The sequence below is a fragment of the Oryx dammah genome, unplaced genomic scaffold (assembly GCF_014754425.2).
Source record: "Oryx dammah isolate SB20612 unplaced genomic scaffold, SCBI_Odam_1.1 HiC_scaffold_24, whole genome shotgun sequence".
NCBI lineage: Eukaryota > Metazoa > Chordata > Mammalia > Artiodactyla > Bovidae > Oryx > Oryx dammah.
The window spans coordinates 50,182,090-50,470,447 of NW_024070208.1; the positions used below are offsets into that span (position 1 = coordinate 50,182,090).

A 288,358-nucleotide genomic window follows, 5' to 3' on the forward strand; every position below is an offset into this window, starting at 1 on the left:
AAACTTTGGCTATCTGATGGGAAGAGCTGACTCATTTGAAAAGACCCTGATGCTGGGTAAGATTGAGGGCAGAAGGAAAAGGGGATGACAGAGGATGAGATGGTTGGATGGCATCACTGACTCAATGGACATGAGTTTGAGTATACTCTGGGAGTTAGTGATGGACAGGGAGGCCTGGTGTGCTGCAGTCCATGGGGTCCCTAAGAGTTGGACAGGACTGAGTGGCTGAACTGAACTGAACATGTTATGGTTAGCATACAGACTTAATTTTTACCAAATCTGCATAATCCTTTATATTAACACATCTTTTCTGTCTTTTGACTGGAACAACTAAACTAGTTGACTGTCAATTGAATGAGAGGCAACATTAAGAATAGGGTCAAACTTCTTGAGAACATCAGGCATGCTGACCCTTGGCCCTTTGAATGGTGTCCTATTACATTCATTAATCTGAATGAAGTGAGGATCACTCCAATTATCCATGAGTCACTAGCCACATAACAGACACACACACACATACACACATCTACGTAACAGAACCAACTGTACTAAAATATCCTTCTCTTCCTTCTCCTTGGGCTTCTGGAGGGAAGGATTCTTGCTTACTGGATGAAGATAGGGAAAAACTGAAAGAAGCAGAGAGGCTGGTGTGGTCTCTAAAATAGAGAACTAGAAAGCTCAGGATGAGTGTTGGGGAGAGTTTGGGTAGATAGCTGAGAGTGAACGATTCCAGCTGTGGGAGAGTCAAGAGAATTTAAGAAGTAGAGCTGTGGTTTATAAACTGGGCCTTTTTTTTTTTCCCTAGAAATTTATTTCAGTGTGAAATTTGAAAGTTATAGCAAGGTAAGAATGGATTACACAGATCTTTGGCAAAAAATCTGGGTTATACTGCCCAAAGTGGAAAATTATCAGCTTCAATAGAAGTATGACCTTGTATATATTCAGCAAGTTTTATTATTTTACCCATGGTACATAAATTCTCTAGTCTTTCCAGGGAGACACTGAACTAGATTAAAAATTATTTTCCAGATGTTGTTTTATGATCTAGGGGCCAAACTGCATCTAAAATGCATGGAACACTGAAATTCTGTTAAAAAAAAAAAAAGATTTAATTTACATTGCTCTACCTAGATAACCTATGTGTGTGCATGCCAAGTCACTTCAGCCTGACTCTTTGAGACCCTATGGACTCTAGTCCGCCAGGCTCCTCTGTCCATGGGATTCTCGAGGCAAGAACAGTAGAGTGGATTGCCATGCCCTCCTCCAGGGGATCTTCCCAACCCAGGGATCGAATCTGTATCTCTTCCATCTCCTACATTGGCAGGTGTGTTCTTTACCACAGTGCCACCTGGAAAGCCCGAGATAACCTACAGATAAGCTTAATTCACTATATACTACTAGGAGGTGCAGTCTAAGCATTATTTTACTTAATAATGAAGGAAATCCTAAATACAATATAATCTCTAAGGCACAGATTTTAGGAAATAGGAAACAGTTGGTTATTTTTAATTCATTTTTAGTAGGTAGTTGAAAGACTAAAATCACATGATTCTATCTGAAGAGTTTATAAAACTATGTAAGTACGGAAAACGTTAGTAAAATTAGGTTAATTTGAGTAGCCATTTAAATATTAAGCTTATAGATTTTGGAGATTTCTAAAGATATGTGTACATTATAATATTAACAATACCAGGTATAGAATTGCTTATGACTATATGTTATAATGCACAGAAATGATAACAAAAGAAATATTAATACATCAATGTACTAATAGTTATTTGTAGCTGATAGTCGTGAAGTAAATTTTCTTAAAATTTTCAGGTTTTCTAATTCCCTATACCAACTAAAGGCTTCCCTGGTGGCTCAGACAGTAAAGAATCCTCCTGCAATGCAGGAGGCCTGGGTTTGATCCCCGCTGGAACCTGAGTTGGGAAGATCCCCTGGAAAAGGAAATGACAACCCACTCCGGTATTCTTGCCTGGGAAATCCCATGGACAGGAGTCCAGCAGGCTGCAGTTCATGGGATCTCCCAGTACAGGTGACAGACTGGAACCTGCCATTGTTGTGTTAAGTGGGTAGAGACTTATAGGACTGAAGCCTTAGCCTGGAGAATCAAATACTAACTCCAAGTAAATTGTGTCAGAATGGAATTAAATCATAGGATTCTCAGTTGGTTTTATAGAACTGACTGCTGAATTTGTAGAAAACCCACAAATCTGGCATCAGAAGTGTTAGGAGTTTGGAAATGTTGTGAGCAAAGTAGAAACACAGGAATGCTTTCCTTATGCAAATAGGCCTTTCTCTCTTTGCCATGCTTATTCATTCACAGAATGGTGATCATCCACAAGACAGAAGCTGAGTATAGATAGATTCCCGAGGGCGACAGTTAAGAGGTAAGCATGTGTAGAAATACACTTGAAGAAACAGCATTTATCTGTTCAGATTATAGACTTTTAAAAAATAAAGTAGAATTTTCAAATGAAATTTATTTTCTTGGTTAAACTAGAAGAAAATATGTAGCATTCTTCTACGTTCACCATTCCAATGAAAAAAGGCAAGACTATAGAGAAAATGAAGTCCCTATATGCCCACACCAAGAATAAAGAGGGGAAAATAACTTATTCATCTTTCTTAAAAAACAAGGCTAACCATACAGTTTCAACTACTTCACTTGTAATATTAGTCAAAACAAAATTTTACTAGGGTCATTAGTTTTGTAGTATTTTTTTTAGAAAGCCATCTACGAGATGAAGATGGATTATGACAGACTAAATAGCAAAACTAGAATTCGCTTTCCATGTGCCTTAATTTAGCTGGAGTTTTGGAAAATCAGTTACCAAAGAAATCACACAATTGAGCAGACCATTAAGCTCTAGTTTATTGTTGTCTTGTTGCTAAGTTGTGTCCAACTCTGTGACCCCATGGACTGTAGCACGCCAGGCTCCTCTGTCAATGGGATTTTCCAGGCAAGAATATGGAGTGGGTTGCTATTCCCTTCTCTAGGGGATCTTCCTGACCTAGGGATAGAACCCACAACTCTTACCACATCTGCACTGCAGGCGGATAGTGTACTGCTGAGTCACTGTGGAAGCCAATTAAGCTCCAGTTGAAATCCATCTTCTACAAACGAGAAAACTCAGCTCTAGTGAGTTTGCTCACTGGCCTCAGGTCAACAAATACTCAGTGGAGGAGCCAGAACTCAGCCAGGCTTATATGTTGACAAATCCATGCTCCTGACGTTGGGTAATTCATCCTTTTTGTCTAGTCCACACTCATCCTGAACAGTCAAGGCAGGTTTAAGGTTCTGGGAAGCCCTGTGGTAGAGAATTCTGGTAATGCTGCTCAATTTCTTGTCTCCCAAACTTACTTGGCCATAGGACCTGTTTACCTTTTAGCAGCTATAAATGTTCTCTGGAAATAAATTTCAGGGAATCCTGAGATGGCCCAAGGATCCCAGCTACAGAACCACAGGGACTAGATCTCACAGATGCTACCAGCAGTTCATGTGGTTACTGATCCCAAAATGCATTGGGGGAACCATTTCTTCTATATGACTTGCCAAGGACACATGTACACTTGGGCTGGTGACAACTCAGCTCAATAAAATACTTACAAAAGCATAACATGGACTTGGGCTATCAGACTGCGCCAGACACAAGAAAAGGCACCCCGCACAACAAAATGGTGCACAGCTGTCATGCCTTCCAACAATCCTTCAGAGCATTGGTGCCCTCTTTCAGGAAGTGGTGTTTTGCTTGTGACAAGACTTTCTAAGCAGAGGACTCTGCTCATAATAAGTCTTGCCCACTTCCTCCAGGTTTAAGAAGAGCAGAGGAACAGAAAAATACAATTGTAAGCAAGTATATTTTCCAAATTTTTGCTTGTCTTCTGGTCTGCAATCCTTTCATAGAAACAGCATACAAATGAATACAAGTGTCTTCATTTGATTTTTTTCATACCTAGGACAGTTTATTCAAAGGCATACATGTTTGATAATAAATTTAGCTTCAGAAGAAATGGGAAGAAAAACCAAGCATATTAACCGATTCATGTCACTGATACATCCCTTCCTGCCTTGTCCTGTGACTTTAAAATAAGTGCTATTAAAGTACTAATGAATGCCCTAATTACATAGCTTTAATAGACTTATTAAACAGTAAATGGTGATTTCTTCTCATAAGTACCCAATTTACTACAGAAAAACTAGTTAATTTGAGGCCAGAAAGGATTCAGAAAGAGTGATTATTGGCCAGACAAAATAAAATATAAATATATAAGGAAAACTGAATGTGCCCAAGTAATTCCCACATTTCATTTTGTAAAGTCCCTGAGATGTTCCTGAGCTTAGACTGTAAGATGTGTATTTAACTGAAATGGTTATTTCTAAATAATATCATGTTGTACTGAAAATAACATTTGTGAATGTACAAATTAACTCAGATTGAGAAGGGAAACAATGTAAGACTACATAAGAATTTTACTTTGCAAAAGACAACTTGAATGTTAGCAATATTTGGGTACCTCTTAGAAAAAATACTCTTTCCTTGTGTTTCATAAAGCAGTAGAATTTTTAAGAAAACCAATCTGCTCAACATCCAAGCTACACATTCTAGGATTCTTTCTGTATAATGAAAACAATCATCTAAAACAGGTGGGAAAGGGAGGGTAGGATGAACTGGGAGATTAGGATTGGCAATCAGTTCAGTCACTCAGTTGTGTCCAACTCTTTGGGATCCCATGGACTGTAGCACACCAGACCTCCCTGTCCAACACCAACTCCCAGAGTTTACTCAAACTCACGTCCATCGAGTTGGTGATCCATCCAACCATTTCATCCTCTGTTGTCCCCTACTTCTGCCTTCAGTCTTTCCCAGCATCAGGGTCTTTTACAATGAGTCAGTTCTTCATATTAGGTGGCCAAAGTATTGGAGTTTCAGCTTCAGCATCAGTCCTTCCAATGAATATTCAGGACTGATTTCCTTTAGAATGGACTGGTTGAATCTCCTTGCAGTCCACGGGACTCTCAAGAGTCTTCTCCAACACCACATTCAAAAGCATCAATTCTTCGGCGCTCAGCTTTCTTTATAGTCCAACTCTCACATCCATACATGACCACTGAAAAAACCATAGCTTTGACTAGACAGACCTTTGTTGGTAAAGTAATGTCTCTGCTTTTTAATATGCTGTCTAGGTTGGTTATAGCTTTTCTTTCAAGGAGTAAGCATCTTTTGATTTCATGGCTGCAGTCACCATCTACAGCAATTTTGGACCCCAAGAAAATAAAGTGAACTGTTTCCATTGTTTCCCCATCTACTTGCCATGAAGTGATGGGACTGGATGCCATGATCTTAGTTTTTAGATATATACACTTTGTTTGTAGATATATACACTACCGTGTGTAAAACTAATAGCTAGTATGAACCTGCTGTATACCACAGGGAGCTTAGCTTGGTGTTCTCTGATGATCTAGATGGGTGGGATGGAGGTGGGATGGGATGGGGGGTTGGGAGGACTGTCCAAGAGGGATGAGATATAGGTATACATTTAGCTGATTCACTTCATTGTACAGCAGTAACTAACAACATTGTAAAATAATAATATTTCAATATAAAAAAAATTTAATGGTTAACACATGTCACTTACCTTAATGAGTTTGTTCTAGTTCAGGGCCCTGAAGGTTCAGCAATTCATTTCATTAGCACACAAACCACAGATTCACCTCTCATGGATGGACTTCCAAAAGCTCAGTCCTGAGACTGATGTTTAAAATCAGAAACCCGAAGAGAGATATATACACCCATGTTCCTAGGAGCATTTCTCACAATAGCCAAAGGGAGAAGCAACCCAGGTTGCAACCTACTGACAGGTAAATGGGTAAACAAAATGTAGTGCATGCATACAGTGCAATATTAGCCTTAGAAAGGAAGGCGATTCTGATGTATGCTACATATGAAAGATCCTTGGAGATATTATGCTGACTAAAATAAGCCAGTAACAAACAAACAAGCAAAAATACACTGAATCCACTGAAGTGAGGTACTAGAGTAGTTGAAATGGTACAGTCTGAAAGCACAATGGTTGCCAGTGGCTGGGAGGAGGGATGCGAAATTACCATTTCAAAGGTACAGACTTTCAGATTTGCAAGATGAAAAGATGGATGGATGGTGGTGATGGTGGCAGGAAGTGACTACTTCATGCCACTGAACTATACACTTAAAAATTATTGCCACCAAATTTTATGTTATGTGTATTTTATAATTTTAAAAATTCAGAATTTCTGTTTTTAACTTACATAAAAAAACAGACTCTGGCAGGGGCTCCAGTATCTGTGCTTGTGTAACTAGCCTGGCTTCTATAACACAATGACTCTCTAAATCATAAATTAAAGACTGCTCTCAGGACATACATTCAAACAAGGGGAGTACAATGAACTGTACATTTGGGGCCTCTGTCCAACACTGAAGCATCATTCTCACATTGGGAACAGACTTGTGAGAGCCAGCCAGAACACTAGGATTCTGGAGGTCAGGACTTGCTGTGTCCATTTTAACAACAAGGACAGCTTTGCCAGGGGTCTTGGCTAAGGTTCTCTCCTCTGGACTGCCTAAACCTGCCTGGTTTTCTTTCTTCTGTCTTTCCAAGACTAATCAGTCCTCTTCTGATTAATCCTATCATTCTTTAGCTCTATACATGTGTGTACTTAGTCACCCAGTCACATCCAACTCTTTGCAACCCCAAAGACTGTAGCCCTCCTGGCTTCTCTGTCCATGGGATCTCCAGACAAGAATACTGGAGTGGGTTGCCATGCCCTCCTCTAGGGGATCTTTCCAACCTAGGGATCGAACTCATGTCTCCCGCGTTGCAGGTGGATTCTTTACCATTTGAACCACCAGGAAAGCCCTCTTTAGCTCTATAAATTATATTCAATTAGATCTCAGTTGAAGCTTTCAGATTCAAGTGCTATTCAATCTAAAGTAACCTTACAGATGAGAGCAAAAACTGTTGATTTCACCTTAAAAGATCTCATGTTTCCTTATATGAGGTTTCAGGGCATATTTCCTTGGAATGCCCACGTATTGACATTTATAGATTTTACCCATGGTAGTAAACCAAATATTTAGTTAAAAGCAAACTTTTTCCTCTGTTTTATACTATTGGTACTGAAGGTCAACACTTAGTTCTATTCTCAGGAGCCACCAATTATGGTATGAAATGTTGATAAGAATTACCAGGAAATCTGAGACAAAACACAGCTTAGGGAAAGGGGGACCAGAGTAAGAAAATAGAAATGAAGCATGAGATACAACACAAAAGAATAGAGAGAAAATAAAAGTGTGTGCGTTATGGAGTATATGCATATAGAACAGATAATATTACCAAATCTCACCAACACAACCTGTTGATAAATAGAGCTGAGCTTATTATCACAGTAAGGGAGGAAACCAACTCTATAGAGCTTTGTTTGTATCTCAGAAGCCAAGTTTAATTTCAGGTAAGTATTTCAATGTAGAACTTGATTAAGACTGATAAAGATCAGGATATAATAGTTTAAGACTGGTGAAAGAGCAAGGTGAGAGTTTTGAAGCGAGAAATTCAAAGTGTTTCAGGGTATAAATTTTCTATTGAAATGCTGAAGGGTCTTTTGGGAAGTTCCTGTAATGAAAAATAAATTTATTTGCCTGAATAAGAGTCTCCCAGAATAGTAAAATTATGCCAATGAAAACAATGCAATAGTAAAATCATGTTCATGTAGCCCATAAGCTGTTCAGGGTATATAATCTCAGTTCTCAATATAATACATACATGTGTAAATATTTAATATGTAATATACTTTATCAACTGCTATATTACACAGCTCCAGGGACCACTGTCCATATCACAGTCTGGTAAATAATGTTCCTGAATTAGGCAATATGAGAGCCCTATTATAGCTGTAGCATGTATTAAAATAAGTTTAAGGTAGAGTCTAATACACTGCATATGACATAAATTATTTATAGCACATACCATTTAGCATATATTTATGATAAACATAAAGCACCAGGGTCCCCTTACAACTTAATGAAACATCATTCCATATATTCTGATTTTTTTCCCCATAGGAACTGTATATTTTTCAGGTAAGAAATTACTCAAAGAAGCTAAGAGAGAGACATTTTTGAGGTTCCAACATCTAGCAAAGTACATGACCGATACTACGTCACCAAGGAACACAAATGCTAAATAATATTAAGCTTACCTCTCAACTTACCTAAAATTCATTAACATGTTTTTTTAAAATAACAGAGAAATGATGATGTTAACTTTTCAAAAATATATATACATAATCCCCTCTGGGGGCACTGAGTCCTATGTGAAGTTCAGCAGGACCCTCAGGGTAACCAATGACCTTATACCCTGGGCTATAGTGGGGGAGTTCAGTTCCTCCCACAATACAGTACAGATGGAAACATGTCCTGAAGGAGTGAGCTGTACAGAGTACAAGGAGAAAGGAGCGCTTCTGGACCACCCAGGACACCCAGGACACCCAGGACAAGAACTGGCCAGTGCAAAGCTTTAGGGCGGCTGGTTCAGGAAATGATGGAGCTTAACCATTTGACTAGGGCAGAGGACAAGCTGGACAGGTGACAGGAACACACTCATGGAAGGCCAAGTGTGTCACCTCAAAGACTGGATGATCCTGGGAAAGAGGAGGAGCCTTGGAAGGGTTTTGAACTGAGGATAAACCTGATGAGAGTCACATTTTAGGAAGGTCCCTCTGCCCAAGGTGAGTGCAGTTCGGGTACCTGGTAACAACCCGTATCCGGACAGCCTCCCTTTGCCATGCCCTCTACGTAGGATTTGGAGAAGGCAATGGCAACCCACTCCAGTACTCTTGCCTGGAAAATCCCATGGACGGAGGAGCCTGGTAGGCTGAAGTCCGTGGGGTCGCTAGGAGTCGGACACAACTGAGCAACTTCACTTTCACTTTTCACTTTCATGCATTGGAGAAGGAAATGGCACCCCACTCCAGTGTTCTTGCCTGGAGAATCCAAGGGACGGAGGAGCCTGGTGGGCTGCCGTCTCTGGGGTCGCACAGAGTCGAACACGACTGAAGCGACTTAGCAGCAGCAGCAGCTACGTAGGATTTGTGGCATATCTGGTTCCTCATGGATCAAACAAACACCAACAAGCGCAATATCCGTGACTCTGGAGCCCCTCAAAATGGGGGTTGATCTCAGTTTAAACTCTAGCAAGGACATGAACAAGGCACCTACCTGCAAGAGAGATGGGGTTGTCAATGAACCACATTCTTCTTGGATGCACAGCGAGCCAAACGCTGAAATGCCGAGGTTTGCACCAGAGAAAGGGCTTGTCCCTGAGACAGCCAAAAGAGGAGATGGCAGAATAGACCTCAAATGTGCCTCGCAGGTGAGAGGCTCAGGATGAAGCTGAGACATAGAGAGCGTGGAAAGCCAGCTGGAGAGAAGGAAAACGTGAGGTAATTATCACTTTGCGCAGGCGCAGCTAAGCTGCATGCTTCTTAACAGGGGACCGGTGCTCTGTGGGTGGAGTTTTTGGCCCTCTGAAACATCACCCATCTGATACTACTGCTGCTGCTGCTGCTGCTGCTAAGTCACTTCAGTCATGTCCGACTCTGTGCGACGCCAGAGATGGCAACCCACCAGGCTCCCCCATCCCTGGGATTTTCCAGGCAAGAACACTGGAGTGGGTTGCCATTTCCTTCTCAAATGCGTGAAAGTGAAAAGTGAAAGTGAAGTCGCTCAGTCGTGTCCGACCCTCAGCGACCCCATGGACGGCAGCCTACCAGGCTCCTCCATCCATGGGATTTGCCAGGCAAGAGTGCTGGAGTGGGGTGCCATCGCCTTCTCCCCATCTGATACTAGCACGTGCCCAGATGGAGGAGCACTGATCCAAGCAAGTCCTAAGCAGCTGGAGCCCTAACTGGACACAGCTGATTCGAAGTTCCTGAAAATGAGTTTGCACAAATGTCATATTATTTAGGCTACCTGACGCTTGGAGGACATGCAAGTTTTTCTAAAAACAATTAAATTTACCTTGATTAGTGTAGGCAGGTTAAATTTGTTATAAAGTAAGTTGTTTAACCAAACAGGCTTCCCAGGTGGCGCTGCTACTGCTAAGTCACTTCAGTCGTGTCCGACTCTGTGCGACCCCAGAGACGGCAGCCTACCAGGCTCCCCCGTCCCTGGGATTCTCCAGGCAAGAACACTGGAGTGGGTTGCCATTTCCTTCTCCATTGCATGAAAGTGAAAAGTGAAAGGGAAGTCGCTCAGTCGTGTCCGACCCTCAGCGACCCCATGGACTGCAGCCTACCAGGCTCCTCCGTCCATGGGATTTTCCAGGCAAGAGTACTGGAGTGGGGCACCATTGCCCACCTACCAAAGCAGGAGACATAAGAGACACGGTTGATCCCCGAGTGGGGAATATCCCTTGGAGGAGGGCATGGCAACCCACTCCAGTATTCTTGCCTGGAGAATCCCATGGACAAAGGAGCCTGGTGGGCTACAGTCCGTGGGGTTGCAAAGAGTCAGACACCACTGAAGCAACTCAGCAGACAGGCACAGTATAACAGATCTGTCTGGTGACTACCCTTGGTTTCAGGGATTTCAGGGGGAAATGGATGAATATTTAGCAGACAAAGCTAGCAGATTTCAGTGACCAACTATATCAAAGAGAGAGAGAAGTCTAGGATGACTTTCTTTTCCAAGGTCACTGCCACAGAACCAGGCTTTTACTGTTTTGGGGCCTAGATTTTGCATGCATTCACTTAACTGCAGTTTCCCAGTGCCCAGCTTCTGTCCAAATATACTAGGTAGATTGGAGCAAATCGAAGCATGTCACTTGCCAGGTTACTGGCCTTAATGGCTCCCATTTCTCAATAGGTGAAGTTCAAACTCTTTTAAAATATCTATTATCTATCTAATAGCTACGACCTTCATGATGAGAGCCCTTGCTTGTCAGGAGACTTGTCTCCCACCACCACCCTGCCCCACCTCCTTGGGAACACTAACTGTACTTTGGGATTAAGGAATGAGTTGTGATCTCAGAAATATGCCATCCTTTCGTATTCATCTATTGTTCAACAGAAGCGACTCCACTTCCACTGGCTCTTCCAGGCTCAGGAAAGGCATCACCTCCTTTGAGAATTTGCCACCCACTCCAAAGCACTGTGAGCCCCTCCTGGCAGCTTGCGTATAGTGAGTCTGGTCTGGATTATCCAGCATACCTGTTATGGTGTAAATTCTCTTGTTTTCTAATTAACTCCTTGCAACTACACCACAAGCTCACGGAGGTCAAGGACTGTATCTTCTCCACCTCTGAATACTCAGCATCTAGCTTGGCTTACAAAAACTATTTGTTGAGTGAAAAAATAAAAGGGGTAGAGCCAAGACCCAACCCCCACCTTAAATCTAGCGCTTTTCTCAACATATCACAGCAAATAAGAGTGATACATCATGGTAGAGTATTTAAGAGACCATTCTATTAATACTTACGCCTACACTGACTCCTCAAAATGTTTAATTACATGTAGTGCAAAATATTTCAAAGTTTTAGTCCTATAGTTAGCAAGAGGATACAGTATCCATGTATTGAATTACAAACACACTTGAAAATACTCTGATGATACCTATTTTATATAAACATATTCATATCTATCAACAAATGCCCTTAATCTTTTTATTGAGGAGTTAACTCAATTTTAGTTTTGTATTTTCTTATCCTCTTTCTCTCACTTGCTATCTATGTGGATAAACAGAAAACAAAAGAGGTAAATGCAGATCTGTCCATATGGTTATCTTTTGTCTTTTTATACCTATCAGCAAAAGTTTCCATTGGGAAAGCAGCTGAAAATTAGTAACGGACAATGTACTTTCATTGCAGCCATGAAATTAAAAGACGCTTGCTCCTTGGATGAAAAGCTATAACCAACCTAGACAGCATATTAAAATGCAGAGACATTACTTTACCAACAAAGGTCTGTCTAGTCAAAGCTATGGTTTTTCCAATAGTCATGTATGGATGTGAGAGTTGGACTATAAAGAAAGATGAGCACCAAAGAATTGATGCCTGGACTGCAAGGAGATCAAACCAGTCAATCCTAAAAAAAATCAGTCCTGAATATTCATTGGAAGGACTGATGTTGAAGCTGAAATTCCAATCCTTTGGCCACCTGATGCAAAGAACTGACTCATTGGAAAAGACCCTGATGCTGAGAAAGATTGAAGGCAGGAGAAGGGGATGACAGAGGATGAGATGGTTGGATGGCATCACCTACTTGATGGACATGAGTTTGACTAAACTTCGGGAGTTGGTGATGGACAGGGGGCCTGGTGTGCTGCAGTCCATGGGGTCCCAAAGAGTCAGACACAACTGAGCGACTGAACTGAATGTACTTTCATAAATGTTTCTAACAATTATCTTTGTTGTCTCTGATTCAAAGAATTATCAGTGAACAAATTTTAAGTAGCAACAATCCAACCCATGCAGATTTTGTAAAGGACTCTAACCAAGGTCTTCTCTCTTATTACAAAGGTAAAACCAATAAGCCAAAGGAAACAGGCAGCAATGTATTTATTGGAAATGAACTAGACATTACATTAACCAAATGAAGATGTAACAATGCATGAAGCATAATCGGTGCAACATTTAAAAGATCACAAAATAAAAAGAAAATTCATTTTCAAAAGAAATATTGTATCCAAGGTAAGCCCTGAACACCATAATACAACTGATAACATTGACTGTGAAGATCCAGAATAAAATTCAAACCGAACAACTGAAAGAAAAAGTTTCTTTTCCCAACTTGAAGGTTCCCTGGCTACCACCTGTGTATCATACACATCAGGTAATTTTCATCACCAGACAGTAACCAGATGATATTTATCATATTCCTCATAAGAAAATACCTCTCCTACAAATAGAGAAATTTGAGGGAAATCCAAGCAAGAAAACGGTTGGTGGCCCCAACTGATTAGGTCAGCATTTTCTAGAATCTAGAAATTACATTAACTTTACTAGTAAGACTTCATTTTCTTCTGAGAAACTGCCTGGATGAGAGGGCGTGCTGATTGTAACATTACATTTACTACGCTACACTGAGTCACTACATTCCACTGAGTAACTGGGCTTTGGGGGGTGGGGGTGGGGGTGAGAAGGGGTGTTCAGATCCTTATCCATTCATCAAACGTTTCTGAAACTTTTAAAGCTTTACTTTTCTACTCTGTAATACATTGTAGCTTGTGTATAACAAACTCCCTTTGAAGAAAATTATCCCGGATAATCCATCTGTGATAATACAAGTACTGCAAAAAGCAGTGATGAAAAATATTATTTGGAAAGGCAAAATTGCTGCGTCCACTTTCCGAGGCACTGTCATAGAATCATCTCTGAAATGGAGAAATTCCATGTGTAAGTTAAAAATTGTTTTCCTTCCATTCACCCAGCATGCATGAATGTCTTCTTATAATCTCTGTGTAGACTGAGAAAGTCAGGAGTCGAAATGCAGAACTGTAGGTTTTAGAAAGGCTTTCTCCTTCCCTTCCCATAGATTTCAAGTTTGCTTTAAACATTCCACAGTTCTCATAAATACTCATGTGGAAGGGGAGGATGATTACAACCTTATGAGACCTGTCAACTGACAAAAAAAAAAAAGTATCTCAACACAGTATCTCATCTTTAGAAAACCAATCATAATTGCATTTCCTTACCCTCCATTTAAGGTAGAGAGAACTAAGACAAGAGTTCCCACATTTTAGTGGGAAATGGCAAATCCTTGTCACTAACTATGGCACCAAGTAGTTTTCAGGAGAAATTTCAATAAAAAGGTAGAAAGTTAATCTAGACAATTTGCGTATGCTCAGTCGCTCAGCCGTGTCCAACTCTTTGTGACCCCATGGACTGCAGTCGGCCAGGCTCCTCAGGCCATGAGATTTTCCAGGCAAGAATACTGGAGTGGGTTGCCATTTCCTACTCCAGGGCTAGACACTTTAGGTCCTAAATTAATTTTTAAGGACTAATATGTTTAGTTTAACAAAACGCTGGTCTAATTTACTAGAAAATTAGTAATGTTCTCTTTCACCTTGAGCTGGATGGGCAGACTCAGCCACTGTCTTGTTTCCTCCTTACACACAACTAAAGTAATGCCTGACCAGACTCAAAATGCATGTAGATGCGACATGCTCATTGGCACAAAGCAGGCAGCAGGGGAAGGCCCCTACTTTCCTGAAAAACTCAGAGGAGATTTACTGGCAATCAGTCATTTTCCTCATATATATATAATGTCATTAGATTTTAAGACAGATGCACATAAAGTTACACAAATGTTTCCACCTCTCCACCACTAAGTGAAACATGCCATTCTTTGGAGAAAAAAATACATTCATTTTTTTCAAGTATATTTCAATATACAAAGATGTTCTAGCTTTGTTTCACTACAAAGACAAACAGATGTCACATGTGTCCAAGGGGAACTTCACTTTAACTTCCCTTTGGTGTGGATTTCATGAAGTTTTGATTTCTTTTTTAAAAAAATTGCTCTAAATATGCATCTACTTTTACCTGAAAGCATGAACTCTTTATGTCCATTTTAGATATATGTACATAGTCAACAAGGACAGCAAAAAACAGTCTACATATGTACAATGGTTTAGAACTGGCATGCTCTGAGGAGAGCAAGGGCCACTGGCTCTGATGGGCTCACAGCCGATTCAGTGATTGTCAGCTCTGGTGGCCAGTGCTGGGCCAGCAGCATGCAGACTCCTCCAGACTGTAGCATCCTTGAATGGTCACGTCCTGCTGAGGTGGCAAGTCTTCATGGCTTGTTTCCTGACTTGGCTTTGTTGTTAGGGTTGCAGTTTAAGTCTCTCAGCAGTGGTTCACAGTTGGCTAGAATATCTGCAGGCAGCAGCTTCCAGATCTGCTCCACTGCTTTCTGATAAGCCGTCTTCTCCTGTTCCAGGGTCCGGATCAAAGACTTCATTTTGGTCTCTCTGGTTAAAAGATTTTCCAGGTTGGACTCCAAGGTCTGAATTTTAGCATGAGCTATCTGTTTGGGGCCAAAACAGAAACACAAAATCCGCCAAATCAAAAATCTGAAGGTTTTGGTTCATTATCACAGCAGCAGTCAGAACTTATATATATTTTTAGCTAATCATATCATATTACTTAGTACATCTTAGTATAGGAAGCAAATACTCTGAAACCATCCACAACATGGTGATTTTTTATGGTTCTCAAAAATATAACTAGAGTTCTAACAAAATACATCTCATTTCACTGAATACACCAAAAATGCAATATTAAATCATCATCCCTCAGGAGGGAGGGCACTCACTCCACACACAGGTCTTCTGCTCGAGTGACTGGGATCTGACAGGGAAAAACAGGAGATTTCTGACACTGCCCTAAGGTGTTAAAAGAGGGTTTTTTGCCCTCTGAGTGGAAATACAGGGTTTGCTCAACACATACATGGGATCTTATCAGTTTTTACAGGTGTTGGATATGCCCACATAACTTGGGGACCAGAGGGGATGACAACATTGAACTGTGAATGAAAAAATTTGTAACCATTAATAAAAACCATTATAACATAAAGTAGGTGCAGCCCCACTTTCCCTAAATAAAGAAATGTTCAACTAATCATCACTGAAACATCCTAGTAATAAAGGACAATAGCCTGTTTATTTTTCTTTCTGAAAATAGACACTGTTGTCTCTTTTTAAAAAATTTTTTATTGGAGTATAGTTGCTTTACAATGTCATGTTAGTTTCTGCTATGAAGTGAATCAGTTATACATATATCCCCTCTTTTTTCAGATTTCCTTCCCATTTAGGTCACCACAGAGCACTGAGTAGAGTTCCCTGTGCTATACAGTAGGTTCTCATTAGTTATCTATTTTGTACACACTACCCATAGTGTATACATGTCAATCCCAATCTCCCAGTTCATCCCCCTCCCCCTCCTCCACCTTGGTATCCGTCACACACACACACACACACACACACACACACACACACACACACACACAAAATCTACAAACAATAAGTGCTGGAGGGCTTCCCTGGCAGCTAAGCTGGTAAAGAATCCGCCTGCAATGCAGGAGACTCCGGTTCAATTCCTGGGTCTGGAAGATCCCCTGGAGAAGGGACAGGCTACCCACTGCAGTATTCTTGCCTAGAGAATTCCATGGACAGAGGAGCCTGGCAGGCTACAGTCCATGGGGTCACAGAGTCAGACACAACTGAGCAACTTTCACTTTCATATAATTAACACCTCAAACAAAGATATAATTTGGTAAATGAATGCTGGAGAGGATGTGGAGAAAATGGAACCCTCCCACACTGTTGGTGGGAATGTAAATTGGTACAGGCACTATGGAAAACAGTATACAGGTTCCTTAAAACTGAAAAACAGAGCCTCCATATGATCCATCAATCCGACTCCTGGGCATATATCCAGTGAAAACCATAATTCAAAAAGATATATACAACCCAATGTTCATTGCAGCACTATTCACAATAGCCAGAACATGGAAGCAACCTAGATGTCCATCAGCAGAGGAATGGCTAAAGATGTGGCACCTATATACAGTGCCATAAAAAGGAACGAAATAGTACCATTTGCAGAGATGTGGATGGATCTCGAGACTGGCATACAGAGTGAAGTCAGTTCGAAAGAGAAAAAACAAGTATCATAATATTGCTTATATGTGGAATGTAGAAAAATGGTATGGATGAATTCATTTGCAAGTCTTGTTTAAAAAATGATCTTTAGCAATGCACTAATACAACATTGTTGGCATTGTTTTGAATAGAAAAAGGCATAAAATGTTCTATGGGCCAGAGCTAATAGAGATGAAATGAAGGAGGCCAGTGTTTCTTCTTGGGGAGCAATTACTCTAGGAACCCCTCATTTCTAAGCTATTACTCTCCTAGCTATCCTTCAGAGGAGTTACCACACATCAAAGCAGGGTTTTAGTGTTCCCTAGTTTGGAGACATGTGCAGTGTTGACAAAGCGACAGGTAAGCAGAAACCAAGGAGCCATTGGGTACTTAAGTTCTAACTCAGAATCCCTCTCCCCACACTCCCTGCCCCCTACCTCTTGGCTCCCTGGAAGCTTTACTTTCTCACCTCCCCCTCCTCTGATCACATGGAAACCCCACTCCTTGAGGCTTGGATTCTTCATATAGGTTACAGCATACTTCATATAAGTTACAGATGTGCCATATTGCTGCTACTGCTACTGCTAAGTCGCTTCAGTCCTGTCCGACTCTGTGCAGCCCCATAGACGGCAGCCCACCAGGCTCCCTCATCCCTGGGATTCTCCAGGCAAGAATACTGGAGTGGGTTGCTATTTCCTTCTCCAATGCATGAAAGTGAAAAGTCAAAGTGAAGTCACTCAGTCGTGTCCAACTCTTAGCAACCCCATGGACTGCAGCCTACCAGGTTTCTCCATCCATGGGATTTTCCAGGCAAGAGTACTGGAGTGGGGTGCCATTGCCTTCTCCACTCTTACCTGCAAACGTCATTATTTTCACCACCTGGAGAGGCCCCATATAGGTTACAGATGTGCAATATTACTTTACACTAAATCACTTATCACATTTGTAAGAGTGCACTGATAAATAAATACATAGTTTATATTCTAAAGAGATCTTGAAGAGAAAATTAGAGATACCAAGGGAATATTTCATGCAAACATGGGCTCAATAAAGGACAGAAATGGTATGGACCTAACAGAAGCAGAAGATATTAAGAAGAGGTGGCAAGAATACAAAGAAGAACTGTACAAAAAAGATCTTCATGACCCAGATAATCATGATGATGTGATCGCTCATCTAGAGCCAGACATCCTGGAATGTGAAGTCAAGTGGGCCTTAGAAAGCATCACTACTAACAAAGCTAGTGGAGGTGATGGAATTCCAGTTGAACTATTTCAAATCCTGAAAGATGATGCTGTGAAAGTGCTGCACTCAATATGCCAGCAAATTTGGAAAACTCAGCAGTGGCCACAGGACTGGAAAAGGTCAGTTTTCATTCCAATCCCAAAGAAAGGCAATGCCAAAGAATGCTCAAACTACCGCCCAATTGCACTCATCTCACAAGCTAGTAAAGTAATGCTCAAACTTCTCCAAGCCAGGCTTCAGCAATATGTGAACTGTGAACTTCCTGATGTTCAAGCTGGCTTTCAAAAAGGCAGAGGAACCAGAGATCAAATTGCCAATATCCGCTGCATCATTGAAAAAGCAAGAGAGTTACAGAAAAACATCTATTTCTGTTTTATTGACTATGCCAAAGCCTTTGACTGTGTGGATCACAATAAACTGTGGAAAATTCTGAAAGAGATGGGAATGCCAGACCACCTGACCTGCCTCTTGAGAAATCTGTATGCAGGTCAGGAAGCAACAGTTAGAACTGGACATGGAACAACAGACTGGTTTCAAATAGGAAAAGGAGTACATCAAGGCTGTATACTGTCACCCTGCTCATTTAACTTCTATGCAGAGTACATCATGAGAAATGCTGTGCTGGAAGAAGCACAAGCTGGAATCAAGATTGTCGGAAGAAACATCAATAATCTCAGATATGCAGATGACACCACCCTTATGGCAGAGAGTGAAGAGGAACTCAAAAGCCTCTTGATGAAAGTGAAAGAGGAGAGTGAAAAAGTTGGCTTAAAGCTCAACATTCAGAAAACGAAGATCATGGCAACCGGTCCCATCACTTCATGGCAAATAGATGGGGAAACAGTGGAAACAGTGTCAGACTTTATTTTGGGGGGCTCCAAAATCACTGCAGATGGTGACTGCAGCCATGAAATTAAAAGACGCTTACTCCTTGGAAGAAAAGTTATGACCAAACTAGATAGCATATTCAAAAGCAGAGACATTACTTTGCCGACTAAGGTCCGTCTAGTCAAGGCTATGGTTTTTCCAGTGTCATGTATGAATGTGAGAGTTGGACTGTGAAGAAGGCCGAGCACCGAAGAATTGATGCTTTTGAACTGTGGTGTTGGAGAAGACTCTTGAGAGTCCCTTGGACTGCAAGGAGATCCAACCAGTCCATTCTGAAGGAGATCAGCCCTGGGATTTCTTTGGAAGGAATGATGCTAAAGCTGAAACTCCAGTACTTTGGCCACCTCATGCGAAGAGTTGACTCATTGGAAAAGACTCTGATGCTGGGAGGGATTGGGGGCAGGAGAAGAAGGGGACGACAGAGGATGAGATGGCTGGATGGCATCACTGACTCGATGGACATGAGTCTGAGTGAACTCCAGGATTTGGTGATGGACAGGGAGGCCTGGCGTGCTGCGATTCATGGGGTCGCAAAGAGTCGGACATGACTGAGCGACTGGACTGAACTGAACTGAACTTATATTCTGAAGTAACTGTGAGAGAGCTCATCTTTAGGTAGGTTGGTAAGGAGTCCAGGGCCCTTGAGGAAGAAGGGTCCAAGGCCTTAGAGAAGGAGAAAGGGGTCTGAGGCTCTCAAGGAGAAAGGGAGGAACAGAATGTTTTTTCTACATTGCTTTGTCTTAGCCAATATAACAATGTATCTTGCTCAAGGACATGTTTCTCCTTAACAAGAACCTTCTGACTAATCTTGTTATTTTAAGATGTATATTATGGGAGTGGGTCTGATAAGACCTTTCTTTCTATTGTTAGCTCCAATCCTGTTATCTTAAAATGTAAATTGGGGGAGTGGGTCTGGTAAGACCTTTACAACCTTGAGACATTCTTTTGATTTACTGTAATAACCAATTGAAAAAGTATATAACTCCCTTGCTGAAACTAGTAAGGGGGGCATTCTCAGGCCCCCTTCTGATGTGTATGTCAGAAGCTTTCTCTGTCCCTTTTTCACTTTAATAAAACTCTGGTACACAAAAGCTCTTGAAGGATCAAGCCTGGGCCCTGGCTAAATCTTCTTTGGAGATCAACACATTAAGCTATCAGCTGCAAATTCCTTCATGGCAAGGATTACATGTTACCTGTTTTCATTCAATCTTCTCCTTTCCATTTCTGTGAGTTTTACTCTAGACAGTTCTCATCTTCCCCAATCAGATTTCTACAAATAATTGCTAGCTGGTCTCCCTACCTTGTCTCCCCATTCTAATCTGTCCTCATCAAGGTTTTGCCAGACTGATCTTCCTAAAGTATGGTTCAAAAATTTTGAGAGATTTCTCTCTCAACATGATTAAAGCTGTGTTCCTCTTCTTAACCTTGAAAGTTATTTACAAATCCGCCTCCATCATGTTTACCCCACTTCTGCCCAATGTAAATCTTATATGGATTTAAGTTTCCTCTAAGTTCTGCCATATTATCCAGCTTTCAACACTCCCCACTCCTCACTCATTCCTCCCAGCAAGCCTCTAGAGTCCAGCTCAAGCCCCAAGACCCCCAGAGCTTTCCCAGTTTCCTCTAGTCAATCCCTCCCAACTTAAGCCAAACATTCAAAACCCAGCAAATTTTGAATCAGATTCTGCTCTGAACCGCCATTTAATTATTTTGTGAGAGGAGAGTTTCTCTCCCAACTGATACTTAAATCAGCATGTGTATTTGTAGCCCCCAGGGCACTTGGACACAATCTGATACACAGGTCAGCAGTCAGCAATGGCTCAATCTACACCACAGCTCTATCCTTCCTGCGATGGTTCTATGCAGGAGAGGAGGCACTCAACAGCTTTTATGGCCAAGTCGTCATCTCTTTACCTGTAATTTTTCTAGAAGGTCCATGTTTTGTCTTTTCAGTTGGCTGTTGGCCCTCTCCAGCTTCTCCATGGGCTCACTCTCCTCGCAAGCATAGGAAGATTCTTGAAGTTCATCCTGTAGCACGTGATACTCCACCTCATAGGCATGTAACTGTTTAGAAATATCCATCTCAAAAACCTGCAGTGAAAACAGGGGTCAGTCTGACCTTCCGGATGTACACAAAGATACATCTGTGTATCTAAGGTACTTCATGTAGATTTCCCAATACTTCTTAATGAGGAACAGCACGACATACCAAACAAAAGGAATTGTAACAAGCGTGACTGTCAAATAAGGACAAACAGATGATTTCTATACAATTGAAACATTCTCATGACAAGGCCAAGACACTAGAGAAGTTAATGTCCAAAGATATTTTGCAACTAAAATATACATAATCTAGGAATGGTCTCCCAAAGTGTTGCCTACCAGATACACATGAGTAACTGAGTAACTCTTATACAAGTTGGAGATCAACTGCATAGGGTATTCCTATAATAATAAGACCAAAAGCCCTTCTAATTATTTGTCAAGAAGGTAGAAAGGGCTTGTACTAAATATTTTCATCCATTTTCTAATCCATACAAGTCTCTTAGAATTCACTAACATATCCTACCAGAGAGAGAATCTTAAAATTGCACACCATGGGAACTATACATACGTATTCAATCACTCAGTTGTGTCCAACTCTGTGACACCATGGACTGTTCCTCCGTCCGTGGGATTTTCCAGGCAACAATACTGGAGTGGGTTGCCATTTCCTTCTCCAGGGGATGTTCCCGATGCAGGGATCAAACCCGCATCTCCTGCATTGGCAGGTGCATTCTGTAGCACTGAGCCACTTGGGAATTGGGCACTGTATGGAGCTGTTTGATTGCAGCTGCCTCTGCTCTCCCATATTGTCACCCATTAGGAAGACAGTTTGCTTCAAAGTTAGAGAACAAGTAACTCTTCCTTAGTCTAAACTTGCAAGAGAAAGTGAGCTGCCATTTAAGCACTGGTATCCACACTAACACTGTTGGGAGAGAAGAAACCACAAAAAATCTCACTGATTTACTTGCACTACTACTATTAGAGATACTCAAATCTTAGAATTGAAATGATATTTCGTGACAATATTGTTATTCTTTTTAAATAAGCTTCTTTTTTTACCCCTACCCAGTGAGTATGAACACAGTGGACTATACTATACAACCCTTAAAAATGAGAGCATTAATATATTTATTGGCATGCAAAAATGTCCAATACTCTACAAATATTTTAATAAAAAATCATTACACAACAGCATGTACAGTATAATTAGAGATTGTAAGAGGATGTTTAAGATGTTTTAAATCTCAAGCTATTGAGATTTGTAACTTTACTTTCTTCTTTGTGCTGTTCTGCATCATTTGCATTTTTACAGTAAATAAAATTCATCAAAGTCTCCTTTAATATTAACAATTCATTTTTGTTCAATTGCTAAGGTGTGTCCTACTCTTTGCAGTATGCTATGTGCCCCTGTCCTTTACTATCTCCCAGATTTTGCTTAGATTCATGTCCATTGAGTTGGTGATGCTATTTAACCATCTCATCCTCTGCTGCCCCTTTTTCCTTTGGCCTTCAGTCTTTCCCAGCATCAGGGTCTTTTCCAATGAGTCAGCTCTTCACATCAGCTGGCCAAAGTATTATTCCATAGTTAATCAATTCTACTGGCTAGAAAGTTATCTCTAATATCAAGTCCAAATCTATCAGCCTATAACTGATATCAAATAACCATAGTAATAATCTCCAAAGCTAAGCAATTCCCTCATTAATCTTAGAAAAGAGAGGTGGTGTAATTTCAAATCAAACCTCATCTCTCTCTAAAACCACAATCTCTGACTACTTGCCAGCCCCAAAAGATATTTCTGAAGAATTAGGGAATAACTGAATATGTAAATAAAACTTATATTTTTCTATTTCCAGAGGATCTTAACAAATAAAAAATATTCACAGGTATTTACAGAATAATCCGATTGTGATTTCAATTCCACACGTGGTAGAAAGTTTTACATTCTTGTTATAGACTTGTATAGAATGATACAAAATTCTTCAACTGAGTTGGTTACATTTACCCCTAAAAACAATGTTATTTCCATTCTGTACAGAAGGAAGCTGAGACTCAGAGAGGTTACCCTCACTTGCCCAAAGTCACACAGCTAGTAGATAGCTGAACACCAGCACAAAATCTTGGAGAAGGCGATGGCACCCCACTCCAGTACTCTTGCCTGGAGAATCCCATGGACAGAGGAGCCTGGTGGGCTACAGTCCATGGGGTCGCAAAGAGTCGGACACGGCTGAGCAACTTCACTTTCACTTTTCACTTTCATGCATTGGAGAAGGAAATGGCAACTCACTCCAGTGTTCTTGCCTGGAGAATCCCAGGGATGGGGGAGCCTGGAGGGCTACCGTCTATGGGGTTGCACAGAGTCAGACACGACTGGAGCGACTTAGCAGCAGCCACAGGAGCAGCACAAGATCTCAGACTCCCTTTCTCTTGCTCTAAACTCTGTCTTTTATCTGCTATCCCAAGGGCCTCTTGGAAAGTGGTAAATTTTGTCAGTACTCGTAAGGCATGACTGCTTTATTTACAAATCTGGTCTTAAGTATATTCATGTCATCTGAACAACAATATATAACTGCCACTTACCTGGTCCCTATGAAGAATCAGGGACTAGGTATATGATATGCTGATTACCCTCCGTTTGCTTCCATTCTCTGCCCTCATCCATTCTCAGTACCCTAGGAGGCAGACCCCTCTGACCTGCATTCCTCACACTTTCCTTCCTGCTGATTTCTGGTTCAGTTCAGTTGCTCAGTCATGTCTGACTCTTTGTGACCCCATGGACTGCAGCACACCAGGCCCCCCTGTCCATCACCAACTCTCAGAGTGAACTCAAACTCATATCCATTGAGTCGGTGATGCCATCCAAACATCTCATCCTCTGTCATCCCCTTCTCCTCCTACCTTCAATCCTTCTCAGAATCAGGGTCTTTCCAGTGAGTCAGTTCTTCGCATCAGGTGGCCGAACTTTTGGAGTTTCAGCTTCAGCATCAGTCCTTCCAATGAATTTTCAGGACTGATTTCCTTTATGATGGACTGGTTGGATCTCCTTGCAGTCCAAGGGACTCTCAAGAGTCTCCTCCAACACAACAGTTCAAAAGCATCAATTCATTGGCACTCAGTTTTCTTTATAGTCCAACTCTCACACCCATATATGACTACTGGAAAAACCATGGCTTTGACTCGATGGACCTTTGTTGGCAAAGGAATGTCTCTGCTTTTTAATATGCTGTCTAGGTTGGTCATAACTTTTCTTCCAAGGAGCTAACATCTTTTAATTTCATGGCTGCAATCACCATCTGCAGTGATTTTGGAGGCCCCCAAAATAAAGTCTGACACTGTTTCCACTGTTTCCCCATCTATTTGCCATGAAGTGATAGGACCAGATGCCATGATCTTCATTTTCTGAATGTTGAGCTTTAAGCCAACTTTTTCGCTCTCTTCTTTCTTCATCATCAAGAGGCCTTTAGTTCCTCTTCACTTTCTGCCATAAGGGTGGTGTCATCTGCATATCTGAGATGATTGATATTTCTCCCGGCAATCTTGATTCCAGCTTGTGCTTCATCCAGCCCAGCATTTCTCATGACTTCTGGTTTGGTATAGCCAATAGCAAAGGTCATCAGGAGATCAAGAGGGGCAGAAGAAAGAGGTTGGTAACTTCTTCCCTGCTCCTTCCCTGTCTTGCTCACCAAGAGTACAGCAACCTCCAGAGAGCCTGCCTCCAGACTTCTGGCACTCACTGGGCCTGGCAGCACTATCATATCCTCCTCCTCTTCATGCAGCACCAGGGATATGAGCAGTTCCCTCTGTCACTGGTTCCTAAGTGCCTGGACATCGTGTCTTGTTCCCTTAACCTTGTCTGCACTCCCGTAAATCATACCCTCCCTTGAGTTGCTGGAGGTAGACTCTGTTTCCTGAAAGGGACCCTGACTAATAAAGCAAGTCTCATTTAAGCCTCACAAAACCTCTTGGGTCAGAACTGTCCCATTTCACACGTGAGAACACTAGGGTTCAGAAGGTTAGAGTGATGTGTACAAGACAGACAACTAATAAAAGATCTGGAAGTTGGATGACTCCAAGACTGTCTAATTCCAGTCTTCATTCCTGTCATGTGTACTCCTCATATATTTTAAAACAGAATTGGTGGTTCAGACGGTAAAGAATCTGCCTGCCAATGCAAGAGACTCAGGTTTGATCCCTGGGTGGGGAAGATCCCCTGGAGAAGGGAATGGCAACCCACTCCAGTATTCTTACCTGGGAAATCCCACGGATAGAGAAGCCTAGTAGGCTGCAGTCCATGGAGTCATAAAGAATCAGACACAACTAAGTGACTAACACACACAGCAATACTACAAAGCTAAGTGCATCTCAGCTTATTCATTTATTAGTTCTTCCTAACCTGCCTCTTGAGAAACCTATATGCAAGTCAGGAAGCAACAGTTAGAACTGGACATGGAACAAAGGACTGGTTTCAAATAGGAAAAGGAGTATGTCAAGGCTATATAGTGTCACCCTGCTTATTTAACTTATATGCAGAGTACATCATGAGAAACGCTGGGCTGGAAGAAGCACAAGCTGGAATCAAGATTGCTGGGAGAAATATCAATCACCTCAGATATGCAGATGACACCACCCTTACGGCAGAAAGTAAAGAGGAACTAAAAAGCCTCTTGATGAAAGTGAAAGAGGAGAGTGAAAAAGTTGGCTTAAAGCTCAACATTCAGAAAACGAAGATCATGGCATCTGGTCCCATCACTTCATGGCAAATAGATGGGGAAACAGTGGAAACAGTGTCAGACTTTATTTTGGGGGGCTCCAAAATCACTGCAGATGGTGACTACAGCCATGAAATTAAAAGACACTTACTCCTTGGAAGAAAAGTTATGACCAAACTAGATAGCATATTCAAAAGCAGAGACATTACTTTGCCAACTAAGGTCCATCTAGTCAAGGCTATGGTTTTTCCAGTGGTCATGTATGGATGTGAGAGTTGGACTATGAAGAAAGCTGAGCACTGAAGAATTGATGCTTTTGAACTGTGGTGTTGAAGAAGACTCTTGAGAGTCCCTTGGACTGCAAGGAGATCCAACCAGTCCATTCTGAAGGAGATCAGCCCTGGGATTTCTTTGGAAGGAACTCCAGCACTTTGGCCACCTCATGCGAAGAGTTGACTCATTGGAAAAGACTCTGATGCTGGGAGGGATTGGGGGCAGGAGGAGAAGGGGATGACCGAGGATGAGATGGCTGGATGGCATCATTGACTTGATGGACGTGAGTCTGAGTGAACTCCGGGAGATGGTGATGGACAGGGAGGCCTGACGTGCTGCAATTCATGGGGTCGCAAAGAGTCGGACACAATTGAGCAACTGAACTGAACTGAACTGAACTGAACTCTCTAAGTTCTATCTTCAGTCTTACCACTGATCTAAATTGAAAAACTCACGAATCATCACAGGCAAGGACTGAATCACCTTGCCTGGGCACAGCCACACAATGTCACAAGGAGAAATTACACAATAGTTTCATTTCTAGGTAAAATGTATCTGATCAAATTTAAAAATGGTCAAGCAAAACACATGTTTATGCTAACACATTTAATAATATAATTAGTAGAGAAACTGCTATATAATCTTATACCTTATTATTACCATTTAAATCATACCTGGGTAATTATTTTTTCCATTTCAGATGAATTCATATCAGGGAGAGTGATTTTAAGGAATTCAACAATATTTTCAAAGTTTTCACATTCCATTATGAGTGTCTCTTGGTTGCTCAGCAGGCTTAGGGCAACCTTAAATATAACTTCAGTTCCCTGAAGAAAAATAATATCTGAAAAAAAAAAAGATATATAATTTTCATGATCAAAATTATGCCTCTACTATGTAAAACGTGACCTCTGTGTGTTAATGGGGTTTTTTGCATGGTTGTATGTATGTGTGTGTGTGTATGGTGGTTGTTTTAATTACTGCAACAGAACCACAGAATATTTTACAAAATAAAACTGGTCAAAATAACCTAGTTTGAATTAAATAATAATATGACAAAAACAAATAATCAGTTATTTAACTATTCTTCTTACTTATTTAGGAACCTCAGATAAGGTCAGTGTAAAAAGAAAAAGATAAATTATATATTTGTTTGGCCACGTATTTATAATTTTTAGTGCCGCAGCAGCAGTTGCAAATTTAACAGAGACTGATATTTAGATTTGCTTCATGAGGAGAATACAAAAACAAGTCAACATAATCAATAGTTTAGGATTATTTAAACTCTCATTACCATAATATAAAACTACAAGAACCAGTTAATATGTAATTAAACCTGTACTAGGGAAAAAAATTAAAGAAAAAAAAACTTTAAAAGAAAAATCAAAATCAGGGTATAACCTAAATCAGAAGAGAAAAAGAAAGGCTACCCTAACTCTGAAAGTGAAAGTGAAGGTGCTCTGTCCTGTCCAACTCTTTGCGACCCCATGGACCGTAGCCCACCAGGCTCCTCTGTCCTTGGGATTTTCCCAGGCAAGAGTACTGGAGTGGGTTGCCATTGCCTTCTCCAGGCGATCTGCCTGACCCAGGGATCAAACCTGGGTCTCCTGCATGGCGGGCAAACGCTTTACATCAGAGCCACCAGAGCTTCAGCCTAACTCTGAACTTTGCTCCAAACAAATGTAAACACACAATAGTTTTGAAAAGTACTAAATACTTTTGTATGAGCATTCCTCTCAATCCATGCCATTCTGTAGTCAGTAATAAACAAGAGGGGGTTGTTAAAAATGAGGGAACCATGAAACAATCACTTCAAACATGGTCATTCTTCTTGCTCACACATCTTTCCCTTTGCTGACAGTCTCTTCTTCACTCAGTTCTAAGAATGGAGTGGCTATTGTAGAGCTGACAGCATCATTCATATTCTCTTAGCAAAAAACAGATGACTGGGGAGATACGTTTCCTGAATTCAGATATCAAGCTTCCTAGGGTAAGTCAGAGAGAGATACCCTAAATATCATTTTAGATTTGATAAGCTATTTCCTGATAAGAACATATATAAATGAAAGGATTTATAGAAGACCTATAAAGAGAAACCCAAGCTCCAAAGAAAACTTCCCTGGAGAAAAAGTAATTGTGTATGCTCAATAAAAATATGGAAATTTGGTAAATATTTGATTCTGGGCATCCTTGTTTTACTCTTTTGCTACACTTTGCCTACAAATTGTATCAGCACTAATGCAGTGTCTAATTTTTAAAGCCACAGCCCCTAGTAGGAAGGACACAGTACACTGTAATCTGGTGTTGCTGCTGCTAAGTCACTTCAGTAGTGTCCGACTGTGCAACCCCATAGACGGCAATCTGGTGTTATGTATACATATTACATGTATTACATATCTTCAGGCTTCCCTGGTTAGCTCAGATGGTAAAGAATCTGGCCACAATGTAGGAGACCTGGGTTCAGTCCTTGGGTTGGGAAGATCCCCTGGAGGAGGATATATCTTCAAATTTGAAGTTTCTCCAAATAACTTTTTTTTCCCTATAACTGATATATTCTCTTTATTCTATTTTAGTTCATTTTTTTCAATCCTGGTAATGACCTACAATCAGGCCAATACTTAAAATTTGACCAAAAGCTCCAATTTAGCAAAAGCAAAGATATAAATACTGTCTACTTGCACTACGGATACCAGATAGATGAGTGGAACAGAAAAACTGGAAGCCTCTTCTGAGGTCATCAAGCTCTTAACATTAGAATAAACCTCTGCTAAAGAGTAGTTTTTTAAAAGATGGTTTGCTTTTTAAATAACAGATTTAGACAAACCTAACTAAAGAGGTGTGATAGATTTAAAAGCCTCATAAGGTAATATAAGCTGTGTCACACTCTCTTTTTACTACACTGTGGAGCAAAGCAGCACCTCAACAACTTGCCCTGGGTCCAACCAGCTGTGCACCCAGTGTTAGAGATGGGCACCACCTCTGTACTGGCATGATAGGAGGGCACTTCAAGCAATAAAACAGGAATTCCAATTACCTTGTTAACAATAAAAAGTCACATTAACAAGTGCCATTAGAAACAACATTGAAAGAGGTTGCTTCCATTAACCAGTCAGAGAACATGCTGTTTCTCTGTGCTTTGAATCCAGGTTGAAGAGGAAAATGGGGAAGGAAAAATAAAAAAGATAGGAAAGATGTGCATAAATATCTGAAAAAATTATACAGTAGAATTCCTTAGTTCATTTTTTTTTAATTACACTGTGATTTTTTTAGGTATAAAGGAAAATAATTCCATTATACTTTACTCAAATACAGGAGCTCAACTCTTCTTTCCCTTTGCATTTCAATTTAAGACTAAAATGGTTTCAAATTACTCTCAGAATGGAGCCAGGCACATTTATTAAATTCCATTAGCAATTTGTGATTCTGTGACACGATGCTAGATAAAACAATTGGAGCACCTTATGGCTAGAAGTATACCCCTTGGAATAAATAACGCTGTTCCAATTAATCATTGGCGTCTCTTACCAAACACTCTGGCTACAAATCCTAATGGAAATTGAGAGGCAAACAATGTGAGGAACCAGGGGGCAGCATAAAGACTGGGGCTGATTTCATTTTCTTCAAGATGATTGTAGAGATCTCTGTGATAATCATGAAGGAGCCTGGACAGCTGGTACATTTGAATCTAAAGTTAATTTGGAGAAGAAAAATAAAATATTATGCATTTATCTGAGTACACATAAAATAAATACTGTTTAATTTCATTACTCTAATATTTAATAACTAACTCAGGTATATTAGAGAAACAAAAGCAATATTGTTTTATTATTATGTTAAAGCTGACAGATCCAAGTTCATTTAACTGAGATCACAAAGCAAGTCACTGTAAGTCCATCTATGACTAGAGAGCACATTTCTCTAACACGTGTGTTTCGGTATCGCCATGTATACCTGGAAATGGTAATTATTGCTCCTGTAGGAAGGTATGGCTTTTGGAATTTAGTCAGAATCGTCCTGGCTCAGGACTCTCATGGAAGGTCCATTCTAATTGCAGACCAGTTCCAGAAAAGCTCCCATTCAAGAGAATCTACCACATCTAGTTCAGAAGCAAGACCTTGTCTCTCTTTGCTGGGTCCAGCACTGGATTTATGACAGAACCCACCAGGCAATCTGCACTGCTAGGATACTGTCAGGCTTTAGGTTAAGGAGCCAGAAACCTGAACTGTGATTTCTGATATCCAAGATATTCCAGCAGCACATTTTCTCTTGACACAGGAGATTAAAGCAAAAAGTGCAGTCCGAATGTTTATAGTACTGAAAGAAATTATTTCACTTAGCTACTGAGCTGATTATTCATATTTAAAAAAATATTATAAAGACAGCTTATAGTAAGTTTTAAAGTCTTACATGTGGGTAGTTAAAAGTAAAGCAGTAGCAAATAATAAACAAATCTATGATTTGTGCTTTAATTTAAAATTTTATCTACACAGTAACAGATTGAGTCATGAGTCCTTGATCAGTTATATCAGCTTAACTTCTTGGTGTGAAGTACATTCAACATTTTCCTAAATCTAGCAGAACTTCTTTCTCTAGATATCATCAAAATATCATTCTTAAGTAGTATAAAAATGGCTTAAAATAACCAACTATATTATGAATTCAACTGTTTTTCAGAGCACAGAACTAAAAATCAAAGTACTATACATAAATATAGCAAATGTTTGATCTCTATCTGTGGAAACTAAGGTTCCACACAAGCTGTAAAAGGAAAGAATTAAAGAGCCACTGGAAGTCATAAAATAAGTTTAGCAGCAGTCAAGCAAAGAGGTTTAAAAAATGAGATTATAATCTCATTAAGTCATGTTGAAAAAACATCATAAATTTATTTCTATTAGGCCACATACAGTTTAGAAACTAGAAATACTGGGCTCTAAGTATTGATGTTGTTGGTAGTACAAAAAACAAAGACATCTATAGCAGAATAAAAAGAAAGCCTATCATCAAAAACATTCAGTCCTTGTTCATCCAATATCTTAACACAGAGGCAATATATATATATTTTTTTAGTAGAACCTTATTTTTTCCCTACATTCTAATCTGGGGGTTAAGAATATTTCTTCCATCAAGGTATATTTACATTAAATTTCTTTTGACAAATAAAATATAATTCAGTCTTCCTTCCAAGGAAACTTTCATAACAAGATGCCATTTGCTAATAATACACAATTTTTCAATTCTACCTTAGAGATAACATGAAAGTCTTCCAATGGAAGAGACAGAACTGGAGGAAGGGAGATGCAGAGAGTGGGGGAGAAAAAGCAGAGACCAAAGACCAGATAAAATGATGCTTTACACTTAGCATAGAAAACAGCAGACACAAATATGATGGGCTGTCCATAGTTAAAAGAGCCCTCAACCTCCTCATTTTACAGATAAGGTGTGTGCCTGCTGGAGAGAAGGAAAGATATACCCATTTGAATGCAGAGTTCCAAAGAATAGCAAAGAGAGATAAGAAAGCCTTCCTCCATGATAAATGCAAAGAAATAGAAGAAAACAATACAATGGGAAAGACCAGAGATCTCAAGAAAATTAGAGATACCAAGGGAACATTTCATGCAAAGATGGGCTCAATAAAGGACAGAAATGGTATGACAGAAGCAGAAGATATTAAGAACAGGTGACAAGAATACACAGAAGAAATATATAAAAAAGATCTTCATGACCCAGATAATCACGATGGTGTGATCACTCACCTAGAGGCAGACATCCTGGAATGTGAGGTCAAGCGGGCCTTAGGAAGCATCAATATCAACAAAGCTAGTGGAGGTGATTGAATTCCAGTTGAGCTATTTGAAATCCTAAAAGATGATACTGTGAAAGTCCTGCCCTCAATATGCCAGCAAATTTGGAAAACTCAGCAGCGGCCACAGGACTGGAAAAGGGCAGTTTTCATTCCAGTCCCAAAGAAAGGCAATGCCAAAGAATGCTCAAACTATCGCACAATTGCACTCATCTCACACGCTAGTAAAATAATGCTCAAAATTCTCCAAGCCAGGCTTCAGCAATACGGGAACCGTGAACTTTCAGATGTTCAAGCTGGTTTTAGAAAAGGCAGAGGAACCAGAGATCAGATTGCCAACACTGATTGGATCACTGAAAAAATGAGAGAGTTCCAGAGAAACATCTACTTCTGTATTGACCACGCCAAAGCCTTTGACTGTGTGGATCACAACAAACTGGAAAATTCTTCAACAGTTGGGAATACCAGACTACCTGACCTGCCTCCTGAGAAATCTGTATGCAGGTCAAGAAGCAACAGTTAGAACTGGACATGGAACAACAGACTGGTTCCAAATTGGGAAAGGAGTACGTCAAGGCTGTATATTGTCACCCTGCTTATTTAACTTATATGCAGAGTACATCATGAGAAACACTGGACTGAATGAAGCACAAGCTGGAATCAAGACTGCTGGGAGAAATATCAATAACCTCAGATATGCAGATGACACCACTTTTATGGCAGAAAGTGAAAAAGAACTAAAGAGCCTCTTTATGAAAATGAAAGAGAGTGGAAAAGTTGGCTTAAAACTCAACATTCAGAAAACTAAGATCATGGTATCTGGTCCCATCACTTCATGGCAAATGGATGGGGAAACAGTGGAAAAAGTGAGAGATTTTATTTTGGGGGCCTCCAAAACCACTGCAGATGGTGATTGTAGCCATGAGATTAAAAGACGCTTGCTCCTTGGAAGAAAAATTATGACCAACCTAGACAGCATATTAAAAAGCAGAGACATTCCTTTGCCAACAAAGGTCCATCTAGTCAAAGCTTTGGTTTTTCCAATAGTCATGTATGGATGTGAGAGTTGGACTATAAAGAAAGCTGAATGCTGAAGAATTGATGCTTTTGAACTATGGTGTTGGAGAAGATTCTTGAGAGTCCCTTAGACTGCAAGGAGATCCAACCAGTCCATTCTAAAGGAAATCAGTCCTGAATATTCACTGGAAGAATTGATGCTGAAGCTGAAACTCCAATAGTTTGTCCACCTCATGCAAAGAATGGACTCATTTGAAAAGACCCTGATGCTGGGAATGATTGAAGGTGGGATAAAGGGGACGACAGAGGATGAGATGTTCGGATAGTATCACCGACTCAATGGACATGAGTTTGAGTAAGCTCTGGGAGTTGGTGATGGACAGGGAAGCCTGGCGTACTGCAGTCTATGGGGCTGCAAAGAGTCAGACATGACTGAGCGACTGAACTGAACTGAACTGCTGTGCCCAAGCTCACACCATGCAGGTAATCAGAAGTCCTATCAAGTGATCCTAAGCCTGTTGCCACTTCCAGTTCTGAACATCATGCTGATTGAAAAAGAAACACTTTCTGTTCTAGCAAGTAGAAAAATGTTACATCTCACTTTACAGATCAAAAGGCTCTATTTTCCAGTTAAGATTCCCAGTCTCATGGCCTCTAAGAACACTGTCCCCAAAGATTCTTAAACATCTTCATTTTCATAACTATTGACAGGAAATATTTCTTGGTAATTGTGGGTCATATTAATCAACATATAAATCCAGTATATATGAATTTTTATAATGTAAAATTGATGAGGAATTTCTTCAAATTGGAAGAAGGTTGCATTTTTAAAGTGATGTCTGTATCTACCCTTTTAATTTATGAATCAAGACCATGCGACTCCTTTCTTTGAAATTTTAATGGCAGATTCCAAACTGTTACTTCTGAAAATCAAAGCTACTGAACTCTTACAAGGGTACCAAATGCTTCCTATACAATATGGCACAGTAAACTGTTTAGAAATAAAGTAAAAAATAAAACCTTCCATAGTCATTACTATTTCACTTGCAGAATGTTTATAGACCTACGAATAGTCATCAACTAGGAATCAACTGTCAGATGATAAAGAATCCACCTGCAATTCCAGGAAACCTGGGTTCGATCCCTGGGTTGGGAAGGTCCCCTGGAAAAGGAAAGGCTACCAACTCCAGTATCCTGGCCTGGAGAATTCCACAGACTGTGTAAGTCCATGGGGTCACAGAGTTGGACACGACTAAGAGACATTCACTTTCATGAATCACTGTATTTGATTTCTCTACCCTGAAATCAGGATTTCTGTACACCCTTCATAAGAACTGACAGCTGAAACCCAACATTGAGAGCAAAACCCTATCTCCCTGCCAAAAATTCCATCTTGAAGAAGTATTAAAAAATGGAGCACTCCCTCTCTACTCATCCTCTCAAGAAAACGCCACTTACTATAACATTCATAGAGTGAAAATAAAGTATCACTTTGCCCAAGGATTGGTAAGATTGAAATACTACATGCAAATACTGATCACTGGGAACCAGTAAAAAGTATATTTTAAAAGCACTTTAAAATATTTTAGTTCTTATCTAAAGCATAATATTATGACGAACTCAGCATCATGTCTACCTCATTTCACGGGAGGAGAACCCTGACACATTTTTCTCTTTAAAGTCTTTCTTTATATTTTTATGTCTGAAAGATTTAAATTGCAAGGTAGTGGTTGTTTAAGATATCGTATCTACAGTGAAAATTTGGACTTTTTGTTAGAAAACAGCACGTTAAGGAAAGTGAAGTTTAAACTAGTGAGGGGAAATGTATAAACAGAAAGTTTGAAGTGTAATAATGGCAGTGAATACACTGCTTAACTGAAAAATCTTAATGTTCTTCTTCAGAACGTAAGAAAAGCAGACTGAAAAAGCGCCACTGATGCCGAATACATTTTCCTCTATAAAGCCCTGTCTACTCTTAAGGTGGAGGGAGACAGAAAGTTTGAGAAGAAACACGATATATATATTTGCCATTGATGCACTCAAAGCAAAAGAATAAGGCATTATAATTTTAGATTTTAAATAAAATATCTATGATTCTTTTCAACTGATAAGGTGAGGGAAAGGGAGCAAAGATGATACTTTCTCCAGGCAACTGGTAGACTTAGGAAATAGGGACTTGAGGACACATGTGAATGGCTTATTTATCTGCTTCAGAAACTATGGAAAAGTTACTCTGCCTATGGGTGTCATACACTTACCAGTTTAGCAAAATCGCAAATCCCACACTAAAATCATGAACTAAAACATGCCTCTGCATTTATCCAAGTTCTGAGACAATGGGCTCAAATTTCTTTAAATCTTCACTGTAAATCAGAAGAGGGCTCCGCTAAGATTTTTACCCGTTTCTTGGGAAGACCCACCACTCACCTGCAGCGACATCATATCAGGTCGGTACTGCTTGCGGAAGCCCAGGTCATACATGAGGAATTTCAGCATTTCAAAGGCTTGCTCTTCACTCATGTGTAGAAGCAAGACTCCAGCCACAAAGCTGATCCCCTGACAGTAACCCACTTCTTTGTCCAGTAATGAGTAGGCTTTCAAGAGATTAAAGAGTGACAGCTGCCCAGCCCCAAGCTGTGCTGAAAAGTAAGGATGAGTAGGAAATGTTCTCCCTGCAGAAGAAAAAAGAAAAATATTTTTGAGATGCCCTGATGCTTTGGAGTCCAGAGTGAAACTGCAATTCAGCAATTTCGAGGAATAAATCAACGCTCTTTTCCAATACGGAATACTGCCTGGAGTACCTACCCCTCTAACTGAGTCTTTCTCCCTCTAGAGAGTCCCAAGTCCTCTTATCATATACATGGAGATCACCCCATCTCCATGTATATGATAGAGGAGCAAATAACTGATGCTAATAAGCACTTATTTTTAGGGGAAAAAAGTTCATAAACAAATCAAAGACATATTCAGAAAGATCTCAGGGAATAGGATATAAAACTTACTCTGATTGTAAATCAAGGCTAATTCTAAGTTCACATAGAAACCACCCACTAACTGAAATCAAACCAGTCAATCCTAAAGGAAATCAATCCTGAATATTCACTGGAAGGACTGAAGCTGAAGCTCCAGTACTTTAGCCAGCTGATGCAAAGAGCTGACTCATTGGAAAAGACCCTGATGCTGGGAAAGATTGAAGACAAAAGGAGAAAGGGAAGACTGAGGATGAGATGATTTGATAGCATCCCTGACTTAATGGACATGAATTTGAGCAAACTCCGGGAGATACTGGAAGAGGAGATACTGGAAGAGGATACTGGTATGCCACAGTCCACGGGGTCACAAAGAATAGAACACAACTTAGTGACTGAACAACAACTGAAATCAGAATTCTACAGATGGTATCATATAATTTAAGAAGAAATCTTAGTAGTCCATAGCAGATTCCTTTCTGCTTTTCTTATATTATGACAGAAGAGGGACTTTTTTGGGTTGTTTTCTTTTACAGTCAGTCTATCATTCAGGAAATACCCCAGTTTGTGTGTGTGTGTGTGTGTGTGTGTGTGTGTGTGTGTTTTCAAGTATTCTTGGCTTTCTGTTTCTTAAACTACCTCCATCCATGAGTCGGACATGACTGAGTGACTGAACTGAACTGAACTGATCCACGAGCCATGCAGACCTCTTTTATTTTCAGTATAATCCAAGAAGGTCAAGGATAATGAAGGGCCAAGCTGATTTAAAATAAATTCCCCTCTAAAATTCACTTCTGTGTACAAAATTACCATAGAGACGCTTCAGCAAGCAAATTAGTCCTGGATCACTAAAAAGTTGGTACTAAACACTGAAACAAACCCATCTTCAACCCTAAAGCTGTATACAGTGGTTTGGGACTTTCCTTGTGTCATGAAAATGAAGGGAGTGTTAGCTTCCTTGTGCAATGATTACTCATGACGGTTAGAACTTGTAAGAAGGCCAGATTTTTTAATGTTTTCCACCAGATTTGCTTAAAAGTGATTCTCCCACACACACACCCAGGAACTGATAAGATTATTTCTGCAGAGCAAATAAAGGGGAAGATATGAGAAATTAACAAGAACGTGCTGAGGAAACACAGATGACTATGAGCAAAGTCAAATAAGCAATTTTTTAAATTATCATTTTACTTTTTCACTTAAAATGCTTGCTACAGAAAACTATAAATATACTGTCCGTCAAGACTTTAATTCTGGTTCCAATTTTTTTTCCGACCAGGCTTTTTTTCCCCCTGTAACATGATCTCATCATCTCCTTATCTTTTAGGATATCTTGACTAGCTCTAAATTCGACATCCCAATTTCTAGACTCATTATCCATTTCCGGTCACAGAACCACACATCTGCAGGGATTCACAGTGATTGACTGGTTCATTGTCCTCATTTAAGAGAGAGGATTGAAACTCAGAAGCAAAGTAATTTGCCTAAAACTACTGTTCAGTGGTAACATCAGGACAAAAAATGAAATTTTCAGTTTCTCAGTAAAATTCTCCTTTTCAATTCTACTGGGCTCAAAAAATATTAACTCAATTGGCCTTTTCCCAACAGAAGTTGTTTGTCATCCAAAGGAGCAGAGGTCAGTTTTGCCCTGTGATTTTTATACAGCCTGAAATGAAGTGACCTCTCAATGTAAAGTAACCCCTTGTTTTCCCATATGGGCTGAAATAACATATCTGGCCACCTTAAATAAATCAACTTTTAGGGATATATATATAAGATAATTCAAATGTCAATGTCAATTTAATTCAGTAAGTTGCATATTTTTAAATAATAGAATATAACATTAATTTAGAGAAAAATTAGAGACAACATTATTTTTTAAATTATTACACCATTTTGCTTTCCATAAGTTATTTGAAACTCAGCTTTTAAAATGGTGACTTTATAATGCTGCCATAAATGCTGGAAATTCACATAACAGTAGGACAGTTCATTCTTATTTCATCCTCCAAAGATGTATTCATGATTTTCCACAACCTAACCACATACTGTATTGCTTTTTAAAGGCTTATTCAAAAGCTTATTTTCAGCAATATGTCCAGAAATACTTAGTAGACTTTGTTAAATTCTCTGGTGCCCCTTTAAACCTACTCTAGCCTATTTCAAGACCACTGCTGACTAAAATAGTAATTGTTTATCTCAAAGAAAAGTCAGTTGTTCAAAAAACAAGAAGTGAGAGCACCCGAAAACATGACCTTTATAATGATTCAAATACAAGATGACTCTTTTCAGAGTACAAGTCTGAGGATAAAGACTTCACTCCACATGCAGGCATTCAGGGTATCTTCAACCAGACAGAGGGCCGATATGCCCTCAGGAAAGAACAAAGTCAGCAACTCTGCAGGCCAACAGATTATCTTTATCAACACCAAGAATAAAATTAAAAAAAAAAAAAAAAACTCAATGAAAGGACCGATTGTTTACTTTCATAAATTAGAATCAATACGGCAGACATACCTAAATCCACGAGGATAGCGTGCTGCTGAGCCGTGAGCTGTTTTAAAAGCTCTTTATAGGATATGTCGGGAGGTTGTTGTTTATTAGGCAATCTGTGTCTCAGACGATATTGCAAAGCTAGGAACTGCCAGATTTCTCCTCGTCGACTTTTGGGAACACCTGCAATCAAAGAGATAAGAAAGCAAGGCCTTGAAGACTGGAGTGATGTTCCTAAATCACAATTGATTAACTATAATGCTTCAAATAGGCAGTCATACTACTACATACACACAGCCATACATACTCGTGTCCTGTGTGCCATGCTAACCACACAGTATGCAAGCATATTTTGACAGGTTTAATCCTCTAGCTGCTGCCTTACAAAAGAAACCCTCAAATAATGAGGAAAATAATGGCAATATTAACAAGAACACCAGCCACTGCTGATTGAGAGCCTAATACAACATGTATTGAGGAGGTGTAGCTTTTGAGCATTGCAATTACAGAAACTGCACCTCAACTATTCACAGGTGCTTAATGAGACAGGTAATTACTACTATCTACACTTTACAGATGGCAGAGCTGAGGGAGAAAGAGGCTAAGTCACTTCCCAGGTTCTCATAGCTAGTGCAGTTGAGAATCCAAACTCTAGTTTCAGAGGCCAAATTCTAAAATACTGAAATGTATCACTGCTTATTTTCACCTTTTATTTGGTTTGAAGCTACTAACAAATGCTAATATTCATACTCTGATTTCTAAATCTCTGTCATTAAAAAGTAACTTTGTAAAAGAGAATTAAATAGCATTTTTACGGTCCACAAAAAAATGAAATAAAAATGGCAAATACAATACAAAGGGAGAGCTTCAGAACGTCACTTAGCCTTTGAGAAGAAAGTAGCTAGGCTATACAATGCTTCCTTCATTCATATATAATGAAATAGTAACTCCAGTGTGCTTGAAAACCAAAAACAAGCAGTTCAAAGTATGTTCAAACTATGTTTTTTATGCTAAGGGACATGAAGTAAAGCACTGGGAGGGACATAATTCAATTCTTTGCAGGAAAGGTAATTTTATTTCACTGCTTTCAATCCAAAAAGACTAGATATGGGATGGGTTCCTGAGTTCTAGCTGGGTAGAGGAAGGTTTAATGGCACTAATCTTTTTGGAATGCAGTGTCACAGTCTGCAGAAGCTGAAAGTATTCTTGTCCAAAAACTACACTCCAGGCTCCTGAACATGAATTATAAGGTCCTCCACAGGGTATGCCTTGAAACTACTATTTTTAGTTCCATTACCTCCCATTCCCTGCCATATTAGGTATACACTAAGTATTCACATACTCATAGCTTATGGTTATTGCCAGACCTCCAGTTTCTTGTTTCTACTGTTACCTTTATGGAATTCCAAGCTCCTCCAGTTGATCACCTAGTATATCTCCATCTGTCTTTCAGGAATGAGCCTGTATGCCATTCTTCTGCAGAAACTCTCCCTAACATCTCCAGGAGTAAGACTCCCTTCTCACATACTATGTGACTCAGACTGTAATATTAGCATATTGGATTACAGTTAGTGCTATACTGTATATCTGTCTAGTTTCCTCATTTAGATGGTGAACTCCCTGAGAATAATCAGCATATTTTCATCTCTGAATGATGAAATCCAAGAATATACCTTGCTACTTATATATGTGTTGATTGAATGAATAATCTTATATAAAAAGTCATTTTTAGAGGGTAACTTTCATTAGCCCATTAAACGGATCACTGTTAAGGAGAGGGCTGTTATGTTAACCATCCAATAACAATTTCAAAAAGGTAATTCACTTCATTTATTTAGTTTTGGCTGTGTTGGGTCTTCATTGCTGCATGCAGGCATTCTCCAGCTGCAGCAAGAAAACAGTTGTGTTCTCTTTGTTGCAGTGTGTGCACTTCTCACTGTGGCTACTACTCTTGCTGCAGAGCATTAGCTCTATATCATGGGCTCAGTAGTTGTGGTGCATGGGCATAGTCGCCCCACAAAATGTAAAATCTTCCCAGACTAGGGAACAAATCTGTGCTCTTGCACTGGCAGGCAGATTCTTAACCACTGGACCACCAGAGAAGTCTGGTAATTCACCTTAGTTAAATATTTATTGAGCATCTAACATATAGCAGAGAATAGAGCATGGCATTGAAGAAACCTCATCATTGAGCGTCAAATAAATCCATTCTCAGGAAAATTAGTCTCATTCATTCATTCATTTAGTAAATAACATGTAAGATGCTGTCTTAGGTGTTAGGAGTAAGGGGGCGGGGGGATGGTGAGAAAACACTTAACAGATAAACACATAGATACAAAATTATAAACTATGGGAAGCACAATTAAAGGGAAAAAATCATGAGAAAGAATAACACAGCAAAACTATTTTATTTGGGGTTGGGAGGGCACTCTGAGGAAATGGTATTTAAACTGAGAGCTGAGGGAGAACAGGATTCTCCAGGCTGGGAGTGTAGGCAGCAATCACTTTGGCAAGAAGAATGTGTGGAGGCCCTGAGAGGAGCAGAGAAAGGGGGCACAAAGGAGGAGTGAGAAGAAGATGTGATGGAAAGAAAGGGAGCCGGGAAATGGGGAGAAGGTAGAGAGGACAGAAGAGGGCAGGAAGGGAAGCTGGAGTATCTAATCAAGAAAGAGCCGGTGAGATTTCCCAGTGTTAAGAATCCACCTGCCAATGCAGGAGATGTGGGTTGGATCCCTGGTCCGGGAAGACCCCATGTGCTGAGAGGTAACTAAGTCCATGTGCCACAACTACTGATGCCCAGTACCCTAGAACCCATGCTCTGCAACGGGAAGCCGTAACAATGAGAAACCCATGCACTACAATTAGAGAATAGTCCCTGCTCACCACAACTAGAGAAAGCCTGTGCACAGCAATGAAGACCCAGCGCAACCAAAAATAAATAAATAAAAATTACTTTTTAAAAAGACTAAGGGTTAATACAAAAAGCAAAAACTTAAAGCTTTTAAAAAATATAGAATATCTTTATTAAAAAAAAAAAGAAGAAGAAAGAAAGAAATGGCCTGTGCCATACCAGGATGCAGATTAGTTAGCATCTTCAGAGCACAGGCTACAGGGTGGGGAAAAGTAGAAAATGAGATGAGAAATGAAAGAAGGAGAGATCAAGGAGAGCTTTGGGCACAGTGCTAAGAAGTTTCAACTCTGTTTTATAAGAAATGGGAAGATGAGCACCTCTAAAACATCTCTGTAAGTCATACTGAAGAACAGTGGGATCTACATCTCACACACATATGATTAGCCACTATTTTGTCTCCCAAACAATGCATTCAGTGGAAATCTTTGGGATTTCCATATCTTCAAGGAAAAAGAACATGTACCAGGTTTGTAAGCACAGCATCTTACAAAATTAATCTTAATTTTAACTTAATTATGCAACAGCTTCACATTATCATAGGCTTTTAAGATTCACGCTCAAGTTACATTGGGATCTTTATTTTATGCCCAGCAGGTCATAGAGATTCTCATTTTAATATATTGAATCTGAGTCACAGAAACTGCAAGTAAGTAATTCACACATTAGTTTTAATTTTAAATTTAAGATGTTTAAATGTCAGTAATTTTATATGACAAAGCGGCAGTGCAATATAAGCCTGAATAAAAGCAATGTTTCTAAACTAAACAAAAGAAAAAATAGACGGTAGGACAACTGATTGCTAGCTAATAATATAGATTTGTATAAACACATACATGTAGGTGAACATATATATATAAATAAATACTTCTGAGCAAATAATGGGAACGACTCAAGTTTATAAGTTCGAGATATTTTTATGGATATGATCAAAGATTTGTACTAATACACATGCTCTTTCCTTAGTAAATGATAACTCTTGAGTTGAAAACAGCTGACTGAAGAGGCAGGAAACTGTAGAAAACGTGCCTGTTATCTCTTCAGGGATAGGACTGCCGTTAGCACCACGTTCCTAGCAACATAGTCACTAACTACAGGAGGAAACAAACTACTTTCCTTTTTTTTATAGGCAAAGACAAAGAGAAAATTATGCTTAAGCTGGATGAGTCAAAACAATCTCTGAAACTTTTCAAAAAAAAAAGAGAAAAGATGATTAAGATGATCCAGAATACCTTCTTTAAGAGAAGTATGAATATCTTCCATATCACATCTGATTTTAGCTCTGCAGTTTAACAACTTCTTATCCCAGATTGTTAAGACCTCCTTCTGACATGCACCAACTTCTTCATAATCCAATTTAACTTTTCTGGACTGCAGTTCATCTCTGCTTGCTAAGAAAGAAAGAGTTTGCATTAAGACTAATACATTTTAAAACACAGAATTTGTAATGTTTTATTGCCTTTGTAAAACCTCAGCATATGACTTTTAGGAATCAACCACTAACATTTTCTCAAAATAAAAATTTTTGTAAAAAATGGAAGATACATGAAAAGTTCTCAAATTTTGAGTCATTTCATATATTAAAAAAAAAGAAAAACAGGAATAACTTCTAAGGAGGTTTTACTCTATATCTTACAGATGACAAGTCTCCTAGACATAAAAAACAAACCATGTTTTCCAGGCTAGAAATTTCAAATATTTGACAAATGTGATAGATAACTACAAAAGTGACAGTTTGCTGTTTCACTGTTAATACCATTAAAATGTTAATATTTTATATCCTATATCTATAAGAAAATAATGCCTCAGGCTAACCTTGATTTGATAAATATTTGATCATGATAGCCTGATACATTTTTATAATTATTTCCAGAGTTACCCACACTGTCTTTAGCCACACAGACACTAGGTTACATATTCCTGTGTCCATTTTTAATAATCTTTAAGAGGAAAGTGCATTTCACTGAAGTTAACATTTTCATTTTTCAAAATAATACAAAATTTTCTCTGACTTGATTGTCTAAAATCTAAGCCCAGAGTTCATTAAAAGAAATGTTTATAAAAGCAACCAGTATCTACACCTCAGCTTTATCTTGAAGAATTGATTCCAAAAGGGGAGAAGGGTGAAAAAACATGGAAGCATATTTCTTCTCTCTCATTAGGACCACATGGAACGGAAGCGCTAAGTGTAATCTGTAATCACTGAAACTCCAGGGCTCAGCCAGCTTACCTCCTGCAACACAAATCTCTGTCAGGCATCCAAAGTCCTCGACAGCACAAAAATAGCAGAATGAGTATTACTCTTTACTTAATGTTGAAGCCATTTCAAAAGAATTAAACCATCTTATAATAGACTACTATTCTGGCAGGGCAGTAAAAATTTCTACTTAAAAGTCCACACATAATCAAAAGATAAATCAAACTATCAAAAATTCCTCCTAGATACCACTAGATGGCTTTCTAGCATAGTTTAGTTTTGCTTTTCAATATCTGCCGAAGAACTGATGCTTTCGAACTCTGATGCTGAAGAAGACTTTTGAGAGTCCCTTGGACAGCAAGGAGATCAAACCTGTCCATCCTAAAGGAAATCAACCCTGAATATTCATTGGAAGGACTGATGCTGAAGCTGAAGCTCCAATGCTTTGGCCACCTGATGCGAACAGCTGACTCAGTGGAAAAGACCTTGATGCTGGGAAAGACTGAAGGCAGAAGGAGAAGAGGGCAACAGAGGATGAGATGGTTGGATGGCACCACTGATTCAACGAACATGAACTTGGGCAAATTCTGGGAGATAGTGAAGGACAGGGAAGCCTGGGGTGCTGCAAAGAGTCAGACATGACTTGGCAACTGAACTGCAACAATTTGTTTTATATTTCTCTAGGATTATCATAGAGAAAGCTAATAATTAACATACCTGACATATAACTTTACTAATTATATTGTTCATAATGGATGAACCATATTATTTCCTCAGATTTTTTTTCTCCAACCTTCTCTGGATCATTATTCACTTAAAATAATAATAGCCATCATCTACACCCTGAGGATAAAGTGCTAAGTAAGAACAGTTAATATTTGCCCTGGTTACCCAGGAAAGAACAGAGAACTATGAAAAAATGCTTATCCATTGGCTAACATTTGTAATGTGTTAAGCTATTTTTTTTTTGGTCTTTGTTACTTAAGCACAGAAATAAAAACAGAACTGACAAAGATTTCTGATCATATATTCTAAATGTCATCTCTTCTCTTATTCTGTCAATTTATACAGCCATATATAACACACAGAATATGCAGTCATTTATAGTAAAAGATTCCATTTCTTTATATTAACTATATATTTGAGAAATACAATATGGTGTACTGGGAAAAAGCCTAAAAACTGTGGTAAATAAACTGGAATTTTCATACTTGTTTGCCAGTATAACACTGTTTGACCTTAGGTTAATTTTCTTGGCATCCCCAAGCCAGTCACTAACTCAGCTGCAGAATGAAAAATGGAGCTAAATAATCTCTAAAGTCATTTCCAGTTCAAACAGTCTATGATTCTAAAATTATCCATTAATATTTAATATAATACTCTACTGCACATACTCCTGTTAATGAAATCCAATTTCATGGTTTAAATGTTTTAAGAAAATAATAACCATCTTTTTTCAACCTCTTCTTCTGTTTATGAGTTAGTTCAAGATATAATCAACTACAAAAAAACATAAATTCCTTTCAAAATCTATGGAAGTTTGAGTGGGCATACTATTCATCACATCAAACTTTTAAAAGCTATGTTAATAACAATTAATTGCTTTTTTAATTTGAAAGAAAAGATTTGTTTCCTAAAGATATATAAAAGTCTTATAAACTTTTCATTCTGCTAAGAATATAGTGTTAAGCAAAAATAAATTGTGCCCTAGCAAACTAAAAAGTAAAAAATTTAGTTGAACAATAGATATAGTAAGAGGAATCTTTAGATGGTGAACACAGAAATGTGAATACCCGCCTATACTAAAAGAAGCTTCATTGAAAGACAACATAATAAAAGCAAGTCAGAGAAAAACCTAGATTATAATTTTCCAATAACCTTAAAAGTCAAAGGCCTACATAAGCTAAACCATTCATTTTATAAATGTGAAAAAAAGGCCCTTTAAATTAAGTGATTTGCCCAAGATAAGGGCTTTGAAACATTTTTCAGATTTTGGTACTGTCTACACATCTCCCTGTGTGTGATTCTATCAGCACTAGGGTAAATGTCATCATTATTTTAGAGTCTGGAAAACACATTCTAATGCATTTGGTATTCATAAATTTAATAGTCAAGCACTATGAATAGTACAATAGCTACTATAAACTGTCCAATTAAAATTTTAATGACTTCAATATGATTTTTAAATAGAAAACTCATAAAACAGTAACAAAACATAGCACTTTTGATTTGTCAAGAGATAATTAGTTGAACTGGATACAATATAATTTATTTGAAATAGGAATATTTCTCATATTATGAATACAGTTGACCTGAAGCTTGAAGAGAATTTACTTTTTCATGTTTAAGTCTTTTTTTAAATTATACACAAAGATGTTAAACTTTAGTCATATTAAAGCCACTGACTTCATATTATATACATTCTATTACCTTCTATTATTCTATCACCCACATATACTCAAAAGGCATCTGATGTTTTAAATCTATCAAACAGAAATACAGATTTCTTAGGCTAACCTTTCCCCTGTCATGACCACCTCAAGAACTAGAAAGAAACATCTTCATCAGTAGCTATTCTAGTAAAAGTGTGTATACAGATTGAGAATGAGTGTGGGAGAGTATTAACAAACTACACCTTTAAATTACAGTATCATATCATGCCCTTTGGCCCCGTTTGAATAGCTAACCTTCAAGTTTCTGGTTTTCTTTTTCCATTCGAAGCAACAGGATCTGCTGGTGTATAGCTTTTCTCCACAAACACCTCAGTTCCTCCGACTTGTTTCTCTCTTCACCCTTTTCTGGGTCATCTTCATCAGACATGAATATCATCAGCGGTTCCTCCTCCATGGTTGGAGCAAGAGGGGACAGTGGCAGCAGCTCACTCCTGTCCAGGCCATCTGCAGAGAAGAAAACAGTGAGAGGCATTCCAAAGTCGTAACCCAGACCACACAAGTCCTCTCTGGACTCGACACTCTCTCCGTCTGTGTTCCACCTTTAAAGCCGTACACGAAGCTGCCCCCACAGTAAACTCTCCGTTTCTGGCACTGACGATTTGAGTCAATTCACTAGACTGAATTCCCCTTTCAGATTTCCCTCTGCTGAAATGAAAGCATGCATGATGTCACTACTTCTTCTTTCTGCACAAAATGACCTATAAGATAGGTGCTCCAAAATGACCTGGCCTTTCCCAGGGTTCAACACTTCTGCAATTGACAACATCTATGTATATTCTCTGAGTGTGCAAAACAAAACAAAACAAAAAACAACTGAGTGACTCTGGGCACAGCCTGGCTCAGAACTCTCTGCTCACTCCTGAAATGAGGGACTCAGTCGTGTCCAGCTCTTTGCAACCTCACAGACTGTAGCCCTCCAGGCTCCTCTATCCATGAGATTTTCCAGGCAAGAATACCAGAGATGGTTGCTGTTCCCTTCTCCAGGGGATCTTCCTGACCCAGGGACTGAATCCATGTCTCCTGAGTTGGCAGGTGGATTCTTTATCACTGAGCCACCCAGGAAACCCCTGCAACACTATTACCCAATTTCCAGGGTTCATTCTCACCCTCCATTCCAGGCCATCTTTTGCACAGTTGCCAATTTATTTTCCTATTAACAAACATGATTCTGTGTCTTAAAACATTTTAGTGGTTGCATATATCCCAAAATCCAAACTCCTGGGAATAGCACATTGATCGCTTTAGACTTTGGCCTCAATCTTTCCAACCTCTTGTCTCCATCCTCCATTCTCTGCTCTCACGATGCTGATTTTCTCATGACTCCCTGACCCACAAAGTCCTCTGCTATGACTCTAGCGCTTTTCTGGTCCCTCTTTTCAAAAGATGTTTCTCCCAGCAATGAGTTTAAATAAAATACTTAACTTTTTTTGAAAGACATTCTCTGACCACCCTAGCAGAGTTAATTTTGCCTCTAGAAACGTTGTTTTCTTGGGTTGTTTTCTTTATTAACTGACCTCTTCCCTAAATGGCAGCCCACTCCAGTACTCTTGCCTGGAAAATCCCATGGACAGAGGAGCCTGGTAGGCTATAGCCCACGGGGTTGCAAAGAGTTGTATACGACAGAGCAACTTCACTACTCTTACTATTTACTTCCTTAATAATTTTTTAAAAATCTTACTGTATGAAATTAAAACTTAGTATGTTTGAATTTTGCTTTCTTGGTTTTAGAACTGCCCTCTAAATATCACTCAATTTTTACACCTAGGGATCCAATCATATTTTCTAGTTTCTAGGAAAACAGTTTTCGGTTTCTAAACACATGAAATTTATTAGTTATCCTCTAATTCTTCCTCTTCCTTTCCTCCTTTCCTTCCTTTTTTCCTTCTGCAGTGTGATCAGAGAATATAGTATGAATAATCAAGATTATGTGGAATTCATTTAAAAATCTTTACAGCCAAGTACATAAATAATTTTTACAACTACTCCATGTGTGCTGAAAATAAATTTTCTCTATAGGTGACAAGGTTCTATACAAATATCAGATCAAGCTTGTTCAATTGTGTTTCTCAAATATTATCTATGTTTAATTTCTCTAGACTTAAGTTTCAGAGAGGAGTATGTTACAATCTCCCATGAAAGTTATTTATTCATTTCTCTCTCAAATTCTCTTTAGTATTATTTTAGTGTTCTCATCATCGTTAAATCTTTCTGTTCTTTGTTACACTTACTTTGCCCCCTCGTATATTTTGCTTTCATTTCTTATAGGTCTAATATGGAAAGAGAGCTGCTGGGTGATGTCTACCGAGCGTACCTACATACACTTCTATATCGTTCAGTGTTTCTATGTGACTTTGTTTTGTGTGACTCGTAAAAAAATGCTGCTCTTCCAAAAATAAAAAGATCTCTGACTTCTTTTCTATCACTACTCTTAGTTCCCTCTGCATGACGAAGTAGGCCCCCAAACAGGTTTTGGAAATTCCTTCCTTCCTTCCTTCCTACCTTCGTTCAACAGCATTCACTATATGTCTAACAGGTTCTAATGATACATGACTATCTCGATATCCACTAGCTCCCAGGTCACATAGAGACGTTACTTCTCTACTGTAATCATTTAATTCTCTTTGTACAAAAAGCATCGCCTTCCATTGCCCAGTCTACGACAGTAGTGAGAGGTAAGTGACTGGCGAACGAACCCTGCTGCATCGCGGAGGGAGATTTGCTCATGGGCGAGGCAACCCTGAGGAATATGCGCTGCCGCCAGGAAACTCGGCGAGGTGTGACAGGGGTTCCTCCAGCGTTTAGGGACTCATTGCTGCAGGTGGAGGACGTCCTTTTTCTCCCCTCTCCATCACTGTGGAAAACACAGAAATAGATAACTTGTAAAGGAAACTGCGGAACGTGATCTTTCATAACAAAAGGGTAGCACAAGCCATTCACAAGTTCTACCAGGGGCAAGCACAAGCCACAGGCAACATGGAGCAATGCATCGCGAGGCACACGGATCACCCAGGCCACGACATCCCGGGACAGGTGCAGTCCAGGCACAGCCCACCTATCAGAAGCTCACCTGTTTCTACTCTTTCCATAGGAGCCAACCACTCCAAGTTCTATCCTGAGCAATAGAAGCGCTTATACAGAGTAGCAAAGGCTGCTTAACTAATGACCTCATCATTTGCTGAAAGAATTTTAATTAGTAGTATATTCTAAACATTGTAAATTCTTTATTAAAGGATCATAAAGAGCTTTTCTTAATAGTTTTTATAGAACGGACTGATAAGATAGCTTCTAGTTGCTTGTAACTGTTACAATCCATCTCAAAAGTGTTAACCATCAATAGTTGGATCATGATAGAAAGTAACCTGAACAAAGATAGGACAGTCAACCTTGGGATTACTGTTAAGTGATATATTAAAGAAAAAACTGTGGCCAAATCAACTGGATAGGTTACATTTAAAAATACTAAACAGATTTCTTTAGAGCAGGACTTCTTAGAGACCATAGTATGCAGGCATGCACTGTGACTCACCAAAGGCAATGGTATACAGAAATTCCCTAACTTGCTTAAATTATTTGACACCAGAATCACTTTCCTTAACTTTCTTAGGGATGCAGGGGTGAGGGAGGCAGTTGGGGATGTCACATCTTTCTACCTTAATGCTTTGTAATATGAACATACAGTAATGCTGGTCTGCTCTAAGAATTTCATTTTCTAGAAAAGAGTACTCTAAATTCTGCTGGGGCTATCTGCAGGAAAAGGTCATTTTTTTTTAGAAGGTCATTATGACTCAAACTTAACTTTTGAGACCAATTATGTTAGCAGCCAAAACACCATGCAGTAACTGTTGCCACTCATGGTGGTGGGAATATTTTGCTTTTTTACATTTTAAAGTCTCTGAGCTTCCTGAGAGAATGATGAACAATATTTGCATGTGGTGATTCCAACAAGTGAAGGTGCGAAATTTCTGATGGAACCAAGCAGTGTTAGTAGTTAGTGCAGAAATGAAACTCAGCTAGAAAAGCCACCACCTCACTCACAAACTCAGAGGAACTCCCTAAGGCTGAGACAATCAGAATTCAGAAGAGCCAGTCAGCCCTTGTCTGTCGTATTTGTATTTACTTTGCATATCCATACTAACAGTTATCAGGTCATTCAGTTGTTTCTAATCTTGATCTATCTTTCTAGATTAGGTAAATTAAGGTTAGGAAAAAGACATACTTTTGAGCTACTTCACAGACAGGAAGTAGCTGATGCACATCCCAGTAGAGTCAAGCCCATTTTGTTATGTATCCTGGATAATGTTATAACCTTAATGTGAGTCCACAGTTCACCACTCTCTGTAATACTGACTGAATATGTCCACCTTTACTTCCCCTTTGGAAAGCCTTAATTCAATATTTTCCTTTTGGGAACGATAATTAATTCTATATATAATAGCTATATCCTAAGAAACATTCTTAACTGTACCCTGTATCTTCATTTGTATAACACTATTTGTATAACTGTTTGGCAGTTATGTGTTAAATGCCCAACTCAAGGATGTATTTCTAGCTCCTAGTATAGCAACTGGTAATTAATGGTAAGCCCTCAACAAAAGGGGTTTCCCTGGTGGCTCAGTGGTAAAGAACCCACCTGCCAATGCAAGAGATGTGGGTTCGATTTCTGGAGCAGGAAGAAACCCTGGAGAAGGAAATGGCAAACCACTCCTGTATTCTTGCCTGGTAAATTTCATGGACAGAGGAGCCTGGAGTGCTATGGTCCACAAGGTCACAAAGAATTGGACTGCTACTGCTAAGTCACGTCAGTTGTGTCCGACTCTGTGTGACCCCATAGACAGAAGCCCACCAGGCTCCCCCGTCCCTGGGATTCTCCAGGCAAGAACACTGGAGTGGGTTGCCATTTCCTTCTCCAGTGCATGAAAGTGAAAAGTGAAGGGAAGTCGTTCAGTTGTGTCCGACTCTTTGCGACCCCATGGACTGCAGCCTACCAGGCTGTCCATGGAATTTTCCAGGCAAGAGTACTGGAGTGGGGTGCCATTGCCTTCTCCGAAAGAATTGGACACGACTTAGCAACTGAACAACAAACTGAACAAATATACATTGATATTGCTGCTGTTGTTCAGTTACTCGGTGGTCTCCAGCTCTTCATGACCCCAGGGACTGGTCTTCACTATCTCCCGGAGTTTAATCAAACTCATGTTGGCTTGGCTTGTCAGGAATAAATTCCTTGACAGGTCAGGAATAAATAAGAGATCTACCTTCTTAAAATCTTTTGTTGATAGTCATGATTTTCAAGTTTTTCTGGCAAAAAGTTCTAATAGCTTCATTTCCCAAAAGCACAGACTAAGGTGTTAATGGTAAGGACTAACAATGATAATACATAATAAACAACATAAGGCATCTTTTTTTCCAGATGGTAACACATTGACATAAGAGTATCCAATTTATAAGTTAATCCTAGGAAGCTAAGTGACTTATGTAAAAGCAACAATTTCAATGCCTCACAGGATAAGTGTTCAATAAATAGTAGTTTCTTTTAATGCTTAGTATATCTAACAACAAAATTAGAATAAACCAAAGCAAAGGGATTCTGAAACTTTTGTATTTTAATGCTGGAATTAAAAAGATCTTTTCAAATTCAGTGTTAATAACAAAGCAAGTGTCTGGGTAGTACTAAAAGTACAATTGAGAAGACTCATGTCATTTTCATTATTGTCTGTAAAATATACAATTTTGGGGGAATAGGTTATAAAACTGGTGCATAATGTACCCTTATATCAGCTGGCTGTTACAAATTTGAAAATTTCATAATATCTAAAACTTAAAATTCTGTAATCTAGACAAACTACCAAAAAGACACATTTTCCTCATTTGTCTGGAATTTAATGGCCAGTAATAAGCCAAAAATTAACTGTCAAAATATAACATAATGTTATATGAAAAGGAAGAACTTATATAACAGACCATTGACCCTTTATCACGTACTAGAAAATGACATCCTGAAAAAGCAGTTTGGTGGCCAAGATAAGGCAAAAATTGCTGTGCTTCATCTACTAAGAAAAACATGTATCCAGAAGTCCGGGTCCAGAAAAGAGTTTCAACAGGCAGTGCGTATGTGCAGCTTATGGCACTTTACTTTTTGATTCAGATTTAATCAGCAACCTAACATTCCTAAGGCAGTAATTTTAAGAATCAAAACCGTGTGCATCAAAATTCTTAGTCTCCTATGGTTGATTCTTGTTGATGTATGACAGAAAACCACAAAATTCTGTAAAGCAATTACCCTTCAATTAAAAAATGTAAAACAATTATGAAACTCATAGAAGAAAATATATGAGTAAATCTTCAAGATTTTGAGTTAGATTAAGGCTCCTTAAATATGTCACCAAAACCACAGGTAAAAAGAAAATATTAAAAAAAAATTATTTCTCTCACTTTGGAAACTTCACTGGGCTGAGGGGGTAAGTTTTTGTTTGAAATTTTTAATTTTTGTTTGTTTTTTGCTTTTTGTTTTTTTTACTACAATATTAGTTTTCACTTCAGTTTCTCCTTTAAGTAATCCTAGGTAATGTCCACCTTTGGAGTAAAATTAAAAACAAAACAACATGTATTTTTTATAGTAATAATAAAGCTAAAACAAATAGACATACCATGTGCCAGACACTGTTCTAGGCATTTCATAAGTATGAACTCATTTCAACCTCACAGCAACTTTATGGGGTAGATGGTATTACAATTCCTATTTTTAGTGAGAAAACTGAGGCAGAAAGAAGCTGTCATTTGCCAACAGTCTCAGGGATATAGTGGGGGAGTCAGGATTCAAACCTAGGCAATCCAGAATCCAGACACTTAGGCTCTATAGTTTACTATGTCAAGGTAAATACCCTTTGCATTAGTTCAGACAAAGCCCTACTGGTTCATAAAAATAAAGCTGTTAGGACTCCCAGGTTACCCTGTATTTCTAGGGTAAAATATCAGTCTGTAGTTAGCATTAAGTCTTTATGTCAGCACTTCTCTTTCCTTTTTTTTTTCAATGGAATAATGTCATTTTACATTATTATAGAGTATTACTATATTATGTGTTCATTTATGTAAATGTCTCACTTCGTTTTGTTTTGAAACCACTGGATTTCAAAATGTAAACACTTTTTAATTTTTAAATAGGAGGATCAAATAGAAAACACATTAATATATATACCAACATATATTGGAGAAGGAAATGACAACCTACTCCAGTATTCTTGCCTGAGAAATCCCATAGACAGAGGATCCTGGTAGGTCCATGGGGTCGCAAAAGAGTCAGACACAACTAATCTACTAAACAATAACAACAAAAAGAAAACCATTTAACAGAAATCTGAAAAGGCTTTCTCTTTGTAAATGCCTCAAGAAAGGCTGCATGGAATAATACGGTATTGCAATTTGAGAGTTTTTCCCACAAGGCCCATAGTACGATTTAATTCATAATTACTTTAGGTGGACTAATAGCTTATGTAAGCCCTGGTTTCAACTAGGTACCCATCTATCATCCTATGGAATATCTTTACTAATTAAATAAAACTGAGAATGAGCTGATCGAGTAGAAATCAATTAAGCTGAATCAAATGAGATAGATTCATCAATGTGTAAAACAAAAAAAGAAAATGAACAAAGAATTTTATTTCCTAAACTCTAGATTGAATGAAAAAAAAATTTTAATTAAGTTCTTTGCACTGGAATTTTAAATATCTCTAGGGAGCTCATTTGCTTACTCACATTCTTATAACTTAATGTTATATAAGTTATATCAAGCAAGATATTAAACATTTCTGGGGTTCAGTCTAACCATATATAAAATAATAGGCCAGATGACCACTAAGGTAAAACACAGACCTACTTCCATGCCTATAGTAGAACCTTCTAGAAGGACACAGAAAATCTTAACATTTTCGTTAGGCTTTTGGAAGTAGATAAGAAATATTACTGAAATGGTCTTATATGCAACCATTTAAAAATGTAGGTCAATTACAAGTCTCAGTCACTTTTTATCTTATCAGTGTGGCCCCAAATAATTTTTTTTCTTTGAACATCTCATGCTAGCCCAATCTTTTATACTGGATTTTAACTCCCATTAGAAAGAAATCTAAATGTCAGTGACCCCAACAGGAAGATAGGAATGTCTGTTTTCCACTGGGCTTGTGATATGAGCAAAGCATAGAAACTAGGAAAGAATAATCATTTTCAGTTAAGCTATTCGGCAGTGATTCTGGACATTTACCACAAAAAGCATGTCTGTGAGGAGGAAGAAATGTCATCACAGATGTGGTCAGACTTCCATAAAAAGGAAGTAGGTGTTTTCCTGTGTCCAGCCCAGTGGGAGGTCTGGAAGGCCACAGCAGTGTCTCAAAGTAACCCATGTGTCAGCAATTAAGATGAACAGAAATAGACTAAGAATATTTTTCAGTGAAAACCAGATTTGATTTCTTTTAGGATTCTTATTTCTGCATCTACTTGGGATTTGAAATAAACTCCTTAAATGTCCATATGTACCTCCAAACTAGCAAATTTACTTACTTCCATTAGTTTCAAATTTGAATTAATCTCTACTGAGGGCCACAGCAGAGTCCTAAGGAAATGTCAACGTGGAATAGAGTAGAAACAGGATTTGTTTACAACCAATCTTTCATATGATTATTCATAATCTTGATTACATCCAGAGTCATTTCCCCCCTACTATATACCCCTCACATCACTGGAAGGATGGCATGCATGGAGAAGACAGACAAAACTGATTTTTTAAGTGACTGGTAATAATCAGTTAGAAGAATTAATAACTTTGTAAATGAAAATATTTAGACCTCTAATCACCTTGATTCTGAAGCAGTGTCTTGTCTAGTACCACAGGAAAACAAGGAACGGCATTAGCACAGAAAAAGAGTGATGTCCAAAACCAGGATTTAGGATAAAAAGGCATTCCCATAAGACAGCAATAAAGTACAAGTAATTTCAATACTGTACCATGAGTAATTACACTATTTTTATCAGATACTATGAGAAAACTATAGAACCAAACTACACCGCAAAGTACTTGTCAGCAAAAACCTATTTTGTCACTGAAAAGTTTTAGAAGTAGATGAAATGACTATCATTTGACCAGTGAATTTCAATATAAATTTTTCAAATATAGGCTCAGAAGCTGAGAAGCAACAATAAGGAGGAAACAAGTGCTTGTTTATAAAGGATATATTATATTTGCTAAATGGACATTATGTAAATATACCATCAGATTATGCATAATTATATTTCAGCTACTACAAAATGAAATAATATCAAATTTTTAAGAACTAACTTGAAGTAAGGTAAAACAAAAAATATATATACCCCCTTTCCTTTAGCATTTCACTGTTGTACAAATGAACCTACTTCTAAGTAAACCATGATATTAAAAGTATCTTGGCTTCTTTTTCTCAGCCTGCTTAACAACAATAATCTACATGTTTATAATAATTAAAAATAGTGGTCCTGGAGAAGGATGCCTAATCTGAATTTCAAATTTCAAATGATCATGTTCTTTAAATAGTATTTGCTAACCTATGTGTTAACCTACTCTATACTTTGAAGTGAAGTCTCTCAGTCTTGTCCGACTCTTTGCGACCCCATGGGCTGTAGCCTACCAGGCTCCTCTGTCCATGGGATTTTCCAGGCAATAGTCCTGGAGTGGATTGCCATTTCCTTCTCCAGGGGATCTTGCCAACCCAGGGATCGAACCCAAGTCTCCTGCATTGTAGACAGACCCTTTACCATCTGAACCACCAAGGAAGTCTGTAAATATTTAGATCCACACTATGCCTCTAATAAGATATGAGCTACTCAAAGGAAAAGTATATTACATAGTTTTATGGCCCTGTCCCTTTCTATTTTGAATAGTTGCAGATATCATGGTAATTGTGTGCATATGATGTTTTCTCTGAAACCAGTGACAATGAGAGATGTAGAGTTCAGAAATTCCTGGCTTAAAGCCACACTCTTGAATATCTTCATTCTTAGCAAACACACACTGAAGGATTCAGAGTAAAGGGACATGTTATCTGCAACCTACTCACAAATGGCTTAGAATAACAAAATATATATGCATATACGTATGCATGTATACATGGAAACAGAATGATAAAGCAAATGTGGCAAATGTTAAAAATGGATGAATATGGATAAAGATTTAGCAGTTCTCCATAATAGTTTTGCAATTTTCCTATAAATCTGAAGCTATTTTATAATACTAATTAAAAAAAAAAACTCTCTCCAAGGTGAAGGTGAAGTCGCTCAGTCGTGTCCGACTCTTTGCGACCCCGTGGACTGTAACCTACTCGGCTTCTCTGTCCATAGGATTCTCCAGGCAAGAATACTGGAGTGGATTGCCATTTCCTTCTCCAGGGGATCTTCCTGACCCAGGGATCGAACCTGGGTCTCCCACATTGGAGGCAGACGCTTTAACCTCGAGCCACCAGGGAAGTTCTACGGCTCTCTCCAAGGCTGTAGTAAATTTATGTCAAAGTGACTGACTAATTGAAATAAACCCATTAAGAGTGAATTCTGTCCAACAATTTTGCTACTGTGTAGATAGTTACTAACAATGCACAAGTAAGTACCAATGTAGACATGGATAATCTCCAGGGAGTGTGCATGCATGCTCAGCCACTCAGTGGTGTCCAACACTGTGATCCCATGGATGGTAGCCCACCGGGATCCTGTGTCCGTGAAATTCTGCAGGCACACATACTGGAGTGGGTTGCCGTTTCCTCCTCCAGGACATCTTTTTGACCCAGGGACAGAGCCTGTGTCTCCTGCATTTCCTGCATTTGCAGGTGTCTTCTTTACCACTGAATCACCTGGGAAACCCCTATCCACGGAGAGTACTCTATAAAAAGCAAAAAACTAGAAATAACCTACCTGTCCACTGGAAAAGGAACGAATTGCGATGTAGTAAATGAAATACCATTCAGCAATACAAATGAAGAAAGTGAAGTACATAAAAGAATACATCTCATAAACTATTATTCAGTGAAAAAAGCCAGATATAAAAGAATTGATGCTGTATCATTCCATTTATAGAAAGTCCAAAACCAGGCAAAACTAAACTATGGTACCTGAGGTCAGGACGAGGAGTAGAGCTTGGTGGGGAAATGGGAGGAGCTGCCAGGGTGCTGGCAGCATTCCATGTGTTGACTGAGTGGGGGTGATGTGGGAGGTTCACTGTGATAATCCATGGAGCCAGATGCTTACAACTGGCATAATCTTTAATGAAATTTTAAGTGTCTTTTTGGCCTACTGATTCTAAGCTGTCAAATTACAAAACACTGTACAAAAAGGAAACAAAAACATACCAGAAAGTGCACTCTGATTTTTTAGAATTCCTCAGAACCGAGAAAACACTACAAATTTCAGAAGATAGGATGTTTTTAATGGTCCTATAAACTTAAAAGTTTTCCATATGTCTAAATATAGCATTTAAAATAAGATCACCACAAAGAGGTACATTTTTTTCAATGCAAAATTAAATATTTGCCCTCTGACTTCAATACGCTCCTATGAGAAGGAAGTGTAGTGGGCTAAGGTAAGCTTGGCACAAGAATAATACACACACCTCAGCAGAAATTAACAACTATAATAATCTTTTATAGTCACTGCTTTTGTACTCTAAAACCTATTCACAGCTAATCCTTGACCTTCTTGGTGGCTGTCCCTAATTGTCACCTTCAGACATGGTTCTGTTTCTGGAAGAAAACAGGAATTCTCTAGATGTTCTCCTTAACATAACAGCAGGAACCTGAAAATGGGTGTCAATGAAAATGCTATATTCTTATCAACAGATAGAACTATAGAGCTGAGGTAGACTGAAATTTTTAATGTTAACGTGTAAGATGTTTTATTGGTTCTCAATTATCTAAACTATCAGTTCTCTAAATTCATTGCATATTCCATATACATAATGCAATTGTTATGGTTTTCTTCTTCTCACATAAGGTTGTCTGTAAAAGCCTTTTAAAATCAATTCTTTGTCAACTTTCTTCAATAGAAACTCAATATTTCAGCATAATTTTGTACTAACTCAAAGGACAGTTCAGATTCAAAATTTTTTTAATCCAATATTAGTTGCCTGCCTTGGGATGAAAAGAGCTTGTCATACATGGACAAAAGACATTCAGAGATAATTCAAGGGTTATTATAATTTAACAAGTTAATGCACATTGCCTAATTATACTAACTTTTTAAATTCCCTATGTCTAAAAGAAAGGAGGCCAAAAGAACACCCAAGAGGATTTTAGTGGCATGCAGGCTGGTTGACAGCACATATCCCTCTCCTTGACTGCAAGAATTATCAATTATCAAAAAATAGAAACAACCCAAATATCCACTAGCAAGAGAATGGATAAATTGTGATGTATTAAATGGAATACTATACAGCAAGAAAAAAGAATGGCTCAAGCTACACGTAAAAATAAAAATGAATCTCAGAAAATTCTAAGCCAACAACAACCCCTTGAGAATTTCTAGCTTAATCCACTGCTTTCCAAAGGCTAGAATATCCCGCTGAGAATCTGCAAGATCAGTAAGAATTCAGAACTTCAAAAATTATCTAATGGTAATTCTCAAAAAAAATCACCACACTTAATTTTGTGTAGTTATAACAGCAAGGAACAAGATTTAATAGGTTATGCATTTTCAATACTGGGGGACAAAAACAAAATAAAACTGAACATCTACAGAATTCAAGAGATCCCTCATGCTGCCAGAAAGAGTTGTTATCAATACGATCCTGTAGCCATTATGTGACTTACACTGAGATTCAGAAAAGTAAGTCAGTCTACGTCAAAATCAGTGAAACACCTAGGAAATATTCTATATACTTAATAATAAAAATATATAATATCCATTACTTTAGTACAGCGATTTAAATAAGTGGCTTTATACATCCAGAGAAGCTAAAAATAAAAAAGAGAGAGAGATGATTGAGGAGGTTTGCTTAGTATATATTTGCATAGGTCTTGCCCCAAACAAAATAAAGCTCAGACTCTGGGGCCCAAGGCAAAGAAACACACAAAGAGTACAAAAATATAGTCCCCAAAGTAAGATAATCATGTCATCAAAAAGCTTTGAAACACTTGTTTGTAAAGGTTTTCTTCAAATTAATTGGAACTGGAACCAATATATTAGAAACTAGTTAGAACAGGCACAACACACAGATGCATTCATGTCACTCAAAGTAATTAGCCACTTTTTAGTAACGTATCAGTATATCACTGCAGAAAGGTTGCTTTGCAAACAGAGGACACTGATCTCACCTGATTTCATTCTCATACTGTGGGGATAGTCTACCTGAATTCTGGTAAAAGCTTTTCAGGAAAGAGGGGGCAGTGAAGGAAGGGGCAGAGAAGGAAGTGTGAAGACTTGGAAGACTGGAGGAAGAATTACACTCCGTGTGCATGTGCCGAGCTGGTGGAAGGATGCTGAGTACAGAAAATACAGCAAATTCGTCTTAAGTTATATTCTGGAACAATCTTCACTCATTATGAAATAGCATATACACAGGTTCTTGCTATTACTGTAATCAAGGCTGAATTTATATGGAAAAAATTTATATGCATGCAGTTCTCTATTAGATGATGACGACCTGGTTCATTGTTTCACAAACTGAATTCCTCATCTATGCAGTGTTTCTCAGCATATGTGTTTGTCTCTAAAATGCTCTTAACAATTTTAGGACAAAAAGTGTTTATTTTGACTTGCAAAATATCCTTCAAGGGGAAAAAGTAGGAAAGCACAAATAATTACAGGAAACAAGCTCCAGAAGGAAAAACTGATTATCAGTAGTTCAAAGACTTAATTATTTTAAAGATATAAACGCTTCTAAAAATTTAAGAACAACATGTTTGGTTGTTGGGAGTCATCATAATACCTTTGGCTTAATGAATGTTAATGACCATGTTCTTTCTCACAGCCTGTAGAATTGTGCAGCCATGGTTTTATCTGAATCCTTAAGTCACCTACAAAGATTTTTTTCCAGAAGATTCTTTTCATAGCAAATGTTTACCATGATATAAATAGCATCTTCTCATATTGACAGAAATTCTTTGAGTATATACATTACAAAATGTGGAAAACATAGGAAAATATAGACATCATTTATCCTTTAATGTTTAAATTCTTGAAAATAACTTTTCCTGGAAAAACATATTTAATGCCTTGGGTAAATATAAATGATCAAAAAAAATGCTTGCTATATACATGAATACTTAGTTCTTTTTCATAAAAGAAAAATCCGAGGATAATTAGTTCTACTATTTCTATATATCTTAAATATCTTGTTTATAATATGAAATTATTAAAAAAAAACAATGAGGATTCAATTATATTTTTAAAAGAAATGCTGGTAAATTTAATAGCAACTAATTTAAAAATTAATCTTCTTTTTTACTTAGAGTTCTGATTTTATTTTTTTCCCTCTGACTGGAATCCCCGTCAAACTATTTCCTAAACCAAACTCATAGGTAAAGAAGAGAAACAAAATTAGTCCTAGGATATAATTCTGATTTGTACTATATAATAAGAAGTATAATCATTCTACAATTGTAAATTTTATTATCTCTAATCAAATGCTAAATTATTTTGTTAAAGTATTTCCTAAATATCATGTGAGTTAATTTCTAATGGATGCTCATGTCAATTATGGTATATGCATTCTTCTTTATAAACATCATTTTATTCTAGATAAAATTTTTAACAGTTTTCACATTTGGTGATAATTTTTATGAAATTAAATAACAGCCAAATTTTACCCCATGTATAAAGGTAATATGAGTGATTCTTTTTACCTTTGTGTTTTTCATTGTAAGCTTACAGGAAGCTCAGCTATGTTATTTTCAAATATGCTGCTTCATGAATGCCTTCATAGAGACACTGAGGAACATGTATTGTCAGCAGGTTTTTCAGATAAAACAATGGCATGATATCTTGTTTTCTGCATTTTTCCTAGGAAAAAAAATACTTGCATCCAAAATGTTTGAACCCTGATCTTTGGGGATGCCTTAAAGCTTGCCTGCTTCCCTTAGTGACAAAGGTTTTTGATAATTTACTTTTCTGGTCTCCCTGAAAACTAAACACTGGCTACAGCAGGAAGCCACAAAAACTCTTGACTCCACAGTGGTCAGAACACAGGGACAGGAGAATCTGGTTTCAGTTTCTGGAGAGAGGTTTGGACTTACCTGCACTGTTCGCTGGAGCTCTGCCTCAGAAGAGGGGAGCGAACCCCCTGGGCCTTCCCATCCTGCAAATTCAGCTTCCTCTTCGTGCTTGAAGGTGGGTGGCTGAATGTGTGGGCCCGTCTTCGAAACTGCGGGGAGTCAGAATCCTCTTCAGGGAACGTCTGCCAAGCTGAGGACAGGGGGGATGCTGGCGGGGTCCCTGGCGGAGAGTCTCCTGGCGAGTAGTCCTGAAATGCAAAAAGTCAGGCCTTTCTTTCCTACATGGATCATGGCAGACCTGTTCAGACACAGCTCAAAAGGGACAGAGTGTCTCTTCTGCCTCCTGAGTCATGACAAACTGTTGTGTTTTTGTTTTTTTTTTTTTACTCAATCCATGCTGAAGCCTAATCACTATCACCACAGCCCATTTCTTCTGATAAGCAGCTGTAAGACAGCATCCGTAAAGATAGGCCAGAAAGTGAAAGGGATGATAAGAAAAGGTATTCTTCCCTCTCACCCCTTATGGTAAAATGCTACAAAGCTACTGTGCTCCTTGTTACCAGAAAGATGAAAAGAGATCTTGACCAAAAGAGGGTGGAGTCTGTATTCACATATCTACTGATTTCCGTGACATCTCAGTTGCATGCTTCCTGTACTGTCAAACAATATAACAACGCTTAAGTGTCCAAGTCTCATGGCAAAGACGTCAGGAAAATAAAGCCTGTTAAGTATCTTCCCTCACAGTGGATGTTTCTAACTACATGGTCCCTGAGGTAAAAAAATTTTTAAAGATATGAAAAACAGGAAATGAATGAAAAGTGAGCTCTGCCGGAATGCCTCTCATACTGCATGGGTCGGCAACATAAATCTTTCAATTTAGACAAGTATGCTGTTTATACTCTCCAGAACAGGCTCCGCTGTAGAAATCTGTAGCTTGATAAACATGAGTTAGGGCTCATGGACTCATAACTGTCCTCAATTCTACTGACAAAAAGTTTAGTGAAAATATTTTAGTATTTTTCCATTAAAAACAAATAGGTTGCATCTGCCTCAGGTTACATGTTACAGGAAACAGGAAACCAAACCTAGTGAGAATTGTCTATGAGATAAAGAAGAGCCTAATGTTGCAGTTAAAAGGGTTAAACATAGAGGAGGGGGAAGTAATATGAGGAGAGAACAAAGGCTAAAAAGATCGCCCTGTAAGTACAGCAATTATATAGTTCCTTTTTCTATGGCTTTGGATCAATAGTTGTTCAATACTGTTCCCCAAAATATACTATCTCCAAACAGTCAAAAGCCTGAGAGAACAGAGTTAGTCAGCCAATAATGTGTTCTGTCCCACCAAGAGAAAGCTTCAGTTGAATAGATAGAAATGTCGACTAAAAATAGATGTACGACTTGAGAGTTGTGAATTAAGTTTTATTTGGGGCAAAATGAGGACTGCAGCCCAGGAGGCAGCATCTCAGATGTATGACCTTAAATTCATGGTTAACACCAGACTATGGTCATTTAAGTTTAAAGGCTCCTCTATGTTGGGAATGGTTAAATCATACTAAAAATGATCAGTCTAGTAATTATGAGACAAGGCTGGGTACTTTATGAACTATGCCTGTTATTACCCTTAGAGAAAGTGATTGGTATGAAACTCAGTGGATTTGTGGTACTAATTTATGGCCTTGATATCTACAGGGATGGATACAAAGGTGTAACCTGGGATTCCCATGAATTTAAGGTCATACATGTTAATAAATTAGAGGTAACCCCAACCAACCTATCACTGGTATGACCCCAGTAGGTCAAAGACCTGTATTTTACTAGTATGACCATTTAGCAGCTTTTGTGTGTGTGTGTGTGCGTGCCTGTGCCTTCAATGGGGTTGGAGGATGTAATTGACCATATCTAAGCCTTAACATCACAGCAGATGGTGATTGCAGCCATGAAATTAAAAGACGCTTACTCCTTGGAAGGAAAGTTATGACCAACCTAGATAGCATATTCAAAAGCAGAGACATTACTTTGCCAACAAAGGTCCGTCTAGTCAAGGCTATGGTTTTTCCAGTGGTCATGTATGGATGTGAGAGTTGGACTGTGAAGAAAGCTGAGCGCCAAAGAATTGATGCTTTTGTACTGTGGTGCTGGAGAAGACTCTTGAGAGTCCCTTGGACTGCAAGGAGATCCAACCAGTCCATCCTAAAGGAGATCAGTCCTGGGTGTTCATTGGAAACAGTGTTCATTCACTGCTAAAGCTGAAACTCCAATACTTTGGCCACCTCATGCGAAGAGCTGACTCATTGGAAAAGACCCTCATGCTGGGAAGGATTGGGGGCAGGAGGAGAAGGGGAGGACAGATGGAGATTGAACCCCATGCTGCTATAGCTATTGACCTTCAACAGCCCCTGAGGGAGTCCAGGGTGAATGAGGCACTCTGTACTCCAGGGAATCTGGTGGGAGAGGTCTTTAGATACTGGGATGTTTTTAGGAACAGATTTTATTATCTCAATCCTTTCATCTCTTCATATCTAGAGAAGCACTAAATCCCTTCATGGTGACAACAGATCCTCCTGACTAACAAAAACCCTTTTGTAAAATGAGTGCTTATGGTATTGAACTCCCCCTTCACCAAAACCTTATATTGACTTTCCCCACTGCTGCTTTGGAGCAGTCTCTCAGAGCTATCTGAGATACTGCCTCCCAGGCTACAGTCCTCATTTTGCCCCAAATAAAATTTAACTCACAACTCTAAAGTTGTAGATCTTTTTTTAGTTGACAGAAAGGAGCTAATATACAAATCTTCTTTGAAATAATAAAAGCTCATGAGTTATTTTTTAGAAGTCATAAAGGACTCATAATAAAATAACTAAGCAAGCGTAATACTATATTAGTGTTTGTTTTTGCCAAGTTGAAACAGCAGAAAAAAGGAGAGCTCCACTTGCGTACCTTCTCTGAAGCAACACTGTTAGATCGTTCAAAGCTGTCCACACTTCCAAGCCGACCTCTCATTCTGTTAGCTCCCTGTGTGAAGAGTAAAATTAAATCATTCACACGGTTTGAATTTTTACTTTAAAATTATAAAAGGCAGCTGTCAGTTTGTGTTAGTATGAAATCCATCGTTTGGGGTTCACTCAAATTTGTTGGCAGCACTGCCCATAGCAAACACCCTCTTCCAACAACACAAGAGAAGACTCTACACGTGGACATCACCAGATGGTCAATACTGAAATCAGATTAATTATATTCTTTGCAGCCAAAGATGGAGAAGCTCTATTCAGTCAGCAGAAACAAAACCGGGAGCTGACTGTGGCTCAGATCATAAACTCCTTATTGCCAAATTCAGAATAAAATTGAAGACAGTAGGGAAAACCACTAGACATTCAGGTATGATCTGAATCAAATCCCTTATGATTATACAGTGGAAGTGACAGATAGATTCAAGGGATTAGATCTGATAGAGTGCCTGAAGAACTATGGACGGAGGTTCCTGACACTGTACAGGGGACAGGGATCAAGACCACCCCCAAGAAAAAGAAATGCAAAAAGGCAAAATGGTTATCTAAGGAAGCCTTACAAATAGCTGAGAAAAGAAGAGAAGTGAAAGGTAAAGGAGAAAAGGAAAAAAAGACTCATTTGAATTCAGAGTTCCAAGGAATAGCAAGGAGAGATAAGAAAGCCTTCCTCAGTGATCAGTGCAAAGAAAGAGTGGAAAACAATAGAATGGAAAAGACCAGAGATCTCTTCAAGAAAATTAGAGATACCAGGGGAACATTTCATGCAAAAATGGGCACAATAAAGGACAGAAATGATATGGACCTAACAGAAGAAGAAGATATTAAGAAGAGGTGACAAGAATACACAGAAGAACTATAGAAAAGATCTTCATGACCCAGATAACCACGATGGTGTGATCACTCACCTAGAGCCAGACATCCTGGAATGAGAGGTCAAGTGGATAGTGGAAGCATCACTATCAACAAAGCTAGTGGAGGTGATGGAATTCCAGTTGAGCTATTTCAAATTCTAAAAGATGATGCTGTGAAAGTGCTGCACTCAATATGCCAGCAAATTTGGAAAACTCAGCAGTGGCCACAGGACTGGAAAAGGGCAGTTTTTGTTTCAATCCCAAAGAAAGGCAATGCCAAAGAATGCTCAAACTACTGCACAATTTCACGCATCTCACATGCTAGCAAAGTAATGCTCAAAATTCTCCAAGCCAGGCTTCAACGGTATGTGAACCATGAACTTCCAGATGTTCAAGCTGGATTTAGAAAAGGCAGAGGAACCAGTAATCAAATTGCCAATATCCGCTGGATCATTGAAAAAGTAAGAGAGTTCTAGAAAAACATCTACTTCTTTATTGACTATGTCAAAGCCTTTGACTGTGTGGATCACAACAAACTGTAGAAAATTCTTTAAAGAGATGGGAATATCAGACCACCTGACCTGCCTCTTGAGAAATCTGTATGCAGGTCAAGAAGCAATAGTTAGAACTGGACATGGAACAACAGACTGGTTCCAATTTGGGAAAGGAGTTCGACAAGGCTGTATACCGTCATCTTTCTTATTTAACTTACATACAGAGTATATCATGAGAAATGCTGAACTGGATGAAGCACAAGCTGGAATCAAGATTGCTGGAAGAAATATCAATAACCTCAGATATGCAGAAGACACCACCCTTATGGCAAAAAGCAAGGAAGAACTAAAGAGCCTCTTGATGAAAGTGAAAAGAGGAGAGTGAATAAGTTGGCTTAAAACTCAACATTCAGACAACTAAGATCATGGCATCTGGTCCCATCACTTCATGGCAAATAGATGGGGAAACAATAGAAACAATGAGAGACTTTATTTTGGGGGGCTCCAAAATCACTGCAGATGGTGACTGCAGCCAGGAAATTAAAAGATGCTTGCTCCTTGGAAGAAAAGTTATGACCAATCTAGACAGAATATTAAAAAGCAGAGACATTACTTTGCCAACAAAGCTCCGTCTAGTCAAAACTTTGGTTTTTCCAGTAGTCATATGGATGTGAGAGTTGGACTATAAAGAATGCTGAGCACTGAAGAATTGATGCTTTTGAACTGTGGTGCTGGAGAAGACTTTTGAGAATCCCTTGGACTGCAAGGAGATCCAACCAGTAAATCCTAAAGGAGATCAATCCTGGGTGTTCATTGGAAGGACTGATGCTGAAGCTGAAACTCCAATACTTTGGCCACTTGATGCAAAGCACTGACTCATTGGCAAAGACCCTGATGCTGGGAAAGATTGAAGGTGGGAGGAGAAGGGGATCACAGAGGATGAGATGGTTGGATGGCACCACTGACTTGATGGACATGAGTTTAGTAAGCTCTGGGAGCTGGTGATGGACAGGAAAGACTGGCGTGCTGCAATCCATGGGGTCGCAAAAGAGCTGGACATGACTGAGCAACTAAGCTGAACTGAACTGAACTGATTAACAGCCATTCCAGCATGGTAAATAGAACTGTTCACCATCTATTTCCATTATTTCTAAATCAGCCATCAGATAACCAAATACTCAGACCAAGCTACTGAATTGACTTTGGTTACAAGGTTAAACATTATTCACATATAAGATGAGAGAGTTCCATGAACGTGATGTCACATACAGGTAAACACACGTGGAAAGTAAAGCACAACAAACCACAACAGTTATAAAGAAAATGGCTTATTACATACAGCTCCCTATAAGCTAGATCATAATTTACATTATAGGATGATAATAAGCACAGGTTAAAAAAAGAAAATGCATCCTAAAATGTCTGGATTTATCTTCATTCATTATTCCATAAAACAAAACTACTTCAGGAAAGCACTTCTCTCCAGAAGACTAGATAAAAGTCTGCTTCGGTATTGGTGAATTGGTTCTTTACTTTCTTTTTACACAGTCCCTTCGTATGGATTTCACAGATGATCTAAGAAAAGAACCAAAGAGATCATCTCATCTATTTCCCCCACTTTACATAGGAAGAAACTGAAGCCAAGTATTGAAGAAAAGAAGATGGAAAGGCTGGTTGGGAACCACATCACATAGAAGGTCTTAGGAGACAAAATAACAGACTAAGAAGTTCTACATAACTTGGGAAAGTTCTGAAAAGAGTAACTAGAAATACATCAAGTCGGTGTGACAGTAACTCTGCACAATGAAAAAACACCCAATATTTTTATAGCGCTCTACAACATTAAAGAGTGTCTCCAAACATTCTTGGGTTTCATTTGGTGGGGAGGGAAAAGGCATTAAGCTTCACTTTAATTTTTAATCAAAGTAATACCTGCACAAAGTTTCAAAAGTCAAACTAGGGACTTCCCTGGTGGTCTAGTGGTTAAGAATTCACCTTCCAATGCCAGGGACACAAGTTTGAGACCCAGTTGGGGAACTAAGATCCACAATGCCAAGGGGCATCTAAACCCACGTGCCACAATTGTAGAAGCCCCCATGTGCTTCAACGAAGACCCAGCACAGCCAAAAAAATAGTCAAACTGTACTACAAAACTTATAACGATAAATGACAATCATCAGATCCGTCTCTCACACACTGAATCCCATTCTTCAAAAGTAAGCACTTGAAATTAAATTTATGTTAATGCTTCTGTTGTTCATTTTAATGCTTTTGTTGTTCAGTCGTCAAGTTGTGTCCAATTCTTTGCAACCCCATGGACTTGCAACCCCCAAGCACGCTAGGCTTCCCTGTCCCTCACCATTGAATCGGTGGTGCCTTCCAACCATCTCATCCTCTGTCGTCCCCTTCTCCTCCTGTCTTCAATCTTTCCCAGCATCAGGGTTTTTTCCAATGAGTTAGCTGTTCACATCAGGCGGCCAAAGTATTGGAGCTTGAGGCACTATCTATTGACCTCCTACTCTGGAAGATGAGACTTTAGAATTCTAACTTCATTCAGTCAGTCAGTTCAGTTGCTCAGTCGTGTCCAACTCTTTGCAACCGCATGAACCGCAGCATGCCAGGCCTCCCTGTCCATCGCCAACTCCCGGAGCTTAACCAAATTCATGTCCATTGAGTCAGTGATGCCATCTAACCATCTCATCCTCTGTAGTCCCCTTCTCCTTCCACCTTCAATCTTTCCCAGCATCAGGGTTTTTTCAAATGATTCAGCTCTTCACATCAGGTGGCCAAAATATTGGAGTTTCAGCTTCAACATCAGTCCTTCATTACCCATCACCATACACAATTCTCTCTTCCCTTCTTTTCCCAGTAGACTTAGATCACAAGTTTCAGTTAAACTAATAGTTGGTTCTTAGATTTTTAGACCTTGTAAATATTGTCTACCTGAGCTACATATATATTTCACTATTAATACAACTCACAGCTTGTACAATTTGTTTTTCAGAGAATCACCTGAAACGAGTGAAAGTGTTAGTCATTCAGTCGTGTCTGACTCTTTGCAATGCCATGGACTGTAGTCCACCAGGCTCCTCCGTCCATGGAATTCTCCAGGTAAGAATACTGGAGTGCATAGCCATTCCCTTCTCCAGGGGATCTTCCCAACCCAGGGACTGAACCCAGGTCTCCTGCATTGCAGGCAGATTCTTTACCATCTGAGCCACCAGGGAAGCCCCATAACTACCTGAGTAATCACTAATTTATTACTACTAATTTATTTGTTTATCATTTATTTATCACCATCAGGGCTTCCCAGGTGGTGCTGGTCATAAATAACTCGGCTGCCAGTGTAGGAGATGCAAAGGACGTGGGTTCAATCCCTGGGTCGGAAAGATCCCCTGGAGGAGGGAATGGTTACAACTTTAGTATTCTTGCCTGGAGAATCCCAGGGACAGAGGAGCCTGGAGAGCTACAGTTCATAGGGTCACAGAGATTCAGACACAGCTGAGGCAATAGCACCAACAACCATATTATGGGCATCCATCACATAATGTGTCAATTACATTTTTTCTTTTTCTTTGAGCAAACCATTTTTGAGACTTCTGTCTTCCTGTCCCAGTCTGGACTGGTAGAACTTCGGGTTTGCCAAATAGATGTTTCCAGTATTCTCCTTCACTATCAACCTAGAAATTTCCTCTGATGCTATCTTCTGTTGAAATTTCTGTTTCCCTGGGCCATGTCTTCCTCTTTTTCAGCTTACTTCTTCATTTTAGCAGAACATAGGTTCCAGGTGCTTTCTGAGAAAGGGAGACTGGGAAGTATTTTTTTTTTTTAATTTATCAACATATGTCTGTAAATGCCTTTGTTCTTTATTTATACTACACTAATAGTTGGGCTGAATATACTGTTCTGCTTGGAAACATTCCTTCAGGCTATGTTAGCAGTGCTCAAGTGTCTTCTGGTACAGAAGTCTAATGTCATTGTGACCTGGCCCTTACGACCCTGTTATTTCTCTATGGAGGAGAATCTAAGTTTACCCTTGGGCATTATGAAATTTCACAATGAATCGCCTTGGCATGGCTTTGTTCAGTCTTTCTATTGTGTATTTCCTGAGTTCATTAAATTTTGAAACATGTCCAATAGCTCTGAGAAATTTTTTCAATGATTTCTACGAAAATTTCTGCATGTATTTTCTTTCTGGAACTCCTACCCCTTGGCTTTTGGACCTCCAGACAGATTCTTTAACTGTTTACATTGTTCTCTTATTTTCCATTTCTTTCTCATTTTGCTTTACTTTCTGGAAGATTTTTTTTCAACTTACTTTCATTGCCTTCTATTGAATTTCTCTTTTTATGTTCACTATCAGAAAGTTATAAAAGTTCTATCCTGTTCTTAACTGACTCTTTTGTATCTATGGTGGCCCTCTTGTTTCATAGAAGCAATACTTATTCTCATGTGTATATATGTCACATATATGTGTGTGTATATATATCAATTATAGTTTTCTATCTCTGGTGGCTCTGTCAATACCAACTATATCAATCATAAAACTAATAGCTGCATCTAATATTACCAAATGCTTACCATGTGCCATGTATTATGTATTCTATCAGGCATTACCTCATTAATCCCTACAACAGTTCTAATGAAGTAGACACTTAATTTGGCTCAACTTTATAGATAAAGAGACTGAAGCTCTGGTAGCTGAAGTAGCCAACATTTACACAGTTAAAAAACTGAGCAGCAATTTGAATTCAGGGAAGACAACTTTAAAGTGAGGCTCTTGAGCTCAATACTATTTCCTAAAGATAGAGCTTTGTGAAAAGTAAAATTACGAATAAAACCAATTAGCCTACATTAGCTGTGTTATTTTGTAAATGTCATAGAATTTGATCAAGGCTCTTTCAGTTCTTCAGTTCTATACTATAAGATGATAAACTATAAATGTGGCTGATAAATTATGGGGTTCAAGTTTGTGGGCAAGAAAAATGGGCCATGTTGCTTTCTGCTACTTTTTTAGCTGCTACTTATATGGCAACTGGCCTGGTTATTTCAAACAGGCTATTGGCTCACGATAGAGAAAGCATCTAGATGGATATCAAACCATTTCCATTGTTAAAAACACACCGTCACACATATTACTTATAGGAGTGTTTTATCCATAAGTTTTTCTTAAACACAAAGAAAAATAAGCTTACTTTAAAATTTACTCTACCACAATTGTTAACTCACCCATTTTAACAAATAAAGACAATGGCTCTTATTCTGAAGAAAACATAAAATAAGGACTTTTTTTCAACTCACACTTTATATTAACAGACAGTTCTCTTTTAGAATAATAATTAATATACTAGTAAATATTCCTCTTTTGAAAAACTTCAATTTGAGAAAAAGCAACAGACAAACAACAAGAATATAAGACTCCGTCCTCTCATTTTTGAACAGATAGCTTTTTCAGTTTTACTACATTATGATTTAGTAACACATGTGTCAAGCCTTTTCCTTTGGACTCACTTTTTAATTGTTTATGAACTGAGCTTTAAAGCATTTTGAAAATGTATCCTATTTCATAAACAGCTATAGTTCATTAAATGAAATATTCCAACATTTAAAAATAGCAGCAATTATGAGCCAAACTATGACTGGAGGGTCAACTTTCTACTATATCACTCAGAGAGAAAAACAACAAGTAAACTGACAAGTTTTAGAAGTAGGCAAAACCCATTTTCCATGTGCAACCTCTGAAACAACATGGTTAGCTGCCAGCCTTTCCAAGAAGTCCATTCTTCTGCATATGTTGCAAGTAAGACCTTGTTAGGTCACATAATTTATGGCATTTGGCAGCACATTGAGACACAAAAGCTACAGTATCCACCTTGACCAGAATAGACTGGCAGTGCCCTTGCTGGAAATTCATTACAGCTGATCAAGGCTATGGCGCAGCACTTCAAAGTCAGTCATGTAAGTACTGTGCGGAATGCCAAGGTACTCGGTAGGATAATACCCTTGTGTCATTTGTCAATGACAGGTTCAAGGCTTACCACTGCTGTATGTACCACCTCATATCCACAGTGTGACATTTTCCTAACATACTGACATTTCATCCTCACGGCAATGGACCCTAATCAGAATGCATGGGAAATGTTTTCCCATTTCACAAGTGGAGAAAAAACTGTTTAGAAAGGTAAATAATTTGTCCAAGGTCATACATATAAAATGTGCTTGGGCAAGATCTTGAATTCAGACCCCTGACCACCCCATAAATGATCAGTCTACTAAAATTCTCACTAAATACTATGGGAGAGAGGGAGAAAAGGAGAGAGGGAAGGACTGAGAGAGAAAGAAAGAACCTAGTTGATTTATAAATGTTGATGATAAGGAGATAAGGAAGTTTTATGAGAAGTTACATTAACACACTTCTGATAAATCTTCTAGAGGCTTTTTCCTAGGTTCTGTTTTCTGCTAATAAAATAACAGCATTGTCAGATGACCATGATTGCTATAGGGCTTTTGTTAAAATTAGAAGACTTCCATCATTAATAGAAATACCCATAAAGGATTTTGAGTTCTAGCAGAGAAATAAAAATAAGAATACCAGACATCAGAAGTCACTGTTCCAATGCACTACTGCACTGACTTTCCTGCCTTTAACACTTTGGAAGATAACAGGTAGTTATTTTGTAGACTATATCTCAAAGTGGGTTTGTTGATATTTCCTTAGATTAGATTCAAGTATTGCCCCTCTGGCGGGAATACCACAGAAGTGTTTCTGTATTCTTTGTAGCATAGGATTTTAATTTTGTCCATTGTTGATGACGTTCAATTTATCATTTGATTAAGAAGATGCCTGTCAGCCTTTTTCACCATAAAGTTACTATTTTCCCCTTTGTAATTACTAAGTATTCATTCTATCCAGTAAATATCCTGATAATGATCAAATTGTCAATTTATTTTTCACATCCGAATAGACTCAGTTTCCTTTCATACAGGAAATGGATACCCACTCTAGCATTCTTGCCTGGAGAATTCCATGGACAGAGGAGCCTGGCAGGCTGTGGGCCATGCAGTCACTGAGAGTCGGACACAAGTGGGCGACTAAGCATCTTAGTACCTTCCTATTATACAACAGGCTACTGCCTGTCACTGTCAATTATTGTGACGCTCAAATTGTCTCAGATGTCACCACTGGAATCCTTCAAGGTGTTTATGTCTTTGTGACATCCTGCCATCTCTCTTTGACAACTTCTTTATTATCTAGAATGCCAAGGTGCTCTGGACTTATCTCGTAATTTCCATATAGTCCTGGAACTAGCCATTTCTGCCAGGATCCTGGTTCCCTCTTTGTTTCTGTACAGAAACCGAAATCCGAGTCCTAAATCAAAAATCTGGTCACCCAAACAGACTTTAACCTGGTCACCCAACCAAGCTTAACTTATTATCTGACATGTATAGAAAGGCTGTTCCCAGTGCCTATCAGTGGACTATACAAACACATTTACACACATAACATATATTAATACATATATTACATACATATTATATGTATGTGTATAATATATGTATATGTTATCCTATTGCTCAAAACAGAAAAACCAAGATTCCATACTGCTACCTCTGAGTTGAATTTAACAGCAGCAGAATTCATTCTAATTCCCTCTCCCCTTTTAATTTTGTAATTCCCTTCTCCCAGGATCCCACTATCCCTCAAGATTTACATATTTGGTCAGTTCCCTGTATGTAACCAATCTGCACAACTGGCACCTCACCCTCTCCTCACCCCACCCAGCTCCAGCAGCCCCACACAAGGCACCATCCTTGTACTGGGCACCTGGAATGCTTTCTCCCCTCCACTCTGCCTCTGACACCCCATGCTGAGCCATCCTGCTCCAGGGCACCCTCTTCACCTGCTCATGCTCCACTTGTAGAAACCCGATTGCCCCCACAGGCTGACACCCTCCTCACCACACTCTGGTTTCTGCACGCTGCATTGGGCCACCCACCCCCGCCACCACATACAGCACCCATTCAGGCTGTCTCCTTGCCCTGAGCCACTGTGTCTCCTCTGCCTTACAGACCCAAGACATACACCTTGCTATGTCTTGTCTAGTAGCTTCAGGAGTGAACTGTTCAGGAAGACGAAAATGTAGAGGAAGAGAAATCACTATGCTATTTTTAAACAGAATAAATAAATTCACTGAAGAATACACACATTTCTGTTAAACTACAGCTAAATTTTTTTCATTTTATTTTTAAGTGGAGGATAATTATAATATTGGGATGGTTTCCTTCCATGGAAGCAACCTAAACGTCCATTGAAAAAGGAAGGATAAAGAAGTTGTGGTAGACATACACAATGGAGTATTACTCAGCTATAAAGTGAAATGCATTTGAGTCAGTTCTAATGAGGTGGATGAACCTAGAGCTTATCATACAGAGTGAAGTAGGTCAGAAAAAGGAAGACAAAGTTAATGTTTAATGCATATATATGGAATCTAGAAATGCTTGAAGTTTTCAGCATTCCCTCTCAGCTCCTAAGAATCAGTAATAGAAAGACCCCCATTATAACTTTAAATGGTAAATGATAAAAAGTTCATATAGGATTGGACATCAGTATTCTATTTCCCCTCTTCTATACATATATCTCAACTACTAAATGACTACTGTTCAAATTCAGACAGAAGATGCACAAGAATAAATCTAGATCTGAGAATAAAACTTATTTTGAGAGATTATTTTAAATAAGCATTAACTAACTTAAAGTTATCTTAGTAGTCTTTTTTTTTTTTTTTTTTTGGTAAGGAAATCTTCTGTAAGCCAGTTGAAAATGAAGCAGAGTAATTAGACAACACATAATATCTTGAAGAGCCTCAGTTTAATCTTACCCTTGAGAAGATATTTTCCAGGGAGCTAGTTAAGGATCTCTTAGCTTTATTTTTCAGAATGTCAAGTTTGAACCTTCCACTGCTTGTCGCATTTTCCGGGATTGTACTATTTGAAATAGTCTATGGAAAGAAAAACATTAATTTTGGTTTGGAAAAACTCAAGGTTAAATGAAGCTTTAAAGACAGGCTTATGATTAAACCATTAAAAAGCACAAGAATTCTTCTGGAGCTCTATTAAAGAAGTAATAATTTAGGTTCCACATCATAAGCACACAGATTATAAGCAAATGGGTTTAATATTATAAGTAGTAAAAAAGATAGAAATAAGATCTTTCATTTATGCCTTTCCTCTCTGCTAATATATTCTTGCTACATTTAACAAAAACTAAAGATGTCACTTTTTACTGCTGTTATTTTGATTAATAACTATAATCATGCCTTTCCAAATTGCATACTTTATATCCAAATTACCAAGGAAAACACAAGAAACAGTTTTTAAAGAACAAAGAATCTTTTAGTAAAGCTAGATTCTGCTAATGCCTGTTATAATTCGCTTTTCATTTGCAAGTGGGTCATCTATCTTTTCAATCAACAAGTACTCCCTGATAGTACTAAGCTGTATGAGAACCTACAATATGTCCACTATATAAACTGAGATTCTCTAAATATTTTATCCTATACAGACATAAAAAGCTACTATGTATATCACATGGTTCTTCATGCCAGAAAACTTCCAAAAGAGAAAACTTTGTCCTTCGCTTGTGGAGGAAATATCCTCGCATGTAACAGTGAAAAGGAACCATGAGCTGTGGCTCTCAATGGTTAGGAAGAAAAAGATAGACAGGATTTAATGTGGGCAGGAAATAAAAAAAGGGTGAAGACTTTCCCAACACTGGGAATGATGCTGGCAAAATCATAAAGGCTGGAATGCTCACAGGACGGGATGTCAGTACAGATAGTTGACTGAAACAGAAGGAAGTGAGTGGAAAGTGGGAAAGTGAAGCTGGAGATAAAACCTTGATCTTAAATGCTGGGTAATTAGGAAGAATCACTGATTATAATTTATAAGCAGAAGAATATCACTGTGAAAGTAATGTTTGGGGAAGATTTATGTGAAAAGAGTGTTCAAAAGTCACCCGAAGGACTGGGAAATCAGAGACTGGAAGATCAGATGGGAGGCTTCAGCACAGTCTACACAGGAGACAACAAAGGTCCGCAGTGGAGTTGGTGCACACAGAGTTGGACACGACTGAAGCGACTTAGCAGCAGCAGTAGCAGTAGCAGCAGTCTCTAAGCCATGTCCCACTCTTTGCTACCCCATGGATTGTAGACTGCCAGGCTTCTCTGTCCATGGGATTCTCCAGGCAAGAATACTGGAGTGGGTTGCTATTTCCTTCTCCAGGCGATCTTCCTGACCCAGGGATCGAACATACATCTCCTATATTGCAGGTAAGTTCTTTACCACTGAACCACCTGGGAAGCCCACTCAGTGAATACTAGTGGAAGGAAGAAAGGAAAAGAAAGAGCAAGGGAGAGCAAGAGGAAGGAATTTAAGTATACTGGCAGGAAAACATACATAAATTGTTAAAACCTCCTCTGTGACCTTGAGGTCTCTCCATCATATAGAAAATTTGTATCACTACTCACATACTGCCTTTGGCCTTCTGGTCAACATGACTATTACCATCAGTGACTGATTTAAGCAAAACCATTAACAGATTTTACTCTTTAAATTTCTTGACCTTCTTGTGTCACTGGACATCACTGATCTCCTTACTTGAACTTTTCTCCTACCTTGGTCATACCATAATAAATCTTTCTACCTCATTATTCCCTTTCAGTCTATTACTGGCTCCATTTTAATTTACTCATTGCCTAAAATGTGGGTATCCCTCAGAACACCTGCCTTTGACTTCAAACCTGTGCCAAAGCTCACTGTCTTCGTTATTTATAATGTCAACTCAAATTCTACAAGCACCAAATCCATTTTCTAATTATATCTCAAACACACTTGCAAAATTGAATTTTTCTTTCTTATTTCCATCTTCTGCCCTACTCTTGTCTTCTTTGTGTATTTCTTAGCTATTGCACCCAGTTCTTCCAAATCTGAAACCTTGAAGTCTCTCCCAGCAAGACCCTTTCCCATCCTAAACGTATCTATCCAATCAGTCACCAAGTCCTAAGGATTATGCCTCCCAAATAGCTCTTGACTCAGTGCCTCCCTTATATCTCCAGGGCTCCAGTTTAGCCTCTCTCTAAGACAAAATAAATTTTTCAAGATAGACTCATTCAATCTATTTATGTCCCAGTGCTATCTCTGTCTAGAACATACTTATATATCACCATGCCAACCACACTGTACTTCCATTTTCACTTCATTTGATTACATGTTGGTTTTTCCTTCTTAACAGTTAGAGGTCAGAAAAGAGCTGTCATTAGTCATCTCTATTGCCTAGTACATAGTATGTACTTGATAAATGAATCACTTCTCACATAGTCTATTACCAGAGTCTCCCAATTCAAAAACGTTACTTCAGTCCTGGCACTGTCAACCCCCTCATTCACCAACCAGTCCCACAAACCGACCATCACTATGACAGAAGAATTATCTCTTTAAAGTACAAATCTGATTTTCTCTTGCTCTTACCTGAAATCCTTCAATGACAAAGTCAGGCATAGCACTTAAGGCTCTTTATCATCTCACCACTGCTTAGCCTCCAGCCTTATCCCCCATCAATCCCCAGTTCAGTTCAGTTCAGTCGCTCAGCCGTGTCCGACTCTTTGCGACCCCATGAATCATAGCACGCCAAGCCTCCCTGTTCATCACCAACTCCCGGAATTCACTCAAACTCACATCCATCGAGTCGGTAAAGCTATCCAGCCATCTCATCCTCTGTCGTCCCCTTCTCCTCCTGCCCCTCAAGCAAACCCTAAAAAGCCAGTATGTCCTTGGAGGGCCTGCAAGGAGTATGTTCACTCGTGGTCACAAAGTTACCACTTAACTGCTCAGTGTTCCTTCTTAAAACACAAATCCTCAACTGTTCTGATTAGAAAATTTTATCTCCCCTAAAATTCCAGCCCCACCCTCCCCCCAAAATCTCTTCCTCTCCAATTCTTTCATGCTTTCCTCTACCCTCACTCTGCTCTGGTTCCAAAGCAAACACATAACCACTTCATGTTCACTGCATATTCTTTTAAAAAGCTATCTTGTTGCCTGTATTACATGTATCTATTAATATCTACTAATATTTATGGTTGCAACTAACACTTTTCACTCTTAATATTTAGGTTTGCATTCCCTTTTGGATTATCTGAGCTCCTCTCTGCAGGCTGCATCATCATTGATGTCTTTTTTGTCACATTATCATATAGCTTGGTTCATAAAGGTCCTCTAGAAGTACTTGTACAATAAATAATTAAGGAATCACTTATCACATGGCATGTGATTTGTTCTGAACAAAATGAAATAAAAATATAACCTGAATTAGTGTTATTGAGGTAAACATGTCATAATTTCCTTAGATGTCATTGCCAGTGGTCTTGCTTTATCTACATGCAGCTGAGAACACATTCTAAACCACATGCACAGAAATATCATCCCTTAGTTTGCAGTCAGGAGAGCCGTTTCCATGACATTACTTCTTCTTTGCATGTTTGCTTAATATTGCTCAAGGCTGTGTAAGTTTTTAATGAAATAAGATGTTCATATGGATTTGAAATAAAATAATGGATTAGTATTACTAAAATACATACATTCATTCTAAATCATGAGCATTTGCTATTACTGGTTTTCTATCAAAATTCACCATTTTTTTTACATTTTAAAAGCATCAAAATTTCATCTCCATGTGCCAATGCTTGCTAAAATTTACTATAAAATTTCTGAGATGCTAGGAGGGAAAGGATGATTAGGGCTTAACCCTAAAGATGAGAACACAAAGCAAAGAAACTCCTTTTACAACTTCTATGAAATTTTGACTGAATATATGAAAAACACAAAAATCAGTCAGGGAGCAAACATCTCACCAATGGGCCTTCCCCGATATGAACATGTGTCTTCTGCTTGGCTTCGCACAGCTGCCTCAGATGTAAAATCACAAGTTCATTCTCCTCCTGGTCATTGACTGCCTTCATTTTCTGTTGAAGACAGACCAACAGCACATCATGGGAAGACAACATCCACTGTTTTATTCTCATTTAATTTTATCTGTCTGGTAGACAAACATAAATAAAGCTAAGCACTTAGCTGCTCTTAGGAACAAAAGGGGCTTCTAGTAACTATCAGAAAATATAGTGGGATACCTATCTTTCATTTCAGATAGAGAAATGGAAAAAGAAACTCAAAAAACAGGATCCAATTCTCATTGTTTATATCTTATTTGTGAGGACTATAAATCATGTTACCTGAACACGTTCAAAGATGTCAGCTTGCTCGTTATCTGTCAAGGATGAGAGGTGCCTCTGTATTACCAGCTTGGCTCTTGGTGGGTAGAGACCTAAGGGAAATGATGGGGATTCATGTTAAACAGGTTCTAGCCACAGAGATATATATGTTAGTCACTCTGTTGTGTCTGATTCTTTGCGACCCCCTAGACTGTAGCCTATCAGGCTTCTTTGTCCATGGGATTTTCCTGGCAAAAATACTGGAATGGGTTGCCATTTCCTTCTCCCAGGGATCTTCCCAACCCAGGGACTGACCCAGGGAATTAGAAAGAAGAAAAGCTTCTAGGAACTTCTCAGCTCTACATTTCTTTGTGCAATATACAACAAAATGCTGGGAAAATCTGTGATCATGTTCAGAAACACTAACCCTGGGGAGTGAACCCTGAACTGGCAGGCAGATTCTTTACCACTCATAAATATGTATGTGTGTATATATATATTATATATATATATATATAATATATATATATAATATATATAATGCACTGCAGCTTGTCCCTTCACCAGCAGGCTCTGAAGTTAAACCTTCTCAAGGAGTTGTGTTCCTGCCTACAACAAACCTTGGAACACTGCAATGAAATAATTAAATGGAAAATCTCCTCACCAAAAACAATGAACCCTAAGAGTGATCTTGAAGTCAGACTTATTAACAAAAAATGTCTCAGTTCAGTCGCTCAGTCGTGTCCAACTCTTTGAGACCCCATGAACCCCAGCACACCAGGCCTCCCTGTCCATCACCAACTCCCGGAGTTCACTCAAACTCACATCCATCGAGTCGGTGATGCCATCCAGCCATCTCATCCTCTGTTGTCCCCTTCTCCTCCTGCCCCCAATCCCTCCCAGCATCAGGTTCTTTTCCAATGAGTCAACTCTTTGCATGAGGTGTCCAAAGTACTGGAGTTTCAGCTTCAGCATCAGTCCTTCCAGTGAACACCCAGGACTGATCTCCTTTAGGATGGACCAGTTGGATCTCCCTGCAGCCCAAGGGACTCACAAGAGTCTTCTCCAACACCACAGTTCAAAAGCATCAATTCTTCTGCACTCAGCTTTCTTCACAGTCCAACTCTCACATCCATACATGACCACTGGAAAAACCATAGCCTTGACTAGATGGACCTTTGTTGGCAAAGTAACTTCTCTGCTTTTTAATATGCTGTCTAGGTTGGTCATAACTTTCCTTCCAAGGAGTAAGCATCTTTTAATTTCATGGCTGCAGTCACCATTTGCAGTGATTTTGGAGCCCCCCAAAATAAAGTTTGACACTGTTTCCACTGTTTCCCCATCTATTTGCCATGAAAAATAGCTGCCATGGTTAGCTGTTGACAGCTAACCAGACACCACTGAAGGTACTAACAAACTTAGCCATCCTAGAAACTCTTAGGATACTATTAGCCTTGGCCACAATCTCTAAGCTTAAAACTGGACATTCAAAAAAGAAAAAATAACCACTAATATTAAAAAGCAGAGCTGGAGCTTATTAGGTAGGAAGCTCTCCCCTTTATGCAGGTCTTGGTAATGAAACTTCAAGGACATCCATCATTAGTACTTAGGGACATTTTTTAGTGTTACAATTTTCCCAATAAAATGTTTATATTCTTATATCATGTTATTCATATATCCATTGCACTTCTACACATAATTTAGATTAAATCCTCAAGCAAACATCTTTTCCATAAAAGATGTTTTAATTTTTTTAAAAGGGGAAGTGAAATTCATATTAATAATGATTTGCCTGATCATCCATTTTTAAGAAACAGATCTACATAGTTAGGGGTCACTTATAATATTGCTACTGTACTGTGATTAGAAAAAGGATATCCAGCTATTCATATTTAATGACTCTTAAAGGTAGACTGCACTTTAAAATCCCTAGGAGAGATTTACCGCAAAATATGCATTGTTTTTAAAAAAAAAAAACAAAAACTATAATTCCTATCATGGTGTGTAAAACATGTATAGGGCCACCACTGGACCTGTTTTAAACCACTGTGTAGTATATAATGGGAACCGGAAAGAAGAAAAGCTTCTAGAAACTTCTCAGCTCTACATTTCTTTGTGCAATATACAACAAAATGCTGTGAAAATCTGTGATCACATTCAGTTCAGCTCAGTTCAGTCGCCCAGTCGTGTCCAACTCTTTGCGAGCCCATGAACTGCAGCATGCCAGGCCTCCCTGTCCATCACCAACAGAATGTATTATTAATATTTAAATTTTAAAATAAATCTGATTGGTGAAAAATGGTGTCTCAGTATTATTTTAATATAATTATCTCTTATTTTATATCAAGCTCTACATCTTTTTTATATTTTTAAAAGCCCCTTGCCCATTTGGGTTTTCTTTTTTTTTTTTTAATATTTTGTTGTTTATTTCTGAGAGCTCTTTACTTTTTTGATAAATTAAAAGCTTAGTCTATGACATGAGTTGCAAATATTTTGCCCAGTTTGGTTTTTAAGTTTTTTTCTATTTTGGTCTTTTGATATTGCTAAGGGTTTTTGCTTTGTTGTGTAGAAATTTTAAAAACTTTATTGTTCTATTGTTTAGAAACACTAAAATTCATTTTGATGGTGTGATGTCACACACTACCACAGCTTATTATTTGCTGGCAAAGTCTCCTCAGGCAGTATATTAAGAAACTGATTCACATGAGTGGGGTTTTTTTGTTTGTTTTATGTTGTTTATTATTCCAGTATGTTATTAGCATGTGTAGGAGGATAAAAGATCAAAAAGGAGAAAAGTAAACAGGGTATTTACTTGAAGTATGTAACTAAATCTATAGCCCAGGAAGTTTCCTCAGTCTTTTATTTCAATGGAAGAATTGCAAACAGCTGTATATTATTTATTTTCAAACTATGCATGCCCCCTGCACTGCCCTGAATTTGATTTGGCTTCTGATTTGGAATCACTGATTAGTGAATTAACCAGTCCTGAGAGGTAAGTATATTATTTAGCCCTCACACAAGTTATTGTAGGAAAACAAGATTGAGGATAACTGTTCCATCTCCACAATGCTCAACATCACTTTGGTTTTCACGTGCTGAGGATGGGTCCTAGAGATGGTGCCCTCAGACACTGCTTCCTGATTCACTCTGGTCCACCAACATGACTATGCTACTCTTCCCGGTCTATGTCCTTAACATAGGCATAGATTATGTTGGCATACGTACCTATTCCCTTTCTTTCTTTCTTTTTTAGTACAAAAAGAACTCCATATTAATGCAGCCAAATGTATTTACAGGACTCTATAATTCTGAGTAAGCTACATGAAATACTAATATCTAGATACTCCTAAATACTTATATATACTCCTATCTTTTTCACTTTCTACTCATATTAATCTGTGTTGAATCTGAATACAGTCCTTTTTCCCACTTTATACTTTGTACATAACACAAGTTCAGAATGCACAGTTATCCTGCCCCGATGAAAAAAGCCTTTGGGGAAACACACTGATGCCATGGCTTCAGGACAGTGTGATCCTGAAAATCCTTGCTTTCTGATAGTCTTCCAGAAAGAAGCATCAAGTTGCTGTGGAATCAGATCGAACAAGTTCATATCCTGATTCTGTCCCTCCTAAGTAGTGAGGATGTGATAGTTATTACCCACTATGCATCTCAGTGCCTGTTTGTTATGAGTAAAATGAGGATTAAAAACAGCACCTATCTTGTGGGATTTCTATATGGATGAAGTGGTCCAAGATATGGAAACCACAATAGTGCTGAGACACAGTAAGTCTTATGAGAGTTATCTGCCTTACTGTTATTCCTTTCATTTTTACTATCAGAGCACTGCCCTATCTTATGTTCTCTTAGCCTAATGTCAAAGACAAGGGTAAAAAATTATATCAGAAGGTGTTAGCCAAGGCCTTAGGAAAAGAATCTGTGTGAATCATTCTTAGTCAATATGAACCCTTCCTTTGCTCCTTTCAGATACACACATACCTTGAAGTTTGGGGACCTTAAATTTCAGTCCATTCAAGATCTTGGGATGGCCCTACTAATTCTGGATGTATAGTTTGCATTCTCTTTCTTTACAAAGGTCTCTAAAACTAAAATTTTTAAAGGAGCTTTTTTAAAAATATGATTTGCATAATTTCCTACTGGTGGTTTTATCTTTTTCTTACAGATAATAACAGTCCTCACAAATACAGAACAGCCATCTGCTATCTCCTCATTTGTTGCTCATCATTTAACTTCCAAGTAAGCAGTTGTTGTTTTGTAAAAATGTTAAGATTTTATGAAATCAAATCTGTCAATGTCTTCTTTTGGTAGTTTCTGCATTTCTGTGTCTTAATAAAGGTTTTCTTGTTTAGGGACTAAATAATATTTTTATTTTAATGATTTTAGTATTTTGCTTGTTTACATTGAAGACTTTGATCCCTCTAGAATGTATTTTCAGTAGATACATAGAAGGAATCTTTGTCTCTTTGGATGGCAAACTGATCCAACACCATCTCTGGAATCACTCAGACTTTTCTCCCCAGACTTATATTCCCTTTACCATACACCAAAAACGGTTCCATTTTTGTAAAGGTTATATATAAGTTTGAAAACAAGGCATGTTCTAGAAAATATTATAAATTTTTAAATTTGACTATTACATTTAAATAGTCCTTATTCACACAGGTGAGTGGAAAGTCAATAAATTTTGCCAGGTGCCTATGAATTTCCTGCCTACTTAACAGATATCACAATTTACACTCATTATGGCTCATACATTCTCTGCTTTCTTCTACAGCTCAACCTCTCCCCATCGACACTAACATCTATCATACTGAATTACATTTACTTGCTCCCAAGCCTGCCTTCCCTTCAGACTATAAACTTCCTGAAGGCACAGTCCGCATCTCAATCATCTCTGCATCCCCAGTGCTGAGCACACTACCCAGAACATGATTTTGGGTAGGCCAAAAAGTTTGGTTGGGTTTTTCTATAAGCAGATTTAGAAAAACTTGAATTGGCCAAAAACTTTTTGGCCAACCCAACAGATACTTAACAAGTGTCTATTAAATTGTGTGTCCTCTCAGGTGCAGTAGCTTTCAACCTTTTTTATTAGGGGACAAGGAGAAGAAAGAAAACTGAGTTAGAGTCACCTCTTCCTCATGCCCCTCCCACTCTTCAAAATCCTTTTTTTTTTTTTTTCAACTTGCTTTATGACATCATGTCTATTATCTGGGTGATTTTCAAATGTCCCTCAAAAGTTAGGAAAGTTTCATTCCTGTTCTAAACCTTTAGGGAAAAAAAACCACATCATCAACTGAGAAGAGAAAAAAAAAATCTATAGCCAACATTCTGGGAGGGTTTGCCTCTCTTCATTCATTCAACAAATATTTGGTTAGTTCCCACTGTGCACACAGTAAAGTCTTAAGAACTGTGGGAAATGCAAGTTCCTCCCTGGAGTCTGCCTCTGGAAAAAAAGTTAAAAAATAAAAAAAAGGAAAAAGAGCCAAGCACCTAGGAGAGACTGACTACACAAATTTGACTGGATGTGAGAAATGATTCTTAGGGCTCTTGGTTCACCTTGAAACAAAAAAGCATTCAATGACAGTAGCAACTTTCTCACTTCCTCAACGCCAAAGCAAACTCCTCTCTGCCAAGGCCAACTTATACTGTACCTTCAATCCTTTCACAGAGCTTATGCAAAGAGTGCATGGGGCAGGCCTCACACAACTTAATCTGGGTCTTGGCACTCTGCAGGGCAGCGGCCGTGCTGAAAGCCTGTTTCAGAGTCAGCATTACCTCATCAACCTACAAGAAAAACAGAGGCCAGGTCTGCAAACATTTGCCTTCAGGGTAACATATTAAAAGCCCAATAGCAATGTGAGGCTTTGTTGATGCCTACTAAATCTTAATAATGTAATTTGATGATAGAGAGAAAATACTGTCTTGAAGTTAGACCTTCAATTAATTATACATAAAATTGGAAACTGGAGGAAATAAGACTCCTTTAATATGTATAATACAACAATACTGACCTGTTACTTGAATGCTGTTTTTGAATCCCATGGAGTACTATGCTATCAGTTAAATGATAGTCAATCAGAACTTTGTTTTCTTTTTTAAAATTTTATAGAATTATAGTTGATTTAGTTTTGTTTCAGGTAGACAGCAAAGTGATTCAGTTATATATATATATATTCATTCTTCATCCGATTCTTTTCTCATATAGGTTATCATAGAATATTGAGTAGAGTTCCCTGTACTATATAGTAGGTCATTGTTGTTTATCTAAGGTCTTTGTTTAATTAAAGTAGTTTATCAGATAAAGATCTCTTTGGAAGTTTTGTCTGCGATACATAGGGAGCAACAAAATAAGTCTAACATTCTCTTGTGTTAATAGGTATCTTATTGACTTTATCCTTTTGGATCATTTTTAGTGCAACAACTGAACATGTGTTTAACCAAAGTTCTGGGAGAAACCAGCTCAATAAATAACATGGTAAGTGGGAGGGAGGTTCAAGAGGGAGAAAAGATATTTATCAGTTCAGTTCAGTTCAGTTGCTCAGTCATGTCCGACTCTTTGAGACCCCATGAATTGCAGCACGCCAGGCCTCCCTGTCCACCACCATCTCCCAGAGTTCACTCAGACTCACGTCCATCTAGTCGGTGACGCCATCCAGCCATCTCATCCTCTGTCATCCCCTTCTCCTCCTGCCCCCAATCCCTCCCAGCATGAGGGTCTTTTCTAATGAGTCAACTCTTCGCATGAGGTGGCCAAAGTACTGGAGTTTCAGCTTCAGCATCATTCCCTCCAAAGAAATCCCAGGGCTGATCTCCTTCAGAATGGACTGGTTGGATCTCCTTGCAGTCCAGGGGACTCTCAAGAGTCTTCTCCAACACCACAGTTCAAAAGCATCAATTCTTTGGTGTTCAGCTTTCTTCACAGTCCAACTCTCACATTCATACATGACCACTGGAAAAACCATAGCCTTGACTAGATGGACCTTTGTTGGCAAAGGAATGTCTCTGGTTTTCAATATGCTATCTAGGTTGGTCATAACTTTTCTTCCAAGGAGTAAGCGGCTAATTCATGTTGATGTATGGCAGAAACCAACACAATATTGTAAAGCAATCATCCTCCAATTAAAAATAAATATACCTTTTAAAAATTAAAAAAAATAATCTTGGGGAAATTCTATGAAGGCTGCTGAAGTTTCTTTTCCTAGAGTTCTACTGAGATATAATTGATATACAGCACCATATAAGTCTGAGAGGTACAGTATGATTTGACTTACATGCATCATGAAATAGTTATCACAATAAGTTTAGTGAACATCACATAGAGGCAAGATTAAATAAACAGATTTTTTTTTGTTGTTCTGTGATGAGAACTCCTGTCTTTTCTCTATGGCTTCTATTTATTAATATTAACATTTTGCTTCTGATTTGTGACACTAAGAACTTCTGACATCTTCCTGTCTAATAGCTGGGTCTCACCACTAGTTCAAGAGCTTGAAAACTGCCAGCCTGTTTCTTCCTTGCTCTTCCAATGACTTAGTCAAGAAGTTGGACTCTAGCATTCTGATTTCCTGGTTGTTTCTTGGAGGTCAACCAACAGCTCCTCCTCCAGGCATTGTTAAGCCAACTTCAGGCCACGTTTCCTCCTCTGTGGCACAATCATCAGAGTAAAGTGTAGTTTTCTCACCCACTGTAGAACTGAAGTCAAAGTCTAAAACCTGCATGGGGAGCTGTAAAGCGCCTCATCTAAACTATCTCTGATATTCAAAACCATTCACATGCTTTATAAACTATGCTTTGTTTTGTTCTGTTTTTACTGAGGTAACATTTGTTTAAAACATTATATAAGTTTCACAGTACAGCATTTAATTCAACTTCTGTATACACAGTGTGCTTAGCACCAAAGTCTCACTTCCATCTGTCACCATACAGTTGACCCCTTTACCATTCTGCTCTCTCCCACCCCTGATCCCTCTGGTAACCACCAATCTGTTCTTTGAGTGTATGTGTTTGTTTTTGTTTTATTTTTTATACTCTGCATATGAGGGAAATCATACTTATTTCTCATAGCATAATACCTTCAAGGTCTAGGTCCAGTCATGTTGTCATTAATGGCAAGATTTCATGTTTTTATATGGCTGAATAAGAATCCATTATATGTATATTATATATATATATTCCCTGGTGGCTCAGATGGTAAAGAATCTACCTGCAATGGAGGTGACCTGGGTTCAATCTCTGCATTGGGAACATTCCCTGGAGAAGGAAATGGCAGTATTCTTGCCTGGGAAATCTCATGGAGAGAGGAGCCTAGCAGGCTACAGACCATGGGGTCACAAAGAGTCAGACATGACTGAGCAACTAAGCACAGCACATACATGTATATATATGTAAGCACAGCACATACATGTGTATACACACACACACACATCACATCTTCTTTATCCATTCATCCGTTAATGGGCACTTCCACTGATACCATATCTTGGCTCTTGTAAATAACACCACAATGAACAGAGAGGTGCATATCTTTTCAAATTAGTGTTTTCTGTTTTTTCAGATAAATACCCAGAAATGGAATTGCTAGGCCACATCTTAATTCTATTCTTAATTTTTTGAGGAATCTCCATATTGTTTTCCATAGTGGCAACACCAGTTTATACTTCTACCAAAACAAAAGGCCAACAGGCACATGAAAAGATGCTTAACATCACTAATTTTTAGGGAAATGCAAATCAAAACCACAATTGAGATATCACCTCACACACATATCAGAATAGCTATTACCCAAAAGATAAGAAATATTTAATAACAAGTATTGGAGAGGATGTTGAGGAAAAAGAACCCTCGTACACATAAGCCCTTTTTAAAGGCCTTTTTCTCCCTTCCCTTATGGCCTGGTTTAAGAAAAAGTTATTACTTAAAGGAGTTACTCCACTGTTGCATCTGAGTGTATGAAGAACCTGGAATAAAAAGAAACTTTATCCACAAGTCCATTCTCTGTGTCTCTATTTCTGCCCTGCAAATGGGTTCATTAGTACCATTTTCCTAGACTTCATATATATGCATTAATATAAAATACCTGTTTTTCTCTTACTTCACTCTGTATAACAGGTTCTAGGTTGTCCACCTCAGTTCAACTAACTCAGATTTGTTCCTTTTTGTGACTGAGTAATAATCCACTGTGTATACGTTGCACAACTTCTCTATCCATTCACCTGGACATAGTGGGGGAAGGACAGGGTAGGACAAACTGAGAGAGTAGCACTGAAATCTAATGCCGGCCTGCGTGCTAAGTTGCTTCAGTCATGTCTGACTCTCTGTGACCCTACGGACTGTATGTAGCCTGCCAGGATCCTCTGTCCATGGGATTCTCTAGGCAAGAATACTGGAGTGGGTTGCCTTGCTCTCCTCCAGGGGAATCTGCCTGACCCAGGGATCAAACCCAAGCCTCTTACCTCCTGCATTGGCAGGTGGGTTCTTTATCACTAGTGCCACCTGATATAATACCATGGATAAAATAGAAAGCTAGTGGGAAACTGCTACATAACACAGGGAGCTCAGCCTGGTGCTCTGTGACAACCTAGAGGGGTGGGATGGGGGTGAGATTCAAGAGGGAGGGGATATATGTATATATATAGTTGATTTACATTATTGTATGACAGAAATCAATAAAACATCGTAAAGCCATTATTCTCCAATAAAAAATTTTAAAAGACACTTTATTCTTCTGATATTGCTTAAAGGACCAAGTAGCCAGTGATTAGTCAGCTATGTTTTACTATAACTTTTTAAAAAGCTCATCAATAATTTCATATCATTCTATGTACAAAAAATGAAGTATTCATAATCTGCTCTTTTATACTATAATTTAAAAAAATAAAGATTTCTAATGCTTAAAAATAAAAGCACTACATGCTTTAGTGACTTCGCATTTTCATTTCATTTGCCTTGTTATGTATTGTATTCAAAAGCAATTTCAATGACTTACATAGATATTTACCATTGTTTTCTTATTTCTCATTTATTTAAGGCAGTGAAGGGGTTAGTCATCTGTTTAACTTTCAGGTAGATTTATTATTTGTTATTTAGTAATAATGTAAAAGGCCTCCAACAGAAATACTGAACTTTCATGATTTTTTATTCCATTTCTAGATGAAATGAGATCATTTCAATGGTGACTGAAATGTGGCTACTGATTTCTCCCAACCATAAATATTACTAAAATTTTACTTGTAAAATTTTCAGTGTTTTACTTTGTTTTAAAATACCATTTTATAGATGGTTTATAAATTCTATGATGGTATCAGAGCAACTAAAAGTTAAATTAGTACTATGAAGTTAAATTCAGTTCAGTCGCTCAGTTGTGTCGAACTCTTTGAGAGCCCACGGACTGCAGCAGGTCAGGTTTCCCTGTCCATCACCAACTCCCTGAGTTTGCTCAAACTCCAGGAAATTAAATTAGCACTGTGAATAACTTAATTGTTTTAGTTTAGATTCAGCAACAACAAAAAATCCTAGGAAATGTTAAAAGTTTAACACTAAAGGAATGAGTAAAGAGAAATCAACCATATGGAACAAGAAGAAAGTATTCTTAGTGTGACCATCAGGGAATATTAAATTTCCAGAGAAAATTATGAGATGGAACAAAGAAAGCTAATTTATGATATTAAGGGGAAATTTCATAATGAAAATAGTGCTCATAAACATTTCCCTACCAAGCTTAAGTTCTGTATGGCATTTAAGAATGAGAATCACAGAATATATAAGGACTTCAAAAGATTATCTAGCCTAATTCTCTGGGAAAATCTACACTCTTAACCCCACACAAAGCCTGGGTCTTGGTAATGTGGATTTTTTTGGGGGGGGAGTTGCTTTGTTTTACTTTCCCTGGATACTATTGTGTGGATCTGCGGATCTGAGGAGTTCTACTTTTTCTGTCTATGAACAGTAGTCACTTCCATTTTTTTCATACCTTTTAAACCACTTTTGGAGAAAGCAGAAATTATATTTTCCAGAAATCACAAATGTGGTTAAACAAGATTAAGCCACCTGCTTTGCGTTATTTTACACAAGAAGGAACGGAGGGAAGGAGGAAGCAAGGGAAGGAGGGAGGGAGGAGCACTGAGCATCTAAACTTCCCGAGTAACCCTCCAGGGCCCATCTGAACTCTATACAGTAAGTCCCCTATACAGGAACCCTTCAAGTTGGGAACTTTCAAAGACATGAACGTGCGTTCACATGTCAAATCACGTTAACACACATGCCTGGCGTACATTGTCACATGCGTCCATCCTCTACAAGTGGTTGTGCTTTTGTGTACTTTACTGCACAGGACTATTGTGAGCAACAGGAGGAGCTTACTAATGAAGACCTGATAGAACTGGAGGCCCAGAAAAACGACAAAGATGAAAGGAAGAAGAAGTAACTGAAGAACCAAAGAGATTCATGACACAGGAAATGGCAAGGATATTTTCTTTATCTGAGTAGGCACTGTTAGTTTTTGAGACCCAGCACTCAAACATAGACCGGTACCCAAAGATTGCAGCAGCTGTTCAGGATGCAATCCAGCATTACTGTGTTATCTATGGTGAGAAAAAAAAGAGCTAATAGCTGGACATCACTGGATTGTTTTTTCAAAAGGGTAGATGGAATTGAATCCAGCAAGGAAGCAGAACCTGTGCCATCAGCATGAGGCAGGAGTGAAATTTGAGATTGCCCTCCATCTCCTATTGCTGACGATCCTTCAGCTCTGCCATCTCCCACCTCCTCTCCCTCCTGCAGTCAGTAACTCTTCTTGCTTGTCCACTCAATGCCAGCCCCCATGTCCCAGTTGTTGTACTGTACTACTATACTTTCCAAGGTACTGCGCTGTAAGATAAAAAGTGTTTTCTTTATTGTTTTTGTCTGTTTTTTATGTATTATTTGTGTGAAGAGTATTAGAAACCTATCACAGTACAGTACTATATAGCCGATTGTGCTAGCTGGGTACATAGGTTAACTTTCTTGGACTTAGGAACAAATAGGACTTACAAACACACTCTCAAAATGAAACTTGTACATGTGGGACTTATTGTACTGTTCATCAATTCATAACAATCTCTACAAAGAAACAAGAGAAAAAGCTAGTTGCATATTCTCTGTGTTCAGAGTAGATAAGTCAGCATGTACAGTTTTGCAATATTTTATCTTTCACAACTACCAAGCCACATCAATCATAACACTGCTTAGACCTATATAATATTTGACTGTTCTATTCTATATGTCAGCTGCTTGAACCATCCTCCTTTATACAGGAAATTTATATTTAATTTTTCCTGTAGCTTGCAATTCTGATGCCTCACCATTCAGTTAAGATGGTTAGTGACAAAAAACTGAACAGGATTTCAGAGATTCCAGCATAGGCCCCTTCTTAAGAATAATGATGCCAGCACTAATATTCTGATGCAATTTCAATGTAACATGAAGACATTCTCAGCCAGTCTTGGCTGTTGCCTGAGCCACAGAACTTCTCAAGATGGAAAAATGCAGCATGTTCCTAGACTTTCAACTCTGACTCCCTGTTCTGAAAACTCATCCTATGTACATGAGGGGAAAATAAAAATACTAAAAAATACAAACAAAATAAAATTTGTAAAAGAGGTTAGAAATCAGAAGGTTTTACAGTTTTTCTCTTGGTGGAGGTTATCCAGTAATCAGAAATTTGTTGTTGTTCTTTTTGTTAGTCACTCAGTTGTGTCCAACTCTTTGCGACCTCATAGACTGTAGCCTAGGAGGCTCCTCTGTCCATGGAATTCTCTAGGCAAGAATACTGGAGTGTGTTACCATGCCCTCCTCCAGCGGATCTTCCTGACCCAGAGACCAAACCTGGGTCTCCTGCATTGCAGGCAGATTCTTTACCATCTGAGCCACCAGGCAAGCCCTCATCAGAGATTAACCAGCACCTATAAAAAGATTACCTGAAGTTAAGAGTAACACACTCTATCACTGAAACATACACTTACCAACCTCTGCTCTTCTAGAAGCTACTGGGGGATACAACAGTAAGGACAGCCTAACCTTGTAGGATTCGCCATCCAGTGGGGTGGAACGTTATGTGAACAAACACACAAGATAATGGGTTTGCAGGAACTGTTAGAGATCTGTGAACAAGGCACAGCAAAAGCACTGACAACAAAGCAAGGAAAGGGGTCAATTCCTCGAAAACGGTGTCAGAAAAGGGGTTGCTAGGAGTTTATCTTCAAACAGAGTCCTAAAAAGTACACAGTAGAAAAGAAGGGGAAAGAGATTCAAGGCAGAGCTGAGCAAAGGAGGCCCGCTTCCCATCCAGTGAAGCAGGAGAGAAAAGAATGTGCAAATGGATACGGAAAGAGAACACACACAGTCTCCTTGTATAGCAGCGGGGTGGACCCTCAAGGCTGGCACAGTCGCATTCCCCAGCCGATGGTATGAAAGCAGTGAGCCCTGGCTCTGCCCTCCTCTGACAGGCAGACCCCTCACTCCACGCAGCCAACAGTTAGCTCAGAATTTCAGCAGCATCTCTGTGAGCTGCACCACCCACGTATCTCCTTGATCTTATGTGTCCTATGCATGAACCATTTGTGGCTTCAGTAGCAAGCCACATAAACGCAACCTCACATCAGTCGTCACAGCAGCCTCTGGAGTCCGGCCTAGAGACAGCTGAGCGCAGAGGACAGCACGTGGGAGGACGCAGCGGTGAGAGGGAGAGCTTTCGGGGGACTGGAGAAGCGTGAGGTAGGCCCTTCTGCCATGCTAGACCATGTAGATTTTGTCTCTTAATAAGGAGGCATAAACTGGTCCTTAGTGAGAAAATTTTGTGAGAAAAAAACTACAACGTAAGGTAGGATATAGACAGATGACAGATTAAACCAGTGGCAGGAAGACTAGTTAGGACACGAAGGCAATTGTCTTTCTAAAGAAGGCCCAGACTTAGATACCAGACAAAGAGAAAAAGGAAAGCAAAATGGACATAAGGGACATTCTACCTTCGAGTTTATAGCAAGGGTCCCCAACTGTGGGACCACAGACGGATACCGGTCCACGGCCTGGTAGGAACTGGGCCTCACAGCAGCAGTGGATGGTGGGCAAGTGAACGAAACTTCATCTGTATTTATAGCTGCTCCCCATCACTCGCATTACCGCCTGAGCTCTGCCTCCTGTCAGATCAGCGTGGCATTAGATTCTCACAGGAGCACAAACCCTACTGTGAACTACACAAAGGATCTAGATTGCATGCTCCTTCCTTTTTTTTAGTTGGACGAAAATTGCTTTACAATGTTGTGTTGGTTTCTGCCATGCAACCATGAAAATCAGTCATAATTATACATATATCTCCCAGTTACAAGGTCCTTAAAGAATTAGCCCCAAACCAATCCCAGCCCCCATCCATGAAAAACTGTCTCCCATGAAACCAGTGCCTGGTACCAAAAAGGCTGGGGACTGCTGGTTTGTAGGATTTCATAAACAGGTGGATACCGATGGGGCAAAAGGATGCATTATGATTCCTAAATATGGAGGTTGTGTAAATGGAACAGTCAAAACAAAATATGACAGGTTTTGGAAGGGTAGGAGAGCAAGGATCTGCAATGCAGGAAGAATCAGTCTTAGGAGGAGGGACTGAGGAAGGAAGGAAGGAAGAAGGGTAAGTGGGGCAGTGGATGGGTGGGGAAAGGCGCAAGATTACCCCACCTTCTCATTTTCTACCTGAGTCTTACTCAGTTGGCATTTTCCAGGATTGTGTCCTTGGCTCTCTTTAGCCTTCTCTCTTTTTCTTCCTCTTGCATACTCATCAACCCCCACACCTTCAATCATTCTTTACACAATAACTCTTAAATTTCTATCCCAAGCCCTAAACTAAACCTATATAATACAGTGGGCACTTGGCTATCAACATGTGGTTTTCATTGGTATGGCTAACTGCCTAAAGTGAGAACAGAACTTTAAAAGTATCCCTCTTGGGTAAAAACTGGTGAATGCTACATTCCCTAGTCAGAAAGTGTCTTGGCACCAATTCATCTCCATTTCTTCATTATTCCTCAACTCAGTGTCCACGCTGGGAACACGAAAGGCAAGAGTTACTAGGGAGGATTTAAAATGGATGACCAACAAGGTCCTATTGTATAGCACAGGGAACTCTGCTTAATGTTATATGGCAGCCTGGATGGGAGGGGAGTTTGGGAGAGCATGGATACATGTATATGTATAGCTGGGTCCCTTCGCTGTTGACCTGAAACTATCTCAATATTGTTAATCAGCTATATCCCAATACAAAACAAAAAGTTTTACAAATGAGTTAGCAAAGAGGATGGCAACATGCTTTAAGGAGTTGAGGAGAATGCAGCCTGGCTTACTTTGTTCTAAGTGGTGGTATTTCCCTGGGGAAAATCGAGGGGGAAGATGTACGTCTAATAAATGCTGTGCTTCCAAGAATGGTCATGTATACATCTAAAGATTTGTGCTAAAATGGTTAGGAGAGGTAACTCAAGTGGAAGAATACGTAAAAAAAAATTTAGGGGAAAATACTGACATATTTTTAGTCACTCAGAACCATTTCCAACTTCGTCTTACATATTTCTTCGAAAATTCTAACTGTTCCCCTTAAAGAGGGAGTGAGAATGCCTGAGAGAAAAATTAGCTTCCAAATTCCAAAGAAAGAAAATCAAGGCTAAAAAAAGACCATAAAGAAAGTGTTTTTAAAATGAGGACAGGGGCTGATGAAATACAGAGAAAAAAAACAAAATCGCTGTCTACCCTGTTGAAATAAGCATTATCTACTCTGAGATGTTAGAGCAACTGAGAGAATAAAAGGTCTTCTTTATCTTCTTACATGAGCAATGGAAAAAGTAACCACTCTGCTTCCACGATCAGGCTTTTCCTACCTTTTAAAAAAACAGCCAACTCATTGGAAAAGATCCTGATGCTGGGAAAGGCAAAAGGAGAAGAGGGTGGCAGAGGATGAGATGATTGGATGGCATCATCGATTCAATGGACATAAACTTGGGCAAACTCTGGGAGATGGTGAGGGACAGGGAGGCCTGGCATGCTGCAGTCAATGGGGTCTCAAAGAGTCGGACATGAGTTAGCGACTGAACAACAAGAACCACCACCTTTGAAAAGTACTCCCAGTAATATTTCTGGATTTGTTAAACTCAAGAAAATTATCTATGCTGAAAAATTGCCAAGATAATCTGGCTTTGTTTTTCTTAATGTTTATTTTTACTTTATTTTGCTTTACAATACTGTATTGGTTTTGCCATACATTGACATGAATTCGCCACGGGTATACATGAATTCCCAATCCTGAACCCCCCTCCCACCTCTCACCCCATATCATCTCTCTGGATCTTCCCCATGCACCAGCGCCAAGCATCCTGTATCCTGTATCGAACATAGACTGGCGATTCGTTTCTTACATGATAGTATACATGTTTCAGTGCCATTCTCCCAAGCCATCCCACCCTCTCCCTCTCCCACAGAGTCCAAAAGTCCATTCTATACATCTGCGTCTCTTTTGCTGTCTCGCATACAGGGTTATCATTACCATCTTTCTAAATTCCATGTATATGTGGCTTTGTTTTTCTATTGTGGTTCTGCCTCCAAGAGCAGAACCTCATCTCTGGTTGCCCTCCTCTTTTTTCCACTGATGGCCATTCTGCGAGGCTTGGGTCTGTCAGAGACAAGTCTCCCAGGAGTCAGAGGTTTGGGGAGGAGCCTGTGGACAGCAGTCACCCCACTTACCAGAGATTCACTGGCACACTGGAACACGTAGCAGATATACTGGCTCAGCCCAGGCTCTGAGGACTCCCGACAAATAAAGCCGAAGTGATCAACGTGCTTTATACCCTAGAGAGGGAAGAAGTGGGGAGTTTACAAGATTATGTCCATTTAACCAACACTATGGAAACAGTTCTGTGCTTTCACACTTTCATGAATTTCTCCTTCACAGCACTGTGATAGGGGACATAATGTCAGAGAGCAAACTTATATGGCAGACTTTTGATACATAAAATAAAGGGTGAAACCAGCTCAGATTGCTTTGTTTCTGGCAAACACTCTGTAACTCGGGGCCACAGAAGGAAAAACAGAATGGCACGATCCATTGTCTCTTGTAATAAAACCACCACCCAGTGTTTGGCAGTATCAGAGTTTTCAACTTATTGGTCGTCATTGATCAAGCAGTCTGATGATTCATCATAAACCCTGCTCTTATTTACTTGAGATTAAGAATCATAAAACTGACAATGCTCTACTGAAATGGCATGCAATTCCCTAAAGTATGCATTAGAAGTACTAGAACATTTATCTATTTATAGACATTCAAGGAGTCACAACTGTTAGAAGATGAATACATTAAAGAAATTACTGCAGATGTCAATGATTCAAATTCACAAATCTGTACTTTCTGAACACAGGCTAAATAACGTCAGCTACACTTTATAAAAAATTCTGAATCATTTGAGAACTTCAATCAGCCTGAATACATACACACCAATTAGCAGCCAGCAGCACCTTGTGGCCTGGCATGCTGCCGTCCGTGGGGTTGCAAAGAGTCGGACACGGCTGAGCAACTGAACTGACCTGAGCACCTTGTTACTTTAACAGAAAGCACGGTTCTTTGAAAAGTCAGAAAAACCAAAAATTTAAAGTTGTCCTGCAATCACTTAAATTCCAGGGAAAAGGAAACAGGCTTTGGAGTCAGATTTGTGCTTCCACCTTGGTTCAAGCAATTTACTAGGTATAAGATATTGTGATGTGTTGATAAAAAGTATCTCGGAAGTTCCACTTCTCGTTATAAAATAGTAATCATGGCACCTATTCTCCAAAATTTTTCAGATTCAGAACTAAGAAATATCTTAGTTCCTTGCATGTTTGATAAACAGTAACCACAATTCTTGTATTAATAAGCTTCACCTATCCAACAGATATGGAAAAAAGAAATCAACTCTATAAAATAAAAGAAAAAGTTAATAGGAGGAATTAAGTTATACAGTCCATGAGGTGAAAGTAAATTCCATCTGATACAGCTCATTCATGATTATAGAATTTCTTTGACTTGGGACTTCCCAGGAGATCCAGGTTAAGAATCTGTGCTTCTACTGAATGGGGCATGAGTTCAATCCCTGATCGGGGAACTAAGATCCCACATGCCTGCAAAGTGTGGCCAAAAACAAATAAGTAAATAAAATAAAATGGAGAAATAGCATCATCTTAAAAAAAAAATATCTTTGACTAACTTAGCATTAAATGGGAAAAAATGCATAGTACCTCACCAGTTCACCAAGTTTTCAGGCAGTGGCAATGTTCCAGTAAAGAAAACCACTCCCTTATTCCTCACGCTTGCCAAAAATCCAGTCTTACTGATTTTGAAGAAAGAAACATACATACGGATACATGTGAGGAGCCTGATGGGCTACAGTTCATGGGGTCACAAAGAGTCACATCTCGTCGTGTGTTTAAAAGTATGCCTGCTCCCAAATGCAGCCACCCTCTATCAGTGCAATTCTGTGGAAAAGTAATAGGAGTTGCCCACGCAGTGAGGGGCAGAGATTAACCTGACAATTATTCTGATCAAAGGCCTTTACACAAAACTTCCTCATATTTCAGTCAATTCTTTTTCTTAATTCTTAATGTCACTACAAAGCTTGCTTTAAAAAAGAAAAGAAAGGAAAAGGAAAAATTTTGTTTGAACTGCCAGTTTATATATTTGGTTTGGCTGCTTCTTTTTTTGTTATTTTTCAATTTTTTTTTTCCCTTAAATGTTCAATGAGCATTGCTAGTTTTCTTCCTGCAAGACTTGGGGTGGGGTTAGGGAGAGGCACAGTCTTTTCCAATGGCGACTCTTGCTCTGGGAAACAGGAAATACACAGCTTTGCATACAACTCCCTCCTCTACACTGGACATGAGGCCCAATACACAGAAATAGTCATTCAACATTTATTGAACACCTAAGCATTAAGCTCTGTCTTAACACATCTGATTCTCTGATGCTCTACAGCATAAGACACCCACCCTCACAGACCTTATGATCACGCAAAGACCCCAAGGAAACATGTTGTTACAAGAATGCTTCAGTTCAGTTCAGTTCAGTCACTCAGTCGTGTCCGACTCTTTGCGACCCCATGAATCGCAGCACACCAGCCCTCCCTGTTCATCACCAACTCCTGGAGTTCACTCAGACTCACGTCCATCGAGTCAGTGATGCCATCCAGCCACCTCATCCTCTGTCGTCCCCTTCCTCCTGCCCCCAGTCCCAGCCAGCTTAGTAAATACTATTTTTCAGTTAAAGTGAATCATCTTTCTACCAAGTTTTTTGTCCCTTAAATAGGAATTTAGAAATTTTTCAATATATTCACCGAGTCAGATGCTGCCTTTCTCAATTATTAGAGTAGAAAGCTTTTATCTTCAGAACATAATTTTAGGTCTCCATATAATAGCACAAATATTAAAATAAAATGCTAGAAGTGAAACCACATTAGCTGAGTCTGAGGAGAGTAATTTACAAGATGTACAAAAGGTTGTCATTTTCCAACAGAAGAATATCTGAACATCCTACCTATGGCAGTGCTAACTCCAAAATTCAAAAAAATTTTTTTTAAATAAGCAACCTTGATTTTCAACATTAAAATACTGGAAAGGGCCTTGGCAAGATCCAAGACCCTGAAGGTACATCTAAGTTACACCTATTAGGAAATAAGTTATTGCTTCTCTATTCCAGGGACCTCCTCAGAGGCATCCTTGCATTTTTAACTTTCCCATACTCAGATTTAGATATTCCCTCCATTCCAACCTCTTCAGAAAATCTTCCTAGGTTTGCCATATAGTTAGGCAGCTCTAACTTTTGGATAGCTGTACTAAATTATTATATTACTATGGTACTTAGAATACTACTTTATGCCTGATATGACATCAAGCGCATATAATTGCATTGATTATTTTTAAACCTTTCATATACACAATATAAGAATTAACAAGTAAAAGGCCAACGATACATACACAAACCTTCTTTTCAAACTTTAACATTTACAACAATAAACTTGAAAGCACTAGTTCTCCTTTTATTACCTATTACGGTATAAAGAGCAAACATGACTCAGTGATGCCAAAACCCACTGCCCAAGATTCTGAGGAAAACTGAGAAGATATTTCCAAAAGAACTCACCACCACAAAAACTCCACTCACCCCTTTGATGAACGGATGCTACGAGCAGACAGGGCTGATGACAGTGAGCGTAAAATATTATGATACTGAGAGACCTGGACCCAAACAGATGAACACTCTGAAGATAAATCCACTTGGCAAAAACCACCACATTATTGTAAAGTAATTAGCTTCCAGCTAAATAAATAAGTTTTTAAAAAATAAATAACATTTGAAGGGATTCAATCCCAGTTATTTTATGGTTAATTGAGAAACAAGCCTTAACTGGTTTCCTCAAATATTATAATCTACTTCAATACATACCTGGGAACAAGAAGAGATATCTTTAAAATTCTTCTCAAGCACAACTGATTTAGTGTCTGGACTGATAAGGTTAATCTCAAACCGTCCAACCTTAAAAATAAAGCATTCCAATTAATTTCAACTTACCAAGAACGTAATATCTTAGTTTACAATTAAATATTTGACTAATAATACAGATTCAGATGCTCTATACAAGATATTTGGGCTTCCCTGGTAGCTCAGCTGGTAAAGAATCCACCTACAACGCAGGAGACCCCAGTTCGATTCCTGTGTCAGGAAGATCCAGTGGAGAAGGGGTAGGCTACCCACTCCAGTATTTCTGGGCTTCCCTTGTGGCTCAGCTGGTAAAGCATCCACCTGCAACGCAGGAGACCTGGATTGGATCCCTGGGTTGGGAAGATCCCCTGGAGAAGGGAAAGGCTACCCACTCTAAGATTCTGGCCTGGAGAATACCATGGACTGTATAGGAATATACAGTGTCAATACCCAACCCCATCAAATTTACAACCTCAGTTATCAGTCATCTGAAAACATTTCTTCCTTTTGTCTAGAATTCATGAAATAAGCTGCTCTTAATTTAAAAGAAACCATTTTTTTCCAAATTAGAAATTATTGTCTTTTCAAAAAATATGCAACCTTTCCTCGCTTTATGTTTTCTAAAAATACCAATTATTTAATTATAATTTAAAATTTACTTTCTCACAAAGGATCAATAGAAAGATATACTTGCAATTGGGCAGATAATTTTTTTTAGATTTTTAAATAAACAACCATTTAGGAAAAAATTAACAACATGGACTCTGGCTAGCTAAGAAAAAGAACAAATCAAGAGAGGAAACTCAGGGGACTTCCCTGGTGGCCCAATGGTTAAGACTTCACCTTCTAAAGCAGACGATGCTGGTTTGCTTCCTGGTTGGGGAACTAAGATACCACATGCCTTGCGGTCAGAAAGCCAAAACATAAAACAGAAGGAATACTGTAACAAATTCAATAAAAACTTTAAAAATCATTCACATTAAAAAAAAAATCTTAAAAAAAAGAGAAGAAACTCGTTAATATATTACCAAAGAAAAGACTATAGACACTTTAATCACATGCCTCAAGTTATCAAGAACAAAACAGAACAAAACAACCATGAACTTCTGATAAAGCAAATATTACATCCTGGGACTATTTACCAAGGTACACAGTGCGATTTCCTTCTTAAGGACTCTTTGCAGTGAGATAAAAGGACCGTCACTCCTTTTTTCAAGAAAACTCAAATCTGAAGAAAACTCTAATCCTCAAAGCTGAGGATTAATTAAAGAACCTCTACAGGGCATTGTTAGGAGTTCAATTCTTTCAAGTGGAACTGAACACTTTCTATACCCTGTACAACTTCAAAAACTACTCATTAGAATTAAGAATCGTGTTTTACACCTACAATATAGCTTGCGCCCAATCATTTTAACAACTGATCCAATAAATTATCAGCCCTATGATGTTTCCTAAACCTCTCCTTTGTATGACAGAGTAAATTGGCGTATCCTCATCTGAAGATACAACCATGAGTCTCTGGACTTTTCTTTTTTTCTCTCTAGAAAATTCTCTCTCCTTCAAGAAGATTCACACTCTCCCAGATTCACATCTTCAAACCCTGCTGACTTTCTGCAGTTATTAAAAAAAATAATAATAAATAGCAACATTTACGGAAGAATCACATATGTGCTGAGTCGTGTCCAACTCTTTGCCACACCATAGACTGTAGCCTGCCAGGCTCCTCTGTCCATGGGATTTCCAGGCATGAATACTGGAGTGGGTTGCCATGTTCTACTCCAGGGAATCTTCCCACCCAAGGACTGAACCTACATCTCCTGTGTTTTCTGCACTGGCAGGAGGTTTCTTTACCACTGAGCCCCCTGGGAGGCCCTAGTGAAGAATCAACCTAAGGCAAATGCTGGTGATGCTAAGATACCATGCGTGCTAAGTTGCTTCAGTAGTTACCGACTCTTTGAGACCCTACGGACTGTAGCCTGCCAGGCTCCTCTGTCCATGGGATTCTCCAGGCAAAACTCCCGGAGTGGGTTGCCATGTACTCCTCCAAGAGATCTTCCCCACTCGGGGATGGTACCCCGTCTCTTAGGTCTCCTGCGTTGGCAGGCGGGTTGTTTTTGTTTGTTTGTTTGTTTTACCACTAGCGCCATCTGGATAATCTCTGCTAATTTCCCCAACCAACTTTCCCTGATGCTCCTTCAAGGGCTTTTCTCTCTTTCCCTCCCTGCCCTGCTCCCTTTTCTCTTACATTCCCCGTCTGCCTCTCACCCTTCACTACTGTCCTTTACTCTTTCTCCAACCTGCCTCCTCTGCTGCCTGGGGGACATAACAGAAACATTGGATGCTTCCAGATTGAGGACCAGGGAGAAGCTGGCCGCTGGCCTGCTTCCGCTATAGCAAAGGATGGGGAAACACCGGGAGAGCCACCGGCCAGGACAGCACCTGAAACAGCATGGTTCTGTTCTTCTCCGAGTCCGAGGGCTGCACGTGGCTGGGCGCGCTGGCATGCCTCCGCCGCGGCTGCGGCTTCTGGCTGTTCTCGTGCACTTTCCTTTGCAGGACCCCCGTGACGCTGCTGCAGCGAGACCGGAACTCCTGCTGCTCATCGAAGCCCGAATCTTCCAAAATCCTCTCAGGGAAGCAGACTCGCGAGCTGGATGGCCCAGGCTGGCTGGGCGCGGCAGGGAAGACCGGGTGGGTGTCGGCGACGCCAGCGCCTTCCTCCAACAGAACGTCGGCGGGGCAGGCCGGCGTTCGGGCCTCGGATCCCGCCTGGTCCTCGCCCGAGTCCCCCGCGCGCGGCTCGCCCTGGAGCCGCAGGCGCTGCTGCTCGTGCAGGCTGAACTTCTGGATGCAGTCGTCGATGAGGCTGGACGGCGCCTTCTTGTGGGTCACGGTCACCCTGCCACAGTACAGGACCTCGAACTTCTGAGAATTGTAAAAGGCGTCCTCGTTGTCTTTGCTGGGTTTGGCATCCTCTTTCATGGCAGCTTTCGATAACTGCCTTATGCTGCTGATAACATCAGGAACCTGGAAAAGAATTCAGAACAATTATTATTATCACACGTAATGCATTCTCATGGTAAGTGATAAAATACTGAAAGTAATAGACCCTACATAAGATAAAGCACGGGCTTCCCTGGGGGCTCAGTCAGAAAAGAATCCGCCTGCAACGCGGGGAACCTGGGTCCATTCCTGGGGTGGGAAGATCCCCTGGACGAGGAAATGGCAACCCACTCCAGTATTCTTGCCTGGAGAGTCCCCTTGGAGAAAGGAGCCTGATGGGCTACAGTTCATGGCGTCACAAAGAGTCGGTCATGACTGATCAGCTAAGCACACAAGACAAAGCATAAACTTAAATTACACCATCGGATTAAGTGATATAAACATGAGATTGAAAATTTTTATCACTTTTATAATTTCCCCTTTTAAATGTATTCATTTCCCCAAAACAAAGCCATGAGACTCCACAAGCCGCTGCAACCTTTAATAAATTACCGCAATATAGCCTTTGAGCACGTCTAAAAGGTATTATTATCACTGATTCAATGGACATGAACTTGGGCAAACTCCAGGAGATGGTGAGGGACAGACAGACAGGCCTGGCATGCTGCAATACACGGGCTTGCAAAGTATCAGACACTATTTGGTGACTGAACAACAACAAAAAGGTATTATAAGGGAGCAAAAGGTTAAAATTAAATTTAAAAAATAAAGTGTAACATGGTTGAAGAACCAACCACCACTGAGATAAACTAATTAAGTTATTATGAGCTTCAGCTGAAAGGAATGGAAGTTTCAACAATAAGACTAAAATTTACTTTCTGAATGAAGAGATTAAAATACAGACACCCCTCACCAGCATTAGCCATCAGAGAAAATGCACGTTTAAACCATAGAAAGATACTGTCTATTACACACCTATTAGAATGGCTAAAATCAAAAAGACCAAGAACCGACTAGAATATGGAGCAATTGGAATGCCCATACATTGTGTGCAGAAATGTAAAATGGCACAAGCACCTCAGGAATTTGGCAGTTGCTTAGAAGTTAAACAGATCTATCTCACAACCCAGTCATTCCACTCCTAGAGATTTAGGTGAAAGCCCTGAAAATATATGTTCACAGAAAGCCTTGTTCACAAATATTAACAGATGCCTTTGTCACAACCTTCCCAAAATTAAAATGACTCAAATATTCATCAACAAGTGAATGATCACTAATTGTTAACGAAATGTAAAGCAAAACACAATAAAATATCAGCTTATATCTGATAGATAATTGCCAAAGATAAATGATAACAAACGCTGGGGAGTACATGGAAAAAGGGAAACCCTTGAGCACTGCTGGTAGGAATGTAAATCAGTGCAGTCACGATGGAAAACAGTATAGACATTCCTAAAATATTAAAAATGGAACTATCATATGATCCAGCAATTCCACTTCTGTGTATCTATTCAAAAGAAACAAAATTACTCTCTCAGAAAGATACCTACACCTTCATGTTCATCACAGAATTATTCACAATAGTAAAGACATGGAAACAACCTAAGTTAACTTAGTGAAAGTGAGTGAAAGTCGCTCAGTTGTGTCTGACTCTTTGCAACCCCATGGACTATGCAATCCATGGAATTCTCCAGGCCAGAATACTGGAGTGGGTAGCCATTCCCTTCTCCAAGGGATCATCCCAACCCAGGGATCGAACCCAGGTCTCCTGCATTGCAGGCGGATTCTTTACCAGCTGAGCCACAAGGGAAGCCCAAGAATATTAGAGTGGGTAGCCTTTAAATAAATAAATTATATATATATATATATATATATTACTATATGACTTGAACAAGAAGCTAAGTCACTCATCAAATATTGTTTAAATAGCTATGATTAAAAAAAAATCTAAGATGAACAAAATATTTTGGGATGTGAAAACAAATAGAAAGCTCAATAGAAACTTGAAAATATAAAGTACAAACTTCCAGTTACAAGAAGAGTAAGTTCTTGGCATATTATGTACAGCATGGTGACTAGCGTTAATAATACCATATTGTATATTGAAAGTTGCTAAGAGAATAGATCTTAAAAGTTCTTCTCACAAGAAAAAAAAAATCTGTAACCATTTGAGGTGAGTGGTGCTAACTAAACTTATGTTAATCATTTTGCAATATATACTGTATCAAATCATTATGTTGTACCCCTTGACCTAAATACAATGCTATATGTTAATTATATCTCAATAAAACTGAAAGGAAAAAAGTGAACAGATAAACTAGAGGTGGTACTGTTGCCGTTTAGTCACTCTGTCGTGTCTGACTCTTTTTCGACCCCATCAACTGTAGCCCGCCAGGCTCCTCTGTCCATGGGACTTCTCAAGCAGGAATACTGGAGTGGGTTGCCATTTCCTTCTCCAGAGGATCTTCCCAACCCAGGGATCGAACCCAGGTCGATCCACATTGCAAGCGGATTCTTTACCAGCTGAGCCACAAGGGAAGCCCAAAGGTGGTACATTCACATAAAATGGAATACAACTCATTATCTCCCATCTGGTTTTCTGCAGTAGTTTTTTAACTGGTATCCCTTGCCCCCTTTAAATACTCTCAAAAGTAAAAAGAATCCTTTTTAAACTTGTCATGGTGCTCATCTGCAAATCCTCCAAGCTCCCCATTTCTTGAGTAAAAGACAAAATCCTTACAATGTCCTACAGGGCTCTCACTCTCTGCACATGACAAACAGACAGATTAAATGTGCACTGTGGCTACACATCCTCCGTGTGACCTTTAGATGGTCAACTTGCATTTCATCTTTTCATCCTCACCCCATTTCCTCTGACTTTATGCCTCCCAGCCCTCTCCCTCACTGGCCTCCTGGCTACTCTTTGGACATGCCAGGCACACTCTTCCCTGAAGGTCTCTGAACTCCAAGCTCCTCCCCTAGATAACTGGACAGTTCACTCCTCACCTCCTTTAAATCTATGCTCTAGTGTCACCTCCAGGTGGCATCTGTCCCCTACCCCAAACACACACACACACATGCTCTGACAGCCAGCATTCCCCTGGAATTCCACCCCCTCTCCCGCATTTTATTACTCTCTATAGCACTTACCCCTTTGAACATTCTGTGTAATTGATTTGCTAGAATGTAAGCCGTTAGGAGAGTGGTGATTTCTGGGTTTTTTTCCCCACATTTTTCCTTGTATCCCCATAGCCTAGAATAAGTTTCAATATAAAGTAGATCCTCAGTATGTGGACTTGGGACAGGGGAAACCTTTTCTGGTAATTTTTACCTTTGGGAAACAGAGATCATTTTATATGCAGGGTTGCTTCACCTTCAGACATACATGGTATTTCTTTAAATCTACCAGCAACCATTCTAAAACCAGAATTTCTTCTTTTTCACACAATTATTTGGGATATATGGCCAGAGTATTCACAGTTTAAAATTACAAGACTTTCCATTTGCTAGCAGAATATTTCCTAGGAAAGAATAATAAAGTCCAAATGCTATAGTTTCAGTGACTCACCCCGAACACTTGACATGTCTCCAGGGAAGTCAGATGCTTTATACTAACACATGATCAACAACCTTAGCCCTCTGTCATTTTCTTTTTGTTTTAGTGTCTGACAAGGGCCAAAGCTATGGAGACTGACCTAGACATTCAACCCTGTAGAATGTCTATACAATGATTCTAGTGGGTTAGGCAAAACCCCTCCTTCCTTACTAACCATATTTTATCTAATACTTTTCATCGAATTTTGCAACTCTGCTGCTGCTGCTGCTAAGTCGCTTCAGTCATGTCCAACTCTGTGCGACCCCATAGACGGCAGCCCACGAGGCTCCCCCATCCCTGGGATTCTCCAGGCAAGAACACTGGAGTGGGTTGCCATTTCCTTCTCCTTTTGCAACTCTAGTGCACTTAAATTTCCAAAGTCTCTCTATGGAGTGCATAATAAGAAAAATATTATCTGTAGGATGTTTTTGAACCTGCAGAATTTTTATCTTGTGACAAATATTTTAATGATGATTAGAGTTATATCCTATCACTAAGACTGAAAATATAGTCAGTTCGACCTTAGTTGTATCAGTTCTTCAATATTATATGCTTGTACTTTTTCTCTACTATTATATTGAGAGATATTATGTGAAGAACTGATTAGTGCTTGAATTTCTATAGTCCCACAGGACACTTCCCCGTGACCGCAAGTAAAAGCTCAACGTCTAAATATAATCCAGTTAATGACTCAGTTGATAGAAGCAAAGCTTATCACTTTGACTAAGCTGAGTAAGTAATTTAATCCTCCAATAATTTGAATTATTAATTGCACCATAAGACATAGATTCTAGTTGCTTTTAATATCCTCTCTGAGGTCATGACTAAATGCAGCTTTCAATGACCTGGGCTGCAAAGAGGCTCTAACTATGAAACTGATCTAACAACATTCCACTCTATTTTTTCTTCTAAGTGTAATCACACATGTAAGTTAACATTATACAGCCCCTGCCTACACAATCAGCACCCATACCAAAGGGACACTGATAAAGCAAGGACAGTAAAATGTCCTTGGTAAGGAAAAGAGTTATCAGAGGACCACGAAAACTTTCTGCTGAGACATTTATTTAAGAGATCAATCAGAAGCAACACAAGAGAAAAAAATCTCTCTCCAGTACTTGCACGTACCCAAGACATTCTGGGAAAACAGTATTCTTCTATGTTGCATGAGTGCTCAGTAATGTCCGACTCTTTGTGACTCCGTGGACTGTAGCCTGCCAGGCTCCTCTGTCCATGGACTTTTTCAGGCAAGAATACTGGAGTAGGTTGCCATTTCCTTCTCCAAGGGATCTTCCTGACCCAGGGATTGAACTGATGTCTCCTGCATTAGCAGGAGGATTTTTTTACCACCGAGTGTTAACTGACATATATTTAGATTTATATGTGATTTTGAATGAATTTGACTCCTTTCATGTATTGCATCTTACAACATCTCTTTTTCTCTCTAACATTATACTATAAGCCCTTAAGTGAAAGACTGAGTTGGGATGACTTTGTGTCTTAGAGTTTTTTTCCATGTGACCACTGGGAGAGAATTTCGTGCTCAGAAGAAACTGATTGACAGCTGTCAGCAAACAGAGGCATACAAATAGTGAACAACTACCAAGAACCCTGATGAAAGTTCTCCATGACTGAGATAGGTTTAGCAAATTCCTGTTGCTAATTCATGAGAAACCTGGCACTCCCCAAAATGAAGAGCTGACGCTTTCTACTCTCCTCAATGCTCGCTCCAGCGAGGAAGTGAATGTATGTGGCAGGAATGTCTCCAGATGCTGAGACACCTTGTTAAAAGAATAACTCTAGGTATTCTTACTCTTGTCATGGACACACCACTGCTCAGAATCTGTCTACATGTCACAGAGTCTGATGCAGATTCAATGCCAATTCAAGGCGAAAGTTTTATTTTATGGCAGCACATAATTTTAACACATAAATACAATATTAAAAAGGGAATTAATAATCCCTCTACTCAGGAATTAAAAGATTTATGGGCTTCCCTGGTGGCTCAGATGGTAAAGAATCTGCCTGTAATGCAGAAGACCCAGGGTCAGGAAGATCCCTTACAGAAGGGAATGGCTACCCACTCCAGTGTTCTTACCCTGAGAATTCCATGATCAGAGGAGCCTGGCAGGCTACAGTCCATGGGGTTGCAAACAGTCTGATGCAGATTCAGTGCCAATTCATGGCAAAAGTTTTATTGTATGGCAGCGCACAATAACAATATTTTTAAAAGAATGAATAATCCGTCTACCCAGGAATTAAGAGATTTATACTCTATCCCAGATCTGCCAGGAATTTGTGTCATTCTGCACCTGAATTTCCTCCCCAGTAAAATGGAAGACTAGATAGATGCTCAATAAGATCTCATCTAAATCCAGATTTCTATGGGCTCATTTCTGCATTGATGCCAATATAGAAACAAAATAATATACATTAAAAGAAGATGGAAAATCATCTCTGTCATTAAGCCAGAAATATTGTAAGTTATTGACATTATTCATTGCCATTAACATACAATAAGCAATTCAACAGGTGATAAAATAAATTGGGCTTTTTTCAAATGCCTCATGACATTTAGAAAAAGCACGGTGCCACCTTTAGCCAGTGTTTTGTCCTTACACTTTCAGTGATATCATGTCGATGTGTCGCAAAACCATGACAATACTGTAATTATCCTCAATTAAAATTAATTAATTTTAAAAAGAAAATAGAAATTTATTAGAAGTATAATTTCTAAGAGAAAAAAAGGATATAACCTCAAATATCAAAATTCAGACATTAAGGCAATTCCTCACTCTAGAGAAAAAAAATTGCCACTAGCTCCCTGGATGTCAGACTGTTGTTTCTCATTAATTAATTACCATAATTAGTTATCACACTCCAAGAAATCCAATGGTATGGTAAAAATAACTCTCCACTTAATTTCAAAATAAAATAAATTCTACAGCCACCCCATGCTGATGTCTAATGGCCTAAGCAAACCCAGGGGTGGAAAAATCATCTGGATACTGAAAAACACAAAGGAAAAGATACCTTTGGTCAGGAAGCCGGCAGAAAATTGGAGCAGTTCTCCAAAAGCTGCGAATATGCCAAACTGATATAATCCTCAGTAGTAGCACTCTGTCACACTTAAGAAGTTCTCTTTCATTCTAGATAAGCCAGCAGTAATTTTGCTGTATTTGTTCAAGTTCACGTTATCACTGTGCAGCCAATTATAAAACTTCCCGGGAAAAACCGTTATTGCTTCAAAAGTAAAGTATTTCCTGACTGTGTAGTCAGGAAACACACTGATTGTTCAGGGCTAAAGAATAGTCTCTCTAGCTTTCTTTAAAAAGAAGCATTTAAAATTTGAGTACCATTGTCTTTCTTATGCTATTTAAATAACTGTAAGTGTCCAAGGCTTTTTAATTATGAAAGTAGGAGAAGATTAATCTACAATGTCTTCTTTCCTCATAGAATTCACTGACAAACAGATGAACTTCAGCAAACATTTAAAAAGTGGATACTAATATGAATATGAAAATAAGCTTCTTAAAGTGAAAAAAAATTCAAAGTAAAGGAAATAACTGGGTAAATTCTTTCACAACGAAAATGATCTTAGCTGCTTGATTCATTATTAATCTTTTATAATAATTTAGTAGGCACAGCAAGATTTCTGTCAGCACAAAAAAGAGATGTGTGCTAAGTTTCTTCAGTCATATCTGACTCTTTACAACCCCATGGACTGTAGCCCACCAGACTCCTCTGTCTGTGAAATTCTCCAGGCAAGAATACTAGAGTGAGTTGCCATTCTCTTCCCCAGGGGCTCTTCCTGATCCAGGGATTGAACCCATGTCTCTCCTGTACTGGCAGGCAGGTTCTTTACCTCTAGCACCACGTGGGAAGCCCTCACAAAAAATAGGGGAAGGGTATTTAAGAAAAGATGAGGAAGAATACTAGGAAGCATTTCAAGTAAACTGCAAAAACCTGACAAATGAGAAGAACTGGTCATTTAAACTGGTCCCAATCAAAGAGAGACAGTAAGGAAAAGAAAATGTATTTGCTTTGAAACTAGTATTATTGCCATTAGGGAACAGGTAGATTTCCTTTCTAATTCTGTTTTACTTAAGAAACTATTAAGATTAGTTCAGCATTTTAAGAAAAGACTAACTTGGTCATTAAATATCATAATTTCTGTTTGGCTTTTAAAACTTCATCTTCAACCAATGGAAAGTAATTTTGGAAGCTATATATGTGCCCTGAAATAGCTTACTTACATCAAGGGGAAAAAACCACCGTTATTGAAGAACCCATGAAGATGTTCCAGCTCCAGTTACTCGGGAAGGCTGCTCAGTCTGTGTTATCATTCTTAAGGTGAGGTTGTCTGATAATCTCACTAAGAAATAAAATTGATTTTTAAACCATTTTAACTTTTATCCAAAAGTATTTCAGTGATTCTTTGTATTTGGTTAAATATATGTCATTATTCTATGGTAAATTTGGCACAGTAAAAAAGGTATCTGATTATCACTAGGTCTAGAATCAAAATTGAACAGAAAAATGCAGTGATTTTTAAAATCACAGAATTTTAAACTTAAAGGGTCCCTTATGGAATCACCAGTCCCTACTATCTTGTTTTACAGATGTGGAAACAAACGGTTTACGTTAAAAGTTAAACCAAGAAAGAAGAAAATAATGAGATTACAAGTAACGAGACTCTTTGGAGCCAAAGAAAGCAAGAATATCTCTACCATTTACACAGCAGTCAGACAAGTTGCTTGAATTGGAATCTTGGGCTTCAGCCAAGGCAGTTTCCTCTCAGACTAGACTTTGGTTCTTAGATATTCTCAATTCCTTTGCTCCAAATGGAATTTTTGGCTCACCTCTTCTCTGCTGCTTTCCTGGCGGCCTCTGCATTAGCTCAAGCATCAGAGACAGAAAGTCCTTAAACTTCCTACCAAAGGCTCCCCTTCCATTCTGTCTCACTGCATATCTTTGAATTCCTTCCCCAAAAGATATGACTTGTGCCTCTATGACCATTCAAAATTTGAAAAAGTGATCAGATGTAAAATAAAAAAGGGTAACTCACAGGAAATCCAAGGGCTTGTGTTTTATATAGATATATTTTTAATTTATTTTTAATTGAAGGATAATTAACAATATTGTGTTGGTTTCTGCCATACACCAACATGAATTAGCCATAGGTATATATGTCCCCTCCCTCTTGAACCTCCCTCCCACCTCCCACCCCATCCTACCACTCTAGGTTGTCATAGAGCACCAGTTTGAGCTCTCTGCAGGGACTCATGATTTTGATTAAGAGAATGGAATATCCTTAGTAGTGGCTGACTTTAGGGAAATAAGACAGGGAATAAATAAACAGGGAAATAAGACAGAAGATGGGATGGGTGAGAAGTTAGATGGCAAAGGATAGACAAGGACAGTCCTTTTCAAATTCCATTTCAAAAACAACATCACTCTTTTAAAAGTAGATTAGTCCATGGCACAGCATATTAGAAAAGCACATAACAGGCAGTTAGAGGTCTAGCGTTTAAAGCTCATTCCAGTAGCTATGACTGTCTGTAGAAAAGATGCCATATCTTTCATAGTTTGTTGGTTTTTCATCTGCAAAATGAGAATCGCAATGTTTATTTCAAAGGTAAACTGGGAAAATTAAACTAAATGTGCAAAGTGCCTGACACAGTGCTGAGACAGTGAAAGCATTCAACAATGTTTAATTAAATCTAACATGTAAGTCTAACGTGCTGTGCAAGGAGATGGAGGAAGTGAGAAGCTGCTGCTTAAAAAAGAAAAAAAAAATCCCTTTATGAAAGTTAAATTGTAGTAGGGGGTACAGAATAAATAAGTGAATCATAAAGGATCTGAGATAGTGAAAATTGCCAATGAGAAAAATAAGGCAAGGAAAAGGGTACAGAAAATTTGGAGGAGATATCAGAATAGTTGCAATTCTAAAGAAAAGAATCTGTATAACACATTTGAGTAAAAAGCTGAAGTCAGCAAGAAGGTGAGCCTTACAGGTATCTGGGGGAGGAACATTCCAGGCAGATAGAACACCAAGCACAAAGGCCATGAAGCAGAGACTCGTCTGGTGTGTTCAGGCAAGAGTAAGGAGTCAATGTTGCTGGATGTGGGTGAGGGAGCAGATTATTGGAGGCCCTTGTGGGGAACAGGGGGCATCTATATCCTGCAGGGCCTTGAAAGGACTTTGGCTTTGACCCCTTGGTGAGACAGAAAGCCATTGCAGAGTGCTGAGTTACATGTTTAAAGACTCCCTTTGCCAGACTCAGATGATAAAGAATCCACCTGCCAATGCAGGAGACTGGGGTATGATCCCTGGGTCATAAAGATCTCCTGGAGAAAAGAGTGGCAACTGTCTCCAGTATTCTTGCCTGGAGAATTTCATGGACAGAGGAGCCTAGTGGGCTACAGTCCATGGGGTCACAGAGTCAGACATGACTGAGAGATTAACACTTTTTTATTTTTTGCCTGCTGTATGGAGAATAGATGGCAAGGATGTGGGGTGGGGGGGAGGGCAGGGGGTGCAGAAGCCTACCATTCTCAGGGTGAGCCAGGGGTGGTTCACACAAGAGCAACAGCAAGGGAAGGGGTAAGAAGGTACAGGCTTCTAAAGATCATTTTAAAGCCATGGTCTACATGATCTGTTGATGGATCTAAGATGGACTATAAAAGAAGAGGAGGCATGAATGAAATTTATGGGTTTTGGCCAGAGGACTTAGAAAAATGGAGCTGCCGTGAAACAGGATGAGGGATGGGGGTGGCTTAAGAAGTAGGAGCTTCGTTTTGGATTGTTAATTTTGGAAAAGCTTACAGACATCCAAGGGGTGATGTCAGTAGGCAGTTGAGTATATATGTCTAGAGCTCAGGGGTGTGGACAGAACTGAGAAAGAAAAACTGGAATGCATATAAATGGCAATTAAAGCCATGAGATTAGAGGAGTTAATTTAAAAAGTGAGCACAGATGACACAGAGAAACAGAGCAAGAGGGAGAGAGACATGATGAGCTAGACACAAGAGAAATATCTCCAGGAACCAAGCTGTGAGACGCACAATGCCTATAGTTTGGGAGACGGAGAAATATAAGTAAAGGAAAACACAGCAAGAACCTGGGATAAAACCAGAAAAGAATGGTACTGTAATCAGAAGCCAAGTAGGAAAAGTTTCCCAGAAAGAAGGAGTAAGTGCTAGGAGATTGTTGGTGATTTTGACAAGAAAAGTTTTGTGAGGCTTAAAACTCTACACATGGACATCACCAGATGGTCAACACAGAAATCAGATTGATTCTATTCTTTGCAGCCAAAGATGGAGAAGTTCTACACAGTCAACAAAAACAAGACCAGGAGCTGACTGTGGCTCAGATCATGAACTCCTTATTACCAAATTCAGACTTAAATTGAAGAAAGTAGGGAAAACTGCTAGAAAATTCAGGTATGACGTAAATCAAATCCCTTATGATTATATAGTGGAAGTGCGAAATAGATTTAAGGGCCTAGATCTGATAGATAGAGTGCCTGGTGAACTATGGAATGAGGTTCATGACATTGTGCAGGAGACAGGGATCAAGACCATCCCCATGGAAAAGAAATGCAAAAAAGCAAAATGGCTGTCTGGGGAGGCCTTACAAATAGCTGTGAAAAGAGAGGCGAAAAGCAAAGGAGAAAAGGAAAGATATAAGCATCTGAATGCAGAGTTCCAAAGAATAGCAAGAAGAGATAAGAAAGCCTTCTTCAGTGACCAATGCAAAGAAATAGAGGAAAACAACAGAATGGGAAAGACTAGAGATCTCTTCAAGAAAATGAGAGATACCAAGGGAACATTTCATGCAAAGATGGGCTCGATAAAGGACAGAAATGGTATGGACCTAACAGAAGCAGAAGATATTAAGAAGAGGTGGCAAGAATACACAGAAGAACTGTACCAAAAAGATTTTCACAACCCAGATAATCACAATGGTGTGATTACTCATCTACAGCCAGACATCCTCGAATGTGAAGTCAAGTGGGCCTTAGAAAGCATCACTATGAACAAAGCTAGTGGAGGTGATGGAATTCCTATTGAGCTATTTCAGATCCTGAAAGATGATGCTGTGAAAGTGCTGCACTCAATATGCCAGCAACTTTGGAAAACTCAGCAGTGGCCACAGGACTGGAAAAGGTCACTTTTCATTCCAATTCCAAAGAAAGGCAATGCCAAAGAATGCTCAAACTACCACACAATTGTACTCATTTCACATGCTAGTAAAGTAATGCTCAAAATTCTCCAAGCCAGGATTCAGCAATACGTGAACTGTGAACTCCCTGATGTTCAAGCTGGCTTTCAAAAAGGCAGAGGAACCAGAGATCAAATTGCCAACATCCGCTGGATCATGGAAAAAGCAAGAGAGTTCCAGAAAAACATCTATTTCTGCTGTATTGACTATGCCAAAGCCTTTGACTGTGTGGATCACAATAAACTGTGGAAAATTCTGAAAGAAATGGGAATACCAGACCACCTGACCTGCCTCTTGAGAAATCTGTATGCAGGTCAGGAAGCAACAGTTAGAACTGGACATGGAACAACAGACTGGTTCCAAATAGGAAAAGGAGTATGTCAAGGCTGTATATTGTCACCCTGCTTATTTAACTTATATGCAGAGTACATCATGAGAAACACTGGACTGGAAGACACACAAACTGGAATCAAGATTGCTGGGAGAAATATCAATAACCTCAGATATGCAGATGACACCACCCTTATGGCAGAAAGTGAAGAGGAACTAAAAAGCCTCTTGATGAAAGTGAAAGAGGAGAGCGAAAAAGTTGGCTTAAAGCTCAACATTCAGAAAACGAAGATCATGGCATCTGGTCCCATCACTTCATGGGAAATAGATTGGGAAACAGTGGAAACAGTGTCATACTTTATTTTGGGGGGCTCCAAAATCACTGCAGATGGTGACTGCAGCCATGAAATTAAAAGATGCTTACTCCTTGGAAGAAAAGTTATGACACCTAGATAGCATATCCAAAAACAGAGACATTACTTTGCCAACTAATGTCCGTCTAGTCAACGCTATGGTTTTTCCAGTGGTCATGTATGGATGTGACAGTTGGACTGTGAAGAAGGCTGAGCGCAGAAGAATTGATGCTTTTGAACTGTGGTGTTGGAGAAGACTCTTGAGAGTCCCTTGGACTGCAAGGAGATCCAACCAGTCCATTCTGAAGGAGATCAGCCCTGGGATTTCTTTGGAAGGACTGATGCTAAAGCTGAAGCTCCAATACTTTGGCCACCTCATGCGAAGAGTTGACTCACTGGAAAAGACTCTGATGCTGGGAGGGATTTGGGGCAGGAGGAGAAGGGGACGACAGAGGATGAGATGGCTGGATGGCATCAGGGACTCGATGAACATGAGTCTGAGTGAACTCTGGGAGTTGGTGATGGACAGGGAGGCCTGGCGTGCTGTGATTCATGGGGTCGCAAAGAGTCGGACACGACTGAGCGACTGAACTAAACTGAACTGAGGGCAAAAGCCTTCCTGGAGTAGGTTCAAAAGAAAATTTTAGGAACATAAAAATAATCCAAACATTAGGTACAGGCAACCTTTTAGGGATGTAGCTGGAGGTACAAGTGAGTCCAAAGAGGGTTCTCTTATAGATGGGAGAAACGACAATTTTCAATACAGAATTTCCAGTGTGTGTTAGTTACTCAGTCGTGCCTGACTCTTTGAGACCGCATGAACTGTAGCCCGCCAGTCCCTCTGTCCGTGGGACTCTCCAGGCAAGCATACTGGAATGGTTAGCCATTCCCTTCTCCAGTGGATCTTCCCAACACAGGGACTGAACTTGAGTCTCTTGCACTGGCAGGCAGATTCTTTAGTGTCTGAGCCTTGAGGGAAGCCTTCAATTTTCAATAGTGAAGGAGAAATGGATGATGTGGAGAATGAGAGTAGAATTGCTAGCAACATCTTTAAGTAAGCAAGAAGGGACTGAATCTAGGGAATCAGCGGAAGAATTTGAACTGACCCAAGGAATGGCTAGTTCATCTCAAAAGGTGCAGATAGAGGAAGACATAGAGGTCAGAGTTTGGAGAATTTAACCTCTGAATGCTTTAATTTCTTAGGAAAATTGAAAGCATGATCGTCAGCTGAGGTAAGGAGGGGAAGAAGATCAAATGAGTATTGATCAGTAATCATTTAATTCCAGGCTTACTGTGGGCAAAACTGTGAAGTGATGTTATCTTTAGAACTCTCAGGCTACCCTTTCTGTATTGTGATGATGTAGAAACGTGACTCCTACAACCCTTTCATGGAGAAATTTGCATTTAACTGAAGGTTTAACTTGAGAACTCAAGTATCTTAGATGAAATTCAAGAATCAACCAGAAATTACAAGAGAGGGTTTTGTACCCTGAAGTGAAATAATACAGGTTAACTATTTTTTCTGCCTAGGATGAGATGAGGAGCTAACCCATACAAGTAACAGTGGTATAAAAACAGGGGGCTTCCCAGGTGATTCAGTGGTAAAGAATTCACCTGCCAGTGCAGGAGATGCATATTTGATCCCCGGGTTGGCAAGATCCCCTGGAGGAGGAAATGGCAACCCATTCCAAAATTCTTGCCTGGAAAATCCCATGGACAGTGGATCCCGGTGGGCTACAGTCCATGCCTGGCTCCAAAGAGTTAGACATGACTGAAGCAACTAAGCAGGCATGTACACATGTATAAGAAATAAATTTTGGAAAAGGTTTGCATGTGGTAGGGGAAAAAAGTGTTCTGTACCTTACCAAAATAAGAATAAAACAGTGTGAATATAGAATATTTGTATCACTTGTGAAAAATAACTTTATATTTCTTTTTTTCAGGTATGGATATTTATACAGATACAACCAAAAAAGGTGAGACAAGCAAAGGCATCAATGAAAGAAAATCAAACTTATTACAACCATGTCATCAAGAAAGTTAATCTTTCATTTTTAAACTGTAGAAAAACAGACTGAGGCCTCTAGGAAACAATCCTGAAAAGTTGCTATTTATTTACTTATGCTGGCATTATGAAATCCACTTTCAAATGCAGCATAACCTTCCACTCAATCACAAAACACTTTCAAGGTAAGATTGACCCACTATGTGTTTATTCAACAGAAGATTTTCTATTCATCAAACCAGTCCTATTATTTGCTTAATGCTGACACTTTTAAAAATATACAGCTCATAATCAATCAGTCTCTAGCAAGGCTAAGATCAGAGACAGGACACAAATTACTAATATTAGAAATGAAAGAGGGAACAGCACTCCAGATCTTATGGAAAATAAAAGCATAATAAAAGAATACTATGAACCACTCCATGACCAGAAATTTGATATCCTAGATGAAAGGGAAAATTTCTTTAAATAACATAATCTGCCAAAGCACAAGAATAAATAAACTGAATAAGCCTAAATGGAATAACTAGTTACTAATCTTCTAAAACAGAAAGCACATGGCTCAGATGGATACACTGGTGAATTCTGTCAAACCCTTAAGAAAGAAAAAGTGATACCAATCCTCCATAATCTCTTTCAGAAGATAGAAGCAGAGAAAATACTCCCTAACTCATTCTATGAGGCCAGCATTACCCTAATATCAAAACCAGGCACAGACATCATAAGAAAATTACAAACAATATCTCTCATGAATATAGATGCAAAAATTAACAAAATACTAGCATAACAAAAAAATGTATAATAAAAATTATACACCAAGACCAAGTATGTAGGTGGTTCAACATTAAAAAAATCAATTAATGTCACATCACATCAACAGACTAAAAAAGAAAAATCACATGATCATATCAATAGAAGCAGAAAAAGCATTTGATAAAATCCATCACCCATTCATGGTAAAAATTCTCAGCAAATAGGGAATAGAAGGAAATTTCTTCAACAATCTAGAAAAAAAACTACAGCTAAGATCATACTTAATGGTAAGAATTCAAGGCATTTCCACTGAGATCAAGTATATGCAAGGGTGTTCCTCTCACCATTCTTTTCAACATCATATTAGAAGTCCTTGCTAATAGTTAAGAAAAGGAAACTAAAAGTATACAGATTGGAAAGGAAGAAATAAAACTGTTCTGAGATGACATGATTATCTGCAGAAAATATGAAATAAAAATTTACCAAAAAAAAACCCCTCCTGGAACTAATAAGTGATTATAGCAAGGCTGCACAAGGGGCTTCCCTGGCATCCAGTGATTGAGACTCAGCAGTTCCACCTTAGGGATGCAAGTTCTATCCCTGGCTGGGGAACTAGGATCCCACTGGCCAGGTGGTACAGTCAAAAAAAAAGTTGCATGATACATGGTTAATGTAAAAAAGTCAACTGCTTTCTATATGTGAGCAATGAGTAAGTGAATTTTGAAATTAAAAGCCCAATATCATTTATATTAGCAACCCAACAATGAATACTTAGGTATAAATCTAACAAAATATGTATAAGATCTATATGAGATTTACAAAACTCAGATGAACATGATCAACGAAAAACTACATAAATGGAAAAATATTCCATATTCATGAGTAGGAAGACTGTCTGTTCAGATATCAACTTGATCTATACATTCAATGCAATCACAATCAAATCCCAGCAGGTTATTTTCCAGATATTGAAAACTTATTTTAAGTTTATATCTAGAGGCAAGCAACTCCAAATATCTAACACAAAGTTGAAGGAAAAGAACAAAGTTGGAGGACTGGTGCTATCTGGCTTCAAGACTTACTGTAAAGCTATGATAATCAAGACAGTGTGGAATTGGAAAAAGAGTAGAAAAATAGGTTCATGAAACAAAATAGACAGCCCAGAAATAGGTTCACATAAATATAGTCAACTGAACCTTGACAGAGAATAGAACAACAGAGCAAAGATAGTCTCTTCATCAAATGGTTCTGGAACAACTGGACATCTACATGCCAGAAGAAATTAATCTAGACACAGACCTTACACTCTTTATAAAATTAACTCAAATCTAGAAAACTCAGATGACCTTGGGTAGGGTGATGCTTTTTTAGATACAAAACCAAAGATGCAATCTATGAAAAAATTGATAAGGTGGACATCATTCAAATTAAAACTTCTGCTCTATAAAAGACAGTATCAAGAGAATTGGAAGACTAGCCACCGGTTGGGAGAAAACATTTTGCCAAAGACACAGCTGATAAAGTCTCGTTATCCACAATACACAGTTCAGTTCAGTTCAGTCGCTCAGTCATGTCTCTTTGCAACACCATGAACCTCAGCACACCAGGCCTCCATGTCCATCACCAACTCCCAGAGTTTACCCAAACTTATGTCCATTGAGTTGGTGATGCCATCCAACCATCTCATCCTCTGTCGTCCCCTTCTCCTCCCCACCCTCAATCTTTCCCAGCATCAGGGTCTTTTCAAATGAGTCAGCTCTTTGCATCAGGTGGCCAAAGTATTGGAGTTTCAGCTTCAACATCAGTCCCTCCAATGAACACCCAGGACTGATCTCCTTTAGGATGGACTGGTTGGATCTCCTTGCAGTCCAAGGGACTTTCAAGAGTCTTCTCCAACACCACAGTTCAAAAGCATCAATTCTTTGGCACTGAGCTTTTTTTATAGTCCAACTCTCACATCCATACATGACTACTGGAAAAACCATAACCTTGATTAGATGGACCTTTGTCAACAATACACAAAGGACTCTTAAAACTCAACAATAAAAGAAGACCCGATTAAAACATAAACTAAAGACCTTGACAGACACCTCCCTCCAAAAGATATTCAGATGTCAGATACGCATTATGAAAAGATATTCCACAGCATATGTCATCAGAGAAATACAAATGAAAACAAGATACCGCTACACACCTAATAGAATGGCCAAAATCTGGAACACTAACAACACCAAGTGCTATGCGGATATGGAGCAAAAGGAACTTTCCACACACTGGTGGTTCACTCACTTTGGAAGAGAGTTTGGTGATTTCTTGCAAAATTAAACATACTTTTTTAAAAAATAATTTTACTTATTTATTGGCTGCCCTGGGTCTTTGTTGCTGTGCAGGCTTTTCTCTAGCTGCAGCAAGCAGGGGCTAATCTCTAGTTGCAAAGTGCTGGCTTCTCAGTGCTGTGGCTTCTCTTGTTGTGGAGCACAGGCTCCAAGCGGGGTGCGGACTTCAGTAACTGCAGGTCCTCAGCTCTAGAGAACAGGTTCGATAATTGTGGCACGTGAGCTTAGTTGCTCCAGGGCATGTTGGATCTTCATGAACCAGGGATCGAACCCATGTCTTCCTCATTGGCAGGCAGATTCTTTACCATTGAGCCACCAGGGAAATCCAGTATATTGGGTTTCTTTTTACAAGATTAAGCATACTCTTACTATACAATCCAGCAACCTTGCTCCTTGGTATTTAGGAATTGAAAACTTATACCAACACAAAAACTGGCACACTGATGTTTTAAGTAGGTGTATTCCAAATTACCAGAACTTGGAAGCAACCAAGATGTCCTTAAGTAGGTGAATGAATAAATAAACTGTCGTACATTCAGACAATGAAATGCTATTCAGGGCTAAAAAGAAACGAGCCATCAGGCTATGAAAAGACATGGAAGAAACTTAAAAGCATATTACTAAGTGAAAAAAGCCAATCTGAAAAGGCTACCTGCTGCATGATTTCAATTATATGATGTTTTAAAAAAGGCAAAGACTATGGGGGCAATACAAAGTTTCAATGGTTGCAGGAATGGAGATAGTGGAGACAAAGCACAGAGAATTTTACAACAGTGAAAATACTCTGTGTGAGACTGTAATGGTGGGTGTATGTCATTATAAATGTGTCGAAACCGAGTGAGGCCTAAGGTAAACTGGGGACTTGGGGGACTATGATGTGTTAGTGTAGGCACAAATGGACAGTTCTGATAAGTGATGCTGACAGGGAGGAGCCTATGAATGTGGTGAGGCAGGGGCGTACAGGAAATCTCTGGACCTTACATTGCAAATCTTTAAATTGCCCTAAAGAAATAAAATCTGTTTTCAAAAAGTACATTCAACATCATTTGTATTTACTACAATAAACACTAGAGGGAGCTTTCCCACATGAACTAGTTTACCTAAGCAAAAAAAAAAGGAAAAAATTTTAAGTTTTTTATAATACTGAAAAATACCACTGTTTATGAAATACCATTTATTACCACTGCTCTCATTTTAGTCTTAGAATATTAACCATTGGCTAGTAAATTAACTGGAATTTTAACTGATTAGATAAATTAATAAGTTAATAAACTGAAAAAATTAGAGTATGTCAATATCAACCCTTCAACATTTAATCTGTTAGATATTTTCAAACAGGACATAATAAACCTAATAAAAAAGATATGTCTTGGTTCTTTATCGTAACATATGAAAGTATAGTCCCCTAAACAAAACACTAAAATTGGACATTTGATAAGTAGTTTTAACTTATGAAATGTCTGAACTCTTGAGAAGAGAGCTTTTCTGAGCAATGCTGGGTTGTGAAACAGAACAAACTCTGGAAAAGAGGCCAGAGACGAGAGGTTAAACCCAGAGGGACCTGGACAGGACCAGCTCCAGCTGAGATTAGACGATAAAGCTGTAATGTTATCAAAAAGCAAAAAGTGTCATGAGTTTCTCAGAAACCTATTTTTGTCCTGGCCTTCCTTATTACTTCAGATATTTATACCCCACAGCAGTGATGAATGAGCATCTTGTGAAGGAGAATAATCCAACATTCCTGACCTTGTGTTCAGAGGCATCGGTGACTTGTAGACCTTATCATTAACCCCTAAATGTGCGAATTTCTTCCTTACACAAAGAAGAAAAAGTCCTAGACGCCTGCTATTCAAGGACAAAAAGGAAAACGTACGTTTGCTACTCTCCAAAATTAGGCTGGAAGGAAAGGCAATCACAAGCATCCAGGGGACTTCTCTGGTGGCCCAGTGGTTAAGGTTCCACGTTCCCCATACAGAGGGCCCAGGTTCCATCCTGGTCAGGGAACTATGATCCTACATGCTACAACTGAGTTCACAGACAGCAACTAAGCCTGTGCACAGCAATGAAGACCCAGCACAGTCAAAAACAACAAGCAACCAGATGCTGGATCTCTGATCTGACTTGTCCTCTCCGTGGATGAAAGGAAAAGCATGTCTCCGCATAGCGACTGTGTCTCCTCAAAGCAACTGTGTCTCTGCATAGCGACTGTACATCTTGAAATCCTCTCTGTGCTCTCCAACCCTCCCAGTGGAGGTTAACTCCTGAAAACAGTGTGTCATAAGGTACTCTTTCTCTCGGAGAAATGAAAAATTAGTACAATAAAATCTTGCATCAAGACTTGCCTTTGGGACCGTCATTCCTTCTTTCTCTGTTAAGGACATGGTGATTGTACCTAGAAAAGTTTCTTACCAGAAAAATAAATTTTTTTCAGAGCTGATATAAGCTGTTTAAAGATACGCTTCTTTGTTAAGTAAATATCAAAGATCTCCCCCTTGCCCTTCTTTGTGTGATCTGGCTAAACGATACCAAAGGAAACCATATAATGATTGCTGTTGTTCTGTCGCTAAGTCATGTCCAACTTTTGGTGACCCTGTGGGCTGCAGCAAGCCAGGCTTCCCTGTCCTTCACTGTCTCCCCAAGTTTGCTCAAATTCATGTAATGATTAAGGGGATGCAAACCACTCCAGGTTCCTGTCATCTTTGATTGCAGAAAACAATGAAAAGCTTGAGTCTTCCAGACCTAGAGAAGGAACACTTTCTGACTATGCACCTTACAGGCATCTGACTTAAAATCAGATTAATAAATATAGTACTCCCCAAGCATAACCCTTTACCTTTGAGGTCTCTGAAATGTCACCAGATTGCTTGAAACCACCTGGATGAGTGTACTGTGACATGATTAGCTTTTACCCAGCAGAGGCACAGTCCTACCCACCCCTGGACATGACCTGTGGACAGATATCTCCTCTCCCCTTCAGAACTCAATCACATGACACTATTCCCTTTCAATTAATTGATCTTTCATAAATTTGTTAAGATTTCAAGTAAAATTGGTAACTCAAAGCCTCTACCCCCAAAATTATTTTCACTTACCAGATTTCATGTATGTAAAACATTTAACTGGTAAATTTTAATTCTTTGAAGGAAACCCTCATTTGAGAATTCTAAATAGAAGGTTTGGCACTGAAATATTCTTCATGTTATAATAGTCTTAATTTTTTTAATACCCCAAATGCATTTTCATATCTATTTCAAAAAGATTAATAGTTACAGCAATGCTTCACAGCTGACATTATAATCAACTTCACTGCAGATAAAAGAAATTAAGGAAATCTGTTTGGTGGCAACTAATAATTAGCTTGTATACTGTGATAACTGGCCAGAATTATTTTTCATTAAAATTTTCCACGGGATCTACCTGTGTTATATCTTGCAAAAATTCACAACTTCAAAGTCAGAAAGCAAACTCAAAGCAAACTAACAGTCCTCATACTATCAGTCCTCATTTTTCATACATGTGATAGCTTTCAAGAAAAAGATGATTCTTATCATTTATCAGCTGAAACAGGCACTGTTTTATCTAAATAGCACCCACCTCAATTTAGAACAAATGGTTCTAGTGGATGCTGTCAATGTTTGCACCCTTCCCGAGCCCAATTTCCCCACCCCCCACAAAGCAGACCACAGTGGAGAGCATGTAATCTCAGTGGATCCAGTGACAGATATAGGGTTGGGCATGTGACCCAAGCCAGGTAAATCTTAGTAACTCCCTAGTATTTCTCAAACAGGAGGTGAGATATTCATACAACTGTTTTCCATGTGAGTTCTCAAGCTGTTGAGGAAGTTAGTCTGGCAAAACAGGTGGCCATATCACTTCACTGGAGAAAATTAGGCTAGGGTAACACAAAATGCCAACATCCGCTGGATCATGGAAAAAGCAAGAGAGTTCCAGAAAAACATCTATTTCTGCTTTCTTGACTATGCCAAAGCCTTTGACTGTGTTGATCACAATAAACTGTGGAAAATTCTTCAAGAGATGGGAATACAGATCACCTGACCTGCCTCTTGAGAAACCTATATGCAGGTCAGGAAGCAACAGTTAGAACTGGACATGGAACAACAGACTGGTTCCAAACAGGAAAAGGAGTACGTCAAGGCTGTATTTTGTCACCCTGCTTATTTAACTTATATGCAGAGTACATCACGAGAAACGCTGGGCTGGAAGAAGCACAAGCTGGAATTAAGTTTGCCAGAAGAAATATCAATAACCTCAGATATGCAGATGACACCACTCTTATGGCAGAAAGTGAAGAGGAACTAAAAAGCCTCTTGATGAAAGTGAAAGTAGAGAGTGAAAAAGTTGGCTTGAAGCTCAACATTCAGAAAACAAAGATCATGGCATCTGGTCCCATCACTTCATGGAAAATAGATGGGGAAACAGCGGAAAACAGTGTCAGGCTTTATTTGGGGGGGAGGGCTCCAAAATCACTGCAGATGGTGACTGCAGCCATGAAATTAAAAGATGCTTACTCCTTGGAAGAAAAGTTACAACCAATCTAGACAACATATTGAAAAGCAGAGACATTACTTTGCCGACTAAGGTCTGTCTAGTCAAGGCTATGGTTTTTCCAGTAGTCATGTATGGATGTGAGAGTTGGACTGTGAAGAAAGCTGAGCGCTGAAGAACTGATGCTTTTGAATTGTGGTGTTGGAGAAGACTCTTGAGAGTCCCTTGGACTGCAAGGAGATCCAACCAATCCATTCTAAAGGAGATCAGCCCTGGGATTTCTTTGGAAGGAATGATGCTAAAGCTGAAACTCCAGTACTTTAGACACCTCATGCGAAGACTCATTGGAAAAGACTCTGATGCTGGGAGGGATTGGGGGCAGGAGGAAAAGGGGATGACAGAGGATGAGATGGCTGGATGGCATCACTAACTCGGTGGATGTGAGTTTGAGTGAACTCCGGGAGTTGGTGATGGATAGGGAGGCCTGGCATGCTGCGATTCATGGGGTCACAAAGAGTCGGACACGACTGAGCAACTGAACTGAACTGAACTGAACTGAACACAAAATGAAACCTAGAGAAAAACAGAATTAAAGCCAAGACTTAGAAAAATAGAGTCCTGGGGTCTCGGGCTGTAGACATCCTTGGAGATGTGACTAAAGTGTTGTCGCATGCATGCTAAGTCACTTTGGTCATGTCTGACTCTTTGCAACCCTATGGATGGAAGCCTGCCAGGCCCCTCTACCCAGGGGATTCTCCAGGCAAGAATACTGGAGTGGGTTGCCATGCCCTCCTCCCAGAGATCTTCCTGACCCAGGGAATGAATCCACGTCTCTTCTGTCTCCTGCATTGGTGGGTTCTTTACCACTTAGTGCCGTCTGGGAAAGTGAAAAGCAAAAGTCACTCAGTTATGTCTGACTCTTTGCGACCCCATGGACTATACAGTCCATGGAATTCACCCTTGCCTCTAGGAGTCCTGACTAGTATAGAAGTCTATGAGAATATATGATATATTAACATAGATGTTAAAAAGCTGTTAATATTACATATAACCTGTTGAACCCAACTGTTGGGATGGGGTTCATCTGCTATGATTGAAACGCAAAGTAACAGTTGATTACACAAAACAGAAGTTTTCTTCTGTCTCATAAAAGTCAGTTGACAGTACAAGGCTGTTTTGTTTTGACATTGTGTCATTAAATATCGAAGACTCAGGTTCCTTCTATCTTCTTGTTATGCCCTGGAGGACTCAACCCCATTGTCCAAAACAGTGGCAACTGTATTGCAAGCAGCAGAAGTAAGGAGTAAATAACAGAAAAAGAGAGCAAGAGGTATGTACACACACACACACACACACACACACACACACAAATATAATGGACACTCTTAAGGTTTCTTAAGGAAGTTGCCTCCTCAAAACAATCTACTTACACCCCACTGGCCAAAACTAGAGAAAGTTATAGCAGTAAGGAAAGCTAAGAAATGTAGTCCTGCTTCTGGATGGCCACATACCTAGTTTAAAATTCTATTTATTAAAAAAGAAGAGAATAGAAATCAGGAACAATCTGCATTCTTGTCATAATCGTCAGTGATTCATCAGGAAAAAAGGCATCAGTCAGAGCTGATCAAAAAAGAAAAGTGGAGGTTAGCTAGGTCAGAGTGTTTAAATCATGGAACAGTTCTAAAAAGAAGGATCTTATGTCAAAACTGAAGAAATGCATACTTAAGAGTGGACGGGGTGTTTCAAAAATTTTCCAAAGGGAAGAAGCAGAAAATCTTCTGAACAACCCTCCAAGACAATCATGAGATTACAGTTTTTCACTCAAAGATAACAGAGCACTTCTGATGTCCATGACAGTACACCCCATTCAAAGCCAACACTGAAATTTATAAATATTTTTTCCAAATAGAACCATGTTGGCTGGTGGTTTCAAAGTCAACTTTTACAGTTCTTAAGAGGGAGGAATGGGGGCACCAATGCACAAAATAACCATATAAATCTTATTTCAACCTGAACCTACCTCTTTCGTATTATTCTGATGCAGTTACATAGCACATTTCAAGTACATAGTATAGAAATGTAATAGAACTCATTAATAATTTTTATACTGATTATGTGCTGAAATTACAATATTTTAGATATACTAGATTAAAATATACTATTAAAACTAACTTCATCTATTTCTTTTTACTTCTTTTTTAAAATCCCTTGACTCAGCAAAATTTTATTGAACACATGTTATGAGCAAGGAGGTATTGATATATTAACATATTATATTAGTTTCAGGTATAATCAATAGCCTCAGATGTGCAGATAACACCACCCTTATGGCAGAAAGTGAAGAAGAATTAAAGAGCCTCTTGATGAAAGTGAAAGAGGAGAGTAAAAAAGTTGGCTTAAAGCTCAACATTCAGAAAACAAAGATCATGGCATCCAGTCCCATCACTTCATGGCAAATAGATGGGGAAACAATGGAAACAGTGGCTGACTTTATTTTGGGGGGCTCCAAAATCTCTGCAGATGGTGACTGCAGCCATAAAATTTAGATGCTTGCTCCTCAGAAGGAACGTTATGACCAACCTAGATAGCATATTAAAAAGCAGAGAAATTATTTGTCAACAAAGGTCCATCTAGTCAAGGTTATAGTTTTTCCTGTAGTCAAGTATGGATATGAGAGTTGGACTATTAAGAAAGCTGAGCACCAAAGAATTGATGCTTTTGAACTATGGTGTTGGAGAAGACTCTTGAGAGTCCCTTGGACTGCAAGGAGATCCAACCAGTCCATCCTAAAGGAGATCAGTCCTGGGTGTTCATTGGAGGGACTGATGCTGAAGCTGAAACTCCAATACTTTGGCCACCTGATGCAAAGAGCTGACTCATTTGAAAAGACCTTGATGCTGGGAAAGATTAAAAGCTGGAGGAGAAGGAGACAACAGAGGATGAGATGGTTGGATGGCATCACCGACTCAACAGACATGAGTTTGGGTAAACTCCGGGAGTTGGTGATGGACAGGGAGGCCTGGTGTACTGCGGTTCAAGGGGTCGCAAAGAGTCAGACACAACTGGGTGATTGAACTGAACTGATAAAACATAATGATTCGATATTTGCGTATATTGTGAAATGATCCCAACAAGTCTAGTTAACACCCATCATCATAAATTACAAAATGTCTTTCTCTAGTGATGAAAACTTTTCACATCTACTCTTTAAGCAACTTTCAATAATACAGTATTACTAACTACAATGTCCATGCTATACATCACATCCACACAACATTTATCTTATAGCTGCAAGTTTGTACTTTTTAAACTCCTTTTTACTTCTTGTAAAGTGGTTACTAGAACTTTTAAAATGACATATGTGGCTTACATTTTATTTCAATTGAACAGCACTGCCTTAGAATTCTGTCCTCTGTATACCATTCAAGTTAAATTTTATGAACTCTATCAAAAGCCTATCCTGAATTCTTCAAATAGAAATTATCTCCCTCCCACTCATGTCATACAGTAGGCACTCAATAAATACCTACTGAATAAACTGCATGAACACTTTGTTTTAGCCTCATGGTACTTAACATTAAGACTCATATGTAATCTGTCTTCTTCCATGTGTCTCCTACAAGATTCTGAAATTCCTTGCTTAAAACTCTCTCTTGTCTCATAATCTATTTCCTGGACACACCGTCTGTCCACTTCCCTGAACTGTTCTTTCTCCTGCTGTCCAGCTCTTAAGTCACTTCTAAACTTATCTCCAGTGAGTTATATTCCTTCCTGGACACCCCTGAATCACTGCTTCAAAACAACTTAGCAGGAAGTCTCCAGTTTCTTGAAAATTTTACTTCAGTTTGTCAACATGAAAAGATGAAAGGGGAAAAAAAAAACAGTAAAAAGACATACGATTGTAAAAGATAAGAACATGAGCCCATGTTTATGAAAATTCAATTATAGTAAAAAATATTTTCTTATACTGATGCCAGTTGAATGGTTTTCTTGTGATTCATCTATGAGTTTGTGGACTGATTGAGGGAAAAAAAATATTTTAAGAGAGGCATTTCTTCAACATTTCTGAAATACAATTAATCTCTAAGTTATATATTTTTTAAAAAAAACCCTCAAGTTATGGTATGATTAAAAGAACCTAAGGAAAAATCTTTCAGAAACCTCCTTGCCCTTCTGAAATACTCCTAAAGATTTTGATGACCTATAAATATTGGATAAACACAAATGCTGTCTTTTAGCCCAGTGAACAGAATGTGAAGAACACAGCAGCATCACAAATAAATCTTCCCTGCACACTGCCTCTAGGGCATAACTGCCATATCAGCAAAGATAAGGTGTCCTCAGAGAATTGGAACAAGTGAGACCAAGAACAAAGCTATGCTGCTCTTCAGCCTGGGAGGTCCTTTGCCTACATTTCCCTCTGACTAACACAATTGGCCTGGAGAAAAGTTCCCTTCAGAGCCCTTTCCAATGGGTGCCTGGCCCAAGAGCCCAGTAGCCATAAAACAGCCCTTCAAATTGCCCACAGCATCCACTGCGTCCTCGCTGAAAGATACTTAACGTATCATTTTTAGTTACTAATGGCTTCTGCCCAGATGTGTCTCATGCCGTTTTCTCTGTCTCTAGCACAAACCCTATGGGTCACATTCAATGTATATTTGCAAAAGTGAGTGTACAAATGAATGAACAAACAAAGAAAAAATGGTGGTTGTGCCCACCTTCCTAGATCAGAATACTAAATAAGTTCTTGCTCAAAACCAGAGTGTCTTCACTTGGGGAAACAGTACTAATCAAATTATGAATGCCACCTACTCTAAAAGCAGGTGCCCACTCTAAAAGGAAAAGCTGATAAGAGGCTTTGTATAGCTATCACTAAAGTAAATACTGGAACAACTTGCAAATGAATATTGGGAGAAGTCAGCTCTTTCTAAGTACTATTTGCTTCCTACTTATTTTGTGTACTTTCTAGAAAACAGTAGCTTTTATCAAGTACTTGTTATGTGCCAGGCACTGTTCTAAATGCTTTACATATTTTATCCCTTTAATCCTCACAACCATCTTGGAGGTAATTCTATTATTATCCTCATTTTACTGATAAGAAACTGTCCTAGATTCTGTAGATTTACATAACCCACACTCTAAATCATGCTAACTGGATCAAGACAGTGAAGATAACAATTTCCAACCTTGAGAGAAGGATAAGATCAAAGGTGATTTCATGATAACACTAAGTTGATATCAAACACTGGGTTTCTTATGATTAACTGTGTACACTACAAAGTCGCTGCAACCTGCTATGATCTTAAACAATCTGCAGTGTTTTTATAAACATCATCAGTCTAATTCCCTCTTACAAGGATTATCCACAAATACTACACAGAAAACAAAAAGGTTAGTAAAATTGCTAATGTACAATCACATTACCAAATATCTAATATCAGTATCTACTAGGTCAAGCTACCAATAATACCACCTTAATTAAACATGTAGATTCAAATGACTACATTAAAGTTTAGGGCAATATATTTGGACCACAAACCACAACTACTGTTTAGCATGTCTAAAAAGAATGCACTATAAGAACAGTTTTTGCAAACACACTATACATGTTTTATATGGTTTTCCTATTGGGCTTCCCTGGTGGCTCAGATGGTAAAGAATCCTTCTGCAATGTAGAAAACCCAGGGTTGATACCTGGGTCAGAAATATGGTTTTATAAAACATCTGCTGTAAAATAATAAAATGTGGGTTTATATAGCTTTGTTGTTTTTTGAAAGATACATGCTCACTGTAAAATAATAAAATAATAAAGATAAGTACAAACGAGAAAAAACTCATCCAAAAATGAATGAAATTTTAGTGAACATCCTCCAGATCTCTTTTATGTACATATAATTAAGGAACAATATTTTGAATAAATAGGATGGTTCAAAGCATCAGTTTTGTGACCTCCTTTGTGCTTGAAAATATCCCCTAAGCATTTTCCATGTCAATAATTATAGATTTTTATCATCCTTTTAAAAGTGCTCTCTAGAACAGCAATTCTCATTCTTTAAAATGAGAGACTGCAAAGAACTTTTGTGCTTGTGATTATGTTAATATTTGTCATTTAAAAAATTACAGTTAGAAAATTTTTAATATTTTTAATTCATTTAAAATACATTTAAATTACATTTAAATTAGATACATTTAAATAAAATACATTTAAAATAAAAACAAATCATTTGCACATGAACTTAAATGATGTAATTTCACTAAAAATAATGAATAATCCCACTCCTTGGCTTGTGGCTCCTTCCTCCACCTACAAAGCCAACAACAGGGATCCATTCCCTCTTATATCACATCTTTGTAAGCTGTTCTTCTGCCTTCCTCATCTGCTTTTAGAGACACATGTGATTACACTGGGCCCACCTGTATAATTGAGGATAAGCTCCCCATCTCAAGATCCTTAACCTTAACCACATCTGCAAAATCAGTTTTTCAACCTAAGGTGATATATTCAGAGGTCCTGAGGAATAGGGCACCAAAATATTTGGGGTCATTATTCTGTGCACCATACAACCCATACAAATGCACAGATGCTTTTCCTCTGGACAACCACGGTATTTGTGTATGCAGTTCCTATGGTGTCACATATATTAAAAAGATGTGTTCTCAATGGACAAAATTCAATAAATTGAGTAATTTCTACTGATCCATCAAGGATATTCTCAAATGAACCTGGCCTTTTTTTTAACGGTGAATTCTTGGTGGTGACAAATATAATGACTACTAGAAAAGTTTGGTGTCACTACACTGATTCATGCTAAGTCATCTGTAGTTTTATCTACCACTGCTTTCAGACAAGCGGTACGAATGGTAACATTGTGAAAAGGACACATTACATTTTAACGTCATGATGAAAGTAGTTTTGCTGACCCACTGAAAGCATCTCAGGGAACCCAGGGATCCACAACCACATTTGAGAATCGCGGTTAATATTCTACCATGCCCACAGCAATAAAGTATAAAAACGTTAAACCTAAGTTATCTCCACTGAATTCAGTTATCTGTTAAACTTAAGGACATATAGGTTATAATCAAATTTTAATGCCTTCCAAAATTGTTCAAACAGGCTCCAATACCAGCTCTCCGATTTATGGCTCTGTGCTCTTATACAAATGTATTATTAACTTCTCTAGAACTTTAATCTTTTTTCATGTATAAAATTGCTTAATGAGACCTGCTTCAAATGATTATTGTAAGGATTAAATGAGAGAATATATATGGTTGGCACATAAGTGCTCACTAAATGGTAGCCATTGTTTCTCATCATCTATCCTGGGTTCAAATATTTTGGTTTTTTAATGGACAGATTCCAATATTACAGATTTTTTTTTTCTCATACTTAAAACAGGAAAGTGATATGCCTACTTGAATCCTGTCTTTCTGACAGCTGAAACCATAAGATTTATTTCCAGGGTTGTAGATATTCCTCAAAGAAGTCAAGGCTTGGAATGAAAGTTTAAGGATGCTGCATGTAAACTTCAAAGAGATTTACAAAGAGATCAGAAAATTACAGCAGATCTTAACAGTCTTAATATATGAGTCAGCAGTTATCAAAAGACAAAGCCTCATCTTTCTCTATAACTTGTTTTGTCGGAATCACTGTATATGTGTATGTGAGTGTGTGTGAGTGTGTGTGTGTAGATAGATGGATAGATAAATAGACAAAATACATATTATTTTTGTATATATATCCAAAAAAAGCTTTCACTAGTTCCTCTTTCCACATCTAATCACCTATCTGCATGTTTGTGCCTTAATATTCTGCCTTGCCACCCATGCTATGAATGAACACTTTGCTGGTGAAGGCATAAACACACACATACACACACACCTTGGACATCAGAGGCCATCACCTCTTGCTTACTCCTGAAACCTGTGCCTTCTGAGTTTTTGACCCTCATCCTACTAAGTTGGTCTCTGGAACACTACACTTAACCACCCGTTAACTACAGCAATTAAGGTTTTCAATATTTATATAATAAAAAGTATATAAGGCTTATTGTGTGCCAGGCCCTGTTTCAAACATTTTGACAAATATCAACTGATGGACAGGCTTAGCTTATCAGATCCACCAGATAATATAATGCCCACTACCACCCATTTGGTTACTATGAACAGGCCAAGTCTACAAAATGTAGACATTCCAGTACCTTATAAAGTGCTTTTCAATTAATTCTAAGTTGACTTGTAAAATTACCTTATAAGGACAACACGTTATAATTAACTTTCAGAAGCAAACACAAGTTTACTATCATCTCAGACCAACTTATTTTGAGCTCAAATTCATACCACCATATTATTTTCTTACTCATTAACCTAGCTTTAGCAGAGTCATCATCTAGATTACATAGATATTAGATCTTGCCATGGTCTTTATCAGCTCTGAAAAATAAACATCATCATCAAACACAGAAGGTCATCAAAACCATTGACATTCATGAAAAGAACAATGGTAATTTTGGCTGTTTATGAAATCAGTTTGTTAGATCTTTCAAGTGTAATAGTTTAGAAAATCAAAAAAGAAAAAATGAGTGCTCAGCAAGAATCACCTATATGTCAAATACTTGCTAGAGTATTACTAAATAACACAAATAATTATGTTTCATATTTCAAATACAATAGAAGCCAGATTTGCCAGCCAATCTTTTTAAGAAAATTAAAAAGAGTGTAGCTAGCTATTTTGTCTAGTTCCTATTTTATTTCTCAGTATAAGTCAAATCAAATATGTTTTTGCCAGTGACTCTGAACCCTGGAAGCAACACTACTGTGCTTTTACTACACAAACATAATGTAGACTTTGAATTGAAGATAAACAACAATAGAAACAGGACTATATCTAGTTAATTTCATTCAACAAACAGTATCAAGCAGTTGCTATGTGCAAAACTCTTGTTAGATTTGGCAAAGTGTATAGTGGGTGGAAATATCACCATATTCAAAAAGATTGCATCCAATTATAAACAAATGTTACCTCAATTTTAAAGAATAAGTTTTAAAAGATGATTATCTCAGGAGGAAAAAAAATGATTGTGTTATTAGATTCAGTATAAAGCTTGCCAAGTACACAAAAAACCATTTACAGAGGAGAGGCACTAAATGCGGAGATTTTGCACACAGCAGTATGTGAATTAAAAAATGAATTTATCAAATTTTAATATATTTTATGAAAAAATATTGTCATTCCTTTATGTATTAAAGTAGTCCTGTGAGGGAAATTAAAGGACAAAGTATAAATTTTCTAAAATCCAAAGAGAGCTTCCTTGGTGGCTTAGTGGTAAAGAATCTGCCTGCCAACGCAGGAGACACGGGTTCAATCCCTGATCCGGGAAGATCCCACATGCAATGGAGCAACTAAGCCCGTGCGCCACAACTATTGAGCCTGTCTGTGCTCTGCAACTAGAGAAGCCACGGCAATGAGAAGCCCGCGCAGTGCAACTAGCCCTCACTCGCCACAAAGAGAGAAATGCCCGCGCAGCAACGAAGACCCACACAGTCAAAAATAAATAAACACAGATTTTAAAATAAATGAATACAATCCAAAGAGATGGGAACCCAGGAGGTACATGTACCAGTTGGTGTCAACCAGGCAGGGGGTAAGGTTAGGCCAGAAAGGGATTCATCTACTGCTATTTCTCCCCAGTGACTGCTTCCCATCTCTGCAGAATATTTAACAAGGAATGATGTGTAAAATGCTAACTCTTCACTATAAAGCACTTTCCAGGTAGATCAGCCAGTAAAGAATCTGCCTGTAAGGCAGGAGACCCCAGTTGGATTCCTGGGTCAGGCAGTTCCCCTGGAGAAGGGATAGACTACCCACTCCAGTATTCTTGGGATTCCCTGGTGGCTCAGATCATAAAGAAACTGCATGTAATGCCAGAGATCTGGGTTTGATCCCTAATTTGGGAAGATCCCCTGGAGGAGGGCATGGCAACCCACTCCATTACTCTTGCCTGGAGAATCCCCATGGACAGAGGAGCCCAGCAGGCTACAGTCCATGGGGTCACAAAAAGCTGGACACAACTGAGCAACTAAGCACAGCACACTATAAGACCTCTTTCACACTTGTGAGTAGTGAAGTTCAGAAGTCATAATATGAAATGCATTCCTCCAACATTATAATAAAAATAGCTTTATCCTATCAAGTGTTAGCTGCTCAGTCCTGTCCAACTCTGCAACCCCATGCTCTGTAACCCACCAGGCTCTTTTGTTCACAGGATTATCCAGGCAAGAATACTGAAGTGGGGGGCCATTCCCTTCTCCAGGGGGTCTTCCTGACTCACGGACCAAACCTGGGTCTACTGCATTGCAGGCAGATTCTTTACCATCTGAGCCACCAGGGAAGCCCCTTATCCTATTAAAGGCTATGTATATAAAGAGTCTTTGTATTATATGATGAGTTACTAGAAATAGCAAACCTACAAACAGTTAAAGAAAAAAAATAAATAACACCTTGGTATGTATCCTGGATCGCTCCAGATCCAAATAATTTTTGTGTTACTTCCATTTTCATTGGTTGGCCTCTTTAAGTTTCCTCATTTGTGTACAGGATCAGATTGTTTTTGCAACGCACTGGCTCTGCACTTTCCGACGGGGCACCTTGTTTGTCTCATGACCTGCTATTAATGTAGTTCCTGCTTTCAGGCAATGTTTTCCACAGGGTTATTTCCCATGCTGATAACCTAGGTAAAGGGTAAATGCTTAATCCAGTCTCCTTCATTATAAATCACAAGCTTCAAATCTCACACCTCCACAGGTGCAGAAAAAATTTGGTACAGACTCACAGACAGTTCCAGTCACTATACTAAAACAATAAAATGCATTTTTCTTGCAGGCTTGAATGCTGTTAATGGAGTTTATATCTCAACCTTTTACTATCTGAACAGATGTTTTCAAAGGAGGGATAATAGAATTGACCCAAGAGCAGCACCACTACCACTACTCAGAAACCTTTTCAGATCTTGTTAACTGTGTTTTAAAAAGATAAAGTTCAAGTTCATCTACAGAGACAAACTGTTTTGAAACAAGCTCTGAACAATGTGCCTTTATCTCACCAGGGAAAAAAGTAAAGAGATTCTTAAATAAAGACTGAAAAAGGATACTTCAAACTTTTTGGCATTTTTCCCCCCTAAAGGAGGCTTATCTATTTGCTTCACAAGAATGATTTCCATACAGGAAAAATTTTTACAACTTTGTCATCTAACAGAATTAATTATCAATACATAAACACAACAACGAATGTCTGAATGTAATTCCTACAATTCAAAAATATGAATACCAAAAAGAAAAATTAAACAATGATGAAATAGACAAACAATTATAACATGGAGTTTGGGGGGAAAAACACAAAACCAAGTAGCATATCCTTTATATTTATTAAGAGCATAACTGCAAGGCATTTAGAGCATAGAGTGTTCTGAGTACTTAGGTATTTCTTTTTCTACAGTGTTGAAAAAATATTCTTGTCAAGGAATAGACACATTTTCAGATGAGAAAAGAGTTGGGTTTTCAGCAACTGTGAATCTGGAAAGATCCCAGCTTTGGAGGACATCGGATCTCATTGTCTTCCCAGTCCTTCAAACCTCTCCCAAAGCCCCTCAATCGTATGTCTTGATCCCCACCCAACCAAAAAAGATTCAGAAGGTTCACCCATACACATGTTTTAGAGAAGCTATTTTAAAATATGCTTGAACAAAACAACACAGTAAAATAAGAAACAGGAAGTCACAGGATGAAGGAAACAGTGACTCCAACCTCAAGGGCTGTGCCACAGGCACCGGTTCCATCAGTCCCACTGAACAGGATAGCAGAGGGATATACTGGGTGAGAAGTACCTAGAAAGGAAGGGCTTTCAGGCTGGCTAGTAGGCTTGAAATGTTAGAAGAATTTAAGGATATACCTACAGCAGAGAGGGCAAGAAAAAATTGGTAGAGATTCGGGAAAACAAAAAGCAAACAAAAAAAGCTGTAAAACAAAAGACATATAATCATGGCACACTGATGCTTTGGTGAATGTTTACAGAGTTACAACAGCATGACTTATTACTAATGATCAAATCTTAGAATCAATCTAAAAACAAAGCATGAAATTAACTATGCACACATCATGCTGTAATGATATCAATTTTATCAACATAAAAAAAGTACAGACACCAGAAACTAGAAAGGGGAAGTAGAAGAGAAGAGATTTTTAAAAGGCAAAGGTTGTAGAATTGACATGGAAATTTTAATAAATACCATTAAAGAAACACTAATTTGAAAAGATACACATACCCCAATGCACATAAAACATTATTTACAAATGCCAAGATATGGAAGCAACCTGAGTCCATCAACAGATGAATGGATAAAGAAGTGCTTTAAAAAGATAATGTTCACAGCTTTCTTATCCATTCATTTGCCAATAGACATCTAGGTTGCTTCCGTGTCCTGGCTAATGTAAACAGTGCTATGATGAACATTGGGGTACATGTATCTCTTTCAGTTCTGGTTTCCTCAGTGTGTATGCCCAGCAGTGGCATTGCTGGGTTGTATGGCAGTTCTATTTCCAGTTTTTTAAGGAATCTCCACACTGTTCTCCATAGTTAGCATTCATACACCAACAGTGTAAGAGGGTTCCCTTCTCTCTGCACCCTCTCCAATGGAATATTAAAAAGAATTCATTTGAATCAGTTCTAATGAGGTGGATGAAACTGGAGCCTATTACACAGAGTTAAGTAAGTCAGAAAGAAAAATACCAATACAGTTTATTAACATATATATGGAATTTAGAAAGATGGCAATGATGACCCTATATGCAAGACAGCAAAAGAGACACAGATGTAAAGAAAAGACTTTTGGAATCCATGAGAAAAGGCAAAGATGGGATGATTTGAGAGAATAGCATTGAAACATATATATTACCATATGTGAAACAGATCGCCAGTCCAGGTTTGATGCATGAGACAGGGTGCTCGAGGCTGGTGCACTGGGATGACCCTGAGGGATGGGATGAGGAGGGAGGTGGGAGAGGGGTTCAGGATGGGGAACACATGTACACCCATTGCTGATTCGTGTCAATGTATGGCAAAAAACACTACAATATTGTAAAGTAATTAGCCTCAAATTAAAATAAATAAATAATTTTTAAAAAAAAAGAAAAAATTCAGAGACAAACTGTCTTGAAACAAGCTATGAACAATTTCCCTTTATCTCACCAGGGTAAAAAACAAAGAGATTCTTAAAGACAAACGGGATACTTCAAACATTTGTGCATTTTATTTCCTATGAGTGCAACATATAATATATATAAAAAAGAATGAATGAATATATTAAAAAAGAATAAAATTTTCCCATTTGCAACGACATGGGTGGACTTGGAAGGTTTCATGCTAAGTGAAATAAGACTTACAAAGAAAGACAAATACTATATGATACCACTTATAAGTGAAATTCTTTTTATATTGGAGAGGAAGACCAGGTAACTTCTCTTAGTTCACAGCTTTCTGCGTCTGAGAAATCATACCCAACACACTTCATCTGCACCCAGACATGATTTAGCAAATGGGATTCTGCTATTTGAGTCTGAATCACAACATTCTATCTGTTGTGATAGAATGAGACTGCTGAGCATCTTAGAAATGGGTGAGTATATTTTTCCTGTCAAAGGATGTAAATAATTTGTGGACAGAATTCAGACTGTGGTGGATTAAATATATGTCCATAAATTATTTCATAGGACTATTTCCCATGTCTTAAATCTGGACCTGTGACTGCTCTGACCAGTAGAATGCAGTAAAAATAACGTCCTAAGATTTCTAAACCCATGCATTAAGAAAGCCTTCAGCTTCTATTTTTCTTTGCTGATGAAAAAATAATTGCCATATAAGAAGTCAGACTACCATAAGGCTGATGCGCTATGAGGAAGCTAAAACTGGCCATGTGGAGACACCACAGAGAGATTCCTGGCCAACTCTGAGTTGACAGTGACCTCAGTTGAGCCACCAGACAGGGAAGAAGCCAAACTGAAAATTCCAGCTCTGTCAGATGCCACATGGAGTAGCGAGAGCTATCTTTATGAAGTCCTGCCCAAACTGCGCAATAGGTATCGGCTTAAGCCAATTTTAACGTGACCTGTTATGCACCCAAGAAAGTAAAAAATGTCTAATTTCTCCCTCTCCCTTCACACTCTGCAGTTCATCGGGTTGCAAAGTTGGACACGACTTAGTGACTGAACAACGACAACCACCAACAATATACAAAATATCATTAATTTCTCTCCCCAATATTGCTCTAACAAATTCACCCTCCTCTTTACTCGCACTATTTATATTCAGTCTAAGCACTCTGAATGAATTACTCCAGCAACTTTCTAATATCCCTTTACCACTCACCACTACCCTAGACATTCATCATTCTCCAAATTACAGTCAAAGTTGCCTTTCTAGATGCAAATCTAATGTCACACCTGTGTTTAAAATCATCACTAGCTCTCCCGCACACATAAGAGATATCTCAGCATGCATACAAAACCTTCTACAATTTGGATTCAGACTACCTCTTCAGCTCCATGGCCCATTGTCTCCCACAGGCAATGAGCACTCCAGAAAAACAATAAGTCAAGTGTGAAAAATCCAAGCATAGGTTCTGGAATCTAGAGGCATATATGTTGTTGTTGTTCAGTCGCTAAGTCATGTCTGACTCTGCAACCCCAGGGACTGTAGCCCACCAGGTTCCCCTGTCCATGGGTTGCCGTGTCCCTCTCCAGGGGATCTTCTCGACCCAGGGATCAAACCCATGTCTCCTGCATTGGCAGGTGGATTCTTTATCGCTAAGCCACCAGGGAAGCCACAGATGTTATATAGGCTGCCACCAATTAACCCTATGAACTTGGCAATCACTTGAAATAGACTTTAGCTTCCTTTACATACACATTAAAAGTGAAAAAGGAGAGGGAAAAAGTTGGCTTAAAACTCAACATTCAAAAAACTAAGATCATGCCATCTGGTCCCATCACTTCATGGCAAATAGATGGGGAAACAGTGGAAACAGTGAGAGACTTTATTTTCTTGGGCTCCAAAATCACTGCAGATGATGACTGTAGCCATGAAATTAAAAGACACTTGTTCCTTGGAAGAAAAGCTATGACCAACCTAAACAGCATATTAAAAAGTAGAGACATTACTTTGCCAACAAAGGTCCAGCTAGTCAAAGCTATGGTTTTTCCGGTAGTTATATATAGAGTGAGACTTGGACTATAAAGAAAGCTGAGGACAGAAGAATTGATGCTTTTGAACTGTGGTACTGGAGAAGACTCTTGAGAGTCACTTGGGCTGTAAGGAGATCAAATCAGTCAATCCTAAAGGAAATCAGTCTTGAATATTCACTGGAAGGATGGATGTTGAAGCTGAAACTCCAATACTTTGGCCACCTGATGCGAAGAACTCACTCATTGGAAAAGACTTGATGCTGGGAGGGATTGGGGGCAGGAGGAGAAGGGGACAACAGAGGATAAGACGGTTGGATGGCATCACTGAATCAATGAACATGAGTTTGAGCAAGTTCCAGGAGTTGGTGATGGACAGAGAAGCGTGGCATGCTTCAGTCCATGGGGTCGCAAAGAGTCAGACACAACTGAGCCACTGAACTCAACTGACATACACATTAGTGTTAGACAAGAACTAGATGATTTCTCCTTCACTTTCCATCCCTGTATGCTGTAATCCCCCCAATTTTTTGCTGTTGTTGCTATTCAGTCACTCAGTTGTATCCAACTCTTTACAACCCCATGGACTTGAATTTTGGAAATTAGAAAGAAAGAGAATGTGTTTCAAAGGGGAGCTTATACATACCATCCTTCTCCTTGGCCCCAAGCCCTACCCTCCTGTCTGCTTGTCTCCAGGACCAGCTCTCCTTATCTGTTCTTAATTCCCCCTTTACTTTGTCCTGTTATCTTCACAAAGCCCAAGCTTCCTTCTCATGGTCACCCTCATGACGATGGGGTGAGCAGAGTGGGGGAGGGTACCTGCTGGAATTTGCACGCATGACTGTTTATGAGTCACATACCTCACAGGTAAGAATCACCTCTAGAAATATTTCCAAGTCAGTACATGACATTGAGTGATCTTGACATTAGGCAGTATTTCAATAGCTGAAAGTAAAGTACAATCAGAAAGAACACAATATTCTAACTTCAGAGACATAATCAATTCTTTTCTATCAAAAGTTATGTATAAAGTTTAAAAATATAACACTCTGGCAAGGAGACATTTTCTTCTTAAAAATAGTTAGTAGCATTTGAAAATTAATCTACAATTTCTCACCCACAGAATGTAGCATATTTATTGGCCAGATTAAGGAAGATGTTTTTATACATCACTGTTTTTTTAAACTCCTAGAAAGTAAAGGCAAGAAATTCAAACTACTTTTAGAATGTGTCTATAAAACTTGAAGTCGTAAACAAAACTACATTGTAAGTGCCATGAAGATGGATGCTTTTTCAGTTCCGGACACTAGACTATTTGTGAAATTAATGAACGAGTTAATAAAAGGGAATATGAAGCAATGAGGTGTTACTCAAATTATGAGAACCTGTGAACTTTTGCTCAAAAGGACACTTTGCATAAAAATCAGACTAGCACCTCCGAAAACATGTAGATGTTGAACTGTTCTTCTATCTCTTATAAAGTTACTTAAACAAAGCTATGCATATTCTGTAGATGTCTAACAGATGTCTAACAATGTCAGTTCAGTTCAGTTCAGTCGCTCAGTTGTGTCCGACTCTTTGCGACCCCATGAATTAATTGCAGCACACCAGGCCTCCCTGTCCATCACCAACTCCTGGAGTTTACCCAAACCCATGTCCATCGAGTCAGTGATGCCATCCAGCCATCTCATCCTCTGTCTTCCCTTTCTCCTCCTGCCCCCAATCCCTCCCAGCATCAGGGTCTTTTCCAATGAGTCAACTCTTTGCATGAGGTGGCCAAAGTATTGGAGTTTCAGCTTCAGAATCAGTCCTTCCAATGAACACCCAGGACTGATCTCCTTTAGGATGGACGATGTCAGTCAAGGGGTGCCCAAAGTCAAGGATAAACATGACATGAATTCTAGCAGAATCTTTCCTACCTATAGATTGGAGGGAAGGGGTTGAATAATATTATTAGCAAGCAATTTAAAACATTTTTATATGAAAAGAAATAGGATATATTAAAAATAGACTAAAATCTGTATTAATTCTTAACATAAGCAAAGCTTCAAAAAAATTTAGAGCTTGTAGGAGACTGCAAAGTTGTCACCCCTATTCTCTCCACATGTACAGCTTCACTTTCCTCTGACCTTAAGCTTTGGTTGAAAAGTTCAAAAAGATTGAATAGAACATTTCAGCATTCTTTCAATGTAAGAAAGATCCATTACATAATAATGACTCTACTCTAATAAAATGCTTCCATTCTCAGGTAATGGCAGCAAAGAAAAGGATAAAATATTTAAAGGTAAACTTCTATCATTGGAGAAGGAAATGGAAACCCACTCCTGTACTCCTGCCTGGGAAAATCCCACAGACAGAGGAGCCTGGTAGGCTACAGTTCATGGGGTTGCAAAGAGTCGGACACAACTTCACTTTTCTCATCACATTCTCTATTTTAAAGGTCATCTGCCTACCTGATTCTATATATTTTATTTGGTACCTAAAACTTTAAAAAACATTTTCCATGTGGTCTTCCACTCTTTCATAAATGCATGCATGTGTGCTCACTCGCTTCAGTTGTGTCCAACTCTTTTTAACCCTATGGACTGTAGCCTGCCAAGCTCCTCTGTCCATGGGATTCTACAGGCAAGAATACTGGAGTGGGTTGCCATGCCCTCCTGTAGGAGTAAACATATACTCATACACAAAATGTTATAATCTGTGATTAAAACATTGCTGTCTTTTTACATAGCAATTTTAATTCAGATGAGCACAGAATTAAGGTACCCCAATAAACCGACCCAAAAAATGTAAAAGTGAGAGAGATACAGGACACTTTTATACCTAAAAACATACACTGCCTAAGAACAAAAAAGAAAAACAGAACTCACAGAGAGGTAAAAGTTACACACACAAGATGTCTGAACTTCTGTCTCCAACCAAAAGCAGAGAAAGTGTGAAGCACGCCAGCCACTGGGCCTTGGGTGAATGGAATGCACAGTCCAATGTCACAGAATTTCTGGCATTTGCAGTCATGAGGAAAGAGCACACAGCTCCCATGCTCCAGGGCCCCTCTCTTCAGGGCTGCTCCAGGAACACAGATCCAAAATAAACCAAACCAGGACACTGAACTGCCTTTCACCCATGGATGACGACCTACGCCTGTACCTGGCCAGGTATCACAGATCCAAAATCAACAGTTTTAATTCCTCCCTGTCCACCGCATCCTCAGCTTCACATCATTACTATTTTTCAGAGAAAAATGTGTGGATCCTTTTGGTGGGGAAACAGCATGAAAATAATTATTAGTTCTAATTTCACAGGTGTAAAAAAAGGTTCACTAATGACTGACTTTTATCATTGCTAAAGAAAATGTTTTTATTATGATATCCATTCCTTACATTGCTTAAAATACATTCTGAAAGACAGTGAGGGTTGTGTGGGGTTTTTTTTTTTGCACATTACCATGTTCACAATTTATTAAGTTTTTACTAATTTTGATCTGGTAGATACCTTAATGAATAAAGACAAGTGTAAATAATTTTGCTAAATACGCCAACATTTTCAAAACTCACATGTTGTTGCAAAAAAATTAATATATACAAAGAAAGTAATTTACTACTTACTATTATTTGCTTTTTACCTAGTTTTGTTGAGATATAATTGATATACAACACTGTTTTAGATTTATAACATGATTTGATTACTATCATTTCTATATTTCTTATGATACCAATTTCAATTGCATTAGATTTTATCATAGGAATTTATACTTTTTCCTCTTCCTAGGTGTACTATGACATTATAAAAGAACCTAATACTTCATCTTTCTGTGTTTTCTGTTAAATTTGTGTGTTTACCATTTAAAGAACTCAAACTGAGAAGAAAAACACACATTCAAGTAGGACAAAGGATATGAATGTATAATCCTTTTTTCACTGATGTATAGTTGATTTACTTTATATTAGTTTCAGGTGTATAACATTGTGATTCAATATTTTTATAGATCATACTCCATTTAAATTGTTATAAAATATTGACTACATTTCCCTGTGCTGTACAATATATCCCTGTAGCTTATTTTTCTATATCTAGTAGTTTGTGCCTCTTTACCCCTACTCCTATCTTGCCTCTTCCCCTTTCTCTCTTCCAACTGGTAACCACTAGTTTGTTCTCTGTGAGTCTGTTTTGGTTTTGTTATAGTCATTCATTTGCTTTGTTTTAGATTCCACATCTAAGTGATAACAAACAGTATTTATCTTTCCCTGCATGACTTACTTCACTAAACATAATACCCTCTAGGTCCATCCACGTTGCTGCAAATGGAAGAATTCCATTCTCTTTTACAACTGAGTCATATTCCACTATGTATATCACCATATTTTCTTCATCCATTCATCTGCTGATAGACATTCAGGTTGTTTCCATATCTTAGCTATTGTAAGCAAATGCTGCTATGAACATTGGGGTGCATGTATCTTTTTGAAGTAATGTTTTCATTTTCTTCAGACATACCCAATCACAGAATTGTTAGATCATATAGTTGCTCTATTTTTAATTTTTTGAGAAATATCCATAATGTTTTCCAGAGTGATGGCACCAATTTACAGTCTTACCAACAGAATATTAAGGTTCTCTTTCCACACAACCTTGCCAATATTTGTTATTTGTGGTCTTTTGGATGATAGACATTCTGACAGGTGCAAGGCGCTATCTTATTGTGGTTTTGATTTGCATTTCTCTGATGATTAGTGATGTTGAGCATCTTTTCATGTGCCTGTTGGCCATCTGATGTCTTCTTTGAAAAAATGTCTATTCAGGTCTTCTGCCAATTTTCTAATCATGAGCAGATTATTCTTAGGAGAAGTGGTAAAGTAAAGGTAATTGAAAAATAAAGAAATATAGATTAAATCAAGAAGATGTTAGTTTTGGAAAAGATTATTATAAAAAATTATACACAGTGCTGGAGAAGATCCAGTAAAATGAGCCCTTGATGGTATAACTATAAATAACAATAGACTTTCATAAAACAATTGGGCAAAATATTTAATACCTTCATACAACTTGACTTTTTAACTTTTTAACTCCACTTTTAGGAATCTAGCCACCACCACCTCAAATTAAATATAGAAATATTTCTGAAAATCATTAAATTTGTCTTAAAAATAATTTTTTCAAAAATCCTTTTAGAACAAGGTATAAACAAATGATACAGCCATTCATCAGAGCATTACTAATTATTAGAAACAATTTATATGATATATATATCCCACATGAAAGAAATAGGTGAATTACAGTGTATTCATTCTGAGTAATAAAAAAAAAATCATTAGTTTTAGAAAAGATGACACAGTAAGAAAAAGTAGAATACAAAACTGTATACATGGTATCATTACAATATAATTCTTTTTTTGTTTGTTTTATTCTAGAATAGTTTTAGATTTACAGAAAAAATGTCAAGGTAATATGAAGGCTTTCCATATAATTTAAAAACAATTTCTCCTGTGGTTAACATCTTCCTCTAGCATGGTGAACTTATCACTATTAATCAGCCCATAATGATACATTTTTATTAACCAAAGTCCATGCTTTATTCGGGGACTTCCCTAGTGGCTCAGATGGTAAAGAATCTTCCTGCAATGTGGGACACCTGGGTATAATCCCCGGGTTGGGAAGATTCCATGGAGAAGGGCACGGCAACCCACTCTAGTATTCTTGCCTGGAGAATCCCATGGACAGAGGAGTCTGGCGGGCTATAGTCCATGGGGTCACAAAGAGTTGGACACAACTGAGCGACTAACACTACATGCTTTATTCAGATGTCCTTAGCTTTTCCCAAATGTCCTTTTCTGTTCCAGGATCTCACATCACATTTAGTAGTCATATTTTCTTAAGCACCCCTTGGTTGTGACAGTATCTCATATTTTCCTTGTTATTTATAGTTTTAAGACATACAAGGCATTTTGTAAAATATTCCTTAATAGGGACTTTCCTTATTTTTTTCTCATGGTTATGATGGATTTTGAGGAGAAAGGTCACAGAAGGAAAGTACTGTTTCCAACAACATATTTAAGAGACAACATGGGAAAAAAAGAAATATAACAAAATGTTAACCAGAATGTTAACAATAATTAAGTTGAGTAATGAGGGTCTATGAGTAATTTTTTTCTTCCATCATTGACCTAAATCACTTTTTTAAATGCTTCACTAAAACCATTTTTATTATTATAAAATGAAACACCTAAAAAGAAATCATACAGTTAAAAATGGAACAATAGCAGAAATATGTCATCTGCTGTCCCTCCTCCCATGCTCAGAAATGGGTGGCTACACTTGTCTACCAGCTGCTGCTTCTCCTCTTGTCACCAGAAGCTGTGTAATTGATTTGACAGCTGTTGAATGACTTCTAGGTACCGGTGCATCTATTCAGGCTAGAGACAGAGAAGGGCAAACTGTTTGGGTAGGGCTGTCATTCTTTCTGACATCTTTCTTATATATAGGGCAACATGCAATATACCATTATGTATATGAAAAGGGAGAACTCAGCCCATTAAATTCTAATGTATGTGGAGAAAAGATCATGAACTATTAGGTGAAGAAAATCAAGTTGCAGAACAGTGTAAATGGTAGGCACAATTTTTATAAATAGACTATATAAATGTCACATCAATTTCATATACGTATTTTTTAAGCCTAGAAGGGTGTGCATCAGTCTGCAACTTTCTGAAGGAAAAGAGAATTAAAAGGGAAGTTGATTTTTGGCTTTCTTACTGCTGATACATTGATACATTATATAAACTTCACCATAAAGCTTCTCTATATTTTAAAATGCTGTTTAAAAATGATAAAGATGCTTACGGAAAGTTTATATAATATGAAAAAGTGAAATGATTAACACTTTCATTTCACTTTTTCATATTACATCAACTTTACCATAAGCATCTTTTATCATTTTAAAAACCACTTTAAAATATAGGGAAGTGTTAAACCAAAAATTCATCAGTTTAAAGAGTTAAACTAACCACCATATACTAAATTGGGCAGAGGTGCAAAGAGTAAACCAAAAGAAGGAAGTTTCAAAAAGTTTCAGAAATGGCATATCAAGATTACAATTCTTCATTCAACTTCCAAGAATGTAAATGGCATTTTTGTGTGTTTAGATCCTTTTTCAAATTGAAAATAAATGCAGCTGTCTGTATTCTTTGCACATCTTTCTCTCCCCAACCACCAGTATTTTAAGAAGGGTGTTCATGGCAAGTACTAGCCATAATTTAATTAGTTCACTCAGGCCTTTCCAACAGCTGCAGTGTCTAAAGGCAGCCAACTGTTAAGGCAATATGCCCACATGTTCTTTCATTTTTTAATAAGCTGATTTGATACACATATCTCAAGACAATCTGTGAAGAAACCTATTCAAAAGTCCAACCCAGAGATGTAACAGTAATCATCTTCACAGCTACTCACAGTGAATGCTGTGCTCCTTATAATTGTATTTTTTACATTTTTTATTATGTCAAAGATCATCAGACATCATCTGGACTTGAAAAATGGCAAAGGTATCCATGTTTCTACTCAACTCAATCTCTCTGAGTTAAAGCATTTCAAGTCTTTGTAAAAACACAAATAACAGACAGCACATTTTATGCCTTGAAACTCCATTTCTATCTCAGCACAATTTCATCAAACTAAATGTAGTGAAACACAGAGTGCCAAAAAAATGGAACCCTGGGAAGTAAGCGGTGATGAGGCTAAGAGACTCGGGAAAGACATGGCATGGCCAGCCCAAGGCAACTCGGAAATTTCAGAAGAATGATGGGACCTGAGGAAATTCTTTTTAAGATATATAGCTCTATTTACTAAGTTTTCAAAGTTCCTAGGAGAACAGAATAAATAACAGTGATTTATTAGAGAAGCAGAGAGCTCAGGAAAGATCAGGCAGTTTTCCCCTGTATCAGATTGAAAAGATTCTGCATGGCAAGATACTATCTCATATATGTGGTTTATTTACCCACAAGAAAGGTTAGTTAGGGTAAAGCGTCTGCCTCCAATGTGGGAGACCCAGGTTCAATCTCTGGGTTGGAAAGATCCCCTGGAGAAGGAAATGGTAACCCACTCCAGTATTCTTGCCTGGAGAATCCCATGGACGGAGAAGCCTGGTAGGCTACAGTCCACAGGGTCACAAAGAGTCGGACATGACTGAGCGGCTTCACTTACTATGGTTAGAAAATGAATCTAAGGCTATGAAGGACCTAAGGGAATCTAAGACTTTTGGGACAGAGACCCAACACCTCGGGGGCAATGAAGGATCTAACACCTTCATTCAGGTACTTCTAGAATTCAGGCAACCTAGATCATCAACACCCTAAGAATATTGAAAACTTACAATTCTTATCATTTCTCAATAGTTGTTGATAAACTGAAGCAGATAATGCAGTTGAAAAGCTGCCCAAAGTTTCAGACATGTTTCTGATCTACATGTGTAAGGAGAGGAAGCCATCCAAACAGGCCCCCATTTGTCAGCACTGGTAAGAGGGTGCTGGCTACAAATTCTAGCGTGCTCTCCTTCAAGAAGTCGTTAATTGCTCTGCACTTCTATTCACTCAACACATGTTTATCTGGGTGTTATCCTATGCCACGGCCTGTGCTAGGTGCTGGATTTAGAAGGCCAATGAGCCACAGGCTCTTCCTTCAAGGATATTTAAATCTCCAGGAGGATGTCCTGTTTTTGCCAGACTAATTCTTTCCAAATCTCTTAATCAAGTAGTCAGAAAGGTTACATTTCTGAATTCTAAAAAAATGGTAGTCATATCAATGGAAACATAGCTTTGAATCTTCCCAAATCTCCACATGAAAACAGAACAACTAATACCAAAACCAAAACCCCCGGACAACATCCACAACAAAACCAGGTGAGAGAGTATCTTCTTGAATCCCCAAATACAAATCATTTGGTAGAAATCACATGCAACTACAAGACTTGCACAGTCCCAGATTCTCGAAAGAAAGAAAGAAAGTGAAGCAGTAAGGTGACTAAGGAGCCTGAGAACCAGAGGAACCAACAGGTACTTACTACAAAGCCTGGCTGGCCAACATCAGAGCAGCAGCTGAAACTGGAAGGCTTTTGGCTACTCCAAAAACAGATGAATGAGAAAGCCAATGGCCCAGTCTAAGAGGCTAAACTCTGGAAACTGCTCCCCTCAGCACTCACACTCAAGATGGGGACTCAGACTGACAAGAAACTGCTAGACATGAAATCAAACTTGAGTAGAACAGGAAAAGGAAAGAGAAGGTCCAGAGAAAAGAAAAGAATAAGCCAGGAAATCTCACAAAATAAGCTACTGCATTTTTTAACAGTCTTATGAATATATAATTTACATATCCCAAAGTTTGCCTTTTTAAACATACAATTCATACATTTTTAGTGTATTTACAAAGTTATGCAGTCATCAGGTCAGTTCAGTTCAATGGCTCAGTCGTGTCTGACTCTTTGCAACCCCAGACTTCCCAGTCCATCACCAACTCCGGGAGCCTGCTCAAACTCATGTCCATCGAGTTCCTGATGCGATCCAACCATCTCATCCTCTGTCGTCCCCTTCTCCTCCTCCATTCGCAGCATCAGGGTCTTTTCCAGTGAGTCAGTTCTTTGCATCAGGTGGCCAAAGTTTTAGAGCTTCAGCTTTACCATCAGTCCTTCTGATGAATATTCAGGACTAATTTCCGTTAGGATTGACTGGTTGGATCTCCTTGCAGTCCAAGGGACTCTCAAGAGTCTTCTCCAACACCACAGTTCAAAAGCATCAATTCTTCGGTGCTCAGCTTTCTTTATGGTCGAACTCTCACATCCATACATGACTACTGAAAAAACCATTGCTTTGACTAGATGGACCTTTTTCAGCAAAGTAATGTCTCTGCTTTTGAATATGCTATCTAGGTTGGTCATAACTTTTCTTCCAAGGAGTAAGCGTCTTTTAATTTCATGGCTGCAGTCACCATCTACAGTGATTTTGGAGCCCCCAAAAATGAAGTCTCTCATTGTTTCCATTGTTTCCCCATCTATTTGCCATGAAGTGATGGGACTGGATGCCATGATCTTAGTTTTTTTAATATTGAGTTTTAAGCCAGCTTCTTCACTCTCCTCTTTCACTGCAGCCATTATCATTACCCAATTTTAGAACATTTTCAACACCCCAGAAAGAAACCTTGTACCTGTTACCAGTCACACTTCCAAATCCTCAGCCTTCCTCCTCTCACCCAACTCCTGCTGCTGCTGCTGCTAAGTCGCTTCAGTCGTGTCCGACTCTGTGTGACCCCATACCTGGCAGCCCACCAGGCTCCCCTGTCCCTGGGATTCTCCAGGCAAGAACACTGGAGCGGGTTGCCATTTCCTTCTCCAATGCATGAAAGTGAAAAGTGAAAGTGAAGTCGCTCAGTCATGTCCAACTCTTAGCGACCCCATGGACTGTAGCCCACCAGGCTCCTCTGTCCATGGGATTTTCCAGGCAAGAGTACTGGAGTGGGGTGCCATTGCCTTCTCCCACCCAACTCCTAGAAACCACTATTTTCTCTATTCACAGTTTTGATTATTTTACATAAATGGTTGTTACACAATATGGTCTTTTATGACTGGTTCCTTTCACTTAGCACTTTTTGAGATCCATCTATGTTGTAGCATGTATTAGTAATTCATAAACTTAATTCCTTTTTATTGCCAAATAATATTCCATTGTATAAGCATACCACTTTTGTTTCTCTATTCATCACTTAAAGGGCATTTGAGTGGTTTACACTTTTTGGCTGCAATGAACAATGCTGTTATGAACATTCATCTATAAGTTTTGCATACACTATGTTTTCATTTCTCTTGGAACTGTTGAGTAATATTGTAACTCTATCTTTAACCTTTTGAGCAATTCCAGACTATTTCCCATAGTGGCTGTATGATTAATATTTTATATTCCTGTCAACAGTGTATGAAGTTTCCAACGACTACTTCTTTGTCAACACTTGTTACTGTCTGTCTTTTTTGTCATTGCTGTTCAGGTAGGTGTCAAGTAATAATTTGTGGGTTTGATTTGCATTTCAATAATGGCAAAAGACACTGAGCATTTGACCATTTGTAGATCTCCTTGGGGAAAATGCCATTGAAATACTTTGCCCATTTTTAATTGGATGATTTGTCTTTATTATTGAGTGGTAATAGTTCTTTATATATTCTGGTCATTTTATGCATTGTCCTTTCATTTTCTTGAAGGTAAAAGTGTACAAACTTTTAATTTTGATAAAATCCACCTTAGTCTTCTCTTTTGACCTTTATATTTTGGAGGCCATATATAAAAAAACATTGACTAAATCCAAGGTCATGAAGACTTGCTCCCACATTTATTCTAGGAGTTTTATAGTTTTACCTCTTACATTTAGATCTATGATCCACTTTAAGTTAATTTTTGGATAGTGTGTGAAATAGGCTCCAAGTTCATCCTCGTGGCTACAGTCCATGGGGTCACTAAAGAGTTGGACATGACTTAGCAACTAAAACAACAACAACAATACAGCTTTCCGAGCGCCACTTGTTGGAAAGATAATTTATTTCCCCACTGAATTGTTTTAGCACTCTAGCCAAAAGTTAATTTGCAATAAATGTAAGAGTTTATTTCTTGTCTTGGAATTCTGTTCTATAGATCCATATGTCTATCTTAATATGAGTACCACACTGTCTTGATTACTATAACTTTGTACTCTGAAACTGATAAATGTGAGTCCTCCACTTTGTAATTTTTTTTTAATGCTTTGAGTATCCTAGGTCTCCTGAATTTCAGGATAAGTTTGCCAATTTCTGCAAAAAAAAAAAAAAAAAAGCCCTCAGGATTCCAAACGTGATTGCACTGAATATGTTGATCAACTTGAGGATGCCATTTTAGCCATATTAATTTTTCCAATCCACAAAGATGAATTACCATTTAGTAGATTTCATTGTTTTTCAATAACATTTTGTAGTTTTTAATGAACAAATCTTGTACTTCTTTTCCTAAATTTATTTCTATTTTGTTCTTTTTCATGCTAGTGTAAATGTAATTGTTTTTTTAACATCATTTTTCGCTTGTTTATTGCCAGATGGAAATTTCTGGTCTTAATCATTTCACCTAGAGCAAACTCTAGATTCTTTCTCTCCATTTCTCACTCCCTTGAATCCAAATATATTAAAATTCCTGTTTTTCAGAAAGAGTTACTGGTAAGTTATCAGTCTTACCCTCAAGAAAACTTTTATTAGACGTTTTACTTTGAATATACGCATGTGTGTGTACATAATTATACACATATGTGTTTTTTTGTTTTTTTTAACATATGTTTTAAAAACATATGTGGTCTTTTTTTTTCACAGTTAATGAATCTAAAAACAGAATCTTACCAACATTGATATTACAATGATGGTAGGTTATGGGAAATTTTTTTCATCATTGCTAAATTTGTTTTCAAATGTTTTCTATAATTAATATGTACAATTTGTTTCTATTTAATTCATTTTTTAAAGTGTTTTTTCACTTCTGTCAAGGAAGTTTGTCAACTGCCCCAATTTAAGACTAAGAAAATGACTATTATTTCAGTTCAGTTTAGTTCAGTCACTCAGTCGTGTCTGACTCTTTGCAACCCCATGAATCACGGCACGCCAGGCCTCCCTATCCATCACCAACTCCCGGAGTTCACTCAGACTCATGTCCATCGAGTCCATGATGCCATCCAGCCATCTCATCCTCTGTCGTCCCCTTCTCCTCCTGCCCCCAATCCCTCCCAGCATCAAAGTCTTTTCCAATGAGTCAACTCTTCACAGGAGGTGGCCAAAGTACTGGAGTTTCAGCTTTAGCATCATTCCTTCCAAAGAAATCCCAGGGCTGATCTCCTTCAGAATGGACTGGTCTCCTTGCAGTCCAAGGGACTCTCAAGAGTCTTCTCCAACACCAGTTCAAAAGCATCAATTCTTTGGCGCTCAGCCTTCTTCACAGTCCAACTGTCACATCCATACATGACTACTGGAAAAACCATAGCGTTGACTAGACGGACCTTAGTCAGCAAAGTAATGTCTCTGCTTTTGGATATGCTATCTAGGTTGGGCATAACTTTTCTTCCAAGGAGTAAGCATCTTTTAATTTCATGGCTGCAGTCACCATATGCAGTCACCATATGCACCATAAAGTCTGACACTGTTTCCACTGTTTCCCCATCTATTTCCGATGACGTAATGGGACCAGATGCCATGATCTTTGTTTTCTGAATGTTGAGCTTTAAGCCAACTCTTTCACTCTCCTCTTTCACTTTCATCAAGAGGCTTTTTAGCTCCTCTTCACTTTCTGCCATAAGAGTGGTGTCATCTGCATATCTGAGGTTATTGATATTTCTCCCGGCAATCTTGATTCCAGCTTGTGCTTCTTCCAGTCCAGTGTTTCTCATGATGTACTCTGCATAGAAGTTAAATAAGCAGGGTGACAATATACAGCCTTGACATACTCCTTTTCCTATTTGGAACCAGTCTGTTGTTCCATGTCCAGTTCTAACTCTTGCTTCCTGACCTGAATACAGATTTCTCAAGAGGCAGGTCAGATGGTCTGGTATTCCAATCTCTATCAGAATTTTCCACAGTTTATTGTGATCCACACAGTCGAAGGTTTTGGCATAGTCAATAAAGCAGAAATAGATGTTTCTCTGGAACTCTCTTGCTTTTTCCATGATCCAGCGGATGTTGACAATTGGATTTCTGGTTCCTCTGCCTTTTCTAAAACCAGCTTGAACATCTGGAAGTTCACGGTTCACGTATTGCTGAAGCCTGGCTTGGAGAATTTTGAGCATTACTTTACTAGCATGTGAGATGAGTGCAATTGTGCGGTAGTTTGATCATTCTTTGGCATTGCCTTTCTTTGTAATTGGAATGAAAACTGACCTTTTCCAGTCCTGTGGCCACTGCTGAGTTTTCCAAAGTTGCTGGCATATTGAGTGCAGCACCTTCACAGCATCATCCTTCAGGATCTGAAATAGCTCAATAGGAATTCCATCACCTCCACTAGCTTTGTTCATAGTGATGCTTTCTAAGGCCCACTTGACTTCACATTCGAGGATGTCTGGCTCTAGATGAGTGATCACACCATTGTGATTATCTGGGTTATGAAGATATTTTTGTGCAGTTCTTCCGTGTATTCTTGCCACCTCTTCTTAATATCTTCTGCTTCTGTTAGGTCCATACCATTTCTGTCTTTTATTGAGCCCATCTTTGCATGAAATGTTCCTTTGGTATCTCTTATTTTCTTGAAGAGATCTCTAGTCTTTCCCATTCTGTTCTTTTCCTCTATTTCTTTGCATTGATCACTGAAGAAGGCTTTCTTATCTCTTCTTGCTATTCTTTGGAACTCTGCATTCAGATGCTTATATCTTTCCTTTTCTCCTTTGCTTTTCGCCTCTCTTCTTTTCACAGCTATTTGTAAGGCCTCCCCAGACAGCCATTTTGCTTTTTTGCATTTCTTTTCCATGGGGATGGTCTTGATCCCTGTCTCCTGCACAATGTCACGAACCTCATTCCATAGCTCATCAGGCACTCTGTCTATCATATCTAGCCTCTTAAATCTATTTCTCACTTCCACTGTATAATCATAAGGGATTTGATTTAGGTCATACCTGAATTGTCTAGCGGTTTTCCCTACTTTCTTCAATTTAAGTCTGAATTTGGTAATAAGAAGCTCATGATCTGAGCCACAGTCAGCTCCTGGTCTTGTTTTTGTTGACTGTATAGAGCTTCTCCATCTTTGGCTGCAAAGGATAGAATCAATCTGATTTCTGTGTTGACCATCTGGTGATGTCCATGTGTAGAGTCTTCTCTTGTGTTGTTGGAAGAGGGTGTTTGCTATGATCAGTGCATTTTATTGGCAAAACTCTATTAGTCTTTGCCCTGCTTCATTCAGTTAGTATAATTTCAGTTAGTATAAATTCATTTCAATAGTCTTAGAAGACATTTGATTCTTTTCCAGTGTGGAATCATTCAAAAATACTCATTAGACTTTTTTTTCCTTCAAAATACTCTAGTTGATAGATAAAGTATTTGAGCCCTTCTTGAATTTTTACAAGTTGGTTAGTTCACTCCAGCTTGAGGTGCACAGTTTGATTCAGACTAATCCTTGGAAGTTTCACAGTAAAATAAACAAACTCCTAAATACAGCTTTAAGGGACAACACCATAAATCTCTTTAACAAACTAATATTCTGCTGCCTAGAGACATCTTCAAAAAAGGCATAAATGTTCTCTGTAATCCGTCTTTTAGATATCTGTATAACATCAATTAATGAATTTTATAACCCCCCTTTCCAGATAGCTATAAAAGTCCCTTCTAATCTTAGGATGTTAATTTACTACTGTCAATTTATCCTTATCCTGTTCTGTCACCTCTGGGGGAAATGAATCTGATGCAAAACTTTTAAATGTTCCAATTTACTTCACAGAATTTATTAAAAATTTCCTGTTTCAGGATTTTAATATTTGTTCCCAAATTCATTCTTGTTTACTTTATCCCTATTTGCCACAGACCTAAACTTCAGTTGCTTATTTTGTTCAAAGGAAATCAAAGTCCTCTGGGAATACTGTTGTGAGCTTTAAATAAGCTGATATACATAAAGCTCTTAACACAGTGTATGCTGGTGATAATCACTCAATAAATGGTAGCTCCAATTAGCTCTATTTAATACATTTTCAAAACTTTTCTATATTCTCTCCCCCTTTCATACTCAAAGTTGTTCAGTGTGTCTTCCTCTACAGTCTGCTGAAACCACACCCTCCCTTAATGTGTATAGTAATCTGAGGGTGGACACACCTCAGTGTTATACACAGGACAATGTGCCTTCTGTCTCCTTCTCCTCAGCTGACTCCTTAACAATTGCAACCCATAGCCCTAGTGAATTATGCCCCAAATAAACTAGGAGCCAATGAAGACTAGAGCTCAAAACTATAAATAAACTCCACACGTGCTATATTTGCTTAAGAAGATGGGTCATGGCACACCACGAAGAATACTATTCCATGATGTGCAGTCAGAAAATTAAACACCTGTTTTGTTTCAGAACAACCACATGGAAATTAATAGTGAAATCAACTGCCTTAAAAGTACTGAAAGGGAAGTTCACAACCTATATTTCAAGCATAGATATAAAGTATTTTCACCAATCTCAAATGCCAGACACTTCACACAGACCATGACTCCAAGTGGCAAAGGCTATATAAGTCCACAGAGATAAAGAAGCCAAAAGTACCCTAATGTTGTGCAGTGTATTTTGCAAGTGATTCAAATATTCTTCAAAGCTGTTCTTTACTTTGCTTTTCTGAGCCCAAAAGGCAAGCAGATGGTAAACGTGACAACAACTCAAATTTTAATGCAGATAATCAGAGTAAATAAAATACACACTATCATTCTTCCCACCTTTACAAAGTAACGTAAAAAAATGAAACTAGTTACCACTTGGTAGGAAATGTGAGGTCTTCTGTAAAACCCAGTGAACATTATCAGTATTATAGCTGATATAATTATATATCAATATATGATATACCAACAAAAGCCTTTGCCCCATGACGCCTTTAGGATCCCTCTCAAGCTTACAAACATTTGAGGGAAAGGACTTTTCCAAAAATGCTTCAGAGGCTGGGACATTTTGAACAAAGAAAGTGTTTAGATAGAACAATACTGGAATTGTTGTATAATGCTGTAGTAATAGCCCCAAGCACAGGATGTTAACAGTGTCTCTTAAGACCCTAGGGCTCAAAAAGTATTACCTCTACTGGCAATACTAACTTTATTTAATCCTAAAAATTTTCAGAAGACTAAGGGTGGTTTCCCAGATAGCTCAGTGGGTAAAGAATCTGCATGAAATACAGGAAACAAAAGAGACCTGTGTTCAATCCCAGAGAAGGGCATGGCAACCCTCTCCAGTATTCTTGCATGGAGAATCCTGTGGACAGAGGAGCCTGGAGGGCTACAGTTGGGATTGTAAAGAGTCAGGCAGAACTGAAGTGACTAAGCACAGCACAGCAAGGATAAATCAGTCAGCTTGCCTGAGTATATCTCAGGTTTTTATGTGAGACAAGGAGGATTCTACACCTAAGCCAGTGAACAATTCCAACTGAGTCCTGGATGATCCTGTTAAAAGAGTTGACTTTATTAAACAAACACTAGTTCATTGTAGAAAGTCTGAATAAAGAGCACTGAAATCTCCTTCTACATATGAAAAAACTCAGGGGCATAGCAAAAGAAGAGTTCTCAATAAAGTGGACTAAGAGATGAACTGCCTACAAAATCAGACTGAGAAGCCCATATAACATTCTAGAAGAAGGAAGAACCATCCACTGAAGGATTTTTAGTATGTTGAAATGATGGAAGTACTTAGAGAAAATAGACACAATTAGACTAGTTAGGATGCTATGTCAATAATCCAGATATGAGGTGATCCAGCTCTGGACTAAGGATTTGGAAGTAGAAAGGAAGAAATGCATACAAATACTATTCAAAGTCAAAATGTGAAGAATGTTTGAATGAAAGGGTGGAAAGAAAGAAAATCATGGTAAAGTATGAGGTTTGAGGAGAGGTCACTGAATTACTACCATAGATTAAAGAGGGATGTCAGAAAAAATAATCAAGACTTTAAGAGATGAATTCATTTTAGACATATTGAGTTTGGAGAGACATAAGACATTCAATCGCAGTCAGTCACCAGCACTGGTAGCAGTTATGATGTAAAAGACCCAGTGACTACCACAATGCTGAGAATGGCTAACACTAGGAAAAGTATTAGATAGATGAAATTTCCCTCAGAGGTCACTACATTCTGCAAAAACAAGTTTATCAAGCCATTTTTTCATAGACATAAGGGCCTAGATCTGATAGATAGAGTGCCTGATGAACTATGGAATGAGGTTCATGACATTGTACAGGAGACAGGGATCAAGACCATCCCCATGGAAAAGAAATGCAAAAAGCAAAATGGCTGTCTGGGGAGGACTTACAAATAGCTGTGAAGAGAAGAGAGGCGAAAAGCAAAGGAGAAAAGGAAAGATATAAGCATCTGAATGCAGAGTTCCAAAGAATAGCAAGAAGAGATAAGAAAGCCTTCTTCAGCGATCAATGCAAAGAAATAAAGGAAAACAACAGAATGGGAAAGACTAGAGATCTCTTCAAGAAAATTAGAAATACCAAAGGAACATTTCATGCAAAGATGGGCTCGATAAAGGACAGAAATGGTATGGACCTAACAGAAGCAGAAGATATTAAGAAGAGGTGGCAAGAATACACGGAAGAACTGTACAAAAAAGATCTTCATGACCCAGATAATCATGATGATGTGATCACTAATCTAGAGCCAGACATCTTGGAAAGTGAAGTCAAGTGGGCCTTAGAAAGCATCACTATGAACAAAGCTAGTGGAGGTGATGGAATTCCAGTTGAACTATTTCAAATCCTGAAAGATGATGCTGTGAAAGTGCTGCACTCAATATGCCAGCAAATTTGGAAAACTCAGCAGTGGCCACAGGACTGGAAAAGGTCACTTTTCATTCCAATTCCAAAGAAAGGCAATGCCAAAGAATGCTCAAACTACCACACAATTGTACTCATTTCACATGCTAGTAAAGTAATGCTCAAAATTCTCCAAGCCAGGATTCAGCAATACGTGAACTGTGAACTCCCTGATGTTCAAGCTGGCTTTCAAAAAGGCAGAGGAACCAGAGATCAAATTGCCAACATCCGCTGGATCATGGAAAAAGCAAGAGAGTTCCAGAAAAACATCTATTTCTGCTGTATTGACTATGCCAAAGCCTTTGACTGTGTGGATCACAATAAACTGTGGAAAATTCTGAAAGAAATGGGAATACCAGACCACCTGACCTGCCTCTTGAGAAATCTGTATGCAGGTCAGGAAGCAACAGTTAGAACTGGACATGGAACAACAGACTGGTTCCAAATAGGAAAAGGAGTATGTCAAGGCTGTATATTGTCACCCTGCTTATTTAACTTATATGCAGAGTACATCATGAGAAACACTGGACTGGAAGACACACAAACTGGAATCAAGATTGCTGGGAGAAATATCAATAACCTCAGATATGCAGATGACACCACCCTTATGGCAGAAAGTGAAGAGGAACTAAAAAGCCTCTTGATGAAAGTGAAAGAGGAGAGCGAAAAAGTTGGCTTAAAGCTCAACATTCAGAAAACGAAGATCATGGCATCTGGTCCCATCACTTCATGGGAAATAGATTGGGAAACGGTGGAAACAGTGTCATACTTTATTTTGGGGGGCTCCAAAATCACTGCAGATGGTGACTGCAGCCATGAAATTAAAAGATGCTTACTCCTTGGAAGAAAAGTTATGACACCTAGATAGCATATCCAAAAACAGAGACATTACTTTGCCAACTAATGTCCGTCTAGTCAAGGCTATGGTTTTTCCAGTAGTCATGTATGGATGTGACAGTTGGACTGTGAAGAAGGCTGAGCACAAAAGAATTGATGCTTTTGAACTGTGGTGTTGGAGAAGACTCTTGAGAGTCCCTTGGACTGCAAGGAGATCCAACCAGTCCATTCTGAAGGAGATGAACCTTGGGATTTCTTTGGAAGGAATGATGCTAAAGCTGAAACTCCAGTACTTTGGCCACCTCATGAGAAGAGTTGACTCAATGGAAAAGACTCTGATGGTGGGAGGGATTCGGGGCAGGAGGAGAAGGGGACGACCGAGGATGAGATGGCTGGATGGCATCATGGACTCGATGGACGTGAGTCTGAGTGAACTCCAGGAGATGGTGATGGACAGGGAGGCCTGGCGTGCTGCGATTCATGGGGTCACAAACAGTCGGACACGACTGAGCGCCTGAACTGAACTGAACCATTTGAAAATACTTCTAACCTTGGCATTCTTCGCCTTAATGCTTTAAACTGTGTGAACACAAAAAAATAAAACAACAGATAACCAAATGCAGTTCTGGCAAACAGCAAAGTGTGTATCACATTATAAATACAAAGTTCATTCTGTTGCTTGAATTTATTTTAGACTTTGGTTTTTCAAACACTTTTCTTACATTAAATGACTTTTTCTTTCCAATTATCTTGTGAGGAAGATCACACAATTTGTTTGGATCAAAAATATTAAGGCTGGTTTACAAGGAGGAAAATTTCTTAGGTTAAAGAGTTTTACTCGATCATCTGCTGATATTTTTGGTTTGGTATATAACCACCTGAACCAAAAATAATCTTAACTTTTAATTCATGTTATTTCTGGCAGCAACAGGAAGCAATCCATCATGGAATAAAGAAAATGACAGCTCACATAAATATCAAGTTCCTCCTTAACCATTTTAAAGAAAAGCATAACTACTTTGTGAAATTCAAGGGTCAAGGGACTGAGTGATATGACTTGCTAGGAATTTTGCAATATATTTTGATTTATAACTGAAATTAGGAAGCACATTACTTACATAAAGCAAACTCATGAAGAAGTTTAACAAATACTTGGTATAAACCCTTGATCCACAAATCAAAATGACTACGCTTTGCAATAAATACTATGGCATGTTTTCCTTTATTTCCTCCCACTGTAGAAGTAGAATTTGCACATATAAAAACCAGTCACTCATTCATCAGTAGTGACAAATATATCATACTAAAATCATAAAATGTTAACAAAAGGAGAAACTGAGCATGAGGAATGTATGAACTCTATGTGCTATCTCTGTAATTTTTCTGTAAATCTAAAACAACTCTAAAATTAAAAAATCACTGTACTTTTATGCTTTTTAAAGGTCATGTTTTGCTTTAGTCTCACAACCAAATATTCATTTGATACATACATATTGAACAAATGGGTACATTAAGCTTTGCATAATATACAAAGATGTCTAAGACCTGGGGACTAAGACATCAGGACATGCATGCTCAGTCACTCAGTTGTGTTCAACTCTTTGCTACCCCATGGATTGCAGCCTGCCAGGCTCCTCTGTCCTTGGGATTTTCCAGGCAAGAATACTGGAGTGGGTTGCAATTTCCTTCTCCAGAAAGACATCAACTCCCTCTAATTTCTAAGGTCTCACCCTCAAGGACTTTAATGTCAGGAGAAGAGATAAGACTGAGGACACAAACTACAATACACAAAAGTCATAAAGCAACTTTTCCTCCCTCTGGTGGTTCAGTGATAAAGAATCCATCTGCTAATGCAGGAGCCACAGGAGATGTGGGTTCAGTCCCTGGGTTGGGAAGATCTCCTGGAGAAGGAAATTCAACCCACTCCAGTATTCTTGCCTGGAGAATCCCATGGTCAGAGGAGCCCTGAAAATCTATTCAGGCAGGCTGAATCTTCCTCTGGATTGAAATCTAAGGCCTCACAGTTGTGTGCCAGGTGTTGCTGGATAATGAAAAGTCTCTAAAAGAGTCTCAATTCACATAGAAACCAAATTCCGTACTTCATTCAAAAGTAGAGTGTCGCCCTCCCCTGACTCAGACCTGCTGTTTTCTCTTCCCTTGACTAGCAGCTTTCTTTGGCTGGCTCCTGTGCAGTTGCTTGCGACCCCCTTGGGGGAGACAGAGAAAGTCTTAATGTGTTGGTCATTCAGTCCTGTCTGACTCTCTGCGACCACATGGACTGTAGCTTGCCAGGCTCCTTTGTCCATGGAGAAAGTCCAGACATTCACTTCTCCAGGGATCTTTCTGACCCAGGGATCAAGCCCGGGTCTCCTGCATTGCAGGAAGACTCTTTACCATGTGAGCCACCAGAGAAATTCTTAACTGCCCTACAAATACCTATATTGCTTTGCCATTCAGATGCCCAGAGATGTCTCCTCCACCTACATATGGGCTCCCTGACCCATCTGTGACCAACACCAGCATACCTTCTCTGGATGGTCACTTACAATTCCATGGAATATCTCCAGCCCACTGTCAGTGGGAAAACAGACTCCCCACCCACTGTTCTCTACTCTCTGCCACTGTCTCCATCAGCCAGCTTCTTCCCTTGAGATTCCTCTGGCATAAATGTTACATGGTCCTCTGTTGCCCAAGCTCCAGAGAACACAATCAGGCTCTCTTTTCTTTCTTTCTCTCTCCCTCCCTCCCACCCTGACTCTCTCTCAGAAACACAAATGGATATAATAAGTATAAATAACTCAAGGCACTTTTACAGTAATTCAAATTTGAATATGAACCTTACCCAAGGAACCCCTTTACTATGCAACTGACTTTATAATTCCCTCAGATAATTGCTTCAGAAAGTTTGGATGGAACTTATTCTGCTAGTCAAGTTCTGTTGCAATCTAAGAGGTGTTTTTAAGCAATCATCTGGCCTCTTTACAGTCCTAACCTCTTCCAATTCCAGTGCTGGATTAAAAAAAAAAAGTTGTTGAAGATGTTGCAACATTCTTACCCCCCTAATTCCTTGGACTGCTACCTAAAAATGCATCTATCTAGTTTTAATCTGATCTTAAATCACAGATTCTACCAACTTTGTAGTCTTACAGCCTATTACCAGCTTTAAGAAAAAACAGACCAGAAGAAGACTAATATCTTAGTTCCAATTAAGCACCCACTGATGTTGGTGATGGACAGGGAGGCCTGGCGTGCTGCGATTCGTGGGGTTGCAAAGAGTCGGACATGACTGAGCGACTGAACTGAACTGAACTGATGTTATATGAGAAAAGCTATTTAAAATAATATTAAATGAGGAAAAGTTTTCTTCCAAATACTCTAACAGATGTTGTTTCTTACATTACAGAAGGAAATGAGGGGGACTTCCCAGTGGTCCAGTGGTTAAGAATCTGCCTGCCAATGCAGAGAACATGGGTTTGATCCCTGGTCTGAGAGCATCCCACATGCCGCTGGGCAACTAAGCCCATGCGCCCTAGAGCCGGCGCTCCCCAACAAGAGAAGCCACTGCAATGAGAAGCCCATGCACCGCGACTAGAGTACCCCCTGCTGGCTGCAACTAGAGAAGGCCCACATGCAGCAACGAAGACCCAGCACAGCCAAAAATAAATTTAAAAACTTTTTTTAAAGGAAATGAGGGACTTCCTGGTGGTCCAGTGGCAAAAACTCCCCACTCCCAGTGAAGGGGGCTTGGTATCGATCCCTGGTCAGGAAACTAGATCCCACATGCTGCAACTAAAAAACTGACATGCCCATTGAAGATCAAAGATCTGCATGCTGAAACTAATACCCAGTGCAGTCAAATAAACAAATGAAGGAAATGAATGAGAACCACATGGTGGTAAAGGGGTGAATAACAATTTACAATCTGCTGAAGGATGAGACTGGCAGGCATCATATATTAACTGTGGCCTCCCAGCCATCGCTACTTTACAGGTGGTAGTACATTTGGGATTCACAAATTGCATTAAATTCAAAAATCTTTACTGAGTGCTTGGCTTGATACCAGGCTATATGCTATAAAGATTATTTTAAAAATTATATGATACAGTGGCTGTCCTCAGGGGTGATAAGATATATACAAATAACCACTGAATACTACATAAGATAAGCTCTAAAAGAATATGCCACTACGAGATTACATTTTCTGAAAGGATTAGAAGACCTCATACAGGAGGAGGCTTTTTGCTAGATTTTAAAGGAAAGAGCAGGATTTCAGGGAGCAGAAATGGGAAGAAGGTTGCATTAACAAACACAAAGGAAGAAGGGGGAAAATAAAGAATGGCTTGTAACACATTTTAGAAGAAAGGATAGCACCAAAAAATGACAAAGAGCTTGGATCTGGAGAATTCCTCCAGAAAGAGTGAGAGATGAGTACTGGGTGGAGCAGCAAGAAACAAAAAGGAAAAGGGACTCGTCTTATTTCAAAAACACTTGATCCCAGAGAAGGAAGTTCCACTGACTGACGGCTGCCAGCCACTCCTCACCAGCTGCAGCCAGCCCTGCAACTACAAGGCCCTATCTATAACATGTAAATCCTAAGCATGGAGTTTTGGATTTTAAATTTTTGGTTTGAGCATAACTTTTGAATTTTAAAAGGTCTGAATTTCTTTTCAGAGTGTTGCTGCAGTACATACATAGGCACAAAATCTACATGTACAGCCTTCCTTCTGTAGTTTGAAACTACCCAAGTCTCAAGGGGGATTTGATGAGGTAAGTAAATGAGAAATTTACAAGTGCTAAAAACAATCTGAAATGCAGATCTCTCTATTTTCCAGAAGATAAGCAGGAATCTTAACCAGATGGCTATTAAGGCTCCCTGGAACATAATCAGAAATAACGAAAGTTTCAAATAACCCCATACAATTTTGCCTTGTGAGATCCTTGTGAATTCTATCCAATGAGAAAGTAACAAGTCACATCTAATAGACTGAAGTACCCAGATGCCATGGGAACAGGGAAGAGAGCAAGAAAACATAAAAGCAACAAATCGTTCAGGAAGGAGTGAACAACTTCTAGTGAAGAAACGTAGCACACGCAGGAGCTGAATAAGGCCATTAGTTATTAATAGAACACAGAACTTGAGTGAATAGAAAATGCCAAGAAGTTAATAAAAGTAGGAATGATTTAAGCAGGCTTACACACTTGGCTATTATTAAGAGTCCAACCTCAGGTATTCAGTCAACAAATAAAACTCTCTCTTCATTCAAAATTTAGATGTTTACCTCTCAACAGAAACCCTACCCGCTTACCCCAAATGAGGCACTAAGAACATCTTGGCAGCCATGTCACACTGGCTTTCCAAGTTTCTTTCAGAGAAATGAGCTACAGGAACAGCTGCGCACCACAGCACAGCAGAAGCATCGGACAAGGGCACAAATGATGCCTCAGAACACGGACAATAAAACAAACCCTTGACTTCACAAAGTTTTTTCTGGCCATTTTATTTGGCCACATACAATCTCTCCATCCTTGGATTCATCATTGGTTTTGGTCTGTGACTGTCATTGGTTTTGGTCTCTCTGTCCCTATTTTCAGTCTCCCTAACTGTGGGGTCTTATCCCCAAATAAGTTGACCAAAGTCCTTGAGGATAGGCATTGAGTTCCACTCATCTTTGCAACCCCTGAGGGTCTGATATAGAGTCTTCAGGGATTTCTTGTAGAATTGGAAGCCCTGTTGCTAAATATTTCTTCGGAGTATATTTATACATACTTTCCCATTACAAAATGTTCTATAACAAGGATTGTAGAATAATTGTTTTTGCTAGGAACAATTACACTTCATAGGAGCACAGCTATTCCACTGGTTGAGTGTAGTGTCTTGGAAGAAAAACATGATATAAATCAGCATATCATAGACTAGACAAATAGAACTTCTCTAATAAATCTTGTTTTCAACGCAGCAATTGTGGGCTTTAGAAATGCGCCTCATTTCCTTTACTATTAAAAACAAGTAAAACATTTTTTTTTTAATGAAAACAAGTAAGGAAGTATTTTGACAACATTTTTAGCAAAAGAGAAGATGAAAGTATCAGTGGCTCAGTCGTGTCTGACTCATTGCGAACCGCTCCTCTGTCCACGGGATTTCCCAGGCAAGAATATTAGAGTGGGCTGCCTTTTCCTTCTCCAGGGAACCTTCCTGACTCAGAGGTTGAACCCCCATCTGCTGCATTGGCAGGTGGATGCTTTACCACTAGGCCACTAGGGAAGCCCCAGCATAGGTTCATTGGTTAAAAGACTGTGCACTAAAATGCACAGTTAGTAAACAAAGGACTATTTTTTTTTTTTTTAGCTTTTTGTTTTGAGTTGGGGTATAACTGATTAACAATCGTTGTGAAAGTTTCAGGTGAACAGTGAGGGACTCAGCCATACATATATTTGTATACTAAGGGCTGTTTTTAATGACACCTATTGTGTTTCCCTGGTGGCTCAGCTGGTAGAGAATCCATCTGCAATATGGGAGTCCTGGGTTCCATCCATGGGTTGGGAAGATCCCCTGGAGAAGGGAACAGCCACCCCCTCCAGTATTCTGGCCTGGAGATTTCCATGGACTGTATAGTCCAAGGGGTCGCAAAGAATCGGACACGATTGAGCGACTTTCACCTTCACTTTCACTGTAATACTTCCCTGGTGGCTTAGACTGTAAACAATCTGCCTATAATGCAGGAGCGCGGGTGCGTACTAAGTCTGACTCTTTGCAACTCACTGGACTGCAGCCCACCAGGCTCCTGTGTCCATGGGATTCTCCAGGCAAGAATACTTGAGCGAGTTGCTGGGCCCTCCTCCAGGGGATCTTCTCAATCCAGGGATCGAACCAATGTCACTGGCAGGTTCTTTACCACTAGTGCCATCTGGGAAGTCCGTAATGTAGGAGATCTAGGTTCAATCCCTGGGTCAGGGAGATAACTTGGAGAAGGGAATGGCAACCCACTCCAGCATTCTTGCTGGAGAATTCCATGGACAGGGAAGCCTGGTGGGCTACAGTCGGTGGGGTTGCAAAGAGTCGGACACAACTGAGCCATTAAAACACACTGTAATACACAAAGACCTTATTAACACTTCAGTTCAGTTCAGTTCAGTCTCTCAGTCGTGTCTAACTCTTTGCGACCCCATGAATCTCAGCATGCCAGGCCTCCCTGTCCATCACCAACTCCCGGAGTTCACTCAGACTCACGTCCATCGAGTCCATGATGCCATCCAGCCATCTCATCCTCGGTCGTCCCCTTCTCCTCCTGCCCCCAATCCCTCCCAGCATCCGAGTCTTTTCCAATGAGTCAACTCTTCTCATGAGGTGGCCAAAGTACTGGAGTTTCAGCTTTAGCATCATTCCCTCCAAAGAAATCCCAGGACTGATCTCCTTCAGAATGGACTGGTTGGATCTCCTTGCAGTCCAAGGGACTCTCAAGAGTCTTCTTCAACACCACAGTTCAAAAGCATCAATTCTTTGGCACTCAGCTTTCTTCACAGTCCAACTCTCACATCCATACATGACCAGTGGAAAAACCATAGCCTTGACTAGATGGACCTTTGTTGGCAAAGTAATGTCTCTGCTTTTGAATATGCTATCTAGGTTGGTCATAACTTTTCTTCCAAGGAGTAAGTGTCTTTTAATTTCATGGCTGCAGTCACCATTTTTGGAGCCCCCAAAATAAAGTCTGACACTGTTTCCACTGTTAACACTTAGGGGGTTAATATTGCTGATCTACATCCATTGTGAACTACTGAGCAAAGATGAGTCCATCTGTCCCTGACCTCACAGAGTTCCTTGGGATGCTGTCTGAAAAATACAGTATTAAGGGGGAAAAAGTAAAAATAATTCAGGCCTGAAATCAGAAAGCCACTGCTTCTGGGACAACTACAGGATAATATTAGAGCATCCTTTCTTTCATAACCAAGATGAGAAGCTGTAACAAACAACGCCAGATGTTTTCCTTTATCTCCATCTTAAAATACCCTTTGATAGCATGTTATCTATCATCTATTTATAAAGCCAAGATCCATTAATCATTTCAAATAGAAAATTAATTACTTTTGGATCAGAACAAAAATCAGAAGTTCCTTTGAAAATATTGAGAATTTCTACTGTATATTTTTCATTATCAAAGAAAATTCTTTCAAAAGTTCAATCCTTTCCAATATTTAAATCCATCTTTTAAAAATTGCTATACTTCTATTACACATTTATTCAGTTATCTTTCATAACTGTCCAGGAAGACAGTGAAAAGGACCTTTCTGGGCATTTATGTTAAAGGTAACATCAATGTAATGTGTCTTCTAAGAAAAATAGTCTTTTCTAATAAAAATAAGGATGGAGAGATCTTCAATGCATTTCTAAATGTCAAAGAATAGGAGATATTTAATGTGATACTTTGTCTATAAAGGAAAATACAGAATTCGGTCAACTATTTGTAGGTTTTAAAATAATTTTTGCTTTAGTGTTCCTTCAGTTTGTAGGTCTAGCCACCATCTGTTTACCAGTTTTCCTTTAATTTACCTTATAGTTTTAACTCAAATTATATTTTCAAAAAGTCAGGCCAATTTTAGAACTGCCATCCTACTAGTTAGACTAAATGACCTAATTGACAGAGAAAATGTATTATAATGGCATTATACCAAAGCTAATCTTGGGAGGGAAAGTTTCAAAAACCAATAACAGTCTAAATTAGAAACTAAAAACATTAGCCCCAAGTAATAATCACAAACTAGGTCTACACAGGCAGCTGGTATTTGTCTTCAGTCAAGAGAAAGTTGCTACCATTTTATTGTAATATTACCTATATTAATGCTTAATTTATATGGATATCTATATATTTAAGGGTCTCTTCTCTGTTTAAAGCTAACTGGTAAGTCTTAGGGAAATATCTCAGTAAATTTCCATATAGTTGATTTCCAAAAGAAGGACACAATAACATGTATATTTTTTCCCTGGTTAATACAGCAGTAAGAACACAGGGAAGCACTGTTTTAAACAAGAGGTGATTTGTTAGGACTAGTAAATTGCTACAATTTATGAAAGAGAGAGGGTTTTCTTTTCAAATTGAAAAAAAAATGTATAAAAAGGCAATAAAACTAAAAAAGAAAGGAGGAGATTGAATAATTAAGTTGGAGGGGGAATAAACCCAAGCAGGTGACGACATCAATCAATTCCAGACACTATTTACTCTACAATTCTAGGTACTGAAGGCTGGGGAAGGAAGGTTTCTCTGTGAGACCATAAACAAAAACTTACATGATCTAGTAACACCATAGCTACTTCTGTTCAGTCTCCATTTTAAGAGTTTTCTAGTATAATTCCTTTGGGAGCAGGTCTTTACTTAATTTTTATACCACAGGTTTTATTCTCTCTCAACATAAATTAATTTTTTTAATTATAAAACATTGATCCAAGAACATAGTCATTTAATGAATTTTAAATCTTTTAATTATATTGGCTTTTTCACAATGAGCTTTTAAAAATTATTTAGATCATGCTTAAGGCAAGTCATTTTTTCAAAACTAACACAGGATTGATTCCTGTCACTAAATGATTTCACAAGAAGCATCAGGAATACAGCTAACAACTGAGTGGAGGTTAAGCTTTTTTGTTTGTTATGTTTGGCTACTGCTAACCCTGTGATTCTAGACATATTAGAATAAACACATATAAATCAAATAATGCCTTTCTTTGTCACTTCAAATTTAAATCTATTTCCGAGCAACACTAGCTGAGATTCTAGGAACTACTCAGCCACTGGCTCAAGTTCTTACCTCATGGAACAAATGTCTACACAGGCTTGAAAGCAGTCTGGCTCAACCCCATGTCTGGTAATAACCACAAAAGGCTTTTGATTGTCCAAAAACTACATGAAAGGGGAAACATCCCCAAATCAAAAATCTTTAAACAAAAGGAGAAAGTGAACATCGGCAAACACTAACTTTGAAGTACCATGTATATCAACATTATTAAGACAAATCTTTCAAAGTAGCCCATCAACCTCACACTGCTGTCACCCACTCTTGAGGCTTGAGCCTGGCCCCTGCTGCAGAGAGACCTCATGGGCACTTGCCCTTACTCCCACATTTATCTTCTCAAATTGTTCACAAACATCACTCTCCTCCAGACTTGATGATCACATAAGGGGTGGGACCACTGGTCTCATTCATCTTTGCATCTACTACAACATTTACAACAGTGCTTTATTCACAATTTAAATAACTTTCTGTTGCTTAGAAGAGTAAAAAGAAAATGCTAAATTATGTTTTTCCTAATAATTCATTTTGTGAACTGTTCATCAATTGCTGATGCACTTTGGTAAACACTCTCCTAATAGTTTTGAAGTAACTTAGAATACACCCCTAATAGTGTGTGTGTGTGTGTGTGTGTGTGTGTGTATGTGTTAGTCACTTAGTCGTATCTGACTCTTTGTGATCACATTGACTGTAGCCCACCAGGCTCCTCCATCCATGGGTTTTTCCACGCAAGAATAATGGAGTGGGTTGTCATTTCCTTCTTTAGCAATAGGAAAAAGATCTGAACAAAAGTATGAACCACAAAAATAAAGTCAGGAAGCAAATAACATAAAACTTGGTTTTTAATACTTGGTATTCTCTATAGGTATAAAAACCAAAGATTGTTAAAATGCAGACTTTATTAAAGGAGTACGTCAGTACTGTTTATTATAGTTTGGGAGAGTTTGGGGTGGGGCGGGGAGGACAAGGAGGAAAACAAGCTAAGCTCACACATTACAATGTAAAAGCTTCACCCCAAGAGACAGATCTGAAACATACATCTGTTTTGTACACTAAGGTCTGACACTAAGGTCTGATGTTAACTACCAAATCAGACTTTTTAAGGAGGAAATTTTGAAAATTTACTTAGGAATCTGTCATGTGTTTTGCATACCCCTCCAGCACATTTCTGCTCTACCCTTACTTTTAAAACTCATATATATAATAACAACTATTGGAAAACTGGAATGGTGTTTACTGATCTGAATCTATAAGAGAGTTTTCTTTAAAAAAAAAAAAGTCAAGAATTAATGTGTAACCATTTCATTTAACTCTTATAAAGAACACTGATATTCTTAGACGCTAAGTCACTCTGTGTATAGAATCAAAGACTGAACAGCACAGAAATAAAAACATAATAGGCAAATGAGAAACAATTTTATTCCAGAGTAATTTTGGAGACACAGTTCCCTGAATGAGTTCATTGGTTCACTCTGAAACAGAACCATACAGCACATGAGGCAGTATTACAATGTCTTTGCCTTCTTGGAACAGAGCCTGTCACAAACATAGACAAGGCAGATGGAGAGAGAAGTAAATAGAGAACACAAGTTGTCACTGAGACCCTTTTCATCACACATTTCCTATGGCTCCCAAATTTCCAACCATTACAGCTTTGGTCTTTAGTTGCTAACTTTAAGAAAACTAATGATGATTGGTGCCCCACTAGCTAAAAACCAAAGCGTCCTAAAGATAAGATTACATTACCTGTGGAAACTGCCACTGCTGAATCACCTATCATCAAATCTCTCATACTACATGTCCAGATTACCATTACATGGAGTCAAAGTGGTGACAATCCTAGCTTTGCATGAGAAAGTTTTTGGTTTTTCATTCTTAAGCATCAGTGAGAAAGTAAAACTACCACACCATGGCTTCATGTCATAAAATCACCCACTAGAAAAAGGAACTCAAGGAAGGTTAAGGAGGCTGAAGTCTTTTTCCTGCAAATAAGAAGTGGGACACAGAAAGGACTTGTACATGAAGAGTCCCACAAGATCTCACTCTGTTTCATTTCCACCCCGATTCTCAGAGCTTTGGGGAGAACTGGCAGAAAGAAAAGGGTGAAGACATAGTCTGAGGGGTTTGCACAATTTTCTTGCCAGTGGAAAGACTAAGAGGAGGGCAGGTATCTTCTCCTGTGAGAAGTCCGAAATTACAACTTACCGCTGAACAACCATCAACAGGAGAATGTTGGATCCCACCAAAAAAAAGATACCCCACATCCAAGGTCAGAGAAGAAACCCCAGCAAGACAGTAGAAGGGGCAAAATCGTGCTTGAAATCAAACCCCATAATTGCCAGAGACGCTCGGAGGGCTCAAACAAAACCTTGTGCACACAGGAGACCCAACAGAGACTGAGCCAGACCTGCCTTTGAGTGCTTGAGTGTCTCTTGTGGAGGTGTGGGTCAGCAGTGGCCTGCCGCAGGGGCTGGGACTCCGGGTGCAGCAGTCCTGGGTGTGGCATAAGCCCTCGTGAAGGAGGTCGCCATTAATGCCAGATGACCCACCAACTGCAGAACAATTATACCAAACAAATTCTTGCACTGTTAAGAAAGTTCTAGGACCCACAACAGATTTCCCAACCTGGGGGTCTGGCAAAGGGACTGAGAACCTCCAGGGAATTTGACTTTGGAGGCCAGTGGGATTTGATTACAGAACTTCCACAGGACTGGGGAAACAGACTCTTGGAGGGCACAAACAAAACCGTGTGCATGCCAGGACCCAGGAGAAACAGAAGTGACTCCACAAGAGACTGACCCAGACTTGCCTGTGAGTGTCCCGGAGTCTCTGGTGGAGGCGTGGGTCTGCAGTGGCCTGCTGCAGGGTCGGAGGCACTGAGTGTGGCAGTGCACACATAGGACCTTTTGAAGGAGGTCACCACTATCTTCATTACCTCCACCATACTTTGGTCTCTGGTCAAACAGCAGGGAGGGAATACAGCCCCGCTCATCAACAGAAAATTGGACTAAAGATTTACTGAGCATGGCCCTGCCCATCAGAACAAGACCCAGTTTCCCCCTCAGTCAGTCTCTCCCATCAGGAAGCTTCCATTAGCCTCTTATACTGATCCCTCAGAGGGCAGGCATGATGAAAACCACAATCACAGAAAACTCATCAAAGTAAACACATGGACCACAGCATTGCCTAATTCAATGAAACTATGAGCCATGCCGTGTAGGGGCCACCCAAGATGGACGGATCATGGTGGAGAGTTCTGACAAAATGTGGTCCACTGAAGAAAGGAATGGCAAACCACTGCAGTATTCTTGCCTTGAGAACCCCATGAACAGAATGAAAAGGCACAAAGCGATGACACTAAAAGATGAACACCCCAGGTCAGTAAATGCCCAATATGCTACTGGACAAGAGTGGAGAAATAACACCAGAAAGAATGAAGAGATGGAGCCAAAGCAAAAACAGTGCCTAGTTGTGGATGTGACTGGTGATGGAAGTAAAGCCCAATGCTGTAAAGAACAATATTGCATAGGAACCTAGAATGTCAGGTCCATGAATCAAGGTAAATTGGACATGGTCAAACAGGAGATGGCAAGAGTGAACATCAACATTTTAGGAATCGGTGAACTAAAATGGACTGGAATGGGTGAATTTAACTCAGATGACCATTATATCTACTACTGGGGGAAGAATCCCTTAGAAGAAATGGAGTAGCCATCATAGTCAACAAAAGAGTCCGAAATGCAGTACTTGGGTGCAATCTTAAAAATGACAGACTATTCTCTGTTTGTTTCCAAGGCAAACCATTTAATATCACAGTAATCCAAGTCTATGCCCCAACCAGGAATGCTGAAGAAGCTGAAGTTGAACGGTTCTATGAAGACCTACAAGACCTTCTAGAACTAACATCCAAAAAAGATGTCCACTTTGTTATAGGGGACTGAAATGCAAAAGTAGGAAGTCAAGAGCTACCTGGAGAAACAGGCAAATTTGGCCTTGGAGTACAAAATGAAGTAGGTCAAAGACTAACAGAGTTTTGCCAAGAGAACGCACTGGTCATAGTAAACACCCTCTTCCAACAACACAGGAGGACTCTACACATGGACATCACCAGATGGTCAATACTGAAATCAGATTGATTATATTCTTTGCAGCCAAAGATGGAGAAGCTCTATACAGTCAGCAGAAACAAGACCAGGAGCTGACTGTGGCTCAGATCATGAACTAATTACTGTGAAATTCAGACTTAAATTGAAGAAAGTGGGGGAAATCACCATACCATTCAGGTATGACCTAAATCAAATGTATAATCTTATGATTATACAGAGGAGGTGACTAATAGATTCAAGGGATTAGATCTGACAGACAGAGTGCCTGAAGAACTATGGACAGAGGTTCCTGACACTGTACAGGAAGCAGGGATCAACACCATCCCCAAGAAAAAGAAATGCAAAAAGACAGAATGATTGAGGAGGCCTTACAAACAGCTGAGAAAAGAAGAGAAGCAAAAAGCAAAGGAGAAAAGGAAAGATATAGCCATTTGAATGCAGAGTTCAAAAGAAAAGGAGAGATAAGAAAGCCTTCCTTGGTGTTGGATGCAGAGAAATAGAGGAAAACAATAGAATGGGAAAGACCAGAGATCTCTTCAAGAAAATTAGTGATAACAAGGGAACATTTCATGCAAAGATGAGCACAATAAAGGGCAGAAATGGTATAGTCCTCACAAAAGTAGAAGATATTAAGAAGAGGTGGCAAGAATACACAGAAGAACTGTACAAAAAAGATCTTCACGACCCAGATAACCACGATGCTGTGATCACTCACTTAGAGCCAGGCATCCTGGAATACAAAATCATTTGGGCCTTAGAAAGCATCACTATGAACAAAGCTAGTGGAGGTGATGGGATTCCAGTTGAGCTATTTCAAATCCTAAAAGATGATGCTGTGAAAGTGCTGCACTCAATATACCAGCAAATTTGGAAAACTCGGCAGTGGCCATAGGACTGGAAAAGGTCAGTTTTCACTCCAATCCCGAAGAAAGGCAATGCCAAAGAATGTTCAAACTACCACACAATTGCACTCATCTCATGCACTGGCAAAATAATGCTCAAAATTCTCCAAGCCAGACTTCAACAGTAGGTGAACTGTGAAATTCCAGATGTTCAAGCTGGATTTAGAAAAGGCGGAGGAACCAGAAGTCAAATTGCCAATATCCTTTGGATCACTGAAAAAGTGAGAGAGTTCCAGAAAAATATCTACTTCAGCTTTATTGACTACGCCAAAGCCTCTGACTGTGTGGATCACAACAAATGGTGGAAATTTCTTAAAGAGATGGGAATATGAGACCACCTGACCTACCTCCTGAGAAATCTGTATGCAGGCCAAGAAGCAACAGTTAGAACTGGACATGGAACAGCAAACTGGTTCCAAATCAGGAAAAGAGTACATCAGGGTTGTATATTGTCACTCTTCTTATTTAAATTATATGCAAAGTATATCATGCAAAATGCCATGCTGGATGAACCACAAGCTGGAATCAAGATTGCTGGGAGAAATATCAATCACCTCAGATATGCAGATGACACCACCCTTATGGCAGAAAACTAAGAGGAACTAAAAAGGCTCTTGATGAAAGTGAAAGAGGAGAGCAAAAATGTTGGCTTAAAATTCAGCATTCAGAAAACTAAGATCACGGCATCTGGTCCGATCACTTCATGGGAAATAGATGGGGAAACAACGGAAACAGTGAAAGACTTCATTTGAGGGGGGGCTCGAAAATCACTGTAGATGGTGACTACAGCCATGAAATTAGAAGACGCTTGCTTCTTGGAAGAAAAGTTATGACCAATCTAGACAGCGTATTAAAAAGCAGACAAAGGTACATCTAGTCAAAGCTATGGTTTTTCCAGCAGTCATATATGGATGTGAGAGCTGGACCATAAAGAAAGCTGAGAGCCAAAGAATAGATGCCTTTGAACTGTGGTGTTGGAGAAGACCCTTGAGAGTCCCTTGGACTGAAAGGAGACCAAATCAGTCAATCCTAAAGGAAATCAGTTCTGAATATTCATTGGAAGGACTGATGCTGAAGCTGAAACTCCAATACTTTGGCCACCTGATGCAAAGAAATGACTCATTGAAAAAGATCCTGATGCTGGAAAAGATTGAAGGCAGGAGGAGAAGGGGATGACAGAGGATGAGATGGTTGGATGGCACCACCGACTCAATGGACATGAGTTTAAGCAAGCTCTGGGAGTTGGTGATGGACAGCGAAGCCTGGCGTGCTGCAGTCCATGGGGTCGCAAAGAGTCGGACACAATGAGTGACTGAACTGAACTGAGAAAATGGATCAAGCCCCTATTCATAGTTTGTGAATATCAAAAATATCACAGCAGTAATTTTCTCAAACTTAGTATTTTGTGTGCCTTTGCACGCGTGTGGACGCATGCTTAGGAACAGGAATACACACATAAGTGCATAAACATAGAGGAAAACAATGCAAAGGGCATAAGACACTTACTCATATTATAATGTCCACTATCAAAGGTCATGGATGGAAAAGAGCGGATATGCATACATCTTTATATCATTTCTCCATTTCATCATGTACCATCACATGGAATAAAGAACACATATAGCAAACGTTGGTGAGGATGTGGAGAATTGAAAACCCTCCTACACTGTGGGAATGTAAACTGGTGCAACCACTGTGTCTAACAGCATGGAGGCTTCTCAAAAAACTAAAAATAGAAGTACCATATGATCCAGCAATTCCACTCCTGCACATATATCCATAAAAAACAAAAATACTATTTCAAAAATAGTTCATAGAAGCCAAGGTATAAAAGCAACCTAAGTGTCAATCAACAGATGAATGGATAAAGATTAAGTACGTATATGCAGTAGAATATTAAAACAGAATGAAATATTGCCATTTGCAGTAACATGGATGGGATTGATGGTATTATTCTAAGTGAAATAAATCAGACAGAGAAAGATAAATATGTATGATATCACTTATATGTGGAATATAAAAAAAAAAACAATAAACTAGTGGCTAGATCTAAAAACAAGCAAACTCAGAGATATAGAGAACAAACCAGTAGTTACCAGTGGGGAGAGGCAGGAGAGGAGGGGCAAAATAGGGGTAAGAGATTAAGAAGTACAAACTACTACGCATAAATAAAACAAGCTACAGGATATATTGTACAGCAATGGGAATATAGCCAACATTTTATAATAAATATAAATGGAGTATAACCTTTAAAAACTGCAAATCACTACACTGCATTCCTATAATCTATATAATGCTGTGCTGTGCTAGTCGCCTCAGTCACATTGGACTCTTTGTGACCCTATGGACTGGAGCCCACCAGGCTCCTCTGTCCATGACATTCTCCAGGCAAGAGTACTGGAGTGGGTTCCCATGCCCTCCTCCAGGGGATCTTTCACACCCAGGGATCAAACCCACGCCTCTTATGTCTCCTGTACTTGTTGGCAGATTCTTTACCACTAGTGCCACCTCGTAAGCTAGAGCCACTAGCTTCCCTATAAATTAGGAAGCCAATTTATATAATATTTATTATCAATTAGGGCTTCACTCGTGGTTGAGATGGTGAAGAATCCTCCTGCAATGCAGGAGACCTGGATTTGATTCCAGACAGCTGAATAAAGATGTGTCCTCTTCAAATGCCAGCTCTCCACTGGCAGGTTCCCTTTTGCTACTGGCTGTAAATGTCTTTTTTTTTTTTTTTTTTTCCATCTTTTGACCAATGAAGAATTGGTTCCATTTCACTGTGCCCAAGAATTTAGTCTGGTTTCTACAAAAACTGTACACAAGACATAAAATCTAATCATTCTTATTCTGTTCAATGGCCAATGCTCATTTTCTAATACCATTTTTCATCTTAATAAAACATATATAGAATATATCAGAAACTATAACAGTGCAAAATTAAAGCAAACTAAAATGTTTGAGGGCAATAAAATTTTGATACATATTCTTCAGTATTACATTTGTTTAAATTATCTGTCTGGTGATAAAAATTCAGTTCTTGAAACTGAGATATTTTCTGACTTTTCCAGGAGGGCTCACTAACCATAAGTATGACATTGATGGTTGTAAAATTAATAGTAATCTAAGAGTATTCTGAGCAACCTAAAATATTAATTATTGTTTTACAAACTCTGAAGAGGAAGTCTATGATAACTAGAAAGGACAGTCTTAAGAGAAAATTACCATACTAAAGAAAAAACTGAGATTATCATACTAAGTGAAGTAAGTCAGAAAGAGAAAGACAAATACCACATGGCAGCATTTATACGTGGAATCTAAAATACGCCACAACTGAACTTATCGACGAGACAGACTCACAGACATAGAGAACAGACTTGCAGCTCCCAAGGGGAGTGGGGTGGGGAAGGGATGGACTGGGAGGTTGAGATTAGCAGACACAAACTATTATATACAGAATGGATAAACAACAAGGTCTTACTGTATCACACAGGGAGCTGTATTCAATATCCTGCGATGAACAATAACGGAAAAGAATATGAAAAAGAATATATATATATGTGTGTGTGTGCGCGTGTGTATATACATACACACACATATGTATAACTGAACCACCCTGCTATACAGCAGAAATGAACACAACATTGTAAATCAACGATAACCCAAATAATATAAAAATTTTTTAAAGAAACTAAGAAAGTTTCCTTTTTTTTTTTTTTTTTTTTTACAAATAAGCCTAAGAGAAAATACAAAATTGATTGGAGAATTACCAGATTAAAAAAGTTAAATGTCTTTTAAAGTGATCAATAAATGAACAGATGAGGTGGTTAAAGGACAGATCTCAGAGACAACTCTTTTAAGGTAGAACAATGCAATTCTAAAGCTACACAGCAATTACAGATGCCACACCAGAATTCCACAATCCTGCATCAGGATTCGTACCACCATCCCCTGGTCACTTCATTCATTAGGTACAAATCTTAAAAGCCAGACTGAGTGGGAGGTCCTACTTAAGAAAGGTACACATTTTCACTATCATGCCGTCAACACTGCCTTTAAAGCTCCAATGTGAAAATAATTCCACCACCCTGTTAATCAAACATCAGTAAATCAAGTTATCAATGTTTATGGAAATTGGTTATTTAAAGAAATCCTATATAGCAATTTACAGTGACCTTGAATATCTTTCTATAAAATGAATAGTCTCCATTGTAGAGGGAACATCAGTGATTGAAAGAAAAAAATCAAGCCTAGCAAGAAATCTGTGTTCTCATCTCAACTCTATCACTGAAGCTGCTGTGTGATCTCCAGCATGAAATTTCACTCTCAGACAAAATCTATTTTCCTATCTATAAAACAGATAAAGACATTCGTCATGACTACTTACCTGGCAGTTGAAAGATTCATATGACATGACTTATAAAAAGGTGCTTTAAAAATCATATCCAAATATATTAGCTACTACTTTCATTTCTTTCTAGAGTCAAAGCAGATTAAGACAGACTGTCAAAGAGAAATACTCCAATTTTGATGCCTGAGCAACTACTAAATTGTTATCCCGTGCCAATGTCTAAAGAAAACATATAAAAGTAGAGCAAATAGATTCAGGGAAACCACACCGTGCAGTAAGAATCTATAAAGTCAGTGAAGTATCATAATAAAAAGAATCAATATACTTTAACGTTTTATATGAGATGTCTAAGTCATCATTACTATTTCTTGTCTATGATATCCTTAGGTTTGATGATGTTTTCTTTCAAGTAACATAGCACACAAAGTTAAAAGTTTATAAATGTCTTACCCTCCTCTTTAAAGTAAGTCAGTATGGAAATCAACAGCCCAGGGAGGATAAAGGAAACCTCCCCTTCCATAAGGTATCTTATCTTATGGAAGATATCTTCCATAAGAAGATAAGGCAAACCTCCCTTTCCATCACTGAAAGCAAACTACTTCCACCTGATCACAAAAAAGAATCCAGTTGCACAGCTCAGTTAGTAAACCCAAGGTCCTGCCATGGAACAGAACTTCTGGGCTGTGTTTATAAAACAATGATCCAGACTTAACCCAGCACTTTCAGGATCTTCTGGTCTGACCTTGCAAATCCAAGGCTTCAAGGCAAAACAACTGTAGTGCAATGTGCCAGGACTTCCATGCACAGGAGTTTATAGTTCTGTCAGATAAGAAAATCTAGACAATTTTTCTTCAGAAGAAATCCCTGGTAAAATAAAAGTTATCAATTTAAATGACCCCCAAATCTATTTATGGTTAACTGCTCTCAAAATGAAAAAGGAAAATCTCTGGGCCAAACCACAAAAAATGGTGGTGGTGGGGAGGGGAGGGGGGGAACCTTAATATACTTGCTATAAAACTGAATGCTGGTGACCTCTCCAAATTCATATGTTGAACCTGTTCCTTCAACATGATGGTATCTGGGAAGTGATTAGCCCTCATGAGGCTCTGCCCTCATGTGTGAAGATACCCCAGGGAGGTCCCTTACCCCTTCTGCCATGGGAGGTTATAGTAAGAAGACAGACACCTATGAGCCAGGAAATGGCAACAATGAATCTGTCACCACCTTGATCTTGGACTTAACAGGGACCAGATTGCAAGAAAAAGGTTTGTTATTTCTAAGCTACCCAGTCTATGAGATTTTTGTTAAAGCATCCTGAGTGGACTAAGACAACGGTGAAATGCAAAGACAACCCCTGAAAAACCAGAGGTTGAGAACCCAGAGAATGGAGTAGTCCTGAAGAACTTGTAATCTATACAATAAACTTCCCCCAAATGGGGCTTTCCTGGCAGCTGAGATAGTAATACCAGAATCTGCCTGCACTAATGCAGGAGACCCAAGTTCAATCCCTAGGTGAGGAAGATCCCCTGGAGAAGGGAATGACAACCCCCTCCAGTATTCTTGCCTGGACAATCCCATGGACAGAGGAGCCTGGTGGGCAGGGGGTCACAAAGAGTTGAACATGATGAAGCAACTAACACATTCACTTTCACTTTCATTCCCCCAAAATACCCTTATAGAGAAGGAGGAGAACTAAAATTAGTCTTAGTTCATATTGGCTAAAGGTACTTAGTTCATATTGGCTAAAGGTACTTAGTTCAATATTGGATAAAGGTACTTCACTCTAAATCTCCAGACAAAGATTGAGCAGAACAATTTATTCATTATTCTATGAGTGAGCACCCTGGTGAAAATAAAATTAGAACAAATGCAGGGGACAGTGGAGAATCTGAGTTTACAGGGAACATTCTCACAGTATCTGTAGCTATATCTTATCACAGATTTATTTTGTAACTGGAAATTACAACACTTTATTATCTGGATGAAGAGATGACAAAAATTACACTTTAAGTTTGAAGACATTCTTTTCTCACTGTGAAATGCACATGTCTTTAAAGGCTGAACACTTCCTAGTCTGCAAATGGAGTTTAATTTAGCGTGGTTTCATTGCTTTAAAATGAAATAAATGGGATTTTGTGAATTCTAAACTAAAGAAGCCATTTCTCTACTTTGTTCCTTCACCTCACCTAAGCACACACTTCAAATCTCGTTTACTTCTTATAGCCCCATCTTTTTTCCAGGTAGAATCAGAGTCACCACATGAATTTAGGAAAGAGGTCATTACAAGGGCTTTTCTTGTGAAGTGTTGTTGTCTTACACCAGCCTAATACCCCAGCTCATCAGGAGGCAGATGGAGAAATCACAACTTACCAAATGTTTATCATACACACATATGGCTGTTTCTGTTTTGAATCTTGCATTCCTTTATGATCCTATTTGATCTGAGTGGATGCGAACACATGCTCCCTCAAGGCATAGCAACCCCATCTCTGTCCACCCACGCCTCCCTTTAATATGGCCAACTGGGTTCCTTCCCTGGGTGTGTTTGCTCAAACTTGCCTTCCCACACTACTCCCCACAATTCTGTTGATGTAATTGAGAAAATCCTTGCTGATTCTCATTTAAAAACAAGGTGTAGCAAAGCCTTGTGGCTTAAAATGGGCTGGACTCAAAGTCAGGTCCTGGGGAATACTGGCAAACAAACACCCATGGCAAGCTTAAGCTGAGCTAATTCTGGGGGTGTTCCAGAGAGAATAAAAGGGAAATGAGGTTGCAATGGGCTTTGAACAGCTTTCCTAAACACTTCTAAACAATCAATTATAAAAGACGGCCTAGAAATTATAACTGATAGAATTTTCTAGTTGATTTGTAGAAGCAAGTAATATGTACCAATTATTATGAGCAATCTGGATGTTGGTTTTGTTATGCAATTTTCAGCCTTCAGAACTCTGAGGAAACACATGTCATAAGACTATCAAGCATATGGGTGGTAGGATTATAGGAAGATTTTTGGTACATTTTCTAAATGATCATCATTACTTTAACGCTCAGAGTTAGGCAACAACTGTAATGATAAAAACAAAAGGCATTTTAAGTTTCATTCTTGTTACCAAAGATCTTTATTAAGGAATTATCTGCATATAATCCAATTGTCTGCTGATGAGTGGGGCTGTGCTCCCTCCTGGTTAGTTGTTTGGCCTGAGATGACCCAGTCCAGGAGCCTATAAGCTCTACAGTAGGGCTACTGACGATCTCCAAAAAGGACTTATGACAACACACGATGCCCAAAACTGCTGCTGGCTGTGCCTGTCTCCATGGCAGGCCACTGCCGACCCACGCCTCTGCAGAAGACCCTCAAACACTCACGGGGAGGTCTGGCTCAGTCTCTTGTTGGTCTCTTACTGCTTCTTTCCCCTGGGTCCTGGTGCACACCAGATTTTGTTTGTTCCCTCCAAGAGTCTCTGTTCCCCCCAGTCCTGTGGGAGTTCTGCAATCAAATCCCACATATAATTAGCTGTCAGCAAATCCTTCCCTTGTCATTCAGTGACTTAAAAAAAAATTTTTTTTTTAAGAATTTACAGTGTACCTGAATGTGAATTGATTGGTATTAAAGGTTTCAGAATATGTTCCAGGAACAGAATACAGTGGAAAACATAAACTTGTACACATATAAATTCCAAAATAATATGCAAAACATTAAGAAAGCAGTACTGAGAGAAACTATGAAAAGAAAAAGGCAACTTGGTTCAGTCTCAGGGTTAAGAGTGGACTTTTTTGAAGATCTGAATTAGCCTGAAGTGAGCCTACTGCATGAGGAAAATGTCGTCAACTGGAGTAGGAGAGAGAAAGATTCCAGGCAAATATTCTCCGGGGAAAAGTGGCAGAAACCCAACTTAAACTGGCTTAAGCAAATAAAGAGAACTCATTTTCTTTGTTTAACCAGAAAGGGTCAGTGAAGAACTGGCTTTATAGACAGCTGAAACCAGGGATCCTCCATTCTCTTGCCACCCTTGGCTTCCTTCCCTCTTGGCTGCAGAAGCCCCTTCTAGTCCTGTCACAGAAAAGCATGGACTCGCATGTGAAATATCCAGAGAAGAGTTCTATCTGGTCTGGCCCATGCCCAGAGCTAGAGCTGTGGGCAAGATGTAAGTGAGCCATCTGCACAGAAGAGGCTCTCCAGCCTGGGAGCCAGGAGAAACCATGACTGCTAGTTTCACTAAAACCACATGTTCTGAGGCATGGGTTTCTGTACTGGACTGCAGCCCGGTACAGAGAAAACAATGCCCACGACACAACAGGACTGTCAACAAACACCCAGTGAAATGGACCATCATGGATGAGGCAGAGAAGAGCATTAGGGAGGACAAAGAAGACAGAGGTACCAGCACTCAGTTAGCAATATATGGGAAGCTGAGGTTTGGACTGGGGAGGTGTGGGCATTTACAGCCACTCTCAGATAAAAACGAAAATGGCACAGAGAAAACAATTCAAAAGATGGCAGTAATATATAAACTGTTTAAGAGGGTAACTGATGCTTTGGAGTTGGACAGACTTTCTACCTTCTCATAAACATAGTATATGGTTGGTATTATCATCTTCCATTTATGGACGAGTAAACTGAGATGGGTTATCCATAAATGGAAAATGATAATACCAACCATATGCTAGGTAAACTGAGATTGTGGAGAAGGAAATGGCAATCCACTCCAGTATTCTTGCCTGGGAAATCCCATGGACAGAGTAGTCTGGCAGGCTACAGTCCCTGGGACAGCAAAGAGTCTACACGACTGAGCGACTAAACAACAACAAAACTGAGATTGAAGATTTAACCTGTAACAGGAGTCTGCAGCCTCTGAGCCACAGACCGGTACCTCCTGTCAGGTCAGTGCACACATTAGATATGAAATAAAGTGCAAAATAGAATTTGTAAAGAACTTATATAGTTTGTCCACAATCTGTTCCCACTTCTGTGTTAATATTTTCATCCTTGCATGCACACACAGTATGTCATAAAATAAAAACAATCAACTTTCCTTGTTAAGAAATGAAAATGCCAAGATTTTTTCCTCTTTCACAAACATTGAGGTGTATGAGTGTAACATAAAGGCAAAGAACGTTCTTTAATCCAGTAAATAAATTAAGAGAGATCGATCTTTCCTAATATATTTGACTCATGTGTATACCATATATAATACTATCTTACACAGATGCATACTAAAAGGTAAAAAAGACTCACTGGCAAATTATAAAGCTTCAAACAGATAACTAAAATATATTTAATATATAAGATTGCAAAACACTTTTATAATGCAGATTCAATCTAAGAAAGGATATGAGACACTGCATACTTTTTAATCAGTAGAATGAAAAAGTTCAGAGAACTTCACAGACCTATAAATGGTTACTTTCAATACTTGTAATTACATTTACCACATAAAGAGGAGAGAGAAAACATACACAATTACAACACCTAAAAAAAACAGTCTGATATCACTGATATAATCAAAAGCTCTTCAAATACAGACATGATTCCTTTATGTTAACTTCAAAAGAAGATTTCATCAATAAAAACTCTAACAGGGGTTTCTAATTTGATCTTTACAACCTTTAAATATGAGGTTAAAATGTTAAGGCAAGCAATAAACCATATCACAAGGGTATCATGTTGTTTCTATTGCTTACTTTTAAACTATGAGATTAAGTTTCTCAATGCAACAAGTTTAAACTTGCCACAGAAAACAGAGATAATACCTTATTCCTAACGCATCTGCCTATCCATGGGAAGTTGCCAGGATGATCGTCTACTTGGCTGGCATATCTGACATGTTCACTGAGGCTGAAGCTTCAGCCGGTCTGGTTGTGGCCTAAGAGGTATTACATGTGATCAGGGGACTACATGGTAAAGATGAAGAAAGCAGCCAACTCAATTGGAAGGTTTGTTACATACAGGGAGATTAAGCAAATATGTAAACATTTGAGAATATTAACAGTTGAGGATAAGGAAAGACAAGGTTCCCACTGATGAAAAAGGGAGTAACAAATTAAAGTGGGAGTATAGAGTAATCTGCAGTGTTGGGTTGGAATTGGAAGTATTTGTGTAACTACATGGTTTTAATATTAGTAAATATCTTTAATAATATTAAAAACTCAAAGTTTTTAACAGACAAAAAATATGTAGCCACAGAAACTGTTGCTTAGTCGCGAAGTCGTGTCCAACTCTTTTGAGATCCCCTGGACTGTAGTATGCCAGGCTTCTCCATCCATGGGATTTTCCAGGTAAGAATACTGGAATGGGTTGCCATTTCCTTCTCCAAAAGATCTTCTCAACTTAGGGGTTGAACCCACATCTCCTGCATTGGCAGGAGGATTTTTTACCACTGAGCCATGAGGGAAGTCTAGTCACAGAAACAGATGTATAGAAATGTATATGCATGTTATGGGCTGAATTGCATCTCCTGAAACTTCCTATGTTGACACGCTAGTCTGCAAAGTGATGGTATTTGGAGATATGACCTTCAGTAGGTTGTTAAGCGCAGATGAGGTCATGAGGGTAAAGTCCTCATGATGGGATCTGTGCCCTTAAAAGAAAAGAGAAAGCCCTCCCTTGTGCTCCCTCTCTCTCCTCATCCACCACGTAAGGATATAACAAACCAGGAAGAGGGCTCTCACCAGACACCAAATCTACCAGCCGCTGGGATCCTGGACTTCCCAGCCTCCAAAACTCTGAGAAACAAATGCTTGTTGTTTAAGCCATCCAGTCAGTGGTATTTTGTCATAGCAGCCCAACTTAACTAAGACAACACATACATACATATAATTTATAAGTCTGTAGGCTGAGAGATCCTAGAAGCTAAGACGCCCAGGAGCAATGAGCACACCAAGTGTCCAGGTCTTGATTTCTGAACACCATCCTCCACTACAGGAATCTGGGGCTCCTTGAAGAAATGGCTGATTCTCAGACTGGGGCAGGGTAAATGAGCCTGAAATGTGCTTCCGTACCAGAATAAAACATTCAAAGAATGATGAGGGCATCGAAAATGAGATAGAAGTCAGTGTGAAGGAGCTGTAATGGTCAAATCTGAGACAAGTTGATCTCCAAAACAATAATGTCAGTAACAGATCATAGCCCCTTGTCCAAAATAGGAATCCATGAATTTCCGCCAGTAGAAAAATAGAAAGATAGAAAGATACAGATAGATAGACGGACAGACAGACAAACAGATAGAGTATAGCTCAACTTGATACAGAATGCCAACTAACTCCAGAAGATAGAATAATGGAATAAAAAAAATACCATTTCTCAACCATCATAGTAGTGATGGATTCAGGTGAGAATCATCAATAAAAATTAATTTAATTAAAAAAAAGAGTTATCAATGAAAGCTAAGGCATAAGAATCTAGAAAGTATCTCCTCACAAAATTTGTTGTTGTTCAGTTGCTCAGTCATGTCCAACTCTTTGCAACCCCATGGACTGTAGCCCACCAGGCTTCCCTGTCCTTCACCATCTACCAGAGTTTGCTCAAACTCATGTCCTCACAAAATACTAACAATTAACTGACAAGTACAAATTCTTAACAAAATTCTCTTTCTGGAGAAATCTGGCAGGCACTATCTTGACCAAGTGATAAAAGCTATCATCACCAAATCTACAGGACAAATCAACATCCTGTGTCTCTGGGTATGATGAAGGACACACCTCTGTTGTATTCCTTCCAAAAATGCATAAATTGAATCTAATCAGGAGGAAATATCCAGTCCAAATTGAGGGACATCCTACAAAATAACTGGACTCTTCAAAAAGTAAGCAATGCTGTGCAAAAATGTCAAGATAAGAAAAGAGAAGAAAAGATTAAGGAACTACTTCACATTGAAGGAAACTAGAGAGATATTAGATCTGGATCCTGGACCCATGAAGGGTATTATGGAGATCATTGATGAAATCTGAGTGAAGTTTTTCCTGAGAGTGATGTTAGCACTTCTGTTATATCAATGTGTCTGTTTTTAGGAAAAACACACAAGTATTAACTGGGTAGGGCAACTTGCTCTCAAATAGTTCAAAAAGTCATAAAAATGTTAAAATATATAAAGAGAGAATTATAAGGCAAACGGCAAAAAGTTAATAAGTGGAAAATCTGAGCAAAAGAGATAGGAAAGTTCTTTGCAATTTTTTAATGTTTCCATAAGTTTGAAATTATTTCAGAACAAACAAAAAACTTTTTAAAAGTAGTTTTTAAAAGTTCTACTTCAGTTGGCTGAAGTACACACATTCCTTAAGTCCACAGGAATATTACTCCCTTCAAGTAAACTCCTTGAAGTTATACTCTCATTAGAGTCAATAAAAAATGTGGAGTTATTTCTAACTCTTCCAGAAACATCAATATGCAACTTTTCAGCCTTGATGCACTAAAAAGTAGCTGGTGTCTTTAAAAGTTCTCCAGTGGATAACAGAAGCCCAGAAAATAGCTAATTCACCAGTAGCAGCTAACTCCTCTACAAACCAAGCAGGCTGTCATGTGTCCTGACCTAATCACTGAGAAATCGCTATTATTCCCTGTGAACTATTGGAAGATACTGTAACTTTGGTTCCAGGCAGAGGTCTGCCTAAAGAGTCTCTACTGGTGCTACAAATCATTTATAAACCTGATTTTTAAAATTGTTTCTAAATAATTTTAGAGAAAATATATCTGCAGTTTTTGCAATTTGTGGGAAATGGTGTTAGCCTAGAAGATACTGAAAAAAGCTAAACTAATATGCAAAAGGCTTCTCCAGTGCCTCAGTGGTAAAGAATTCGCCTGCAATGCAGAAGACACAGGAGACATGGGTTCAATCCCTGGTTCGGGAAGATCCCTTGAATAACGAAATGGCAGCCCACTTCAGTATTCTTGCCTGGAAAATCCCATGGACAGAGGAGCCTGGCGGGTTACAGCCCATAGGGTTGCAAAGAGTCAGACACAGCTGAACATAGCATAGCAAGGCAAAAAGAAAATCGGTAGACTTTCCCATCACATTCCAATTTATCATCATAAACTTTTTGTCACTCTGCTTTATCCAGTAGTTAAAATGATGGTGAACTGCTCTTTCAAAAGATAACTTCCACCTTCTGAATTTTCATAGTCAGACTTTTCTCTTGAAGTTGTATATATTCTGTTCATTAAAATTTCCTGGGAACTACTGGAAACTTAGAACTGATAAAGAATAAAGCAGATAAGCACCTCTATTAATTTGACCATTAAAGAAAAACACATTCCAATTTCTTTGAGCAATGCTTACACCCTGTTTTCTCTAGAAACATGTCTTTGAATATTAGCTGCTCCTAATATACCCACCTTAAGAAAGCCTAGTCACTTGTAACTGCCTAAAGGTGGGGAAATGAAAGCGCCCCACCCCAGTATATAAAATGGGGCAAACCCAACAACATCCTCCCTGACACTTAATGTTTTAAGAAGCACAGCCATCAAACTTGTAACTGAATTCTATAACAATGGTAGATCTAAAAGCACATGGAAAGCCACATAACACTCAATATCCAAGTTACAAACAGTAAAATATTTCAGAACATTTTTAATGTTATGATTTTCATCCAAAAGCATGCAAGTCTCTTCACTTACTCTTTGTAGCAGTTTAATACTGACTTGATCTACTATAAACAGTGGCTAATCCAATTCCCTTAGATTCATAGTTTAGAAAATGTAGAAATAGTTTCCCACAGTTATGTGCCTGTCTAGTAAAGAAGGGCATAGGATGAGATAAAAATATTTATGATTTGAGGTAATTTAGGTGGAGAGCTACATTTAGTACCAAATATTTAACACGCTGTAGCATTCTGTGCACCATACATTTTGAGAGCAAAGAGTTCAGCTTCTGCCACTACAGATAAGCTAAAGCAACATAACAATCGATGCTTCTCTTTGAACATTCTATAAATAAATTTCCCAAAGAGAAAATCTCCAGAAAAATTGTCTTGTTCCTCACCCAAGAGCTAATTCCAGTTTCTTGATGGAAACTTCAAGTGAAATTTGCCATCTTCATGCTAAATTTACACATAAATTTTAGCTCTTAGAGTATCTTATGCTGATTTGTTTCATTTAAGGCCAAGTATTGTGATAAAAATTTATGTTTTTTACTTTTAACAATTCATATTTAATATGGTGTCATCAGCCTGAGTATGCCACTTGGAACTCTGAAAACCAATAAGCTTGATTGTTCCAATAAACAAATTATACTACTTACTCACTCAAAGATAATATATATACAAAATAATAAGGTTGTCTAACATGGAGAATGTTTAACAGAAATTATAAACCGCTGACTATATCTAAATCTCAGTATAAAGACTTCACATGTGGTTGCTTAGAATCCACCTCTGAATCTAGTCTTCTTTCTGTCAATTACTATTTCTGCTTTATTGCCTGTTTAGGAAAACTAGTTTTTAAGAGAATTTAACCAGTGATAGACAGAATAATGCCTCTTCTCAAAGATGTTCATGTTGTAATCCCCATTAACTTACAAAGCAAAAGGGACTTTGCAGGTGTGATTAAATTAAGGATCTTGAGATAGATTATCCTGGATTATCCCAGTGAGACTAATGTAATCACAAGGGTCCTTATAAGGGAAGGAGACAGGCAAGGGAGTCAGAGAAGAGACAGAAGGGTGGAAACAGATGTGGAAATGATGCAATGGCTGGAAGGGAGCCACAAGCCAAGGAATGCAGGCGGCCTCCAGAAGCTGGAAAAGGCAAGGGACAGATACTTCCTTCCAGACTCTTCTACCTCCAGAAGGAAAGCAGCCCTGTCAACACTTTAGTCTCTTAGACCTATTTCAGACTTCTGACTTCCAGAACTATAATTCAATAAATTTGTGCTGTTTTAAGTCTCTAAGTTTTCATTAATTGGTAACAATAGCAATAGGAAACTAACAGAATCATTTAATTACCTACAAATGGTTAGTATGAAATAAACTTGTATGTATACAACATTCAAAACTACTTAGAAAATAATATGCTAAATGTTAAAATTAATGTCTGATTTTATGAGGAATTCTGAGGACAGTTCACCATCTTTAGACAAGCATTTTTTGATCCGCTACTTGCCAAACTCTGGTATTTAAAAGATGTACAATATAAATATATCAAGGCAGAAATTCTCACCTTCGAGTACTTCCAAAAAGTCACACAAGTGAACGAACATTTACAATAAGATGATAAGCACTTTGGAAACAAGAGAAGGACATTTCCATTGAGGGTGGGGAGTACACAAATGAAATGGCCCTGGGATTTCTTTGGAAGGAATGGTGCTAAAGCTGAAACTCCTGGCCACCTCATGCCAAGAGTTGTCTCATTGGAAAAGACTCATTGGAAAAGATGCTGGGAGGGATTGGGGGCAGGAGGAGAAGGGGACGACAGAGGATGAGATGGCTGGATGGGCATCACGGACTCGATGGACGTGAGTCTGAGTGAACTCCGGGAGTTGGTGATGGACAGGGAGGCCTGGCGTGCTGCGATTCATGGGGTCGCAAAGAGTCAGACACAACTGAGCGACTGAACTGAACTGAAATCTCCAAGAAGGAATAGGTCCCTTGAGAAAGTCTGAGGCTATGCTGAGCCAGGTCCCATGTGAAGTGGGCTGTAAGCCATGCATAAACTTGGACTTACATTTCAAGTAATGAGAAACTAGATGGGGAGTTAAGTAGCAGAGTGACTGGCAGAATTAAATTTTAGAAGGGAAAGAAAGAAAACAAAGTGTGCTCTGAAAGTGTAAAGTCTAGCCTAAAAGCAAGAAATGTACAATGAAGCCTGAACCTATGTTTGTAACCACCATATTTTAATATTCATTCACATTCAGTGATCAAGTGATTACCTTCTATCAACCATGTGCTTTGCTAAGTGCAATGTGATAAAAAAAAAAGGTGGGGGGGGACTAGGACATAATCGGCTTCCCTGGTGACTCAGACGGTAAAGCATCAGTGCTTTTAAGAAAAAAAAACTATACCTCTGTATACACAACAATATACAAAATGGATACAGTGGAAGTATCTCTGGGGACTCATCTAGAAATCATATTTTCAAGAGTAGGCACCAAATTCATTCCACAGGAACCACAAATTAATATGAAGAAATGATTATAATGTGCTTACTTTTCAAAAATCAAAAGCTAATCAATCTCCAGGTTCTTCCCTGTACTCTTTCCTAGGAAACCCCATGGACAAGGGAGCCTGGCAGGCTACTGTCCATAGGGTTGCCAAGAGTAGGACACGACTGAAGTGACTTCACTCATACACACAATAAATCTCAAAAACGGAGGTAACTGCTTTCTCACAAAAAAATTTAAATAGCTCCCCACACACACAGAGGTACCTTAAAAGCATTATATTTTTTAATCTCTCTGAAGAGATTAAAAATAAACCTTCTTCTTTGCCATAACTCAAGAAGGCCTGTGTAACACAGTGCACAGATAGCGTTCAACATTAACTTTGCTGGAAAATTACAGTCGTGACAATTTGAAATAATTTAAAATCACAAGCTTTAACAAGATCAGTTAAATACAGAGACAGACTCTACAGCCTTCCCTCATCCTGCCAATAAAAATCAATCATCACATTCTCTCTGTTCCCACCGCAATTTCCACACACACCCCCAAACTACAGCAACCATCACAATCTGATCTTGATACAGTTTATGTGTCTGTTCCACTCATAGAAAGATAAACAGGAGTCCATTACACAGCGTGTACCTAACAGTACAGTGTAGCTACACTCAGTCTTTAAGCTCAGTCAACGTGACAAAGAGAACAGGACTAAATATAGCTAATACTTATTAAGATTTCCATCTTAAGGCTACCCAAATAATGATTTCAGAAAACATTTGAATACTTTATAAACATCACAATATACACTATACCTGGATACTTTTGGAACTTCCTCAATGATATAATGAGTAACCTCAAAACAAAAATGTCAGGTCTCGAAGAAGAGGAAGTGGTATTTGGCTTTTACCAAATGCCACTTCACATTTAACCTCTTAAAACCTCAGTTTTTTCATCTGTGAAACAGTGCTAATAATAAAACCCATCTACAGAATAGTCTTAGAACGAAATAAAATGTTTAGTAGAGAATCTAGCATGTAATCAATGTTAATAAATGTTAGTCATTGTGGTTGTTAGAACTAATGTTTTTATAATGAAAATCCTAATGTAATGTTACTATAATGAAGAGTCTAATGATCATCACTAACAAAATACAATACTAGAATACCTCAAAATAAAAAACAACTGTAAAATCACTTATTTTTGGTTTGAGAATATAATGTAAAACTAACATTTAGGTTTAAGTATGACTGATTTGGGAGGTGGAAATGAAGAGAGGAGAGTGAAAGGTGACAGAAAAAGAAAAAAGAAACACAGAAAACAGTGCAGACTCCCTATTCTGCCAACGCTGAAAACTGTTTCCTGGGGTCTTATACAAGCGTTAGTCTCTCAGTCGTGTCCAACTCTTTGCAACCCTATCAACTGCAGCCCACCAGGCTCCTCTGTCCATGGGATTCTCCAAGCAAGAATACTGGAGTGAGTGGATAGCCATTCCCTTCTCCAGGGGATCTTCCCGATCCAGAGATAGAACCCGGGTCTCCTGCACTGCAGGCAGATTCTTTATCATCTGAGCCACCACGGAGGCCCCTTTGCTGGTGTCCTGATCTCTGCTAAAAACAGCAGCAACACTCAGCCTGATGGAGAGCACCTTTGTAGATAAACTGCTACAGGTAATTACTTCTCTGTTTATTTTATAAATATCATCATAACTTCTCTGGGCTTATGTAAATAACTAGTTACTTAGGCGTAGAGGCCCCTAGTTGAACAGTGGGCAGATGAAAAAGAATACAGTGGCCACAATTTGTCACTTACAAATAACTTTGTAACAGCTTTGTTTCCTGTTAAGTTTAACCATCAAGAAATTAAAAGGCAAGTTCTGCCACAGAGTTTCTAAAGTTTACTAAAAGAATATGAAAATTAGAATAACAGACACAAAGGCAGTTAGATTTGTCAGATGTCTGGTTTTTCACAAGATGTTTGCACTTCCATATGAATTCACAAAATGTTTCAGTATTTTGGTTAGAATCATTTGAAAGTAGTAACATGAAACAAAAACATAATTATATATAAATCAAAGCACACTACCAACTGTAGGCAAGATCAAGGAAATGGTTGGAAAAGTTCTCCTCACAGCATTTCCAGATTATGGGAGAGCTGGGTTTCCTAGTAGAGGTCAACCAAGCACTTTTGAAGCTCTGCCTTTCAAGCACCATTCTAGAGATGAAATCATAACTGAAGCCGCAGAAGCACTTGCTGCTCTTTCTTTTTTCTACATTGGTGATTCTCATCTAAGGTGAAAGAAAGACAGCTCATCAGAAGCCCCAGGGAGGCTCCATCCCTTACAGAGCAGAGAGACGCCTTCTTCTTCTTCTACCTCATCCCTGAAACTACTTTGTATTTGCCAGGGAGTCTTGCCCTATCAGAACAAGACCCAGTTTCCCCCAAAGTCAGCCTCTCCCAAAAGATATTAAGAAGAGGTAACAAGAATACACCGAAGAACTATACAAAAAAAGATCTTTATGACCCAGATAATCATGATGGTGTGATCACTCACCTAGAGCCAGAAATATTGGAGTACAAAGTCAAGTGGGCCTTAGAAAGCATCACTACGAACAAAGCTAGTAGAGGTGATGGAATTCCAGTTGAGTTATTTCAAATCCTAAAAGATGATGCTGTGAGGTGTTGCACTCAATATGCCAGCAAATTAGAAAAACTCAGCAGTAGTCACAGGACTGGAAAAGGTCAGTTTTCATGGCAATGCCAAAGAATGTGCAAATCACCACACAGTTGACCTCATCTCACGCACTAGCAAAGTAATGCTCAAAATTCTCCAAGCCAGGCTTCAACAATACCTGAACCATGAACTTCCAGATGTTCAAGCTGGATTTAGAAAAGCCAGAGGAACCAGAGATCAAATTGCCAACATCCACTGGATCATCAAAAAAGGCAAAAGAGTTCCAGAAAAGCATCTACTTCTGCTTATTGACTATGCCTAAAGCCTTGGACTATGTGGATCACAACAAACTGGAAAATTCTTAAAGAGATGAGAATACCAGACCACCTTATCTGCTTCCTGAGAAATCTGTATGCAGGTCAAGAAGCAACAGTTAGAACTGGACATGGAACAACAGACTGGTTCCAATGGGGAAAGGAGTTCGTCAAGGCTGAATACTGTCACCCTGCTTATTTAACTTACATGCAGAGTACATCATGGGAAATGCCGGGATGGACGAAGCACAAGCTGGAGTCAAGATTGCCAGGAGAAAGATCAATAACCTCAGATACCCAGATGACACCACCCTTATGGCAAAAAAGTGAAGAAGAAATAAAGAGCCTCTTGATGAAAGTGAAAGAGGAGAGTGAAAAAGCTGGTTTAAAACTCAACATTCAGAAAACCAAGATCATGTCATCCAGTCCCATCACTTCATGACAAATAGATGGGGAAACAATGGAAACAGTGACAGACTTTATTTTTCTGGGCTCCAAAATCACTGCAGATAGTGACTTCAGCCATGAAATTAAAAGGCACTTGCTCCTTGGAAGAAAAGCTATGACCAACCTAGACAGCATATTATAAAGCAGAGACATTGCTTTGCCAACAAAGGTCCATCTAGTCAAAGCTATGGTTTTTCCAGTAGTCACGTATAGATGTGAGAGTTGGACTATAAAGAAGGCTGAGCACCGAAGAATTGATGCTTTTTGAACTGTGGTGTTGGAGAAGACTCTTGGGAGTTCCTTGGACTGCAAGGAGATCCAACCAGTCCATCCTAAAGGAAATCAGCCCTGAATAGGACTGATGCTGAAGCTGAAACTCCAATACTTTGGCAACCTAGTGTGAAGAACTGACTCATTGGAAAAGACCCTGATGCTGGGAAAGATTGAAGGTGGGAGGAGAAGGGGATCACAGAGGATGAGATGGTTGGATGGCATCACCATGTCAATGAACGTAAGTTTGAGTAAACTCCAGTAGTTCATGAGGGACAGAGAGGCCTGGCATGCTGCAGTCCATGGGGTCACAAAGTGCTGGACATGACTGAGCAACTGAACTGAACTTGCCCTACTTAGAATCATGTGTGTGAAAGTGTTAGTTTTTCAGTCATGTCTGACTCTTTGCGACCCCATGGACTGTAGCCCACCAGGCTTCTCTGCCCATGGGATTCTCCAGGCCAGAATGCTGGAGTGCCATTTCCTCCTCCAGGGTATCTTCCTGACCCAGGGATCAAACCCAGGTCTCCTGTACTGCATAGCCATCAGCAATCACAGAGACCAGGAAAAATGAATCTAAAGGTAAGACATGTATTCACCTGGTGCATCAAGCACTTCAGGCCACTAACTCTGAAATCCAGGTGGAGGGAATTAGGACATAAGGCATGACAGGGCTTCCAAGACAGCGCTGGTGGTAAAAAAAAAAAAAAAAGAAAGAAAGAAAAACACCTGCCTGCCATTTCAGGTAGACCTAAGAAACTCGGGTCGATCCCTGGGTCAAGAAGGTCCCCTGGAGGAGGGCATGGCAACCCACTCCACTATTCTTGCCTGGAGAATCCCATGGGCAGAGAAGCCTCGTGGGCTACAGTCCATAGGGTCACACAGAGTCAAAAACAACTGAAGTGACTTAGCACACACATAGAAGCATGAAGGGGTAACTTTTGAAGTTTATGTAAAGCATTTATAAGCAGATAAACTAGGAAAAAAATGAACACCTGAAAAAAGCACTAGCTGTTAGAGTAACAGAGAATAAAGGCAAAGTAATCACAGATTTTAGGCACTCCCAAATGCTCAAGGAAGTAAAATAATATTTAGTTGCTAATAAAATAATAGTTAGCTTCTATATCAATGGTTCTCCTTAGTAAATAAAGAAATACTGTAATCATCAATTTATAAGAGAACAATAAAGTGCAAAAGAATAGGAGAAAAGGCTTTAAAAGTTTAATAATTTCACACTGTAAATAAGAAGTCAAGTTTTGTGCATGTTTCATTTATTTTATTGAATACTTTGATGGAACATGGAATCTTGGGTTTAAAAAAAAACTATAGTGTATTCCACAGCTTTTCTAAAAGCCTTCTAAAGACCTGTAACACAACTCAAAGGAGAAAAAAATAAAATAAAATGTATCTTGTTCTAGGGTTGATCATTTTATCCCTGCAGTCTGTATGTTTGTTTATAAACCTAATTTTAAGTTTTGTGTTAGTACTGCATTATTATATTAATTTATAATGTGAATTAATTATGACTTTTAATATTTCATTACTGGAAGGAAATTATATTAATGACAACCACTTACTGATTCCTTCCTATGAAATGAACCAGAAAATTTTCCAGTTCCTTTTTGTACATGATCTCATTTAATCCTCACAAAATCTGTGAATAGATATAATCTTCTCTATTTTTCAAACAATACTCAGAAAGAAGTCACTTGCTCAAGGTCAGAGACGTTTAACCAATTAAAGAGCCAAATGTTGGCAACAAAGTTCTGTGAATCCATGCTTTTTCCTCATACTATATTGAAGCTAGAATTTTTGAATGATATTTCTGATATAAGCACACAGATAATGCTATTTCTCACTTTTACATCTTTACAGAATTTGAAAGAATCTTCAGGTATATGCTATAGTTCTCTGTGTCCCATACAGCACATAGAACACACCACTGTTCTGGAAAATATTCTGGAAAATGCTCAAGTTGTTACTGAATAACTTTATTTTTACTCAAAATGGCAACAATCTTAGTTTTGTTATCTTTTTTATTAATTTTCATTGGAGTACAGATGCTTTACAATATTATGTTAGTTTCTGTGGTAGACTGATACAGAATAATTAACATCTAGAAATGTGCAGAACAGACCACTTCCTGGTCCACATGGCCCAGTGGACTTCTTGTAGAGACGTATGAACTAGATATGGACCTTGAGCATGTTATTGCCTCATGTGTACCAAAAGGCATAATAACATCTAGTCATCTATTGTATTTTTCCCAGAAACCACTGCAAGCATCCAGTGACAAAATATATGCATAATGCTTTCTAAACTGTTAAACCATCAGTGAACATAAGCACTAAAACCAGCAGGTTCAGCAGCTACTCACCCAGAGTAATATCCAGTACTGCCAATATTCACTTCATCTAATTTTGGATTTATGATTGGTACAAAAACAAAGAAAAAAGTCTGGATTGGCAAATTTACAATTTATTAACACACAACATGCAAGGGCATGTTGATAGATGGCACAAGTTTTCAAGCCTTGAAAAAGTGCCATCAAGTGGTAAATGGAACTTACCACTGCTTCCCAAAAAGTTCTCAAATATTGCTGCCATCTTACTATCATACTTGCAGTTTAGTTCAATGACTGCTCATTCAATAAGCTTGATTGAAAGTCTAGAAACTTCCATTTTTGAAGAGTTATTTCAGGTAATCCTGAGTCATGGTTGCTTTGAAAATAATTTCAGTAATCTCACCTTCTTATAATTATTATCCTTAATAATAAGCCTGTCCTTAACCAGGCTTCCCTGGTGGCTCAGATGATAAAGAATCTGCCTGCAACGTTAGAGACCCAGGTTCAATCCCTGGGTCAGGAAGATATCCTGGAGAAGTGAATGGCTACCCACTCTAGTATTCTTGCCTAGAGAACTCCATGGACAGAGGAGCCTGGCAGGCTACAGTCCATGGGGTCTCAAAGAGTTGGACACAACTGAGTGACTAACACATACAATCAAATCTAAGATGCCACTGACAGTAAGACACATCCAGATTGCAGAGATGTTAAACTGGGGAGAACATAGGTATCTTAGAATTAATGAAATATACTTAAGTCAAAGACTAGTGTCTTTATTTTAGAACAAACCAGAACACTAAAGGTCATCCAGTGTAGTAGCACCATGGGCATATCTGTATAATCTGAACAGTGACAGGGCATTACTATATCATCAGCCATTTCGTTAAAATTACAAATTATTTATGATACACATATATTTACTAATATTGGGGCTTCCCTGGTGGCTCAGACAGTAAAGAATCTATCTGCAATGCAGGAGACCCAGATTTGATCCCTGGATTGGGAAGATCCCCTGGAGAAGGGAATGGCTATCCACTCCAGTATTCTGGCCTGGAGAACTCCACAGACAGAGGAGCCTGGCAGGCTACGGTCCATGGGGTTAAAATTAAAAATTATTTATGATATAGTATATAGGTTAATATTATATGTGTTAATGCTATATAATATCAATGAACTGGTACCTAATTATAATCAGATAGTATATATAATTATATGTATTTAGTTCAAATATGCCAATGCATATGCAAAATTCTTATGAAAGGAATTTCACAAGCTGTGATATGAGTGACATTTTCACATTTTAGGAGTCATAATTGGAGCAACTTGTACTAAAATTTACATAATATGTTACATCTTTAAAGACTGGTTTAGTTTGTTTTTAAAAGATGAGGGGGTAGTTTGATAAAGTTTATTAGATACTAATCATGACCTGGGAAAGTGTTTTAGCTCACTGGAGAAAACTGCCTGTTTATTATCTTATTTTCTCATTACCAAAACACTTGGCTTCTCTACAAAAAGCCTACTCATTTCATATGCTTTATGATTTACATTTTAGTACTTCATCTATTTAGCCAAGAACCATAAATCAAATACTTATTTTAATTAATATGTTCAATATAAAGTAAAAAGTGTTTTTTAAAAACTAAGAAATCAAACTAATAAATGAATTCAGTAAAGTTTCCAGAAATATAAATCAGTTGTATTTACATACACTAACAAACTATCTGGAAGAGAAATTAAGGAAAAAAACCTCATTTACAATTGCATCGGTAAATGATCTGGCAATACTACCTAACTTAGTTATCAAATGCAGCATCACCAAAAACAGAACAAAAGACACTGAATGTCTCTTTGGTGCGATGAAATGGAAAGAACACAGTCTCACTTATACAACATTCTAGTCATAATGTTTAATCTGACTCTAACAGGAAATACAATCTGACAAAACCAAACTGGAGGCATTCTATATGAAAACTAGCCTGTACTCTTCAACACCATCAATATTATGAAAGATAAAAGGCAGCAGGGGCTTTTCTAGATTAAAGGAGACTAAAAAGGCACGACAACCAAATGCCAGGTATGCTCCTTACTTGAAATTGGATTGGGGAAAACTGGAAAAGGACATTTCTGGGACAACTGAAGAAATTAGAAGACAAACTGTATACAGTTAACTTTATTATATTAGTGTTATATGTCTTAGCTATAATGACAATAAGGGGGGCTGTGAAATGACTAAAAATGTTTCTGTTTTTAAAAAATACACGCTGACATACCATGTCTACATTTTACTTTCAAATGGTTCAGCATTTAGTAAAGGAAGTGATATAAAGGTCCCCAAATGTTAAAAACTGGTGACTTTACATGAAGGGATACTGTGTCTATGGTATTGTTTCTTCCACATTTTATAGACTTAATTTTTTTAATAAAATTGAAGTAAAAAATTTATAGCTTATGTCTGATGTCACTATGTTACCATGGCCTTTAGTTTCCTCCTCTAAATCTTTTTTTTTTGTTGTTAAATTAGAAAAAAGTGTTAATGATCACACTTGGTACTTACAAAAATATTCAATGAAGCTGGATTCAAACTCCTAGTTGCACTATAAATTAGCAAAACTTTAGGAAAAGCAACTTAAAAGTAGGTGTATGCTGCTGCTGCTGCTGCTAAGTCGCTTCAGTCGTGTCCGACTCTGTGCGACCCCATAGACGGCAGCCCACCAGGCTCCCCCGTCCCTGGGATTCTCCAGGCAAGAACCCTGGAGTGGGCTGCCATTTCCTTCTCCAATGCATGAAAGTGAAAAGGGAAAGTGAAGTCGCTCAGTCGTGTCCGACCCTCAGCGACCCCATGGACTGCAGCCTTCCAGGCTCCTCTGTCCATGGGATTTTCCAGGCAAGAGTACTGGAGTGGGGCGCCATTGCCACCAATCAAAACTACTCTAATTCTTTCATGCTTACACTGCTAGTGATAAATTTAAATTTACCAAATATAAATAAGGAAAGTTTTGCCTGTAATATCTCCCAGTTGCTTCTAGGTTTGCCACGCACCACATCCATTGGCTGAAACAAGTAACCTCTGGAACTATGTGCAGTAGTAGTGTAGATTTGTGCACAGCATGGTTTAGACTTTATATCATCTATGCTTCATTTAAAAAAAAAAAGACTTTAGCTTTGAAACAATATTTTACTACTCACTTAAAACCTACCTCTGGGCTTCCCTTGTGGTCTAGTGGTTAAGAATCTGCCTGCCAATGCAGAGGACATGGGTTCGATGCCTGGTCTAGGAAGATCCCACATGCTGCAGGGAAACTAAGCCCGTGGGGCGCAACTACTGAGCCAGCATCCTAGAGCCCCAGAGCCTGGACTAGTGAAGCCCATGCCTCCAGAGCCAGTGCTCCTCAACAAGAGAAGCACCACAGTGAGAAACCCATGCACCGCAACCAAGAGTAGCCCCCACTTGCCACAAGTGGAGAAAGTCTACACACTGCAACAAAGACCCAGGGCAATGAACAATAAATAAACAAATGCATCTTCAAAAAAGAAAACAACAAAAGTACCCCTGGCCCAACCAGGCTCCCATCCCCTCTGGACCTACTGACAGAGGGCTTCTTAAGGCCTCACATTCGGCCTTTTTCTAGTTTTGTTTTTTTTTTAAAAAGTATCTGAACTAATTGGAGATCAAGCAAGTAGAAGCCAAATACATGTGATTCTGCTATACCTAAATTCCTACCATCATCTCACAGAATAACAATGTGCCCTTAGCTTTTATTGAAGTTTATTTCACAAAAAGTCATATTTAAAATGCTTCCGTATCTACTGTAAAACTGCAGTCACTCCAATGTCACATGAAGTCTCAAATGACAAATTTCATTTAGAACCCAGTGTTGAGAAAAACTGTTTCCACTGAGAAGCTGTCATTTTTCTCTGCTTTTAGGTTACTTATCAGATGTACCTTATTGCTCTGCTGCTGGGAAGCCTAAGAAGCAACCCTGACACTGAATAAATATGACATTAACATCTGTAAATTACATATTAGCCTCCGTCTCCTTTCCTTGGTTCCAACTGTCCACTTCTGTTTTATTAACAGTCTTTACTAATGTCATTTCCTAGCGCTTTTAAGAAAGAAAGTGCAAGTCGCTCAGGCATGTCCAACTCTGTGACCCCATGGACTACACAGTCCATGGAATTCTCTAGGCCAGAATACTGGAGAGGGTAGCCTTTCCTTTCTCCAGGGAATCTTCCCAACCCAGGGATTGAACCCAGGTCTCCCGCATTGCAGGCATTCTTTACCAGCTGAGCCACCAGGGCTGCCCAGTAAGAAAGAAGAAAGTTTTAAGAAGGAAGATCAGTATCAATAAAATTTTAATATACAACATAGTGATGAAAACAGAGGTGATAGTTGCACCACATTATGAATGTACTAAATGCTACTGAATTAGACATTTTATTTAAAATAGTTCACTTTGTTTTCTGCAAATTTTATCTTAACTAAAAAGGAGTACAGCATAATCCCAGCAAGTAGCATATGGTTGGCTGCCAAATAATCACACTACCTTCTTCCCATTTTCACTGCGGTGTGTGGAGAGAAAACTAATCTGTTCTCTGCCCTGAGTATTGTTTCTCCCTCCTTCTACTCTGTTATGCTCCACTACAATTGTCAGCTGCTCAGTCTATGTTAAGCCTTAAACATTCTCTTGGACCAGCAATTTCTGAATGAGCCTGCTTTATAGGGACTCAAATGAATTCTTTTTTTCAAAGATTTTTTCATAGAATCCCAGGACATAAATCAAATAAAACCAGCTGGTCCAGTTGAAGTAAGTGAGGGGTCTAAGACCTCCAGACAGTATAGCCCTGGGAGTCCTCCGCAAGTGGCTCAGAGGATAAAGTGTCTGCCTGGAAAACAGAAGACCCGGGTTCGATCCCTGGGTTGGGAAGATCCCCTGGAAAAGGAAATGGCAACCCACTCCAGTATTCTTGCGTGGAGAATCCCATGGATAGAGTAGCCTGGCGGGCTACAGTCCACAGGGTCGCAAAGAGTCGGACACGACTGAGCGACTTCACACACACACACACAAGACTTCCAGACAGTATAGCCCTGGGGGTCCTCCTCAAGTTAAAACCACAGGCCACATAGAAAGCTTGAAGCAGACACTTTATGAGCAGAAAAAGGACTTTCATATGACATTTCTAGAAAACCACAACTAAAATGTTATCTCCTGTGATCCAGATAATTACTTCTCTCCACCTTACACACATATGAAGGACTGAAGTGTTTTAAGATATAGTTTAACCTCCACCAGTTTCGCTGGTGAAAATTACTTGTTGGCAATTTGCAACAACTTTTATAGATAGGTTAGGCAATGGAATATAGATTAATATTTAATCAGAAAAAATTAATTAATAGTTCTTCAGTTCAGCTCAGTCACTCAGTCATGTCCAACTCTTTGTGACCTCATGGACTGTAGCACACCAGGCCTCCCTGTCTATCACCAACTCCCAGAGCTTGCTCAAACTCATGTCCATCGAGTTGGTGATGCTATCCAACCATCTCAACCTCTACGGTCCCCTTCTCTTCCTGCATTCAATCTTTCCCAGCATCAGGGTCTTTTCCAAGGAGTCAGTTTCTTTGCATCAAGCGGCCAAAGTATTGAAGCTTCAGCTTCAGCATCCGTCCTTCCGATAAATATTCAGGACTGATTTCCTAACAGTTCTTAAAAAAATATGAAACAAAGATGATTTTTCTATAAGTCACCAATTGTTATTATTTTTACTGCTACAGATAATAAGATTTGAAATGATAGTTCATTTTTACATTTGTATTTTAATTCAGCTTTGCCAATCAATGTGACAAGTTTTAGAAAGGTATGCTCATAGTTTCCTAAATATATGCTCATATCATATGCTCATAGTTTGAACATGGGGAGCTTTCCTATATTAATTTGGGTATTTTGGTCATAAACTTCAAATATTCTACGAAAGAGGTACAAAAGGTAATCAGATCACCCACTTCTGAGCAGACAATAGTACATTCCGAGTAACTCCAGACATTATAAGTTGCATTCTAGTATATATTCCTTGGTGGTTCTGATGGTAAAGAAACCACCTGCAATGCAGGACACCCAAGTTCGATCCCTGGGTCGGCAAGATCCCCTGAAGAAGGGAATGGCAACCCACCCAGTATTCTTGCCTGGAGAATTCCATGGACAGAGGAGCCTAGTGGGCTACAGTCCATGGGGTCACAGACATGACTGAGTGACTAACACTTTCACTTCACTTTCATATGTATTTCTAACTATATGTTTACATTATAATATAAAACATGCTGCATAGTATTAATATATTTACATATTTAAAGCATGTAAAATATATAATAACATAGATTATATATATATATATTACAAATAGGAAACAATTTACACAAAGACAGACCTAGCTGTATGTTTACACATAGCAATTAAAAATTATCTACTGATTCTTAAAAAGAGCACTTGATTACAGTACAAATGTGCACATAATAATGATTATTATTTTATAGAGTATCTCTTGTTTGTAGGCACTGTAAGGCAATTTGCTTCTTCTCTAATAACAGTCCTATTACCTCCATTATACAGACAAGAAAACTGAGACTCAAACAAGTTAAGTGATTTACTCATATACTTTCAGGGGGAATCGAAAAGTCTGTAATAAGAATTTGTCTGGCTTCTAAATCCCTGGAGTTTCCCAAGTGACATGAGTATCCTTGTTATTCACAGTGGGTCCGTCAGTCCTTACTCAATAGTTTATACTTCTAAGGTGATGGGTGGTAAACCCAACAAGAAGACTCATGAGAAGGACCAGTCACATAATTAGAGGGTGGGGCTTTGTGATAACCTGAGAGGAGAGGGGGCTGGAGACTGAGTTCAGTTATTCATGCCTATATAGTGAAGACTCCAGTAAAACTCTAGACAACTGGGTAAGCTTCCCTGGCTCACCCCAATACACAATCCTCTGTGTATTGCCACATAACTATGTTTCAGGATGTAAATCAGAGTTCTGAACAAATACCAGAAGAAGGTAAAGTTACCAATATTATCCTTTTCATTTGTAATTTCCCAGGAGGAAAAAATATAACATATATATAAATGTTAAAAATGACAGAAATAGCCAAGGGGTGTTATCAAAAGGTTTAGCACTAAAGGGCTTGACAATTCCTTCTGAAATTATAAAGGAATGTATGGATGTGAGAGTTGGACTGTGAAGAAACCTGAGTGCCAAAGAATTGATGCTTTTGAACTGTGGCATTAGAAAAGACTCTTGAGAGTCCCTTGGACTGCAAGGAGATCCAACCAGTCCATTCTGAAGGAGATCAGCCCTGGGATTTCTTTGGAAGGAATGATGCTGAAGCTGAAACTCCAGTACTTTGGCCACCTCATGAGAAGAGTTGACTCATTGGAAAAGACTCTGATGAGGATGAGATGGCTGGATGGCATCACTGACTTGATGGACGTGAGTCTGAGTGAACTCCGGGAGTTGGTGATGGACAGGGAGGCCTGGCATGCTGTGATTCATGGGGTTGCAAAGAGTCAGACATGACTGAGCAACTGAACTGAACTGAACTGAATATTAAAATATGATACATGCAGAGTCTTCGGAGAAGGCAATGGCACCCCACTCCAGCACTTTTGCCTGGAAAATCCCATGGATGGAGGAGCCTGATGGGCCACAGTCCATGAGGTCACTAAGAGTCGGACACGACTGAGCGAATTCACTTTCACTTTTCACTTTCATGCAACCCACTCCAGTGGGTTGAAGAAGGAAATGGCAACCCACTCCAGTGTTCTTGCCTGGAGAATCCCAGGGACGGGGGAGCCTCATGGGATGCAGTCTATGGGGTCGCACAGAGTCGGACACGACTGAAGCAACTTAGCAGCAGAGTCTTAGGAACACTGTTATTGCATTAAATGAAGTACACTTCTAGAGGAAAGATGGCAAATCTGACAGCACAAAACAATGAAGAAAAAACAAGGGGAAAAGGCACAAGAAATGAATGGCAACTGTGACCACTATGATGTAAAAGTACCAGTTCAATACACACAGGTTTAATGAACACATAAAATGAGAATTATGAAAATACTGGCATTAGTAAATTACAGTCTCCTCTATTAAAAAAGCAAAATTTCAAGAAAATTATTTTCAAATGTATTAAAACTCTTACCAGTTGCCCAAGTTTTATTATTCATATCTCCAATGCACCTGCCACAAATTAGTCACAGTGAAAGACTTCTGAATTAATTAAATCTGATATTACATTGCTTTATGAATAATATAAATAAGATTTTTAGGTAGACTAGTTTTTGTTTCCAAGTATCCTTAAGCATAGAGAGGCATACTTAGAGTTAAGCTGGCCACAAGATTTTGTTGGTTATTCAAATCCGAATTCCCTAAGAATCTCTAATAAGTAATACATTTCATATATCATAACTTTTATTTTCAACACAATAAATTATACAACTAAAACTCAAATTTGGATTGTGCACCAATTCCTATTTTCCCGCCCAAATACTGCCAAATAATTGAGTTCCACTCAGACATATTTAAACCAAGTTATTCAATTTTCTTGCAACAATATTAATTATAAATATAGTAATGCCTATGCTTCCACTAGGGAGAAAAAAAATTTTTCTGTTTTAAAAGATGCTCATTTAATGATGTTAACAAGAAAAAAATCATAAGGGGATTCTGATACTTGGAATTGCCAGCAATAAATAATTAATGCAAAAACAAAAACAAAAGGAATATTTTGTGAAATACAGTTATTTCTAAAAGTGCATCATAAAATAAATCTCAATTGTGATTTTTTAAAGTATATAATCTACTATTCCAAAGTGTAGCTTAAACTATCTATTTATTTAACATGGTACTTTCTAGTTTTTAAAATTGATACCAATGTTAGCATAGATATTCCATTTTAAATTTTTATAAGACTTCTACAATATACAAAAACATTGTTCATGTGGACTTAAAACTTCATGCAAAAATTGCTTCCAACTTTTAACTTAAGGATTTTAAGTAAAAGATACTATCATTTTCCAAAATTAAACACAGACTTTTATCTTGCTATATGTATTCAGCTTCTATAGAAAACATATAGAAAGAAGCTGCTAGACTTTATTAAGCAACAGGCAGCTTCAAATTGGCAGACCACTTTTCAGTAGAATTTATGGGTGGAATCTGGCATGTTGGTACAAGGCTAACTCCAAATACAGACAAGCAAGACCTGACAAGAGGCTGCAAGTCCCTGGTCCTTTTTCCCAGGGTTTACAATGATTTGACCTAAAGGCACACATCTTTAAAAGATATATTTTGCTTTTGAAATATATCTGCAAGGTACTTTACATAATTACATTGAAAACGTACTCAAATATAGTCTTTTACATTTGTCAGATTCATCTATCTAATCCCAAACTATTCCTTCTACTTTGAAAATTAACTACTATCTAGGAAAAATACAAACATGAACACCTGTTTTTCCTAATTAAATATACGGTTACTTTTTTAATCTACTTCTGATTCTTTTCAGAAAATACGAACTGGTGAAAAATCCAAATTTAAATTTTCATTGTCTAATTTAGAGAAATTAGAGAAAGTAAAGACTGTTTCTATGTAATTAATCAAAAAGATCGAAATATCTGGTTTTCTCTCCCTCCCATCCTGTCTTTCAAACTACATAACTCACTGAAAACTGAAGGACCTTTCTCAATCAACCTTCCCATAAATAAGTTAATGAATTAACCCTTACCTTCAGTGCCTCTGTAAAACATGCAAGTCCCTTGCGCCCACAGCCCCGGCCAACTAGTATTTAGGGGCCCATCTTCCATGCAGGAAAGCTTACCCATTTGCTAAGTTGCTAAGTCGCTTCAGTCGTGTCCGACTCTGTGCGACCCCATAGACGGCAGCCCACCAGGCTCCCCCGTCCCTGGGATTCTCTAGGCAAGAAGACTGGAGTGAATTGCCACTACCTTCTCCAATGCATGAAAGTGAAAAGTGAAAGTGAAGTCGCTCAGTCATGTCTGACTCTTAGCGACCCCATGGACTGCAGCCTACCAGGCTCCTCCATCCATGGGATTTTCCAGGCAAGAGTACTGGAGTGGGGTGCCGTTGCCTGCTCTGTGAGAGATTTAATCCATGCCCCTAGTTAAATCTTATAAGTCTGTTGTGTTTGTCCCCAGTCCTGTTTGTACTCACTATACAGCTATTCAATAGCTGTAACTGTAATCATATTCAAGTAATTACAATATAAACTGATAAAATTTTTTCTTTTTTTTTTTTTTAATTTATTTATTTATTTATTTTTAATTTTTACTTTACAATTCTGTATTGGTTTTGGCATAGATTGACATGAATCCACCACAGGTGTACATGTGTTCCCATGAAAAAAAAAAAGATGTCTTACAGGACTGAGGCAAGTCACTGAAACAAAAAACTGCTATCAAATCAAGTACAGAAGAAACATCCATAAAGGCAAATGAGAAAAATTATAAAATTTTAGGATGACTTGCAAAGAGTTGACTCATTGGAAAAGACTCTGATGCTAGGAGGGATTGGGGGCAGGAGGAGAAGGGGACGACAGAGGATGAGATGGCTGGATGGCAACACGGACTCGATGGACGTGAGTCTGAGTGAACTCCGGGAGATGGTGGACAGGGAGGCCTGGCGTGCTGCAATTCATGGGGTTGCAAAGAGTCGGATTGACTGAGCGACTGAACTGAACTGAACTGACTGAGGTTGACTTGACAGTCAAACCAATTCGTAAGTGCTTTTACATTCCGATTCCATTTTAAAGGAATCTTTGAAGTATGATTTAGTAAAAAAAAAAAAAAAAGTAGAAAAAAGACTCCACTACCATTAATATATCCATTTACAAAGCAAGGGCCTTGAGGTGGACCTACCTCAAAGTCTAGCAAGTGTTCGGCTTTACTCTTACTTGACATAGTCTTTTATGGAGAAATGTTCTACATCTTAATATGGATGGTGATCAAAGAAGATATATATTATACCCCAACTTAAGACTTAAATTAATTGACTTTAATTAAATTAAGTTTAATTTAATTTAATTAATACAGACAGACCTTAAGGGTTAACCAGAGAGTCTCAACCTTAGCACTACGGATATTTTCAATGAGATAATTCTTTGTGGGAGGAGGTTTTGTTCACTGTAGATTGTGGGTGTCTAGAGAGTCCCATTGACAGAGGAGCCTGGTGGGCTACAATCCAAGTGGTCAAAGAGTCAGATACAACTGAAGTGATGTAACACACACACATACACACACAGATAGCACCCACAGCCCCAGTATAACAAACAAAAATGCCTCTGTGCCATGCGTGCTCATTTGTGTCTAACTGTTTGCAACCCCATGGATTATAGCCTACCAGGCTCCTCTATCCATGGACTTTTCCAGGAAAGAATACTGGAGAGGGTTGCTATTTCCTCCTCCAGAGGATCGAACCTGCTTCTCCCATATTGGCAGGTGGATTTTTTACCACTGAGCTACCTGCCTCCAGACATCACCAAATGCTGCCTGGGGGATAAAAATCCACTACCCTCCCCAGCTGAGAACCACTATATTTAATTCCTCATCTAACTAGAAGAATATAGTAAACCTTTCTTATGACTTCTCAAAGCCTGAATCAGAGTACAATCAGACTATGACTTAAAAATGAAAACTAGAATCCCTGACCTACAAGGACAGGGGAATTCAAAAGACTTCCATTTGTCACAAGCGACATTTATCCAATTTGCCTGATCAGAAGAAATATTTGGGATGCTTATCAACACGCATCCCAAGATGCTTTCACTAGAAATAAGGTAGGTCTGGGGTGAGGCTTAGAAATCAAATTGTGTAACAAGCACCTCAGGTGATTTTTTATAAACATGCAAGTTAGAAACATACTCTAAGACTTCTGTATACACCTTAGGTAGAAAATGTTTTGGTTATACTGCATGACAAAAATCCTCAACATTTCCACAAGCATAATAAACAAGGCTTTCTCTTTTTTAGCTCATACTTAAAAACAAAAAGTAAAGTAAAATAAAATAATATAAAGATCTACTAAAGCTGAAAAGAATCTGCATGCAATGCAGGAGACCTGGGTTTGATTCCTGGGTCGGGAAGATCCCCTGGAGAAGGAAATGGCAACCCACTCCAGTATTCTTGCCTGGAGAATCCCATGGACGGAGGAGCCTGGGGGGCTTCAGTTCATGGGGTCACAAGAGTCGGACACGACTTAGCGACTAAACCGCCACCGCAAAGCTGAAACACCAGACATAGGAGCTGTCTAATATTATGAGAGAGACCAAACCAATGGCTGAGGACTCCCCTGGGCCCAGGAGACAGATGGCATCTCTGGATTGCAAGACCTTGCCTTTCAAACCTAGGGCAGCAGAAAGAGAAAGCCCTGGGTTGCTGGTCAGTCGCTCAGTCATGTCTCTTTGCAACCCCATGAACTGTAGCCCACCAGGCTCCTCTGTCCATGGGATTTTCTAGGCAAGAACAGTGGAGTAGGTTGCCATTTCTTTCTCCAGGGGGGTGTTTCCGACCCAGGGATCAAACCTGAATCTCTTGCATTGGCAGGCAGATTCTTTACAACTGAGCCACCAGGGAAGCTCTAGAGAAAGCCCTATGTAAACTTAAACTGGGATCCTGTTTCCAATAAACCTTTTGGCCACTCTTTTGTCTCAACAAACCACTATCTCTTGTCACAATCTGCCCTTACAGCAACTCCCCATTGTCCACAAATGCCCCTAATGACCCGTTCACTCCTTTGGGACACTTACTCCTACCAGCAGGCCCTCTGGCTGGGCACGCTCAGAGATGGGCTCCCATCCCAGCAGGAAGTAGATCTTTTTTTATTTTAACCAGCCTGGGGCAAGCACTGCTTAGCTTCAAGGTTGTCTTCTTTACACCAGTTCTTTGTGTTCCCTTCTCATCTGCCCTTCACATTTCTCTGCTTTCCCTTCCCCACAACACTGACCAGAAAGTGTGTTCATTCCCACTTGCATCTGATCCCTGACCTGTTATCTTGCCTTTATATCTCTAACTGCATTTCTGACAGATTGTCTGGCTTAGTTTTCTACGGTTCCCTCATAAAGGTGTGTTTTTATGCCTGGCCACTCCAAAATAATCATCACAACTATAATCACAATCATAATAACGGATTACTATCATGAGAACCTTTCCTCTGTTGCAGGCATTTGGCTGCATGCTTTACATGAATCATCTTATTTCTTTTTCATAATTCTGAGACAGAGGTACAAATATTATTCCTACTTTATAGAAAGGGAAAAGACTTGAAAGAATTTGCTAGCTCTCCTCATTCCATGTGGTCTCTGGGCTCTGGCACTGCCTTTTTTCCTTGCTTTTCTTCCTCCAAAATACATGCAGTCTCTATTTCACTTCCCCACACCTCTCTTCTTCTATATAAAATATAACATCTTTTATCCAGTTCTCTATGGAGGACCTATATGCTTTCTCCATGTTCTTTGTGTAAAATAAAAGTAGTACTATTCGCTGTCTTTAATTATTTAATGTTTTTCCTTTGTGTCTTTTCTCATCCAATTACAACATAAACCCCTAAGGCCCTGGTCAATTGTCACACTTCTTAGACACATGGATACACAGCACAGTCCTACTCAGGAAAGAACCACTCCGAACAACAACAAAAAGTATATATGTTGTTGAAATCATTTCAACAAAGCATACAATGAGTGCGAAATACATATGAGTCATTGTGTCAGATGCTAAAGGTAGAAAAATGGCATTGTCTCCACCTTCAATGCCTTTACAAACTAACAGTGGAGAAGGGCTTTCAAATGAACACTGAGGATGTAAGATAACTTTCATCATACAGAAGGGTGGGAGCCAGAGAGGGAGAAGAAACCTTGACCTGGGGGCTGGGGGTTGACCGCAAAGATTTTATAGCAGAAATGAGTAGCATTTGTGATGATTAGGACACCACACTACCAGGAGAGTAGATAAGAGGACATTCCCAACAAAAAGACCAGTCTGTGAACATAGAGATATGAAAGGGCAGGTGGGCAAGAGGAATGGTAAAAAATTTCGAGAGGCTGGAAGACAGAGCTCAGGTATAGGATGGGAGCCGCGGGAAGGAGCAGAGGTGAAGCCACATTAAGCAGTGTGGGTGTTCTCAGAGTAACTGGGTTAAACATCAAAAAGGAGAGAAACAAGGATTGAAGTCAAGAGTCAGACCAAATTTACCCCATCGATGACTAGAGTCTTGGGGACTAGACCCTAGCATTCTAGAAGATGAAGCCACACCCATTCAGAGTGTTTCCATGAGTAATCAACATGACTTTTCATCATCACCTTCAATACCATCAATGATTTCTTAAGTCACTAGCTTACAAAAGAATGCATCTAACATTCTGCTGTATGGGAATTCCCTGGCAGTCCAATGGTTAAGACTCTGAGCTTCCACTGCCAGGAGACCAGGTTCAATCCCTGGTTGGGGAACTAAGATTCCATAAAAATGAAATTCTGCTCTATGTTTGGGGGCCAGTGAGTCTCTATACCACAAAAAGTAAGCAGTAAAGCAATGAGGAGCTCATTATCACCTTACTACTACTTTTTTTAAAAATGTTTTTTACACCCCTTGGAATTTACAATACATGATAGCCTAAAAGAAATGCAAGTGATAGCTCAAAAGAAAAAAGACTTAAAGACAATGTTTATTTGTTCCTCACCACATTCCAGAAAGGACTCCAAGTGAAGGACTGTCTGTGGCTTTCGGTTACCATACAGTCTTGAGCTCCCATTTCCATATATAATGAGGCTATCAATCTCTTTAATACTACAGCTTCAAAAAGTACGAGGTGCTATACACTTTGTAGCTCTACCAAGCAGTGCTTTCAAAGTGGCGTGATTACATTTCTGAGCATGTAAATGCTCTTGGAAATCACCATGAAGCCATTTAAACAAATTTTTTACTTGATTAAACCCATAAATGCCACCTTCTTTATAGAAATTTAAGAATGACAAAAAAAAAATCACTGTCATTAAAATTTCCTAATCACTGAGTTCTTCATTGCTACATCTACATAGATGTATTGACTTTAAAAAGTCTCAAATTAACAGTCACATTTCATTAGGAACATAAATGCATCAAAAAAAAAAAAAAACCCTCTCTCTTATTATTTGCCATTTTAAAAATTCTAGAACTAGGGCCTGAAATTTCTGCATTCCTGGAGACTAACTGCACATCTCATATCAGGGGATACAGAGAGGCCCAACAATTGTGTATTCTCTGAGGAGCTTTCCCAGGTAATCAACACAAGCTATGCTACTATATCTGTTTATCTCTTTCTGCAGAAATCACTTAAACCTTTTATCCCCAGTGGGATAAATCTTACACTTGATTAGCCTCAACCAATATTTGTAAATGGCCTTGCTGGAGCTGATAACAATGGTGGTGACAAGAAAACTAAACCTCTGACAACTATTAAATTTTCATGGCTTAACTCCAAATCATGCTCTAAAAATCCTTCACTGACACCATTATTGTTTTTGCTCTTCTCCAATGGACGGATGCTTAAATATAAAAGCCAGCTCAATTAGGGAGAGCAAATCGAAGCCAGAGGAACAAACATGTATGTGTCCAATACCAACATCTCAAATAAGCAAAGAAAAGATTATTATATTTACAACCTGTTTTCCTCCTGGGGAAGTTAAAGTAGAAATCTCTCTCTTAGGAGGTAGAAGAGTTAATATGCTGCCTCCTTCCAGGATTAAATGTTCTCCTTCTGCCACTCATAATCCTGTGACAGTAGATGTTGGAGGGGAAAAAAAAAAAAAAGATGTGGCAAAGTAGAGCTGAATCACCCCCAAAATGCCTGAAGCATCGTGTTCCAAAGCTGAGAGAATCATTACTGCCTTGGGCAAACTGCCTGGCTGCCAGTGCAGCCCCAAATGACCATAAATAAAGCTTTAATTACATTAATTAGAGAAATTGCTTCCTGCAGAGCATCTCTGCATTTGGGGGCCCTGTCTCAGCTCTGGAGCCAGGACCCTCCCCATGGGCTCACCCACTCCCAGACATCTCATCACCCCACTGCTTATAGCACAGCACCTAATTGTGCTCCAGTGTGTCCTTGACTCATTTCTTCTCCAAGCCCCCCTCTCATTGTTGATGACAGGCATCATCCACTGCTATTCGATCCTCGAACTTGGCCGAGCATGGGTAATAATGTCCACACAGTGACTATAGAGCACAGCCTGTGGACTGGAGGTTGATCTGCCACCTGATTTCTCATGGAATTGCCCAGCTACTGATATGTGAAGTGATACTGTAACTGCTGTTCAAGTCTCAGATGCTCTAATAACCATCAATCAAACACCTAAGCATCTGGCAACTGTTAATATACTCACAACATCGCCAGCAGTCACAGTGTTTTGACTCTCGCTCTAGACAGAAACCATGATAACAATTTGATTAAAGGTAGTATCAAGAAGCAATAGTGTCCTGATGGCAGCTGAGGCATTTTGGGCTGCAGCCATCCCTATGGTACATGCTAGTTCCTGGGCTTAAGCTAACTGAAGTGGGTTCCTGGAATTGTCATCAAAAACCCTGGACAGACTTGTGAACACAGTGGGAGAAGAAGATGGGACAAACTGAGAGAGTAGCACTGAAACATATACACTATCATATATAAATAGATAACCTGTGGGAATTTGCTGTACAACACCGGGAGCTCAAACTTGGTGCTCTGTGACAACCTGGAGGAGTGGAATGGGGTGAAAGGTGGAAGGGAGATTCAAGAGGGAGGGGATACATGTATACCTATGGCTTATTCATGTTGATGTATGGCAGAAACCAACATAACATTGTAAAGCAATTATCTTCCAATTAAAAAGTAACTAATTTAAAAATAAAACCCTGTACAGCAATTGTCCCCAATCTTTTTGGCACCAGGTGCTGGTTTCATGGAAAACAATTTTTCCAAGGACCAAGGGGAGAAGGGTAAGTTTCAAGATGATTCAGGGGCATTACATTTATTATGTTGCTGCTGGTCTGACAGGAGGCAGAGCTGTAATACGAGCAATGCGAAGCAGCTGTAAATACAGATGAAGCTTCACTCACTAGCCCAGCACTTACCTCCTGCTGTGCAGTCCACTTCCTGGTTTGGGACCCCTGCCGTACAAGAAGAGACCTGGCACCCGCTAAAGCAGAGGCTCCCCAAATCCAAGCTGCAGTAAGTGCCAAGCGGGCTGCTCCCCAGTTGCAGTTTCGAAATAGCTTTCCAGATCTCACCCTAGAGATTCTGATGCAGTATGTCTGGAGAGGGGCCCAAGAATCTAGTAGACTGTATACTTCTCTTAAACTCCCCACAAGGTTCTTATGTGCAACTGGATTGAAAAACATCCTCAGATCACCCTTTATAACCCCTGCTGAGATTCTGATCAGACCCAATATTGGTCAAAATGGTTGCCAATGGTCTAGAAATCACAAATACTGACGGAAGGATGTCATCCCTATTAGGAATCTTCGGTCAGAAAAAGAAAAGGTGTGCAAATCACTGCTAACATTCCAGCCCTCTCATTTTACAAATAGGATTTCTGACCTAAAACCTATTTCTCCCCAGTTCCTCCAACCAGCCTTCTTCTTATCTGTAAATGGTAACAAACTCACCCATTAGTTTAAGAAAAAAGTCAGAGGACAAGCCTGGTGGTCCAAGGGTTAAGACTCTGCCTTCCAATTCAGGAGGTATAGGTTTGATCCCTGGTCAGAAAACTAAAGTCCCACATGCCATGGGGTAAGGCCAAAAAAAAAAAAAAAAAATAGAGTCAGCAAACTTGGAAATCATCCTTAATTATCATCTCCACAATAAGCCCTTCTTGACTCAGCTCTTACTTTTGACCACAAGTAGAAGAAAACATGGGCTTCCCTGCTGGCTCAGTCAGTAAAGAATCCATCTGCAATGCAGGAGACATGGATTTGATCCCTGGGTCAGAAAGATCCCCTGGAGAAGGAAATGGCAACACACTCCAGTATTCTTGCCTGGAGAATCCCATGGACAAAGGAGCCTGGTGGGCTACAGTCCAGGGGGTCTCAAAAGAATCAGAACAACTTAGTGAGTAAACCACCACCACCATCAAAAACACAACTCAATGCACGTAAACTGAAAAAGCCTGCAAGTCGGTGGTTATCAGGCTTGTTCCTATCAGAGTCCAGGGACAGTTCTTCCCAGATGTCTCCAGAGCACTTTCCTCTGTATCACCATCACTCTGGCAGTGAAACAGCAGTTCCAGTTCCAGGCTTTAACTCTGCACACAACAAGTGAGGAGAAAACTTCTCATCTTGCCCTGGCACAAACGGGTGCATTCCCTGGGACCACTAGGTCTCCAGATACAAGCTTATAAATTGGCTTTGGACCATCGTTAGTTGCTTAGTCATGTCTGACTCTTTGTGACCCCATGGACTGTAGCCTATGAAGCTCCTCTGTCCATAGAATTCTCCAGGCAAAAATATTGGGGCGGAGAGCCATTCCCTTCTCCAGGGACCAGATTCCTAGACAAATCCTAGAGCTGCAGAGGAGACCAGTCTTCTGTAACACATGGGCTGAGTGGCAGAGGGAGCTTAAGAGAATTATAAGATTTGATTAGGAAAAGAGAGCTGGAGAATCTACTTCACAACCCAGTCTAAAGTTTCCTCCTTTTATTCCCTCATAGCACCACAGTCTTTGCCTTCATAGACTCTATCACCTTCAAAATTGGACACTTATGGACACGTAATGGCACCCCACTCCAGTACTCTTGCCTGGAAAATCCATGGAGGGAGGAGCCTGGTAGGCTGCAGTCCATGGGGTCGCGAAAAGTTGGACATGACTGAGCTACTTCACTTTCACTTTTCACTTTCATGCATTGGAGAAGGAAATGGCAACCCACTCCAGTTGGGGTCGCACAGAGTCGGACACGACTGAAGCGACTTAGCAGTAGCAGCAGCAGCAACTAATATTTACAGAGTACTTTGAGGTGGTACTGTTTTAAACAGTTTACATCAGTGGACTCATTTAACTTTCACAACAACGCTACACTTTCCATATTACAGATGAGGAGACCAAGATACAGAGAGAGGCAGGAACTTCCCCAGAGCATGGAGCCCAATGACGGTAGAGCTTGAGTCTCAGTGATCAGACTCCAGAGGCCAGGCACTCAGCTACTACAATGTGCTATTCTCTTTATTCACAGTTTTGTCTGACTCCTCCACAAAACTCTAAGAAACATGAAGCAGGGAATGTGTTTATTTTCTATAGATCAGTCTCAATGGAATGCCAGGCACACAGGAAACATTCAATTCCCCTGATAACTGAACAAATGAATAGATGTTGAGAGAAGTAAGTGAATGGGGTGATGGACAAAAGAACAAGTGGTAAAGCCATGATCCAGATTAACAGAGGGCTTCCCGGGTGGCTCAGATGGTAAAGAATCTGCCTACAATGCAGGAGACCTGGGTTCGATCCTTGGGTTGGGAAGATCCTCTGGAGAAGGGAATGGCAACCCACCCTAGTATTCTTGCCTGTAGAATTCCACAGACAGAGGAGCCTGGCGGGCTACAGTCCATGGGGTCACAAAGAGTCAGACATGACTGAGTGACTAACACTAACTAACTAACTAGATTAACAGAGTGTTCATATTACATGATTAATCACAGAAGAGTGGAGCCCAGAGCTTCAATTTCCTGGGTCCAGTCTGCCTTCTCTAGTTGAAGGTCTGTTATCTCTGTTCCACATGGTCACACCTGCAGAGTCAATAATCTTTTCTTCTTTGCAAAGTCACCAAACAGCAAATGAAAACTCCAGTAGGAGACAGTCACTTCTTTTGAGAGAGATCATATGTGAACATGTCCAAAATAGAGAATGATTTGAGTAAAGGATCGGATTTTCCCCACGTTTAGCCTACCTGCATTAGACAAACACTTTGTTCATTAAGAGTAAGACCTCCGAACTGAAAACATATACAAAGTCCTTTGTAGTATCAGGTACTGAGGACATTTCAACATTTTTTTGTCAATAATTTTAGTAAGCTATTCAAAGTCTCCACTTGATTTAGGGATATCTGAGTATCTGCAGACCATTTGTTTTAACTCCTTTTCATGGTGGCAGCATGACATTTAAAAATAATTCATCTGGAAAATGTAAACAGATAAGAAAAAATTACAGGGCATACACATGTCAGTTCCCACTGTCAATGTCTGGAAATGATTCCACTCTCAAAAAAAAAAAAAAAAAAAAAATCACTGCCTGATCACAGCAAACAAGGTCTCCAGAAAGACAATAAATTGGTACAACCACATCCACACAGAAGCTATCCATCTCCCTGGTTCCTAAGTAAATGGGGGTAATGTGAACAGGGTAAACGGAATCCACTGCCAACAAGCTGAGTATGTACATTATAGCCTCTCCTTCCTCAGAACAGGCTTGTGAGTTTTTCTTCCACTCTGGGAGCAAAGAAAAACAAAATGCTAAATAGGCAAACCTGCTATTAAACTATTTACATGTTTGCCTTTTGCCATAATAAGCAGCTACATGTGCTATCTTGAAAAAAAAGGCACCATCAGCAACTTCCCTGGTGGTCCAGGGGTTAAGACACTGCACTTCCACTGCTGCTGCTGCTAAGTTACTTCAGTCGTGTCTAACTCTGTGGGACCCCATAGACGGCAGCCCACCAGGCTCCCCCGTCCCTGGGATTTTCCAGGCAAGAATACTGGAGGGGGTTGCCATTTCCTTCTCCAATGCATGAAAGTGAAAAGTGAAAGGGAAGTCGCTCTGTTGTGTCCGACTCTTAGTGACTCCATGGACCACAGCCTACCAGGCTCCTCTGTCCATGGGATTTTCCAGACAAGAGTACTGGAGTGGGGTGCCATCGCCTTCTCCGACTTCCACTGCAGGGGGCATGGTTTCAACCCCTGGTCAGGGAACTAAGATCCCCCTGCTAAAAAAAATAGGAAAAGAAAAGAAAAATGCACCATCAGCAATACCTACGTCTTCAAGCCAGGCCTACTAATGAAGAGCTGGCTTTCAAAGATCATCTCCATCACTTAAAAAAAGGGAAACGACAAAACAGAGATGCTCATTCAGTAAACACACAGGGCTCCATCAATGAAGCAGAGGCATCTCCTACCCCATACAAGGGACCAAACGTTCAAAAAAATGCAGAGATGCTCATGGGTGGACAGATTATGCCTGAAGGCAAAGAAGGAAAGAGGAGAATATGCCCTTTCTGAGGAAGAGAAGAGACAGGCGTCTCTATAAAGGTAAATAACTTTGGCACTTTTAAGTTTTCCTGGAAAAATAAGATCATCTTTCCTTGTGTCATTTTTTTTTTCTTTCTTTAAAGTTGACCCCCAATCCATGGAGATATGGCTGCCAAGCATGAACACTCCCTTATGTGTAGCTTGGTACATGCCTCAGTGGTCACTGAAAACAAAAACTAACCTATCAACTGCTCTTATTACAAACATTAGATAAAAAGAATACAAAGGAAGTAAACAGACCAGCCGAAAATCACTCTGTCACAAGGTCATGCTATTTAAGCAAATAAAGAAATCCAGAATACAAATCGTACATTTGATTACTGGTCAACAGTTCACCGTGGACATGGGCCATATTTTTTTTCTTTCCCATCCCTGGTTACCCTGGTGTCTTCTTGTCATTCATTCATTTAACTTTTTTGACTTAAAAAAAGAATTTTTTTTTTTTTTGAGACACCCCTTAAGCACTTCCCTGCCCCTTTAAGGATAAGGTTTAAAAGGTCTATTTTAGATTTGGGAGTAAAACACAGAAGCCATTCAAAGTATTTTGAAAATAAATAGCCTTCCAAATGAGACCTTATTTCCATGGAGAAGCCTAAATAACATCTGAACTGAAACTAAAATATATCCAAATCTTGCAAGGGTGTATTCACAACACCACTCTTGCTGACCATCTTCCAGGTGCCTCACGTTATTCAAACATTCACGTTTTCTCACATTGGCAGCCTCACTAAAATCCTTGTGTTTTGATATGGGAGGGGAAAGGTCCATCTCAAATGAGTTTACAATTTTGTTTTCAGAAACTGCATAATTTTACTTATTTTAAAAATATCTGCTTATTTCAAAAATATCTGCTTATTTCAAAAATATCTGCTTAAACCACATTTAATACTATAAGCAGTATGATGTCTTTAAAAGTATTCATAAGAAAAATAATATTGTGCAACCAATAAAATCAACACTTCTTAAAGTTAAGGAAAAGCAACAAGTATGAGAGCACATGCATGTTACTGCCAGGAGACTTTTAAGTTCTCACCAGTAGATTTAAATTCCTTGAGGGTAGGGGCCAATTCTTACTCTGCTTAATTTCAACTTGTTAGCAATAACTTTTACTATAAGACTAGATCCAAGGATCGGAGAAGGCAATGGCACCCCACTCCAGTACTCTTGCCTGGAAAATCCCATGGACAGAGGAGCCTGGTAAGGTGGAGTCCATGGAGTCGCTAGGAGTTGGACCCGACTGAGGGACTTCACTTTCACTTTTCACTTTCATGCATTGGAGAAGGAAATGGCAACCCACTCCACTGTTCTTGCCTGGAGAATCCCAGGGATGGGGGAGCCTGGTGGGCTGCCATCTCTGGGGTCGCACAGAGTCGGACAGGACTGAAGCGACTTAGCAGCAGCAGCAGATCTGAGGATACAACCATGACCAGACAAGACTGCTGTCTCTTTGGAGCTTACATTCTAGAGGTGGTGACAGTATTCAGAGAAAATGTTTTTTAAATTAATTTTAAATGTGTGAATGCCGAAAGGAAAACAAATAAAGGGCTGAGATAGAAGTGAAAATTTGAGATATCTACCGACTTTATTAGAGCATTGTCAGAGGCCAATCTGAGGATGTGTTATTTGCGAGTCAAGCAAAGAACTGAAACCTGAGAATGGCTAAGAATGGAAAGCACACTTGCGAAGACTCTGCAGTGATCTCAGTTGGACTTGGCTAAGGATGACTGAAATGTAGGGAACATGAGGAGAGGAGCAGTCCAAGAGGAGACTGAGGGGGCGGCCAGGGACGGGGGGAGATGAAGGGGCGGAGCCATGCAGGGTTGCGTGAGAAGAATTTGGATATTACTCTGAGCACAAAGGGAATCTGGTCTGGTTTGTGCTTCCATTGAAGAAGGGACTGATAAGAGAGCAAGAGTAGAGCAGAGAGAATAGTTGAGAGCAGTCTAATAGTCCCAGAAAGACCTGATGAGAATTAGACCCAGGTGGTGGCAGTGGTCTTGGAGAGACATGGACATACTAAAAACCAAGTTTTGGACTTTCCTCGCAGTCCAGTGGTTGGCTCTGGGCTTCCACTGCAGAGGACACAGTTCCATCCCTGTTCAGGGAACTAAGATCCCACATGCCCAGTGCAGCCAAAAATTTAAAAAAAAAAAAGTCAGTGTTGAAAGCAGAATCAACATGATGACTTCCTTCAATGAGGACTGTCCTTCATGAGGACTGTACTTGGGAAGTGAAAAGTAGGACTCAAATACAATTACCAGGTTATAAGTATCAGCAAATACATATTCACATGCAGATGTCAAGTAAGCATGTAAATGCTGAAAGAAGCTGGCACTCTGAGCTATATGGACACATTTAAGGGCCATCGATAAAAAATTTACAAAGTGGGCTTCAGAAAAGGCATGAGGTTCAGAAATCCATATCTGCTGCTACTGCTGGCTTGCATCCTTAGGAAAATTACTGACTTAGTTTTCTCGTCTATTAAATGGAGATAAAAATACCTATTTTTAACAGGATTGCTAGAGAAGGGGTCAGCAAACATTTCCTATAAAATGCCAGATAATAAAAACCTGGGGCTTGGTGGCCATAGGGTCTCTGTCAAAAACACTCAGTACTGTCACTGCAGAACAAAAGCAGCCACAGACAATATGTAAATAGATGAGTGGGGGGCGGGGGCGGTGTTCACAGAAACTGTGTTTCCAAAAACAAAGGGGAGAGTGTGTCAGCCCCCAGTCTAGAGCTGCAGTTGTCAGAGTGTGGTTCTACACCAGCAGCACCAGTATCACCGAGGAATCGTTAGAAATGCAAATTCTGGCCCCACCCCAGACTTACTGAATCAGAAACTCTGGGGATGGAGATCCAGCAGTCAGCATGCAAATGAATCCTCCAGGTGATGCATGCTAAAATTTGAGACCCTCCAGTCAAGAAAACAAACATATTTTTATCCTGCTGTTGTGTGAAAACTGTATACATCTTAACAATGTTGAATTGGTTCACAGTGCTTTTCAGGTCTACTATACCTTCTCCTTTTCTGTCTGTTCATTCTATTAATTTTTGAATTTGATATTGAAACTCCAACTAAAAAAAAATCTTAATTTGTCTACTTAAAAAAATAATTGTTTTATATAGTGGAACTATATGTAACTTTGCTCGGTATTTTCCAAGTCTCCCATTAAATGTGCTATCATACTTTCACAATTTAAAAAATAAAAAAGAAAGGAAAAAAAAGAAGTCAAAGGTTGAAAAAGAAACTAAATACATATATACTGCTTAGAGCTAATATAATCATGAATATGTATCTATTATTTTTTAACATGGTTCCTAGAAGTTTAGAGCATACTTTCTAAAGATAGACTCCAACGCTGGATAATTGTGGTGGATCAAGCAAAAGAGAGATAACAAACTCTGTTAAACTACAAGATGGGCTTAGGTAAGAATAGTTGAGAAATTGAAGATTTTTTTTTAATTATACTTTTATTCCAAAGTATTTCAATACTACCTCATATATTAATTAAGCTAGATTTAATTTGGTCTCATTCACACTCCAGTTATTAAAAATGAACAATATAATTTCAACATATCTTTACTCTAACTTTCAACAGAAATGAAAGTTAAATATCAATTAACTTCCAGATCCCACATGTCATATTAGTTATTGGTTAGTGGCATTGGCTAGTTATATTAGTTATTAGTTATTGCTATAACTAACACATTTTTTAAGGAATATACAGCAGGCAATTTTATCAAATGCCATTATTATTTTAACAGAACAATTTGGCCATTTGAATTGAATGGGGGAAGTTAAAATATAAAGGGCTGTCGAAAAATAAAATATAACACCACACACTTTCATATTGCTTTATCAGTACTATTAGAAACTAGAGAGAAATCTAATTTTCTAAATGCAGCCTATTGAACCTTCCTCAAATTAGATATAGAATTATGGGTGAATATAGAGGGATCATGCCTACTACCTATCACCACTAGGCTATGTTCCTGCCAATAGATCTTAGCAAAATTCCCTATGAAAACCAAAATAAAATCAGTAAATAATGGCTAACAGCTTTGGAGGGAACCAACAGGAAGGGGTAAGGACCAGACAACCAGATCATCCCTCAGAAGGGGGAAGACTAGCTTCCAAAAGTGGAAAGATATTCAATCAAGCAGGCAGTGTACAATATGTAAGAGTCCGACAGCAGACACTGGGTAGTCTCCAAAGTGGAGGGTGCAGAGCATGCAACACACAGTAACGGGGAATCCCACCAGGCACAAAGCACTTGCGTGCGTGCTAAGTTGCTTAAGTCCTGTCCGACTCTGGCTCCTCTGTCCATGGGAGTCTCCAGGCAAGAGACGTTGCCTTGCCTGGAGTGGGTTGCCATGCCCTCCTCCAGGAGGTCTTCCCGACCCAGGGATTGAACCCACATCTCTTACATCTCCTGCACTGGCAGGCAGGTCGTTTACTACTAGCACCACTTAGGAAACCTGGTATTAAGAATATGTCACTGGAAATCTAAGGAACAGAAATACTTGCAGAACCAAGCAGGAAAGCCATCAGTTTAATTTCAGGTAAACTCAAGAAAATCCCTCGAACTGCCTAGCTAATGAGAATTAAATGGCTGAAGTCAGGGCAAGAGGTGAATTGAAAAAACTGGGAGCTATCTGAGGCCAGAAGATAGATTTGTTTGTTGCTTTGTAAAACCCTAAGCCATAAATGTATCTGTCTACATTGTATAACCTATTATGGAAAATGTGAGTGAAGATACAATTGTGAGATATAAAATATTACTTGATTTGCTCAACCAGAAACACTGTTTGACTTGCAATCTGAAACTGATTTCAAACTACTCAGAAGTTATATAATACTGACAGTATGAAGTTCCATGTTCTAACTTTGACAATTATAGAAATTCCTGTAAAAATTCTCAAGAGTTCCAAAGTGAGGACTATCCAACTAGTTAAGGGCATCCACAAAATAAAAGATCTGAAGCAGCAAATTTAGGCTTCTATATGTAACCAGGAAGATCCCATTACTAGGAGAAGGAGATCCTCTTTCCAACCCAACCTCTTACAAGAAATAAAACTTAAAAGGGATCAGTAATTTGGAGAATACCTCTGTATCTTTTTTGTAGAGCTGCAAACACCTGTGATAAGATTATCTGAAATTAAACCCACCAAAATTTTAATCTCATACTTTTTTCCCTCTCTGCATAGGATCATAGATGATTGGCGTCATATGAAATAACACCTGAAAGTTTAAGCCAGGAGTTTTCTGAACTTATCTTTGGTTGTTAGAATACTTTTGAATATAAATTAAGATGTTAACATAATTATTTTACTGTTACTTTAAACATGCTCACAAAAATCTAGACATAAACTTTAGATACTTACAGCTCTAGCTTTTAAACAATTTTCAAACCAAAGCCAACTTACAAAATACCCACGAACACAAGTATAAAACCAGTAACAATTACACTAATGAGCTAAATTCAATGTGATGAACGATGTTATTTTCCCAAACGCATGCCTATGGCACTGGCTGCCACAGCACGGGTTCAGCAGGCTGATGTTACTGTGAACCCATGAATGCTGTTTTGAACCACCTTTCCCTACTTGAACTGCAAAACCATATATCAGCCCATCAGGTCACTGGGATTAATGTAACCTTAAAATTTACATATTCTTTCCCTTTAACCCAAGGTAATTAAAATAGCACAACTTGATACCAATATTTTTTGCTTTACTGTATATGTTTTATAATGATGGTAAGATGCACTACTTTTATATTTTATAATTTCACACTTTATAATTATATACTTTGATATTACAATACATTTTTATAATTTATACTTTCTACTTTGTTATACTTTACAGTATTTATATCCTTTAAGGGTCAATAAAACAAATGCATGGTTGTACCCATTCTTAAATACATATCCTAAAGAATCTTTATTCTAAACTAAAGTAGTTATCAGGGCTTCCCTGGTGGCTCAGACCATAAAGAATCTGCCTGCAGTGCAGGAGACCCAGGTTCAATTCCTGGGTTGGAAAGATCCCCTAGAGAAGGAAATGACAACCCACTCCAGTATTCTTGCCCATAGAATTCTAAGGACAGAGGACCCTGGTGGGCTACAGTCCTGCTACTGCTACTGCTAAGTCGCTTCAGTCATATCCGACTCTGTGCCACCCCATAGACGGCCTCCTATGCCACCCCATAGATGGCCTCCTAATGGGGTTGCAAAGAGTAATACCTGACTGAGTGACTAACACTTCAGGTCAAAGTAGTTACAAAGGTTACAAACAAGACTCTCACAGTTCACTTCCCTGCCACTCCTAAAGACACAATATAAAAGACTAGACTTCAGCTTCTCCAGTCTAACAAATCATACAGCTTTTCACTTTCCATTAAAACAAAAATACACACTGGCAAAACTATATCCAACCATGCATTCAGCATTTCATTATTATTTTACAAATTTAATGAATACATTTAAATGTGGAGACTTTTAATTAAAAAGTGGTGGCGGGGGGGGGGGGGGGGGGGGGGGATGGACAAACACTGCATGATCTCACTTATACATGTAATTTAAAAAGTCAGACTCATAAATGCAGAGAGTAAAATAGTGGTTGCCAGAGGCTGGGGGATGGGAGACACGGGGAGATGTTGGTCAAAGGACACAAACTTCAATTATGCAGCATGAGAAAGTTCTGAAGATCTAATAGAGAGCATGGTGACTATAGTTAATAATACTATATTGTATACTTGAAATTTGCCAAAAGAGTAGATCTTAAGTTTTCTCACCATACACACACAGAGAAAACAACACCTATCTGAGTTGATGGATATGTTAATTAGCTTGATGTAATCCTTCCATTTGATATGTATATCAAAACACTACAGTATACCTTTAAATATGTACAATTATTGATGGTAAAGAATCTGCCTCCAATGCAGAAGGCTCGGTTTGATCTCTGGGTCTGGAAGATCCCCTGGAGAAGGGAATGGCAACCCACTCACTGCAGTATTCTTGTGTGGAGAATCCCATGGACAGAGAAGCCAGGCAGGCTACAGTCCACGGGGTTACAAAGAGTCAGACACAACTGAGCGACTAACACACTTTCACTTTTGCTCGTTAATTATACTTCAATAAAACTGGAAAACAAAATAAAATAAAACAACTATGTATTTTTTTAATGGGGAAAAAGTGATAGCATAAAGTTTCCTATCACTAACAACTAAAATCAGATTTTTAGAGTAGCAGATAAGAGAACTATTCACACAGACTGGAAACTGCTTCTACCATTACAAGCTTTGTGTCTTTAGGGAAATATTTAAACTTTCTTTAGCTCAGTTTTCTCATCTGTAAAATGGGAGGGAGACTGATACATACTTTACACTGTTATTGTGAAGATAAAATGTGATAACCTAGGACAAGCATTAAGGGCAGTAATATCATCTAACAAGAGCTCAACAAAGGTTAGCTTTTAAGCATTAAAAAGCTATTTAGATAGACATACTATGGTGTATGTTAGTAATCACATTACAGCCTTAAAGTAACAAGCCAATGGCATGCTTAGTTGATGCCTCCCAATGAATTACCAAATTTCTGTTAATATTTTATATAGACCATAATTCAAGCAAAATCCTTTATCTGGTCAATAATTCTAAATGTACTACAAAATTAGTTTATAATTGATCTGTCCCTCATTTTACAGGGGGATCTATCTAAGTAAAAACATGGCATGCGGTGGTACATAGTAAGTTGCTTCAGTCGTGTCCAACTCTGTGCGACTACATGGACTCTAGCCCACCAGGCTCCTCTGTCCATGGGGATTCTCCGGGCAAGAAGACTGGAGTGGGTTGCCGTGCCCTTCCCCAGGGGATCCTCCCAACCCAGGGATTGAACCTGTGTCTCCTACATTGGCTGGTGGGTTCTTTACCACTAGCGCCACCTGGGAAGCCACCACAACATGGCAACACAGCCCCAAAGAAATGGGCGTCTAAAATCACTATCCAGACGATTTTAACAAAACAAACAAAAGCCATGAGATTTAAAAAGAAAAAGGAGGAGGAGGAGGAGGAAGGAGAAGGAGAGAAAAGAAAAGTTTGCAATAATCACTCAGAGTAGTCATAATCTTTTTCACCAAACTGTCAATTCTGTTTCTTCTTGCCTGATTTTTTTTTTCTTAATAGACAGTATATTACACATACTGATGTTTTACATGTTAGTTCTGCAGATTCAAATAAATACAGCTTCGATTTTTGCAAAAATTTATCGTAATTGAACATTAGAATATATTCCTTACAAATTGAATAAGCCATCTGAAGAACCTAAAACTTTGGCTTGAAAGGTCATGTTTTCATTAAACATATGGCTAGTCTCAGCATGTCTGGCAGAATAATGTCTATCTAGAAATGGCACCCCACTCCAGTGTTCTTGCCTGGAGAATCCCAAGGATGGGGGAGCCTGGTGGGCTGCCGTCCATGGGGTTGCACAGAGTCAGACACGACTGAAGCAATGCAGCAGCAGCAGCAAAGAAAATATGCAAAGCTATTAAGCTATAAAATGAAGAGCTTCTTAAAAATCTTCTGTAGATATTATTCCTCCCTACACTCACCCTGAACTTGCAAGTTTGAGAACAGCTGCAAAAATAACCAAGAGAATAGAAAGGATTATATACCCAACCAGATGAACAGAATCACTGAGGGCAGTGGGTCTCAAACCGTGGTCCCTAGACCAGAGTCTGAACATCATCAGAGAACTTGATAACATCAGAAACTCAGGGTGGAGGCCACCAGTCTGTTGGAACAAGCTCACCAGGTGATTCTGACACGCACTCAAGTTTGAGAATCTCTGGTTTATGATAAACAAGCCTTGATACCAAACACCACCATCTTCACTATAACACGCCATTCACAAGTGGGAGTCTCTGGGTATACATTTTTACCTTTCCCCTAGATACGGTAGTCACGATCCTACTACAAAGCCAAGGCAGATTAGATCCACCTCAGATTAGAAAGGGAGAGAACAAAAAAAAAGTGACTAGAGCAAACACGAGGGAAGAGATCTACCCGTCTAGAATAGCACAAAGTACTTGGAAAGCACAGAGAGAGATGTGAAAATTTCAAGATTTCTATTTCTTTGGTTTCCTTGCTTGTATATTCCCAGAGCCACTGATCCTCAACTCTGACAACAATAAAAATGATCTTTTGAAAATATATGGGTAAAACTTTGTTATCTGAGCAAAGTTCAGAAAATACTAAATATTTTAAAAGAAGCAACAAACCCACAGGCTTAGAGAACTTAGAGTTGAAAATAAACCATGTCGAGTTCACTTTTTAATTTTAAGAACACAATTTGTAAAATCTCTTTGAAAGTACATTCTTGTGAGCTTCAAGGAATATACACACAAACGAAATCAATGAAAATTACAGCAATCATGTTTTTGTGTTTTAAATGACTACTCATTCTATAATCTGAAACACATGCTGTTGAGTCTCATGCAAATGATAACACATGTAATCTCTAACAAGCGTTATGCTGCTGCTGCTGCTGCTAAGTTGCTTCAGTCGTGCCCAACTCTGTGTGACCCCATAGACAGCAGCCCACCAAGCTCCCCCATCCCTGGGATTCTCCAGGCAAGAACACTGCAGTGGGTTGCCATTTCCTTCTCCAGTGCATGAAAGTGAAAAGTGAAAGTGAAGTCGCTTCTTTGCGACCCCATGGACTGCAGCCTACCAGGCTCCTCCACCCATGGGATTTTCCAGGCAAGAGTACTAAACACTAACAATTCTTATTTTTAATATAAAAATATATATATAACATAAACAAGTTCTGCTTTTTCATGGGGAAATGGAGATAATGCTAAATATGTAGTATTTTCTGAATGCTACATTCAGGCTCTTTCTGAAGGTAGATAAAGGCAAGTACTTTGAAGAATATTAGTGACCTTCCCAAGATTTTAGGTATAGAATCAGAGATTCTTGGTTTCTCCAACCAGTTTTAAGTCTACGACTCAATTTATGCCAGTGCAACTGTTTTTTAAGTTATGCAGAGTTAAGCACTTTTCAAATACCCAACCTTGGCTGATGCATGCTGACTGACATTCCTCCCATGCAAGACTACACAGGCTTGAATAAATGGGAAGCAATCTGTATTGGCATATATTTGAACTGGAACTAGTTCACTTGCTCCCAACCCACACCTCTCTTTGCACCTGGGAAAAATAGCTCTGCATTAGAGCATTATAGCAGAGCACTCCTCCAGGTTAAGGTTTAGCATCCTTAGGCTAACTCTTACCCACCAGGAAGGTGTGGAGCCAGAGGGCACATCACTATGGCAACTCCCCACAACAGACCCAAGCTACTCGCATACACACAGCACTCCCATCTTTGAGGTCACCCTCAAAAAGAGATCCACCCCCTAAAAGATGTATGAGTAGATACGCTGCAAAACATCATCATTTTATATACAGAAACCATATCCTCCATTTCTGTGACTTGGCAGAAACACAAACTTTTCCATTTATTTATGGTCATCTATGTTCCTGTTTGCCCTAAACAGTCCAGTTTTATAGTTGTTATGCCAGTGTAAGTTTAACGACACCTCCTTTCTCATAAAATTGTCCTGCATTAAACAATAAGTTATATGGGCATCCAACAGACAGGTCTGTTTCAGAAAAGGGACAGGCAAGAAAGACAAAGCAGAGGCTAGTTTACTTGGGGATGTTTGCAGGACTTCTGCTCCAGGCTACCTTCCATATTTTGTTCAGGGACTGTAGAAAATATTTAGGAGATTTAGCCATAATCTTAAAGTCCAACTAAATAATTCTCTGGGGCTTCCTGATGGCTTAGTGGTAAAGAATTCGCCTGTCAATGCAGGAGATGCGGGTTCAATCCTTGGATTGGGAAGATCCCCTGGAGAAAGAAATGGCAACCCACTACAGTAGTCTTGCCTGGTAAATCCCATGGACAGAGAAGCCTGGCAGGCTATAGTCCATGGGGTCGCAAAAGAGTCAGATATGATTTAGCGACTAAACAAGAACAAATAAGTCTCTACTTCAAATGTAGAATTCAGTGGCAAAGCAAACAGCAAATTTTCTTCCTTCTCATTTCATAGGTGCTCAGAAAAATCCAGAGATTCTACGCTATATGAGGTATACTGCTGGATGGAAATAATGTGATTCATCCTCAAACAAGTTCAACTGTGGAATCATCACTACTGGAAATCTGACTTATAAATTCTGCCTTCCAAATCATTCTAACTCTCCTCACTGTTTCAAAAGGAAATGTGACAAAGAGCACACAGTATCTAATGACTGCACTTGGCCACTCAGCAAATATTTATGCGCAAGATCAAAAGTGGCCACCCTTAGATCTCTGAAGCCAAACTTCAGATGTGTTTTGTTTAGCCCAGATAGGATTCTTAAATGTTTAAAATACTTGCTAATACTTTAAAATGTGGACTCATATGTAAAAATCCAAATTTCCATTTTCTCTTGAGAAATCAGAAGTTTGGTCAACACTGAGCTTATATTCTGTTAATGTAATTTCCATCTGGAGCTGAGCAGCACCTTGAGAAAGAACTTCCCTATTTAGTCCTCCATGGACCTCACTCAACCATCCTCCCAGCCACTGAGGTTTGCAACCCTTGATTTATGGCTGGAGATAATTCTTAAGTAGACAAGGTCTGGCCTTTCAAATTAATGATCCTCTGCCAGGGGCTCTCTAGGTTTGGGGCAAATAGTAATCTACATCTTTAGATCAAAGACTCAACTAGGAAATGACAATAAACAGGAAAAATTTGTTTCTTCTTTTATCAAAAAGCCATTTGGCTTCCACGGCTCCTACATAGCGGGTACATAAGCTTACACATGCTATTATTTGTAAAGTGACAGCACATTCAGCCTCTCAAATCTAAATACAAAAAGGAAGGTAAATAAAATGGGATATTTTAATTGAACTTCAGTGAGTCCAGGGAAAACTCAATAGCTACTGTTGAGAATTTAAGGTGCTATAACCCAGAAACAAACTTTGACCATCAATGAAATTAGCAATGATGTGTCATGCTTCAGACCTGAAGAAAAGAACCGTCAAGAATCTCGAAATATTCCTTAAAGTCCTAGAAAAATGCCACTACTTCCATCTTACTCACAGAACCCAAAAATCTTAAAACAATAAAGATAGTGATACAGTACTACAACAGTGGAAATAAAGAACACGCTGCCTTCCAACTTCAACATAGCTGACAGCTAAAAATAAATTTTGAACAGATAAGTATGAAATGAAATTCATTTTAATCATGGTTAGGATTCTGAGATCATCTGTAATAAGGTATTTTACCATAATGTAACAGAGGTCCCATAAATCAAAATCGCTCTCTTCACACTGGGAGTTCTGAGCATATTAAACTAGCTTACAAGGTAACTGATGGAATCAGAAGATGTTGAACTTTTATTTTCTTCAGCTGAACTATAGGCCTTTTGTGGAAAGCTATTAAACACACAGTCTTTCTGTTACAGATACTGCTGCTGTTGCTGCTAAGTTGCTTGAGTCTGGTCCGACTCTGTGCGACCCCACAGAGGGCAGCCCACCAGGCTCCTCTGTCCCTGGGATTCTCCAGGCAAGAATACTGGAGTGGGTTGCCATTTCCTTCTCTGTTACAGATACAAGACCCTTTAATTTTTGAAAATTCATATATTCTAGTATCATATGAATTTTCAAAACTTAAAGCCTTACTTATAGAATGTTTCTCTCATCTGACTATTAATTGGGCAGCTGCTAAAGAAACTGGCCACAGAGTACAACTGAAACTTTATTGATTTATATTTAGACATCACTATTTTCCCAAAGAATCTAAAGTACTTTGCCCAAACAAATAACTCAAAAATGACAGCATCTCAGGGACTTTTGACACGGTAAAAAAAAATTCCTTACACATTTATTTAAAAGGGGGAGGAGGGGTGCTGTTTTTCAAAACACAACCAAAATGTGGTAAAAACTGTTTATCTCTCTCCAGAAGAAAAAATGTGTCCGTTTCTTAAGGAAGTAAAAACGTACTGTTTGGTAACAGGCACCTCGATTTCGTAAACTCTAGAGAAATTATATTAGAAAAGAGATTTTTCGCCTCTTCTAAGACACTGATTTTTAAATCACCCAAGTGGGTATTGATTCTGTCTCCAATTAGTGTGTAAAAAACGGCAAAAAAGAAGAAGAAGAAGAAGAAGCCTTTTCGCTCAACATCTAAACGCAGGTTCGTATTTTGCTGACTATCTGACAATGTCTAATAACTTCTCCCTAAGCCCAGCTCTGAAACATCTTCCCACATCGGAGACCTGCAGGTGTTATTGTGACGAAGATGTAACCATCAAGGGGCTAAGGTACAGGACTCGACCAAGACCCAGGGTGAGTGCGAGGGCCTTTAGGAATCCAACCCTCTCCCGCGTACACTCAAACACACACCTTCACGCACTCACACACTCGACCAAGGCCGGGCATGCCGTCTCTCCAGTCACACCCCAAGACGTCGGGATCCTGCCAGGACGTGCGCTGCTCCCCGCATCGTCCTAGCTCCTCCGCCGTCTCGAGGCCACTCAGCCTCCCTCTCTCGTCCTCGTTCCTGCGGGTCATCTGCTCCCGCCGCCCCATCCGCCCCCAAAAGCCAGCTCCCGGACTCGGGGTCCGAGGAGCGGGACCGGCTGCGCTCAAGTGCGCCACGTGGAGGGCGCGCGCCAGCAGCGGGGCCAGAGCCTGTCCTTAACGTGGGGTACCGGCGCCCGCAGCCCCGCCACTCCTCCCGGTGTGTCGGACCCTCCCCGGGGCCTCGGAGCCGCGCGGTCTTGCCTGATTGGGGTCTGCAGCGCGGAAAACGTGGCAGGCCATCTGCGACTCCGGGTCGTCGGGCTGCGCCTTGATCAGGTAAGCAAAGTAGGTGAGGTCCTGGCTGTTGTGGATGAAGCGCGAGATGTGTTGCGCCTTGTGCTCGAAGATGAACACGGCCGGGTTGGGCTGCGCGGCCGTCGGGCCGGAGCCCCCAGTGGCCCCGGCGCCCGGCGCGGGGACGCAGCGCAGGAAGGGCGCGCTGAGCACCAGAAGCACCTCGCGGGCCGCCGGCGCCCCGCAGCCGCCCGCCTCGGGCTTCTGGCTGCGCCGGCGGATCTCGGCCATGAGCCAGGGCAGCATGGGTAGCGTGGTCCTGCGGTCCAGGCACGACCCCCCTACGTACCACAGCCGGAACCTCTTGTCGCTCGGCTTCCCGGGGCCAGGCTGCGCCGGGGCGCCAGGCTCGGGCTCCAGGGGGTGCGGGAACGGCTCATCCTGAATGCAGCTGGGGGGCTCCATAACTCACTCCTCCTGAGGAGGGCACGGAGGCGGGAGGAGAGGCCCGCCGCGCCCCCCACACCCCCAGTTCTCGCGTTGAAGGCGCCGCCGAAACTGTGCCAACTGCTGCGCCGGGCCGTGCGCCCTACTCGGCGAGACCCCGAACTCCGCGCCCTAGCGGCCCTGCCCCATGCGGCACTTCTCCGGGCGCGGCTCCCGGGCTTTGGCGGCGGGCACCCGGGCAGCGCCGGGCAGCAGGACTGGCTGAAGAGGGCGAGTTAAATCGCCATCCTCCTTTCTCGGGCTCGCGCGTGGGGTCAGACCTCCCCGTTCCTCGTCCGCGGCTCCTCGGGGTCCGAGGGCCCTCGCCGCCCTTTCCGGCGCTGCAGAGCCGCTGCGGCCGCCGCTCGCCGCGGGCGGGCACGGGGAGGCTGGGCGGGGAACTGGCTGTGGGCGGGCGGGAGGGGGTGACTTGGGGCGGAGCTGATTCCTACCAGGGTGACCGGCTGTCACCTGGAAGGTCGGGGGCCCCGGGCTTCGGCGCGATCTGTCCTCCGGGAGAGCCTGCGAGAACTATTTCGGTGGAAAATAAAGAAAAAAAAACGAAACGTGGCCTCGCCGGGGCCGCTCCTCCTCCGGTCGCTGCAGCCCAGCTCGCTGCTCCTCCTCCTACTGTTCCCGTCCCTCCCTCGCTTCTTCCTTCCTTCCAGGCTGGCTGCTTCTTTAATCGGGCTGCCACCCCGCCTCCGGACGGGCGGGCGGGCGTAGAGCGTCGTCTCTGAAAGCTTATCTGAGAAGTCACCTCTTTGCCTCTTTTTCCGGCCGCGGTCCCCGACCGCTCCTCCAACCCGCCCCTCGGGCAGCAGTTCTGCGCCCAGCGCCGGCCCTGCCCCGACCAACTAGTCCTCTCTCGGATCGCCGAGATCTTCGTCTTCTTTTGGGCGTCTCTGCTGCCCCCTGGAGAGGGGACCATTCTCAATGGGACCCTAAGACTGTTTTTTTTTTTTTAAGTAATCATATTTGCTTGGTTTCAATTCCTTCTAAAGTCTACATGATTTCTGATTCTTATTTCCTAATAATCTCAGAAGAATACTCATGTTTTAAATCACGAAATTATGATGATTTTTTTTTCCATTTCAAAAGAAATTTATTTATTTGATTCTTTTATTAACACACAGGGGCTTTGGTCATCTGAACAAAGAATATTTTTTTTAAAGGAAGGTTTTTTAGGTCTTTGTTTTTCAAGGGAAATGAACACTTGTTACACCTTTGATTTTGACCTCAAGCCCTAATCAGATCTACTACCCTGGTGACCTAGAAGGAACTTTGTTGGCTCTGATACGCTTTTCCCTTTCATAAGGGTCTTGGTAGATTCTCTCTTTGATGCTATTCTCTTAACCTCTCCATTGTGTTGAGAATATTACATTAGTAAAGTGTACTCCATCATTCCCTGTCGGGTCCGCCTGGTTCCTCTATCCATGGGGATTCTTCAGGCAAGAAGAGTGAAGTGGGTTGCTATGTCCTCCTCCAGGGAATCTTCCCAACCCAGGGATCTAACGTAGGTCTCCTGTATTATAGGCAGATTCTTTACTGTCTGAGCCACCAAGGAAGGAGCTAAGAGAGGGTTATTGTAAGATTATATCTTTGCTGCCTCCTCAACCCACTTCCCCTCACTCAAAATGCTTAAATATTATTACCCCGTATGTTTGCAATGGGTTGTCTAAATAAACACACCTGTCAGGTTATACAGTATGCACAAGACAATATGCCACAAAACACTGCTCTCTTCCTTTCTCTCACAGAGATATTCAAGTTCCAAAATATATTCCCTCCATGTTCCATGTCCATCTGTCTTTTGGTTTTTCCCAGTCTTATCCAAAGCAGTCTCATTCCTACGTTCTTCACCCACTACATCCAAGTAGTGCCTTCCACGGCACCTCTGAAGTTGGAAGATTGTGATCCCAAGCCTTCAAAATTCCACAAAACAATCCGGTCACATGGTAACAGCAAAATACAAGGCCTTGCCCAACATTTCAAAACAACGCAAACTTACAAAAATAAACTGGAAAAAGTTTTGATTAAGTCCTGTTTCCCTTGTGAGAGCATTTCCCAAACAAAAGTTTTATTTTTTAGGAACCAAATACATTTGACAATCTACACCCATATCAAGGTCACCAATCACTGACCCTAGGGGAGACTGTGCTTGTGCTTAGTCGCTCAGTCCTGACCAACTCTTTGGGACCCAATGGACTGTAGCCTGCCAGGCTCATCTGTCCATAGAATTTTCTTTTTTTTTTTTTTTTTTATTTCTTTATTTATTTGGCTCCCCTGGGTTATGGCACACAGGATCCTCTATCTTCACTGTGGCATGTGGGATCTAGTTCCCTGACCAGGAATTGAACCCCGGCCCCTGCACTGGGAGCTCAGAGTCTTAGCCACTGGACCACCAGGGAAATCCCGATCCATAGAATTTTCCAGGCAAGAATACTGGAGTGGGTTATTCCAGGGGATCTTTCCAACCCAAGGAGGGGACCCAGGTCTCCCACATTGTGGGTGAATTCTTTACCATCTCAGCCACCAGGGAAGCCCAGGGGAGACTGTTAGATGAGTGAAAGAAAAATACATATAAAAACAGAACAGAGAAAATGAGGAGCTGTTTCAGTTTCCTCCAGGTGTCAACCCATTCTTACTAACTGAGTGCAGTCCAACAGCTGTAAACGTCAACCCTCCTTCAGGACAATTTGCTTTTCTCTACCTGCCAGACTAGCTCCACCAACATTCCCTTGGCTTTCTCCTCTGACTTCTGGCACAGCCCACGCTCTCATCATCTTCCCCACTAGGATACTGAAGGTGATTCAAGACTTTCTCCTCCGAGGTCTCCCCCTACGTTTTTATTTGGATGAGTGTATTTTCCATCCAGTGGCTCAGATGGTAAAGAATATGCAGGATACCCGGGTTCAATCCCTGGGTCAGGAAGATCCCCTGGAGAAGGAAATGGCAACCCACTCCAGTATTCTTGAGAATCCTGTGGACAGAGGAGCCTGGTGGGTTACAGTCCATGGGATTGCGAAGAGTTGGACGTGACTGAGCCACTAACACGCACACTTTATTGTCCATCTTGCAGCTTCCCAGGAGGCTCAGACAGTAAAGAATCTGCCTGCAATGCAGGAGACCCAGGTTTGATCCACCAGAACTTGCTTCTGGTCTTCAGATATGCTCTCGCATGCTCTCAGGTGAAAGCCGTAACATCCTCCAGCAGCCTGTTGATGACAAAGCAGAAAATGCTCCGAATCTTCCTATAGGGCCAGCACTGCCACTTCCACCCATGCTTCTACCTAGCCCATGTCCAAGGTGAACATAGTTCCTGCCTCCTCTTCAGAACTGCACCCCCCACCTGCCCTAGGATGGCTGATCAACAGTCACTGCTCAAGTCAAAGCCACCTGCACTACTTGTCAATAGTATTTCAGAATTATCTTTTTAAAAATCTCCCTCTACTTATTTTGCTTTACAACTTCTCTGAAAGGAAACACAGTTGCATGCAAACTGTGTGCAGACACAATCACGATAAAGTATTTTTAACTCCAATTTCACTTTAAGATATAACATGGTATGACAAACAGGCATCTTCGTAGCTTTTAGTGCAGCTAATTTCTTAAAATATGGAAAAGTTCCATTGTATTCATTGTATCTACCCAGTTCAGAGCTAGTACAGAGACTTCTCACCCTTTTATATGCAGTAATATGTCAATATATTTCCAAGGAACACAAAAAAATTCTAGGGAAAATCTAACCATTCTAATTTTTAAAAAGAAAGAAGGTACTTTTTTTTTGTTTGTTTGTTTTAGAGCCATTTTATTGAGACAACTAAAAACAATTAGATGTTCAGAAGCAGTGTACAATAAAAGAGAAATCAAACTGTTACTTTATCATGTATTCCCTCTTCTTTATAACTAAAGCAAAAAAAAAAAAAAAACAAACAAAAAACCCAGCTTTCTGCTTTTAAGGGAAAAGTCAGAAAAATAGGCCAATATATTTTCCCTCTTCATAATAACATAAACAGCTACAAGAAATCTAATTGTAATAAGAGAAATTGGATGTTGGCTTACACATACTCATTAAAAAGACAACAGACCATCACATTATAAGCGCATAACCCCACCTGCCTTTAGCTGATACTCTTGTGTTCTCACTCATAGGTATCACCAAGTAGGTTAGTTCCAGCACTGGAGCTAATTCATATTCCTTATTATTTACTGCTCATGTTGCTGTAAGCAGAGAGTAACTCTGGAGGCTGACGCTTTTCTCTGGTACTTTTTTTTAACAGAAAGTCTAGCTATCTTTTTTTTTTAATTTTTTAAATATAAATTTATTTAATTGGAGGCTAATTACTTTACAGTATTGTATTGGTTTTGTCATACATTGACATGAATCCACCACGGGTGTACCTGTGTTCCCCATCCTGAACCCCCCTCCCACCTCCCTCCCCATCCCATCCCTCAGGGTCAACCCAGTGCACCAGCCCCAAGCATCCTGTATCATGCATCAAACCTGGACTGGCAATTTGTTTCACATATGATAATATACATGTTTCAATGCCATTCTCCCAAATCATCCCACCCTCGCCCTCTCCCACAGAGTCCAAAAGACTGTTCTGTACATCTGTGTCTCTTTTGCTGTCTCGCATACAGGGTTATCATTACCATCTTTCTAAATTCCATATATATGAAGGCTCTTTTTTTAAAAGCAAATTGGACTTTTGTTCTTTTCATTCATTGAATTATAATTAACAGGTAAAAAGTAAACAAAAGAAGTGGGGAAAACACTGAAAGTTCTCAATTTTCTCCAAAGAACTTACAGGAAAAATGAAAATCTAGGTTTTGTCTCTCACTCTCTCATTATTTTTTTCAGTTTAATGGTATTCTCACTTTCTATAAAGTTCTGGGACTATTTTTATCCTTTATGTAGAATCACAATGATCAATTATTATTCCTATGCTGAATTTCTGGGTGCACCCTGATAGCTCTTATAAATAGAATTTAAGCTCCAAGATAAAGACATTATTAATGTGTTAGATTTACTCAGCTGGTTTACTCACACCACCACACCTTTGTGCAAAGTAGAACCATGTCTTAAGAAGCAGAGAAAAGTTCTTGGAATGTGATTAAAACATTCTAGAACCTTATCAGAAACTCTTATACAGATCCATTTCCCTAGGCCACATATTTGAGATCTATAAAAGAGAAAGAAAAGAACAGAGATCTGGGAAAACCACAGAAGTCTTGTGGGTTCTATCAAATCAACAAGCTTGGGAGCTAGGATTGAATTTGGAGCCCTGGCAGGCCATTTCCTACTGGTGAAAGAACACGATGCAATAAACAACATCTACTTATTGACAGAAACACAGAAGAACTGTCTTTTATTACATAACATCCTAAGCGTGATTGCTTCCTTCTCTGGCATGCCCTCAGCCGTTTCTTTGTGACTTTTTTGTGTGATGTTTATCTTATCAGGCAGTAATGAGCATTATTACTTTTACCAATATCTGATCCTCTCTGTATCCTGACACATGGGAAGATAGGCAAAATCATAAGACTTGTTTTGGCAGGAAAATGTGATCAGAAGTGGCTTGGGTCACATGTTGAGTAGAAGCATTTAAGGCCAGTAGTCCAGGCCCCAGCTCACTCTTGCTGTCCAGCCCGACTCTTCCCCTTCAGTGATCATGGTGGAAACGTCCACCATGGAGGCTCCTTGTGATCACAGCATCAGCACATGGAGGACAGCTGTCCTGGAGAAACTCCCAGGCACACAGCACACTTCCTATGAGTGAGAAATAAACTTTTTTCACTTTGTTAAGCCACTGGGATTGTGGAGTTGTTTGTTACCTTGTTGTAAATCTATTCTATCCTATTCAGTAAGGTTATTATACTATGATATATAAGATATCTTATCTTATGTAACTTGCTTTATTATCATTTATGGGCTCCCAGGTGGCGCTGGTGGTAAACAACCCATCTGCCATAAGAGACTCCAGTTCCATCGCTGGGTCAGGAAGACCCCCTGGAGGAGGGCATGGCTTCCCACTCCAGTGTTTTTGCCTGGAGAATCCCCATGGACAGAGGAGCCTGGCAGGCTACAGTCCATGGGATTGCACAGAGTCAGACACAAGTGAAGCAATGTAAGACACACACAAGTTATCATTTATACATTTGGTTTATTGCATGAATGAACCACATGGTAAACTATTACTTTCTTACTATCATTGTATCACCTGCAGAAACTTAGCGAATTTTATGCACATTAAGAAGTGTTCAGTTATAGTTTGACCACTTGGATTTAGAAAAGGACAAGAGGATGAAGATACAATTTAAAATGTTTGGTGGCTATTAGACCAAAAATCTGCACGTATATGATGTTTACTAAATGGTGGGGTAATAAATCATCCTCTGACACCCCAACCCTTCCACTTCCACTGCTACCCCTCAAAAAGGCCAAAGCATATGTTCATGAGAAGCACCTCTGACAATCTGAAGAGGTATCTACTAAGTAGCCCTGTAGGCACTGCTACCAATGTATCTGAAAGTGTACCTTATATATTTTTTAAGTGCTCCTTTAATATCCCAATATTATAGTGTTTTCAGCATTGATTAGAAGATGTAACATTCAGTCAAATCCTAGTTTTAAAATTGTGCTACATGAGAATTATAAGAGCCCAAGCTAGCACATAAGATTGGAAAGATTCATTGCAACCTCTGAGCTTGTTTCCTTTCTTCCAAGCACTAGGGTGCTCTCTTTTTTTCTCTCTGTCTCTCTGTCGCATTCTGTGTCCTCCCCAGACATGTACTTTTTCTTCCCTGCTTAAAAATCTCTAACTGAAGATACATATTTCCTAAAGCTCAAAGCACAAATCTTTCTAGTCTTATAATTGCTGCCCATGGTTCCCCCATTCCCTCAGCCAAACAGTCCTTCGATTCCCAATGTATAACAGTTCTTCATGTGGCTTCATAAGCTTCTTTTTCTCCCTGATTGCCCTTGCTTCCTGCAGCTGACAACTTGAATTTCCGTCATCTTTCACAACGGAAATACTCATCTATTGTTCATGACCCAAGTCAAGAGTCATGTCTTCTGTGAAGTTATTTCTTACTTCCCCAATCAGAGTTAGTGGCCCTCTTTTCTTTGGTCTTCTTCTTCTTCTTCTTCTTTTTTTTTTTTTTACTACATTTACTACTGTAGCTCTTATTCCATTTATAATTACTGGGTGATTTGTCTGTGCCCCCCCCCCCACCATGAAGAGAACATCTTGAGAGAAAGGATTATTGGTTTTGTGCTGTATTTTATTCCAGCTGAAACTACAGTAGATGACACTTATTAGGGTCTTAATAAATTCATTCCAATCCCAAAGAAAGGCAATGCCAAAGAATGCTCAAACTACCTCACAATTGCAGTCATCTCACACGCTAGTAAAGTAATGCTCAAAATTCTCCAAGCCAGTCTTCAGCAATAGGTGAACCATGAACTTCCAAATGTTCAAACTGGTTTTAGAAAAGGCAGAGGAACCAGAGATCAAATTGCTAACATCTGCTGGATCATTGAAAAAGCAAGAGAGTTCTAGAAAAACATACATTTCTGCTTTATTGACTATGCCAAAGCGTTTGACTGTGTGGATCACAATAAACTGTGGAAAATTCTGAGAGAGATGGGAATACCAGGCCACCTGACCTGCCTCTTGAGAAACCTGTGTGCAGGTCAGGAAGCAACAGTTAGAACTGAACATGGAACAACAGACTGGTTCCAAATAGGAAAAGGAGTACATCAAGGCTGTATATTGTCACCCTGCTTATTTAACTTATACGCAGAGTATATCATGAGAAATGCTGGGCTGGAAGAAGCACAAGCTGGAATCAAGATTGCCGGGAGAAATATCAATAACCTCAGATATGCAGATGACACCACCCTTATGGCAGAAAATGAAGAAGAACCAAAGAGCCTCTTGATGAAAGTGAAAGAGGAGAATGAAAAAGTTGGCTTAAAGCTCAACATTCAGAAAACGAAGATCATGGCATCTGGTCCCATCACTTCATGGCAAATAGATGAGGAAGCAGTGGAAACAGTAGCTGACTTTATTTTGGGGGGCTCCAAAATCACTGCAGATGGTGATTGTAGCCATGAAATTAAAAGACGCTCACTCCTTGGAAGGAAAGTTATGACCAACCTAGACAACATATTAAAAAGCAGAGACATTACTTTGCCAACAAAGGTCCATCTAGTCAAGACTATGGTTTTTCCGGTAGTCATGTATGGATGTGAGAGTTGGACTATAAAGAAAGCTGAGCACAGAAGAACTGATGCTTTTGAACTGTGGCGTTGGAGAAGACTCTTGAGAGTCCCTTGAACTGCAAGGAGATCCAACCAGTCCATCCTAAAGAAGATCAGTCCTGGGTGTTCATTGGAAGGACTGATGTTGAAGCTGAAACTCCAATACTTTGGCCACCTGATGCGAAGAGCTGACTCATTTGAAAAGACCCTGATGCTGGGAAAGATTGAGGGCAGGAGGAGAAGGGGACAATAGAGGATGAGATTGGATGGCATCACCAACTCAATGGACCTGAGTTTGGGTAAACTCCGGGAGTTGGTGATGGACAGGGAGGCTTGGTGTGCTGCGATTCATGGGGTCACAAAGAGCTGGACACAACTGAGCAACTGACCTGAACTGAACTGAAATATTGAGTGAATAAATGAATAAATGGCAGATGAGAATTTAAGAATCTAAAGTTGAGAGGGGATTTTTAATATCAGAGAGGCAATATGCCAAAATGATTTAATTAGCTAATTTCAGGTAAATGTACTAACTATATCCATCAGCTAATTAAAAATACTAGAAAATAACAGAATTCCTCTCCAAAATTGTGGTAGCATTCTGAATGGAAATAGTAAGCAGAGTACAAGTGTTTATGACTGAATAACCATTTCAGATACTATCAGGACTTTCCCCTATCGTTCCCCGTAACCTTTCCCAACCCAGGCAACCTAAGTATTGCTTATTCAGGAAAACGATGACACAGCAGAATACAGATAAGAAAAGAGTGCATTCTTAGCTTTCAGGTTTAGAAAGCTAAGAACCTGTCAAAGAGAAAAGATTTTGTATACTATGTGCTCTCAGAGTCAGTTTCTTTTCTTTTTTTTTCCAGAGTCAGTTTCTGTTGCTCTTCATACTGAAAAGAAAAAACAAAAGTCTTCCCAAACTTGGGAGATAGAGATGAAGAGAGAGGAAATAAACAAAGGACAGTTACTAGAAAACTAGATATAAAAAGTATGGTTTTCAAGTCAGTAGAATATTGATCTATCTAGTAGGAAAGGAAAGGGAATAAAAAGAGGAAAAGATGAAAAAGGAAACAAAATTAAAGTGTGGTAATTAGGAAACTTAAAATAGTTTGGCTACAGTAACTCCATACAGTAACTATAGTAAATGTAAGTTAGTTACTCTGATAGATCAAAAAATAAAGACTCAAAGATCCAGAAATATGTTGTCTACAGAATCACTTTTAAAACAAAAGGATAAAATAGAAGAAAATATATTAGGCATACATGAATGAAAAGAAAATCCGGGTTGTGGTTTCAGTGTCAGATTAAATAGAATATAAGGTAATGAAAGGGGTCATGAAGAAATATTTGCCAGTATAAGGATTAAGAAGATGATATTATACTTAACATTTACACCCTAAATTGCTGTCAGATACAAAAAACAGCATCAAAAATAATGACAGAAAAAAAAATAATGATTTTAACAAATCATTCTCAGATACTATAAAATTAAATAAACTAAATATAATCAAACTTCTCAATTTTAATAATATGATTTACAGTTTAAATATATGTAATGAATAAATGAATAGATAATACAATTTTTTTTAATAGAACACCTGTGAAAGTAGCTAAAAAATGACTATGAACCACATCACCCAGGAAGCCCATAAATTCCAAAGGATTGCTATTATATACAATATATTTTCTGATTAGTATTCAAGTTAATTAGAAATTGAGAACATAGGTTTACAAATCCATATATCTGGAAAGTAAGAAACATGGCATTGAATAATACTGATTAAAAAAATTTTTTAATGTATAGAATTAAGTTTAAAAAAATTGTCTGTCAAAACTTATAGAATACAGATAAATGTATTGATTAAAGTATACTTATCAAAATAAACAATGAATGAAAATAAATGAACTAAGAATTCAACTTAAAAAAAAAAACAAGAAAAGTGTTCTGGAAAAACCCAAGGAAATAATAAGTAAAGAAGGAATAAAGTTAAGCCTAGAAATCAGGAATATAAGGAATGGGAAAATAATAGAAAGGAATAGCAAGGAAGAATGTTTACATATCTACTGAGCATCTATGTTGTTTTAGAAGATTTGGTGATCATATTTTTTGCCTATTTTTAAAATTAGGCCCAAATCATTAGAATCTCCCCATATTAGGAAGCATAAAATTTTGTTCAACATACATTTTCTATATTTCTCCCAGTTTATCATTATCTTTTTGGAACATAACAAAAAGAATACAGTTGGGTTTTTTTCCAAACGCTCATGGAATAGTCAAAGAAATTAACTGCACCTTGTCTTTTAACATAGTTTAAGATGTCTTCACAAAAATTGAGATAATTATTCATTTACTTCAGCCTACACCCCAAATACCAGTGCTACTTCTTAATGCTCTTGATAGATAAATGGATGGCAAGAATTATAAAAGCAACATTTTTAATAGATAATTGAGGCCTCAAATAAGTGAGTAATGAGAATAATGTTGTAGCAAATGAACATAATGCATAGCAAAAGATTGCTAATCAAATGCACAATGCTTGGCACACAGAAGGTAATTAATGAAGTCTGGTGAAGGAACATGTTTAGAGCTCTCTTGAATGCCAAAGAACAGAATCAGTTTCAGAAGTTAAAATTTTCTGCAGAGTAAACAGTTTTTTCTTCTATGGTAAGGCTGGGATAATTTTACAATACTCATTTTTTGTCTTACTGCATAATTCAGAAGTGCCTCAAGTGGTCTGAAAAACTCTGTTATCATAAAAACCATTTGAGGGATGAAAAGAAAGAAACATAGGGTTAAAATGAACAAATGTTTTTTTGTTAAAAAAACAAATGTGCATTTGTTTTAATGCACATTTTCAGACCAGACAGCTCCACACCAGCCAAACATATGAAGTCAAGCACAAGTTACGAAATACTATTTGAATGAGGACATTAGTATGGAGAGATTAATCACTTCCTGCACTATGTACTCTTTTATTATTGAGTGAAATTTCACATTTATGTCCTTCAGAATTACATGGATTTACATGGATGTTATTGATGCTGCAGTATTGATGCTGCAATAAAATTGTCCCCTGTAAAAATGCTTCCTGTTTAATTAGTTATTTCTGAAAGTGAAAGTGAAAATGAAGTTTCTCAGTTGTGTCCGACTCTTTGCGACCCCATGGACTGTAGCCTGCGAGGCTCCTCTGTCCATGGAATTTTCCAGGCAAGAGTACTGGAGTGGGTTGCCATATCCTTCTCCGGGGGATCTTCCCAACTCAGGGATCGAACCCAGGTCTCCCGCATGGCAAGCAGACGCTTTACCATCTGAGCCACCAGGGAAGCCCATTAGTATTTCTAATGGTCCCTAAAAAGCTTAAAAATAAATCTATTTTAAATCTATCATGGGAAATTATTCCACATTTTCCTTGCTGATTTTAAAATGCATCACTAAAGCCACTAACATAGAGATTAAAATGAACAAATATACGTGTAATAGTTTTAAAATCAATCTTTATTTTGAATTGGTAACGTATAAGGACGGTAGAGAGTTTGAAAGTATAAAAAGATAAATACACCAAAATGTAAGTCTCCCTTCCACTCCCTTCCCCAGATACCCATTTCTTTCTGGAAACAGCCATTGTTACAAGTTTATTGCATGGATCTAAAAATGAAGTAATAATAATAGCCATCATCTGTTGAATATTCAATTCTGCACCCAGGTTCCTCACAAAAATCATATGAGATAACCATTATTAACCTTACTTTACAAATAAGAAAACTGAGTCATACAAACATTGATTTTTTTTTTTTTTTTTTTTAGGGTCATGCTTTGTAAGTAGGAGAATTTTGGTTCAAACAAGGGCCATTACTCATATTTGAACAGGTGGTACTCAGATACTATACTAGAGAAAACAGTTAAGAAGACGCTCACTGAACAAGAGGGCTTCCCTGATGGTCTAGAGGTTAGGATTCTGCCTGCCCATGCAGAGGACGTGGGTTGGATCCCTGGTTCAGGAAGACCCCACACACTGTGGAGCTACTAAATCCGTGCCCCACAGCTACTGAACCCTCAGTCTAGAGCCCGTGCCCCACAACTAGAGAAGCCACCACAATGAGAAGCCCACACACCGCAAGGAAGAGCAGCCCCCACTCACTGCAACTAGAGAAAGTCCTCGCACAGCAACAAAGATCCAGCACGGCCAAAAATAAATTAGACAATTAAATAAATCTTAAAAAAAAAAAAAGAAAAGAAACTAGCTGAACTGATATGAAGGACAGGGAAGCCTAGCATGCTGCAGTCCATGGGGTCGCAAAGAGTCAGACCCGATTTAGCGACTGAACAATAGGGTAATTGAGATTTGTCACCCCACTCCAGTACGCTTGCCTGGAAAACCCCATGGACGGAGGAGCCTGGTGGGCTACAGTCCATGGGGTCGCTAAGAGTCAGACACGACTGAGTGACTTCACTTTCACTTTTCACTCTCATGCATTGGGGAAGGAAATGGCAACCCACTCCAGTGTTCTTGCCTGGAGAATCCCAGGGACTGCGGAGCCTGGTGGGCTGCCGGGTATGGGGTCACACAGAGTCGGACACGACTGAAGCGACTTAGCAGCAGCAGCAGCAGCAGCAGCAGCAAAGATGCCTTTAAAAGGCCTTTAACAATTAAGAATACTTTATTTACTTATTAAGTAATATTTATGGAAAACTTACTATGGTCCAGGCACTGGAAACATAGTTGCCATCTTCACATGAGGAAGGCAGGCAAAGGAAAAGCAACTACAACATTACCCAGTATACAGAGTTGAGATCATGCCATAAGGAAACTCTAAAACATGTGACATTGATTCTAGGGCCATGAGGCAGATGGGAAGGAAACTGTTAATGGAGGCAGGTATAATAGCAAGAAAACAATTTCAGGAGACTAGGGGCCAAAAAAGGAAGAAACTGCTACAGAAGCTTAAAAACCAGTGACCTGTTATGTAATGCTAAAAGTATCGCTGGCAATAACTTGAAAGATAGTCCACCCAATAACATGGTGGACTTCTGGATTTGAGCAGAGGTTTCAAAGAGGAAAACAGAGTGTTCATACTAGCAGAAGTAGAAGGAGCTTCAAGAAAGACATAGGCTCGGAAAACAACTGACCACTTTGTAAGCAGAATTTAAATAGATTGTTGGGGGGGAGGTTAGAATTAGTCAACAGTATAAACTCTTATTTTCAGCTTCTCGAGCAAATAAAAGATTTTCAAATTAAAACATGACCTAAGGATAAAATCAAAGTTATAAGACACTTTTGTAAGACTTCTGCTGCTGCTAAGTCATTTCAGTCGTGTCCGTCCCTGGGATTCTCCAGGCAAGAACACTGCAGTGGATTGCCATTTCCTTCTCCAATGCATGAAGGTGAAAAGTGAAAGGGAAGTTGCTCAGTCATGTCCGACCCTTAGCATGGACTGCAGCCTACCAGGCTCCTCCATCCATGGGATTTTCCAGGCAAGAGTACTGGAGTGAGGTGCCATAAGACTTCTAAGCAATCTAAATTGGTGCTTTCTTGGGCTGAATAAAATGGCTTCTCAAAAGCTTAAAGATGTAGGTCCACAAAAGCCTGATCCCAAAGTAAATTAGTCTAAAATACAGAAGACTGTCTTGAAAACAAGTGTGGCTTTGGCTTCTAGAGCATGGAGTGGATTTTCATCTGGTATATAGGAAACTCCCAATATTCTTAAGGGAGCTGTACTAGCAAAAGTACTGCCAACCTGGGCTAACAGGAACCATGACTAGTCAGATCATAAAGAAGTTTCTGGGTTCCTAACTTTATGCATACAGAAACAGGCTGAGAAAGTTGCTTAAAGGGCATACGGAGAGATGAACTGCAATTGGGCATTTAGAATTTTAAATGTCTGTGGGTTATCAGAACAGAGAAATCAGAGGAGTCGAACATCTGGTTCTGAAATTTAGGAGACAGATCTGGGATAGAGATAAATTTGAGAATCATCAGCACATATGAAGTAACAAATCACAAATCCATGCTTTCAGCTGTGGTTGAAATATAGGTTAAATCTTGGAACCCCCACATCACGAATGTTATTCAGTGAGAATCTTTAACAGAAGCAGAAAATCGCTGACACAAGTCCTTTTGAGGACACAGAGCACTGGGCTACTTTTACAACACTATCCTATCAGTCAGGTCCTAGAAAGAAAAAAATTCACCCTTGACGGATTCAAACAAGATTTTAGTGAAAGGAGTAACAAGGTGTGGGTAAAACTGAGAAGGGAATACTGAGGCCCTAAGAGACTTACAGCAGTGGGGAACCCATATCCCACCTATGACTAAAAACTCAAGAGTAGCAAATGGCGTTAGAGAAGGCAATGGCACCCCACTCCAGTACTCTTGCCTGGAAAATCCCACGGACCAAGGAGCCTGGTAGGCTGCAGTCCATGCGGTCGCTAAGAGTCAGACATGACTGAGCGACTTCACCTTCACTTTTCACTTTCATGCATTGGAGAAGGAAATGGCAACCCACTCCAGTGTTTTTGCCTAGAGAATCCCAGGGATGGGGGTGCCTGGTGGGCTGCCATCTACGGGGTCACACAGAGTCGGACACGACTGAAGTGACTTAGCAGCAGCAGCAGCAGCAAATGGTGTTAATGGAACTTAAAGGGAACACTGCCCAGCAGAACCTATACAGTAAATCTACACACAAATGAGTTCCACTCCAAGGGCAGGCTCATAAGTCTAATTTGTTCATAAGTCAAGCACAGTTAGCCTAGGTACCCAACTAACACTATCAGCTATATAGTACTGTACTGTAATGGGTTTATAATATTTTTCACACAAATAATGCATTAAAAAAGCAAGCAAAAAATTTTTTTTTAAAAATTTAATCTTATAATACAATACCTTGAGAAGTACAGTTGGCAACCCAGTCCTATATTCTTATCTGGGAAATCCCATGGACAGAGGAACCTGGTGGGCTGTAGTCCATAGGATCATAAGAGAGTCAGACAAGACTTAGCAACTAAACAACAACAGTGCAACAGCTGGTATACAGGGACAGGCACTGGGTGAACCGACAAGAAGAGTTACTGACTGGAGAGAAGTTACTGACTGGGAGACGGCAGAGCTGAGACCATCAGCAACAGGAGATGGCGGGCGAGCTGCAATGTCACTCACCTTTGGCATGGCATTGGACATGTAAATGCATGTTTCAGTTCAGTTCAGTTCAGTTCAGTTACTCAGTCGTGTCCGCCTCTTTGCGACCCCATGAATCGCAGCACGCCAGGCCTCCCTGCTCATCACCATCTCCCGGAGTTCACTCAGACTCATGTCCATCGAGTCTGAGATGCCATCCAGCCATCTCATCCTCGGTCGTCCCCTTCTCCTCCTGCCCCTAATCCCTCCCAGCATCAGAGTCTTTCCTAATGAGTCAACTCTTCGCATGAGGTAGCCAAAGTACTGGAGCGTGTTTGAGTCTTTGAAATTTCACAACTTGAAGGTTCACATGTAGGGGACTTACTGGGAGTGGGGAGAGCAGCTACTGCCAAAGATACAGCATAGAGAAGGGAGTGGGCAGAGAAGAAACGCCCTGATCTTGCTGTCCTCTTGTATGACATCTCCTGCTGGTATAGATGCCACTGGACAAGCCAAAGGGGCACAAGTGATACAATCCTCACAGAGGACAATTTTCCAAGGCAGAAGGCAAGCGGTTATAATTCAAATATCAAAAATGCTAGGGTATGTAGCACTAGCCAAGTGGGGAGAAGGCCATGTCCAATTTATATATGCAGGTTCTGTATCATAAATATGAATCACTGGGCAGTTTGCTCAGGACAAAAAGAAACTTTTTGTGATATGCTATTTTTAATTACAAAAGGATTACCATCGTCATCTTCTTCTTCAGAATGTAACATTAACTCAAAACAATAGATACTACAGTTTATTTTTCATATTTCATACCTTTATCAATTACATCAGTATTGCATGAAATTGTATCTGTTAGAATATTTGTTGTAAGAACTGACTCTACACACCTACTTTGTAATATATACTCAGCATTGTGACGCCTAAGATACTAACAATAAATCTTAAGATACTAACAATAAACCTAATAACTGCTCTGTCACTTCATTGGTATTTAATTGGCATGAAATAGATTGCTAATTGGGATTCATTAAAACATTTATTTTGGCTTTCTCCTTATAGACCTATTTACACAAAACAGGCTTTGTGATCCCAACAACTTCATGTCTAAACACATGTCAAAGCATTTTTCTTACATGATGTGGTTGATAATTTCAGTCTGAAGAGCTGATGACATCAAACACAGAGGGCTGACAATGAGAAGGAAAGATGTGTAGGAAACCCTGAAGAACATCAACGTTTAAGGGAAATACAGACCAAAATGTAGCATGCAAAAAGGCTGAGAAGGATGAACCAGAGACATAGGAAGAATGTGGTTTCCCATGGAAACCCAGGAAAAAAAGAAGTGGTCCATATTTTTAAAAGGTGCATACAGATCAAATAAGGTGAAGACTGAATGGTTCCGCTCCATATTTAGCCAAATGCCATGTTATTGGTGACTATAGAAAATGTACTTTTAGTAAGAGCAGGAGAATGAATGAGAGATGCAGACATTAAAATGCTAAGTATAGACAAAATTTTAGAGGTTGCTTGGCTGTGCAGAGAAGAAAAAAGGCTAGTAGCTGAAGAAAGGGATAGGGAGACAGGAGATGATTTTCAATTTGGTTCAGTTTAGTTGATTTTTAGCTAAAAAAAATCAACTATTTGACTGAGACTATTGAGCACAGTTAAATACTACTGGGAAAAAGCAAATGGAGTGAGAGAAGCTGAATATACAGAAGAGAAAACAGTTACTCAAAAAATGGAACAAAGTATCTGTTACAAAGTAGATGCTTGGTAGGTATCTGTTAAATAAATGAGTGAATTCCTTTATAAGTAGGGAGGTATTTAAGACAGTAACCAAGTGAAGGAATTATTTGTAGACATGGGGCATGAGATCTCTTCCATCAAAAAGGCAGAAAAGGAGGACACAGTTGTAGTCGCTCGTCATTTGGTAGATGTGAGGTCAAGAATTTGAGAAAGTTCTATTAGATGGTTTCTATTTTTATCTGTGAAATTAACGATGAATCATCTGAGAGATAAAATCTGAGGGTGGCAGATTGGAAGGACTGAGAAGAATGAAAAAGGCTTCTGAATAGTATTCTGAAAGGATGCTTCAGAGAGAAGCCCCTTTAAGCAGGTGCCAGCCTCTGCAGTGTGCATGGTGGCTGGTGAAAGGGGTTACCCAGTGCATGCTCCCAGTACAGAGCCTCAGGGCCCCATCAGGTGAACTCACCATTACCTGGCATCCTTCCTTGCTCCTCCCTCACTTGAAATTCTTGGCCACAGTCTTCAGTATTTTTTCTCTCCTTTGTTCCTGTCACTGTTCCATCAGATTTGGTGGATACTGATAGCACCCTGGGGGCTTCCCTGGGGATCAGACAGTAAAGAATCTGCCTAAAATGTAGGAGACTCAGGTTTGACCCATGGGTCAGGAAGATCCCCCCTAGAGGAGGGCATGGCAACCCACTCCAGTATTCCTACCTGGAAAATCACATGTACAGAGGAGCCTGGTGGGCTACAGTCCATGGGGTGGCAAAGACTCGGACACAACTGAGTGACCCTGAGCACACACATACACACACACACACACACACACACACACACACACACACACAGAGCTAGTTCATGACCTTGGACCATCCTGCCTCCTAAACTGGGCAATGTCTCATGGTTCCACTGGAGGACATTTTTAATAGCTCATTACAATCCTGAGACCTGCTGAGCCAGATATGACCCTATCAACAAGGTACCCGCCAGTTTTCAAAGGATCAAACTGGGCACAAGATCTAAGAAGGCAGGGAAAAACGTGAACGTGAAATTTGCTCAGTTACGTCCAACTCTTTGCGAACCCATGGACTATACAGTCCACAGAATTCTCCAGGCCAGAATACTTGAGTGGGTTAGGCTTCTCCTTCTCCAGGGGATCTTCCCAACCCAGGGTTTAGAACCAGGTCTCCCACATTGCAGGCAGATTCTTTACCAGCTAAGCCACAAGGGAAGCCCAGGAATACTGGAATGGGTAGCCTATCCCTTCTCCAGCAGATCTTCCCGACCCAGGAATTGAACCAGAATATGCAGCTGAGCCATCAGGGAAACCTGGTAAGAAGGCACAGAAGCCTACTTAATTGTCTACTGAGTCTCTGCACAGAACTTGAGTCATCTTTGCACTGACACCCTTGTTCATCTAACCTGCTTAAGTCCTAAGGGCTTCAATCCCTCCACTCTCCCAGGAACCTGGCAGTGGAAAAGACTTGTCCCTTTGAGAGGAGATGCTGCTTGAAATCTACATCCGTATGATGTTAGCAAACAGCCTCAACAAGGAAACTTTATTAGGATATAACATAGAAAGCCTAACATGTCCCCCAAAGAGAAAACAGTCATAAGATAAGCAGTTTTGTTACAACAGTCAGAGGAACTCCTAAATCTGTATACAGCTAAAATATTACAGTCCAACACAAGAGTTGAACAGACATAAACTACATGTCAATTATAGTTATGAAGAGGTGGCAAGAATACACAGAACTGCAAAAAAAGATCTTCACAATCCAGATAACCACAGTGGTGTGATCACTCACCTAGAACCAGACATCCTGGAATGTGAAGTCAAGTGGGCCTTAGGAAGCATCATTATGAACAAAGCTAGTGAAGGTGATGGAATTCCAGCTAAGCTATTTCAAATCCTAAAAGATGATGCTGTGAAAGTGCTGCCCTCAATATGCCAGCAAATTTGGAAAATTCAGCAGTGGCCACAGGACTGGAAAAGGTCAGTTTTCATTCCAATCCCAAAGAAAGGAAATGCCAAAGAATGTTCAAAATTGCACTCATCTCACACTCTAGGAAAGTAATGCTCAAAATTCTCCAAGCCAGGCTTCAGCAACATGTAAACCATGAACTTCCAGATGTTCAAGCTGGTTTTAGAAAAGGCAGAGGAACCAGAGATCAAATTGCCAACGTCAACGTCCGTGGGATCATCAAAAAAGCAAAAGAGTTCCAGAAAAACATCTATTTCTGTTATATTAACTATGCCAAAGCCTTTGATTGTGTGGATCACAACAAACTATGGAAAATTCTTCAAGAGATGGGAATACCAGACCACCTGACCTGCCTCCTGAGAAATCTGTATGCAGGTCAAGAAGCAACAGTTAGAACTGGACATGGAACAACAACAAACTGGTTCCAAATTGGGAAAGGAGTACATCAAGACTGTATATTGTCACCCTGCTTACTTAACATATATGCAGACTACGTCATGCAAAATGCCGGGCTGGATGAAGCACAAGCTGGAATCAAGATTGCTGGGAGAAATATTAATAACCTCAGATATACAGATGACATCACCCGTATGTCAGAAAGTGAAAAAGAACTAAAAAGCCTCTTGATGAAAGTGAAAGAGGAGAGTGAAAAAGTTGGCTTAAAACTCAACATTCAGAAAACCAAGACCATAGCACCTGGTCCCATCACTTCATGGCAAATAATGGGGAAACAATGGAAACAGTGACAGACTTTATTTTGGGGGGCTCCAAAATCACTGCAGATGGTGATTGCAACCATAAAATTAAAAGACGCTTACTCCTTGGAAGAAAAGCTATGACCAACCTAGACAGCATATTACAAAGCAGAGACATTACTTTGCCAACAAAGGCTCGTCTAGTCAAAGCTATGGTTTTTCCAGTAGTTATGTACGGATGTGAGAGTTGGACTATAAAGTAAGCTGAGCACCGAGGAAGTGATGCTTTTGAACTGTGGTGTTGGAGAAGATTCTTGTGAGTCCCTTCGACTGCAAGGAGATCCAACCAGTCCATCATAAAGGAAATCAGTCTTGAATATTCATTAGAAGGACTGATACTGAAGCTGAAACTCCTATACTGTGGCCACCTGACGCGAAGAACGCACTCATTGGAAAAGACCCTAATGCTCAGAAAGATTGAAGACAGGAGGAAGGGGACGAGAGACGATGAGATGGTTGGATGGCATCACCGACTAGATGGACATAAGTTTGAGTAAGCCCGGAGTTGGTGATGGACAGGGAAGCCTGGCGTGCTGCATGCAATCCATGGGGTCACAAAGAGTCAGACACAGTGACTGAACTGAACTGAACTAATTAACAATGTGTATATAAAGTATTTTTTAGAAACTAGGCAATTTTAAGTCAGTTCTCAACAAAATTTCAGAGAATGCAACACAAATTCTTAGATAATATATATAGCTTCATGAAAAACTTTGCCAAGTAACTGATAATCTAGTATTGAGATTATGAAAGAGAAAACACTGGCGTACGTGGCTTAGGAAATTTATTTTAAGCAAAAGTGGAGGGAGGAGGTGGAAGAAAGAAAAAATGACGTCTGAAAAGTTAAAAACACTCCAAGAAGGAGTGAGACCACCTCTGGATTATATAGTTACAAAATTTTTCCTTCACTTTGCTCTAATGTATATGAAAAAGTTATTTAGAACATGCAGCATTTTTTACAGTTATGGCTGTAACTCTAGAGGAGAACTAGTCATCTGTTTTGGATCATTAAACTCAGTTGTACCTTTGATTAAAATTCCTCTCTTCTCTCAGCTACTCATTGTGATACTCCCTGTTTTAAAGTAATTCTCCCTTGTTAAATGATGCATTGCTTCCTTATTAAAAAAAAAAAAGGCAATGAGAGGCAGATCGCTGAAAGAGGCTATTATTTTCTTATTACTTTGCAAAAACAATAGAAGAAGTCCTGGAACAGGGAAGCTAGAAAATCTGTCTCATTGGACCTCGTCTCTTATAAAAGAAGGAAAAACTTATTTTCAAAATAAGCAAAGGAAAGAACTGGACAAATCTCATGCAGAGTTTTCATCAGAAAAAAGAGAAGGCACCGAATAAAATCTTCACAAACACAAACCGTGACAAAAACACTTCAAAAAGACATGCTGACCAAATGTGAAACTGTAAAATCTAATATTTCAAAACAAGCTAAAAGAAATTAAGAAAAGTATAGAAGCTGTGAAAGAATAACATAAATTAGCATTAGAGAAACTCAAAAATAGGAAATGCAGAATCCAGAATTATAAAGCAAGGAAGCTGAGACCTTTGTTGAGTTTCTGTCTGCCCTTTCTTTCATCTGGCCCATCAAATCAGCCCATTATTTTCTAGGCTAATTCTGTGTTTGCCACAAGCCTGTGCGGTGCTGATAGAAATAGCAAATTAAGCACATGGTAGCTTTCACTGAGCAAGAAGGCAATGAGAAAGCAGAAAAACAGCAGCAAAGGCAAAGAAAAGGTAAAAGCTGAGAAAAGTTATCTTGAGTAAACAAAGGCGGTAGTTTCATTCAGCTCTAGTCAATTATTTATATTGGAGAATGTACATGTAGTATTTTGGGGCCTGGTAATTTTTTAAAAGACTCTCAAATTGAAAATTTTTATGGAGTTCAAAAGCGCATTTCTGCTGGACAATTAGATGTGTGACTCTTAAACTGAGGCTAAAGAAAAACCACCTATTTATTTATTTAGCCATTCATTCACTCAATATTCAGTTTTATTGTTTGATGTTTTAATGATTACATAATTTATAATAAGGCACTTTAAAGGATGATCATTTTATTTCATTATTTTACAATTTTATTCATATTTCACATATATTAGAGTGTGATTCCTGTCTTCAAATGTATACCTTGACTTGGGAGAGTTTTAATGTTTAGATTATTTATTCTGTTCATCTTAACATATCCCTCAGTCTTATGGTCAGTTTCTTTTAAAATGTTTTAAATATTTTAGTCAAATTAGTTTTTCCAAATGATTTGTATGTAAAACTACTTTTAGAAATTTGTTAGCATCAAACAAGCATCTTTTACTGCCTATTATGGAGCAAGCTGCTTACCAATTCATATATCACTAATCAGAATATAAAAAGCACATTATCTGGCTGAAAGTATACTTTAATTATAGTAGTATGTATGATTTATGCCAGGTGTATGATAAAAATTGCTCTATGGTACATCCTGGTCTCCCATCTTGAAGTAAGAACAAATATATTTATAGACTAAAAATGCTAATGTTTTTTAATTTTTTAGTAAAACAAGGTAAATTATCAGGATATTAAAAAAAAACCAACTTACCTATTGTACAGCACAGGGAACTCTAGTCAATATTCTGTAATAACCTACATGGGAAAAGAATCTGAAAAAGGATGGAGATATATATATATATATATATATGCATAACTGAATCAATTTGCTGTACATCTGAAACTAACATTGTAAATCAACTATACTCCAATACAAAATAAAAAGTTAAATAAAATTTTAAAAAGAAAATACAATTTTTTAAATATGATTTTAAAATGTAATACAATTATAAATTATATATAATTTTATAAAATTTAAAAATTTTAAATATAATTTTTAAAATAAAATATAAATCTATATGGAAATTTTCACACAAATAAAAAGGACAATGGTATAATGAACCCAAAGATACATACCATCCAGCTCCAACAATTATTAATAAATGGCTAATCTTTCACTTACACTCCAATATCTAAATGTTTATGGGTAGAAACAAACTCCTCAGCTGGTTTTTACTCACCCTGTAATTTCAAAATCACTGCCACAGGAAATCTTATCTCCTCAAGGGCATGACCAATGTCATTCTCCTCAGTATCCTTGACTCTTGGTATGTGTGCTCCAGAGGAGACACCAACTATATGAATGATGAATGGTTAGATGTCTACACTAAAAGCAAGGGGTTTTTCATACCCATCTATGAGTGGCATTTTTAGCAAGAAATAAAAAATACCCTCTTTTCTCATCCCCCAAACTAAGTTACTGCTTCTACAGTGTAAAGGGGTTTGCACATGTTGGGAGGAGGCAGTCTGCTTCTCCAGGGTTTCCCACATGCCCTACCATTTCTTTGTAAACTCCTATGGGCCAGAATGTTAATATCTGTCTGAATTCCTCAAACCCGTTGCTTAGTCATCATGGGTCAGAATCTGAAATCAACCTATATCCTGCAGTTATGTCCTTAATAATAACAGTTCTTTAGTAGCACATTTTAAATATTTCTTGGCCCTTTCCCTTGGCACAGAAATGTGAAACACAATGAGATATGTAAGTGCTTTTCTTTAACAAACGTTCTTCATATGCTGAAACAGTAACTAGCTGAAGATTAATAGCTACCTTCTCCTGGGGTACTTGGAATTCAAAAGAGAATAAATCAGGATCAAGTTAATCAAGCTATGCAGTCCATAATATTCAGTATTTCTGTGTGCTATGAAATGGTTACATCAATGGCAGGAATATCCCCCTTATCAAATACAGGACTAGTCAAATCGGCACCTTTAATTGGAAAATAACACATAAAATAGTAAAATTCCATTTTAATGATGGCAAATAAGTTCTTATTCAAATTTGAAAACCTTAACACTTAAATTCTGAAATTCTTGATAAATATAGTAGAACGAGGTCTTCCCAGGTGATGCTAGCGGTAAAGAAGTTTCCTGCCAATTCAGGAAACCTAAGAGATGCGAGTTCAATCCCTGGGTGGGAAAGATCCCCTAGGGGAGGGCATGGCAACCTAATCCAGTCTTCTTACCTGGAGAATCCCATGGACAGAGCATCCTGGTGGGCTACAGTCCATAGGGTCGCAAAGTGTCAGACACAACTGAAGCAATTTAGCATGCATAGTAATAGTAGAATGAATGGCTAAATTTATACTATCATCATTCATTTTGGGAGAATTAATACTAATATTAATGAATGCTCACAAAAGTTAGATTATTTCTTTAGGCAATATATAAGAAGTTATTTAGTAAGTTACCTCTAGAATTTTTAGAAGAGTTGACTTATGCCTGTGCAGAAAAGAGTTAACATAGCACCCCTGACTGCTTATACTTACAGCTGGCAGGGTTGGCCCTTCATTGGCATCTGGGAACTTGGATTCCAGGAGAATTCCCATCATTGACTGATATGAGCGGTTCACTGTGTCTCAACTGTTTTTACAAACAATATAATTATGCAACCCTCTGCATTCCTTCTGGGAGTTTGAAATTTGGGTACATGCCAGGCAGGGGTGCCCATATGATAAGCTCCCAGTAAAAAAAAAATCTAGGTTTGAGTCTCTAATGAGCTTCCCTGGTTGGCAACGTTTCACACAATTAGACACAACTTGTTGGGTGACGGATTAAGCACATCCTGTGTGACTCCACTGGGGAAGGAATCTTGGAAGCTTGCAACACTTTCAAAAATATATATATACTTAAAAAGTAACTGAAGGTGCAGCAAACCATTTCTAGATTTAGCCCCATGTGCCTTTTCACTTTGCCGGTTTGCTGGTATGATTATATGCTGAGTCCTGTGATTACTCCAAATGAATGACTAAAACTGAAGGTAGTCTTGAGTACCCCCCACCCAAACAATCCCCTAATCTACTTTGGAAAGAACCACTTAATCTGAGAATTAGTAATCTGCACCCCAATATGAGAAATAGCTTCTAAATGCATTACCAATGAATATTTAAGTATTTCCTAAGCATTGTAAATCAAGACATATGTAACAATTGTAATTATAATTTGTTCTGCTTTTGGTTACAATGTTGCAAGCCATTAATAAGGATTTTTTCCCTAGTTATTGTCAGAACAAGTAACCCATGATTACTGCTCTGTGCATCAGGCAGGACCCAAGGACAAAATTCAGATCTCTTTTAACTATTTAGGCCTATCTGGAACTTTGTGTTTTACTTTTATCTAACCATGTCTCTCACGAATGCTTGTTTTTTTTTTTGTTGTTGTTATTGTTGTTGTTTTTTAACTTTGAAAACTAATAGTTCAGTTCAGTTTAGTCACTCAGTCATGTCCGACTCTTTGTGACCCCATGAATCGCAGCACACCAGGCCTCCCTGTCCATCACCAACTCCCAGAGTTCACTCAGACTCATGACCATCGAGTCCGTGATGCCATCCAGCCATGTCATCCTCGGTCGTCCCCTTCTCCTCCTGCCCCCAATCCCTCCCAGCATCAGAGTCTTTTCCAATGAGTCAACTCTTCGCATGAGGTGGCCAGAGTACTGGAGTTTCAGCTTTAGCATCATTCCTTCCAATGAACACCCAGGGTTGATCTCCTTCAGAATAGACTGGTTGGATCTCCTTGCAGTCCAAGGACTCTTAAGAGTCTTCTCCAACACCACAGTTCAAAAGCATCAATTCTGTGGTGCTCAGCCGTCTTCATAGTCCAACTCTCACATCCATACATGACTACTGGAAAAACCATAGCCTTGACTAGACGGACCTTTGTTGGCAAAGTAATGTCTCTGCTTTTCAATATGCTAATTGCAACCTAATCTAAACCATTGTACAGGATAGTGCCCTATATGTATGTTTCTCTGCACTGAACTCAGCTATACTACTTTCCTGTGTGTGTGTGCACTCTGTCACTCAGTTGTCTCGAACTTTTTGTGACCTCATGGACTGTAACCCACCAGGCCTCTTTGCCCAAGGAATTTTCCAGGCAGTACTGGAATGGGTTACCATTTCCTAGTTCAGGAGATCTTCCCAGCCCAGGGATTGAACCCATGTCTCCTGCACTGACAAGCAGATTGTTTACCACTGTGCCACCATTTTCCTCCTCATCTTTTATGTGTCCTAACTTCCACAGTGTTTCTCTCTCTCTCTCTCTTATTCCAAGTATAATTGCACTTCAAAACAGCTTAGATAAACCATACAGGAAGGAAGGGAGTACTGACTGTGCAATATATCCAAAGGAAAAAATAGTGGGAAAAAAAGGGTAAGCACTTAATATCAGTAAATGAAAATTAGTCAATATACAACTAATTTTATATGTGTTCATAATATCCATGTGGCTCTTCCCCTCCTTTCTATTTTAGTTCTTATAATCTCTAGTAGTGCAGCCTCTTGTGAACAACGTTGAATTTGAAGCCACAGGTAACTAGCTTACTAAAGGATCATCGTGAAGACCAAGATGCAGTGAAAATGGGGAATTTCCAATTTAGAATTTCTTTTCTTTCCATGGACTTGCTTGACATGGAAGTTCAATCTCAAATGCTGACTCCTGGTTACCACAGAAGACACTGAAGGCCAACAGTTTCTTTTCAGTCATTTCTTCATTTCATGAGTAAACCAAAGAACATCTGTGCACACTAAGTCGCTTCAGTCATGTCCCCACCAGGCTCCTCTGTCCATGGGATTTTCCAGGCAAGAATACTGGAGTGGGTTGCCATGCCCTCCTCCACACCCAACCCAGGGATTCACCCCACACCTTTAAAGTCTCTTGCATTTCCAGGCAGGTTCTTTACCAGTAGCGCCACCTGGAAAGCCCCATAAAGAACATAGTAACCATGGTTAATAAACAAGAGAGAAGTACCAGCGCTCAACCTGATGAAGTCATCTGAGGAGGCTCATCTCTTCAACAACTCTCCAGGTAGTGAGAGAATCACCATTTGGTTTCAATTTGGCTTTTAGCTGGGGAAGGAACTTTATCTGGTAAAGGAGCTCTGTTTCTATAAGACTAATAGTCTATTTTTCCATCTCCCTTTCAGGAACACACATGCTCACTGCAGCCATTACAATCCCAACAGCAGCAGCCAGCTGAAAGCCAGCAATTTTCAGTGTGAAATATAAATCCTGCCACTTACTGCCAATATAAGGACAAATAAAGCATCAAATTGACTAAAAAAATATTTATCCAAGTGCAGATTCACTATAGGTGCAAAGTTGTCTCCATCACATCCAAATACAGACCCATGTAGAAACCAAAAGCCAATATATCTGCCCAGCCCCCATCCATACCCAACACACACTGGTGGAACAGAGACAGGAAAACATAAGGAACAAACTCCATCTTACTTGCTTGCCTACTTACTTATTTGAAAGATGAATGGGAGACACAGCTCTCCTGATCCACGGCAGTGATGAAATCCTGCCAGGAAGGAATTATGAAGATCTCCTGCCCAAGGTCATGCAACTAACTCAATTTCTTCAGTTTTGAAGAACGGATAATAAATTCTCCACTCTACTATCCTGTGTAAGAGGCTGATCCATTAATGTCTGTTATTAGTTATTAACTATCTGACTCCCCCAATAGATTAGAAACTTTGTGAAAATTGTTCACCACTATATGCCAAGTAATTAGCAAAGTGTGCGTTTGTTAATATTCAAGAAACGTTTGTTGAATGAGGACGTCCCTGGTGGCAAAGTGGAAAGGAATCCACCTGCCAATGCAGGGGACACAAGTTCAATCCCTGGCCCTGGATGATTCCATGTGCTTAGAAGAGCAACTAAGCCCATGTGCCACCACTGCTGAACCTGCGCACTTACAGCCCATGATCCACAAAAAGGCACCGCGATGAGAAGCCCATGCACCACAGAGCAAGAGGACTCCCTGCTCTCCGCTAGAGAAAGCTTGCATGCAGCAGTGAGGACCCAGTACAACCAAAGGGAAATAAACAATAAAAAAATATTTGGTGAATGAATACTAGAGACTACTTAGCCATTATATTTTCAGTGTCAATTAATAAATATTTTGAGTTATAGACTCATCTTCACTGAATATATTCATCTTCACTGAATTTGGTTAGCATGAATCATTCCTCCTAAGGCAAGATCATTGAACTGATTGAGTTTCTTGAGATGTTGGCCTAATAGCCCCACCTACATTATCTAGAAAATGCTGTGTATCATATGTTTACTTCTTGTTTGCTTGCTGTTACTTCAGAAGCAGACTTGAATACTGGATTAATCATTTAATTGCAGTCCTTGGTTTGTGGCACACTTTCATCATTGTTCTAAATCTAGCTCTCTTTTTTTTTTTTTTTTTACAAATTTTAATTTATGTATTTACTTAATGACATAATGAAGACCATGAACTTACTTCCCAACCTGAACAACTAGGCATGACCAGTTTACATCTACTTTGGTTCCTCTTCTGCTGCTGCTGCTAAGTCACTTCGGTCGTGTCCGACTCTGTGTGACCCCATAGACGGCAGCCCACCAGGCTCCGCCATCCCTGGATTCTCCAGGCAAGAACACTGGAGTGAGTTGCCATTTCCTCCTCCCCTGCCTCTATCTTCTAGCTTGAAAACTAGAGGGAACCACTGACCCTGCTGGTTTTCATTCCCTTTGTTTTTATATGCATATGTTGTTGTTTAGTCACTAAGTCGTGTCCAACTGTTTGTGACCCCATGGACTGTAGCCTGCCAGGCTCCTCTGTCCATTGGTTTTCCCAGGCAAGAATACTAGAGTAGGTTGTCATTTCCTTCTCCAGGGGATCATTCGGACCCAGGGATCGAACTCATGTCTCCTGCACTGGAAGGCAGGTTCATTACCACTGAACCACCGGGGGAGCCCTGATCAGGTTGAGTACTCCTCACAACTGCCAAGGTCAACAAAAACAAGGGAAATCTGAAACACTATTACAGACAAGAGAAGCTTAAGGAGAAGTGATGACTAAATGTAATATCCTGCCCTATACAGGATCCTAGAGTAGAAAAATATATTAGGTATAAACCAAGGAAACCTAATGTATCAACACTGGTTCATCAATTGTAACAAATGTACCACACTAATGTAAGGTATTAGGGCTTCCTTTGGACTCCAAGGCGATCAAACCAGTCAATCCTAAAAGAAATCAGTCCTGAATATTCACTGGAAAGACTGAGGCTGAGGCTGAAGCTCCAATACTTTGGCCACCTGATGCGAAGTACTAACTCACTGGAAAAGATCCTGATGCAAGGAAAGACTGAAGGCAGGAGAAGGGGATGACAGAGGACGATACAGTTGGACAGCATCACTGACTCGATGAACATGAGTTTGGGCAAGCTCCAGGAGTTGGTGATGGACAGGAAAGCCTGGAGTGCTGCAGTCCGTGGGGTCGCAGAGTCTAATGAGCTACTGAATTGAACTGAATGTAAGATATTAAGGGAAATGGTGTGGAGTATATGGGAACTCTCTGTACTATCTTTGCAATTTTTCTAAAATTTAATAAAAAATAAAATTTAAAAATTATTTGAAAAGATAATTCTGCTTAAGCACTTTTCAAAACAAAGCACAAGCATGATGGGATGTTTCAACTATCTTGTCTTCTGCTCATATAAATCTGGTGTGTATGTTAACCTGTCTCAGTAGAAATGAAAGACAAAATGAAAATGAAAATATTTGGGTTTTACTTAATGAGCTTGAGGATAATCTGTTTCTCTTTGGAAACTAAATGATTTATACATTTTCTAACTGGAGGATGAGGGATTTTCCAAAAGTTTACATTTAAGTCAAGTGTTTGAAACTTGAAACACATTTTCCCACAGAAATGTTGTTACAAACAGTGGTTAATTCCCAGGCTAACCACTGAAGCTCCTTAAACTCATAATAAGCAAAATGGATGTTTTCAATGAAAAGTGTAAAAACTGTACTATGGGGGAAAAAAATTGCCTTTGAAATTCAAAAGATAAATTTAAACATGCAATTTTAATTTATTCTCATCAAATTCATCACCCAGTGTTTGGATTAGAGGCTTACTCTGGGCCTCTTTGCACATAACCTTGAAACACCAAGAATGAGGGTGGGAGAGAAGAGTGGAAGGTGTTAAATTCGAGTAGGTGGGCGATGGAAAGATTCTAAGCACAGTCTGGGAAGTCAAGTGTATGGTTTTAACTCAGATTGGGCAGGCAGGTTTCTACTCTGATTTTGGGGGAGCAGGGGCGGGTGGGTACAGTGAAGTTGCTTGAATATTCATTGGAAGGACTGATGCTGAAGCTGAAGCTACAACCCTTTAGCCACCTGTTGCAAAGAGCCAACTCACTGGAAAAGACCCTGATGCTGAGAAAGATAGAGGGCAGCAGAAGCAGGCAACAGAGGATGAGATGGTTGGATGGCATCATGACTCAATGGATACGAGTTTTAACAAACTCCAGTAGATAGTAAAGGACAGAGAAGCCTGGTGCACTGCCAGTTGCAAGGGGTCGCAAGGTTGGACACAACTGAGCAACTGAACAACAAAATGGAGTTGGTACCCAAAGGACAGAAGTAGGGACAGAAAAGGGCTTTGCCTTCTCGTAATCCTACAATCTTTAGTGTGCTACTTCGCAAAGGGTAGGTAACGGAGTACATCTGTGGGCAGCTGCTCAGCCACAAAAGACCAGTTGGCTAACCCTTCATGCTGGTGGGGTCTGAGTAAAAGGGTGGCAGCCACAGGCAGTAGACCTGGGCTCCTCACACTAGTGTCTACCAAGCAGAGGACCAAGAAAGTGTATTCATGTAACAGACCTGTGGGTATGCTGACAAGGTGTGAAGTGGACTGAAAATTCCCAGCAGGGAGGGTCAGAAAAGGAAACAAAGGTAAGAGGTAGAAATGAAGTTTCTTGCAGTGGTGCCAGCCAAAATGTCAGACTCCAGCTGGGGTCACCATTTCTATAGAACAGCAAGGCCTGTTTGATGTATTTCAGGTTTGTCTCCTGGTTTGGGGATGCACTACACATTTGTTAAAGATACATTATACCATAAAAAGAACTGTAAGGACTTTTCAAAAGCATACAGAAAAACCAACATTTTTATCGAGTATTTTAACAATTTCTTCCAGTCTTTATTTTTTGGCCACACCATGTAGCATGCTGGATCTTAGGTCCTCAACCAGGGATGGAACTTATGCCCTATGCATTGGGAGCGTGGAGTCTTAACCACTGGACTGCCAGGGAAGTCCCTCAAGTATTTTTTTATAAAATGGTATTTTTTAATAATGCAATATGAACTTAAAAATAATTTTTTAATTGCACTTCCTCTCCCTCTTCATATACCCTCTCCATCAATCCGGTAAACATCTTTCCTCTTACAATCCAGTAAACATCTTTCCTTGATTTCCCTAATTTTCCATTAAGAATTCAACTATATACTGAGTACATTTTACATGGTTTTATGAAATAGCTGTATGTTAACAGCAGGTGTATTGTCAATACATATTGATAATCACAGGTGAGTGGTATGGTATAGCAGAGATACAATGAATTTATTCAACCATTTATTCTTTATAACAGACAGTCGCTGCTTCCTTTATTTTGCTTTGTACTGCTTGAGGAAATGTTACAATAAAAATCTTCACACAAATATCTTGTTATTCAAGTTTATGCTCACTTGCTGTTGTAACGAACACTCTAAAAATCTCACCAGCTTACCACAACAAGAGTTTATTTCTAGCTGACATCACTGCCTGGTGCAAGTCAGGCTGTTACCATGAGTGTGCCTCCAGTCGTGATCCAGGGGATCCATCTTATGGGTTTCCTATCTCAGATATTTTCATTTCTAGCAGTCAACATGAGAGAAAGCTTGGAAGCCAAGGAAAGGTTTATGACAAAGACTGGATGTGGTTTGGGACACGTCTGCCCCAGATTCCACTGGCTACAACCCAATCAGAGGCCCCAACCTCACTGCAAGGGAGGCTGGAAAATGCAGCCTTCTTGTGTGCCCAAACTGGAACTGGGTGAACATTTAGCCAAATTTGCAAATGTTTTTATATAGATTAGCGGCTTTATTCCAAAGGATGTATTTCTCAACTGCAATTTCTGAGTTGTGAAATTTCTACACAACTTGTCTACATCACTTTGCAAAAAAGACCATAATAATTTCTGTCAGCAGAGTACGAATACTCAGCACCATTTTTACTTTTCTAAATCTCCCTTCCAAAGGTGCTGAAAGACTAGAAACTCAATTGACCAGATTCCTGTGTCAACAGGATCCTGGTTTAACTTCCACCAATCAGAGACACTCTCACTGAAACTAGAAGAGTGAAGAAAGCAGGCAGCCTTTACTTCATTCGAACATGCTGACAGATGGCAGAAATGGCCTGTATAGTGGCTTCCAGGTGACATCCTGCATTGTGCAGAGAGTACTGGCAGGGGCTTTCCCTGAAATTCCTGCACTACTGGGTTTTCTAAAAGCCAGCAATAATTTCTCCTCATTCCCTCAGTCTTTCTCACAGTTAAGTGAACATTTAATTTCTTACATAAAAATATCTTATTTCAAATATTTAAAGAAATTTGTTTGTAGACTAAGAGCTAACTTACACATCAACATAGTAGATCTTTTGTTTAGGACCCATTTTTTTCTCACATATGATTTTTTAATTCTTATATTTCAGATATATTTGTTTTATATTACAGTTGTGGAACTGCTGTCTTCCTAAGCCTTAGTTAACATAAATATTCTGTAGCACTTCTAATTTTTATATTTTATAGTTAAATCGTTAACTCATCTGAAATTTACTTTTGTATGTGCTGTAACTGCTAGTATCATTTATTAAATTGTTTTCTCATCCAACTAAAATACCATCTTTGTCTCAAATATCTTGATCTATTTCTAGGCCACATAGTCTATTCCAGTGATCTGTTTAACTGAGCAATGCCATATAGTGTCGACTGTTGTGGTTTTATAAAATATTTTAACTGGTTTACAAATCTAAATTCAAGAGATCACCTAACACAATAATCTGTGTTACCAGGTTAACTCAGTTGTATATAAATTCTTAATAAAACTTATCTTTCTATGTCTGCATATACTTGAACTCTCTACAATATTAATAACAGAAATATCTGAATGCTTGGCTAATATAAGGGAGCAATGGCCAATCCTAACCTGATTCCAAATTTTTTTGAGAAGCAGCAGCCTCACTCTTCTCACTAACTGCTTTCATAGCAAATGAATGTTATAAAACTGAAATTGTAAAGTAACATTATCCTAAGCAAATACTACTTTTGCCATTTATATATACTTTATATATAAGACTGTATATAAAGGCATCTATGTAAGAGCTTGTTTATAAAATGGGTAACACTACCAGTAATTTTTAAAACTGTTGGTTTAATACATAAACTTGTGTTGCTTTTACTATTATTCAACTGTTTGATTTATTTTTTTTATTAAGATATAATTCACATACCACAGAATTTACCCTTTAAACTACCAAATCAGTGGTTCTTGGTACATTCACAAAGCTGTGCATCGATCACCACTTTGTAATTCCTGTTTGTCTGATTTTTTTTATTATTATTTAAAAAAGTGGAAAACCAAAAGTATAATTTTCATTCAATAAATATCATTCAATCCTTAAGCAGCTTTGTTGCAGAAAGTGAAGTCCGTGATTTTAGATTATTTTCAGTTTAGAATCAGTTTTCACACAGTTTCAATAACTGCAGCAATTTCCTTGAATTGTCTGTAGAAATTCTGAGGAGAAAGGGGGAAACAACATTAATTTTGCTTTTAGAGGATTCTTTAGTTCTTTTAATTATATCTGTCCAGCGGAGGGTCTATAACTTATTAAGTCTGCATTTTAATGTTAAATTCTCAACCATTATTATTCGAAGCTTACCATAAGAAGCAAAAGGTGTAATCTGGTGCAAGCAAAAATACTACTGTAGGGTTGAATAATTAGCTCATAAATAAACTTTCTGAAAGCATCCAACAAAGTTCTTTAGGACCACACTAGGAAGATTTATTAAATGTCCAGCACTGTCATAAACAATAAAGACTTTTAAAAAATGACACATTGGGTCCCAGGCTTTGAACCAGTTTTAATTTAGTGAAAGACTGCATTTCAGGATGATTGATAGAGGCTGTCTTGTCAATTACAATAAGCGAGACCCAACACTGACAGCAGCTTATATGTGTGTGTGCTCAGTGGTGTCTGACTCTTTGCAATCCCATGGACTAGGGCCTGCCAGGCTCTTCTGTCCATGGGATTTTCCAGGCAAGGATACTGGACTGGATTGCTCTTTCCTCCTCCAGGGGATCTTTCTGACTCAGGGATCGAACCAGCATTTCTTGCGTCTCCTGCATTAGCAGGAGGATTCTTTACCACTAGCACCACCTAGATTTATATCCTCATATTTTCCCTCTTCTTTGGACTTAATTCTCTATTTTGCTTCTTAAAAGAGTATCTGTATTTTGTTTTAATTCATGTGTAAATTTATTATGAAGGAGAAAGTAAACATTTGTTCAAAAACATATACTGATGATCATAATTTCAGCTACTGCTGCTGCTGCTGCTAAGTCGCTTCAGTCGTGTCCAACTCTGTGTGACCCCATAGACGGCAGCCCACCAGGCTCCCCCGTCCCCGGGATTCTCCAGGCAAGAACAGTGGAGTGGGTTGCCATTTCCTTCTGCAATGCATGAAGGTGAAAAGTGAAAGTGAAGTGGCTTAGTTGTATCCAACTCTTAGCGACCCCATGGCCTGCAGCCTACTAGGCTCCTCCATCCATGGGATTTTCCAGGCAAGAGTACTGGAGTGGGTTGCCACTGCCTTCTCCAATTTCAGCTACTAGAAAGATATTAATCAAAAGCTCAAAGAATGTTCCTTCATCCACAGTTTTGTAATGGGACTAACAGGCTCTGACTGCCTTGTTAGCTATCAGCCATGTAAGAACTAACTTTAAAAGGACTGTCCCATTTGTGACCTTTTTCCTGAGAAAATTTTAAGAGGTGGAATCTGGGAGCAAAAATGCAGCAAAGAAAAATAAGAATTAGTCCAGTATTATAAATTACAAAAGGACTGAGACCTGTATTACTTTTTGAAGTGGATTTGGTCTTTATATTCAGCTGAAGGCTACTCATATATCACAATACACTGCATTTATGTCTTTTCAACCTAGTCTTAACTGCTTCTAAGACACCATTTCACATTAATAGTGTTGAAGCATGACCCTTTTTTGTTCTAAAGTGGACATATCAGTTCTAAGAGACAGAAATTAAAAGGAAAGAAAATCCTTAAAATCACTACCTCAAAAAGATATCTGCACTCTCAGATTCAATGCAGCGTTACTCACAATAGCCAAGGTATGGAAACAACCCAAGTGTCTACTGACAGATGAATGGATAAAGAAAATGTGGTGTGTATATATACACAGTATTATTCATCCTTTGAGAAGAAGGCAGTTGTGCTATTTTTGACAATATGGGTGAACCTGGAGGACAATATGCTAAGTAAAATAAGCCAGACACAGAAAGACAAATACTACATGATCTTACTTATATGTGGAATCTAAAAAAATGTGAGATTCATGGTAACAGAGAATAGATAGCAGTTATCAAGGCTGGGAAAGTAGAGGACATGAGGAAATGCAGGTAGAACTTTTCAGTTACAAGGTAAGTAAGCTCTGGAGACCTAAGGCATAGGTGCTGGCCACAGTTAATAATATAATAATGCACTACATATTTGAAATCTGCTAGAGAAGAGATTTCAAGTTTTTACCACACACACACAAAATGTTAACTATCTGAGATGATGGATATATTAATTAGTTTGACAGTGGGAATCTTTTCACAATGTAAACATACACCCAAACATCACATAGTATACCTTGCATGTATACAATTTCTGTCAATTTTACCTCAAGAAAGCTGGGGGAAAATACAGTTTGTAAAAGAAATCAAAAGTATCCCAGAGGGCTTTCCCCTGTGGCTCAGTGGTAAAGAATCTGCCTGCCAATGCAGGAGACCTGGGTTCAATCCCTGGTCCAGGGAGGACCCACATGCCTTGGAGCAACTAAGTCTGCGTGTCAGAACCACTGAAGCCCGCACGCCTGTCCTCCATAACAAGAGAAGCCCAAGTACTGCATCTACCCCCCGCTTGCTACAAACAGAGAAAAGCCCAGGCAACAGCGAAAATAAAGAAATTACAGAAAAGCATCCTTGAGTGGTATATGAGCAGATTTTCTTAAAATAGAAGTCTGGGGTTCCAGTTCAAGATGGTGGAGTAGAAGGACGTGCACTCATCTCCTCTTGCAAGAGCACCAAAATTGCAACCAGCTGTTCAACAACAATCAACAGGAGGATGCTGGAACGCACCAAAATACCCCACATCCAAAGACAAAGAAGCCACAGCAGAGGGAGGGGGCACAATCACAATAAAATCAAATCCCATACTCACCAGGTAGGCAAACCAGAAACTGGAGAACAGTAATACCGAAGAGGTTCTCCCACTTGTGGAGGTTCTGAGCCCCATGTCAGACTTTCCAGCCTGGGGATCTGACAAAGGCACTAGGAATTCCCAGAGAATCTGACCTTGAAGGCCAGCGGGATTTAATTACAGGACTTCCATAAGACGGGGGGAAACAGAGACTCCGGTCTTGGAGGGCACAAACAAAACCTTTTACACACCAAGACCCAGAGCAAAGGAGCAGCAAACCCATAGGAGACAGAACCAAAACTACCCGCAAGTGTCAGAGAGTCTTCTGTGGATGCATGGGTTGGCAACGGCTCACCACAGGGATGGAGGCACTGGGAGCAGCAGTCCTGGCCTTCCAGGATTAAGGCCTTCCTGGCCCTATGTCCCCCTTGGCATAAGCCCTCTTGGAGGCTGCCATTAACCCTACCATAGAGCCCACAGGCCAAGTGCAACTCCACCCATCAGCAGATAATTGGATTAAAGATTTACTGAGCAAGGCCCTGCCCACCAGAGCAAGACCTAGTTTTTCCCACCTTCTCCCTCCCATCAGGAAACTTACAGATGCCTCTTAGCCTCATCCACCAGAGAGCAGACAGACGAAGCAAGAAGAACCACAGTCCCATGGTGACTAGGACAAAAACCACATTACAGAAAGTTAATCAGGTTGAAAAAGCAGAGAGTTATAACCCAAATGAAGGGACATGATAAAACCCCCCAAACAATTAAATGAAGTAGAGATTGGCAACTTTCTAGAAAAATAATTCAGAATAATGATATTGAACTTGATCCAGGATCTCAGAAACAGAACAGAGAAAATGCAAGAAATGTTTACAAAAGATCTAGAAGAACTAAAGAACAAACAGAGATGAACAACACAGTAGAAGGAATCAATAGGAGAAAGGAGAATAATGGAGGCAGAAGAACGGATAAATGACCTGAAGGACAGAATGGTAGAAATCACTACCACAGAAGAGAATACAGAAAAAGAATGAAAAAAGAAAAAAAAAATGAAGACAGCCTAAGAGACCTCTGGGACAACATTAAAGCACCAACATTCGCATTACAGTGGTCTCAGGAGGAGGAGAGGGAAAGGACTTGAGAAAATATTTGAAGATATAATAGCTGAAAACTTCCCTAAGAGGGGAAAGGAAATAATCAACCAAGTCCAAGAAAAGCAGAGAGTCCCAGGCAGGATGAACCCAAGGAGGAACACCCCAAGACACACAGTTATTAAACTGACAAAAAAAATTTAAAAGCAACAAGGGAAAAATGACACACAACATACAAGGGAACTCCCATCAGGCTGTCAGCTGATTTCTCAACAGAAACTCTACAAGCCCGAAGAGAAAGGCACGAAGTATTTACAGTGATGGAAAGGAAGAACCTACAACCAAGAATACTCAGCAAGACTCTCCTTCAGATACAATGGAGAAGTCAAAAGCTTTCCAGACAAGCAAAAGTTAAGAGATTCAGCACCACCAAACCATCTTTACATGCTAAAGGAACTTCTCCAGACAGGAAACACAAGAGAAGGAAAAGAGCTACAGAAAATACACCTAAAAGAAAATGGAAATAGGATCATACATATTGATAATTACCTTAAATGTAAATGGATTGATGCACCAACCAAAAGACTGGCCAGGCAGATGAAAACGTATGCATGTATGCAGTTCGACTTACCACATCACTCTGCTTGACTCCCTAAAGTATATGTAATTATTTTATACTGTTAGGCTAATCATGTTCCCATTATGGCTTGCAACTGTAATTATCTTTTTTGTCTGACAATTGATTGTGAAAACTGATCAACATCTTTTACTACTGTGATTATGTAACTATTACTCACTTATTACCATTGTATCATGACTGGTCGACAGAAGAAAATAGAATTCTGTATCACCAAAATTGCTATTTAATAGAAAAATTTGTAATCATTTTTAAAAATCCAGATGCATATGAGAATTATCTTGGAATTTGCTAAAAAATACAAATGCCCAGGTATTACTTTTTTTCTTCAAAACCCCAGATATGTTTCTAATGAGCAGCCATGTGTAAAAACAACTGGACTATAGGATGATCTTTTATTTTTATCTAGTTTGTTCCATTTTTCCTATTCTATATTCAGTGCTCCCATTTCACTTCGTTTATGCTTTCCAATGTCTCCAACTTTTCTCTCTCTCTCTTTTTTTTTGAAGTTCCTTCTCAAGTCTTTATCAAGTGTGGTAGAAAAGCTTTTGTATACATATATGTGTATATATATATAGTATGTGTAATATATATATTTTAGAAAACATAAATTTTGTCTAACTAAAAAAATTATGACATTTTGATTCCACTTGATTTTGTATGAATAGAATGCTAGATTTCTAATTTAAAATAAACAGCAGATATACAACAAGCAACAAAGGTATATTGTATAGCACAGGGAACAATAGTCAATATCTTGTAATAACCTATAATGGAAAATAATCTCAAAAATAACATATGTATATGTATAACTGAATCACCCTGCTGTGTACCTGAAACACTGTTAAGTCAACCATATTTCAATAAAATATATATATCAAGAAGAAGAAAAAAGAAGTCTGGGACCAATATATTTTCAGTTTTATAAAGAATTCTCATTACATTTCCATTTCATTAATCATGGTGGCCTTTCTTAGATTATTTGACTTTTTTAGAGTAGGAAGAGCTGTAAGTAAGAATTCATATCTTTTCACTCACCATAGGTATCAAAATGAACAAACAAAAACAAAACTCTAAGGTCAGTTAAATTAGCCAAAGACAAAGCATTTCCCTGTATGTACATTGAAAAGAAAATCTGATTTCTCATCTACCTTCTTTCTCCCTTTCTTGCTTACAGAAAAGAGGTGAAATAATAATATATATAATGGGCTTCCCAGGTGGTGCAGTGATAAAGAATCCGCCTGCCAATGCAAGAGACTCAACAGTTACAGGTTTGATCCCTTGGTCAGGAAGATCCCCTGGGGGATGAAATGGCAATCCACTCCAGTATTCTTGCCTGGAGAATTCCATGGACAGAGGAGCCTGGTGGGCTTTACTCCATGGGCCCACAGAAAATTGGATACATCGAGCAACTGAGTGTGCGTGTGCACACACACACTAAAAATAATAATAATATATATGATTCTAAATATAAACTACTAAGTTACTCAAAACCCTAGCAGATAAAATTAGCTATCAAGTACTAGTATTAGTGGTCTGATCTGCATTTAGTAAACATCAGTAGTCAGAAAATTCAAGGTCAATACTGTTCAAAGGTAAGATTAATTTAGCTTTATCGAATATTAAGCCTAAGAACAATAAAACAGTTAAATACAAAGTAAATACCCTGCTAGAAAAGATGCAAATTTCTTAAATACACTCACAGATGAGTACTACAGAAGTGATGGAGTGTCAAAGTATACAAATTCAAAATGTTACATTGAAAATAATATATTAATAATTCCAAAATAAAACAAATTGAGATCTTTTGTATGTGTTAATAAATGTAAAGCACTCAAAAGAATTGCAAATCAAGTTAAAATTTTCTCTTAAAAATGATTTTATGTATCTTTTTAAGCAGCAGTTATAGAATAACAGCTAAAACTGAATACGTTATATCACAAACCTGAAACTGTGGGATTGTCATTTCAAAGGACTTGTTCTTCACTTGGCCTGAATGATCTGCCACCTTGAGCATCACTGCAACATAAGGATACTTAAGAGATCTGCAACTGTCGGAGCTCACAGCCATACCCAGCTTCCACTGAAAATCTATGAGCTGTAATAAAAGAGTTCATAATAATACACCAGTTATAACATTGCCCTGAATGCAGATATTTATTCACATTTACTGCTCTCGAATTCAAGTTTTAACTTCAAGGCCAATCATAATAAAAGAAAATGTCTTCAATTTAATATTGTTAGGGGGATAATAATCAAATGAACATGGAGAGAGGCAAAGGGACACAAACAGGGTTGGAAAACAACAACACTGTCATAATTACAAAAGGGAAAACACAAAAACAAAATTTTCCACCAGATGTGGAATGGAGGTAGACGTGTCAATATCATTTTCCTTTGTTTTTCAGTTTGCTTCTGTCCTTAAGGGGACTTTTGAATCATCTCTCATCTCATTTTCCTGTTCCACATATGTCCTTCCTGCATTTCACAACCCGAAAGTCCTAAAGTGGAACGTGAGTTATATACCATCGTCATATTTGACTGAGGCACACATGAGAACAATTCATTTCCTTCCTCATCTCAGTCCTTGACCTGAAACCTTACACTAGCATGAATACTGGGGAAGGTGGTTTTAGATTTCATCACTGCTGACGGATACTTGGCAGGTGATGTGCTAGGCAGTTTACATGCATTAAATGCCACACTCAATCATCATAACATTATAGACTATTATTTCCATTTTGCAGATGATAAAACTGAATTTCAGAGTGCTGACATAATATGCACAAGGTCACACATTTCTGGACTCACAGCTGAAACCAAAGTCTTTTTGACTCCAAAGATTACATGCTTATTGACTACTGGTTGCCTCAATACTTTCTAGCTAATTCTTTTCAATGATTGCTCAGTGTTTCCATGACATAAAACAGGACTGGATAAATGCAGCCCTTAATACAGAGCTCAAACATTAAGACAGTATACGGAAGAAAATTTTGTATCTTGTACCCAAAGCTTAGGCAGATAGGTAGGATACAGTAGGCACTTACCAAAAGTACCTATTGACCAATACCTTTTGCAACCAAATGAATGCTTACTGGGCAAAAAGCTTTACTTATTAATAAAATTTTTTAAAAGGTGGGTTTACCATAAGGACCAAACTTTCCTCCCATCTTCAGACTGGCTTTAGACAAAATCAACTACAGTATGAAGGCCAGGCTGGTCCTGATAAAAGGTTAACATCTTTGATAAGTAAAAAGACTGTACAAGTCCTTTTTAAATAAAAGTTTCCCATACAAAAATAGAGAAAGGATAATGGGTAAACAAGAAAAGACCCACAAGCTGATAAATATATGAAAGGAAACAGGAAAATGCACATTTAAACCACAAAGAGATATCACTACACACCCACCAAAATAGCACAATTTTAAGTTTGACGATTCCAAAACTGGCATGGAAGGATGTGTCACAATGCACTGATGGTAGTCTAAACTGGGCCAGTCTTTCAGAAAATTAGCTTCACTGAAGTTATACATGTCCAGAGATCCAGTGAGTCAATTACTAAGGATAAAACTTAGAAAAACAAGATACTTATATAATAAAGTTCTCAGAAGTTATATTCAAAATAGCCCTAAACTATAGATACTCAGATGTTCATCAGTAATAAATGAAATACTGCAGAGCAATGAAAATGAAAGAATTTCAGCTACCCTTAACACAAAAAAATCTTGAAAGAGACAAGTCAAAAATTTCATTATTCCATTCACTTAAAACTTGAAAAAAAGTAAATATGATATTGTTTACAGATGCATATACAGATGGCAAAACTATGGAAAAAAGCAAGACTATGATTATCACACAGGGATAATCATTACCTCCAGGGAGCAAAGTGGAGGATATTTGATCGGGGAGGGGCATATGGTGAGCTTCTAGGGTACTGTGTGGCAGTGGTTTAGTCACCAAGTTATGACCGACTCCTGTCTCTGTCCATGGGATTTTCCAGGCAAGAATCCTGGAGTGGACTGCCATTCCCTTCTCCAAGGGATCTTCCTGACCCAGGGGTCAAACCCACATCTCCTGCACTGCAAGGGGATTCTTTACCTCTGAGCCACCAGGGAAAGGTAGTTGTACTTTGTACTGTTGTATTTCTTGCATTTTGACTGTAATTACACAGATGTTCACCTTTAAATTACCCATTTTTTGGGTAGCTATTTGAGGAGATGGAGGTTAATTAACTATACTATAGTAATCATCCTGCAGTATATGTATGTCGAGTCATTATGCAGAGTTGTATTTTAATTATATCTCAATACAACTAGAAAAAGTAAAATTATTCATTAAATAATTCATATGTTATGTATGTTTTGGTATATGTGTTCCCTTGCACATGTAGCAGAAGAAGGGGAGGATATGTCAGTGAGCTCCACATTTCTGGTTGAAAGGAAAATTTTATTGAAAGGAAAGCATTAGTGGGAATAAACTTAAGGTTTGAAGAATAACAGAACTGAAAATGAGAGGGAAAAAATGTTTTATATATTCCTTAAATATACATAGAGCAAAGAACAAATGCTTGGTGAATATTAAGTTGAACCAACTAGAGATGAAGACAGTTGATATGTGGCTTAAGGGGAAGAACATTTATCTGTCTTCAAGTGAAAGGTTCTTATAAGAAAGTATGGAAAATAGAGCTGACAAAAGTTCAAGAATCAAGAAGCCATAACTTTTTGCAAAATTGTATAAGTTTTCAAAAGTTAAGAGTTGACTCTTTAAAAATGTGGGTTTGAATGCAGGGGTCCACTTACACACAGCTTCTTTTTAATAGTAAACAGCAGAGTACTACACGGTCTACAGTTGGCTGAATCCACATACAGGAAGAGGAACCCAGGATATGGAGAACCAACTATAAATTACATATTGATTAATCCCTATGCTGTTCAAGGGTCAACTGTATTTTACCTTATTATGAAAAACATTACCATGTCAGTTATTTAAACTTTTCCAATTGGCAATGGTTACTCACTAAAAGTTTCTGAGTACAGAGAAGAGCATGAAAGTATTGATTTAAAAATATTCATCTGGTGGCAGGAGAACACAGTAATCCAGGTTCAAGGTTTTCTGTACCGGAACTACAGTGGTGACACATAGGATTAGGCTTATCGATAAAAGAATGACTTGACAAGTCTTGATGATTGTCTGCAGGGTTATGAAAGTTTGAGCCCGAATGACTAGGAGAATATATCATATAGGAACCAGGACTTTTTATATTTTAAGTCTAAAAGTATTATCAAAACGTGATAATTAAACTATATGAGAAAAGAATCTAAAAAACAATTAATATATGTATATGTATATGTAACTTAATCACTTTGCTGTACATCCAAAACACAATATTGTAAATCAACCATACTCCAATAAAACTAACACACAAAAAAGGGATAAGGAATATCTAAATAGGAATGTTCACTAAGCAGCTAGAAATTTCAGAACAGACTTCAAGGGAGTTCATAATTAGAGATACCATTTTATATCAGTTAGATGGTGACATTCAGAAACCTAACCAATCATTTTTTAAATGTATTTGGCCATACAACTCATTGATGCAAGAAGTTATATTTTTACTGTCCACAATAAAATGATATAGTAAAATATTTAAAAGTCTGAAATAAAACTCTGGATTATCCAGAACATTTCAAGCAGAACAACAATTAAAGAACACAGTGTTGGCATTCACTGACCATTATGATGGTGGAACTGGCAGATGGGAAAATAGGGAGAGCTGTCATTTACTGTGGGGAAAAGAGCTTTTCACATGGAGAAAACAGCTGGGATTAAGTTTATGGGATGAGAATTTCTCAAATTCTAAACTGAGTATTTACATGCAAATTAAAAATAAGACTTCTAAGAAGTGTGTTGAGCCTCAAATAGGAATTAGCTGCAGAGAAGATTTTCAAAAGAATAAAAAACAAAAACAGAGCTGTGGAGAATATTAAAAATAAAGCAAAATAGTCCAAATTTCTTATAGAATGAAGGAAACGATTTGAAAAGAAAAAATACAGAAAAACTCAGTACTTAAAAAAAAATGAGAATATCCATAAGTAAAATGAACACAAAGAAAAAAAACAATCAAGATGCAAGTATAGATAAAAAAAGTAAACAAAGAAATTAGCTGTAGTCTGTCACACTAAAATCATTTCACAAGCTGGCCTATATCTCAACATTCAAAAAATGAAGATCATGGCATCTGGTCCCATGACTTCATGGTAAATAGGTTGGGAAAAAATGAAAACAGTGGCAGATTTTCTTTTCTTGGGCTCCAAAATCACTGCAGATGGTGACCTCAGCCATGAAATTCAAAGACACTTGCTCCTTGGAAGAAAAGCTATGACAAACTTAGACAGCATATTCAAATATTCAAAATCAGAGACATCACTTTGCCTACAAAGGACCATATAATCAAAGCTATGGTTTTTCCAATAGTCATGTATGGATGTGAGAGTTGGACAATAAAGAAGGCTGAGCATCGAAGAATTGATGCTTTCAAATTGAGGTGCTGGAGAAGATGCTTGAGAGTCCCTTGGACAGCAAGGAAATCAAACCAGTCAATCTTAAAGGAAATCAACCCTGAATATTCATTGGAAGGACTGATGCTGAAGCTCCAGTGCTTTGGCCACCTTACACAAAGAGCCAACTCATTGGAAAAGACCCTGACACTGGGAAAAGACTGAGGGCAAGAGGAGAAGGGGTTGACAGAGGATGAGATGGTTGGATGCCATCACCGACTCAATGGACATGAGTTTGAGCAAACTCCAGGAGATAATGAAGGACAGGGAGGCCCGGCATGCTGCAATACACGGGGTAGCAAAGAGTTGGGCACAATTTAGCAACTGAACAATAACGAAAAATTATGGCTGAAGTTATCAGTAACATAAAAGCATCACAATAAAAACTGTGTACAAAGAAAAAAATTTTAAGACCATTTCAGTTTAAATTTAACTTTTATTTTTCAAAATACAACCTAGGAGAAAATTTAAAAAATAATCATGCAAAACTGTGCTATCTGAAAAACTATCGTCATATTCCTGTGTCCTCATTCCTAGTTTTTGTATGCAAGTTTTATAGCCAAAATCACAAAATACACACTTATATGTTCTCTCCTTTTTTAAATGAAAGTTTTCAAATGGAAAGTATTCTGTACACATTAACTGCTCTCTGTACCATAAGGAAAAGATTGGTTAAGCAACTCATCCAAGGATACAAAACTAATAGAGCTGGTATTCAAATCCAAATTTGTCTGATTCCATATCCCAGCCCTTTTCATTATATCAATACTTAGCTGCAACAAGACAATGATTCAGAATTACATGAAGTTCTAATAAGTAAAGAAAAGCAGACAGGTCTGGGATGGGGCAAGAATGTTTAGCATCTTCTAAATGCTAGACCTGAATTGTCCAATACAGAAGCCACTAGCCACCTGTGAATATTATTAGCTCTAGCCTAAGTAGACAATGTTTGCTAAGCCTTTCTCATCTTGCTCAGCAGCACCTTCATCCATGCTTTGATTTTCTTCATAGGACTTATTGATTTTATTTAGTTGCTAAATCGTGTCCAATTCTTTGTGACCCCATGGATTGTTAGCCCACCAGGCTCCTCAGTCCGTGGGATTTCTCAGGCAAGAATATTGGAGTGGGTTGCCATTTCCTTCTCCTGGGGATCTTCCTGACCCAGGCATTGAACCTGGGTCTCCAACACTGGCAGGCAGATTCTTTACTGCTGAGCACCAGGGAAGCCTTTAGAACAGTTTCTAAAATCATGTTAATTATGGTTCATCCCCTATGTCACCATAGGGGGAAATGGCCTTATCAGTCTAGTTACTACTGAATCTACTATAACATTATCTGATCTGATACAAACTGAGTGTTCCAATACGTTATCTGTTGAACTAATATGTTTAGAAATTCAGGGGTATATGGTAAATGATCTCCAAAGACAGTTTCCAACAACTAATGCCACTCCTCTCTGTAAGTACACATCACTCCTCACATCAAGAAGGGGGCCTTATTTTCTCCCTGCACAAATCTGAGCTGTCCCTGTGCTTGTTTTGACAAGTAAAATATGGCAGAAGAGGTGCTCTGGAACCTGTGAGCCTGAGCCTTAAGAGAACTGGAAGCGTGTGCTTCCTTCTTCATGGAATGCTGGATCTTGGAACCTACCCACTTGGAACCCAGCCACCATGACGTGAGCAGCCACATGAGGAAGAACCAAGTCACGCCTATGATCAGCTCAGGCCAGGTCGTGACTAGCACGTGAGTGAGACCTCTTCACTTCCGGCCCAACTAGGCTCCTAGATGACTGAGGTCCCAGCTGACCTGAGAGGGCGTAGAAACCACCACCCAGCTAAGCCCAGTTAACCCACAGACTCATGAGAAACAATTAAACAGCTGTTTTAAGTCACTAAGTTTGGGGTGGTTTGTCATGCAGTGACAGATAACTCAAACAGAGCAAACACAACTAGCTGAAAATAGCTTTGTTAATAAACTTACTGTGATATATGATATTTATCAAAAATAAAATCTAAAAACTAGCTAATCTTAACTCTATTCATTTATAGAAACTGTAGCAAATACAAATAATTAAAGCAATGTTTTAATGACCTTTTCTCCAAGTGGCTCAGGTTTGAAACTTCAGTTAATTTTGATTTTTCTCTCTGCAACACAAAACACGAATTCCTAGGTACTCAAGATCTGATTTCAGTCAATGCCACTGATATTTACTCTCTCCTTCCCAATCTCACCATTACAAAGTCTTTTAAAAAGCCTACCTTCAGACTTCCCTGGCGGTCTGGTGGTTAAGAAACCACCTGCCAATGCAGGGGACACAGCTTCAATTCCTGCTCGGAGAAGATCCCACAAGCCATGGGGCAACCGAGCCATGTGGCAACCACCACAATTACTGAAGCCCACAATCTAAAGACCACGGGCCACAACTACTGAAATCTGTGCTAGAGTCCATGCTCCATAAGAAGAGAGGCCACTGCAATGAGAAGCCTGTGCACCGCAAGGCAGAGTAGCCCCAACTCACAACTAGAGGAAGCCTGCATACAGCAATGAAGACTCAAGAGCAGCCAAAAATGAGATAAACAAATGACTCTTTAAAAAAAAAAAAAAAAGCTTGCCTTCAATTTTACTGCGGCCCCCTAATTAGTTTCTTGCCTTTGGTCTTTCTCAGCTCCAATCCAGAGGAGACTACTTACGAAGGAACCAAATCTAGCATCACAGGTCAAAACCCTACTGCCTCGAGAACTAGTTAGAACCCTTCCCTTGGCAGTTAAGACCCCTCACAGCACAGTCCCAAATCACTTTCGTGCTCAAGCTGGACCGCATCCTTTCTTTACATTATCTTTCAGTCTTTACACTTTTGTTCATGCTGCTCATTCCTCTAGAATACAACTCTCAAAGGTCTATCTAAAATTCAAAATGCCTCCCAGTTTTCCCTGCTCTGTGAAGTCCTTCGTGGTTTACTCAACCGTTCTACGAATGTTCATGTCACTTTTTACACCGCAGCACTTAGAACATTCTGCCTTGAACAGTACTCATCTGTGGATCTGCCTCCCTCCCCCACCATCTACTAGACTGTAAAGTCCCTGAAGGGAGTTCATACATCCTCATTTGACTTGCAGGTCCCAACACAACACACAGGAGAGCAAGAACAGTCATGCATTTTATCAATTATTACACAAACTGTACAAAAATTTAAGTCACCGTCTCATATATGTTATGTTAGGTGATGATAGTGGTAAAGAACCCACTTGCCAATGCAGGAGATTCAAGAGATGCAGGTGGGATCCCTGGGTTGGGAAGATCCCCTGGAAAAGGGAATGGTAACCCACTCTGGTATTATTGCCTGGAGCATCCCATGGACAGAGGAGCCTGGTGGGCTAGAATCCATGGGGTCACAAAGATTTAAACATGACTGAAGTGACTGAGCTCGCAAACATATCTCATAAATAGGAAGAAGGAAAATGGCACTAGATGTCATGGGTCAATACACATCCTTCTGTTAATACTATAAAATTACCAAGAAGGAAAGCAATAAAATGTGGCAACAATCATTCATCTATGCTAAGGAGTTCTAATTAGACATCTATAAAAGGGAACCGTGAATTAGTTCAAAACAATGACTCTAAGTATCAGAATGTGAAGCAATGAGTAACCTTAGACCTTCTGGTGCTGGACAAGATGGGATGGTTTGTTAAATTTAACAAGTTCAGACTCAAGTCGACAGACCTGAGTTTGAATTTCACCTCTGCATCCCTCTACCCATGTGGCTTTGGACAAGTTACTATGTCTCTATGCCTCAATATTCAGTGAAGTATTTAGGAAACAATAGCAATACTATGTTCTAGGCACTGGGACTATAAAAAAGTAAGAGTTCCTGACCTCAGAAACTTACATTCTAGTTGGAAAGACAGACAATAAGCAAATACATATACAATATGGTGGCAGTAAAGTGTGAAAAACAATAATTTTTTTTGGCCACACCTCCTGGCATATGGGCTCTTAGTGCCCCAACCAGGGATGAAACTGCAGCCCTTACAGCCCTTGCAGTGGGAGCTCAGAGTCTTAACCACTGGACGTCCCAAAAGAGGTTTTAAAAATGCACATAAGGGGACAGAGTGACCAGGAAGGCTGTTTAGTTACAGCCTGGGGCAGATCTCCATGAGGAGATAATTTCTGAATGCAGAGACACCTGAGTCAAGTGAAGGAAAAAGCCACATGGATACCTGGAGAACGAGGCTGGAGTGGCATGAGCTAGAAGAGTGTGGAAAAAACAAAGCGTCATTGTTTGAAGAGCCTTTAGGCCAAGGAAAATATGTAAGACTTTTTTCTAGTGAGACAGAAATTCTCTCTTATAATTGGCTTCAAGAAGGGAAAAGACCTGGTCTAGATGGCCAAAGTCCCTCCAGACTGATGACTAGCACATGGAAGTTTTAAGAAGGAAAACAAAAAGACTAAACCGTGAACCAAATGTAGTAGCTAGGGATTTCCCTGGTGGCTCAGTGGTACAGAATCTGCCTGTAATACAGGAGAAATGGGTTCAATCTCTAGGTCATGAAGATCCCCTGGAGGAGGACATGGAAACCCACTCCAGTATTTTTTCCTGGGAAAGCCCATGAACAGAGGAGCCTGGCAGGCTACAGTCCACAGGGATGCAAAGAGCTGGACATGACTTTGACTAAACAACAACAGTATCTACACAAGAAGATGGTAGCAGCAAGGGGAGATAAATTTAGAGAATGTAAGAGGGAATGTTTGCTGATGGACTGTATGTGAGGTGTGAACTCTCACTGGACGTGTGGTCCCAATTAATCGTGCTGATTCTTATATTGGTGAGAAATATTTAAAGACAGAAGGTACTACAGCTCAAAGAATTTAAACTAGTATTAGTACTAAAAATGAGCTATATCTGGTACATTGAAAAAGCATATACTACAAATAGAAATGACATCGCTAAGTCAAGGATTTTTTCACCTTACAATACTACTAAATACAAATAACCATTTTGTCTGTATTTTAAAACATATCAAAAAACACATCATGAACTTTGAATAAAAATATTCCATTTGAGTTACTGGAGGTAAAACAGAAGTGTGAGGTCTCACTAACAACTGAGGGTGCGGGGTGGGGTAACAGATTTTAACTCACATCTGTCTACACCTGACCTACCTCTTGAGAAGGCACGTCAGGAAGCAACGGTTAGAACTGGACATGGAATAACAGACTGGTTCCAAATAGGAAAAGGAGTACATCAAGGCTGTATATTGTCACCCTGCTTATTTAACTTATATGCAGAGTACATCATGAGAAACGCTGGGCTGGAGGAAGCACAAGCTGGAATTAAGTTTGCCAGAAGAAATATCAATAACCTCAGATATGCAGATGACACCACCCTTATGGCAGAAAGTGAAGAGGAACTAAAAAGCCTCTTGATGAAAGTGAAAGAGGAGAGTGAAAATGTTGGCTTAAAGCTCAACATTCAGAAAACAAAGATCATGGCATCTGGTCTCATGGGAAATAGATGGGGAAACAGTGGAAACAGTGTCAGACTTTATTTTGGGGGACTCCAAAATCACTGCAGATGGTGACTGCAGCCATGAAATTAAAAGAGGCTTACTCCTTGGAAGGAAAGTTATGACCAACCTAGATAGCATATTCAAAAGCAGAGACATTACTTTGCCAACAAAGCTCCGTCTAGTCAAGGCTATGGTTTTTCTAGTAGTCATGTATGGATGTGAGAGTTGGACTGTAAAGAAGGCTGAGTGCTGAAGAATTGATGCTTTTGAACTGTGGTGTTGGAAAAGACTCTTGAGAGTCCCTTGGACTGCAAGGAGATCCAACCAGTCCATTCTAAAGGAGATCAGTCCTGGGTGTTCATTGGAAGGACTGATGCTGAAGCTGAAACTCCAGTACTTTGGCCACCTCATGTGAAGAGTTGCCTCATTGGAAAAGACTCTGATGCTGGGAGGGATTGGGGGCAGGAGGAGAAGGGGACAACAGAGGATGAGATGGCTGGATGGTATCACCAACTCAATGGACATGAGTTTGAGTAAACTGCGGGAGTTGGTGATGGATAGGGAGGCCTGGCATGCTGCAATTCATGGGGTCGCAAAGAGCGACTGAACTGACTGTCTACACTGAGCCTCCCAAGAATTCATCAATTACAGTTTGGGTTTTCCTACCCTGGCACTGGATTTTATGGCGGTTTGTGTTATGGCAATTTGTGATTCTTTGTATTCACCTGTCTCTCCAATTCAGGGGACAGCAATTTGCCCGTGACCTCACTTCTCTGACAAATCCAAGAACTGTTCATCGTTTAGTCTGTTCAGCTTTTCACTTATTTTAAAGCAGAGTGATGACTTCCAAACTCCTTACACACTGGACCAGAAACCAGAAGTCAATCACTTTTTTATAATTTTATTCATAAAAGTTCAAACATCTTTGGTTAGATTTATTTCAAGGCACTTATGACCTACTAATGTTAAAAATGACATCTATTCAAAAATATTTTTCAACTCTGTGTTTGAACTGCAGAAAAACACTGAATCATCTTCCTAAACTCTAATATCATTTCTAATAATCTACTTGTAAATTATCTTGGCTTTTTCGATGCACAATCATATAACATGTGAACAAATGCATGAAGGGATGTGGAGCACACTGAGTAACAATCCCCTAAGATGTCCACATTGCAATCCCCAGAAACGTGTGAGTATGTTACTTTACATGACAAGACAGACTCTGTAGATATGTCTAAATTTAGGATCTTGATGTGGGGAGGTTTTTCTGGATTATCCAGCTGCGCTTTAGAGGAAAGTGGAAAAGGATCAGCATTAAAAAAGGCAACATGGTGATGAAAGCAGAAAGACAGGTGATGACAGAAGCAGAGGCTGGAAGGATGCACTTTGAAGATGGAAGAAGAGGCCACATGGAAGGAATGCAGGAAGCTGAAACAGACAAGGAAGCAGATTCTCCCCTAAAACTTCCAGAGGAAATACAGTCCTGCTGGTACCTTGACTTTAGTTCCACGAGACTAATTTTGAGCCTTTTCTTAAATTTATTTTTTAATTGGAGGAAAATTGCTTTACAATGTTGTGTTGGTTTCTGCCATACAATGCAAATCAGTCTTAATTATACATATATCCTCTCCCTTTCTGATAATTTTGAACTTCTGCTCTCCAGCACTGTAAGAATAAATGTGTTGTTTCAAACACACCTTCCCCTTCACCCTCCCCCCTCAAAAAAAAAAGGTTCAATGTTTAAAACTCTGTAACCAGTATACTTCAGTCTCAGGATACCTTACTCAAATAAACATAGGACTTAACGTAAGAAAACGGTTGAGATGATTTATGACAGACTGAATTAAAGTTATTAAGCATTAAATCTGACCAAAGCCAGACAGGGGGTTGATTACTATCTGCTTTTCCCCCAGTCTCTCAGGAATCCTCAAAAACAACAGCAAGATCAGCTGGAGCCAGATGTCAGAGGGCAGTCAATGGACATCTCTCAGTCCTTGTGTTCTCCTTATTTATCTCAGCCCTTTCTTATATTTGTGTGGTCGTGGGTAACTTCTATGTTTAAAATACTCTTTTAGTACTCTTCTGGGTAGTTTTAGTACTCTTCTGGGTAGTGTTACAGGTTACTTGCTAAAAAGAGTTTATTAGTTGAAACAAGACAGGAACTCTTGCAACAAAGAAACCGTCCTAAGATATGCTTAAAAATTCAAATTCTTATCCCAAGCAGAAAAAATACAAACAATGAAAGGTTAGAGGTAAACTCTTCATCTTCAACAAACTGCTTTTTAAGGGCTAAGAAAATGTTTGCGGTGCTATCTTTGTAAATTTTAACAATTTCTTCTCTGTATACATTACATGCCCAAATACTGTGCACCTAGTGTCGAAACAACGGCGCTTAATCAAGGAAGATTAACATCTGGTCTGTACTCTTTGGGCTGGAGTGGTTGGGGGAGATTAGTGGCTACAACCTCAGGAGCAAAGTGGAAGGAGCAATCAGGAAGGCGGGACGAAACTCAGGGACTCGCGGACACAGGCCTTGGTAGAGGGGAGTGCTAGGAAAGGCTCACGGTGGCATCGTCCCGCAGCTGCCGGCGGCGGGCGAAGGGCCAGGTTCAGTCGCCCGTCCCTTACCCAGCAGAGCCGGGCGGAGAACGAGACTGGATGGCCACTCACTCACCTGGTTGGTGACCTGAAATGGAAGCAGAAAACACAATTCAAGGAACAGTCTTTCTTGCTTCGGAGCCCGCTGCCCCAGTTCCTTTCAAGCCAGGCCTTACCTTGGACTTAGCATCCAACGGGGGCTCACTGGACTCCTCCATCGCACCGTTCACGGCTCCCACCAGCCACTCTGGTGGACGCTCCCGAGAGCCGCAAACACTTCCGCTTCCTCTTCCCGCCCCTCGAGGCCGGCCCACGCAGGGTACTTGGGGGGGGCGGATAGAAACATCTTTGTATTATTCTCCTTAGTCTCAATAAGACATCAGGTTTATGGAGCCGGACAGTAACAAAGAGAAAATACTGTAAAGGAAAAGGTTTTAATATTTGGCATATAACCTGTGCAGGGAAAGAGCGACTATCTTTAGGATGCCGCCGCCCCCTACCTATCCCATAGACATGGACTCATCCAGTCTGCCGCCCACAGCGCCCTCTGCGCAAGCGCAGACTTGTGGCGGCGCAGCCTGGTTAGAAAGCAATGCGAGCTCAGTTCAGTCTCTCAGTCTTGTCCGACTCTTTGTGACCCCATGGACTGCCGCAGGCCAGGCATTCCTGTCCATCACCAGCTCCCGGAGTTTACTCAAACTCATGTGCATTGAGTCGGTGATGCCATCCAACGATCTCGTCCTCTGTAGTCCCCTTCTCCCGCCTTCAGTCTTTCCCAGCATCAGGGTTTTTTCAAATGTTAGTTCGTCACATCAAGTGGCCAAAGTATTGGAGTTTCGGCTTCAGCATCAGCCCTTACATAGTCTCATTTTTTAAAAAAGGAGACCTGATAGATTAAATGCCTGGCTTATAGAAACATGATAATATTACCCTAGTCATGATTTCTTATTGGGGGTACACTTCTTTATCCATACTGCCGACAAATTAGGCCAAATTATATTAGGTTTTGATATGTTCTTAAGTATTGCAAGAGAAACCAAGTAAGATGGTAGGTGTTGCAAGAGGGCATCAGAGGGCAGACACACTGAAACCATACTCACAGAAAACTAGTCAATCTAATCACACTAGGACCACAGCCTTGTCTAACTCAATGAAACCAAGCCATACCTGTGGGGCAACCCGAGACCGGTGGATCATGGTGGAGAGGTCTGACAGAATGTGGTCCACTGGAGAAGGGAATGGCAAGCCACTTCAGTATTCTTGCCTTGAGAACCCCATGAACAGTATGAAAAGGCAAAATGATAGGATACCGAAAGAGGAACTCCCCAGGTCATTAGGTGCCCAACTGCTACTGGAGATCAGTGGAGAAATAACTCCAGAAAGAATGAAGGGATGGTGCCAAAGCAAAAACAATACCCAGTTGTGGATGTGACTGGTGATAAAAGCAAGATCCGATGCTGTAAAGAGCAATATTGCATAGGAACCTGGAATGTCAGGTCCATGAATCAAGGCAAATTGGAAGTGGTCAAACAAGAGATGGCAAGGGTGAACGTTGACATTCTAGGAATCAAGAGAACTAAAATGGACTGGAATGGGTGAATTTAACTCAGATGACCATTATATCTACTACTGTGGGCAGGAATCCCTTAGAAGAAATGGAGTAGCCATCATGGTCAACAAAAGAGTCCGAAATGCAGTACTTGGATGCAATCTCAAAAACGACAGAATGATCTCTGTTCGTCTCCAAGGCAAACCATTCAATATCACAGTTATCCAAGTCTATGCCCCAACCAGTAACGCTGAAGAAACTGAAGTTGACGGTTTTATGAAGACCTACAAGACCTTTTAGAACTAACACCCCAAAAAGATGTCCTTTTCATTATAGGGGACTGGAATGCAAAAGTAGGAAGTCAAGAAACACCTGGAGTAACAAGCAAATTTGGCCTTGGAAGGCAGAATGAAGCAGGGCAAAGCCTAATAGAGTTTTGCCAAGAAAATGCATTGGTCATAGCAAATACCCTCTTCCAACTACACAAGAGAAGACTCCACACTTGGACATCACCAGATGGTCAACACCGAAATCAGATTGATTATATTCTTTGCAGCCAAAGATGGAGAAGCTCTATACAGTCAACAAAAACAAGACCAGGAGCTGACTGTGACTCAGATCATGAACTCCTTATTACCAAATTCAGACTCAAATTGAAGAAAATAAGGAAAACCACTAGACCATTCAGGTATGACCTAAATCAAATCCCTTATGATTATACAGTGGAAGTGAGAAATAGATTTAAGGGCCTAGATCTGATAGATAGAGTGCCTGATGAACTATGGAATGAGGTTCATGACCTGGTACAGGAGACAGGGATCAAGACCATCCCCAAGGAAAAGAAATGCAAAAAAGCAAAATGGCTGTCTGGGGAGGCCTTACAAATAGCTGTGAAAAGAAGAGAGGTGAAAAGCAAAGGAGAAAAGGAAAGACATAAGCATCTGAATGCAGAGTTCCAAAGAATAGCAAGAAGAGATAAGAAAGCCTTCTTCAGCAATCAATGCAAAGAAATAGAGGAAAACAACAGAATAGGAAAGACTAGAGATCTCTTCAAGAAAATGAGAGATTCCAAGGGAACATTTCATGCAAAGATGGGCTCGATAAAGGACAGAAATGGTATGGACCTAACAGAAGCAGAAGATATTAAGAAGAGGTGGCAAGAATACACGGAAGAACTGTACAAAAAAGATCTTCATGACCCAGATAATCATGATGATGTGATCACTAATCTAGAGCCAGACATCTTGGAATGTGAAGTCAAGTGGGCCCTAGAAAGCATCACTACGAACAAAGCTAGTGCTGGTGATGGAATTCCTATTGAGCTATTTCAGATCCTGAAAGATGATGCTGTGAAAGTGCTGCACTCAGTATGCCAGCAAATTTGGAAAACTCAGCAGTGGCCACAGGACTGGAAAAGGTCAGTTTTCATTCCAATTCCAAAGAAAGGCAATGCCAAAGAATGCTCAAACTACCACACAATTGCACTCATCTCACATGCTAGTAAAGTAGTGCCAAAATTCTCCAAGCCAGGCTTCAGCAATACGTGAACCATGAACTCCCTGATGTTCAAGCTGGTTTTAGAAAAGGCAGAGGAACCAGAGATCAAATTGCCAACATCCGCTGGATCATGGAAAAAGCAAGAGAGTTCCAGAAAAACATCTATATCTGCTGTATTGACTATGCTAAAGCCTTTGACTGTGTGGATCACAATAAACTGTGGGAAATTCTGAAAGAGATGGGAATACCAGACCACCTGACCTGCCTCTTGAGAAATCTGTATTCAGGTCAGGAAGCAACAGTTAGAACTGGACATGGAACAACAGACTGGTTCCAAATAGGAAAAGGAGTATGTCAAGGCTGTATATTGTCACCCTGCTTATTTAACTTCTATGGAGAGTACATCATGAGAAACGGTGGACTGGAAGAAACACAAGCTGGAATGAAGATTGCCGGGAGAAATATCAATAACCTCAGATATGCAGATGACACCACCCTTATGGCAGAAAGTGAAGAGGAGCTAAAAAGCCTCTTGATGAAAGTGAAAGAGGAGAGCGAAAAAGTTGGCTTAAAGCTCAACATTCAGAAAACGAAGATCATGGCATCCGGTCCCATCACCTCATGGGAAATAGACGAGGAAACAGTGGAAAATGTCAGACTTTACTTTTTTGGGCTCCAAAATCACTGCAGATGGTGACTGCAGCCATGAAATTAAAAGACGCTTACTCCTTGAAAGAGAAGTTATGACCAACCTAGATAGTATATTCATAAGCAGACATTACTTTGCCAACTAAGTTCCATCTAGTCAAGGCTATGGTTTTTCCTGTGGTCACGTATGGATGTGAGAGTTGGACTGTGAAGAAGGCTGAGCGCCGAAGAATTGATGCTTTTGAACTGTGGTGTTGGAGAAGACTCTTGAGAGTCCCTTGGACTGCAAGGAGATCCAACCAGTCCATTCTGAAGAAGATCAACCCTGGGATTTCTTTGGAAGGAATGATGCTAAAGCTGAAGCTCCAGTACTTTGGACACCTCATGCAAAGAGTTGACTCATTGGAAAAGACTCTGATGCTGGGAGGG

The 288,358-nt window shown here is 39.3% G+C and overlaps 2 protein-coding genes across 3 annotated transcripts; both read right to left on the reverse strand.

Moving 5' to 3' along the window:
- Positions 1-12,572: 12,572 nt before the first annotated feature.
- On the reverse strand, positions 12,573-231,956 carry TBC1D4 (TBC1 domain family member 4). 2 transcript variants are annotated; one of them, XM_040266874.1, is made up of 20 exons: positions 231,079-231,956; positions 101,478-102,065; positions 99,003-99,092; positions 95,279-95,383; positions 84,178-84,310; positions 78,527-78,618; positions 78,149-78,259; positions 74,123-74,242; positions 63,831-63,905; positions 60,915-61,141; positions 58,995-59,159; positions 48,372-48,529; positions 45,913-46,122; positions 42,261-42,419; positions 38,145-38,303; positions 35,086-35,330; positions 29,367-29,526; positions 26,516-26,685; positions 20,730-20,906; positions 12,573-15,067 (listed from the first exon to the last, which is right to left on the reverse strand). In XM_040266874.1, exons 1-20 carry the CDS (start codon positions 231,574-231,576, stop codon positions 14,834-14,836), a joined length of 3,876 nt encoding a protein of 1,291 aa, XP_040122808.1. In that variant the 5' UTR covers positions 231,577-231,956; the 3' UTR covers positions 12,573-14,833. The 2 variants fall into 2 exon arrangements, with proteins under 2 accessions (XP_040122808.1, XP_040122810.1); XM_040266876.1 differs by lacking the exon at positions 58,995-59,159.
- Positions 231,957-262,946: 30,990 nt separating this feature from the next.
- Positions 262,947-285,189, reverse strand: COMMD6 (COMM domain containing 6). The gene is made up of 4 exons (XM_040266880.1): positions 284,412-285,189; positions 284,312-284,323; positions 271,513-271,665; positions 262,947-265,161 (listed from the first exon to the last, which is right to left on the reverse strand). The coding sequence occupies exons 1-4, from the start codon at positions 284,451-284,453 to the stop codon at positions 265,111-265,113; spliced, it is 258 nt and encodes an 85-aa protein (XP_040122814.1). The 5' UTR covers positions 284,454-285,189; the 3' UTR covers positions 262,947-265,110.
- Between the last annotated feature and the right edge of the window lie 3,169 nt (positions 285,190-288,358).

Bases quoted from the DNA above. Each gene is read 5' to 3' on its own strand.
- TBC1D4 (XM_040266874.1), bottom strand. From the start codon at position 231,576: ATGGAGCCCCCCAGCTGCATTCAGGATGAGCCGTTCCCGCACCCCCTG. The intron at 102,066-231,078 runs GCAAGACCGCGC...ATTCTTTTCCAG, and splicing joins GCGCTGCAGACCCCAATCAG to GTTCCTGATGTTATCAGCAG. The intron at 29,527-35,085 runs GTGAGTGGTGGG...AATTAACTTTAG, and splicing joins CTGATATGATGTCGCTGCAG to ATTCAAATGTACCAGCTGTC.
- COMMD6 (XM_040266880.1), bottom strand. From the start codon at position 284,453: ATGGAGGAGTCCAGTGAGCCCCCGTTGGATGCTAAGTCCAAG. The intron at 265,162-271,512 runs GTTTGTGATATA...CTTTCTCCTCAG, and splicing joins TGACAATCCCACAGTTTCAG to AATTTCTACAGACAATTCAA.